The sequence below is a fragment of the Pinus tabuliformis genome, chromosome 4_1 (genome assembly GCF_031772625.1).
Source record: "Pinus tabuliformis cultivar Carrire ecotype Pingquan chromosome 4_1, CPIR1, whole genome shotgun sequence".
In the NCBI taxonomy this organism is placed as follows: Eukaryota; Viridiplantae; Streptophyta; class Pinopsida; order Pinales; family Pinaceae; genus Pinus; species Pinus tabuliformis.
The window spans coordinates 566,097,854-566,386,211 of record NC_142303.1 but is presented as its reverse complement, the minus strand read 5'-3'; the positions used below and the strand labels follow the sequence as shown (position 1 = coordinate 566,386,211).

At 38.0% G+C, this 288,358-nt stretch overlaps 1 protein-coding gene, 1 long non-coding RNA gene and 2 pseudogenes across 2 annotated transcripts; all 4 read left to right on the top strand.

Annotated features, from left to right (window-relative positions):
- The first annotated feature begins 61,577 nt into the window (after positions 1–61,577).
- LOC149177140 (plasma membrane ATPase 2-like) lies at positions 61,578–199,043 on the top strand. The gene is made up of 10 exons (XM_089421674.1): positions 61,578–61,683; positions 193,989–194,136; positions 195,273–195,276; positions 197,360–197,497; positions 197,773–197,892; positions 198,005–198,127; positions 198,255–198,359; positions 198,464–198,608; positions 198,700–198,864; positions 198,976–199,043. The coding sequence occupies exons 1-10, from the start codon at positions 61,578–61,580 to the stop codon at positions 199,041–199,043; spliced, it is 1,122 nt and encodes a 373-aa protein (XP_089277800.1).
- Positions 199,044–241,045: 42,002 nt separating this feature from the next.
- On the top strand, positions 241,046–242,078 carry LOC149177139 (putative leucine-rich repeat receptor-like serine/threonine-protein kinase At2g24130 pseudogene; annotated as a pseudogene).
- Positions 242,079–242,087: 9 nt separating this feature from the next.
- On the top strand, positions 242,088–243,828 carry LOC149177138 (uncharacterized). Its single transcript, XR_016258737.1, has 3 exons — positions 242,088–242,231; positions 242,386–242,460; positions 242,585–243,828. It is a non-coding gene; the product is annotated as an uncharacterized LOC149177138 (long non-coding RNA).
- Positions 243,829–260,144: 16,316 nt separating this feature from the next.
- On the top strand, positions 260,145–261,289 carry LOC149177137 (uncharacterized; annotated as a pseudogene).
- The last annotated feature ends 27,069 nt before the right edge of the window (positions 261,290–288,358 follow it).

The window sequence follows — 288,358 nt, the reverse complement described above, 5'->3', positions numbered from 1 at the left end:
TTGAGATGTTAAGACTTCTTCCACCATTCCTACTCTTAAGGAGTGTTGAACCACCCTTTGTGTATAAATAGGAAAGTACTTTATAAAAGAGAAAAAAAGAGAAAAATGTTTATATGATTTGCTAATATGGGTTGTCAAATGAAGGATAGGGGGTCTCATCAAGAGCCAGCCTACCATGATCATAAGGAAGAAAGTGAAGTGGCATTCCCACTATGGCCACCACACCAGGGATATGATCTAAGAGGCACATTAGAAAAAATAAAGAGTCCTTGGAACAGGAGGTCTCATCACGAGCCAGCTTGCCCACCTTTCACTCCTTCCTAGTGAATGGCATTATGGTTTAACTGGTTACCAAGCCAACATAATGACCTCCATTTTTACATTGCACATCACTTCCTAAGCATACACAAAGGATCATGGTTCCATGGGTGAAACAAACAACTCTATCAAGGTTATGGACACCTATGGGTAACAGAGCTCTGTTGATGGTATTGAAGTCACATTCATTATACACCAATAGCAATCATCAAGACCCTTCGTTGTCTTATACCTTTGTAATAGGTCAAATGAAATTATGCATATAACTTCCCCGAACCTTTAAACACATGAAAATCTATTACAACCAATCATGACAAAAAAGTTGATAATGATCGCATCAGACTTTTTGTGCATGTCAGTTGTCCTATCCTCCCAGCCTCGCATCATATCACGACATTCTCTTATTTATTAAGTGATTCTATTATACACCTCGATTTCAGCAACCTGCTCCTTTTGTAAACATGGCATCTCGGTATACGTTGTTCCTTTATGACTCTGTACCATGGCAGTTCAGCATGTTGCTCCCTCATTTGACGGCCGAGGACGGCCTATCACATTGCAGGGGGGGAAGCAGGTGACCTCATAATTTGCTGGCATACGTGTCAGACTATTATTCGGAAAATTTTCACTTGGGAATAGCAAGGCTTAATGGTATATTGTTTTCCAATTTGCATGGCTTGCTGTTCCTAAGCTATTTCCGTATTATGCTCTGCAACAATTAGTAAGTGACTCAGGATTTGAACGAGCTTGTTGTTTCATTATTTTCTCTATATTTCTAACAGTTTGAATAGCCTGTTATTCCATTGTCATCTCTGTGTTTTACAGTGTGCTAAAACATGGGAGAAAGATCAATTCAGAGAGAACCACAGGGATTGACAATTTCTGATGCTGCACAAGAAATCCTAACAAGGGCAGGATGGATAGTTTATCTCAATCGATTACAGGAATCCAACAAGACCGTAGCAATAGAATTCTTACAGAACTTGCAAGAATATCACTCCACGGTAAGAGGAAGACACAGAGCAGTCACCGATGACATAATTTCAAAGGTCTCGGGACTGCTAGCCACTGGACCTGTGTGGACTCTAAAGAAGGAGAGACTGCGAAAAATCATAAAAATCTTCCAAGATGAAGGCCAAAACCTGACTGTAAGAGGAAAGGGAGTTCTACCAGTAGCATTAGGAGAGCTGTGGGCAGAATTGGCGAGGATCATCCAGAGCTACATCACCTGTGAAGGCAAGAAAGACGTGGTAACACGACGACACCTTAAACTTTTAGCCGTTTTAAAACAGAAATGCTTTGTCAATTTACCTGCATTTTTAAATTCTTTACTACATGATGTTGCCTGAAGCATGAAAAAATCACGACACGTAGAATCGGTAGTAAGTCACCATGGGCTGATACGACTGATAGTTAGCCATAGTCTTGCTCAGCAATAGAGCAGTTGGGAAGAACTAATTGTCACGATAGATGGGGGACTGACTCTGCCAGCCCCAAAACGAAAACATGCTACCAGTACACCGAATAGACCATTGAAATGGAGGAAATCAGTTAGATTGGGATGGATCAAAGGGAGGCTGGAAAATTCTTAAGGGAATACCAGCCAACCGGTGGAGATAGATGATTCCGGGGATGAGCAACCCCCGCAATTAGAAGGAGATGAGAATGAGAAAGAGATGGAGGAAAATGAGGAAGGAGAAACAGAGGAAGAGACTGAGCAGTCTAGGCAGGCAGAGGAAGAGACAGAGCAACACGAAGAAAGCCCATTGAAAAATCCATTGCAAGAGGACGAATTGGCCCCAATTCTGGCCAATATGGGTGAATATGCTCAACCTCTCAGCCCGGTAGACCTCCACATCGAAGAAGAACCAAAGGAGCTTTTTGCTCATGACAAAAATCCATCCGAAGAATTGTGCAGTGAGGAAGAAGAAGAAGAGAATAATTCTGTTCATGATGAAAGTATATCTGGAGAGAAAAGTGATGAAGATATAGTGTTAGGTTCCTATACCAATAGGTTTCATTTTTCATGATTGACTGTAGAAGAGCCAAATATGTTCATCCTTTCATGCTGCAAAGGTTCCATATTTTGTAGACAAATGAAGAAAATTAAAAAATAAAAAGAGGGTATGCCCTAAAAGAAAAATCAAAGGGCAAAAAGAGTGAATTGGTCAGAAAAAGTGATAAAAATGAACCCCAAACCTAAAGACCAGGAAAGTGTGCTAATTTAAATACCACTACTGTTCCATTTTTGAAGAATTTCATTGTGTACAGGTGGTTGATTCTTGACACAGTTAATGAATATCTAGACAGTGCAATCCTGGTTAGATCATGTTTGAATTTACTTGTCCTTAGAATAGAGAATAAAGATCTGTCCAAACAGCTCAAGCTTGGCAGATGAGTAAATAGGTAGAGAAACAAAGGAGCCCAACTGCTTAATCTGGGCCCTTGGAAGAGATAAGGGTAGACTTAGATAGGAGGGCATTCAAAAGAAAAGAGGAAAATCAGGGTTTGCTAGTCCAAATGCACCCAATCAAAAGGAAGAAAAAATGCTAGGTGTATTAGGCTGGGTAGGCAGTTTGAGGTTGCAGAAGCAAGTTTGTGATCATTTTTTGTCTTGTCAAGAAAGACTTATCTCATGGATGTCACAAGTACCATGGCAAAGTGACTACAGAACAATGGAAGCATGACTAATTTCCCCTTTCATTCCCCCAGAAATCATTTACTAACATCCCCTCAAGGACATTGGGATCTGCCCAGTAGTCCTACTTCACTTCATTTTATGAGAAATGCTAAGTTGAACTCTGAGTTTACTTAGTTAAAACAAGCCACATTTCTTGTGTAAAAGATCTTACCATTTTACTTCATTTCCCTAAAAACCTAAGTTATTACCTTATAAACTTAGCATTACCTATCCATAAAATCATATTAACATTAACTTTATTATATAGCTCCTTTATCATTTTTCCCACCCCTATTCTATAAAAAACTATATAAAAAACCCAAAAAATACATAATATTCCTACCCCTGGCAATTATAGCCTTATAACACAGTTTCGGGAATTATTAGTCCATTTGGGACCTTAATAATAGCCCCTCCACATTCAAAAACATTGGGGTTTATTTGACATCCGGTTAAATAAACAACCGCACTGAAACCCCCCCACATAAACCATACATTAACCCCTAGCATGAATGTATATATCGGGTTTCATTTAACATTCGGTTAAATGAATAACCGTTCCACCATAACCAAAGGTTTTATACCCCCCAAAAAATTATAAAACATTGAAATATTAACGTGGGTCCCACATTAATAAGCCTCCGCCACTTACCTCACCCGTCGATCGTCCGATCCCGCGCCATAGATCCATCGGTTGGCGGCGATATCGGAAGCCCTTATCTGCCGAACTTTAGCATCCAGGGGATTGGCGGTATTGTTGTCGTACCACCGCCACGCGTTGGCTTCCTGGCGTGATCGGAGCCCCCTCCTCCAAAACCGCGGGGAATACCGCTTACTGCCCCACCACCTACCCCCTGACGTCATACCCACGTCACCTGATGACGTCGCCATCCACGTCACCTGCCACCGCTCCGTATCAGTGCCATGTCATCTGCTAACATCACCACCTCACCACCATGTCGTCCTCCACCTCATCCGACACGTCATCCTCCGTACCCGCTACACGACAAAAATACATCGTGATGATGTCATCATAAAAAAGCGCCAAAAGCCCAAAAAGGCCCAAATTGTGTTAAAACTCGTGAAAGTGATGGTTTTTTGGTTATTTGTATTCGTTTGTTTGTGGAAACTTTTGCATGCAAATCACGACGAATTTGCCACCAAAGCTGCACAGTCCGTCACCCAACAAATTTGCTCCGTAGCTCGATCCCTCAGCTCGACTTGCCGCCTGCTAATCGCTCATTTCACCGTTAAAACAGGTATTTACTTACAGTCGTACCCAAACCCTGTGCTTTTCAGTTTCCTCTGCTAAATTACTTATGAACTCCGAAATTTAAGTTAAAACCCATCAAAACACCTGCAAAAAGTGCACCATAACCACAATTTTCTCCAATTTTTCACCAAGAAATCCTATAAAAGCAGTCTCCCTTTGCAAAATTTCTCCCGTGGACTCGAACTCAAGTTCACTCTATTCTGTGAACGCCGAAGGAAAAAGCCCGAAGCTGTCCATGTCCATTTCCGCTAAAGAAAACTCTGTAGACTATCTTTTTCACTATCATTTTCACCCCATGAGTTCATTCAGCCGAATTTAATCTATAAAATTCCACAGAAAGAGGCCCAAAGCTACTGTTCTACTCATTTCGCCCACACAGACCTCAGTTTCCAAATTCACACTCATAAAATTGAGCCATGGAGACTCCAGTGGCCTTAAACATTACTCCTCTCAATGCACCCCACAAGGAATTGGAATCACTACCTTTGGCTGATAGGGATTATCTAATCCAAGACTTGGTTGGTGACAGAAACCACCTGTAGACATTTTGTGAGTTAAGGAACAGTTATTTGAATAGCAATGATTTTTATGGGATATGGGAATCAAATTTGCCCATATACTTCCTCCCCTCTGTCAATATCTTCCCTGAGATAATTCACCTCTGCTGTGAAAACTATGAACCAACTCAAAGGGCAGTCAAGTCTCCATCTGGGAGCATCCTCTTTCATATAACTCCTGACTCCATCAATCAAATGCTAAACTTCAAGCCAACTCAGCTTCTGTTCCCTCTTTCTATGAAATTCTTGCTTGATGAAGGTCCCAAACTCTCCAGCTCAGAGATAGCCCGAATTGCCCAAGTATTCATGAGAGAAAATCGCTAGCCTACAGGGCCACCTCCTTTTCTCTATGTATGTTTCAATGAAGTGGGTAAATTACTTGTTGATATGATATCTTATGTTATGGGTTTCAAGACAAGTGAACATATTGATGAAACTATATTGGTCTTACTGTCTGCATTTACCCCAGGGCAGCCCCCTGCTGTCAAGTACAATTATGCCAAATTCATTGCCAACAAGATACATGACCAACTATTGAAACTAGATAGGGAGGGAGTCTTCAAGTATTCATCCTACATCTATCATCTATTCCTGTGTTATCAGCCAAACTATTTCCAATGCCCCATCAAAAGATTGGACTCTAAAGGAGAAAAGAGGTCTGTGATTTTTTGGACCTTAGTCTTTCATGAAGTCTGCTGCTCTCCCTACTCTTACTGTGAGTTCATTGACATGTTTTTCTATCCAGTCTCTTCTCTCCTAAAGAGAACTCCTCCTCCTAGACTATCCTATGACATGCAGAAAATATTGTAGCTCTCAAAAAACTACAAAATAGGTGACTGGTACTTCTACCAGAATCACACTGTCATCAGGATATATGGCTGTGAGCTGTGTCCCTACAGGCTGCCAAGATATGTGCCAATGAGACTGTTTGCCTTGGAATATTACAGGCAATTTATCAATTCAGATTTGACTCATTTCCATAGCACCAAGAAAAAGGCTCAGTTGAAATTCAGAGACCAACTAGGCCCCTATGTCATGAACAAAAAAGAAGGATGGCAAGATGCTGATCAGATATTGGGTGAAAAACTCAGATTAAAAAGGAGCTTTTGGTGGGTACCTTATGACCCAAATGGCTTTATCAATGCAAGAAAAATAAAATATAGGCTGTCAGCTTATGAACATTGCAAAATCCCACAGATAGAACAATTTTCCAACCAAGATGAGTGGGTAGAAGGCACACTAGTTGAACAGTTCACTGAGGAAGAGATAATGGAGCAAAATGTGAAAGATTTGGAAAAGACTCTTGACTTGGATTCTTTTGGGCAGGTGTCATTCAAACTGCCACAACAAGTCGGAGAAGGCACATCAACTGTTGCAGCTTCACAAGCTGCCCAAGAAAATACTACACCAATAGCAGGTACAGCAAAAGGCAAGGAGGTAGTAGATACAGAGCCAGAAACAATGACAGACCAGCCAACTACCTCAAAGGAACAGAGTCAAGGGCAAGCCCCTCCACTACAGACAGAGGCACCACAGATTCCAGCATTACAGACTCCTCTCAATGAGGAAAGAAGCAAGAAACGGGATAGGGAAGAGACCACACCTGCAAGTGGGTCAACACAGCAGCCAGAGGCCAAAAGGCAGAGGGTAGATCCTCTACCTAAAGAGGAAATTAGTGAAGAAATCACAGGCAGTCCAAGGAGAGAGAGGGAAACCAACCAGCAAACCTCCACCAGCTCTCACAGGCAAGAAGTGGAAAGGCAACATGGTATGGAGGTGTCCTCCTCAAAGCAGTAAAGCAAGCAACCATCTGGTATTAAAGGAACATTTATGGAAATTAAAGCCCAAAATGAATTATTGAGAATACAACTTTATGATCAACTTCTCAAAAAAACACTAGATTGATGGCAGCTTATGACATTAAGGAGGAAAAAATGATCTTAAGTCATTTCAAGCCTAAGGTTCAGCAACCATAGACAGCTGCGGACTACATAAAAACAAGTCTAGAAGTCCTCGCCAAAGACATACACCCAATGGACCAAATTGAGTTGCACAAGCAAACAGGTGAAATGGTCTATGCTACATTGGCAGACAAGGCAATGCTGACCCACCAATTGAAGGAGTCATTAAGCAATACATCTGCCCAATTGGATTTGGAAAGAATATCTTCCTTGGCTAAAGACAACAGAATAAAGACCCTAGAGGAAATTATTGTTGAGCTAGGGCATGATCCTAAGGATACCAAGGGCAGCAAAGCCCTCATAAGGAAAAAGGGAGAAGATATTGCTGCACTTAGAAAGCAATTGTGGCTACCTACAACCATGCACCCACAAACTACAGAACTTGCAGAAGAGAAGGTAGAAGGAGATACAATGGATTTGGTGATGAGGATGAATCAAAGGATAATTCAAATGGAGCAAGAATTGGAGAAAGTATTGCAAGCCAAGCAGGGAAAGTCGACCTCCCAGCCACCTGAAATAGCTCCGACCGTTGCCACTATCCCTCCCACACATGCACCAGCAATCCCTCCTATCATCCCAGCATCAACAACAAGTACATCAACCACGGATGCTTTAGTAGCAGCAGCAATAACAACACCAGAATCTAGCATGAGTATGGAAGAAATGATGAAATCAGTAAAAGAGTTAGAATTCCAAATGTCAGAGCTGAAAGATGCCAAAGAAAAGTTGGCCAAGCTAGAGGTAGGCTATGACAAATCCAAGATAACAGTGGCTGAAAAAGCAAGAGAAATAAAGTCCTTGGATAACAAAATAAAATCCTTAGAAAAAGAGCTTACTCTACATAAAACTCTGTCAGAAATCAAGTCAATTCTGTGGACCAAAATTGGCTAGTCTATCCCTGACCAATGGCAATCAATTCAGACTATACATGAGCAAATAGAATTGATAGAAATAGCCCAAGTAGAAATTCAAAGGGCCAAGGCATCATTGGGAAACATGCCTGAGTAGGCCAATAGAATGATTCAATTTTTGAATACTCATACCAGAGAACAACTAGCAGCGTTGGATATCAGGAACAGAACAGACACCATTTTGATAGTGAAAAAGGTGCTGACACTGAGGAATTTTGTTCAAAATCTAGAAAGAAAATGTCAAGAAATGCAAGCAGAAATAAATGCCTTTACAGAAAAGTTTACAGCCTTGCAGCAAAGGGGTCTACCCAGTTTATTGACCAGCAATGGGAGACTGTTAACACATGAACAGTATGCTAACAGGGTAAATAACTATGTTTCCAATCAAATTACAGCATCATCAAGCACCTCAGAAGACACAGGGCCTCCCTCTGGACAGATTTTATATGACAAATTAGAAAATCTGTTCTACATTGAACATGAGATAAATCATCTTTTTGAAGTCCAGCCCAACTTCTACAGGTATACTGAAGCTGATGAGACACTAATAAAAATACAAAGACATCAGTTGCCAACAGACCAATGGTGGTAGGGAATGCTGGAGGTTTTACCAAGGTAATTTTGGTTCTTTTTCTTTTTTTGATCAGCTACATGTCAGCAAATTCAAAATGCACGGGCCACCTGTCAAAGAGTGAAAACGGCAAAAAGAGGAAATCAGATTGTGACTACAGCTCATTAATGCAAGACCAAGCACCGATGACAAGGCCGGGATAGCAACATAGCAAAACAGCAAGACAACAAATGTAGGAACGCAGAGTAAAGACGCAGCTACCAGCCGACTCACTCAGTCCAAAAAGTCAAATATATCTGATAGACTAAACAGCCAGCACACCAACATTTACTGCTGCATTCATTTCTCTCATTTACTTCATCTGTAGAGTGGGTGAAGGAAGTTATTGCTTGATATCTTATCTACATGATATTTTGTATCTCCTTTTTGTATAAATACCTCCCATGAGATGTATTTGGGGTTGGTGATTTACTCTCTAGACTTCGTTGTAACTCTGAGACTTTTTAATACAAAGGTTGTTGAATTTCATTGCTACTGAACCGTATGAATGTGGATTTGATGTTCTGGGACCTGCTACAGAATTCCTGTGTCTTTCTGTGGATCAATAAGTTGCTCTAACCTGCGTTTTGTGTCTTCTGTGTTTGCAAAATTCATATATGTTTCATAATCTTAGTAATAGAGAAAAATAATAGCCCAGAATTTGTTTAAATACACTCTGTGCTCAATCTCTATTGTTAATTATGTTTTCTTCAGAGTTAGCATAAACAGGAATTCTTAGCTGCTCATGTTTCCACTGATTCTTTCACTTTGAATATTGCCTAGGAATTCTTTACTGCTCCTTGGTAATATTCATGCACCTTCCCTTTGCCAGCATGATGAAGGATTCTTAACTGCCCTTCATCCACTGGATTACATTCCATCAATTTCCAGATTTCAAAATTGTTCCAAGATCGACTATCTTGCTCTGTAGTATTGCCCTTTACCAAAGAAAACACTCTCAGCAATTTGTCCTCATTGACCCCATTTGCCCAATGGTATAAATTGTTTTAGACTTGCATCCTAGCTCTATTTAAGATCACCATCCAACAAACTTAAAACCAAACTCTGTGCATCATAACTAGCCTAAAATACTTCAAAACAAAGCTAAATTACAAAGAGAGAGCCCTCTCTAGTTGCAGATTGGCTAGAATCTGCAGCTAAAAGACTGGTTAGTGGTTACCTCGGCCGTATTCCCCCCTTAGAGCTTTCCTGGGGAACAACTTGAGTGATAACATCATTGGCGACTCCGCTGGGGACCTGAATGACTATTTGTTACTGCTGTCTATTTTCTAAAGCTACAGATGGAGCCTGAAGTTAGCCAGGTAGCCTTTGAAACTGTTTTTGCTGTGCATTTACAGGAGTAGATAAACGCTGCTTCAGTCAATCTCCAGTCTAGTTTTAGGCTTTAATCAACTATCCCAAAGATTTGATCAGTTTCCTTGATTTAACATATCTAAAGGAAAGCCCAAACTTTCCCATATTTCAAAAGAGCTTCCTTCAGAATATTGTCAAAAACTGTGATCTTCAAACATTTCCAGAAAATACCAAAAACACATTTAGAAGCTGGCTCCAAAGAAGAAAACTCGTTACACCAGGTCAAATCCTGACCCAAATCCTCCAGCTATTTTTGAAAATCCTAACTTGATCTCTAAGAGCCTTAGAAGACAAGAAAGTCTAGAAAATTCTGCTGATTTAGACCTTGATATACTTCAGCAAAATCTTACAACATCTGAGCTTACTCCTGGGAGAGCAGCAGTCCTTTCTATCAATACTACAGCCTCTCCGAGTTCTTCATCCACACCTCAAAGTATCCTCTCCACTCCCCCATCCACTGCACATATTTCCACTGCTGTCCCTGCTGTTCCAGCTGTCTTATTTCTTCCTGTTGTCCCATTTATCCCTGTAAATATGGAAAACCGTTATGCTCCTTTGCAGTTACCTGCAAATCCAGGGGCTATGCCTCAAGATTATCAGAGCAAAATTACATATTTTGATGGTACTGGCTCCTATATAGCCCAGCAACACACTAAGAAAATGATGGACTACTTTGAGAACTATGAAATTGATGACAACGATGTCAGAATGAAAATTTTTGTTCAAAGCTTAACTGGTGAAGTAAGGACCTGGTTTAGGGCACTTGGTGAAAACACAATTACTAATCCAGATGCCCTTTACCAAACCTTTCTCAACAAATGGGAAAAGAAGAAGGACCCATTGCATATCCTATGAGAGTATGACATTCTAAAAAGAGGCCCACAAGAAACTGTCCAAGACTATTGTGCTAGATTCAACAATGTGTACAATGCTATCCCGCAAAACCTTAGACCTCCACCTGACCTAGCCTTGATCAAATTCCCTGATGGATTTGATTCCGACATGGCATATCAACTAAGGGAAAGAGCTCCTCCTAGCTTAGAAGACATGCAAAGCATAGCGGTTAGTGTAGAGGCCAACTTGATATCTAAGAGAAATCAGGCTAGAAATGAAAGGAGAACAACTTTCAAAGAAGAGCCTTCTGCATTTGAGCAAAAAATAGATGCAATCATCAAAGGCATGGATAGATTGGGTGATAGAGTGGAAACCATTGAAAGGAAATCGTCTTGGGATGGTCAACCAAGCAACACCACCAGAAATCCAAACTTTAGAAAAAATAAAAATCCTAACACCGGGAAAGCCGGCCTTGAGCAAAATATTAGACCTCCATTTCAAGAGAACTATGCTGAAGCCTCAACCTCTAGTGAGCCAACAAAGGATACTCAAATCAACCTAATGGGTTTGAACAGTGAACAACAAATCTTTCTAACCCAAGATGACCAAGAAGCTCATAATTTCAACCAATTTCAAACCAAATTCGGAGAGTCATTTGATTTCAGAGAAGGCTATGATGCAGCAGTCTATGAGGTTCATAAACAATACAAATTAAGAAGCAGAACTATAGATGTGCTTGAACCTGCCAAGCTGAAAGATACCAAGCAGCCAAAGAAAACAAAGGATAAAGCTGTCCTGATAGAACCCCCTACTAAAACAGACCTCGACCCAAAGGAAGCCACTGTGGAAGACATATCAGACTTACAACCCTCAAAAAATCAGTCATCTACATCCCTTCCCTCAAAAGAAAATCTAAATTGCCCTCCTGAAAATAATTTCAAAACAGATTTACCTCAAAACAACACTCATGATGAAGAAAAGGTCACTGAAAATACAACAAAAAAGGAAAACCTTGCTGCTTACAATACAAGAATTCAAGTGGAAAAACCTTTTAACTTAGAAACAGAAATAGGCAAACTGAAAATAGCTATTCCTTTGTCTGAATTGGCTAAACATGAAGTTTATAGGGAACAAATCAATAGGTCACTCCAAATATCAGAGAATAGGGATGCAGTCAATGTTTTAGATGACCAACCAGAACTGATTTTTGGTCCTGAGGTAAATGGTAAAACAGTAGATGGAGGAGTTCCTCCATTCTATGTGAGCTTAAACATTCATGACAAGGTGCTGCATAATGCAATGTTTGATTCAGGAGCTTCCCATAACCTAATGCCTAAGTCTATGATGGAAAGACTGGACCTAGATATCACAAGGCCTTACAAAGACTTGTTCTCATTTGATTCCAGCCAGGTCAGGTGTCTACGCCTAATCAAAGATCTGTGTGTATCTCTAGTACAATATCCCGCCAAGACAATATTGATGGATGTGGCGGTACCCGATATCCCACCAAATTATGGTATGATTTTGTCTAGATCTTGGGGTGCAAAACTCCAACGGTCTTTGAAACTAGACATGTCCTATGCCACCATTTCAGTCTTTGGACAGCCAAAGAGATTGTACCAGGAAACATTAATGAAATATGTGGTTATCAGTCAAGAGAAACCCCAAAACCTCCCAATCTATTCTATGCATTCCGATATGGATTCATTCATTTTATACAATGCTGAGATGTGTCCCAAAACTGATGTCAAACTCCTGGAAACAGCACAAACAAAAAGCATAAATGAACAATCTAGTGCCCAAGATCAAAAAATTATTGATGTGATTGATGCAACAAATGAACATGACATACCATATGAGTTACAAAATCCAAATTTGCCCACTGAACAAGGTTCCAAAACTCCTAAGGCTAGTCACAATCAAGAAATCTTATGGTACTTAGAATTTGATGGGTCAGTGAACAAATTAGGAGCAGGGGCAGGGGTTTGGATACACAACATGCAAAATGACCATGCTCAAGGTCATGCATATAGGCTAAATTTCAGATGTACAAACAACATGGCCGAATATGAGGCCCTTTTACTGGGTCTCAAACTGATTAAAAGTCTTGGGGCAGCTAGGATTTCAATTCTAGGGGACTCAGATTTGATTATACAACAGATGAAGGGAAACTTTGTTACAAATGATCTTAGGTTAAGAGCTTACAGAGGGGCAACCATTGAAATACTTAACACCTTCTCAGAATCTCAGCTCACCAAAATTCCAAGAAAGCACAATTTACATGCACATAGTTTGGCAACTTTTGCCAGCACTTGCAAGCTACCATTTGAGCCCAACCACCACTTCACTGCTGAAATCAAACACAGACCTGCTGTCCCAGATAATGTCAAAAATTGGCAGGTGTTTGAAAATGATACACAAATAAATAATTTCTTAACTTTGAAAGAGGAATTCTCAAGTATAAATATTGACACAAGCACCATTGATGATCAACAACAAATAGACAAAAGTGAGCAAAGTATATCAGCTGAAACAACAAATCTGATTTTGCATCCAACAACTTTTGATGACAAAAATTTACAAGAGCTGAAGCAAATGGACCTCGATGAAATCGCTGAGGGAAAATCTGAAGTAATTGAACTAAAGGATAATTTTCTGCCCACACACTTAACTCCTTTGGAGGATATATTTGATTCAAATGATATTCCAAGAAAGCCAAAAATGCAACCACTGAATGCAGAAATTGAGGACTGCAATATTGGAACCACAGAAAATCCCAAAATGGTAAAACTGTCCAAAACATTGCCTCCTGATCAAAAGCTGAAATACATTGAGTTGTTTAAAGAGTTCCAAGATGTCTTTGCATGGAGCTATGAGGACCTCAAGTCCTATGATACTTCTGTCATCCAACATACAATACCTTTGAAAGAAAATCAAAAACCTTTTAAACAAAAGCTTAGAAGGGTGAATCCTGTCCTCCTTCCCCTTATTGAAAAGGAAGTCAAACGAATGTATGAAGCTGGAATCATTGCACCTATCAGGTTCTCCGAATGGATTTCAAACCTAGTACCTACTAGGAAGAAAACAGGAGAGATAAGACTGTGTGTTGACTTAAGAAATTTGAATAAAGTCTCTCTCAAGGACCACTACCCCTTACCAAAGATGGATCACATTTTACAAAGGGTAGTGGGAGCTTCTAGGATCTCACTGTTAGATGGATTCTCAGGATTCAATCAGATCTTAGTCCACCCGGATGATCAAGATAAAACTGCCTTTACAACACCTTGGGGAACCTTCAAATATGTCAAAATGCCTTTTGGACTCAAAAATGTAGGGGCCACATTTCAACGAGCAATGGACATAGCCTTTGCAAAAGAGATCCATGATTTCTTAGTCATATATCTCGATGATCTCACTGCTTTTTCAAGATCAGACCAAGAACATTTAGAGCATTTGAGATAAGTGTTCCTAATTTGCAGAAAATATGGCATATCATTGAACCCAAAGAAATCACTATTTGGCCTAGAAGAAGGCAAACTCCTAGGTCACATAATTTCAAAAGATGGCATTAGAATTGACCCGGACAGAATACAAGCTATTCTCCAAGTGCCTCACCCAAGAAACATCAAAGAACTACAAGCTTTTTTAGGAAAGATCAATTTCCTAAGGAGATTCATTCCCAACTTGGCTGAACTGATAAGACTGTTGAATAATATGCTGAAGAAAGATTCTAAAGTCAAATGGACAATGGAAGTGAAATAAGCCTTTGAGGAAATCAAAATAGCTTTGACTAAAACACCTGTTCTCACAAGCCCCAAATTTGATAGAGATTTCATAATTTTTTCCTTTGCATCTCAACATACTATTGCTGCTGTCCTACTACAAAAGGATGACCAAGGATGTGAGAAGCCCATCGCTTTCTTCAGCAAAGCACTTAGAGATGCCCCACTCAACTACCAAATCATGGAGAAACAGGCCTATGCCCTTGTTAAGGCAATCAAGGATTTTAGAGTTTATATCTTGTATTCTCATGTGATAGCCTATGTCCCAAATGCCGTGGTCAAAGACATTCTGACTCAAGAAGGAATTGAAGGTAAGAGGGGCAAATGGATAGCCAACATTTTAGAGTATGACATTGAAATCAAGCCTACAAAACTCATAAAAGGACAAGGGTTAGCTAAATTAATGACTGAAACCAATTTTCAAGCCCTTGACATCAATGAACTGGATAACGAACAGGAGATGGCAACTCCACAGATCAATCAAGCCTTTTTACAATCACCTTGGTATGCTGACATATGTTTTGTATTGTTAAACCTGCAAGCTCCTCCAAGGTTATCCAAGACTCAAAAGAGATTCTTGAAAATGAAAGCTTCAAAGTTTTGTATCATAGATAATGTGTTGTTTTGGAAAAACCATGAAGGTATTTTGCTTAATTACCTAACACTGGATGAAACTAACAAAGTACTTAAGGAATTTCATGCAGGAGACTGTGGTGGACATTTGTATTGAAAATCAACAGCTGATAAAATCCTAAGGGCTGGATTTTATTGGCCCACCCTCTTTGCTGATGCCAAGAAATATGTAACTTCTTGCCATAAATGCCAAATTTTTGAAGGCAAGGAAAAGCTACTGCCTTTGCCCCTCAAACCCATTTCAATTGAAAGGCCATTTCAACCATGGGGTTTAGACTTCATTGGGGAAATCCACCCTTCATCCTCTGGTCAGCATAAGTGGATTTTGATAGCCACAGACTATTTTACCAAGTGGATAGAAGCAACCCCTTGCAAGCAAGCCAATGACTCAATCATCATGCAATTCTTAGAAACTAACATCTTGTCTAGGTTTGGCTGTCCGGAAAAGATTATTACAGATAATGCTGCTACCTTCAAATCCAAAAGAATGATCAATTTTTGTCATAAGTACCACATTACCTTGGGCCACTCCACGGCCTATTACCCCCAAGGTAATGGTCTAGCTGAGTCATCCAACAAAAGCTTAATGAACATCATTAAGAAAGTCTTGGAGGAAAACAAGAAAAATTGGCATAAAAAACTTGTAAATGCACTATGGGCAGACAGATTGACCACCAAAAGATCTATTGGAACAAGCCCATATGAATTGGTTTATGGCATGGAAGCAAGATTCCCTTCATCTTTGGGAATCCCAGTGATAAAATTGCTGCAAGAAATACAAGCAGAACCTAATGATATTTAGCGAAGGATCAATCAAACTATTCACTTGCAGCAGACTAGAGAGGAAGTATATCAGAGAAGTCAGGTTCTACAAGAAAAACTGAAAAAGATGTTTGATAAAAGAACCAAAGCAGAGTATTTCTTCGTTGGGGATAAAGTTTTAAAGTGGGATTCCATAAGAGAAGATAAAGGAAAACATGGAAAATTTGATTTTCTTTGGAAAGGACCTTTTGTTATTCAGATTGTACAAGGAAACAACACCTATTTTCTAAAAAGCTTGGGTGGCACAAAGGCAGATGATGGTCCAGTAAATGGTCGAATGCTGAAGCATTATTTTGATCAGGTTTTTTGAAGAAATTAGCACTTTAATTTGTACATAATAGTGTTTACTTTCTGCAATTTACTACAACAATATGATAGGGAATGAGATGTAGCAAATTTTGAGGGAAATACAAGGAATTGTGCCACCTAGTGATATTGCACTTGGAGATTATCAGAAGAAGTTAAAAAGGAGACTTGGGAACTCTGAAAATGATGGCAAATATTCAGACGGAGTAACCTAAATAGAGCTACAACTAAGTGAATGAATTCATCAGAATCACTCAAATCTTGCAGAAGCACCATTATGTGTACAACAAAGGAGAAATGTCAGAATACATCAAGAATTGAACATAAGGCCCTCTGACCTATTGTTCTTGACTTTTCACCAAGAAAAGCCATCCCCAAGTGGAGCCACTGTTAGGTTCCTATACCAATAGGTTTCATTTTTCATGATTGACTGTAGAAGAGCCAAATATGTTCATCCTTTCATGCTGTAAAGGTTCCATATTTTGTAAACAAATGAAGAAAATTAAAAAATAAAAAGAGGGTATGCCCTAAAAGAAAAATCAAAGGGCAAAAAGAGTGAATTGGTCAGAAAAAGTGATAAAAATGAACCCCAAACCTAAAGACCAGGAAAATGTGCTAATTTAAATACCACTACTGTTCCATTTTTGAAGAATTTCATTGTGTATAGGTGGTTGATTCTTGACACAATTGATGAATAGCCAAACAGTGCAATCCTGGTTAGATCATGTTTGAATTTACTTGTCCTTATTATAGAGAATAAAGATCTGTCCAAACAGCTCAAGCTTGGCAGATGAGTAAATAGGTAGAGAAACAAAGGAACCCAACTGCTTAATCTGGGCCCTTGGAAGAGATAAGGGTAGACTTATATAGGAGGGCATTCAAAAGAAAAACAGGAAAATCAAGGTTTGCTAGTCCAAATGCACCCAATCAAAAGGAAGAAAAAATGCAAGGTGTATTAGGCTAGGTAGGCAGTTTGAGGTTGCAGAAGCAAGTTTGCGATCATTTTTTGTCTTGTCAAGAAAGACTTATCTCATGGATGTCACAAGTACCATGGCAAAGTGACTGCAGAACAGTGGAAGCATGACTAATTTCCCCTTTCATTCCCCCAGAAATCATTTACTAACATCCCCTCAAGGACATTGGGATCTGCCCAGTAGTCCTACTTCACTTCATTTTATGAGAAATGCTAAGTTGAACTCTGAGTTTACTTAGTTAAAACAAGCCACATTTCTTGTGTAAAAGATCTTACCATTTTACTTCATTTCCCTAAAAACCTAAGTTATTACCTTATAAACTTAGCGTTACCTATCCATAAAATCATATTAACATTAATTTTATTATATAGCTCCTTTATCATTTTTCCCACCCCTATTCTATAAAAAACTATATAAAAAACCCAAAAAATACATAATATTCCTACCCTTGGCAACCATAGCCTTATAACACAGTTTTAGGAATTATTAGTCCATTTGGGACCTTAATAATAGCCCCTCTGCATTCAAAAACATTGGGGTTTATTTGACATCCGATTAAATAAACAACTGCACTGAAACCCCCCCACATAAACCATACATTAACCCCTGGCGCACATGTATATATCGGTTTTCATTTAACATTCAGTTAAATGAATAACCGTTCCACAATAACCAAAGGATTTATACCCCCCAAAACATTATAAAACATTGAAATATTAACACAGGGCCCGCGTTAATAAGCCTCCGCCACTTACCTCACCCGTCGACCGTCCGATCCCGCGCCATAGATCCAACGGCTGGCGGCGATATCGGAAGCCCTTATCTGCCGAACGTTAGCATCCAGGGGATTGGCGGTATTGCTGCCGTACCCCTGCCATGCGTCGGCTTCCCGGCGTGATCGGAGCCCCCTCCTCCAAAACCACCATGGCCCTAAGGCGGTGCGGGGAATACTGCTTACCGCCCCGCCGCCTACCCCCTGACGTCATACCCACGTCACCTGATGACGTCGCCATCCACGTCGCTCGCCACCGCTCCGTATCAATGCCATGTCATCTGCTGACATCACCACCTCGCCACCATGTCGTCTGCCACGTCATCTGACACGTCATCCTCCGTACCCGCTACACGACAAAAATACGTCATGATGATGTCATCATAAAAAAGCGCCAAAAGCCCGAAAAGGACCAAATTGTGTTAAAACCCGTGAAAGTGATGGTTTTTTGGTTATTTCTATTCGTTCGTTTGTGGAAACTTTTGCATGCAAATCACGACGAATTTGCCACCAAAGCTGCACATTCCGTCACCCAGCAAATTTGCTTCATAGCTCGATCCCTCAGCTCGACTTGCCGCCTGCTAATCGCTCATTTTGCCGTTAAAACAGGTATTTACTTACAGTCGTGCCCAAACCCTGTGTTTTTCAGTTTCCTCTGCTAAATTGCTTATGAACTCCGAAATTTAAGTTAAAACCCATCAAAACACCTGCAGAAGTGCACCATAACCACAATTTTCTCCAATTTTTCACCAAGAAATCCTATAAAAGCAGTCTCCCTTTACAAAATTTCTCCTGTGGACTCGAACTCAAGTTCACTCTGTTCTGTGAATGCCAAAGGAAAAAGCCCAGAGTTGTCCATGTCCATTTTCGCTAAAGAAAACTCTGCAGACCATCTTTTTCACTATCATTTTCACCCCATGAGTTCATTCAGCCGAATTTAATCTATAAAATTGCACAGAAAGAGGCCCAAAGCTGTTTTTCTACTCATTTTGCCCACACAGACCTCAGTTTCCAAATTCACACTCATAAAATTGAGCCACGGAGACTCCAGTGGCCTTAAACATTACTCCTCTCAATGCACGCCACAAGGAATTGGAATCACTACCTTTGGTTGATAGGGATTATCTAATCCAAGACTTGGTTGGTGACAAAAACCACCTATAGACATTCTGTGAGCTGAGGAACAATTATTTGAATAACAATGATTTTTATGGGATATGGGAATCAAATTTGCCCATATACTTCCTCCCCTCTGTCAATATCTTCCCTGAGATAATTCACCTCTGCTGTGAAAACTATGAACCAACTCAAAGGGCAGTCAAGTCTCCATCTGGGAGCATCCTCTTTCATATAACTCCTGACTCCATCAATCAAATGCTAAACTTCAAGCCAACTCAACTTCTATTCCCTCTTTCTATGAAATTCTTGCTTGATGAAGGTCCCAAACTCTCCAGCTCAGAGATAGCCCGAATTGCCTAAGTATTCATTAGAGCAAATCGCCAGCCTATAGGGCCACCTCCTTTTCTCTATGTATGTTTCAATGAAGTGGGTAAATTACTTGTTGATATGATATCTTATGTTCTTGGTTTCAAGACAAGTGAACATATCGATGAAACTATATTGGTCTTACTGTCTTCATTTACCCTAGGGCAGACCCCTGTTGTCAAGTACAATTATGCCAAATTCATTGCCAACAAGATACATGACCAACTATTGAAACTAGATAGGGAGGGAGTCTTCAAGTATTCATCCTACATCTATCATCTATTCCTGTATTATCAGCCAGACTGTTTCCAATGCCCCATCAAAAGATTGGACTCTAAAGGAGAAAAGAGGTCTGTGATTTTTTGGACCTCAGTCTTTCATGAAGTCCGCAGCTCTCCCTACTCTTACTGTGAGTTCATTGACATGTTTGTCTATCCAGTCTCTTCTCTCCTAAAGAGAACTCCTCCTCCTAGACTATCCTATGACATGCAGAAAATATTGCAGCTCTCAAAAAACTACAAAATAGGTGACTGGCACTTATACCAGAATCACACTGTCATCAGGATATATCACTGTGAGCTGTGTCCCTACAAGCTACCAAGATATGTGCCAATGAGACTTTTTGCCTTGGAATATTACAGGCAATTTATCAATTTAGATTTGACTCATTTCCATAGCACCAAGAAAAAGGCTCAGTTGAAATTCAGAGACCAACTAGGCCCCTATGTCATGAACAAAAAAGAAGGATGGAAAGATGCTGATCAGATATTGGGTGAAAAACTCAGATTAAAAAGAAGCTTTTGGTGGGTACCTTATGACCCAAATGGCTTTATCAATCCAAGAAAAATAAAATATAGGTTGTCAGCTTATGAACATTGCAAAATCCCACAGATAGAACAATTTGCCAACCAGGATGAGTGGGTAGAAGGCACACTAGTTGAACAACTCATTGAGGAAGAGATAATGGAGCAAAATGTGAAAGCTTTGGAAAAGACTCTTGACTTGGATTCTTTTGGGCAAGTGTCATTCAAACTGCCACAGCAAGTCGGAGAAGGCACATCAACTGCTGCAGCATCACAAGCTGCCCAAGAAAAGACTACACCAACAGCAGTTACAGCAAAAGGCAAGGAGATAGTAGATACAGAGCCAGAAACAATGACAGACCAGCCAACTACCTCAAAGGAACAGGGTCAAGGGCAAGCCCCTCCACTACAAATAGAGGCACCACAGATTCTAGCATTACAGACACCTCTCAATGAGGAAAGAAGCAAGAAACGGACAGAGAAGAGACCACACCTGCAAGTGGGTCAACACAGTAGCGAGAGGCCAAAAGGCAGAGTGTAGATCCTCTACCTGAAGAGGAAATTAGTGAAGAAAACACAGGCAGTCCAAGGAGAGAGAGGGAAACCAGCCAGCAAACCTCCACCAGCTCTCACAGGCAAGAAGTGGAAAGGCAACATGGTATGGAGGTGTCCTCCTCAAAGCAGCAAAGCAAGCAACCATCTGGTATTAAAGGAACATTCATGGAAATTAAAGCCCAAAATGAATTATTGAGAATACAGCGTTATGATCAACTTCTCAAAACAAGACCTTCCAAATAGCAAAGACTAATGGCAGCTTATGACATTAAGGAGGAAAAAATGATCTTAAGTCATTTCAAGCCTAAGGTTCAGCAACCACAGACAGCTGCGGACTACATAAAAACAAGTCTAGAAGTCCTCGCCAAAGACATACACCCAATGGACCAAATTGAGCTGCACAAGCAAACAGGCGAAATGGTCTATGCTACATTGGTAGACAAGGCAATGCTGGCCCACCAATTGAAGGAGTCATTAAGCAATACATCTGCCCAATTGGATTTGGAAAGAATATCTTCCTTGGCTAAAGACAACAGAATAAAGACCCTGGAGGAAATTATTGTTGAGCTAGGGCATGATCCTAAGGATGCCAAGGGCATCAAAGCCCTCATAAGGAAAAAGGAAGAAGATATTGCTGCACTTAGAAAGCAATTGAGGCTACTTGCAACCATGCACCCACAAACTACAGAACTTGCAGAAGAGAAGGCAGAAGGAGATACAATGGATTTGGTGATGAGGATGAATCAAAGGATAATTCAAATGGAGCAAGAATTGGAGAAAGCATTGCAAGCCAAGTAGGGAGAGTCGACCTCCTAGCCACCTGAAACAGCTCCAACCGTTGCCACTGTCCCTCCCACACATGCACTAGCAATCCCTCCTATCATCCCAGCATCAACAACAGGTACATCAACCATGGATGCTTCAACAGTAGCAGCAATAACAGCATCAGAATCTAGCATGAGTATGGAAGAAATGATGAAAGCAGTAAAAGAGCTAGAAATCCAAATGTTAGAGCTGAAAGAGGCCAAAGAAAAGTTGGCCAAGCTAGAGGTAAGCTATGACAAATCCAAGATAACAGTGGCTGAAAAAACAAGAGAAATAAAGGCCTTGGATAACAAAATAAAATCCTTAGAAAAAGAGCTTACTCTACATAAAACTCTGTCTGAAATCAAGTCAATTCTGTGGACCAAAATTGGCCAGTCTATCACTGACCAATGGCAATCAATTCAGACTATACATGAGCAAATAGAATTGATAGAAATAGCCCGAGTAGAAATTCAAAGGGCCAAGGCATCATTGGGAAACATGCCTGAGCAGGCCAATAGAATGATTCAATTTTTGAATACTCATACCAGAGAAAAACTAGCATCGTTGGATATCAGGAATAGAACAGACACCATTTTGATAGTGAAAAAGGTGCTGACACTGAGGAATTCTTTTCAAATTCTAGAAAGAAAATGTCAAGAAATGCAAGCAGAAATAAATGCCTTTACAGAAAAGTTTACAGCCTTGCAGCAAAGGGGCCTACCCAGTTTATTGACCAGCAATGGGAGACTGTTAACACATGAACAGTATGATAACAGGGTAAATAACTATGTTTCCAATCAAATTACAACATCATCAAGCACCTCAGAAGACATAGGGCCTCCCTCTGGACAGATATTATATGACAAATTAGAAAATCTGTTCTACATTGAACATTAGATAAATCATCTTTTTGAAGTCCAGCCCAACTTCTACAGGTATACTGAAGCTGATGAGACACTAATAAAAATACAGAGACATTTGTTTCCAACAGACCAATGGTGGCAGGGAATGCTGGAGGTTTTACCAAGGTAATTTTGGTTCTTTTTCTTTTTTTGATCAGCTACATGTCAGCAAATTCAAAATGCACGGGCCACCTATCCAAGAGTGAAAACAACAGAAAGAGGAAATCAGATCGTGACTACAGCTTATTACTGCAAGACCAAGCACCGATGACAAGGCCGGGACAGCAACACAGCAAAACAACAAGACAACAAATGCAGGAATGCAGAGTAAAGACGTAGCTACCAGCCGACTCACTCAGTCCAAAAAGTCAAATATATCTGACAGACTAAAATAGCCAGCACACCAACATTTACTGCTGCATTCATTTCTTTCATTTACTTCATCTGTAGAGTGGGTGAAGGAAGTTATTGCTTGATATCTTATCTACATGATATTTTGTATCTCCTTTTTGTATAAATACCTCCCCATGAGATGTATTTGGGGTTGGTGATTTACTCTCTAGACTGCGCTGTAACTCTGAGACTTTTTAATACAAAGGTTGTTGAATTTCATTGCTGTTGGACCGTATGAATGTGGATTTGATGTTCTGGGACCTGCTACAGAATTCCTGTTTCTTTCTATGGATCAATAAGTTGCTCTAACCTGCGTTTTATGTCTTCTGTGTTTGCAAAATTCATATATGTTTCATAATCTTAGTAATAGAGAAAAAGAATAGCCTAGAATTTGTTTAAATACACTCTGTGCTCAATCTCTGTTGTTAATTATGTTTTCTTCAGAGTTAGCATAAACAGGAATTCTTAGCTACTCCTGTTTCCACCGATTCTTTCACTTTGAATATTGCCTAGGAATTCTTTACTGCTCCTTGGTAATATTCATGCACCTTCCCTCTACCAGCATGATGAAGGATTCTTAATTGCCCTTCATCCACTAGCTTACATTCCATCAATTTCCAGATTTGAAAATTGTTCCAAGATCAATTATCTTGCTCTGTAGTATTGCCCTTTACCAAAGAAAACACTCTCAGTAGTTCGTCCTCATTGACTCCATTTGCCCAATGGTATAAACTGTTTTAGACTTTCATCCCAACTCTATTTAAGATCACCATCCAACAAACTTAAAACCAAACTCTGTGCATCATAACTAGCCTAAAATACTTCAAAACAAAGCTAAATTACAAAGAGAAAGCCCTCTCTGGTGGCAGATTGGCTAGAATCTGGAGCTAAAAGACTGGTTAGTGGTTACCTCGGCCGTATTCCCCCCTTAGAGCTTTCCTGGGGAACAACCTGAGTGATAACATATAGAAGAGGAACAATCTGTTCCTAGACAGACTACACCGGAAGAATTTCATGGAGGAGAAGGGGTGGAAAAAGAAGTCACCCAGGAAATAACAGAACCAGCTAGGGTTTTTACTCCTGAACAACCCGATCAGAACAACGAAGGAGCACCCCAAGAAGAGAACCAGGAAATTGGCCAAGATAATATTCCAGGCCCGAGTAAACAGACAGTTGTTCTTTCTAAGAAAATAGAAGAAATTAAAAGATTACGAAAAGAATAGCAAATACTACTAAATGTGATAGCACGACTTCGACAACAAATCAGGGTTTTGAAAATGGGAAAGAGAGAAAAAAGGACCTCGGGGGTAAGACATGCAACCACCCCAGCAAGACCCCTCAAGAAAAAGGTTAGGAGGACTCAAGTCTAGCCTGCCATTCAAAACCAAAAGGAACAACATTCAGTTGTTGCCCATGTTGAAGTGCAAACAGCTAATATATTGGTCTGTGACAAAGAAGTTCAGATAGAGGCAGAGCCCTCTGAAGGAATGTGAACCATAAACATGAGACGATGCAATAGGAAGATTCAAATAAACCTTCCATTTACAACTACCATGTGGGACAGTGATCCGATGACAGTAACCCTACGAGAGGGTTTGATGCAAGCTCAACAAGTAGTAGAAAAACTTACAGAACAAATAATTTCTCGAGAAAAGTATGAAGAATTACAACAGCAACTAAGGGATGTCAATTTATCCGAAAGTTAGGCCTTTGAGGGATGGCGAAAGGAAGAAGAAAGAGTCACAAAGGTAACTCATAGGTTAGATGTAGTTATCAAACAAATGGATACCTTATGCTCTTTGTACACTAACGTTCTAGCATGTAGAGCACATGCTAAGAATTATGCCTTGTTTTTAATGGAACGATATTTGCAATTGAAAATTAAGGCTGTCAAAGCAAGAGCCCCTATACAAATTAATACTATTGATGATTTCATAAATTGTTGTAAGCACTATGGGGTAAACGTTCAGAGATTATTATGTGAATTCTATCTGCATAACCTTGTGTTAGATCAAGAGACAGAGAAAAACCCAGGCCCTTTCGTTGGGGATATCCAACTACAGGCATTTATTTCTTTTGGAGTTAATCAAATCAAATGGCTTAAAGCCTATAATGCCTTCCAAAGACAAGAAAATGGATTAGACTTATGGGTAAGAGTTGAGCCTAGAGACCCATTACAGTTGTGCAATAAACATAGGAACCTCATGAGGACTCCGGGCATGATTGAAGCATTAGGACCTATTCATACAGCAATCAATCGACAAGGGATAGAATACTTTTTTACCATCAAAGACCTTGCCATTGCAGCTGCTAAATTTCGATATCAGATTGCTAATCCGAATATCAAACTCAGGGAACCATTTAATTATGAGAACTTTAAGTTAGATGCTGATCACTTGAGCCTCTATGGTGATATTATTTTGAGGGAAGTGCCATCTTGGTTAGGCTGTAGGTTCCGTAGTCTGGTTATTTGGCACCCTGCACTTGGATACCAAGCCTTGTATGAAATGCCTGAGGGTCAGACAGGACATCTTTTTGAACACCTAGTTAGGCATCATGGCTGTAGACCACCTCATGAGATCTCATCTTCGGCCTACTCTCTTACTGCCTTGCATGTCAACTACAATGTTTTCATGAGGGCATGAAAAAGGGTAAGCAGGGGGTGTGTGGAGCATTGAAGAAGGTATGTTTTTATCGTTTATTTTTTCATCTTTTCTTTAAAACTCATAACGTCTTTGCATCATGAACTAGGTAGATAATAAGAAATTATGACAAAATCTATGAGATTTGTATGCAACGCAAAACGACTAATAATTGCCTTTTTTATGCAGGAAAAGGAGAAAACGGAAGATTGTCGTCCCAAAGGAAAAGACAGGACAAAGTTAACTGTTGTCTCTTTAGCAGGGAACCGCATGCAAACAAGACGATCCAAATTGGACCGTATCAGCCAAAAAAGGGAAAATGAGATATCAAATCGGCGCAAGAAAACAAGTGGATAACTGGGAATTAACAGTCTTGCAAATCCCTCAGGATCCTTTGATCCTGAGGGATCACTATCTTAACGATTTTTGCATCATTGATATCTCTGCTCGGCTGTTATAAGAAGGGGTAGCACTGCTAGCCTGGGGGATGACTACTTGTTATTTTATGTAATTCTCCTTTGTATTTGAAAATTTGATTATCGACTCTCGTTGAGGAGTGATCCACTGTAACTCTGTCTTGATGTTTTAATATAAACCTGGAGGCGAAGCGCCCGGCCCTGGTGGAACACTTGCTCCTGTACCATTATCTCTAATTCGTGTGTGGTTTTCATTATTAGCTCTGTTCGGTAATCTGATATGTTTTGCTATTTTACATCACGGTTCTATTATATTTTGTTTATTCTCAACTGAGTAATGTTGTTCTCTGTGACAGGAATGTTGTGTTGTTCATTCTAACTTTGTAACGCATTGTTGTTCCTTTAACCATTGATATAACATTGTTGTTCCTTACAAAATATTATTGTTGTTCAATTACAGAGTAACTGTGCTGTAACATTCATAAGTTGGTATTATTGTATTCATCTACGGTTTACACTTAATCGCGATTGTTGTTCAGCTGGCGTTGCTATTCCATTATGAATTACAATCGTTATTCTTTATGACTAAGATTGATACTTGTTGTATCAAAGTCATATTACTATTTCTTCTAATATCAAGCGTGTCGTGTGTGATATTTATCCTGGTTCATTGTACATTTATATTTGACTCTAGTTGTTGTTCTATATTTCATTTCTGATTATCTTCCATTCTATTTCCGTTTGTTGTTCGATTTATCTTTAGAGTAAATATTGTTATTTGACTCCTGTAGGATACAATTGCTGCATTTATTTCCGTAGACTAAGCTTTTGTTGTTCAATCTTGTTTATAAGACTAGTTGTTGTTCCATTTCCTGTTATTTGTATTATCATTGCTTTGGTGTGCAGAATGATCTGAGATTGTAGTGAGCATTGACATTTGTTGTATAGTTCCCAGGTTGATGATCTTTTCCTTGATTATCTTTAATTACATTCGTTTAGAGAGGGATGAGTTACTGTTACTGTACCCTTGACTGATAAATTTCTATAGTTTTCTGAGGGCATGATTTGAGTTTTAAGGTGTTTTTCTGTAAGTAGATCCTGTTTCAAGCATTCGTTTACTCTTGTATTTAGATTGCTATACTACTAGCATTACTCTGAAAAATGACTGCCTCAAACTGAGTACACTCTTTGAGATAACAAATCGTTCCTGTATTGATAAGTTAATGTAGGGTAAATAGAGGTGAAAAAGACCCTTTGTACTGCTCGACAGATCCTTCCAATACAATCTGCCCTCAACAATCACATATGGCTAGGCTTTGATCTTTAATGCTCTATACTTTGTTCTATCCAAAGATTGAGGACAAGAAAGAAAACACAAATAATGGACTATTTGTTTGTACCATTCTAAACATAAAAACTTATACCTAATCTTCATACCTAGGTTTGGTTTTTCTTCACCTTCTTCAACTATCTCCTCATTTGCAGTTGTCAGCAAGTTGATTCCCAATGCCTGAAAGTTTGACTCTATCAACATCTTCGTCAATCTCTGCCCTTTCACCAGCGTTGTGGGCTTTATGTCCAAGTCATACTCTTGAATCTTGGCTATCCATTTTCCTCTTTTGCCTTCCACATCACTCTAGACTAAGACATCCTTTACTACAACATTTGGCACATAAGCAATGATCTGTGACTGTAGCACATAAGTCCTGAAGGCCTTTAGGGCTTTTACCAAAGCATATACCTATTTTTCAAGAATATTATACTTTAGTTTAGCATCTCTGAGAATCTTGCTAAAGAAAGAAATTGGCTGCTCCTTTCCTTCGTCATTCTTCTGTAACAAAACAACAACTATTGAATTAGGTGATGCAAATGAAAAAACTTGAAAAGGCTTTTGGTAATCAGGGCTAATTAAGACTGGGGCTGCTTGTAATGCTTCTTTAATCTTGGAGAATGACTCTCTGGCTTCCTTGGCCCAATGTACTTCATTCTCCTTCTTCAATATATTAGTAATTTATTTTAAAATTTCAGCATAATTGGACACAAACCTCCTTAAAAAGTTTATCTTTCCCAGAAATTTCTGAATGTCCTTCTTACTCCTGGGCAGGGGTATTTTCTGCACAGCTTGCACCCTTGTTGGATCTGTCTTTACTCTTGTCTCTAGAAACAATGTTCCCCAGCAGTTTTCCCTCTTCTAGAGAAAAAATAGACTTCTTAGGATTCAAGGAAAGCCCAAATTTCCTACATTTCTCAAAAGTATTTTTAAGATGGTCCAGATGCTCCTCATCAGGCTTAGAGAAAACAGTGATGTCATCCAAGTATATTACTACAAACTTATCTCCTACAAAATCAATGTCCATAGCCCTCTGAAATGTAGCACCTGCATTCATCAAACCAAAAGGCATTCGAGCATACATAAAAGTTCCCCAAGGAGTTGTGAATGCAATATTCTTCTAATCATCTTTATCCACATCCACCTGGTTATACCCAGAAAACCCATCTAGCATTGACATCCTAAATGATCATGTTACTTTCTGCAGTACATGATCCATCTTAGGTAACGGATAGTTATCTTTCAAGGAGGCCCTATTGAGAATTCTAAAGTCTACACATAGCCTTATCTCTCCATTCTTCTTCCTTACAGGCACTAAATTGTCCACCCAGTCAGAATACCTGAGTGGAACTATTATTTTGGCATCAAGAAACTTTTTGACCTCTTTCTCAATCGATGGTAAAAGCATAGGATTTATCTGTCTAAGTTTCTGCTTAAATGGTTTAATCCCCTCTTTAAAGGGAATCTTGTGTTGAATAATGCTTACATCATATGTTTTGACATCCTCATAGGACCAAGCAAAAACATCAATACAGTCCTTGAAAAGCTTAAGATATCTCTCCTTATAATTAAGTGGAACTACATTAAATAATTTGAATAACCTGGGCTCCTCCTGGGTTCCAATACTGTGATCTTGAATCTACTCATCCTGTGGAATTTTCTGTGAACTAACAGCTACATCATTGGAGTTAAAATGTCTTTCAAGAGGGACAAGTCCCCTTGGCAGAGTATTATCTTTCAATTGAATAATTTTTTGATTACCTGTAGAATATTTCAAACCACTTACTTCTACACCTTCTATCACTTCATCTTGATCTTGATCAATCTTTGTGCCTTGAAAATCTTCAATCATGGTCAAGAATTCCTTAATATGTTGATCATCTTCAAAAATATGCCAGTGTTTAAAATTATCAGGAACAGAAGGCCTATGCCTCATTTCAACCTCATATCTTAGCTTTGGATTAATAGGAGGCCTAAAAGTACTAGAAGCCACAGCCAAAGAATTTTCTAATCTGTTTCCATCTCTTAGAATGAACAGAATGTTGAAAGCTTCAAATAAGTTCTCAACCAAATCCCACACTTCATTTCTGTATGCCCTAATCCTAGGGTGTTTTGATTGACAATGGTTCTTTGTTTGTTTTATAATTAGCCCTGAATCTCCAAAGACAGAAATTGATTGTACTCCCATTTGTTTTTCTATTTGTAGAGCAATGATCAAGGACTCATATTATGCCACATTATTTGTTGCTTCAAACTCCAATTTAAAAGAAAAAGGGAACATATTACCTCCAGGTGCAATTTGAAGGAAACCAACCCCTATTCCTTCCTTAAAATAGGCTCCATCAAAGAAGCACCTCCACACCCCTTCTGTTTGGAGCTCTTTATTTACACTGGCTGAAGTAAGATTCCTCTGGTTATCTTCAGCCAACTCTGCATTATCATGCAACATGAAGCAAGCAAAGCCATATTTCTCCTGGCTATATACAGGTGAATTACTTTCTCCCTTTTTTGTAATTGTTTTTATAAATCTAGTTTCTTTGTACAACCTCCTTTATTCTCCACCAAAAATTGGTATAACAGCATATGTAAAATCTAGTTTCAAAACACCACCCAATTTGGCCCCCCATGACCTAGATAGCAACATTCCAAACCTAGCAGGGATATCTACTACCACTACATCCATTACCAAGCTTCTAGCTGGGATCTAGGCTAGTGACACCACCATATCTTTAATTACCCCCAGACACTTGACTTTGTTTGAATCAAATGAATACAAGTCCCTATAAGGTTTAGTGACTTGTAGGTTTAGCTGTTTCATCACTGATAATGGCATAAGATTACGTGAAGCTCTTGAATCAAACATACAATTGTGCAAGAGGAAATCATGAATCAATAGAGAAATGTAGAATGGAGGGGTTGAAGAATCCACCTCCTCCACATGTGGACCAAAAACCACTACTGGTTTATCTTCCTGCAGGTTCACAGTGTCATTTATATTTACATTCTCTCTTAGATTGATAAACTTAGCAATCTCTCTCTGATAAACTGGTGTTTTGACTAACTCTATGAGGGGCACTTGAATTCTGATATTTTCTAATTCTTTAGTTAAACTAAACACATGACCCTGTTTAGTGTTCTTTTCATTTTCATCTTCACTTCTCTTCATGACTGAAATCTCTTGTGGAATGGAAACAGGTTTTTCTAAAGGAATCTTTTCACCTTTGTCTTGAGAAGACTTACCTTGAAGCATTTGAGTCTTTCTACTTGCATTCTGCTGCTGCTTTCCTTTATTCAATTTCTTTGTAGGTTATGGTTCTTGTGAAGTCGCCTTCTATAAGGGAGCTACAACTTGCTTCTCACCTTCATTTTCTTGACTTCTAGATCTTTTCCTTGATCTCAAGTCATATTTCTTATGTAATTCTACCTGCATAAAATCAGAAAACTGCTTCCAATACTCATCAATTTCATTCTCATCATAAATGGCATTAGTTTCAGCATATTCATATTCTTCTCCCTCAACACCTAGCTCATCTTCATCTACTGCATACAATGTGGAAATATGGTCATCATGATCCCCAGAATTCTCTAGTACTTCACCAAGATCTACCTCTATATACAATTGTGCTTGAATCTAATCTTCTTCTATTCTCTCCCTCTGCATAATTTGTAGAGGTTGTCTTCTATACTGAGGATTAAAATTTTTGTTCTGTTGTGCTTGCCTCTGGGAATTCTTACTCTCTAATTCTAGTTTAATCAATTTATTTGAAAAAAATTTAATTACATTACTCATATCCTCCAATGTTTGACTTTGAGAGGATTCCACTTTAGCCTTTCCCTTATCATGGATAAGTTGTGTCTCTGGTGTTTTACCCATAGCCACCAGATTTTCTTCTATCTCTAAGGCATTAGTTTGGATATGATCAAGGGTTTTGGATCTTCTCTCCCTCAATGTAAATCCAAAATCTCACTCAAAAGCCCCTGCAAAAGTTATTTTTGCACCAGCAGGAGGGGGCTTAATCTCCACTGGAAGACTATTGTACAATTTATTGAACCTTTTGATGAATTCAACAACACTTTCATTAGATTTCTTCTTAATAGCATTGAACTCTATGAGTGAATGTCCATGGTCTCTTTTCTCTCCCCATCTCTAGATGAATAAGCACTCCATCTCTTCCCATGTAGGAATCAAGTTATTAGGAAGCCCTTTAAACCATTTTCTTGCTTCTCCATCCAAGGATTGCACAAAAAGTCTTAGAACAACATCCAAGTGTTCAACGTTTAAATTTTTTGCGAAATTACAAAATAATACTACATGATTCTCTACTATTTGTTCATCCTCCCCTCTAAAACGAGGAAGAATCTTCAAGTATTCTTGAGGCATTTGATTCAACTGTTGTGGCAATTGAATAGGTGCATACCTATTCATCAAGAATGTAGGTGCTGCCATGTTTGCTCCTGAATTTACTGAACCTTGATTACTAGTAGATGTAGAACCCGACTGAGGAGTAAATGGAGTGTGCGGAGGTGTTAATGTAGTTATAGGTTCAGGCTAAATAACTATAGAAGATACTAAAAAAGAAACAAACTATGAAGACTGTTCTTGACAGTTGGGTTCTTGAAATGAAATGGATGTAAAAGGTGACTCTTGTTCAATAAAAGATGAATGCGAAAGATGTGATGAACTATTGTCTGGTGCAAACAGTGTAGAACTTGGTGTAAGTGGAGTTTTAGGCATTCCAACCCTCTTGGAAACTAGCCTCTCAGGATTTGAAAGGGCTTGAACTTTCTGCTGTGAGGTATCTGACCTTGTATGGGGTCTCTTCGGAGCCAGAGTTATTATTGTTTATTCAATATAGCCAAATATTTCCTCCTCATTGAACAACCAGAGGAAGATATTGAAAACCCATGGAAAAGTGTTCTTGCCTTCTCTCCTCGGCAACGGTGCCAATTAATGTTGTCCCTTAAGAAACCAATTTCTTGGCTATGTAGAAATTGTGCTTAAGACATTAATGATTATTGTTTATGTCACTTAGTTATATGTTGTATTCACAAATGAAGGACCTGAAAGACCTGGTTTTAAACCCTCAATACTTAATTGATATGAAAATCTCATAATTCCATTTAATTGTTGAATATGAATGTTGAATGAAGAATGTTAGGAGAAGTCAGAGACAATATGTGTTTTACACAGAAACTACTATATCTAACTTAGAAGAATTGCAGAGGTAGGAACTTCAAGTATAGGAGCGCTTTTTAAGGACTTTTAACTTCATTCACCTAAGTAAACAAAGACCTGCAGCTTTATTACCATACTTAAAGGAAGGAAGACATATGATGACACATAACGGAGAAGTTACAAAATCATACCCAACAATGTGTGGAAAACTTCTGATTCTTTCATTAATCAATAGTTATATCAAAGAATACAATGGCCTAGTCTCCAGGTTCTTCAAAAATTCCAGCCCCCTCCCTGTAAATTTTCCCCTTTTTATCATTATGAGGCAGTTGGTAATCACCAAAATTATCAAACTGTTTAACTATCTCCTAACTATCTAAAGTAAAAAAAATCACTACAAAATATTACGTTAGACGGTAAAAGACCCCTCATTCTCAAGAAAACAAATAACCAGAAGTAACAGAAATTAGAAAACTGATGATGACGTGGAGCGGAATGTTTCGGAAGGCCCACCGCGGGGGTAAAGAATATATGAAAGCCTCAACAAGGTTGAACCCCCGCAGTAATTCCAGACCACACATCGCGGTCAACCATGCCAACATCATGGTCAACTGCAGGGGTTGAGCTTGAATTAATCTTCGCACTCGTTGCTTCCCCACAACACACTCTGATGTACTTATTAAGCTATCACTTGATCGCAGTTTTTCAACATGTATGAACTTTATACAATGGGTTGGGCCCATTGTCTTTTTAATTTGTTTTTATAATTATCACGTCCACTTGAGCCATTAACCGATGCGCACATCTAAGTGCGATCATTGTCTGATCACTCATTCAATGGACGGTCCGATCCCTCAGAACTCACGAAACTTTAAGCCTGTTGCAAAAAACCTTATCGAGTCTATTTTTTCAACAACCCTTTGACTCCCATACGGACCCAATAAGAAATAAAACTACCAATTAATGATTTATCGGGTCTGATTTTAAAGATAAACCCGATTACTTTTCGACCCAATATCCGTCGATTCCCGATGGACAACTGTGATTGGCCTGGACTTCAGCGGATTAAATTGTATTTCATACATCATCGTGTCTGATTTCCAAAATAAACCCTATTCTATTTAACCACGCGATTACCATCGGATCTGTGGCCTGTTGATCGAACAGCCTAGATCTTCTCGAGGGTTTCTCACATTCATAATCCGTCAATCAAATAGTATAAGTTATTCCTTTTAAATTTATTCTTTTCCCTTTATTTCTGCTACAACATAATATTTGATTTTTTCATTTTTTGTAATAAAACTAGAAATAGAATTAAAAGGACAATGGATGCTACAACAGATTCTATGGCTAATGCATCCTTAATATTTTTATTGTTATTATGTTGATTGTAAGCATGTTTTATGATAGTGTTGATGTATGGGTTTCCTCATGTTTTGATTGGTAAATGAATGAACAATGTATCTATGACCTAAAAGATGAAACAACTAATGATATAAGGGAGCAATGCTTCTTAGCAATTCTCAGATAAGTATGAGACCCCTATCCTTAAATCTATTGTTTATACATGTAGATTGAATTGATGCCAAGTGTTTGACAGAATTTTAGTCCTAGTTGGGGATGGTTAAGCCTAGTCCTGGAGTTAATTTTTGGTTTTTAAGTCTTTTCATCATGTGTTTAATGGATTCTGGAAGCTACATCAAGTTTTGGGTAGTGGCCAGAATTCTGGGCTTCAAAAGTGTCTTAAATCTTGTAGACTCTAGCACAGGTCTGTTGGAAATAGTACCTGGATGTAGGCATGCAGGCTTCTAGGAGCGTCTAGAGGTTTAATAGCTTAAAAACTCAGTGGGAACTAGGGGCATGATACCTGAGTGGATGGGGTGGCTCCATGGGAGTGTTTTTGCTGATGTGGAAGGTATGTTTGAGGTGTTTCTGTCAACTCCACTTCATTAAGATCACCTAGGAGGTTGAATCATGTCATAGTAGCCTCTCGTCACATGTTTACCTTGGATGGACGGTTACTTGGGTAGATGTGGGAGGAGGGTGTTACAATAGATTATATCACATTATAATTATTCTTTGCACATACTGTGTGGAAAACTTGAAATAACTAAACCAGTTTTGGGTTGACAATTTAATGAGTGGAAGTAAGTTGGTAATTTTAAGAGAAACTAAGTAGCCCAACATTTTGGTGCCATTGTCAAGGAGGTTGTCAAAGAATTTTTAGTCAAATCCCTATAGAGTTTGGTATCAAACACGGAAGGTAAGAACCTTCCCATGCACCAAGTAAAAATCTTGTGCCAGTGCCTACCCTCAGCTGATACTTTTAGATTGTTTGGTGTGCATGACTAGGAAAAATCCTAGGACTACAAATCAAGTAGTTATAGATTCAAAACCTATTCCAAAAACCATCAAAACTTAAGGTCATTATGGCCTTGGAAGAAATACATTTATAGACAAAATAATTCACCATTCAAAGTCTCAAGGGCTAGTAGGTCCCCAAACAACATCTAGGAAGGGTTCTATTGTGGCCCCTCAAGCGGTAGGATCATCCACTGCAGCTCATGTTGAGATTCAAGAAAAAAATGAAAGGTATGAACAAAGATTCCAATGTACATCTATTAATAACCTTAGTCCTTCCAGTAAGGGTGATGGACATTCTTGTAATTTAAGAGAGAGAGAAGGTGAGACAAGTGAGGCACATCCACAAATTTTTGAGTTAGGATTTCCAACGACGCTCGTTGCAAAGGAAGAATCTAAAATTCTTGATCTGAATAGTGTTGTGAGGCCTACTCAAAACCCAAAGTTTAGCTAACACACAATTTTTCGGATAATACCTCCTGACCATGAGATCCCTGAGGATTACTAGCATATTTTTGACCATGTCATGCGGAAAGAGTCAATTTTGCGGACAAAAGCAACCTCCCTAGAAAACAAGGCTTTTCTAGTGACAAACAAAACAATCAAGCACTATCTTTCCCTAAATATGAATTTAAAATAAAAGCAACCAAGTGTTTAAGGCTTACCTCTAGTCCAACGCTGTTTGTAGCAGCCAAGCCTCTCTGATCCAGATGAGCTCCTTCTCCTTGAAGCCTGCATTAACTAACAAGCAAACGATTACATAGCACCTGAATAACTCATATAATAAAACATATTCATCATAAATACCAAGGAGTTTACGAAACAAATTATATATAACAACTTGTTGAGAAAAATGAACTTAATTGTATTAATTGGAAACAAAAGAAACCATTACAACCAATGCCTTGGTGTTGTGCAGGTCCCTCCCAGGGTCTAGCAAGAGTTCTCCTCTACTTTGATCAGCTCACCCACTTCCAAATGAAGCTAAGAAAGGATTGGGATCTCTCCTCTCAAGCTCTATAAGGGAGTCCTAATTTTAGCAGCATCTACCCTTAGGAATGTTCAGCTTTCAACCTCTCCTCCCTCTGGCCCAATGCCTGTATTTATAATGCTTTGGAGGAAGTTAAACAGGTCCACCATCAATGGGATAAGCTCCTCTTTCAAAGGGGTAGCTCCCCTCTTCAAGGGATAAGTTCCTCTTTCATTGGGATGCATGAACCATCTGGAGGCGCTCAATCCACGTCAAACCATCTTCTAGAATGCTCTAGAATCGACCACAAGTAAGTTTTTTGAAGTAAAACTTGCGCCTTTTGACTTTTACAGGGGTACGCACCCACCCCTTTACAGACAGAGCGTACAAGTACGCAGGTATTATGAAATTGAGGTGCGTACACGCAGGTAAGAGTAAGAGAAAGTGCGGAACCAGAGTTATATTGACTTTTAAAGGCTTTCTCTCTTTTTTGGAGTTTGACATGAGGAGCAGAGGTATAAGACTTGCCAAGGAGGACAGTATGGTTATTGATGGAGCCATACTGACTGCAAATAGTCATGGTGACAAATTTTAGTGTAACAGATTGCCCCCTAAAGTGCGAAGTCTGTAGTAGATTAGGGTTTTATATCATCTAGGAAGGGTGAAGCACTTTATCATTTTGAGGATTATCTTGTGGAGAGCCCAGTCGGAACCTGCAAATATTCAACACAAAATACATATATGAGATCATATCATCGTTGAGGTAGGCATTCCCATACTCAGATCAAAAACTTAACTAACAAACTAACTACTGCTCTGATATAGGAATGATTTCGCAATACATCATAATCATAGACATATGTAGACACAGTATGGACGCAGCCATCTGTTTATGATTAGTCTACTGTATAATGAATACAAAACTCCTCGCAGCCTGGATGGCAGAAACTAGATCCAGGGTCTTCATTTCTGCTTCCCAAAATAGTACGATTCTATCCATGCAAATAAATGAGTTGATGTCGAACATGGTAGAAACCACTTGATTACCAGTCGATGATGTAAACTATTAACAAGTGTGAGAGAGACCACCAGTGATGTCAATGGTTCTCAAAGTACCCAGTACAATCCGTGAGATGTGAATGAATGTGTTGATGTTGAACATGTCACAGAATCCTTCGATCGAAAGTCAATGATGTAAACCATCGTCAAAGGCGAGAAACCTGCCATTGAGGCATGCAGATTTCAAGGTACTGACGATTCCTAGATCATCTTTCTAGATAATGTGCTGATGTCGATAGAAAGTGATCCGTTGCAGGCAAGCCCACAACACGAAATCATAGATCAAGTTGAAGAAATGTAGCTGTAAGGACTGACTCAGGGATGGTCAAGATGGATGACAGATATTTTGCAGATGAATGGTTTATTTGCAGTGAGCTCTTGAACACATAACGACACAACAGATGGCTTGGTGACAATTGACCCAAAGTTAATACCCGGAAACCGGCTGAATACTTTCAATGTGGTTTTATCAACTATTAGGCAAAGGATTTCCCAACCCAGGTGAATGAAAAGTGTCGTGTTCAAGAGTGGTGATAAGGTTTTTCCGAGACAAAGGATAACAAATAGGCTCATTTTTCTCTCTTTTCCCCCACCATTTCTGGCAAGTACCTCTTTATTTTTTACAAGCTTGAGGAGGATAACATTTGCTTGATTATAAGCTCATCCTTCGGATGAGTCCAACTTAGTTTAGATTCGAACCCTAAGAAGGAGTGGTCCGTTCCTGTTTGTAATCGAACAGGTCCTTTACTGTGAAATTTTAACGAGTCCAGTATAGAAGAAACTCGGTGTTTTTCAATTTTAGAGAGTCTGAAAAACTTAAGAAGACTCCAGGGTTGACCTTTTTCGTAAATTTGTGTCTCCCAAGCCCGAAAAAGTATAAAATAATACTTGAGAGAACCACTTGATCTTTACGACCAAGGAGTACTTTCATGATTAGTGTCTCTGATCTGAAAAGTAAAAAGCGATCAAGGACACGTCGTTTTATTTCCAATATCGAATTTGAAACGACAAAAATCCGGCAATCTTTTCATGTTTTTACTGTCAGAAAAGGGCTGTAAGAGGACCGTCTTTTAATTCTATTTTAACGAGTGTAAAAGAAACGCTCGGCAATCTTTTCATGTTTTAGGAGTTAGAAAAGGGCTTAAAGATGACTCTGATGTTTTTGTTTGTAAAAATGACAATTTTCCCTGAAAATCCTTCAAATTTACCATTTATTTACCCAAAAAACCTATAAAAGGGGCTTTTACCAATTCATTTTTACCGTTTTACTGTTGAGGAGAGAAAAAGGGATTTTGGCAAGAAACTTCCCGTGGACATTGCGGAGAATCTGACCGTTGAAACCGAACGCCGTCTCTTCCAGGTAATTTTCAACATCCTCCTCTTCAATTTCATCCGTTTAGAATTCTTTTTTAGGCCCCAGATTTCATTTTTTGGAGGTTTTGGGGTTTCAAAGACCGCCTCTCGGGGTACGCAGGCACCACACTAGGGACCCGCGTACCCCGACATTTTCTCAGTTGGGAAAATGTCAGGGGCACGCACCTTGCCTTCAGAGACCCTACGTACCCATGCTCTGTTCCTAAAGGCAGGGTGCGTACTCTGCGCAACAAGTTTTTAAACCCTAAATTCTCCAAAATGGACCAAAAATTCTTGATTTTATGGATTCTAATGGATGTTTTATGGTGTGTAGATTGTTTACCATGCTCGATTGGCACGAGAGAGAGCATGAAGATGTTGATTTAGTTGCCATTAATCATCAACCGTCAATTGATGCTTTGAAGGCATGCGGCCTTTATAAATACTGTGCCATACCTGGCATGAGGGCCCAAGTGAGCTTTCTAGAGTGGCTGGTAGAAAGATGGAACGTTCAGGACCAGTGTTTTTATATTGGAGGGCACTAGCTCAAGATGGAGCCCACCGATATTTACTTTCTCACTGGTTTTCCCAAGAGAGGCGAACACTTGACTCTGTTCAGGACTAGGCTGGGTGGCTAGTCCATCGCTAGTCTCCGACTAGAGTGGTGTAACACTTAGTCTCAGGAGAAGGGGATAGAGATCAAAACTATATCCCGACCTGAACTTAAGGTGATTGCCTTTACAGTTACCAGACTTTGCGGGGTTGCCGCTTTACACATTGCCACTGGATCCCAGATGCGGATGGCGATTGATTTCTATCGAGGTACCATTTTCAACTAGTGTGACGTTGTGTTGGCCAATGTAAAAGGCCAACTGACTAGAGCCAAAAAAGGAGAGCTAAAGACCTTTGGTTATGGGGCTTTAGTTGTGAGTTTTAGCTTAGAAAGGGTTCCGATGCTGATCCCACAGCAACTCACTGTTGAGGCTGGGCTTCCTCGAGAGCCCAAATTGATGTGATGGGTTGCGGTTATGGCCTGTCATCCTGATGAGGGAACGGAGGTTGTCCGATTTACTCCGGAGTACTTTCACTGGTTAGAAGACCAGGTCTTTTCTATACAGGATTTTCCTTATGCCGGAGTTGATTTTCGTGGAGATCCGGACATGGTTCTTCCACTGGGAGAACAATGGGATGATACAAGTAACTTCATTTTTCACAAGTTTTTTAAACTATCTATTTTTTTTGTTTGTTTTTATATCATCTCAAAACTGATAGTAATAATTTTCAAATGCAGATATAGGCCCACGACGTCCAGCCAATCTCCGGCCTTACAAGAGGAGACTACCAGTTGCAGCGGCACTGGCCCCACAGGATGAGGCCACAGAGACTTTGGCTGAGTTGGAAAGTGACTTAGAGCATCTTACAGCAGATATACCGGAGACTACCATGGATCACATTCCAATCCGGCTTCAGCGCTATGTAGTCGGGGTCCCAGGACCTTTTAGGAGGTTCTTGTGTAGGGTGGCCCGTGCAGTGGTGTCATATAGAGATCATCACCAGTGATTGGATGGTCGTTTTGTAGACACATGTGACATTTTGGTTTTTTGTACTTATCATTTTTGTCGATCATAAGGTGTTTTTCATCCTATGATCGAAGACGATGTATTTTTTGACACACTCCTATATATATATATATATATATATATATCATTATTACCGGCTTATCTTGTAAATCATGTGATGGAATGGTTTTAAATTTACATGTATGATTATTGCAAATGTCTATTTAACATTCGAGAAGCAATTTCATCTGCTAATGTATTTAAAGACCTTGGAATATGTTGATATTCAATGTAATCAAACTCACGTTCCAAGAGATGCACTCTCAAAAATAACCTTAATAACACTGGATTTCTAATGGCATACACTCTATTAAGCTATAATACAACGAGTTCAGAATCTAACCTCACTATCAAACTCCGAATCCCAAATGAAATAGATTCAGACAATAACTCAATCACTACACTGTACTCGGCAATGTTGTTCGTTGTTTGACCGAGGCTTACCCCATGCATAGAAACTAACTCGTCAGAGGGCAAATAGATAACCCAAGCTACGGAAGAAATGTTCTGTGTACTACGACAAGCACCATCAGCGAAACCAATGTATGTTTGGAGAGGCATCGACATCTGCAATATCAAAAGTAAAACCAAGATAAGCCAGAATAATGATGAAAATCACACTCTCTAAGCTAAGCACACTGTCTAAACTAACAAACACACCAGCTAGAAAGAAAAACTAACCTAACTAAAAATCTCCATACCCATCTTTTAAGAATAATACCTCTTTAGGTAAAGTCCATTTCTGGGTTTACCCAAAGAGTCCCCGTCAAAGTCTACCAACTCATAGGCCCCTTTTGCTAGCTTTCGCTTGACAATATAGGGCCCATGCCACATAGGAACGAATTTTCTAGCACCTAATTTATCATTAGCTTGATCATATAATAACACTAGGTCTCCTTCCGAAAAATTTCGAGGGGTCACATTTCGATCATACTGAGCTTTCATACGTTTTGCGTGAATCTCGATCGCCAATGCAGCATCACGTCGATTCTCATCTAATTGAGCTAAGTATAATAAACGCTTTTCCTCATCGGAAGTAGCTAGAAGTAACTCGATGGCCATTTGCAGTGACAGGATTTCGCCTTCAATGGGTAGCACAGCTTCCAAACCATAAACTAGTTGGAAAGGAGTGAATCCTGTTGATGTTTTCACTGAGGTTCGGTACGCCCAAAGCGCTGAAAATAACATGTTGTGCCAATTCGACCGATGAATACCAATGATTCGTCGGATCATGATAACTAAAACTTTGTTGATGGACTCAACCAGACCATTTGCTTGTGGATAATAAGGAGTTGAACTATCGTGACGCAAACCAAGCTGGCCTGTAAGTTTTGTCATCACAACGTTTCGAAAATGGCGCCCATGGTCAGTGATTATCGCTTGTGGGACACCAAACCTAGCAATTATATGATTGAACACGAAAATTGCAGCTGTCTTGTCGTCTGCCTCGAATGTAGGCATCGCCTCGGCCCACTTAGTAAAATAATCTACCACAAGGATGATATACGCATGCCCCCCGGCCGAGTGAGGGTTACATGTAATAAAATCGATACCCCATTTGGAAAAAGGACCAACGGCAATTATAGGGTGGAGAGGAGCAGGTGGAGCGCACATCTTTCGATCAAACACTTGACAGTTGTGGCATTTTCGGATCGCAGTAATACAATATTTAAACAAGGACGGCCAAAAGTAGCCAGCGCGCAATATCTTTTGGGCTGTGGCATACCCAGACATATGACCGCCACACGTTCCAGAGTGACAGTGATTTAGAACCCTTTCAGCCTCTTCGTGAGTTAAGCAACGTCGAAAAATAGAGTCCGCCCCACGGCAATAAAGAGTATCTCCAATAATTTTGTACTGTTGGGACTGGAATCAAATTTTCCGACGTTCCGACTTTGAAACTTCGGGCCGAAAGGATTGGGTCTGGAGATAGACGATGATATCCCCATACCACGGATCTAAAGTGCTGATTAGAAACAAAGATTCGTCCGTAATGGGCTCCTCTACCACAGTTTCCGTGTCAGCACGCAGGAAGTCACACAGTAACTCTGCGAAAACTAAAGATTTCTTAGACTTAGATTTCTCAAACTCCAAGTCGAACTCCTACAGGATAACAATCCATTTAGAGTACTTGCCCCCTAGCAATTGTTTGGTCAAAATGTAGATCATATGGTTGCAATCTGAAATGACTGTAGTTTTATGGAGTAAAATGTAGTGATGAAAACATTGGACAGCTTGAACGGTTGCCAATGCCAATTTCTCCACATGTGAGTATTTTAGCTCAGTTGGATTTAACGTCCGACTAAGGTAATATATCACATGTTCCGTTCTGAATTCATCTTCCTGAACTAAGACCATTCCAATGGTGGAATGAGCGGCGGCGAGGTACAAAAAGTAATCCTGGTTGTAGTTGGGAGGATGCAACAACGGTGCATGGGTCAACGCGTGTTTGAGAGCATCAAAAGATTTCTGAGCTATCTCATCCCAAGAGAATTGAGCGTTCTGTTTCAAAAACCATGTAAAACCTTTTGTAACCTCGGCGTAGTTAGGAATGAATCGTCGTAAAAAGTTTGCTTTCCCCTGCAAACTTTGGAGTTGGCGAAGACTCGAAGGAGGAGGCAATTTGATGATAGCTTCTACCTTCGAGAGATCGACGCGAATGCCGGCTTTCGAAACTACAAATCCTAGCAATCGTCCCGCTTCTATATAGAAGATACATTTCTGTGGGTTCAACCGAATACGATAATGCCTACACCTCATGAAGATTGCTCGTAAACGGACAAGGTGATCAGCTCGATGTAACGAATAAGCAGGCAAATCATCGAGAGACGGTTCCACAATGTGTTTGATGTCATGAAATGCATAAGACATCGCCCTTTGAAAAGTTGCTCCAGCATTCTTGAGCCCAAAAGGTAATTTGCAATAAGCAAATGTCCCCCATGGACAAATGAAAGCCGTTTTTGGTTGATCGGCAGGTAGAATATTGATTTGATTGTAACCGGAAAAACCGTCCATAAAGGAAAATATTTCGCTGCCAGCACAATCATCAATTATTTGATCGATATAGGGAGTTGGATAGTTGTCTTTTGGACAAGCTCGATTAATGTCCCTATAATCGATGCATATTCTTATTGTTCCCTGCTTTTTGTTAACCGAAACAATATTCGATACCCAATCCGTTAACGGGATCGGATAAATGAAACCCGCTTTCAACAGTTTTTCAACTTCTGCTTTAATTGCAGCAGCTTTTCGTGGGTGAATCTGACGCAAACATTGTCGGATGGGTTTAGCATCCAGGTAAGTTTTGATCTCATGAACAACAATCGCGGGATCAATTCCTAGCATTTCCTCATAGGACCAGGCAAACACGTCGTGGAAGTCTTGAAATAGGGCCTTGTATGTCTGAATTTCGTCATCTGTACACGAGGCACCTATATGAATGTTTTCAACAATTCCAGGCTTAACCGAAATGTCAATGGGAATAGTTCGAGAGATATTTCCCAAATTCAGCTCTGAATCAGGATGTTTCATGGGATTCTGAGCTTCCTTGACATATTCAGCTGTAAAAATTGATGAGAAATCATTTTCAAAATGATCATCCTCGGGTAAAAACGAAGATCTATGATGGAGATCGTCCCATGGTAAATCATCTATACACAGGACTTCACGAAGTTGCTCGTCAAATGAAACAACTTCGGGAAACACTATTAACTTCGACGTTGATGTGAAAAGTGATTCCTCACGGACCACATTCATTTGGTCGATTTTGGTTGAACACGGGTCGGTAAAAGACTGCATGGCTTCATAGGCAATTTCATATGGACTCAAAGGCATAAAATTACCAAATGAGTCTATTTCAGATTCAGAAGGAATGATCCAAGGATCGTCATAATAAATAGTGTCTGATGTAATCATATGAATGGTTGCAAATGAAGATGATGCGTTGAGTGGAGGAAAAGGAAAAGTTCCCAGTAAACCGGAATCTTTAACTAATCCTACTCCAACATCCTTATATGGGATAGTCGTTTTACCGACATGCTGAATACTCTCTGGAGAGGATGGGTCAGATGAAAAATAAGCCAGCTAGTCTATTGTTACGATCTTTCCATTATGTGGGAACTTTATGACTCGGAAGACCGATGAAATGACCGCTGTCATAGCGTAAGACCAACTTCGACCCAAGAGAAGGTTGTAGTCTAGAGGGGCATCAACCACCTCCACATCTAGACTAACGCTTTTTCCTTCAACCCCTATAGGAAAATCCTGTAGAATGCCAAAAGGATGAAACCCACGGCCATCAAAGACCTTAAGAATTGTCGGGGATTGATTTAGTGAAGGAGAACCAAGCGATCTCCAACACTGTATCGACATAATACATGTTGAAGCTCCCTCATCAATTATAGTCCGATGAATAGGCCTGTTTTTTACTATCACTGGGATCTACAAAGTCATTTGATGAGGTAAAAGCGGTGTACTATTTTCTAGATCAAAGATTATTAGGTTCGGGTCCTGAAAATCAACAGCTCCTATAGCCGACAAAAGTAATTTTCGCTGTGCTGGGCATGATTGCAGCACTTCCAAAGCCGACATTGCTGAGGGTGAAACAGCTAAGTCCTCAACAATGTTATAATTTTGGGCCGCTCTCGCATGTGGATTGAAAGCAGACTTTTGAAGTATACCCTTGGCGGGTGGTTTGATTACTAAGTCTAGATTAAGTTTCTCAATCTGTAGCGGATCGGAATCGGGAGCTGAGGTTGATGGATTAGAATGAGAAGATTCTGCTTCTTTGCCATCAATAGGACTTTTACTACCATAATCTTGCGATCGAGTCGCAATCCGTACATGGGACATCATCAATATGGGTTCTTCATTGGCACTCGAGGAAGAACCTATCATTTTGCTATCTTTTGGAAATGGATCTTTCAAGACAGCAGGAGTTTGGGAACCTTTGATGATCTTCGCAACCTCTGCTCGATGAGGGCAGTCTCTTGTAAAATGTTCCTCTTCACAAATGAGACATGGATAACGAGGTTTTCGCTTTTCATCATTGGATTCCGCCTTTTCAGTTTTCTCCTTTGGAGTTTTGTCTGCTTTATTCTTCTTCTTCCCAACAGATTTTGATTTAGCCGTAGATGATTCTACAGCGTGAATATCGGCGGAAAGTTCAGCAGAAGAATCTCCTGTCAGGGAATCAGGCAAGGTTATGATAGGAGAAGAATTCTTGGAAGACTTCTTCTTGCTTTTAGTGTTAACCATACCGATCATACCATCAGCGGCATGAGATCCCGAAAGAGCTGCAGCGATTTGATTTGACTTAGGAAGATCAGGGATCTTTTTGTGTAACGTACCTGACTGAGTATAAACTAAGTCAAGGTACTATGCTTGAGCAATCACTTGCTCCTCAGTAACTACTCCGGCCTTAGCTACGTCTTCAGTAATCTTCGGTAACAATGATTTAACAAACCATTCAGCTAAGATCTGGTCCGGGATTCCCCAGTATGGTCGCCATTTTGTCATGCGGAAAGAGTCAATTTTGCGGACAAAACCGACCTCCCTAGAAAACAAGGCTTTTCTAGTGACAAACAAAACAATCAAGCACTATCTTTCCCTAAATATGCATTTAAAATAAAACCAACCAGGTGTTTAAGGCTTACCTCTAGTCCAATGTTGTTTGTAGCAGCCAAGCCTCTCCGATCCAGATGAGCTCCTTCTCCTTGAAGCCTACATTCACTAACAAGCAAACGATTACATATCACCTGAATAACTCATATAATAAAACATATTCATCATAAATACCAAGGAGTTTATGAAACAAATTATATATAACAACTTGTTGAGAAAAATGAACTTAATTGTATTAATTGGAAACAAAAGAAACCATTACAACGAGTGCCTTGGTGTTGTGCAGGTCCCTCCCAGGGTCCAGCAAGAGTTCTCCTCTACTTTGATCAGCTCACCCACTTCCAAATGAAGCTAAGAAAGGATTGGGATCCCTCCTCTCAAGCTCTATAAGGGAGTCCTAATTTCAGCAGCATCTACCCTTAGGAATGTTCAGCTTTCAACCTCTCCTCCCTCTGGCCCAATGCCTGTATTTATAATGCTTTGGAGAAAGTTAAACAGGTCCACCATCAATGGGATAAGCTCCTCTTTCAAAGGGGTAGTTCCCCTCTTCAAGGGATAAGTTCCTCTTTCATTGGGATGCATGAACCATCTGGAGGCGCTCAATCCACGTCAAACCATCTTCTAGAATGCTCTAGAATCGACCACAAGTAAGTTTTTTGAAGTAAAACTTGTGCCTTTTGACTTTTACAGGGGTACGCACCCACCCCTTTACAGACAAAGCGTACAAGTACGCAGGTATTATGAACTTGAGGTGCGTACACGCAGGTAAGAGTAAGAGAAAGTGCGGAACCAGAGTTATATTGACTTTTAAAGGCTTTCTCTCTTTTTTGGAGTTTGACATGAGGAGCAGAGGTATAAGACTTGCCAAGGAGGACAGTATGGTTATTGATGGAGCCATACTGACTGCAAATAGTCATGGTGACAAATTTTAGTGTAACAGACCAAATGGAAAACGGGGCGCCAAAAGCGCAAACTTCGACTATAGAGTACCATATTGTCGACACACAGGCCAATGCATCTACAAAATCCATCCCATTACAAAATCTTCCAAATTTTCATGGAATGGATTCTGAGGACCCTGATGTGTTTATGTTCAAATTTCATGTCTTATTTCAAGGTTATGACTATACCACTGATCCTCAAAAATTGAAATTGTTTCCTTCCACCTTAAAGGGATCAACTTTACATTGGTTTATGGGATTGAGAGGAGGTACCATAACTTCATGGGATCAGATGAAAAATACCTTCCTCAATAAATACCAGAACTATTGTATGTATATGGATTTGAAAGAAGAAATGTTTAAAATTATGTCCAAAGAAGATGAGACTTTAGAAGAATATGTTGAAATATTCTAATATAACTTGTAAAGATCACCTTATACCACTTTACCTAGAGAAATACTGAAAACTGCTTTGATTAGAGGAATGAAAGATGAATGGATAGAAACACTTAATTTAATGGGACAAGGTGATATTTCTAAGGAATAATATGATGACATCGTAAAATTGTGTATCAGGTGCTCGTGAGGAAGTACACGAACCAAATTTGGGATTTGGGACCCTCTCAGCAGAACCAGCAGGACTACAGGGTGAGGAGTCACTCATGTAGAAATTGGTAATCTCCTAGAAGACTTTAAAACTGATATTTTGAGTACGTTAACTACACAGTTGGATGTCCTACATGTGAAGAAAAACAAGCAGAGGCAGAACAAGCCTTAGTTATTTTCTGCCCTCGTTGTCAAAAGAAGCATAGCCGCAAAGAGTGCCCCCTAGACACAGTTGAAAAATGTGCCATAGTCACTAAATATCACTCAACAGAACATTGTCCCTAGCTCCTATGACTGAAAGTTGTATTCAAGGAGGCAGAGGAAGATCTCGAGCCAGCATATCTCATGGCACAATGACGACAATGGCAGATACTCCCACCAGGTATGACCCAAGGTCTTGCTTTGTTTCATTTTGGACAGTATAATCAGCAACATATTCATGTACCATAGTGGTGGGGCTAGCAATCTCTTAATACCACATGGAAATCTCAATCATACCCTACATCGTCATGGACAAATCAACCATTTGTTGGACCCTCATGGCCTAATCAACAATATTCTACATCTCTATGCAAAAACCATCGAATAACTTATACCCATCACATTGGGAAAATTCACCTACACAGGGACCAATGTGGTCTTAGAATTGGCAATGCCCTACGGTACCAATCAATCCATATGTTGGGTCATTGCCTCAGTCACAACCACCATTACAAATTCCACTCCAATTACCCCCAAATGTTCCATCTCCATTGCACCCTCAAATACCTGCCCAGCCGAAACTTAATCTTAATAATAGACCCATCCAGTGTTTTGAAATTATAGAAAACCTGCATTATGACTCTACTTCCTTTGAGTGTAACAAGTTTCGGTTAACATCTAGATGGACGATATTTCTAGAAGATGGCATGGAAAATCGAGAGCATGTAGATAATGAATTTTTTTTTGAAAGGAATTCCTTAACAGAACACTCTTTGTCCACCGTAGTTGTTACTGAAACAATGATTCATAATAAATCAACCAAACAACAAGAGTCCACTACAAATACAGATGTTGCTCGACTGTATACTGAGAGAATTTATGTAATTAAACCACGAGTTTGTTCCGATTTTGATCTCGTAGGGGAATTGAAAAATTTATGTATTAAAATTCCACTTCTCCAGGCTATTCATGATGTTCCAATCTATGCTAAAACTATTAAGGAATTGTGTGTTAAAAATCCTAGAAGAAAACCAAAAGACCCTCCTACAATCCATGTGTTAGGAACACTTTCTGATCTTATCTTAGGGAAGAAAATACCTGTTAAATATGACTATCCCAGAAATCTAGTGGTTATTGTCCAAATCCAATGACATAACTTCCTAAACACTCTTGTGGGCTTAGGATCTTCAATAAATATCTTGACTGTAGAAACTTGTGGGATCCTTGCGATTACATCATTTAAAATGACCACCATTATGTTGGAATTGGTCAATATATCAGTAGTGAGACTAGAAGGCACTCTGGAAGACATTATTGTCTTTGTAGATTCTTAAGAGTACCCAGTGGACTTTCTGGTCATCAATCCCAGAAATAGGTTGGATGGTCAACCTTTGATGCTAGGAAAACCTTGGCTAGCAACTACAGATGCATATATCAAATGTCGAACAGGAAATATGAAAATTACAAAAAGGACAGCTGTTAAAAACCTCATCCTATATCCACCTGCCAAACCTACAAGACTGTCATGTTGGATTAGGAATAGGAGTAGGTCTTGCATTCCATAGAGAACTTAGTTCCAAATTCCCAAACAGAATTAACATAAGATTAAAAAAAATAAAAATTAAAAGAGTTCCAAAAGTACAAGACATGACACGCATAATCTTTAGCATATTGGGTTGAAAGTACAACTTCTAGGCAAAGAAAAATGGTATTCTAGGGAGAAGGTGGAGAGAAAATTCTATGGTGTCATTCATTAAATATTTTGGGGGCCAAAATTTTTCCGAAATAGAGAGGTATGATCGAAATTGTATCATTGTATCATTTTTCATCCATATCAGTGCTTTCAAAGTGGAAAAATAGGAGGGATAAACTTAGAAGAACATTTTTTTTAGCATGACCTAGCTTGGAGAATTGGTATCCAAAACCTTATGGGGCCATTTTAAGGCCTTAAAAGACATTTTTTGGGGTTAAAAATTTATCACCTAAGCTTCAAGTCCCATCACATTATTCTAGACTTAGAGACCTATTGAACTATTCAAGAAATATTTCAATCAAAGTTTGTATTCAAAAGTTTTTGTAAATATTGGTGTCGTTGATGTCAAAGAAAAGAGGAGACTATAGATATCCAAGATAAGGGAGATGAATATTGTTGGAAATATTATTTGGATACCCATTGTTACTTGATGCTCAATTTGGATACATTATCTTTGAAGCATTTATACTCTAAATACCTATCTCAAACGAATAGGGATTTGAACCCAAATTACCAAGAACCTAGAATATGCATATGGAAGTCAGACCCACTTACTACTTTCAAAGTCAATACGTGTGAAAGGGGGAAGGGAAGCATATTAGACCCTTTTTTATTGTTCAAGAATAACATATATGGTTGAATACCTTACTAGAATATATTTCCAGCATTATATGGCACTCCCTCTACCTCCATCAGAATAAGGAGATATGAAAGAATCTGCTAGGTCAGCCTAGTGAGAAAATATAAGTTCGTCCGATGAGTTTTACTAGTTAGCCCCATAAGTGAACATACAAAAAATATAAATAAAGGATAAATGAGTTCATTTTTAGATAATCCAAGCATTGAGAGATATCAAGTGCGAAATAGAAGATGGGGAATACTCTTGGGGTCTTAAAGATGGAAGGAAAATGTAATTTATGGAGTGAATGAGCCATCTTGGAATTTTCACAATAAATTTTCTTCTAGGATGTTTCAGACAATGAAAATTGGAGGATATAGAAGAGTGATATTCATGTACCTATGGTAGAAATTTCAAATTTTTTTTTGGTAAAATTTCAAAGATATGCTATGAGGAAGTTAACATTCCTATATTATCCTAAACAATACTTCAAGAACACTAGCTTGGCATTTTCATTATAGGTTTCTTTTTTTTATGTTTTAGACTACGAAATCTGAAGGAGAGAGAGGAAATATTTCTAGTTACCTATGGTCGAAATTTTGAATAAGGGACTAATCTAATATTCTGCTACCTATTTTTTCCTTGGATTGGGGCTTTTCCATGATAAACAATTTGCTCATGATTTATGATCTGTTGTTGGTTGTCTTAAATCTTGTTTCAATAAATTTATACTTCTCTCCATAATATAATTTTAACATGTTTACTATAATTTTGGAGATACTTTGAGGAATTTAGGTTTCCTAAATGCTCCCAAATTATGCTTCAAACAAATCCGCTTTTAATTTTTGTTATAATTTTCTTTCGGAGAGGTGTCACACTATGAAGTGTAGAGGAGATAGAGAATAGATCCCTAGATACTAGGGACAAAAGTTTCAAACCTTTGTTTTCTTAAATTTTGGATATATGCTCTCAAGAGTTTAGTATTCCTCAATGCTCTTGAAATGTGCTTCAAATAGGCTAGCTTGGAATTTATGTTATAACTTTTTTCTAAGATGTTTCGAATTGTGAACTCTGGAGGAAATATAAAAGAGATATCTAGGCATAAGTGATGTAAATTTCATACTTCGGTTCATTATAATTTCAAAATATCCGCAATGTAAGTTAAGGTTACTAAATAGTCCAAAAAACTAATTCAAACGGGTTACTTTGGCATTTTTTCTATAACTTATTTTTTGGGACCTTTTAGATTTTGAAAATTTTAAATATTTGAGGAGACATATAGAATCTCCCTAGGTAAAATTTCATAATCATGTTTGGAAAATTGGATATGTGGAATGTTGTAAAAATTTGTTCTTAGGAAGATGCCAAAAGCAACAAGTTCTGGGAGAAGCAAACTTGGTAAAGGTAGAAGTAGAAAGCATACATGATGAAGGAAGAAACAACAAGAAGACATAGTGGAGGTGGAAGTAGCTAACTAACCTATTGAATATTGAAGTAACAAGTAGATTCAGTAAAGTAGGTTGTTGCATATGAACATTTACAATATATGGGTCTAATGTCTCTTGTAAGTTGATTCCTATGAATATTTGTAGTAGATGCGATTGGTGTCTATTGTAGGTTGGTGCTTGAAAACCTTACAATATTTAGGATTGGTGTCAGATTGGTTCCTACAAATCTTGTAGCAAAGGGGATTCTTGTCTCCTATAGGTTGGTCCCTTTAAATCTTGTAGAAAGAGGGGTTGGTGTCGCTTATAAGTTGGTTCCTACAACTCTTTTAATAGTACATTAATGCGTAAAAATTCTTTATCAATATATTTGTTCCTGCAAAGGTCTATTACAAAGAAGTTTTCATTTATATCTTTTATTACATTTATGAGATTGTTTTGTTTATATTCAAGAATGTTTAAATAAGGAATTGCCTTATACTGATTCCCCCTATGCCCCGCCCTCCCTCTTGTAAATAAGAAATTATCTTATATTGGTGCCTATGAATATTTCCAATAGTGGGGATTGGAATCTTGGGCCACAACTCTTAGGTAACTACATAAAAAGTGATATTTCCTTTCTATTTGCTTTCCATTTAAAAGAGAGCATAACATCATCACCTTCCAGCTGGTTTTTCTCCCATAAGGGTTTCCAAAAGCATATCTTGTGTTCATTGTTGTTGGTGTGTGATTCTATTTTATTTTTTCTCTATTTTCCACATTTTATCTATTACATGCATATGCAGAAAAACAATAATTAATAAATATAAAATTTAAAGGCATTTAACCCTCGTAGTATAGATTGTCAATCTTTTTTTATCATATTTTTTGTGATAAACTATCTAGAGGAATATCCATGGTAATTTATGGATCAATACTATTGTAATTGCGGAGTGTTTTTGACATCTAGATATTTTGATATCCAAACATCTAAAAAACCATATAGAATAATTTTTCCAAAAACCTAGATGTTGGATGTTGAAACCTATGCACGATTAAACATGCGGTTGATAAAAAAATTTGCATCATATGTCATAGATTGGACTCTAAGATTTGTGAAGGTGATGAATTTCAAGCATTTGGAAAGATATGTCAAAGAATATTAATAAAAAAACTTGGATCTGGATGCCATGAGGGAAAAACTATAGAATTTGGAAAATAATTTTTTTTTTATTAGTTATTGACATACTTCCTATGTATTAATAAAATTTGGATGGATATGGAAGATTCAGAACTTCGTAACTTTACCTTTCTATGTGTTGAGGGGGTTATTTCTTTCCCTTTGATGAAATCTAGAAGTTCAGAAGTCGGGAAATCCAGAAATTCTTTTAACCACACATTTTATAAAAAACTAACTTCGAATACCATTAGTGTAGAACACATGGAGCCATGTCAAGTGGACCCACTTAAACTGTGACAAGGTACATGACATGGAAATAGACATGGAAATTGACATGTCACTAGTCATGCAATAGTTTGGATAGAGTTTAGTATTGTGACATGTTTCCGTAGAGTATCGACATGACATGCTTATGGGAAATATAAAAGTACAGAGATTTGACTCATTGTTTGTAGCGAAATGTGAAAGAAAGGAGAGGAGCACAATGGAAAAAAAATAAAAATAAAACCCCGAATTTGGTTGGATCTTGAAGGTTTGACAATCCCAAATTTGGAAAAGAGGGAATCCAAAGGATTGAATATCTGGAAAATTTTATCAAAGGATCTTACGAAAATTCTTGGATCTAGATGGGTTAGGCAAGACAACACGTCTGATCAAACATGTGGCCTTACGTGGAGCTGACACGTGGATATGGAAGCTTCCATGTGTCAACTAAAATTATATTGCAAGTGGTGACATGGGGGTAAAGGGTTACCGCATGTTTACCATGTGACAATACTATAAACATTGATGTGTAGTTAAGAAGACTAAATCTTTATGGTTGAAATTAATATCAGAATTTGTGATAGTAACTAAGGAAATTTTTTGGATTGGAGTGTTCAACCCTAGCCCTTGTTCACATGGTCTAGATAGGAAGCTATAACCAAGGGCTAGATAGAAAATGGGCTAAAGCAGGAGAAATTTTGTAGGCGCAGATGTGCCTGTTATAAAGTGTGAGCATAAATTTGGACATTTCATCAATAGTGCTAGTGGGAGTGCGACATGTTCTTGATATCTAGAAATTTGAGTAATGAAGATTGGGTTTGTTAAGGTGCAAAATGTTGGCTTATGGGGGCCTGACCTAGGTTCAGTGTTAGGTATCCAAACAAATCCCTACACTACTGGCCCTTTTGGAGAGCGCGGATTGAAGTCTCACGTGAAGCAGTATGGGGGGATGCTGGAACCAAGTTTCCGCACCCTTGAGATGGTTGTGATTTCAGTTTATTCCAACTATACCTACCTTTGCCCAAGTTTCTTATCCCTCTTCTCTAACCTTTAGTACCTTTGCGATATGTTACAATCGGCCTCTGTGCAGCCCTAACCAAGGGCTAAAGTCCTTTCGCACTGCTAAGGCAATGAACAGTGATATCTCCTAAACTACGCCAAGTATCTTACTTATCTTATTAACAGATCTTAGTTAGCTTCGTGGAAATAGATGTTATTACTTGCGTTCACTTAACCAATACAGTTATACACATTCGCGCATCATGTAAGCATTAGAAGTGAAATTCATGTCCAATATATCAGATGCATAAACATGAAATAAATACGCAGAATGATAGAAAACTTCTCTTTACTAATGATTCTCGGAGGTTACAGACTCGACTCACCCTGCACTCTCAGCTACAGGGCTCTGCACACTCAGCTGCGGACTACTAGGCCTTTGCACACTCAGCAATAGAACCTCTACCTACGCTACGACCTGAACTTAGACTTACACTTCAGAGATATCTCGCATACATATTCTTTGCTTAGACATTGCATCTAACTACTTAGAGCTTAACTCTATTTATACAATTCCATGGTCTGCGGACCCTGGGTAGATCTTCTACAATCGACATTACATTATCAAAATAGGGGTGGACAACCCTATGACTCTTTAACAACTACGCACTCCGCGCCCACAAAATGCAGAGTCTTTGCATTGGAATTACAACATTGGACCAAAATTTGGGCTCTAAGCCCTAAAACTGCCCTTGGCGGATCTCGTGCCAAACAGGCCCCCAACAAAAACATCACGACTTGCCCTCGAGTCACTCTGCAGGTGCGGAGATCTTAGCGTGAAGACCTCCCAACTCTGTTTGGATCGATGCAACTTCAACAACGCACTAAGATGCTACCTGTTGGACTTCCTCCACATGTTTTTCGGTGATCACTGCTATTGAACTGCTTCCCTGAATCCTCTCCTAGGTTTCTTGCAGTTGCGCAAGATTTGCTTCAATGGAGTTTGTAATTGTATATGCCTCATCGATCCATGGTTATAGGCACGCTTTCAAGACTGCCTCTTCATGCTGAGTGGCATCCACCTGTTCCTTGAGCGCCTTTTCCTGTTACATCCTTACAAGCCTCTATGTAAGGGAAACCATCTACGCAATCATATTTCTGTTGCAGCTCGCGCACCTTTATCTCTAGGCACTCTATGTTGGGTCCTCTTGCAGGGTGGTTAGGACCTCAAATGACTGTTCGAACAGCTTCATGCAGTCTGTCACTACACTGTCAACTGCCACCATTGTTGTTGTGACCGCGGTGGTACGTTGTTCTCTGACCTCCGGTGGAGTTGAAGGCTGAGCCTTCAACTGCAGTTCTGTGATCTACATGTTCAACTCTAGTTAAACCTGGGCCATTTCTGCTCTTGCGTCGTGCACCCATGTAGCTAATTTATGAACACACACCTCCACTGATTCTTTTGCTTGAATGGCCAACTTTGGGACCATCTGGTAGGCTTCCTCCACAACCTACATTATTTTTTTGTTCTACCCCACAGCCTTGTTGTGTTGCAGGCTCAACTACTCAATGTTGATGTGCTTCTCACTCATTACCTATATAGCGCGACTCTCCCTGGCCCGAACTTCTACAGTGACTCCATCCTGTAAGAGGTAGAGTGTCTCCGGAGGGAACGTACCCATGTTCAACCCTACCCCTTTCAAACTGCTCAACATGGTTCTATCGGCTTCCTTCTTTGTAGTAAGGGCCCCATCTAGTAGCACGATTGTATTGGTCACCCTTGTGTGAAACATTTCCTCGGTAACTGAACTGCTAACTACGAGGCTAGTGGACACTATGACATCCTATGGAGTGCGAACCTGCAACTCCTGCAACTCTGTCCAACGAACCATCAATACCAACTATTGTTGTTCCTCAAACTGTTGGAGGGTCTTCGCGGTGACATTCGTCACCGTTTCGCCGATATCATGCAAATCCCCCTCAATGAGGGTGATTGGGTCGAACGAAGTCTATGATGCCTTTGTCTTCCTGCGCGACACTTTCTTCTCTCATGGTCATGGACGCTTGATCCGAGTGGACGTCGTCTATGGGTCTACGCCACCTTGTTCTGTGTATGTCTCTGGTTCGGGTGAAGGTGACTTTTTTCCTTCGCGCTCTTCATCTGTTGTTTTCTGCTGCTCCGCCAAATTTGCAGCATCGTGCACTGCCTGGGCCTTAGTCGTTGCTTCCTCTTTCCTGCACTTCTTTACCAGCTATGTCATTTGTAGATTTGTCTCTTCCTTCTTGCTCTGCATGACGAACTTCTCTGTTTACACCTGGGAGTCAGCTGGAGTGCGCCACTCCGACGGCCAAGACTCAAGGATTGCGAATGTCACATCACCAGTTGCCAAGTATGGTAAATCATGACACATATTCGTAGGGTCCTTCTGTACCCTAATGAAGACATGATGGAAATCTGTTTTGAACTATACAAATCTCTACAAACTGTTGTAGACTGTGAGTGATAACCACAACTTGCGACTAATCCCCATCTGGATGTTCATCTCCATTAGCACCCAAAATATCTTACTTTCTCTGATCCGCTTTGCATCCTTGGTCGCCCACAACGAAGTGTACTTCATTGCCTCTGCAAGGTCTAGTGCGACCGAAATGAACTACCTATCTTCAGGCAACTCCCATGCCACCAGTATGATTGACAATGGGAGCCATGCGTAATGAAACATTTTTGCCTGCTCATGTGCCTTGCGGTAGTTCGCAAGGAACTCACCACATAGATAGTTCGCCCAGTTGAACTGGACCCCTTCTGCGCATTGCATCGCTAGTGCAACCACTGGCATGGGCACCTCATCCACGTGGAACTTCCGCATCACCTTCCCTGCCAATATTTGTGTCACGAGCTTAACTGCTGATTTGTTGATGTTGGAGATGGCATACCCTCACTTCTTCTTCTCCATCTTGAATGTCTTCTTCATCACTTCCATGAGGGCCAAATTGCCACCTTTTCCCTCTGTAATGTTTGTTGGACCCTCCCCTAAGTAAGGCAGCTGTGTAATTCGGTGAATTAGATGGTTTGTGATGGGGATGGACTCCTCCAGCCACAAGGACCTATCATGAACCAAGAAGAGCAGCTGCCTCATGATGAAAACAGTCACTGGGGCACGGTGGTAATGTGGCACCCAGAGTAGGTTTAGCAAACCTTCTTTCTCTACACCTCTAAGCCATTTGTGCGGCTCTAATTCAATCATTCCAGCCATCACGTATATCTTCTGGTGCATTAGCATCAGAGTTGCTAAATGTTGTAACTTCTTGTGGTCTACGAGGTCCCAATCTTCAAATTTCAAAACGGGAACCTGCCCCAAGTGCAGTCCCTCAAACAAAATATCATCTGGGAGCAGCGGAGTTTGCAGAGAGCTCTTTCTCTCATCTATATCCTTCTGCACCTTGGCTTTACCCTTGCGCAGAGGAATATATTCTGACAACTGGGTAATAGGGTCCACACCCTGGGTTTCAATGTCCATCTCTACATCCTCCTCCTCCACCAAGATTTCTTCAAATTCTTCCTCTTATTCAGCCTCCAAATTGATGGCCTTCCTATTTTCTTGCAAGGTGAGCTTGGTCCTCAATGGATTTCTAGGTGAGACGCGGACCAGTATCATGGCCTGCTTATCCTTCTTAGGTCTCAGTGTTCGCGGTGATTTAGGGACCTCAACGATTATTCTGGCGCTCTTTGGGGCTTCCACTTTCGCAATTTCCTGCACGGCTTCCTCAACTATCACTACTCCTATGTCCATGGCTTCTTTAGGTGTTGACATAGTGCTACTCCATAGTTCTTTCAGTGTCTCTAGTAGTTTCTCAAACAACGAATTCGCTTTCAGAGTCTCGAATAAGTCTCGGTTCATGAATACTTGAGCGCACAACAACTCAGTTCTCAAAATGCCAAGTGTTGTTTGCTAGACAGCCACTTGTAATTTATAGCACCTTTTGAGTTTTAATTCGACCGTTCCCCCCACATTTAGTCCATTAATGCTATATTGGCAGTAGATTTTCAAGAATCTATCCCATAAACTTCACCTTAAATGCCTGTCGTCTGCTCCATTTGGCCTGAAACCAACCATCAAATCATAAATAGTGACTTTAACGGTCACTTTCTAACAGACTTGTGCATGAGCATAGCTATCTTCGCACCATCGCAAACCCTGTGACACTTCGCTACTGCATGCAGTCCTGACATCGCACAGTTCCTGGGCAGAGTAGTTTATAGTCCCACGCCTCCTTTCAGCTAGCTGGAGCACTAAGACTGTTCTACATTCATATAGTCACATCGCTGGATATCTGGTGTATGGCTTCAAGTGACTGCCATTCACTTTTCCTACGAAGGAATCTCCATTCAGCTTAACCAACTCGACCACGCCACCGTCAGTAATCTCCTTAATAACATACGGCCCCAGCCAATGCATTCTGAGTTTCCCTGGAAATTTATCAAACTTACTATCATACAACAACATCAAATCATTCACCTTAAAGGTGCACAACTTAATATGCTAATCGTGCCATGCCTTTTCACACTGCCTTTGGACCTGCTAGTGAAATCCAGCCAAAAATCACTCTTCTTCGAGCTCATCCAGCTGCACGAGCCTCTCCTCCAAGGTTTCGTGATCCATCATACTTGTGAGTGTTGCTATGCGCAGACTAGGTGCAATGTATTCCATAGGCATTATGGTTTCCACTCCATAGACAAGCCTAAAAGGTGTCTGTCTCATCAGCTTCTTACATATCGTCCGATAAGCCCATAACACTACAAGTATGTGTAGGTCCCAATCACTTCGTTGCACATTGTAGACCTTCGTCAGCGTGTTTTCAAGAAATTTGTTGAACGCCTCCACTATCCCGTTATCCTGTGGGTGATAAGGTATGCTCTTCTGGCGATACACCTAAAATTTCTCCATTAGTGTGCTGAATGTCTCGTTCAGGAAGTGTGTACCGCGATCGCCCATCAAGATCTCTAGACATCCAAATCATGTTAGTACATGTACAAATATAAACTTTGCGGTATTCACGCTGTTCAATCCCTCACCAGCTATGCTTCTTCCCAATGAGTCAAGTACTTCGTCGAAGTGATAATATACCTCGTGCCTATCTTTCCTTGAGGTTTGATGGGTCCTAAAAAATCTATTGCCCATTTTTCAAAAGGTTGCAACTCCATTTGTGGATTCAAAGGAATTTCATCCCTAAGTGATGGTCTGCCTATTCTTTGACATACATCACATGCCTTGCAATATGCTTTTTAATCCTGATGAAGGGTTGGCCACCACAACCCTGTGCATAGAATCTTCTACGCGGTTTCTCTTCCTGCATAATGTCCTCCCGCGGCGCCCCCATGAGCATCTACGAGAATTTTGCTTTGTTCAAATTTAGGTGCATACCTTCGCAGTATCTCATCATTCCCCATCTTGTATAGATGCCCAGAAATGACAGATAAATCTACCATGCACACCACTAATTCCTTATTTTGCTGGATAGAGTATCCTTCCAGTGCAGTTCTAGTTGTTAGAAAGTGTATTATATCTTCAAAATGTCCATCCTCCATGTGCACAGAAAAGAGTTGCACGTCGGGTAATCCTTCCTCCAAACTAGTAGGTTCCTCCCCTGTCTCGATGCGCAACAGGTGATCTGGTCCCGCATTCAATCGTTCAGGCTTCACAACAACTTCAAAATTGTATTCTTGGAATAATAAAAGCCATTTGCAGATGCGCCACCCCCAACATAGGCTTATTGACGAGGTACTTTAGCGTGGAGTACATGTGCATTTGCTTAGGTTGGGGCTTTTCTCCATAGGCCTACGTCCACTTGGCCAAATGCGCACACAGATCATCCTGTCCATCATACTTGTCTGTCAGTTGCATCTCAGGCTTCCTAAATCATACTCGCATCATTCTCCTACATTCGCACCAATCATCAAAGCTTCCTTTATGCGTACCCCACCATCTCGCGGGCATAGCACACAGTACCCCTTCCAAGCCCTGGAAGCGTTGCTTTTCCTGCACCTCCCTTTCAAATGCATCCAAGAAGGTATCTACATCATTTAGACCATCATAAGTAAGCAGATCTTTTACTTCTATCGACACGCAGTGCAACGACCGGGTCATCATATTGCAATTCAACGTAGTTACTTCGTGTAACCGATTCTGCCATCGTTACACTTCTTCATCAGAATCCAAAGTGCAGGAACTCTCATGCTCCCATGCAATCCACCCATCTACAGTGGGATTCACCCAGTCTTGGTCTCGTGTTGTTATCTTGTAGATGCATTCCATATCATCATCACTCTCATAGTCGTGGACCGGCTTTGTATAGCACGATCCTTTAGCAGGGTCTAGGGGTATTATTATGCGCAGTGATTTCTTCTCAAAGATCATTTTTCGCTTCTCCAAATTGATTACCACATTCATATCAGTAGCCCAATCAATTCCCAAGAGCACAAGGGTAAGGATTGTTTTCTTCAACAATCTCAATGACTTCAAAATCTACCAATGTGCTCAGTCCTTCAATATCCACGGTTACTCCTTGCAATCGCCCCATGGGTATTATTTTCTACTGATTCTCCATCCTTAGCTGAATTGGAGACCATTGCAGTGAAAGTCTCCCCATTCTCTCCCATGTTTGTTTCGGTAGAACATTTGCATTCGATCCAAAATCTAGGATGACTTGATCCATTTCGTATTCTCCAATCTACGTGGCGAGTCTCATTTCACGCCCCGTACTTGTTTTATGCTTTCCAATCTTAAGGACTACAAGTGGTTCACCTAGCACAGTCCCAGCACATCTATTGATGAGCTCCTGTAACCCTTTCATAGCCTTACTGTCACGCAACAACTTCATATAGGTTTCGAGGAAATTCGTCAGCATAGAGGGGTCCATCTTTGGCTCCGGTTTATCCTTGCTTCTTGAAGTGGAGGCCTCAGCGAAGCTCTTCTTAGCTTCCATCAAGGTTTCCCGAGTGCGCTCCAAATCAAACTCGGCTTCTTTTGCCGAGGATTTGAGAACCGATGTACTATCTTCTGGCTATTTTCCTTTGTCATCTCCTACTGCAATTCCACTTTGGAGCAGTATGTTTACATTCGGATCTTCCTCACACGGCTCAGACCTCATCATATGCAGGTTCTGAGTCGGGGGAAGTGGTAGAGCTCCTTTGTCATGTATCCTGGCTATCAGCGTAGGGAAATCTTCTATCTCATGACAAAACAGCGTCGAATACTTTTACGACAAGCACGTTGGATTAGTGCAATTGTGGGCATAGTGTCCTGGCCCTCCGCAATTATAACAAATCAACTGTTAGCAACCTCTACCAAGTCCTCCTCCACCTTGGCCTTGTCTGCGCCCCTGAAATCATGTCTGCACCATTCCTGCATTCTAGCCAAGGGGTCACGTTTCAACCTGAACTCTATAGGCGAGCGTTCTATCCATCATCAATTTATAGCTTCTGCAAGTACGCTCGTCATGTCCCACTGACCTACAAAAGTTACAAAATAATTGCTGCAGAGCTTGCGTATACTTCTATAACAAGTGGTAGTTATCTTGGCATGCTTTTCGACTACTTGACAGATAGTGCACCATAAAGCAGGCACCGCGCTAGGTCCTGCTTGAGCTTCTGGCCTTAGAGGCATCAGTCCTCCTCCTACAAGGTAATTTGTAAAGACCGGGAAGTGGTCTTTTTCATCCCCCTGACTCTTGCATTTCACACAGCATACTTCAAGCTTTGCATCTCAAGGCACAGTTTCTTCAGCTACTCATGGATCTGCTGAACTCCTAAATTAGGATCTTGCATCAGGGTCTCATGTAGTCTCATGGAAATCTCTAGGGCCTTTTCTTGAGTTGTTATCTTCTACTGCGACAATGCACTCCTTAAGTGTGGTAGTAGCGAAGCTACAAACCACTCCTAATGTTGTCCATCTGTCATATTCATATTGGCTTCGCGAATCGTACATTTCAGCCTCTGATCTAGTTCCCAAGGCATCTTTCCTGGTAGCATCATGATCTCTTTGAATCCCACAATCAATTGCACTTCATATTTAGGCCTGCTAAATTCTCTATTTAGCACTATTTGGATATCCGCGAATCTCGCATTCGGGTTATCATTGGAGTACTTAATATACCAGGTCAACGTGCGATCCTGCAGAGCACTAACCAATGTTTCTTTCTTTATATGGTCATCTGTAACACCTTGTGCTTCCCATACAACTCTTACAATGAACCAGAATTGGTCCAGATCCTTATTTCCCAAACCTTTGAAATGAGCAACTTCACTATGTTTGCCATACTGAATCACGGTGGCAATGGAGGTGGTACGAATGAATATGGAGGTGATGGTGGTGAAGCAAGTGGTGGTGTGGGCAGAGGTATGATTCATGAAATTATTTGTCTTATCAGATGAATATCACTTCATGGAGAGAGCTTCGCAAGCTCTTCCTCGTCCCCTCATGGAGGTGAAATCAAGGGGCTATTTTCTGGACCCTTATTTCCATCGTTACTGTAAACCTTTCCACTTTGAATAGCCTTGAACATCAAGGTAACTGCATAACCTGCTTTTTTCACAACAACATTATAATCCAAGTATTCAAATATTTTACGTACTTACCTTGCAGTCCTTTGAAAAAGTGTCGCTTTGCCTCGCCATAGGTGACTGAGGTGTCAACCGTGAACTCAGTAACAAATCCTCCTATAATGCGATTGAGCCAATGATTGATGGTGTGCATGATCTTATCCTCTGATGCTTCCAACCTTCGCACTAGCTCTGGGGTCCACACAATAGGACTATCAAGCTTCCACCTTCCTTGGCTATCTGCTAGCTTCGCGATCCACTCGTATAGCTCAGTAGGGAAGGAGGCAAAAAATATTTCATGGATCTCTGTATACAGGTAGTTGTCTAGCCACTGTTCTTTTGACAGTCGTAGGTTTCTGTTCTCCTACGCCGTGAACTCATGAATTCTTCTATCCAACTAGCCTTCGATTTATTTCTTAGTTGGATTCCAATGATACGACATCACACATCTCTCATGCAAATTCTGGTCCTGGCAACGAAACCATTTGTTGGCTTATGGGGGCCTGACCCAGGTTCAACATTAGGTAGCCAAACAAATCCCTACACTACTGGCCCTTTTTGCATCAACCCGCAGAGTGTGGAATGAATTCTCACCTAAAGTAGTATGGGGGATGTTGGAACCAAATTTCCACACCCTTGAGATGGTTGTGATGTCAGTTTATTCCAACTATACATGCCTCCACGCAATTTGCTTATCCCTCTTCTCTACCCTTTAGTACCTTCGCGATCTATTACAATCGGCCTCCGCGTAACCCTAACTAGGGGCTGAAGTCCTTTCACACTGCTAAGGAAGCAAACTGCGATATCTCCTAAACTATGCTAAGTATCTTACTTATCTTATTAACAGATCTTAGTTAGCTTCGCGGAAAAAAATGTTCTTACTTGCGTTCAGTTAACCAATATAGTTATACACATTCGTGCATCATATAAGCATTAGAAGTGAAATTCCTATCCAATAGATCAGATGCATAAATAGGAATTAAATATACAGAATGATATAAAACTTCTCTTTATTAATGATTCCCGATGGTTACAGACTCAACTTGCCCTGCGCACTCAGCTGTGGACTACTAGACCTTTGCGCACTCAGCTGCAGAGCCTCTACCTACGCTACGACTCGAAACATAGACTTACACTTCAGATCTATCTCGCATACATCTTCATTTCTTAGACATTGTGTCTAACTACTTAGAGCTTAGCTCTATTTATACAATTCCATGGTACACGGACCATGGGTAGATCTTCTACAGCCGACATTACATTATCAAAATAAGGGCGGACAACCCTATGACTCTTTAACAACTACGTGCTCCGCGCCCATAAAATGCAGAGACTTTACATTAGAATTACAATGTTGAACCAAAATCTGGGCTCTAAGCCCCAAAACTGCCCTTGGGGGATCCCGCACCCAACAAAAAAATTTGGGCATTTGGAAAAATCCATTAAAGAGACCTAATGAAAAGCCCAGATCCAGAGGTCACTAGGGTATAAATCTGGAATATGGAAAATAACCCTTCTTCCATTAGCTACAGACATTATTCCCATATACTGAAGGAATTCAGTAATTACCTTTATTTTAGTTTATGGGATTATTTCCTATCCTCTAACAGAATTTGAAAGTCCATAAATATATAAATTATTTTAACTATGCATTTTGGAAAAACCTAGACATGGGTGCTAAGAGGGTGGAATGCGTGGTGGACACATGGAGCCATGTAGGATGAACCAACGTGAAGTGTGATGTTGTACATGACATGGTTACTAACATGGATGCTTGTGCGTTAGTGGTGACATGAATGTTTGGATAGAGTTTGATCATGTGGCATGCCATCATCATGTGTTGATGCAGGAGCATCTGGACTTAACCAACAATGTGATTGTTTTCTCACATGTTGTGGCTAACATGAGATGAATTTCATTGATCTGAGTGGTCAAAAAACAGTTTTAGTAGAGAGGATTGGATCCCTCAAATTTGTCTTAGTATTTAGTTATTGTAATAATTGGAATATTGTATTATTTTTAGACTAAGAGATAAGTTGTTAGTTGATCTGTATTTAAACAGGAACACAAAAAATTATAGAGATAACCATAAACACAAAGATGTAGTGAATATAATACTTCATTTCATTAATGGAAAATACTGAAATATGCTTACAAACAGAAATGGAGATAAACCAGCTAGGGCAATGGTAGCTTATCTCTGAGAAGAGATGTGGTGGCTACATGCCTCTGAACCTATTTATTGTTTAGAAACAATGGAAAACCATAAACATCCAAAAACCTAACCCTAGAAGATGAAACACCAAACTATGGGCCCTGTTTGGGTAAATTGGTACATCAACTTCCCAGGGTCATAACTTTGGCATACAATCTCCGTTTGATGCGCACAATATCTCGTTGGAAAGATATATCCTAGAATTACAACTATGGGAAGAGAAACATTGATCCATGGACCCATGTTGCTCCCAGGTTTCCCAAAAAATGTTGTTTAGGGCCTCAAAATGGCTCTGAAAGTTCAAGACCCGAAAAATTGCTAAAATTAGTAAACTATGCTACAATTAAGGAAACTGAAAAGCTGAAAGAAACAATGGTGGGGGTCCAAGTGGACTTGGTGGGTGGCCACCAATATCCACCTAGATCATTCCTCCCCCTTTAAGAAGCAATGATCCCCATTGTCTTGAGTTCCTCCAACACAAAAAATTACAGAGATAACAATAACCACAAAGATGCAACGGAAATAATACTTCATTTCATTAATGGAAAACACTGAAATATGCTTACAAACAAAAATGGAGATAAATCAGCTAGGGCGATGGTATCTTATCTCTGAGAATAGATGTGGCAGATACATGCCTCTGAACTATGTTACAATGAGGCTCAAAGGCCTATTTATTGTTGAGAAATAATGGAAAACCATAAACATCCAAAAACCTAACCCTAGAAGATGAAACGCCAAACCATGGGCCCCATTTGGGTAAATTGGTACATCAACTTCCTGGGGTCGTAACTTTGGCATACAATCTTTGTTTGACATGCACAATATCTCATTAGAAAGATCTATCTGAGAACTACAACTTTGGGTAGAGCAACATTAGTCCATGGACCCATGTTGCTCCCAGTTTTCCCAAAAAACATCGTTTAGGGCCTCAAAATGGCTCCGAAAGTTCAGGACAGGAAAAACTGCTAAAAATAGTAAACTGTACTACAATTAGGGCAACTGAAAAGCTGAAAGAAACAATGGTGGGGTTCCAAGTGGCTTGGTGGGTGGCCACCAATATCCACCTGGATCATTCCTCCCCCCTTAGGAAGCAATGGTCCCCATTGTGTTGAGTTCCTCCATGAGATGAGGAAACTTCTGCTGAACTTGGTCCCTGGTGAGCCACTTACCCTGGTGAAGTAGTTGGCTTCCTTTGACAACTTGATACAGTTGTATATTTTGCTGGCGAGTGTGCTTGATTTGTGTGTCCATGATCCGATTAGTTGCAGTTTGTTCCATGCAATCTAGGATTAACTTTGTGGGTGTGAGTTTTTCTGCAATGTCAGATGTGTCTAGTAATGGTGGAAAGTATGTTCAAAGGCGGTCCACATTGAACATTGGGTGCAGGCCAAGGAATGGTGGAATGCTGAGCTGAAATGCATTATCTCCCATAGCCTTGGTAATGGTGTAAGGACCATATCGGAGTGGTCTTAGTTTCTGATAGGCTCCGGTAAGGCGTTCCTTTTGCAAATGCAAACAGACTTTGTCGCCCACCTGAAACTTGTGTGGCACCCAATGTTAATCACGTCGCTACTTGTACTTGGCATTTGATTTCTCCAGAATGCCATGGACTTCCTAGCGAACATGTTAGATGTGCCCAATGAAGTTGTTTTCCTTATCTGTTTCAGAAGGAACATGAGCTGAATCTATGTGAGTAGTTGCAAATGGCACGGCCACATCAATGGGACATAGTGGCTGGAATCCTAGGTCCACTTGAAAATGGTTGTGGCTAGTCAAACTATGGAGAGCTCGGTTTGTAGTTGTGCTGAACATAGGGGAGGCCCTCATCCCATGTGCGTGGATGCTTTGAGTTGTACATGCACAGAATGTGTACGATCATCCTATTGACAACCTCTATCTGGCCATCAGTTTGAGGATGGAAGGTTGTGGACTTAGTGAGTTTGGTGTCCAGAATCGACCAGAGACTGGACCAAAATGGACAGAGGAACCTACTGTCCCGATCTGAGATGATAGACTGTGGGATCCCAAAGTGTACCCACACTCGTTCAAAGAAGAGTTTAGCAGTGTATTCTGTTGTGATATTCTTCTTGCAAGCCGCCATAATGGCCATCTTCGAGAACCTGTCGACGACCACAAAAACACAGTCATTTCCATGCTTAGTGGAAGGAAGGCCTGACATGTAATCCATGGAGATGGATTCCCAAGGTCGACTCGAGGTAGGCAGTGGGGTATAGAAGCCTTGCTTCTTGATGGTCGGTTTGGCAATGGCGCAGGAAGTGCATGATCTGATGTATTTCCCGACATCATGTCGAAGATTCAGCCAATAGAAATACTTTTGTAGTACTAATGCCTTTTTCTCGACCCAAAAATGCCCAGCAGCCCGTGTCACACGGAATCTGTCAAGGGTGCGGACACGACTGACCTTCCTAGAAGTCTAAGACATTCTAATGACAAACAAGACAAAATGGAGTGATCTTTCTCTAAATACACCTTTTACAACATGAAAACTACAAGTGTTTAGGCTTACCTTATTCCAAAACGCTGTTGTTGAAGTCCGTTCTTGACGATCAGGATGAGCTCCTCCTTCAAGTCAATTCCTGCAACCACAAACAATCAAACAATTACCAAGCACTTGCATTTCATATAATAAAACATATATTCAACATGCAGACCAAGGAACACATGAAATAACTCATTAACACAAGCTATTGAGAAAAATAAACCAGTTTGTATTAATAACGAAACAAAGAAACTCTTACAACCTGGCCTTGGCGTTGTGCAAGTTCCTCCCAGGGTCCATCAAGGGTTTTCCTCTACTTTGACAAAGCTCACCCTCTTCCAAGTAGAATCAAGTGAAGACAATCTCTCCTCACAAAGGCTCTAATGGAAGACCTAAATCCTGCAGCATTTACCCAAAGAAAATGTATAGCTCCAACCTCTTCTCCTTCTGGCTCAATGCCTTCATTTATAGTGCTGTAAAGAGGTTATTCAGGTCCACTATCAATGGGATCATCCCCCTCTATGGGTGGGATAGCTCCCTTATTGATGGGATAGGTTCCCCCTTAATAGAGATACATGAACCAACTGGAGGCGCATCCATTTCATCAAACCGACCTCTAGAATGTTCTAGAAGTAACCACAAGTAACTTTTTCAAGATAAAACTCGCGCATTTTGCCTTTTACAGAGGGACGCACCTGTCCCTTAACATACAGAGCGTCCATGGACGCATATTTTGTGAACATGATCAGCGTCCCCGCAGGTAAGGCTAGAGAGAACCTGCGACCCCAGAGATAAACATGATTTTTACAAGACTTTCTCTCTTCTTTGAGTTTGAGATGGATAACAGAGGCATGAGACTTGCCTAAGAGGGTAGCATGACTTGTTGATTGGAGCCATACTAACTGTAAGTAGTCAAGGTGACATTTTTTAGTGTAACAGATTGCCCCCTAAAGTGCGAAGCCTGGAATAGAATAGGGTTTTGTAATTCTAGGAAGGGTGAAGCGCTTTATCATTTCAAGGATTGCCTTGCGGATGGCCTGGTTGGAACCTGCAATTTTCAACACAAAATACATGGATAAGATTATATCATCACTGAGGTAGGCATTCCCATACTCAGATTCAAAACTTTAACTAATGGACTAACTATTCTGATATAGGAATGATCTTGCAGTACATCATTTTTATAGACTTTTGTAGACACAGTATGGACGCAGCCATCTGTTTATGATTAGTCTACATAGATAATGAATACAAAACTCCTCGCAGCCTGGATGGTAGAAACTAGATCCAGGGTCTTCACTTCTACTTCCCGAATTGGTACGATTCTAGCCATGTGATTAAATGATTCGATGTCGAACATGGTAGAAACCACTTGATTACCAGTCAATGATGTAAACTGTTAGCAAGCGTGAGAGAAACCACCAGTAATGTCAATGGTCCTCAAAGTACCAAGCACAACCCGTGAAATGTGAATAGATGTTTTGATGTCGAACACTTCACGGAATCCTTTGATCGAAAGTCAATGATGTAAACTGACGTCAAAGGCGAGAAACCTGCCATTGATGCATGCAGACTTCAAGGTACTGTCGATTCCTAAGTCATCTTTCTAGATAATGTGTCGATGTCGATAGAAAGCGACCCGTTGCAGGCAAGCCTGCAACACGAAATCATTGTTCAAGTTGAAGAAATGTTGCTGTAAGGACTGACTCAGGGATGGTCAATGGATGACAAGTATTTTGCAAATGAAAGTTTTGCTTGCAGACCTCTTGAACACATAACGACACAACAGATGGTTTGGTGACGAATAACTCAAAGTTGATCCCTGAACCCGGTTAAAGATTTTCAAAGTGATTTAGTCAACTGTGAGGTAAAAGATTTCCCAACCCAGGTGAATGAAAAGTGTCGTGTTCAAGAGCGGTAATAAAGTTTCTTCTGAGGCAAAAGGTGACAAATAGGTTCATTCTTCTCTTTTTTCCCCCACCATTTCTGGCAAGTACCTCTTTATTTTTAACAAGCTTGAGGAGGATAACATATGCTTGATTATAAGCTCATCCTTCGGACGAGTCCAACCTAGTTTAAATGCGAACCCTAGGAAGGAGTGGTTCGTTCCTGTTTGTAATTGAACAGGTCCTTTACTGTAAAAGTTTAACGAGCCCAGTATAGGAGAAACTCGGCGTTTTTCATTTTTAGAGAGTCTGAAAAACTTAAGGAAACTCCACGTTGAACTTTTTCGTATATTTGTGTCCCTCAAGCCCGAAAAAGTATAAAATAATACCTGGGGGAACCGCTTGATCTTGCGACCAAGGAGTACTTTCATAATAGAATCGTTGATCTGAAAAGTAAAAAGCGATCAAAGACACGTCGTTTTATTTCCTTATCGAGTTTGAAACGACAAAAACCCGGCAATCTTTTCCTGATTTTACGGTCAGAAAAGAGCTAAAAGGGGACCGTCTTTTAATTCCGTTTTAACGAGTGAAAAAGAAACACTCGGCGATCTTTTCATGTTTTAGGAGTCAGAAAAGGGCTTAAAAGATGACTCTGAAAATTTGTTTGTGAAAAATTACAATTTCCCTTGAAATCCCTTCGTCCTGCACAAAAGCGACACATTACTCATACCTGTTTAAAATAGGCAAAAAATACATTTGAAAACATCTTTTCATGGTAAAAAATGAACTAATTCATCCAAAAAACCTATAAAAAGACCTTTTACCATGTCATTTTACCGTTTCACTGTTGAGGTTGAAAAAGGAGCTTTTGACAAGAAACTTCCCGTGGTTGCTGCGGAAAATCTGACCGTCGGAATCGAACGCCGCTTCACCGAGGTATTTTACACATCCCACTCTTCATTTTTATCCGTTTAGTTTTTTGTTTTTGGTCTCTGTTTCATTTTTTGGGGGGTTTTGGGTTCAAAATGCGCCCCTCGGCGGACGCAGGTGCCCTTCGGGTGACCTGCGTCCCCCGACTTTTTCTCACACGGGAAAAAGGTCGGGGGACGCAGGCCGCCTTCAGGCGAGCTGCGTCCGGACGCCCTGTGCTAAAAAGCCGGGGTGCGTCTTCCGCAAAGGGCGCATTTAAAACCCTAACTCTCTCAAAAAACCACCAAATTTTCTCAAATTAATTTCTAATTGACTCTTTTGATGTGCAGGGGCCAAAACATGTTGGACTGGAGAGAGAGAGAGCACGTAGAAGACGATGAAGCTGCGATTAACCACCAACCCTCTCTGGATGCCTTAAGAACATGTGGATTGTACAAATATTGGACCATACCGGGCATGAGGGGCCAGGTAAGATTTTTGGAATGGCTAGTTGAGCGATGGAACGTTCAAGATCAATGTTTTTACATTGGAGGGCACCAGCTCGAGATAGAGCCCTCGGATGTATACTTTCTCACTGGCTTGCCAAACAGAGGTGAGCAACTCAACCTTGCGGGGACCAGGCCGGGTGGCCAATCCCTTGATGATCTCCGCGAGGAGTGGTGCAGACCAGGGACTCACCATAAAAAAGGTGTAGAGATAAAGCACATCGCTCTGGCGGAACTTAGAGTTATTGCATTTACGGTCACTAGGATTTGTGGCGCGGCCGCCTTGCACATTGCTTCCGGATCCCAAATGCGGATGGCAGTTGACTGTTACCAAGGCACCATCTTCAACTGGTGCGAAGCTGTGTCGGCTCATATGAAGAGCCAACTAACCAAGGCAAAGAACGGACGACTAAAGACTTTTGGATATGGGCCTCTAGTCGTGAGCTTTGCCTTGGAGAGAGTTCCTATGCTGATCCCTCAGCAACTCACTGTTGATGTCTTGGGTCCTCGGGAGCCAAAGCTTGTTCGATGGGTAGCGGTGATGGCCCGGCATCCTGACGAGGGTGCTGCAGTGGTTCGATTCTCAGACAGTTACTTCGACTGGCTAGAGGGCCAGCTTTTTGTGATACAAGACTTTCCATATGCCGGAATGGATTTCAGAGGTGATCCGGACATGGTTCTTCCACAGGGAGAACAATGGGATGACAGAGGTACTTTCATTTTCACAAGTTTTCTAATTATGTATTTTTTTATTTTTCATATATATCGTCTCAAAGTAACAGTAAAATTTTAAAAATGCAGATGTTGGACCACAGCGTCCAGCCAATCTCCGGCCTTACGACAGACGACATCCAGCTGCACCGGCACCGGCCTTACAGGATGCGACAGCAGAAGTACTAGCCGATTTGGAGCATGATCTAGAGCGTCTCACGGCAGATATACCTGAGACTACTATGGATGACATTCCAATGAGGCTTCAGCGCTTCGTGGTTGCAGTCCCTGGACCGTTTAGGAGATTTCTGCGCAAGATAGCCCGCGCAGTGGTGTCGTACAGAGAGCACCACCAGTGATTGACTAGTCACTTTTGTAGTCACATGTGACATTTTTGACTTTTTGCACTATCATTTTGCCGATCATAAGGTGTGTTAAACCTATGATCGAAGACGATGTATATATTTTTGGACACACTTCTATCTATATCTATATATCACTATTATCGGCTTATCTTGTTTAACATGTATGATGAAATGTCTTTAAATTTACTTGCATGATTATTATAAATGTCTGTCCAACACTTGAGAAGCAATTGCATCTGCTAATGTATTCAAAGACCTTGGAATATGTTGATATTCAATGTAATCAAATTCACGTTCCAAGAGACGCACTCTCAAAAACAACCTTAATAACACAGGATTTCTAATGGCATAAACTCTATTAAGCTGTAATACAACAAGTTCAGAATCTAACCTCACTATCAAACGTCGAATTCCAAATGAAATAGATTCGGATAATAATTCAACCACTGCACTGTATTCTGCAATGTTATTCGTTGTTTGACCGAGGCTTACCCCATGCATAGAAACTAACTCGTCAGAGGGCGAATAGATAACCCAAGCTGCGGAAGAGATATTCCGTGTACTACGACAAGCACCATCAGCAAATCCAATGTATGTTTGGAGAGGCGTCGACATCTACAATATCAAGAGTAAAACCAAGATGAGCCAAAATAATGACGAAAAACACACTTGCTAAGCTAAGCACACTGACTAAACTAACACACTTGCTAGCTAGAAAGGAAATCTAACCTATCTAAAAATTTCTCCATCCACCATTTTAAGCATAATACCTCTTTAGGTAAAGTCCATTTCTGGGTTTGCCCAAAGAGTCCCCATCAAAATCAACTAACTCATAAGCCCCTTTTGCTAGCTTTCGCTTTACAATGTAGGGCCCATGCCACATGGGAACGAATTTTCCAGCACCTAGCTTATCGTTTGCTTGATCATATAATAGTACTAGGTCTCCTTCCGAAAAACTTCGAGGGGTTACATTTTTATCGTACTGAGCTTTCATTCGTTTCGCGTGAGTCTCGATAGCTAAAGTAGCGTCACGTCGAGTCTCATCTAATTTAGCTAAGTATAACAACCGTTTCTCCTCTTCGGAAGTAGCTGGAAGTAATTCGACAGCCATTTGAAGTGATGGGATTTCGCACTCAATAGGTAACACAGCTTCTAAGCCATAAACTAGCTGAAAAGGGGTGAAACCTGTTGAATTTTTCACTGAAGTTCGATATGCCCATAGTGCCGAAAATAACATGTTATGCCAATTCGTTCGATGGATACCAATGATCCGTCGAATCATGACGACTAGAACTTTGTTGATTGACTCAACCAAACCGTTGGCTTGCGGATAATAAGGTGTAGAGCTATCGTGGCGCAAACCAAGCTGGCTTGTAAGTTCAGTCATCATGACATTTCGAAAATGGCTTCCATGGTCCGTAATGATTGCTTGTGGGACACCAAACCTAGTTATGATATGATTGAATACGAAAAGTGCAGCTGTCTTGCCGCTTGCGTCGAATGTAGGCATCGCCTCGGCCCACTTAGTAAAATAATCAACCGCAAGGATGATATACGCATGCCCCCCGGCCGAGTGAGGGTTACAAGTAATAAAGTCAATGCCCCATTTGGCGAATGGACCAGCGGCAATTATAGGGTGGAGAGGAGCAGGTGGAGCGCGCATCTTGCGATCAAACACTTGACAGTTGTGGCATTTTCTGACGGCAAGGATACAATCTTTAAACATAGACGGCCAGAAATAGCCAGCGCGCAACACCTTCTGAGCTGTGGCATACCCAGACATATGACCGCCACATGCTCCAGAGTGACAATCATTCAAAACTCTCTCAGCCTCATCGTGAGTTAAACAACGTCGAAAAACTAAGTCTGCCCCCAGGCGATAAAGTGTATCTCCAATAATTCTGTATTGCTGGGATTGAAACCGAATTTTTCGACGGTTTTCCTTGGAAGTTTCAGGCCGAAAGGTTTGGGTTTGGAGATAGATGATTATATCCCCATACCACGGATCTACAGTGCTAATAAGAAACAAAGATTCGTCCGCAATGGACTCCTCTGCCACAGTCTCTGTGTCAGCACTCGGGAAATCACACATCAATTCCGCAAAGACTAAAGATTTCTTAGACTTGGACTTCTCGAACTCCAAGTCGAACTCTTGCAGGATGACGATCCATTTAGAGTACTTGCCCCCTAGCAGTTGTTTTGTCAAGATATAAATCATAGGGTTGCAATCCGAAATAACAGTAGTTTTGCGGAGAAGAATGTAGTGACGAAAACGCTGGACAGCTTGAACGGCTGCCAGGGCCAATTTCTCCACATGTGAATATTTTAACTCAGTTGGATTTAAGGTTCTGCTAAGGTAATATATCACATGCTCTGCGTTGAATTCATCTTCTTGAACTAACACCATTCCAATGGTGGAATGCGAAGCTGCGAGGTATAAGAAGTAGTCCTGGTTGTAGTTGGGAGGATGCAATAACGGTGCATGGGTCAACGCGTGTTTCAGTGCATCAAAAGATTGTTGAGCAATCTCATCCCAAAAGAATTGTACATTCTGTTTCAACAACCGTGTAAAACCTTTAGTGACCTCGGCGTAGTTAGGGATGAATCGGCGTAAAAAGTTTGCTTTCCCTTGCAAGCTTTGGAGTTGGCGCAAACTCGAAGGAGGAGACAATTGGATGATAGCCTCGACTTTCGAGGGATCGACGCGAATGCCGGTTTTGGAAACAACAAATCCCAGCAATCGACCTGTTTCTATACAGAAAACACACTTGTGGGGATTCAACCGAATTCGATAATGCCTACACCTCATAAAGATTGCTCGTAGGTGGACAAGGTGATCAGCTCGGTGTAAAGAATGAGCAGGCAAATCATCGAGATAGGGTTGCACAATGTGCTTGATGTCATGAAACGCATAAGACATGGCCCGTTGAAAAGTAGCACCGGCATTCTTAAGGCCAAAAGGTAATTTGCAATAAGCAAATGTCCCCCATGGACAAATGAATGCCGTTTTTGGTTGATCGGCAGGTAGAATATTGATTTGATTATAACCCGAGAAACCATCCATGAAGGAAAACATCTCATCAATAATTTGATCGATATAAGGCGTAGGATAGTTGTCTTTTGGACAAGCTCGATTGATATCCCTATAATCGATACAGATTCTTATTGTTCCTTGTTTTTTATTGACGGGAACAATATTCGATACCCAATCCGTTAACGGGATCGGATAAATGAAACCTGCTTTCAACAGCTTTTCGACTTCGGCTTTGATTGCAGCTGCTTTTCGAGGGTGAATCTGACGCAACCGTTGCCGAATGGGTTTAGCATCCGGGTAGGTTTTGATTTCATGAACAACAATGGCAGGATCGATTCCTGGCATTTCTTCGTAGGACCAGGCAAACACGTCGCGGAATTCTTGGAATAGGGCCTTGTAAGTTTCAATTTCTTCGTCAGTACATGCGGCACCTATATGAATGTTCTCCTTGATTCCGGGCTTCACTGAAATGTCAATGGGAATAGTACGAGAAATATTCCCTAAATTCAGCTCTGAATCAGAATGTTTCGTTGGATCCTGAGCGTCTTTGACATATTCAGCGGTAAAGATAGATGAAAAATCATTTTCAAAGACATCATCCTTAGGTAAAAACGAAGATCTGTGATGGAGATCGTCCCATGGTAGATCATCTACACTTAGGATTTCGCGAAGTTGTTCGTCAGATGACACTTCTTCGGGAAACGTTATCCGTTCTAAGGGTGAGGTGAAAAGTGACTCTTCACTGACCACATTCATTTGGTCGGTTGAATGAAAGTCGGTAAAAGACATAAGAGCTTCATAAGCAATCTCATACGGACTCAACGGCATAACATCACCGAGTGAGTCTAGCTCAGAGTCAGAGGGAACATACCAAGGATCATCATAAATAATGTTTTCTGACGTGATCATATGAATTGTTGCGAACGAAGGGTCTGCATTGAGTGGAGGGAGAGGAAAAGTTCCCAGTAAACCGGAATCCTTAACTAAACCTACACCAATGTCCCTATAAGGGATTGTCGTTTTGCCAACATGCTGGATAGTTTCTGAAGAGGTTGGGTCGGATGAAAAGTATGTCAGCTGATCAATAGTCACGATCTTACCGTTATGTGGAAACTTAATGACTCTGAAGACCGATGAAACGACCGCTGTCATAGCATATGACCAACTTCGACCCAAAAGAAGGTTGTAGTCTAGAGGGGCATCAACCACTTCCACATCCAGACTAACGGTTTTACCTTCGACCCCTATAGGCAATTCTTGTAGAATACCAAACGGACGGAACCCACGGCCATCAAAGGCCTTAAGGATGGTGGGGGATTGGTTCAACGAAGGAGAACCAAGCGATCTCCAACATTGAATCGACATAATACACGTAGAAGCTCCCTCATCAATCACAGTCCGATGAATAGGCCTGTTTTTGACTATCACTGGAATTTGGAAAGCCATTTGATGGGGGAGACGCGGTGTACTACTTTCTAGATCAAAGATCATTAGGTTCGGGTCCTGAACATCGACAGCTCCAATAGCCGACAAAAGCAATTTTCGTTGCGCTGGACATGATTGCAGCACTTCGAGTGCCGACATTGCTGAAGGTGAAACAGCTAAATCTTCAACAATGTTGTAATTCTGGGCTGCTCTCGCATGTGGATTGAAAGCAGACCTTCGAAGTACACCCTTGGCGGGCGGCTTAATCACTAAGTCTGGGTTAGGTTTTTCGATCTGTAGTGGATCGGAACCAGGAGCTGAGGTTGATGGGTTAGAGTTAGAAGATTCTGCTTCTTTACCATCAACAGGAGCCTTACTACCATAATCTTGCGATCGAGTCGCAATCCTGACATGAGACATCATCAAAATGGGTTCTTCACTGGCATTCGAAGAAGAACCTATCATCTTATTTTCCTGCTCGGGGAATGGATTCTTTAACACAGCAGGAGTCGGAGAACCTTTAACTATTTTCACTACCTCGGCCCGATGAGGGCAGTCTCTCGTAAAATGATCTTCTTCACAAATGAGACAAGGATAACGAGGTTTGCGCTTTTCGTCATTAGTTTCCGACTTTTCCGTTTTCTCCTTTGGAGCCTTGTCTGCTTTAGCCTTCTTCTTTCCTTTCTTCTTTCCACCGTTTTTGGATTTGGCCGTAGATGACTCTACAGCGTGAATGTCGGCGGTAAGTTCAGGAGGAGAAGACTCTCCTGTCGGAGAATCAGGCAAAGTGATAATTGGAGTATTGGAGGTCTTGGAAGACTTCTTCTTACTCTTCGTAGTCACGATACCGATCATACCATCAGCGGCATGAGATCCCGAAGGAGCAGCAGCGATTTGGTTTGACTTTGGAAGATCCGGAATTTTCTCGTGTAACGTACCCGACTGAGTGTAAACTAAGTCAAGGTACTGTGCCTGAGCAATGACTTGCTCCTCAGTAACTACGCCGGCCTTAGCTACATCTTCAGTAATTCTTGGTAATAATGATTTTACAAACCATTCAGCTAAAATTTGGTCCGGGATAAAAACTTTCACTAATCTCCTTCGACGTCTCCACTCATGGATGTGATCAGAAATGTACGTGGATGTCGATTGTTTTAGCGAAGTTAATAATTCTGTACCATTATCGTATCTGACTGGTAACTGAAAATGAGTTAAGAATGAAGTAGCTAACTGGCTAAAGTTGTAAAAAGAAGCCCGTGGCAACTCAATGTACCACTTGGCTGCGAGACCAATGAGTGTACGCTGGAAAAGACGTAAGCGGATAGAATCATCTGAGATGGAATTTGATGCACACCAGAGGTGGTAAGTCATCACGTGATTAGACGGATCCTCTCCAGACTTACCTTCGAACTTAGGTATATCGCTGGGCAACTTATTTGGCATTGGCGGCCAGAACGGAAGATATTGAATTGGATCGTTCGTTAGGCGCGTCAAGTCGGGTAAATCTAAAGTCGCAATAAACCAGTTTGTCACACGGAATCTGTCAAGGGTGCGGACACGACTGACCTTCCTAGAAGTCTAAGACATTCTAATGACAAACAAGACAAAATGGAGTGATCTTTCTCTAAATACACCTTTTACAACATGAAAACTACAAGTGTTTAGGCTTACCTTATTCCAAAACGCTGTTGTTGAAGTCCGTTCTTGACGATCAGGATGAGCTCCTCCTTCAAGTCAATTCCTGCAACCACAAACAATCAAACAATTACCAAGCACTTGCATTTCATATAATAAAACATATATTCAACATGCAGACCAAGGAACACATGAAATAACTCATTAACACAAGCTATTGAGAAAAATAAACCAGTTTGTATTAATAACGAAACAAAGAAACTCTTACAACCTGGCCTTGGCGTTGTGCAAGTTCCTCCCAGGGTCCATCAAGGGTTTTCCTCTACTTTGACAAAGCTCACCCTCTTCCAAGTAGAATCAAGTGAAGACAATCTCTCCTCACAAAGGCTCTAATGGAAGACCTAAATCCTGCAGCATTTACCCAAAGAAAATGTATAGCTCCAACCTCTTCTCCTTCTGGCTCAATGCCTTCATTTATAGTGCTGTAAAGAGGTTATTCAGGTCCACTATCAATGGGATCATCCCCCTCTATGGGTGGGATAGCTCCCTTATTGATGGGATAGGTTCCCCCTTAATAGAGATACATGAACCAACTGGAGGCGCATCCATTTCATCAAACCGACCTCTAGAATGTTCTAGAAGTAACCACAAGTAACTTTTTCAAGATAAAACTCGCGCATTTTGCCTTTTACAGAGGGACGCACCTGTCCCTTAACATACAGAGCGTCCATGGACGCATATTTTGTGAACATGATCAGCGTCCCCGCAGGTAAGGCTAGAGAGAACCTGCGACCCCAGAGATAAACATGATTTTTACAAGACTTTCTCTCTTCTTTGAGTTTGAGATGGATAACAGAGGCATGAGACTTGCCTAAGAGGGTAGCATGACTTGTTGATTGGAGCCATACTAACTGTAAGTAGTCAAGGTGACATTTTTTAGTGTAACAGCCCGACTGTAGTGTGCTTCCCAAATCATCTTGGCACGCTCGATTGAAGGAACACAGAGGTGGCCCAGGTGGCATAACAAGGAATCTTGGAGGTGAAAATATGGAACATGCTGACCCTTGAAGAGTGTCTGGTATGTGTGGCCGAATTTTGGGTCACTTTTGTAGAGAAGTGGCCAATCAAAAGTTTCGTGCCCACAAGAGTTGAGCACAGTGGTTAATGCCATGATCGATGGTCGACTGAGGCAATCTGCAACATTATTGGTGCTGCCCTTCTTATACTTGATATTCAAATGGAATTGTTGCAGGTATGTGGACCACTTCTATTGGCGATCATTCTGCAATTTTCCTTGGATCTTTATGAACTGTAGGGGTCGGTGCTCTGTGTGGATGATCGTTTCCTTCCCCAAAATGTAAGGCTTCCATTGTCGGCAGACCTACACAATGGAATACATCTCTTTGTCATAAGTGGGATACTTCTAGACTGTGTCTAAAAGCTTCTCAATGTGATATGCCACTGGATGCCCGTGTTGAGTAAGGATTGCCCCAATAACATAGTCAGAGGCATCTATCTCGACCTCAAATGGTTGTTGCAAGTTGGGTAATGCGAGCACGAGTGCCGACCAAAGGCAATATTTCAACTCTATGAATGCCTTCTATTGAGATTCAAACCAAAAGAATTTTTCTTTCGCTCCTCCCTTGGTGACTTGACTCAAGGGCCAAGTGATATGAGAAAATCCCAAGATGAATTTGCAGTAGAAGTTGGCAAGACCTAGAAAGCTGCAGAGCTCTGTCAGAGTGGTTGGAGATGGCCAACCCCAAATGAATTCGATCTTGGCTAGATCCAATAATCTATCCTAGATACTAAACCTGGGTCATGCCAAAAGTGCATTTCTCCAAATTGGCACATAACTTGTGTTGTCGTAGTGTTTGGAGAACCTGCCAGATGTGGTGGAGGTGCTCTTCACAACTCTGGCTGAAGATCAAGATGTCATCCAAGTATACCACTACAAATGAGTTGGTGAATGGCCACAAGATATCATCCATTAGCCTCATGAAGGTTGTAGGAGCATTCGTCAATCCGAAAGGCATAACCAACCATTCAAAAAGGCCCTCCTTGGCTTTGAAGGCAGTGTTCCACACATCGGAGAGTTCGATTGGTTCCTGGTGATATCTTAAATTCAAATCGATCTTGCTGAAATATTTTTCCCCCTTTAGTTGGTCCAGGAGGTCATCAATCCATGGGACCGGGTACCTATTATGGACAGTGATCTTGTTCAGCGCCCGATAGTCAATACAGAGTCTCCAAGTCCCATCCTTCTTCTGTACCAACACGATCGGGCTCCCACAAGGTGATGAACTTGGACAGATGTGACCTTTCTACAGTAGCTCCTGAATCTACCTCTTGATTTCATCATTCTCCAGAATGGAACACCGATAGATTGGTCCATTGGGCAGCGGCGCACTTGGGGTAAAATCGATGGAGTGCTTAACCTGACAGTGTAGAGGAACCCCTGTGGGGGAGGTGAAGATGTCCTTATACTCCTCCATGACCTTGTCCATCTGTAGTTGTTATGCAGAGGGTCCCTGTCTGGAGGTCGTGGCCACTGTCTTCTTCTTTCCTTGAGGGCATATCATCAGGAAAACAAATTTCCCAGTTTTGGAAGAGATGTGGCGGCTACATGCCTCTGAACTGTGTTACAATGAGGCTCGAAGGCCTCTTTATTGTTGAGAAACAATGGAAAACCCTAAACATCCAAAAACCTAACCCTAGAAGATGAAATGCCAAACTGTGGGCCCAATTTGGGAAAGTTGGTACATCAACTTCCCGGGGTCTTAACTTTGGCATACGATCTCCATTTGACGCGCACAATATCTCTTTAGAAAGATCTATTCGAGAACTACAACTTTGGGAAGAGAATCGTTAATTCATAGACCCATGTTTCTCCCAGTTTTCCCAAAAAACGTCATTTAGGTCTTCAAAACGGCTCCAGAAGTTCACGACCCGAAAAACTGCTAAAAATAGTAAACTGTGCTACAATTAACGAAACTGAAAAGTTGAAAGAAACAATGGTGGGGGTCCAAGTGGACTTGGTCGGTGGCCACCAATATCCACCTGGATCATTAGTGTAGGTGTGTAACAGAGCTTGAGAATAGATATTTAGTTGTTATATTGATTAAAATAGGGATCGAGTTGTCAATGCAGTTAGGCTAGGATTTGACTCATAAAAGGAAAAAGAATGTAATAGAGAGGATTAGCTGAGATGATGGGGAATTGAGTGAGTGAGAAAGAGGTGTGATAGAAATAGGGTTTGATATGAGACAGAAGTCAGATAAACTGCTATAACCGAGCCGAGAGGGCCAAGACTCTATAAATTTCATGTTGTGGAGTAATTGATTGAATTTGTGGTGTTGTGTGTTAATCTTGGTACAAAATTTCATTTTCACTTGTGTATCAGTGTTCCAGAACCTCAACAGGTATTTCTCTGTTTCATATTTTAATTATAAATCTCAGTGTTTATGTCATTTATCATTAAACACTGGAAATTCATGGTTAAGGTTAATACTAGGGTTAAAGCCCTAAACAATCATTTAAGTGTCTTTCTTAAAGTTAAGTAATAAGCACATGGGTTGTATTTAATGATCGGGAAGCAGTATATCGCGTGGCCAAAAGGTGGTAAGTGGTAATATCTCGAGTCCAAGCAATTAGCCTTAGCACTCAACACGTAGCAAATAGAAGAGAGAGAAAAACCACTTTATCGGGTGGTTAACCAACGTGCAAGTGGTCCACCCGATATGGTTTTTGATCATTGGATAGAACGAAATAAATCGACAGTAGAAAATCTACAGGCTAGTTGGCGATCGGAGAAAGTGATAGCCGTCAGATATAGAAAGGTGAAACTGACAGTAAAGATCAAAGTGCTCACTTCAGTGGAAAATTCAAGTGGGACCAGCGGTGTTCAGTGGAAAAGCAGGACCCTCAAGGGAAAAGGAAGCCACGTACATAATCTGTTTAAAGGCAGCTAATTGGTTATTAAGTTAACCAGTAATCTATTTTCAAAGTATCACCTTATTCCATCAACCTTCTGTGTCATTTTTGGTATCAGAGCATAGAGATTGAGTTTTGTTGCAGTAAACATGCCACCGAGGAGAGGAGCTAGCATAGGTCGAGGAAGACCTGAAGAAAATGCAATTCTGTTGGATGAGATCCGAAGTTTGTGTACAAGGATGGACACAATGGAGACTACTCAGAGGAGGGCACCTGATGAAGGAATTTCTAGTGCTGCAGAAGAATCTTCTGAGGAAGAAGAAGAGGAGGAAACTGAAACTACCAAAGTTATTAAGATGTTGGCTAAAGTAGGAGGAAAACCAAAGGTGGAAATTCCTTTGTATGAAGGGAGTCTCAATGTAGAAGAATTGATGGATTGGATCAGATCATTGGACAAATATTTTGACTATGAGGAGGTTGATGATAAAAAGAAGGTGAAATTTGTAGTTACCAGATTGAAGGGTCATGCAGCTATCTGGTGGGATGAACTACAAACGTCCAGAGTAAGAAAAGGAAAGTCCAAGATCAAGCAATGGGATAAAATGGTAAGTAAAATGAAAGCTAAATTTATGCCAAAATATTATCCGTTAAATCTTTTCAAATAGTTACAAAATTTAAGGCAGAAAGGAATGTTTGTCAAATAATATACAGAAGAGTTTTATAGGCTGAGTATTAGAGCAAGACATGCAAAAGATGACATGGAGAAGGTAGCCAGATACATCAATGGCTTGAGATATGATATACAGGATGAGATGATCTTGTTGAGTCTGAAGACAGTTGAAGATGCCTATCAAGCAGGTTTGAAGGCAAAAGAGAGGATGTTGAGGAAACAAAACCAAAGGAACAAAGGGAAAAGTTCAGTAAGAGTTAGAAGAACTACCAGACCAAGATTTTAGCACCCTCAGAGTGAAGCAGGAAGTTCAAGTAGTAGACCACCACAGAGAGGAGAATTTAGTAGAGGAATATTTGCACCTAGAGGAAGAGGTTGAGGAAGAGATATGGTGTTATACATGTGGGGAATGGGGACATGGATCATGGGACTGCCCTCTTAATAAAGCAACAAGTCAGAGGAATGTGAATGTGGCAGAGGCAAAGGAAGAAAAACCTCAAATTGTAGACAAAGAAGAACCCCCTAAAGTAGGAGAATCCCTGTTGTTAAAAAGGGTATTGCTTAAGGCAGAGAAAGAGATTAGAGAACCAGTTCAGAGAAAGAGTTTATTCAGAACTACATGCAAATCCAAAGGTAAATGTTGTAAAGTGATAATTGACAGTGGAAGCACTAATAACCTTGTTTCTACAGAAATGGTGGACAAGTTGGGATTAGTGAAGATAGTACACCCTACTCCTTACAAAGTATCATGGTTGCAAAAAGGACATCAGATCATTGTGACAGAACAATGCACGGTAGAGATACAGATTGGTACTTATAGGGATGTGATATTGTGTGATGTGATGCCAATGGATGTATGCCATGTGTTGTTGGGAAGACCTTGGCAGTTTGATAGGAAAGCTATTCATGATGGGAGAAGAAATACTTACACTCTGGAAAAGGATGGAAATAAACGTACACTACTGCCATTGAAGGATGAAGCTGACAAAGGAACAACTGGAAACAATGTTATGCTGATGAGTGGAAAGGAGCTATTGCAAGAGGTTGGAAAAGGTAAAGAAATTCATTTTGTTGTCATAGGGAGACCTAAGGTAATTTTGACTTCCACAACCTTAGATGATTTACCTAAAGAAATAAAAACTCTATTGAATGATTTTGCTGATATTATTGTGGATGAGTTGCCAAATGCATTGCCACCAATCAGGAGTATTAGTCATCATATTGACCTAATACCAGGAGCAAATTTGCCAAACAAAGAAGCATATAGATTAACTCCTCAAGACAATGAAGAAGTTGGAAGACAATTGCAAGAACTAATGGATAAGGGACTAATCAGAGAGAGTCTTAGTCCATGTGTTGTACCAACAATACTCAGTCCAAAGAAAGGAGGTGAATGGCGCATGTGTATTGATTCCAGAGCCATAAACAAGATCACAATAAGGTATAGATTTCCTTTACCATGCATGGATGATTTGATGGATTGTTTGAGTGGGTCAAAGTATTTCACTAAAATAGATCTGAAGAGTGGATATCATCAAATAAGAATTAGAGAGGGAGATGAGTGGAAGACTGCATTTAAAACAAATAGTGGGTTGTATGAGTGGTTAGTGATGCCTTTTGGACTCACTAATGCAGCTAGCACATTCATGAGATTGATGAATGAAGTCTAGAAGGAATATGCATGCAAGTTTGTCATTGTATATCTTGATGATATTTTAGTTTTCAGTAGAAGCAAAGAAGAACATTTGGAGCATCTTAAGTTGGTTTTAAGAACTCTGCAAAAAGAGACTCTGCTGATAAATCTGAAGAAGAGTAGTTTCATGAAAGAAGAATTGATCTATTTGGGATTTGTAGTTTCCAGAGAAGGTTTGAAAATGGATCCAGAGAAAGTCCAAGCAATTTGGAACTGGCCTATGCCAAGGAACATATTTGAGGTAAGAAGCTTTCATGGTCTTGCAAGTTTTTATAGGAAATTCATTAGAGGTTTTAGTCAGGTTTGTGCACCAATTCTTGAAACAATTAAGGAGACTAATCAACCATTCAAGTGGACAAAAGCAGCAGACAGAAATTTTAAGTTGTTGAAGAGGAAAATTATAGAGAAACCAGTTTTGGCTTTACCTCATTTTGAAAAGGTATTTCAAGTTGAAATAGATGCTAGTGGAGTTGCCATTGGAGCAATTTTGAGTCAGGAGTAGAGACCAATAGCATACTTTAGTGAAAAACTAAATGAAACTAAGAAGAAGTATTATTCTTATGATAAATAATTTTATGTTATTGTGCAAGCTTTAAACAAATGGAGACATTATTTGCTACCAAAAGAGTTTATATTGTATTCTGACAATCATGCATTGCAGTTCATAAACAACTAGCCAAAATTGAACTAGAAACATGCCAAGTGGGTAGATTTTTTACAGAGTTTTACTTTTGTGAGAAAACACACAAGTGGTAAATTGAACAAAGTTGCTAATGCTCTTAAGCAGGGTAAGTTTCATTGTGCAATAATTGAGAGTCAGTTTTGTAGGATTTGAAGAAATGGTTGATATGTATAAAGATGATGCAGATTTCAAAGATATTTATGCAACCGTACAAAATCCAATAGTTCATAATAGAATCCACTGGTTGGATTATCTTATCCAAGGAGGTTTACTGTTTAAAGGGAACAAATTGTGCATTCCCAAATGTTCTATGAGGGAGAACATAATCAAGGAGAAACATAGTGGAGGATTATCTGGGCACTTTGGACAAGACAAAACCTTTTCTCAGGTAAATGCTTTTTACTATTGGCTAAAGATGCAAACTGATGTTAAGAGATTTGTTGAGAAGTGTAGGATATGTCAACATGCTAAAGGGAGAAGCCAAAATATAGGATTGTACCAGCCATTGCCAATACTAGACCGATTGTGGGATGTAGTTAATATGGATTTTGTTTTTGGATTACCTAGAACCCAAAGAGGGAATGATTCTATTTATGTTGTGGTAGATAGATTTTCCAAAATGGCACATTTCATTGCATGTAAAAAGACTAGTGATGCAACACATATTGCTAATCTGTTTTTTTCAGAAGTTGTAAGGTTACATGGGTTGCCTATAAGTATTGTGTCTGATAGAGATACAAAGTTTGTTGGACATTTCTGGAGAACTCTTTGGAAGAAAGTAGGTGATAACCTTAGTTTCAGTTCAGCATACCATCCTCAAATAGATGGACAGACTGAAGTGGTAAACAAAAGCTTGGGAAACATATTGAGAAGCTTAGTGTATCAAAATCCTAAACATTGGTATTTAGCACTTGCTCAAGCAGAGTTTGCTTATAATGACACTCCAAACCGAAGTACTGGAATGAGTCCATTTCAGATTGTATTTGGGATGAATCCAATAGGTGTGTATGAGCTCAGAAATTTGGGTAAACAGGAGACAAGAAGTGCAAAAGTTGAAGAGTTTGCAGAGCAGATGCAGAGACTACAAGAAGACATTAAAGGCAGATTGCAGGAAAGAAGTGGAAAATACAAACAGAGAGCTGATATGAAGAGGAAAGAAAAATAATTCCAAGTGGGAGATTTAGTGATGGTATACCTAAGAATAGAAATATTTCCTGCTAATACTTATAATAAACTGAATATGAAAAAGATAGGACCATGCAGAATTGTGAGGAAGTTTTCAACTAATGCTTATGAAGTTGAGTTGCCAGAAGGGATTGGAATATCAACTATCTTCAATGTTTCTGATTTGTATCCATACAAAGAGATAGAGACAAAGCTACAGAAGGAAGCTACAGAATATGAAGTTTAAACTTTGAATTGGGAAGAACAAATGCCAAAGATAGCCAAGAAAGAGGTAGAAACAGTTCTATAGAAAAGAATATACAAAACAACCAAAGGACATGTTTATTTTCAGTATCTGGTCAAATGGAAGAGATAGCCAGTGGAGGATGCTAGTTGGTTGACAGTAGCAGAGTTACAGAAGTATGGAGTAAGCCCTGAAAGTCTCATGGATGATTCTTTTCTTCCCCGGGAGTCTGATGCAGGAGCATCTAGACTTAGCCAACAATGTGATTGTTTGTTCACATGTTGTGGCTAACATGAGATGAATTTCATTGATCTGAGTGGTCAAAAATCAGTTTTAGTAGAGAGGATTGGATCCCTTGAATTTGTCTTAGTATTCAGTTATTGTAATAATTGGAATATTGTATTATTTTTAGACTAAGAGATAAGTTGTTAGTGTAGGTGTGTAACAGAGCTTGACAATAGAGATTTAGTTGTTAGATTGATTAAAATAGGGATCGAGTTGTCAATGCAGTTAGGCTAGGATTTGACTCATAAAAGGAAAAAGAATGTAATAGAGAGGATTAGCTGAGATGATAGGGAATTGAGTGAGTGAGCGAGAGGTGTGACAGAGATAGGGTTCGAGATTGAGACAAAAGTCAAATAAACTGCAATAACTAAGCCGAGAGGGCCATGACTCTGTAAATTTCATGTTGTGGAGTAATTGATTGAATTTGTGGTGTTGTGTGTTAATACTGGTACAGAATTTCATTTTCACCTGTGTATCGGCGTTCCAGACCCTCAATGGGTATTTCTCTATTTTCATATTTTAATATAAATCTCAGTGTTTATGTGGTTTATCATTAAACATTGTTGATTCATGGTTAAGGTTAATACTGGGGTTAAAGCGTTAAACCATCATTTAAGCATCTTTTTTAAAGTTAAGTAATAATTACGTGAGTTTTATTTGATAAGCGGGAAGCGGTATATCGCATGGACAAAAAGTGGTAAGTGGTAATATCCCAAGTCTGAGCGATTAGCCTTAGCGCTAGACACGTAGCAAATGGAGGAGAGAGAAAAACCACTTTATCGAGCGGTTAACCAGCATGCAAGTGGTCCACCTGATATGGTTGTCAACCATTGGATCGGATGGAACAGATCGACAGTAGAAAATCTACGGGCTAGTTGATGATAAGAGAAAGTGATAGCTGTCGGATCTAGAAAGGTGAAACTGACGAAAGAGATCGAAGCACTCACTTCAGTGGAAAAGTCAAGTGCGACCGGCGGTGTTTAGTAGAAAATCGGTACCCTCAAGGGAAAAGGAAGCCATGTATAGAATCTGTTTAAAAGAAGCTGATTAGTTATTAAGTTAACCAGAAATCTATTTTCAAAGTATCACCTTATTCCGTCAACCTTTTGCGTCATGTGTTTAGTGGCACATAGACAGCAAATATGGAAGTCTAGATATTTGACTTAATTTTCAAGGAGAAGAGCGTAGTGGATGAAAAGTAAATCGATAAAATTTGGGTTCTTTTTATTCTGATGAACCTCAATATTGCAACAAAAATGTTGCAACTCCCAAGGCTACCAACTTTAGTTATCAACCTGGGGTTATCACAAACTTAAGAGGTATAGGAACTATATGTGCAACATACAATGTGTCCTTTTCATTGTCATGATGTAATGGAGTGAATGTAATGAAACCAAATCCTAAACTCATTTTAGAAATGGAAATGCTCGAAATGGAAACCTTAACCTATTGCAAGAAAGAAAACCTATTCTAATTGCATAGAGTAAATATCATGAACTAAATATCAATCATTACATTTGAAAGAGTTTATATCCATTGGCAGAGTTCATTCCTAAGTGGTTTTTATTCCTCCACAACCATTGATTTAGATCCTATGGGTTATGATTCAAACCTAACAGACAAAAAATAATATTTTTGAGCAAATATGGGCAAGTATATACATGCTAGAAGAGTGCTACATGAAGTTACAGGTGCTGCTACCGGAAGTTACAGGATTTTCTACAGGAACATATAATTCACTGAATGACCAAGAAAATCAAACCCAAATTGGATGGCACATTTTTTTATTATTGAATAGTATGTCTTAGGTCTCCATTCCAAGTGGAATCACTCAAAAATACCCCTGTTAACACATGCTAAAAAACAACAGAAAATTACTAGTCGAAAATCTAGAAATTCAAGAAATAATGAGCTAGTTAATCTATCAAATGCCTAACCTAATCAAGTGAAAATGAAATAGGATAATTTTTTTTATTAACTTGAATTTTATTATGATCTAATGCAAGTGGAATCAACTCAATTGAAGGTCATTATCATGTTCTAAAAAATAGCAGAAAATTACTACTATTTTCCACAAGGGACTTCTAGAAATTTAGATTTGGGAATAAGCAAACTAATCCAAGTAGATCAATGATTACTATGACATTCCAAAGTTGTTCCAAGGATGCAATACTTCTTTTGATATTGCAAAATAACTTAATTCAACCATTTAACCCAATCCTACAACAAGAGATCATCAAGACTAAATGCAAAAAAAAAAAACAAGAACAAGAGATGCATGTGAATAAGAAGTGAAAAGAAGAAAAGTAAATTATAAAAAAGGGCTCTGAGGCTCCTGGGATCGCCAAGAATAATTAAACTCATATTCCTATGAAGGAGACCAAGATTTAAAAGTTGAACATGGAACCAAACTTTATTATTTCCATCAATACAATTACATCCATACAACAAATGAAAGTGGAGCTGCAAAAATACAAGTTTTCTCCACAAGAAGACTAAGAAAACCCAACCTCGAGAGGGAAATTCGAATTGGTACTTATACAAGATGATGAGTAAGAATTCTCCTTGAAACTAGGAAGCTTTCCCCTCCAAAATCCCTCAAACTGTGGATCTAGTTCCTAACTCTAGGAATTTGTATTACATATTAGGGAACACATTGCTAGATTTTCTCAATCATCAGAGCTCCAAAATTTGTGCAATAATTTTAGAATATCTTGTTGATTTATTATCCAATATTGATCCTCCTGTAGTAGGGAGAAAGTCCCTAAATTATATCCTCCTCCAAATCTCCATAATCCGCCCAATATTCTCACAATATTCTACAAAAATAAATAATATTATGCACAAACATGAAATCATCTCTAAACCTTCCTAATGAACATATTAAAGCTACAAAACATTATTAAGTGTAGAAGGAGAGGTTTAATATAGCCTTCATATGCTTAAGAAAGGTTAGATGGGCCTTAATTTGTGTCTAATTTAGAGGCCCAACATACCCCCCACAGAAATTGTTGCTCATCCTCTGAGCAACCTATCCATCCTCCTTTCCCTATTGTTCTTCATGTATGCTGACTTGTTTCATAGGTTGTTTGCTAGAGTATCTGATGCTCTTTCTACTGCTCTTCCTGCTACTACATTTTTTCCCTATTTCAGTTTCCTAATGAAGACATATTGTAGGTTAAGGAAGCTTCTTTCTCTCAGGTGACTCTTCAACTATAATTAGTTTTACTTTTGAGGGAAATCCTTGCTTTTCATTCATCTTCTTGGCCACTTTGATCTTGTAAATTGACTGCAAACTCAAGTGCGATCCTATCATCATACCCCATTACCTTTTGTTTGCACCCTTGCCATTTCCTTTTAATATTTCCTTGCTTCCCAATGCTTTAGTGGTTGTTCTGGGTGAAATTTTCCTTCCTGTAGCACTCTGTTTGCTTCATGTAGTAGTTTCTTGGGCTTCTTGGTAGTGCTATAGGGTCTTCCTATAGCAATTATAGTCTTCATGTAGCAATCCAAAGAGGGCTTGCAATTTGATTTGTGAGCTACTGGGATGATGGAGAGTGGTGATTACATGAGTACACACAACCTAATTTTTTCATCCCAAAAGGTGGTGGGTCCACCTTTTATTTCTTTTATTTATTTATTTATTTTCCTTTTTTTTGTTGATTTTTTTCATTGTTTTTTCTTTTTTTTTTCAACCTTTCTCTATTTTTTTCATTGCATGCAAAATAAACTCAAAGTGCTTTGAGTTAACTAGGTTGGCCCTCACATGCCCCTTCACACTCCTTATCCTCCATCACTACTAAATGATTACAACCAACTTTCTCAAGTCCTCTTCACTTATGTCATGTCCTCTTCCCTGTGTGCGAGTGTCTTGGTGGAAAAGTGAAGTTAACTGCTAGATAAGACCAAGGCTTCTCTCCTACTAATTTTGGCTTATAAAAGAACCTTTTCCTTCATACGCTTACAATATTTTTGAGCTAAAAAAATTCTATAGGAGAGGATTTGAGGATTTCATACCTGGGCCTTACCCTTGATGTATTTTTGCAGGTGATATTGAGGTTGTTGATATGATTGTTGAAGCTGCCTTTTGTGGTTCTAAAGTTGTTAGTGATGATCCTTTGGTGGTTGCATGCTACTTTTGAATGAAGGTAATGGTTGATCTATTGGTTTCTTGAGGTGTCATCTTCTCATGATTTTTTCTCCATGCATTGGATTTGCTCTAAAGTTTCTCTTAAAATGTGCTTAGCTAATTGAAGTTGTCACTGTAGATCTTATTGATGGTGGATCAAGTTGCTGCTATTTGAGATGATCAGTGACCTTGTAGTAGCCTTACATAAGTTTTTTGGTTGCCCAAGATTGAGGACATGATCCCTCGTTGCTTCATGTTGGTCAATTCTTCATTCTGGTGCTTCCAAGTGGTTTTGATTGTGGTTCTAGAGGGCTTGTGCAGACTACTACAAGACTGTGTGTCTTCCTGTAGCAGTCAAATAAACCCTCCTAGGATCATTATTTCCTTCAAGTGATACCTTTAAAAATACTGATAATTCATGAGTAATCTTTTGACAAGGATCAAAGGCCTTTTTTGTGGTGGAAGGGATGGAAGAATGGGTGAAAATGAATATTTTTCATGGACAGGGATGAAAATGAGAGTGAAGAATAGGTCAAGTGGTGTGGAAAATGAAGGATGAGGCTATGGTGGGCCCATATCAACATTTCCTAAAGAAAACATGACTTTTTGACCCCTTTCTCCAATCAGATTGCCTCTTGTATCTTCTTCTCAGCCATCTTGTGGCAATTCATAACTTCCTGTAGCATTTCAGGACAACCTCCTGTAGAAAACTTGTTTTATGCATATCTCACAAGCGGTATACTGGATTGACCAAAAATTTGGTGAGCATGTTTCCATCATCCCTATTCATCTCCCCATTAAAACTATTGACAAAGGGATGCATGAATCTCGAGAACATTTAAAAATGGATGCAGGTGATGGAGGTCGATTTCGCAAAAAGTGTGTACCAGAATTTGCTGAAATTTCTTGGGCATGTTACCATCGTCCATATGCATCACCCCATGAAACATCTTGGAATATGGATGCACGGTCTTCAAGATATGATAAAAACAATTTTTTGATCTGTGTATTTTGATTTCCTATAGCAAAACAAAGCCTTCCTATAGCATTTTAGAACAGCAAGGAAAATGAATGGGAAAGCATTGGGAATGATGGGTGGATGGTGGAAATAGATTAGGTTGATTGATTGGCATGGCCTTGGTCCTGTTCTAGCATTTGAGCAAAAGAGGAGAAATTCCAAGTTTGACATCCTTTGACTAGAATTTTGACCAAAATTTTCTTTTGGTGCCAACTTGTTTTTGTTGCTTGCAGAGGTTGGAGAGCACTTGCATTCATCAGAGAGATACATGGAGCAAAGGATTTTTCTTTTTTCATTTTTTCATTTTTTCCTTTTAGGCCTACTGGCTCCCTTAATGAGGTTTTCAACTAGTAGGTCTTCCTAGATGCCTCAAAGGCTGTTTTCACCTAGGATCTTTTCTTTTTCTACTTTTTTCTCCTTTTTCCAACCCATCAACCACCTCATGGACGTTTTCAATCAATGAGCCAATCTCAGGTGCCTCAAAGCAGGTTTTCACCTGATATTTTACTTTTCCTCTTATTTTTTCATTTTTTTTATATTTTTTTCTATCCTACTTTACTTGAAAAAACAAAGACATTTTCAAGTGTAGGAATACTTCCAATGGAGCCACTTGCATAACAAGATGACAGATAAAATCATGTGTAAGCTCAAAGCATATGATTTGGCATGTACTAGAATGTGAGATACCAACTGATGAGGCTCATCAATGGGTAAATTATATGGACCTTAATGCCACTCTCCATCTAAAATCAACTTTTCTCACATTTCTTTACATGTTTTGTTATATTTTGCTTAACGAGAAGGGTAAAGATGAGATGTCATGTTTTGTGGTCTAATGCGCATTGATTTTAGGTTTTGGAGCAAATTTTGGCTAATTAAAGTGTAGGAACTTGAAGTTGACAAGCAAGAGGGATTTTAGGAGATTGGATCTCCGTCCTTAACTCCACACTCACTCAAATATTCCTCCACCAAATCCCATCAACTCGGAGTTACAAGCAGTCGAGCCATTAAGATCATTGGTAGCCAAACCAGTGATAGTTGAAGACCGTTGATCTCGAGTTTGGGAGCCAAGCCTCCCTAAATTTAAGTAATTTGTTGGTAGATTCAGTTGTATAAATAAGAAGGCCTAGAGTCTCATTAGGATTCGACTTTTTTTTTTGTTGTAGCCAAGAGGCATTTTCAAGCTAAGACATTGTGATTGATGACTCTTGTGTAATTTTGATATTTTAATGAAAATGAGAAGCATCCCCTTGATCCAGCACTGAATTGGCTGAGAGGGTTGAAGCTCTTGGGTAAGGGCCCAACCCTAGCAGCAGAGGTTCCTATTTTTGTACATGTATTCTTAGATTACATTCATAGTTAGTTGTTGAAGTGATTTTGGTTTTATTAATTTGCAAGTATTTGGATGATTAATTAGTTTTCTTTCATTTGTGGATAGTTAGATCAATGGTATAGTAGTGACAGAAGACACTCCAGAAAATATCGTGATAGTGGCTTTCACCTCATCTCCCTTATGGGATCATGACTTGAGGGTTCCCTTCACATAGCCCAAAAACAGATTTCTTGTTTGATTACTGCATAATCTAGGGTTTCTTGATGAATAGATCATTATCTTTGAGTTTCTTATAATTAGTGGCAATTGTCATTTTGATCCCTTGAGTCTTCTTGTGGTTTCAAAGCACTTCCATTCATGAGCTTAGCCACTAGATAATAACAACTTTCTTTTCTTCCATTCAATAAATATTTTCCATGTATAGATGAATTTGTGTATAAATGAAGACAAGGGTGTATGTTGATGCAAGAGCTTCTAATTTGCAGGAAGACCTCATCTCATTTGCCTCATCCAATTCCTATCCACGCATGCTGCCAAAGTCCACTAAACCCTAAATCGAAATTCTTGTTTTGTAAGAAAAATTATCATTTCCATTTAGCAAATCCAACCATCTTGAATCATATGACTAAGCTTTGGATAGTGTTCACCTCCTACGTGCCTGATTTCTCCATTAGGCACCTGTCCCGAACTTAATTCTACCTTTCCTCCCATCTCCTCAGCTTCTGGCCTGTTTCCTATAGTAAAATAGGGCATTTTGTAGTAGAACTAGGATATCATGTAGTAGTACTACAGGAAACCCTGTAGCAGCCTGTTTTAAGCTTGAATTTAGCAAAATTGTCATCTAAAATTGGATTACGTCTCTCCTTAGCTTCCATACCCTTGAGACTAGTCCATACCTATTCCTCCATACCTGTCTCCCCTGCCAAAGAACAAGTGAAGATTACCATTTTCATTCATAAAATTAAAACATCAAAAAAGGCCTTTTTCTACAATTCCTAAATTAGCACATGCATGCAGCAGTCATAATACTTTGATCCAGGTGGATGTTGGTGGCCACCCACCTATCCCATTTGGACCCCCAAAACTGTCTCTTTCACCTTTTTCAATTTCCTAAATTGTAGCACAGTTTACTATTTTTAGCAATTTTTCGGGTCCTGAACTTCCGGAGCCATTCTGAGGCCCTAAACGACGTTTTTTGGAAAATCTAGGAGCAACATAGGTCCATAGACCAATGTGACCTATGTTGCCCTTCCCAAACTAGTAGTGCTCGGATAGATCTTTCTAACGAGCTATTGTACGCGACAAATGGAGATCGTATGCCAAAGTTACGACCCTGGGAAGTTGATGCACCAACTTACCCAAAACGAGGCCCACAATTTGGCGTTTCATCTTCTAGGGTTAGGTTTTGGGATGTGAAGGGCTTTCCATTGTTTCTCAACAATAAATAGGCCTTCGAGCCTCATTGTAACATAGTTCAGAGGCATGTAGCCACCACATCTCTTCTCAGAGAGAAGCTACCATCGCCCTAGCTGGTTTATTTCCATTACTATTTGTAAGCATATTTCAGTATTTTATATTAATGAAATGAAGTATTATTTCCAATGCATATCTGTGTTATGGTTATCTATGTAATTTGTTGCGTTCCTGTTTAAGTCTAGATCAGTGGTATCAGAGCAGTCTGCTTTTTCTCTTTTTTCCTTTGCATGTCCCCAACAAGGTCGGGATATAAGGAGTTAGGGCTTGAACTGGTCGAGCCTTTGCAAGACCAATCTCACAAATCCCGACGGCCTCCCATGGCGGATGAGAAGAAAGATGAGGGGGCAGGAGATCCTATCAAAATCGTGCTCAAAGAAGCCCTCGAACGACAAAGGAACGCAATGATGGATAGCTTTGCGCAGATCCTTCAGCAGCTACCCAAAGGCGACACATCGGCTTCCAACAGCTACTCTGGAAATGCCACACAATTTAAGGTACAAGTTAATTTTGAAATCCCCATCTTCGAGGGTCAAATAGAAGTAGACGACGTAGATAAATGGTTGAATCTGCTAGATGGGTATTTTTCTATTCATGAATTTTCAAGTCAGGAAAAGATTTTTTTCGCTCTTCTCAAAGCAGCCCCCCATGTCAAGGACTGGTGGGAAACCTACTGCGAGTAGAATGATGAAAGTATAGGCTCACTATTTTCAGCTGCACCCACTTGGGATTCTTTCCGAGATGCCATGAAGGAGCAGTACTACCCTGTTAAAAGCTATGAGGACAAATACATCAAGTGGACCACGCTGCAACAAGGATGGGACCAAGATGTGCCAGAGTTCACCAACATTTTTCATACCCTTCGCACACAATTGGGTATCAAAGATTCTGAGCTACATCTGGTACTCAAATACCGCAGCTGCCTACACAGATACATCCAAGAAGAGATGGAGTTCCTAAACATCTCCTCGCTCACCACGACGTACTGATATGCTGTCAAAATCGAGCAAAAGTTCAAACAGAAGAAGCGAGACTTTGGATTTGCAAATCCAAAGCCCAAAGGACAAAGCCAAGGCGGGGTGACCCAAGACAACCCGTCGAAGCTGCAAGAAAAGAACAACACCACGAAGCCAAAGAAGGACATAGGAAAGTGGTGTGAGTTCCACAAGGGTCCCACTCATAACACAAGTGAGTGTCGAACCAAGCAGTCGCTAGTGGCTGAGTTGAAGACTTCTGAATTAGATACATGTTCCGACCCTGAGCTAGAACCCAACAAGGGGAATGGCAAAGGGAAGCAGATCATTGATGCGGATCCCAGCGCCACTGTTGCCACTGCCAAGATCCAGAAAAATGAGCCCGAAGATCCAGAGGAGGGGGAACGTCTTTTCCACTCATAGATGTGGGTGAAGGGTTTGTCGCTGCAATTCATTGTCGACAGTGGCAGCCAAAAGAACCTCATTTCAGCAGAGGTCGTGAAGCAGTTGGGCCTACCAACTACACCACACCTGCAGCCGTACAGTATCGGGTGGCTTCATGAAGGATGAGATCTCAAAGTTTGCCAGCAATGCCGCCTTCCCTACAGCATCAAGCCCTTCAGAGACGAGGTATTGTGTGATGTTACACCTCTAGATGTTTGTGATGTACTATTAGGCCAACCATACTTGTGGAGGCGACATGTTGTGTATGAGTCAAGGCCTCGCACTGTCATTATTTCTTTGGATAATTCATTATACAGGATACCGGAGGTAGCCCCACCTACTGCCACCTCTTTGATCACTGCCAAGAAAGGCAGCAAGCTCATATCACAGACTAGGAAATTTATTTTCTGTCTGGTTCACTCCCAAAGTAAGGGAAAGATCGTTGCTACATCCATGACCCACGCAAAGGGTTCCTCCACGCAGCAGTAACAACAAAGGGATACGGTCATGACAGAACATAGGAACAACTTCTCCTCACCCATAGGGGTACCACACAAGTGTCAGGTGGGCGACAAAGTTTGGTTACATCTGTAGAGAGAACGCCTTACTAGAACCCAGCAAAAACTCAGACCACTCCGACATGGTCCTTACACTAGTACCAAGGCTACAGGAAACAATGCTTTGAAGCATAGCATTCCTCCATTCCTTATCTTGCACCAAGTTTTCAATGTGGACCATCGTCGACCATGCTTCCCACCATTTCTAGACACATTAGAGATTGTAGAACAGCTCACCAGAGACCCAGATCAGCAAAAGCTTCCTCATCTCAAGGAGGAACTCAACGCAATGGGGACCATTGCTTCCTAAGGGGGGAGGAATGATCTAGGTGGATGTTGGTGGCCACCCACCTATCCCATTTGGGCCCCCACAACTGTCTCTTTCAGCTTTTTCAATTTCCTAAATTGTAGCACAGTTTACTATTTTTAGCAGTTTTTCGGGACCTAAACTTCCGGAGCCGTTTTGAGGCCCTAAACGACGTTTTTTGGGAAATCTGGGGGGAATATGGGTCCATGGATCAATGTTGCCCTTCCGAAACTGGTATTGCTCGGATAGATCTTTCTAACAAGCTATTGTATGCGTCAAACAAAGATCGTATGCCAAAGTTACGACCTCGGGAAGTTGATGCACCAACTTACCCAAAACGGGGCCCACAATTTGGTGTTTCATCTTCTAGGGTTAGGTTTTGGGATGTGAAGGGATTTCCATTGTTTCTCAACAATAAATAGGCCTTCGAGCCTCATTGTAACACAGTTTAGAGGCATGTAACCACCACATCTCTTCTCAGAGATAAGCTACCATCGCCCTAGCTGGTTTATTTCCATTACTGTTTGTAAGCATATTTCAGTATTTTATATTAATGAAATGAAGTATTATTTCCGCTGCATGTCTGTGTTATGGTTATCTCTGTAATTTGTTGCGTTCCTGTTTAAGTCTAGATCAGTGGTATCAGGGCGGTCTGCTTTTTCTCTGTTTTTCTTTGCATGTCCCCAACGAGGTCGGGATATAAGGAGTTAGGGCTTGAACTGGTCGAGCCTTTGCAAGACCAGCCTCACAAATCTCGACAACCTCCCATGGTGAATGAGAAGAAAGATGAGGGGGCAGGAGATCCTATCAAGATCGTGCTCGAAGAAGCCCTCGAGTGACAAAGGAACGCGATGATGGATAGCTTTGCGCAGATCCATTAGCAGCTACCCAGGGGCAATACATCGGCTTCCAACAGCTACTCTGGAAATGCCACACCATTTAAGGTACAAGTTAATTTTGAAATGCCCATCTTCGAGGGTCAAATAGACACAGATGCCATAGATAAATGGTTAAATCTGCTAGATGGATATTTTTCTGTTCATGAATTTTCAAGTCGGGAAAAGATTGTTTTCGCTCTTCTCAAAGCAGCCCCCCATGTCAAGGACTGATGGGAAACCTACTGTGAGTAGAAGGATGAAATTAAAAGCTCACTATTTTTAGCTGCACCCACTTGGGATTCATTCCGGGATGCCATCAAGGAGCAGTACTACCCTCTCAAAAGCTATGAGGACAAATACATCAAGTGGACCATGCTGCGACAAGGACAGGACCAAGATGTGCCAGAGTTCACCAACATTTTTCATACCATTCGCACACAGTTGGGTATCAAATATTCTGAGCTACATCTGGTACTCAAATACTACAACTACCTAGACAGATACATCCAGGAAGAGATGGAGTTCCTAAACATCTCCTCACTCGGCACGGCGTACCGATATGCTGTCAAAATCAAGAAAAAGTTCAAACAAAAGAAGCGAGACTTTGGATTTTCAAATCCAAATCCCAAAGGACAAAGCCAAGGCGGGGTGACCCAAGACAACTCGTCGAAGCTGCAAGAAAAGAACAACACCACGAAGCCAAAGAAGGACACAGGAAAGTGGTGTGAGTTCCACAAGAGTCCCACTCATAACACAAGTGAGTGTCGAACCAAGCAGTCACTGGTGGCCGAGTTGAAGGCTCTGAATCAGATACATGTTTCGACCCTGAGCCAGAACCCAACAAGGGGAATGGCAAAGGGAAGCGGATCATTGATGCGGATGCCAGCGCCACTGTTGCCACTGCAAAGATCCAGAAAAATGAGCCCGAAGATCCAGAGGAGGGGGAACGTCTTTTCCACTCACAGATGTGGGTGAAGGGTTCATCGCTGCAATTCATTGTCGACAGTGGCAGCCAAAAGAACCTCATTTCAGCAGAGGTCATGAAGCAGTTGGGCCTACCAACTACACCACACCCGCAGCCATACAGTATCGAGTGGCTTCATGAAGGACAAGATCTCAAAGTTCGCCAGCAATGCCGCCTTCCCTACAGCATCAAGCCCTTCACAGACGAGGTATTGTGTGATGTTACACCTATGGATGTTTGTGATGTACTATTAGGCCAGCCATACTTGTGGAGGCGACATGCTGTGTATGAGTCAAGACCTCGCACTGTCATTATTTCTTTGGATAATTCATTATACAGGATACCGGAGGTAGCCCCACCTACTGCCACCTCTTTGATCACTGCCAAGAAAGGCAGCAAGCTCATATCACAGACTAGGAAATTTATTTTCTGTCTGGTTCACTCCCAAAGTAAGGGAAAGATCGTTGCCACATCCATGACCCCCACAAAGGGTTCCTCCACGCAGAAGCAACAGCAAAGGGATACGGTCATGATAGATCATAGGAGCAACTTCTCCTCACCCACAGGGGTACCACACAAGTGTCAGGTGGGCAACAAAGTTTTGTTACATTTGCAGAGAGAATGCCTTACTAGAACCCATCAGAAACTCAGACCACTCCGACATTGTCCTTACACTAGTACCAAGGCTACGGGAAACAATGCTTTGAAGCACAACATTCCTCCATTCCTTCGCTTGCACCGAGTGTTCAATGTGGACCGTCGTCAACCATGCTTCCCACCATTTCTAGACACATCAGAGATTGTAGAACAGCTCACCAAAGACCCAGATCAGCAAAAGCTTCCTCATCTCAGGGAGGAACTCAATGCAATGGGGACCATTGCTTCCTAAGGGGGGAGGAATGATCCAGGTGGATGTTGGTGGCCACCCACCTATCCCATTTGGACCCCCACAGCTGTGTTATCAGGAAATATAGTCTCTAGTCGGAGCTGCTAGTCCCACTAAGACGGGTAGCTATCTTAGAAACAATCAAACCAAAACTACTTTTGCTTTCCTTTATGAAAAATAGATAAGAGGGGAACAAAGGACACCAACCTCAATCTTGCGCTTGGTTCCTTGTTTGGTTCCTCTCCCTTCCGACAGATCCTTGCTGCTCCTTCTTCGTTTACCCAACTTCAAAGAGCACCTATGGAATCAAAGCAACATAATACTATCGAAGAACAGAGATCTACAATCATAAACAATATAGGACCAGATATATATTGACCACACAAATGCATATATCATCAAACATACAAGAATGTGGAGGAAAACTCGAATAGCTTTATTAATATCAAGAATAGAAAAGAGGATTACAACCCATTGTTCTGACCCAGCGTCATCCTCTCAGCATGAAAGCCCTTCTTCACCTCATGAAAAGCTTAGATCACCCAACACTATGATATTGCACCAGGAAACCAACAACACTTCCTTACCAGATACAAGATTCCAGCCTCTGGATCTATGTGATGAGGGATTCATATATAGATGATTGTAGGGGAGTGAGTCAGCTTCTGGGATTTTGATTAGTGTCCTCTCTCTGATAGTTCTTGATTCCACTTGGAGATTGATGATCTCTTACTCATCCCTGGGCGCATTCAGAGAGGCAAGTGTCACAGGAGAAGTTTCTGGAAGATTCCATGATCATCCACCTTGCAAACTACCTTTTCCATTTGTCTATTCTCGCCCATCGCACCCTACAGAAGGGCCTTCCAGTATGCATCACACTTTTTACACTGAGCAGGTGAGATGCATCGTACCCTCTGCACTGGGCATTCTGTATGGTCCAGTTTTGACCAGTTCTGAGCAGTTTTTTGTGGAGAACTTCCGGGAGATGATGTAATCAGCTGACCTTGTTACTTTAGGGTGTGAAGAAACACTCTTAGGGACTTAGAAGCCCTTGGTTTATGGACATATATGATTGGGGTTGTAGTGCCCAAAAATGTCTATAATAGTTTCCCCCTAAAGCATGAGGTCGTTAATCTTTTGATGTCGGGTGAAATTCTTTATCATGAGGATCCGAAGTTTTTTCGAGCTGGAAGGTGACCTGTAATAAGATACAATACAATACATTATCTTCATAATATTTTTCATGATCTAGCTGAGGCAGGCATTCCCATGCTCAGCTTTATAAATTCATTTTCATGTACATAGGACAGACAACCGTCTGTGTAGCAGACTGATGATTCAGACGGAGTCATCATCCTTTGATTCAGATGATCATCTGTTTCGGCAATGATGTACATTTGATGTCTTTATATTCCTGAATATATCGCAGCCCGGATGGATGAAACTAGATCCGGGGTCTTCAAACTCGTTCAATCTTCACTCGAAGTACAAGTCGATCCATGTGAAAGATGTTCTGGAGTCGAACATGGAAAGACATCGCCTGATTACCAGCCAATGATGTAAACTGTTAACAGGCGCGAGAGGAATCACCGATGATGATGATGACCCTCAAGGTACTACAGTACAATTCGCGTTGGTGTGAAAAAGGGACTTGGTGTCGGACACCACGCAAAATCTTTCGGTCGAAGGCCATTGATGTAAACCTGTCGCCAGAAGTGAGAAACTTGCCATTGAGGCATGCAAGCTTCAAAGTACTGAAAGGGTTGTTCCTAGGTCAACTTCTTGGATAATGAGCTGATGTCGACAAGAAGTGACCCGCCATAGGAGGGCCTTAATGAATCCCACATCTACGACACGGAATGGAGCAAATGATTTTGTGGAGATGAAAACGATCTGATGATACAAGGTTCAGGGTGGCGGTCATGAAAGAATGGAGCGTGAATGTATTGCAGCGGATGAGACACAGGTGAATTCTCTGAGCGACTTCTCTTGAACATACCGGTGACACTGAAATGGATTGGTAGAATTAACCCCAAAGATGGATGGTACGATGGACCAATGGTGATATGACCAGTGAACGGAATAACCCAATCCCACTCGGACGTGCAGTGAAAGTGTCATGTTCAAGAGTAACTTGCTACCAATAAAGTTTCTTCAAGTTTTCTTCCCAATTTTTCCCCAGTCACTACTGACCAGTACCTCTTTATTTTTATCAAGCTTGAGGAGGATAACATATGCTTGTTCTATAATCCGCCCTTCAGGCGAACCCGTCGCTATGTTTTAACGAGCCTAGCGACAGTGAAACTCGTTCTCGTCCATTTGGACAAGTTTGTCGCTATTGATTTTAACAAGTTTAATGACAATGATAACTCAGTCCTTTTTCAATTTTAGAGAGTCTGAAAAGGGATGGAAAGGAAACTCCAATAATCCTTTTTCGTCATATAATCCCTTAAGTCCGAAAAAGTATAAAATAATACGAAAGGGATGAATTTTCGATAGTTTTAATGAGCCGAACAAGACAAGCGCTCGATCTTTTTGTGTAATAATCCCTCAGGTCCAAAAAGATTAAAATCTAGAGGAGGGATAGCACTTCCGATGACTTTAACGAGCCGGAGAGGCCAATCGCTCAGCAATATTTCATATTTTACGAGTCAGACGAAAAGAGCTTAAAGGAGACTCGTTTTTTGAGGAACGAGTGATAATTTCGGGTAGCAGCTGATTCCAGGTAAGGTTTGGAATTTTCCAATCACGGCAGTGTCACAAGGATGGCTAACAGAATCACTCGTCGCAGATGTTCCTCAAAAAGGGTAAACAATCAAATGGAGGCATATGATCGGCTAAAACAGAGTGGAGGTGATGATGAGAACACGACCAAGGCTCAAAAGCTGATGATAATGCATTCACAATGGTTATTTACCAGAGATTGGTTCATTTTTTAATGAGCTTAAACTCTGGGGGAAAAATTTGCTCATTGCTTAGGTTTAATTGTTAACGAGCTTGAACTTCACATAAAAACTGCTCGTGCCAGTCATATAATAAGGACGTCTCATTGATAGATTCCATTTTTATGGAGCTTTCACCTTTCGAAGCTTTGCTACGTATCCTTTCTTTATGCAAGTTAGGAACGAACAATCCTACGAGTTTAAAGGGTTGAGAATCTACAAACTAAGAAAATAAATGGTCGTTCTTCACTTGCATGCAAAAAGGTTTGCATGCCCCCAGGTATAGTGAAAAATTTCTAGGCTACCATATAGAAGATCTCACATTTGCAAGATTGTTTCCATCCACATAGCATATAGAAACACTTCCTTGGCTTAGTCCATTTGGACAAAGGTGATTCTAGCTCCAAGCACCTAACCTACGAGGGAATCTTATTCCGGTCTAATCCCATTTCCTATACGGATAGGTATCAGACTAGTCATATATCCTTCGCAGATATTTACTCTATACCTAGAGTTTTCCTGCCAGAACAGGCCAGGGTGCATGGCCCCTGGGTTCCAATCATGTCCTCCTGAATTACTGGCGTTCTTCAGGCGGATGGACTGGAGATTGACAAGACATTCCTTACGTGAAAAGACCATTTAGGGATGGCATTTGACTATTAGCTATGTGTGAGCCGGGGAACGAAAGCTGGTCTACGAGCTGGACCACTCGGCCTTCATGCGGAAAACACATTACTCTAAAGAGTGAGGAGACAATGGCTCCCATGCTATAAATATAGTCGCGCCCAAGGAGTAGATTATAGTCTAGAGGTCCTTGGACTACCATTACATTCATATAAACGGTTTTCCTTCTCAAAGTAATAGGCACATTTGGAAGGATCCCTAACAGTCGACTAGTTCCTTTGTCGAAGCCTGTCAGATTTCTCATCTCAGGCAGAAGTGATGGCAAACCAAGCGCTTTCCAAGCAGTTGAGGAAAGGATACTCACAGAAGCCCATTCATCTATGATGGTACCAGCCATGACCACTCTGTAAGCTTGTACAATGATTCGGAATGGTACACTAGCCGGTAAACGGGGTCTGCCTAGTAGATTCCAATCAAAGGAAATGATTAGGTTGCTTGGAGGTGGGACCGAATAGACGGCCGGATACGACTCTAATGAACTTCCTTCCTACGGTAAAAGAATGGGTATATTGCCCCCATGTTCATCGGAGTCTGCGTTTACGAAAAGAATTTGAATGGTGTCGTTCTCATTCTTTTCAGTGACTGTATCATCTGAAGATGGACCTTCTGAAGGCAAGATCGGGTCAACTGCGGCCTCGACCTTTTAACTTTCGTCTGGTGTGGATTCAGAGGGTTTATCTTCAATGATAAATGCTTCGACCGACCCTAATGGCGTATCAGTCAGATTCTCAACTAGTGATGGACTCGCCAAGAGTTTCTTATATCCAGGAGGAAGCCGCAGCGGTGAAGTAGGACGATTATCCAAAACTTTTTTAGCTTCATCTAGGAAGGGACAACGGTGGATGACGTGATCGCCTTCACACAGTTTACAAGGAAATTTACGTTTCCTTTTCTGTCCAGATGCTTTGCTTTCACTAGTTGACAATGTACTTTCAACATGATCATCAGAGGTTGATGACACCAAATTGTGCAAACGAGGAGACCAGTCCCTTAAGATCCGAGGGATGCAAGGACAATCTCGATGATAGTGGTCTCCTTTGCAAATGACACATGGAGATTTAGGCTTGGATGGTGCAGTGTGTGGATTTTCGCTAGACGATGCACGGTTGCCCCTTTTTGCCTTTGGCTCCTTCTTCTTCTTTTCTTTCTTCTCCTTCCCCTTCTTCTCCTTCTTAGTTACTTGATTTTCAGCTTTACCAACTTCGTCAAGCGAAGAGGAAGGAGGAGAGGGAGAAACAGACGAAGTAGAAGGTTGGGGGGTAACTCTAGTATCATCTAGTTGCTGACTTGATTGTTCAGGAATCACGGTGTTCTGAACGACAGAGGTAGAGAAGAGCCATATTGGCAAGCCAATTGTCAATCCTGGAAGTGACAATGTGGCCATATGAGGTGCACCAACATCTCCCCAAGAGGAGAAAGGACTAGGATTTCCTCCAAGGGGAAATCCTTGGTTGGTAGACTCCATTTTCCTCAACCTAAGACCAATGCGGGAATAGTGATATTATTCTGATTAAAATAAATTTTAGACGCTTTGACACAACTTGTTTTTTCAATTTTTAAGAGTCGAGAAAAAAAAAAGATGACTCTAGTCGCCTTCGATTTTTAATGAGCCCGAAGTGATAAGTGCTCAGATAGACCTTTTCTTTTAAGGAGTCTGAAAAGGAATGAAAGAGACTACTCTAGAAGTCTAGACAGAGGGATTACCAAACCAATCACAAAACTCCAGAATACTTTTTGCGGTACGGCAGTCAATCTTCCCGAATGTTGTGTTCAGTGCATTGCGATCGATAGGGCGACAGACACGACTTCCTAAAGATAAAGGATATAGCCTATTATGGTCTCCCAATATATACTCGACGGTACGTGGGAGCACAAGTCCGTACTGGCACTTGTCATCTCAAAGAGGAGGAATCACCCAACCAACAATGAGAGCGATAGATACCAGGCTTTACGACGCCGGAATACGTCTCTAGCCTAGACTTCTAAATGTTGTGCATTAGGTTCCAAAGCGTTTTTATGTTCATTGAATTTATTTTACAGTTCATCTTGCTTAAGAAATTTTCCTTTCAGGTTCACCGCGTGATGTAGATATATAATTCCTAAAATGCAATCTAAGATGATAAACAATCATTTAATCTTCTTTTTGCAATGAAAATCCTAGCTACTACGGAAAGAGAAATGAGATTCTTTCAGCATAGAGCACAGAGCACACACTAAATGCACTGTTCTAAATCAAACCAACAAGCAGTCTAAATGCAAATGCACATGCATGTATTTGTTTTCAGCCTTCTTAATGTGTGAATGACAAGAAGAATGTTAAGTACAAATCTGAATTATCTTTTCAAAGCAACAGTACTAACAATGTTTCTTCAAAATATGAAAGGAAGATAACGACGACACTCTGCAATTTTGAATTGAAAACTGTTTTCGACACTTGAAAAATCACTAATTCAAATCAAATACAAGAGTAATAGTATAATCAACCGTCAAGAACAATAGGATTCTTTTCTACGACTAAAAACGACACTTGCGACACTTCCAAATCAAGAAACGACAGTTCGATTACGCTACTTCTTTGTAAAAGAGAACTGAAAATGGCGCATAATACACAAAAAAAATTATAATTCTTTGCACAATGGAGGTAGAATGATGGAAAGGAAGGGGGTTTCCACAGAGGTGTACTGATCACAGACAACAAAACTCCTGAATAGAGCTGAAGAGAGTGAACAAACAACCAAAATCTGGAAGTAGAAGAGGTCTTGTCTGATCAGCGCACCTGTTACACAGGGAAAGTGCGATGCAGCGCACCTGTTACATAGGGAAAGTGCGATGCAGCACACCTACTACACACAGGAGGTGTGATGCATCCAGATTCCCAAGAGGAGAAGGTGCGATGGTCTAGAGACGAGACTTCAACTTGGTTCTTGGTCATAGTTTGTAGCTCGGTTCAGGGATTTAGGGTGAGCAAGTGATGTTCAGTAAATATAAATCACAGGGGTTGATCTAATGAGGTTACTAAAGCCACCACTAGGGCAATTAGAATGTTTGCAAATTGATTTTTCAGTTTATAAACAAAACCCAGAGATAGACTGAAGTAGCATTGATCTACTTTGCATTTGCATAGAAAATGCAGTTTGAAGGCTAGCTGGCTTGACTTCAGGCTCCATCTATAAGTTTATAAAACAAACAAATATAGATAAGAAAACAAGCTATTTGCTCCCTAGTGGAGTCGCCATTTTGTTATCGGGAAATCTAGTGTCCACTCGGAGCTGCTAGTCCCACTGAGACGGGTAGCTGTCTTAGAAACAAACAAACCAAAACTACTTTCGCTTTCCTTTATGAAAAATAGATAACAGGGGAACAAAGGACACAAACCTCAGTCTTGCACTTGGTTCCTTGTTTGGTTCCTCTCCCTTCCGACAGATCCTTGCTGCTCCTTCTTCATTTACCCAGCTTCAAAGAGCACCTATGGAATCAAAGCAGCATAATACTATCGAAGAACAGAGATCTACAATCGTAAACAATATAGGACGAGATATATATTGACCACACAAATGCACATATCATCAAACATACAAGAATGTGGAGGAAAACTTGAATAGCTTTATTAATATCAAGAATAGCAAAGAGGATTACAACCCATTGTTTTGACCCAGCATCATCCTCTCAGCATGAAAGCCCTTCTTCACCTCATGAAAAGCTTAGATCACCCAACACTATGATATTGCACCAGGAACCAACAACACTTCCTTACAAGATACAAGATTCCAGCCTCTGGATCTCTGTGATGAGGGATCCATATATAGATGATTGTAGGGGGGTGAGTCAGCTTCTGGGATTTTGATTAGTGTCCTCTCTCTGATATTTCTTGATTCCACTTGGAGATTGATGATCTCTTACTCATCCTTGGGCGAATTCAGAGAGGCAAGTGTCACAGGAGAAGTTTCTGGAAGATTCCATGATCATCCACCTTGCAAACTGCCTCTGCCATTTGTCTATTCTCACCCATCACACCCTACAAAAGGGCCTTCCAGTATGCATCACACTTTTTACACTGAGCAGGTGAGATGCATTGCACCTTCTGCACTGGGCATTCTGTATGGTCCAGTTTTGACCAGTTCTGAGCAGTTTTCTGTGGAGAACTTCTGGGAGATGATGTAATCAACTGACCTTGTTCCTTTAGGGTGTGAAGCAACACTTTTAGGGACTTAGAAGCCCTTGGTTTATGGACATATATGATTGGGGTTTCAGTGCCCAAAAATGTCTATAACAAACTGTCTCTTTCAACTTTTTCAATTTCCTAAATTGTAGCACAGTTTACTATTTTTAGCAGTTTTTTGGGTCCTGAACTTCCGGAACCATTTTGAGGCCCTAAACAACGTTTTTTGGGAAATATGGGGGCAACATAGGTGCATGTGCCGATGTTTCCCTTCTGAAACTGGTAGTGCTTGGATAGATCTTTCTAACGAGCTATTGTACGCGTCAAACGGAGATCGTATGCCAAAGTTATGACCCCGGGAAGTTAACGCACCAACTTACCGAAAACAGGGCCCACAATTTAGCGTTTCATCTTCTAGGGTTAGGTTTTGGGATGTGAAGGGTTTTCCATTATTTCTCAACAATAAATAGGCCTTCGAGCCTCATTGTAACACAGTTCAGAGGCATGTAGCCACCACATCTCTTCTCAGAGATAAGCTACCATCGCCCTAGCTAGTTTATTTCCATTACTGTTTGTAAGCATATTTCAGTATTTTATATTAATAAAATGAAGTATTATTTCCGCTGCATAGCTGTGTTATGGTTATCTCTGTAATTTTTTGCATTCCTGTTTAAGTCCGGATCAGTGGTATCAGAGCGGTCTGCTTTTTATCTGTTTTTCTTTGCATGTCCCCAACGAGGTCAGGATATAAGGAGTTAGGGCTTGAACTGGTCGAGTCTTTGCAAGACCAGCCTCACAAATCCCGACGGCCTCCCATGGCGGATGAGAAGAAAGATGAGGGGGCAGGAGATCCTATCAATATCGTTCTCGAAGAAGCCCTCGAGCGACAAAGGAATGCGATGATGGATAGCTTTGTGCAGATCCTTCAGCAGCTACCCAGAGGCGATGCATCGGCTTCCAATAGCTACTCTGGAAATGCCACACTATTTAAGGTACAAGTTATTTTTGAAATCCCCATCTTCAAGGGTCAAATAGACGCAGATGTCGTAGATAAATGGTTAAATCTTCTAGATGCGTATTTTTCTGTTCATGAATTTTCAAGTTGAGAAAAGATTTTTTTCACTCTTCTCAAAGCAGCCCCCCATGTCAAGGACTAGTGGGAAACCTACTGTGAGCAGAAGGATGAAAGTACAGGCTCACTATTTTCAGCCGCACCCACTTGGGATTCATTCTGGGATGCCATCAAGGAGCAGTACTACCCTGTCAAAAGCTATGAGGACAAATACATCAAGTGGACCACGCTGCGACAAGGACGGGACCAAGATGTGCCTGAGTTCACCAACATTTTTCATACCCTTCGCACACAGTTGGGTATCAAAGATTCTGAGCTACATCTGGTACTCAAATACCGCAGCTGCCTACACAGATACATCCAGGAAGAGATAGAGTTCCTGAACATCTCCTCGCTCAGCACGACGTACCGATATGCTGTCAAAGTCAAGCAAAAGTTCAAACAGAAGAAGCGAGACTTTGGATTTTCAAATCCAAAGCCCAAAGGACAAAGCCAAGGCGGGGTGACCCAAGACAACCAGTCGAAGCTGCAAGAAGACAACAACACCACGAAGCGAAAGGAGGACACAGGAAAGTGGTGTGAGTTCCACAAGAGTCCCACTCATAACACAAGTGAGTGTTGGACCAAGCAGTCGCTGGTGGCCGAGTTGAAGGCTTCCAAATCAAATACATATTCTGACCCTGAGCAAGAACCCAACAAGGGGAATGGCAAAGGGAAGCAGATCATTGATGCGGATCCTAGCACCACTGTTGCCACTGCCAAGATCCATAAAAATGAGCCCGAAGATCCAGAGGAGGGGGAATGTCTTTTCCACTCACAGATGTGGGTGAAGGGTTCGCCGCTACAATTCCTTTTCGACAATGGAAGCCAAAAGAACCTCATTTCAGTAGAGGTCATGAGGCGGTTGGGCCTACCAACTACACCACACCCGCAGCCGTACAGTATCAGGTGGCTTCATGAAGGAAGATATCTCAAAGTTCGCCAGCAATGCCGCCTTCCCTACAGCATCAAGCCCTTCACAAATTAGGTATTGTGTGATGCTACACCTCTGGATGTTTGTGATGTACTATTAGGCCAGCCATACTTGTGGAGGTGACATGTTGTGTATGAGTCAAGGCCTTGCACTGTCATTATTTCTTTGGATAATTCATTATACAGGATACCAGAGGTAGCCCCACCTACTGTCACCTCTTTGATCACTTCCAAGAAAGGCAGCAAGCTCATATCACAGACTAGGAAATTTATTTTCTATTTGGTTCACTCCCAAAGTAAGGGAAAGATCATTGCTACATCCATGACCCCAACAAAGGGTTCCTCCACACAGCAGCAACAACAAAGGGATACGGCCATGACAGAACATAGGAACAACTTCTCCTCACCCACAGGGGTACCACACAAGTGTCAGGTGGGTGACAAAGTTTGGTTACATCTGCAGAGAGAACGCATTACTAGAACCCATCAGAAACTCAGACCACTCCGACATGGTCCTTACACTAGTACCAAGGCTACGGGAAACAATGCTTTGAAGCACAGCATTCCTCCATTCCTTCGCTTGCGCCGAGTGTTCAATGTGGACCATCTTCGACCATGCTTCCCACCATTTCTAGACACATCAGAGATTGCAGAACAGCTCACCAGAGACCCAAATCAGAAAAAGCTTCCTCATCTCAGGGAGGAACTCAACGCAATGGGGACCACTGCTTCCTAAGGGGGGAGGAATGATCCAGGTGGATGTTGGTGGCCACCCACCTATCCCATTTGGACCCCCACAACTATCTCTTTCAGCTTTTTCAATTTCCTAAATTGTAGCACAGTTTACTATTTTTAGCAGTTTTTTGGGTCTTGAACTTCCGAAGCCGTTTTGAGGCCCTAAACGATGTTTTTTGGGAAATCTGGGGGTAGCATGGGTCCATGGACCGATGTTTCCCTTCCCAAATTGGTAATGCTTGGATAGATATTTCTAACGAGCTATTGTACGCGCCAAACGGAGATCATATGCCAAAGTTACGACCCCGGGAATTCGATGCACCAACTTACCCAATACTGGGCCCACAATTTGGCGTTTCATATTCTAGGGTTAGGTTTTGGGATGTGAAGGGTTTTCCATTGTTTCTCAACAATAAATAGGCCTTCAAGCTTCATTGTAACACAGTTCAGAGGCATGTAGCGACCACATCTCTTCTCAGAGATAAGCTACCATTGCCCTAGCTGGTTTATTTCCATTACTCTTTGTAAGCATATTTCAGTATTTTATATTAATGAAATGAAGTATTATTTTCATTGCATATCTGTGTTATGGTTATCTTTGTAATTTGTTGCGCTCCTGTTTAAGTCCGGATCATACTTCTTAGATCATATTCCATGCTCATTTAGTCTAGATCATCATAGGTTATAAACAAGGTTAAGCTAGGTTTCTTTTGCAAGAAAAATGTGTCAATGAGTAGCTAGAAGATTTCATGTCACTTTAGAAGCATCTTCCAATTCAGCCTTTCATTCCTTAAAGTAGGTTTGATTCCTTTTCTTTCATTAAGGATAATTTTCCCTTCTCCATTTGGTAGTAAGACTTCTTCTAGTCAATAGAAGACTGGTTTGAGAAACATTAGTGGTCTATCGCCCTAGTTGAAAAGTGACAAGATTATACCATTACATCTACTATGTATACAACACTTTCACCTCCAAGTTTGTACGAACCCCGGGTTGATGAATTAAAGTTGGTAGCCCCAGGAGTTGTAGCATTCTTGCTACAATACTGGTGGTCATCACTTTTTGGCACTGTTTCTGGGGAGGTGTCTAAGTAGATGTGATTTATGCTTTCTTTCTTTCCTTATTTCTTTCTCATTTTGCAAATAGTTCCATGCAGTAGATAGTTGCAATATTTTACTTTCTTTCCAATTCTGCAAATAGTTCCATTCATCAAGTAGTTGCTATTTTGTTTTTCTTTCTTTTCAATTCTGCAAGTAGTTCTAAAAAATCCCTAAAGATAAAAAACAAACTCCTTTCATGCCTCATAGGAGTAGAGAAAGCTTAGGGAAAGTTTTGCCAAATACCCCCACCGCATCAAACAACCAACCTTCCCTCTTCTTCGGTGGCTATGAATAAGAGGACCCATTAGGAAAACAACCAGATATTTCTGAAGAGCCTATCGAGGAAGAAGAAGAGACCAGTCCACCAACTTACACCATGGCTAAAAATATAAATGGAATTCGAGACAGAGAAGGAGCTGAGAATAGAGCTGAGGGTTCTTTTCCCATCAGAGAAACTAATGGGGATGCTATATTGAAAAAAATAAGCCCCTCTACTCTTCCTCACTTCCATGGCCTTACCTCAGAAGACTTGGATACCTTTTTGCTTGATTTTTTTGTCATATGCAGAACTTATGATTACACCTCTGATGACCAGAAGTTGAATTGTTCCCATCCACTCCCAAAGATGCAGCCTTGCACTGGTTCATGGGTTTACCTATGGACAATATCACCACCTGGGCTGAGATGCAACAAGCCTTCAACAATAATTATAGGGAACACTGCAGATCCAAAGATACCAAAGAAGAAATTTTTAGAATGACCTTGGGACATGATGAATCTTTAGAAGATTATGAGGAAAGATTCCAACTCAGCTACAAAAGGGCTAGGTGCACCCTTGATCTTGAATCGCTTAAGCTAGTCCTTCTTAGGGGGATCAGGAAAGATCTCCTAGAAACCCTAAAACTTCTATCAGGAGGGGACATCTATCAGTTACCCTATGATGATATCAATACAATTTTCAGGAATCATTCTAGCACAACTAGAAAGAAGGGTAGGGCTAGTCAAGCTTTGGCCAGATCATCCTCCTCCAACACATCCATAAAAAGAGAAATTGGGAACATGTTGGAATACTTTAAGAGTGAAATGTTGCATACCCTTGCTCTACAAATGGACACCATGCATATCAAGAGGAAGCAGGAGGAAGCAGAGAGAACCTTAGCTGTCTTCTTCCCTAGATGCACTAGGAGACACCCTAGGAATGAATGTCCATTAAATATTATAGAAATATGCTCGGTCTGTGAGGAAAACCACTCCATAGACAATTACCCTTCTCTGTCTGGATTAAAATTTGTGTATCAGGGAACTAAAGGGATGATTGAAAAACTCTGCTACATCAACCAAAGGAGGCCTCAAGGACCTCAACCATACCAGCAAGGCATGCAAGGGGCATCCTATTCATATTACAATCCTAACCAGAATACATCCATTCCCCCTTGGTGCCCTCCTGGTCATCCTTCATGGTCCACATCTTCTCCCTGGTCTTTTGCACCGCAATATCATTCCCAGCCTGCCAAACAACCATGTCAACCATATGCTCCTCCACAACCCCAACGAAATGCACCATCCTAGGGGGTGGAGGCCTCCATCTCAACCACAACTTCTACACCTTGCTCCACCTAAGCAACCTTAGATTCCTGCTCAACCAAATCCGAACCTGAACAACAGACAGGCACAACGGGTCTATAGTGGAGAAGCATCCTACCCTGCCTATACTATGGAAATTCAAGAAATTAACCTCAGGTCTAGAAGAGTGCTTCTGGATAATCAACCTCCATCTCCACTTAAGGAGTGTGAAAAGGAAAAGGTGGAAAATGCCCCTCAAGTAAATACACCTCATTTTCCTGAGAGATTAACCCATCCTATTCAGTACACCCCAGAAAAGACTGAACTTTTGGGGTAATTGAAAAACCTATGTGTTAAAATCACGTTTCTCCAAGCTATCAAGGATGTCCCCATCTACAACAAGTTAATCAAGGAGAAGTTTTTCAAAGATCCAGAAAGGCAAAACAAAGACACCCCTACCATTAATGTCATTGGACAACTGTTTGACTTAATATTGGGGCAGGTGATTTTCCCAAAATATCTAGATCCTGGAAGTCTTGTAGTAGATGTACACATTAATATCAACATTGCCCCCCATACCTTGATCGATCTTGGCGCTGCCATCAATGTGATGACTAAAGAGACTATGCTTAAACTAAATCTCCATGGATCATTAAGAAAGACCACAACAATCTTCCAGCTTGCAGAAAATTCCACAGTAGCTCCTGAGGGAGTTGTTGAGGATGTGATGGTCTCCAGTGATTCCTAGGAATACCCTATTGACTTCTTAGTTCTCCAACCTAAGACCAAGTTCAATGGTTATCCTCTCATCCTTGGGAGGTCATGGTTAGCCATTGTTTATGCTTACATAAGTTGCAGGGTTAGGAATATGACCATTAAAAATGGGCATTTGTCCAAACAATTGGTCTTGTACCCTCCTGCTCAACCATCTCTAGAGCATGACTTACCTTTATGGTTAGAAGAGGAGGAAAAAGATGAAGTCTACTCTTCCCCAATCTGTACCCTAGATACTACTATATGAGGGGGGCAACCTGATGAAGATGACTTGATTGAGAAAATCCTCCAGAATCAGCCCCCCAACATCATGTCTCTTGAGGAGTTAGTGAAGGTGTTATCACCCTAAAATCTTTGTCTCTATGCTTTGGAAAGTTGCCTTGTTTCTAGTCATAGTCTTATAATTTTTGAGTCATCTCATCACAATTATTGTCATTCTCATTTACAAACCCTTCTTCTAGTCATGGTGTTAAAGGGTCTCTAGGTCATTTCATGCTTTAAGGGTTAGGTCATAAGGTTAGAAGTCTTTTAAGGTCATATCTCTTTTCCAAATAAAGTTTGACAGCCTCATTCCATGTCCTAGAAGCCTTACTAGGTGTTTAGAAGTCATATCTCACATCATGTTGGAAATATTTTGAAACTAGCTACGAAATCACTGAACTAGGAGTTTTCATAGCGCGCTACGAAATCCCTGAAAAACCTTGTTTCAGCATAAAAAAAACTCTGCTTTCTATGTTTACTAGTCAACTTCCAGAAGGGGTCTTGAGCAGCTGAGAACTCAATTTTGAAAAATGAAAGAGGCTTTTCTTCCTAACATACCAAACTACAAAAACCTCTTTCAGTTTCTTCAAATCCATTCTGAGGTGGGAGGAATTTATGGTTAAACTTGCGCTATGAAACTGCTGAAAGTCAAGCTTGGTCTTCTGGCTTTAGCAGTCTTTTTCAAGGTTAATTTCTGGTCATATGAAAAGGTATTTTGGAATTATGAAGGATTTTTCTCTTCATCAACTCTCCAGCTACAATAACCTATCTCACTTTCTTCATAAGTGTTTTCAGTTGGGAGATAATAAGCTTTCTTTGAAACCCAAAATTCAGAGAACGGATTTTTCCTGTTTGACACGTGTTTTTCAAGGATAGATTCTGGATAGTTGGAGAAGTATTTTAAAAAACCAAGAGATTTTTTTGTTCTAGAAATCATGGACTACAAAAACCTCCTTCAGTTTCGAAAAATGTGTCATGGATGAGGAGATAAAGGCTCTGTCCCACGTGCCATTTTCAGGGATCCTAAACCTAAAAACAGGGAAACATGTTCCCTAATTTCTAGGGTTTGTCTTCAGCAGTCAGATGACCACGTGGGAGGCTTCATCAAATTCGACTTCTTGAGGTTGCAAGTTGTCAAAGAATGCTTTAAATGCTTAGATAAGGTTGTTGTAATCATGATAAGGAGTTACACTCCTAGTTGTATTAGGTCTCTAGGACTGCTAGTTAGGTGTCATTTGCATTTAATAGTTAGTTTTAAGTATCAATAGGTGTCATAGTAGGATGAATTTGAATTCCCCTCATGCTTGAGGAGGAATCTAAGTTATGTAAAGAGCTCTATATATAGAATAAGATGTAATGTACAAAGGGTTGGCAATTTTCAAACAAACAAGCACATTGTGTTATTGTATGTGACTGTATGTTTTCAGGTTAATACAAAGAGTTTCTTTCACTACTCAGGATTCAAAAAGGGTTTCAATGTTTGATTTTCCTCATGGCTTCCTTCATATACTTACTTGCAGTGGTATAGACATATGTTACTTATAATTCATTTGATGATGCTCTAACTTCCTTCATGTGTTTGTAGGTTGTGTTCCTTACATTATATCTCTGTTTTGCTTTTATGTTAAAACCCTCTATGCCCTGACTTCCATGTGAAATTGATCTTGCTATTGTACTGAAACACACTTTGAGTCCATAGCCCAATGGAAGTTTGTTAATTGGTATTTCAACCATTTATACATTGTTGTTCAAATTTTCCATAGAGTTAGCCATCTAATCTTCAAAGTAAAATCTTTAATCCAGTGAGAGAGCCCTCTCAGGTTGAGGAGGCTAAGCCTCAGCCAAAAGTTTGGTTTGAAATAGTTACTAAAAGTCTTCCTGATCAGCAGCCTTTCAGGGTTTGATTTTGTGATAACATTTTGGTGCATCTGCCGGGAGTCTGAAGATTAATCATTCCCGAAATCAAGAAGCTGAACTTCTGAAGGTAGCAGGAGCTCAGAAATCTTTCGAGGTTGCAAAACTACCTTGGCGACTCCATTGTTGAAGAATTTGAAATTCATAGATTCATGGTGATTCCACTGGAGTTATGAAGAACTCAGATGCTACCATTCTTACTTCAAGGTATGCATGCATAAATTTTTCAGGAATTCATGGTTTCCCAAATCATTTTCCCAAGGATACATATTTTCTAAGGAATGGTCCAAAATTCAATGGAGAAGATTTGAGTTTAACTTTGAAGCATATATCAGATTTTTGTGATTTTACCGAGCTTCTTAGAGTCAAACATGAGGATGTTTGCATTATGTTGTTCTATGATTCATTTCAAGGGAAATGTAAACAGTGGATTGAAAGCTTTCCTGCTAAATCTATTAAGTCATTTGAAGATTTTTGGTTTATGTTTTTGGAGGAATGGATAGATAGATCAGAGTTGGTGGCAAACTCTCCTTCAGTTCAAGGTTTCAAACAATGGAATGATGATCATATTAATGAAGAAATAGATGAAAAATTTTCTTTGTCCTTGTCTTCTTATCTAAAATCATTTAAGTGCAAGACAAAAGATAAGATGAAATTTTTGGATGAAGTTGCTAAGGACGTTGACAAAGACATTGAAGTTTTGCAAGGTCAAATTCAATCATATAGTATTCATGATCATGATCATACTTTTCAAAAGCTTTATGTGGGAGAACACAAGGAGAGGGTGTTGCTTCCTTTCTCTTTCGTGATTGAGGAAGAATACATTGTTATTGAAGATCAGTTTGCACAACCAGAAAGTTTTGAGAATCATCAAACTAACCATGTGTTTTTTGACCCTATAGCTAAATACATGGAAAAGATTTACTGTTCAGGCTTCCAGTTATATGTTCATCTTGAAGAACAATTACACCTCATGCTACCTTGGTTATTTCAATATCTAGTTCATTTTTGCTTCAAGCACAGTCAAGAGATTCAAGTGTCAGATCAGATCGATGATTAGCTTCATTGGAAGTTTCATGCTCCTTGAGCTACAAGTGGAGATTGTAGCTGATAGGGTAGGTAGGAATGTGCAAATAAGCTCAGGGTAGGTTGACTGAGCATCTGTTTCAGTAGGTGCAGTTTGAATTCTTCGTTCAGAAATCATTAAAGGCTTGAGGAGAAAATTGGGCAGAGGTTTAGAGTTTTATTCTAGAGGATGGATAGCGGCACTGGAGCTACAAGTTCTTAGTATACCACAAGGGCACACTATCCCTAGTGGAGCCACTGTTATCACCCTAAAATCTTTGTCTCTAAGCTTTGGAAAGTTGCCTTGTTTCTAGTCATAGTCTTATAAGTTTTGAGTCATCTCATCACAATTATTGTCATTCTCATTTACAAACCCTTCTTCTAGTCATGGTGTTAAAGGGTCTCTAGGTCATTTCATGCTTTAAGGGTTAGGTCATAAGGTTAGAAGTCTTTTAAGGTCATATCTCTTTTCCAAATAAAGTTTGACAGCCTCATTCCATGTCCTAGAAGCCTTACCAGGTGTTTAGAAGTCATATCTCACATCATGTTGGAAATATTTTGAAACTAGCTACGAAATCACTGAACTAGGAGTTTTCGTAGCGCGCTACGAAATCCCTGAAAAACCCTGTTTCAGCATAAAAAACTCTGCTTTCTGCGTTTACTAGTCAACTTCCAGAAGGGGTCCTGAGCAGCTGAGAACTCAATTTTGAAAACTGAAAGAGGATTTTCTTCCTAACATACCAAACTACAAAAACCTCTTTCATTTTCTTCAAATCCGTTCTGAGGTGGGAGGAATTTATGGTTAAACTTGCGCTATGAAACTGCTGAAAGTCAAGCTTGGTCTTCTGGTTTTAGCAGTGTTTTTCAAGGTCAGTTTCTGGTCAGATGAAAAGGTATTTTGGAATTATGAAGGAGTTTTATCTTCATCAACTCTCCAGCTACAATAACCTATCTCACTTTCTTCATAAGTGTTTTCAGTTGGGAGATAATAAGCTTTCTTTGAAACCCAAAATTCAGAGAACGGATTTTTCCTGTTTGACATGTGTTTTTCAAGGATAGATTCTGGACAGCTGGAGAAGTATTTTAAAAAACCAAGAGAGGTTTTTGTTCTAGACATCATGGAATACAAAAAAATCCTTCAGTTTTGAAAAATGTGTCATGGATGAGGAGATAAAGGCTCTGTCCCACGTGCCATTTTCAGGGATCCTAAACCTAAAAACAGGGAAACATGTTCCCTAATTTCTAGGGTTTGTCTTCAGCAGTCAGATGACCACGTGGGAGGCTTCATCAAATTCGACTTCTTGAGGTTTCAAGTTGTCAAAGAATGCTTTAAATTATTAGATAAGGTTGTTGTAATCATGATAAGGAGTTACACTCCTAGTTGTATTAGGTCTCTAGGACTGCTAGTTAGGTGTCATTTGCATTTAATAGTTAGTTTTAAATATCAATAGGCGTCACAGTAAGATGAATTCGAATTCCCCTCATGTTTGAGGAGGAATCTAAGTTATGTAAAGAGCTCTATATATAGAAGAAGATGTAATGTACAAAGGGTTGGCAATTTTCAAAGAAACAAGCACATTGTGTTATTGTATGTGACTGTATGTTTTCAGGTTAATACAAAGAGTTGCTTTCACTACTCAGGATTCAGAAAGGGTTTCAATGTTTGATTTTCCTCATGGATTCCTTCATATACTTACTTGTAGTGGTATAGACATATGTTACTTAGAATTCATTTGATGATGCTCTAACTTCCTTCATGTGTTTGTAGGTTGTGTTCCTTACATTATATCTCTGTTTTGCTTTTATGTTAAAACCCTCTATGCCCTGACTTCCATGTGAAATTGATCTTGCTATTGTACTGAAACACACTTTGACTCCATAGCCAAATGGAAGTTTGTTAATTGGTATTTAAACCATTTATACATTGTTGTTCAAATTTTCCATAGAGTTAGCCATCTAATCTTCAAAGTAAAATATTTAATCCAGTGAGAGAGCCCTCTCAAGTTGAGGAGGCTAAGCCTCAGCCAAAAGTTTGGTTTGAAATAGTTACTCAAAGTCTTCCTGATCAGCAGCCTTTCAGGGCTTGATTTTTTGATAACAGAAGGAAGCCAAAGATAACCCTTGGACTGATTTATCCCTAACTAACTCAAGCCTTGCACATGTCAAGATGATAGAATTTGGCCCAGAAAGAAAATTCAAAATCAAACCCTCTCTCTTTGTACATTAGGAAGAGGAGTTATGTGACATGTTAAGAAAGCATCTAGATGCCTTTACCTGGAGTCACAAGGAAATGAAGGGAGTTCACCCTTCGGTGTGTACTCACCACATTTACATCAAGGACAGTTGCAAGCTAGTGTTCCAACCTTAGAGCAGAATAAACTCAGCCCTCAAGGATATAGTCAAAGAAGAAATGCCTTCGATAGTGAGTGGGTGTCTCCTCTGGTTCTAGTTCCAAAGAAAAATGGAAAGTGGAGGATCTATGTGGATTACCAAGAGCTAAAAAAAGCCAAGAAAAAGGACCATTTCCCACTACCTTTCATTGACGAAGTATTAGATGGTCTAGGAGGAAAGAAGTTCTTCTCTTTCCTGGATGGATTCAGTGGTTACAATCAAATCCAAATTAGCCCAGAGGACTAGAATAAGACTACCTTCACCTATCCCTAGGGTATCTTTTATTATAGGGTCCTTCCTTTTGGTTTATGGAATGACCCTACCACATTTCAGAGGGCAGTCTTGAGGATCTTTCCAGAGCTAGTCCATGATTCTATGGAAATTTATAAGGATGATTTCACCCCCTATGTGTGTGATTTCCTATAGGCTCTCTATAACTTGGGAAAGGTATTAAAAAAATGCATTGAAATGAACCTATCCCTTAGTCACAAGAAGTTTGAGTTCTTGATTATTTCAGGTACTGTTCTAGATCACTCAATATCCCAGGAAGGACTGCAAGTAGAACCAGATAAGATAGCTATCATAAAGAGGGTCCCTACTCCTCATCAGAAGAGGGATGTTAGAATTTTCTTAGGCTTATTTGGATACTAAAAGAGATTCATAAAATACTTCAACAAGGTAGACTCACCTTTGTTTGGACTATTGCCCAAGGACTCTGCTTTTTTAAAGCTACCAAGAGGCCCTAGAAACCCTAAAGTACAAGTTGACTACTTTGTTGGCTTATTGGGGCTTGACCCAGGTTTGAAGTTAGTTAGCCAAACAAGTCCCGGTACTACTGGCCCTTTCGGCAATAGTCTGCAGAGCACAGACTGAGGTCTCACCCGAAGTAGTATGGGAGGGTGCTAGAACAAGGTTTCCGCACCCTTGAGATGTCTGAGGTGGTCGACTCACTGGATGACTCTACACGCCAGCCATGGTACGCGCCCTGATATACTGCATTCGCACAGCCCTAACGAGGGACTGTGGAGCTCCGCACTACCCCAAGCAATCTTAATTATTCTCTTAATGAATTACCTTACTTGAATGCCTTGAATAATAATTAGTTACACAACACATTCATGTAGGTTCGCATAATAAAGAAATAGTGTACTTGCAATTATCATTCAATCATGCATTAAATCCAGAAAAGATACACATAAATGTATCAAAACTTCTCTTTATTGATTCTTTAGAATGGTTACAGACTCGACTCACCCAGCGCACTCAACTGCAAGGGTCTGTGCACTCAGCTGCGGACTACTAGGCCTCTACGCACTCAGCTGCAGAGCCTTATCCTACTCCATGACCCAAAGACACACTTACACACTTGGACTCAATCTTATGCCTTCATGTTATCCCTCATATTCCTTTCATCATTGATGTCTTTTACAACTTAGAGCCTCGCTCTATTTATACAATCCCATGGTCCACAGACCATGGGTAGGTCGACATTACATTACAAAAGTAAGGGCGGACAACCCTATGACTCTATTATACTTTCATACTCCGCGCCCCCACTTTGCAGAGATTTTACAAAGACTTGGTAAAAACTTGGGCCTTAAGCCCCAAAACATACCTTGGGGGGGATTCCATGCCCAACAGGCCCCCAACACAAACATCGTGACTCACCCTCGAGTCACTTGGTCGGCACGGAGATCTTGGAGCGGAGTCCCTCCAACTGTGTCCGAACTTCTGCAAGGTCGGTAGCGCACTGAGCTGCTGCTCCCTCGATCTACTGCATTCATTTTTCTATCGGAAGTGCTTCTCTACATCCGTATCTATACCCCCTGCATGTGTTTATAGTCCCGCGTCATCTTCCAAATCCTTGTGGCGTGAAGACTGTGCTCTCGTCGGTTAGTCAGATAGGCGGGCCACCCATGTAGGGCTTTAACCGGCTGCCATTCACTTTTCCTGGGAAGGTTCGCCATTTAGTTTGACTAGCTGTACCATGCCTCCGTCGGTGACTTCATTAGCAATGTATGGTCCCAACCAGTGCATTTGGAACTTTCTTGGGAACTTATCAAACTTACTATCATATATTAGTACCAAATCATTGACCTTGAAAGGACGTAATTTAGTATGGTGATCATGCCAGGCCTTCTCACCTTGCTTTTGCACCTATTGTTGAAAGCCAACCAAGAACTGTTCCTCCTCAAGTTCTTCCAACTACGCGAGTCTTTCTTCTAGGGCTTCGCGGTCCATCATACCTGTAATCACTGCTATGCACAGACTAGGTACAATATATTCCATTAGCATGACAGCTATCATGCCGTAAACCAACCAGAAAGTTGTATGTCCTGTCAGTTTCTTAGATGTTTTCCTGTAAGCCCATAGTACTGCAGGTACGCACAGGTCCCAGTCAGTTCATTTTGTGCTCTATACCTTGTTCAGAGCTTGGCATACTTTGTTAAAGGCTTTTGTGTGGATATCGTTTGGCGCATTGAGTCCTTCCATACTCCCTAGTTCCAACCAGAGGGGTCATTCACCCCATCACCTTACTTGCCCCTGCTTACCGATCTTGTTTTTATCATACCAAATGCTTGTATCCACCTGGATAAGTGGGACCGCAGGCCGGTTCATCCGACAATCTCATTTGTCAGTAGCCTTGGGAGCTTCCTGAACCATTTGTGCATCATCCTTCTACATTCGTGCTACTCCTAAAAACTTTGTCGGTGCGTACCCCACCATCTTGCGGGCGTAGCATGTAGTTCCCACTTCAGTGCATCGAAACGCTACTGTTCGGGTACTTCTTTTTCAAATTTGGTCAAGAAGTCATCTACCTCGCTCGACCTGTCATACGTAGGAAATTTCTGACCTCCGTCACTACACAGTGCAACGATCTCATCATCATGTTATAGTTGAGCATAGTTACTTCGTGTAACTGGTTCTGCCACCGTTCCATCTCTTCATCAGAGTCCGATGTGTAGGATCTTTCGTGCTCCCAAGAGGCTCAGCCATCAGTGTTTGGGTTTACCCAATCCTGCTCCTGCACAGTTATCTTCTAGATGCAGTCTAGATCATTTTTATTGTCGTAGTCGTGCACCAGTTTTATGTAGCGTGATCCCTCTGCAGGGTCTAGAGGTACCACTACACGCAGTGCCTTTTTCTCAAGGATCATCTTGCGCTTCTTTAGATTTATCACTCCTTTCATGTGAGTGGCCCAATCTATTCCCAAGAGCGCAGGGTATGGATTACTATCATCCACAATCTCTATCACTTTGAAATCAGCTAGCGCGCTTGCTCCTTCAATATCTACTATGATTCCCTGCAATCTCCCCATTGGTAGGATCTTTTGTTGATTGGCCATTCATAGCTAGATAGGAGACCATTGCAAAGGAGGCCTACCCATGCACTCCCATGTCTATTTCGGTAGGACGTTCGCATCTGATCCTAGATCCAAAATTACCTGGTCCATCTCATATTCCCTAATTTTCACGGTCAACCGCATCTCTCTTCCTGTTCGCGTCGTGTGTTTCCTGAGCTTCCACACTACACGCGGTCCCAGTACATCTAGTTATGAGTTCTTGCAGTCCTTTCATAGCCTTGCTGTCATGCAACAGCTTCATACATGTCTCCAAGAATGTAGTAAGCATTGATGGATCCAGTTCAGGCTCCAGTCTGTCTTTACTTCCTGAAGTGGAGGCCTCCGTAAAGTTCTTCTTAGCTTCCATGAAAGTCTCCTTAGCACACTCCAAATCAAATTTTGGTTCCTTTGTCGGAGCCTTGTGAACCCAGGTACTTTCTTTAGGTTTCTTGCCTTTGTCATCCCCTGTCATCATTCCACTCCGAGCATGATATTTACGTTAGGTTCCTCCTCGTGTAGCTCATACCTCATCATCTGCAAATTCTGTGTCAGAGGAGCTTGAAGTCTTCCCTTATCGTGTAGCCTTGCTATCAGTGTGGGACAATCTTGCACCTCATGGTCAAACATTATGCAATACACACATGAGGGCCATGTTGGATTTATGCAATCGTGGGCATAATGTCCTGGCCCTTCGCAATTGTAACATATTAGCTGTCCGCGACCTCTCCCTGGTCTTCCTCCTCCCATGCCTTGACCGCGCCCTTGGAACACGGTTTGCGCTAACCCTGCATTCTGGTCAAGGGGCCACGTTTCAGCCTGCACCCTATAGGTGGGGGTTCGGTCCATCATCAACTCATAACTCCTACAATTGCACTCATCGTGTCCTACAGATCTACAGAAATTGCAGAACAACTATTGTGAATTCTGAGTGTACTTTTGTAATAGATGGCAATTATTTGTAGCATGCTTTCCTCCTATTTGGAAAATCGTGCACCATAATGTAGGCGTCGCGCTTGGTCCCGCTTGTGCCTCCAGTCTTAGTGGAATTGGTCTGCCTCCCTCTAGGTAATTCGCAAATACTAGGAAATGGTCTTTGTCGTGCCCCTGACCCCTGCATTTTATGCACGAAACTTTGTCGCGCACCTCTGGTCAAGTTGTCCAGTCCTATTTTAAACTCTACATTTCCAGGCACAAGTTCTGCAACTGCACGTGGATCTGCTAAACTCCCAAGTTAGTGTCTTGTATCGGGGTCTTATGCAATCTCATCGTGGCCTCCAATGCCTCGACCTGAGTGGTCATGTTTTGTTGTGACAACACGTTCCGTAGGTGCAGTGTTAATGATGCTACAAACCACACGCGGTGTTGCCCATCTGTTAGCGTCATGTTTTCTTTGCGAATTTTGCACTTCAGTCTTTGATATAGATCCCATGGGGTTTCGCCTGGTAGCATCGTGATTTCTTGAACCCAATGATTGATTGTGCCTCTAATTTTGGCCTGCTAAAATCCTTATTCAGCACTACTTGGATATCCGTGATCCCTGCATTCGAGTTGTCATTGGAATGCTTAATGTACTATATCAGCGTGCGATCCTACAGAGCACTGACCAACGTTGCCTTCTTTATATTGTCATCTGTGTCTCCCTGTGCTTCCCATACAGCTTTTATGACGAACCAAAATTGGTCTGGATCTTCATTTCCTACTCCCTTGAATACTGGTAGCTTTATCATGCTTGCCATATTGCTTCACGGTGGTGGCGGGGTTGGTATGGGCGAAGACGGGGGTGAAAATGGAGGTGGCATAGGTGGAGTTGGTAGGCGCAGAATTCTCTGTCGTATCAGATTGATCACACTTCTTGGTGAGACTCTCACGAGCACTTCTTCACCCCCTCACGAAGGTGAAATCAAAGGGCTGGTTTTTGGTTTTGCACTACCCTCATTTCTGTAGATTTTCCCGCTTCGCGTAGCCCCAAACATCAATTTATTCACATAACCTGCTTTTCACATAGTATCATTTTAATCCAAGTGTTTAAAGCTTTAATGTACTTACCTCGTGGTCCCTTGAGGAAGCGTCGTTCTGACTCGCTATAACTGACTAAAGTATCTACCACGAATTCGGTGATGAATCCTCCTATGATTCAATCGAGCCAATGATCAATAACATGCGCAATTTTATCCTCTGATGCTTCCAGTCTATGCACCAATTCTGGAGTCCACACAATTAGTTTTTCGGGATTATACCTTCCTTGGCTGCCCACTAGCTTCGCGATCCACTCATACAACTCAGTGGGGAAGGACACAAAGAAAATTTCGTGGATTTATGTATATAAGTAACAGTCTAGCCACTTTTCTTTTTATAACCACAGATTCCTGTTTTCTTGCGTCGCAAACTCGTGAATCTTCCTGTCCAACCAATTTTCAATTCCTTTCTTTGTTGGATTCCAATGATCTGATATCAGATATCTCTTATGTAGATACCAGTCCCGACAACAGAACCATTTGTTGGCTTATTTGGGCCTGACCTAGGTTCGGAGTTAGTTAGCTAAACAAATCTCAGTACTACTTGCCCTTTCGGCAACAATCCACGGAGCGCAGACTGAGGTCTCACCTGAGGTAGTATGAGAGGGTGCTAGAACCAAGTTTCTAGACCCTTGAGATGTCTGAGGTGGTGGACTCACTGGATGACTTTTCATGCCAGTGACGGTACGTGCCCTGATATACTGCCTTCTTGTAGCCCTAACCAGGGACTGTAGAGCTCCGTGCTACCCCAAGCTATCTTACTTATTCTCTTAATGAATTACCTTACTTGAATGCCTTGAATAATAATTAGTTACTCAACACATTCATGCAGGTTCACGTAGTAAAGAAATAGTATACTTGTACTTATCATTCAATCATGCATTAAACCTGGAAAAGATACATAGAAATGTAGCAAAACTTCTCTTTATTTATTCTTCAGAATGGTTACAGACTCGACTCTCCCTACGCACTTAGCTGCAGGGGTCCGCGCACTCAACTGCGGACTACTAGGCCTCTGCGCACTCAGCTGTAGAGCCTTCTCCTACTCCATGACCCAAAGACACACTTACACACTTGGACTCAGTCTTATGCCTTCATCTTATCCCTCATATTCCTTTCATCATCGATGTCTTTTACATCTTAGAGCCTCGCTCTATTTATACAATCCCATGGTCCACGGACCATGGGTAGGCCGACATTACATTACAAAAGTAAGGACGGACAACCCTATGACTCTATTATACTTTCGCGCTCTGCTCTTGCACTTCGCAGAGCTTTTACAAAGGCTTGGTCAAAACATGGGCCTTAAGCCCCAAAACATGCCTTGCGGGGGATTCCATGCCCAACATACTCCATCTATACTTCAAGGCTCAAATTGGGCTCTTCCTTTTCACATACATGTTTGTTGGCTAGTTGAATTGTTTATTGATTAAACAGTCAAGTACCACATTAATTTGTCAACCTGGGAAAGTCTTTTATTTCAAAGGCTACCGCGTACTGTATGTACTTAATTCTAAAAGCATTAAAAAGTTGTAGTATACATGATTCTGTTTCTGTCAAAACTCCTTACTCTATGTTATAACAGTATATTGCAAAAATGAAAGCAGTTAACTAAGAATACAAATCTGAAAAGAAAAGTAATGGCTGCTCTGTTAGCAGAGGACCAGGACCCTATCCTCAGTGTAAGGATGTTCAGCACCTGCCCCTGTAACCAGATTGCTAATACACACAGCAATTCTAATTCACTGGTGAATTATCCTTTTACAACTTCAAGCAATTAACAAAACAGAGTACCAGCAAAAAGGAAATTATCAGAGGTAATGCTACAGAATCCAAAACAGAGTACCAGCAAAAAGAAATTACCAAACACACTTACACACTTGACAGAAAATAAATGGGTGAATCTTGTGAGGAAGGTGGGCCCTGTCCCTCTCACAAGATTCCCCAGAACACAAATGCTGGATTAGGTGCTCAGAACAATTTTCTATTCATCTGCCAAAAGATCCAGTTACAATAAAAGTTCAGACTTTGCTGTTTGTCTTTCAAAACTTCCCTTACAACTTGTTTTTCCCCCCCCCCCAATGTAGATGTCTCCTCTTTATAGAGGAGACATCTATTACAATAGACTGTCATAGTTCATTCAGTTAAACCTTTTTGTCAAAAATAAGAAATCCATCCTTGTTACAGGATGCTGTTACAACAGTGTGACAGTGTATTCTTTCTTGGGTCTCTTACTGTTACACAGCTGGTAACCGAACTTCAACCGTCTTCTTGGAATCCTTGCACTATCCTTTGCCGCTTCCCCATTGTTGCTTGTTTAGTAAACTCATGTTGTTCCTGATGTTTTTAGCAACTGTAACCGTGTTTTGCCCTTTTTGGACAGTTGCTGATCGTGTTGTGTCAGCATGGAACTCTGGCGATCTTCTGATAGTTTCCATTTGTTATTTCCGGTATTCCAGTTGTTGCAAAATAACGTTTCCCTGCTTTAGATAGTTGTTGTTGCTGGTGCTGTAGCAACTGCGTAGTTGCTGTTTCTGGTGTTGCAGCAACTGCGTAGTTGTTGTTTCTGGTGTTACAACAACTATGAATTATAATTTCTGCAGACTTTAGACAGTTCAACGGTTACTTAGCAACTTGGTTAACTTTTCCAAAGATAAATATAAAGATAACATGAATATGTAATGAATAATTAAACACATAGTCATGCGGAGAGTTACTTCATACCTTGGGGTGATTAGGTCATTATGTAATCAAAGCTTTCAACTTATGAACTGAAAAAGGGTAATATTATAGCAAAAATACAAGGTCAAAAATGGTCAATTTGGAGTCCTAACATCCCCCCCAACTGAAGAGATTGCATGTCCTCATGCAATGCTTACTCTGAATCTGAGTCGGAGTACTGGGATGAACAGTGTAAATTACTGAGACAGTAGCTATAGAAAGTGGTATCAAACTTGTCTCTGAACCCACAGACAGTATGTTGTTGCCTCCATACTGTCGCCTCTTCCTTTTTGGATAATCCAAACTGACCCTTGTATTGCTGACCAGATAACCATAGAAGTGGAAATTTAAATCTGTAGCCAATCCAATTTTCAGCACATTGTTGCATACATCTAACATAGTAAGGTACCCTTGAAATTGCTGCCTGTAAATTAGGTGGATTATAGGGGTGATACTCCTGCCTCTCCTTGGGACAGTTTTCCTAGAATAGGTTGTTGGCTTTAATAGCCAAAGGTGCCTTGGTTCTCACATAGTGCTGGCAATCTCGCAGGACCACTGCTTGTAATTGCCTAATTTGATCCTTCATTGCCGGTTCACTTAACATTCTTTGGTGCTGTGCAATGAAGGTGGCTGCATTTTGAGGTTCAGCCCTAATCCAAAGAAGGCAGTTCTGTTCATTATGTTGTGCTGAGATAAAAGCGTTTTGCCAAGTAAGTTGGTTGGCTAAAAAGGAAATGAAAGCTCTGAGCTGTATGTCGCCAACAAGAGGGAGTATGTTCATGTTTCTCTCTTCGAACATGGCTTCATTGTGGAGATAAAGCTCGCACAACAGATTCTGATCATTTTTGGGTGCCTCTGCAAAGGTTTCAATAAATTGTTCTGATGTAACCACCTGATGAGGTCTACCTTCTCTGACTGCCTTTATCTGTAAGAATGTTAGTCGTTCCCTCAAAAATGTTGCATAGTTGAAAGAGGGTTTCCTTGTGGCAAGTATTCTTTGAAACAACTCAAACATCTGGGACAGTCTAGCTTTTAGTTCCTTAATTTCTTTGTACTGAGCTTTAGACTGCTCAAGTGCTTCCCAGTTCTTATATGCATAATTGAACCAGATTCCCTTTTGCTGTTGGAATGCTTTGCCTTGTGACAGCTCATATTCCCTCCACCATTTTCCTTTTAATTCTTGAAAACTAGCGGTCTCTATGCATGCATCACTAACAGAGGGAGATTCTGTTTGTGTAAAGGCATCAACAAGAATTTTCTGTTCTGTGATAATTGGAGTAGGCCGGGGTGATTCGATGTCTTCCTTTCCATTTCCAGCTACTGTTTCTTCTTCTTGTTCTACATTCTGTACTGATTCCTGTGTAACTGCTTCTTCTTCTTGTTCCATGGCAATTTGGGTAGACCGGGGTGAGTTTATGTCTTCTTCTCCATTTCCTCCTGATTCCTGTGTTACAACCAATACTTCTTTTTCTTTCTTCACACTTTTTGGAGATCCTACTGGTTCTTGTGTTACAGCAGGTTGTTCTGTTTTCACCTGTATAGTTTTTGGAGAACTTGCTCGTTCTTGTGTTACAGCTAGTTCTTCTGTTTGCTCCTGTACAATTTCTGGAGAGCCTGCTAGTTCTTGTGTTACAGCAGGTTGCTCTGTCTACTCCTGCACCTTTTCTGGAGAGCCTGCTGGTTCTTGTGTTACAGCAGGTTGCTCTGTCTACTCCTGCACCTTTTCTGGAGAGCCTGTTGGTTCTTGTGTTGCATCTGCTTGGCCAATATTACCTTGGGTGTCGGTAGCTGTTTCTTGTGTGACAGATGCCTTAAAAGATGATGTCACAACACTGTGAACACTCTGCATCTCAGCCTCCGAGGGTGAGGGAGAGGAGTTTCCAGGGCTGGTGGGAATGCGGGTTTTTAACATGATGGGTGGTGAGCTGGGGAGGGTGTGGCTAGGAGATTCAGCTATTACAGACGACCGAGTCCTTTGCTTGGGTAGAGAAGCAGGGAATTCAGAAATTTTTCTTTTCAGGCTGGCTTTCTTTAAAATAGGGGCAGTGGCAGAAATAGCAGCTGCTTTAGCCGAAGCCCTAGTTCTTCTTCTTTTTGGTGGGGTTTCATTTTTCTGCTGCATTTTTCGTTTGAGAAGGGTAATAGGGATGTTATCATCAGAGTCATCGGTAGAAATACCAAGTATGGGAATGGATGGGTTGGTTCTATTGGGGGATGGAGTTGTTTCCGTGGGTATTTCTACTGCTGATTGTACATTTTCAGCAACTTGTGGGGGTGTTTGCTGGAGGACTTCCTCGGGCATTTGTTCTGGAATATCGTCTGTTTGCTGAGGGATTTCTTCGGGTATTTGCTCTGGAATGTCCTCTGTTTGCTGAGGGATTTCTTCGGGTATTTGCTCTGGAATGTCCTCTGTTTGCTGAGGGATTTCTTCGGGTATTTGCTCTGGAATGTCCTCTGTTTGCTGAGGGATTTCTTCATCCTGCTGAGGTATGTCCTCAGCTTGGTGAAGAATTTCCTCTTCCTGATGAGGAATTTCCTGTTCTGGCTGAGGGATTTCTGCCTCTTGATGGGGATTAATGGGGGGTGGGGGGTTATTTAAGGCGAGGCCTCTATTTATCAACAATTGAGCTAGACGGTGGTGTTTCAAGGAAAGAAGCGGACGCTTTGCGTTGACAGTGTAACGTGACATATTTTTAAGACATCCCAATAGATAATATGGCATATTTATCAACTGACCATTCCTCAAATGATTCAACAAGATGAAATCGTGCTGGTAAATTACCTGGTACCGGCCTTCGCACGTCAGGTATTGCTTCACAAATTCAGCAACTTTCGGCCACGGTTGAGGCAATGACTGAAGTGCTACGCCTCTGCCCTTGGGTTCCACCTGCTCGCCTGGTTGAAGAAAATCCTGCTGCGCATTAAGGATCAAGTGCTTCCTACTGAACCACCGTGTGCCATTAGCTGGTAGCCCGGTAACTTGGGCTATGACTTCCTCCGTGACTGGGATTTGAACTCCCTGAACGACAGAAAATCCCTCTGTTAAATTGCATGCAAACTCGAGGACTTGCTGTGCGTCAAAGTCTGGAAGTCTCCTAAAATAATCTAGCCATCCCGCTTGCAGAAAGATTTGATAAACCTCGGGATAGAGCTCAAGAAGTGTTGTTGTGCCAGGTTCGTATGTGATGAGATTTCCTCCCATAGCTGCTGTTTCAGTGAAAATTCTCAGTTCAGAGCCGAGCTTCCGAGTTCAGTTCAGAGTAAACCGTTGCAAATGGTAACATGCCGTGATGGGATGACTTTTACATATTACCGGGAGAGTTAAGGGCGACGACAGTTGGCGTACTATACAATTATGAGAGCGCTTTGGTAATCCCCCCCAAAAGCTACGCGTAAGTGATATGATTGGAAGTACAATTATTCGGTAGTCCTATCAACGTCTCCACATTAACTATTATTTAATGTCCATACATAATCATGCGTACCTTTATGTTTTACCTTTTTGGTTGCTGCGTCGAAAAGCCTTGTCTTATCTTTTGCTATATCCATAATGATTGAAGTGGGTCTAAAAGTATGAGAATACCGACGATTTTTTTTATTTTTATTTTTAATAATGATGGAAAGTAATAGTGGAGTATTATAATCATCATAGGAAATGGTTTATTTTATAAAAATTCGTTTCTTTGGGGGTTGAAGTGGAGAAACTAGTGCTTTTATAAATGAGAGAAATACTGAAAAAGGTATTGCGGGATCAGGAAGTGGTGTTACAGCAACGGGGATTGGTGTTGCAGCCACTGGAAATGATGTTACATCAACGGGAAAAGGTGTTGCAGCAACAGGAAGTGGTGTTGCAGCAACGGGAAAGTGGTGTTGTAGCAACGGGAAAAGATGTTGCAGCAACAGGAATTGGTGTTGCAGCAACGGAAAATGGTGTTGCAGCAACAGGAAATGGTGTTGCAGCAACAGGAATTGGTGTTGCAGCAACGGGAAATGGTGTTGCAGCAACGGGGCTCCCAAGTCCGCAAAGTGATTCCTTTGAAGCTTTTGTTCTCAGCTATTTTCCAAAGCTAAAATCTGCAAAATACTGAAATGTAATATGGCAACCCTTGGCAGGGATTATTAGTTGAAAAGAATATCTAATCTAAAAATGCATAAATAAATAGAAATTTAAGTGCCTTGAGGGACAGCAAGTTCCCCTAGGAAAGCATAATGTTTAATTGCCATGCAAGTGGCTTTAAAATCTTCTTTAGAAACAGGCCGGTGATATAAACGGAGTCGATACCCATTCACTAGTAGTGGTGTTCTGCTATCATCAATTGTTAAAAGTCTGACTGTCCCATTTGGAAAAATAGCATCCACTTCGTAAGGCCCTAACCACCTTGTTCTTAACTTACCTTGGAAATTCTCGAAACGAGAGTCATAGAGTAAAGCCCAGTTACCTTTCTGGAACTGCTTTTGCTTGATGGTTCTGTCATGCCACCTGCTCCTTTGTTGTTGTATCATGGTTGTTTGATGGATGGCATCCAGTCTCTTCTCGTCCAATTCTTGAAGCTGCTGCAACCTGGCTGTCTGTGCATCAGTCAAGTCAAGGTTAACAGCTAAAGCAGTTCTTAAAGTTTTGATTTCAAACTCTACAGGGAAAATAGCATTCTTTCCAAAAACTAATTCATAAGGTGAAAAGCCCGTAGTATTCCTCCAAGTAGTTCTATAGGCCCATAATGCCTCGGGAAACCTTTGAAACCAGTCCCTTCTATTCTCCTTTATTGTTTTTGTTAGGATGGCTTCTATGACTTTATTGGTGCTTTCTACCTGCCCATTTGCTTGGGGGTGATAAGGTGTAGTCATTTTGTGCTTAATATGATATTTCTGAAGCATATTTTTGAAGCCATGAGAGTTGAAAGGAGGTCCTCCATCCGTGACTAATTCTCTAGGCAATCCAAATCTAACAAAGATCTCTTCAAATAAAAATGTTAGTACTGCTTCTTCATTAGCTTTAAGGAGTGCCTTAGCTTCTACCCATTTAGTCATATAATCTGTGCATACTAATATGTACACTCTTTGATTGGATGGGGGATTAATGGGACCTATAAAATCTAATGCCCATTTCTCAAAAGGTTCAAGAATTACCTAGGGATTGAGTGGCATTTCATCCCTGTGATTAGGCTGGCCCATTCTTTGACAGCTATCACAGGCCTTCACATATTTCCTTGCATCTTTGAAGAGTGAGGGCCAATAATAACCCATTCTGAGTACCTTCTATGCTGTTCTTTTATCTGCAAAATGCCCTCCACAAGGGCCATCATGACAAGCTTTTAGTACATCATAAATTTCATCTTCACCAATGCACCTCCGGATTTCCTGATCAATTCCTATATGGAAAAGACACCTGCTTATCCAGCTGTACCTAGCACTTTGCTAGATGATCTTTCTTTTTTCCCTGTGTGATAGGTGCGACGGTAATTTTCCTGCAACTAAATAATTGGCAATGTCTGCATACCAAGGTGAGTGAGCAGATACTGCAAATAAATATTCATCAGGAAAAGAATCATCTACTGGAATATTTTCATCAGTTTTTAATTGAGAAAGGAAATCAGCAACTACATTTTCTTTTCCTGGCCTATCTACAATTGTGATGTCAAATTCTTGTAATAATAATAACCATCTGGTGACTCGGGCATTTGTAACTGATTTATTCATTAAATATTTAATGGCCAAGTGATCAGTATGCACAAAAGTAGTGTAGCCAGTAATATAATGTCGAAATTTATTGATAGCATAAATGACTGCTAGGAATTCCTTCTCAGTGACTGTATAATTTAGTTCAGCTGGTGTCATATTCTTACTGATAAAATAAATGGCATAGGGAAGACTATTTTCTTCCTGGCCCAAGACAGCTCCAATTGCAGTATCTGAGGCACCAGAGGATATATGAAAGGGTAATGCCCAATCAGGTCCTCTCAAAATGGGAGTTGTAGACAACTGATGTTTAAGTTCATTAAATGCTTTTTCACAATCATCAGACCACTTAAATTCAGCATTTTTTGTTAATAACACAAATAGAGGAGAAGCTATTTTGGAAAAATTCTTAATAAATCTTCTATAGTATCCAGCATGTCCTAAAAAACTTCTTACATCAGTTTGTGTTTTGGGGATAGGGAGGGTCTGAATTACCTGTATTTTGGCTGGATCGACTTGAATTCCTAGGAATGAGATGAAGTGACCCAATACAATACCTTGATTCATCATCATATGACATTTTTCAGTGCTTAAGGCAAGGTGTGCTTCTACACATCACTTAAGTACTTTTTCAAGATTCTACAGTGCATCCTCAAAAGTCACTCCCTAAGGAGTAAAGTCATCCATAAATATTTCTAAAGAATCATTTAGCATATCAGAAAAGATCCCTATCACTGCTCTTTGAAATGTTGCTGGAGCATTACATAGCCCAAATGGAAGTACCTTGTAAGAAAAGGTCCCCCATGGGCTAGTAAACGTGGTCTTGTCCTGGTCTTGGGGTGCAATCTTAATCTGATTATATCCATTAAATCCGTCCAAAAATGAAAAGAATTTCTTACCTGCCATATTATCTAATACCTGATCAATGAATGGTAAAGGGAAATGGTCTTTTTGGGTGGCTTTATTCAAAGCTCTATAATCCACACATACTCTCCATTTGCCATTTTTCTTGGGTACAATTACAAGTGGGGAAACCCACTCACTATCAGATATAGGGTATATAAATCCTGCATTCAACAGTTTTTGAAGTTCCTCCTTCACAATTTCCCTTAGGTTGGGATTCATCAGCCGCTAGGGTTGACAGACTGGCCAGGATCCCTCTTTAATATAAATACGGTGAGTGCATAGCTCAGGAGAGATCCCCTTCATGTCTGTATAGTCCCATGAAAATGCTTCTTTATTTTCCCGGAGTAACTTTATTAACTGCTGTTTTTCACTATTAGTTAAGTTAGGATTTATATTTAATGTTTTTCCAGGCTCAATTTCTATTATTGTACTTTTGGAGGAGTTGCCTACTATTGTCTGGGATAAATTTTTAGCTTTCAGGTTCTGCTGAGATTCAGAGTCCAATATTGCAATGAAGTGATTATACATTTCTGGGCTGACCGAAGAAGGTTCAGAAATGAAGCTGTTGATTAATTCATCTTCGGTAGAGTCTTTGAAAGTTAAAGCTTGTCCGATAGTCAAGATAGGTTGGGTTTCTTCATCCTCATAATCTATCCATACAGAATTGTCATTATTAATCATGGGTGTAGCATGAGGATAAAGGGTAAGCTGTTTGGTTTCCTGCCCATTAGAGATGGTCATTGATCCTGATCTACAGCTGATGAAAGCATCTGCTGTAGCTAGCCAAGGTCTTCCTAGAATCAATGGATGACCCCCCAACTTTGTTTTAGTTTGTAACACCACAAAATCAGCTGGGTAATTCCAGGATTCTACAGAAATTATTAGATCTTCAATGACTCCTTCAGGTTTAATTGTAGAGCGATCAGCCAACTCTAGGATGGTTGGAGTTTCCCTAATAAAGTTTTTTAACTGCAGTAGTTGTGCTGTTTCAAGTGTCATAATGTTTATTGCAACACCTAAATCTACTAGAACTTTAGAGACAAAAGTTTTTCCAACCTGAACTGTTACTGTAGGGTGACCAGGGTCACCATATTTCACTGGAGGATCTTTTTTTGTCATTAAAGCAGTAAGCTCTCCCATCACATGAACTGTGAGGGGATCCTTAGTTTTCCTTCCAGGTTTCTTTATGCAAATATTTCTAACAGTCCTAGCATAAATGGGAACATCTTTTAACGCTTGCAACAATGGAATTTTAACGTATAAATTCTGTAGTTCACCTAAGAGGTTAAAAGCAGGTTGCTCAAGTGTTTTGGTGAGAGCCAGACGTTCAGGAAATGGCGGATCTGTTGTTTGAGTATTATTGTTAGATGTTGATTCGACTGTTTCAGCATTATTGTTAGCTGGTTTTTCTTTTCCAACTTCCTCTTTATCAGAGTCAGTAATGTCATCAATGATTGGTTCAACAACTCTCCCTGAGCGAAGATGGATATCGTTACATTGCATGGGGGAGACCGGCTGATTTTGAATATCAATTGCTTGTAGGGCTTTATTATTATTTGGATTGGGGTTGGGTTGCACAGGCAGCTGTGGTCTAATTGCTTGGTTATTCAGAGGAGTATTGGATGGTAAGGAAAGAGACTGTTGATGATGAGGAAATGGCATCTGCTGGGCTGCCCAGTTTGGATTCCATTGGTTAAAATATGATTGCTGGGGAGCCCAAGGATTCCATATGGTAGGATCAGGAAAAGGAAGACTTGGTTGTTGCATGGGTAGAAAATTCATCGTATTAAAGGGTGGGTACTACATTTGGTTCATCGGTGGGTAATTTGTTTGAAAAGGAGAATGATTATTCCAACGATTAAATGTTGTGTTAGAATTCATACCTTGTCTTTGTGGCCATTGCCTCCTCTGTGTCATCAGGTACACTGCTTCAGCTTCTTCTTCGGTTGACTGCAATGCTGCTTTTATTCCCGGCAGAGAGGGGCATTGCTGGGTCTCATGGTCCTTTTCACAGATCGTGCAGATTGGTATCTTATCTAGTGGGCATTCCCTGAGTGGGTGCTTTTCTCTGCATTTAGAACAAAAAATAGCTAGGGCAGCTTCTGCTTCTGCCTGTTTCTTTTTTACCTGCAGAGCATCAATTTGTGAAGCAAAGGAGCTTAACATCTCAGTTTTAAATTCTTCCAACAAATTACCTATTTCAGCCCTTGTTGCTCCTCCACTTGCTGACTTCTGGACTCTTGAATATACATTGTCCCTGCTTTTTTATCTGCTTACTGCTCCTCTTGAACATCTCATGCAGAGGTTGATAATTTCATCAAATGGTTCTTTGGAAATGTCCCCTTTTCCCAGCATATTCAACATGTCCAAGTAGTCATCTCGTACCCCTTTCAGCAATATTTTTTTCAGAATATCTTTACTCATGGTAGGGTGGTCAGACCGCTGTAGATTATACTGCAGTCTTTCCACAAAGTCCTCCAAATTCTCGTCCTCCTTCTGAACCATTTTAAACAATTCTTCCTTCCTTTCTCTTGTTCGGCAGTAATCCTGATATTTGGCCAGAAAGCTTTCTTTCATCTGATCCCAGGTAGTGATTGCCTGAGCTCCTAAGCTCATAAACCACCTTAACGCATTCCCTTTCAGTGTTGCTGGGAACAATTTTAGTTTCTGATTAGGGCTCACATAATCATAACTCCTGCATAGTATATCGAATTCAAAGAGGAATTCATCCGGGTCTTCAGAGGATAACCCATGAAAGTTGGGTAATGCTGAAAGTGGAATGTTCTTCATGGGGGTTGCTCCTCTCGGGAGCTCCCCAATAGGGAACTCCAGAGTAGAGAGTGAGTTTTCCCCTCTTCCTTCTGCTCTGTTATCCTCCATTGGTCTTTTTCCTGAATCACTTGCTTTATCTTCTGTATCTTCTGTTTCTTCAGGTTCTTCTACCGGTTCCTCAGTGTATTCTGGTACTTCCAGCTTCCTTTCAGGTCCTATTACTTCCTCCGTCTATCGATCTGTTTGTGAGGAATGCTGGATCTGAGGTCTCCGGGAACTCGTCCTCTGTGATGTCTCGGCCTTGGAGATAATTTCATCAATAAAGGTTTTTCTTCCTCCTCTGCCTTTGCCGCCTGTGAAATTAGGTTTCCTGCGTCCTCTCATGCACCTGTTATTCTTAAAGAGAAATCATTAATGCTTTTAAAAATCTCTAGTCGCCTTCCCCGGCAATGGCGCCAAAATGTTAGCTAGTTGAATTTTTTATTGATTAAACAGTCAAGTACCACATTAATTTGTCAACCTGGGAAAGTCTTTTATTTCAAAGGCTACCACGTACTGTATGTACTTAATTCTAAAAGCATTAAAAAGCTATAGTATACATGATTCTGTTTCTGTCAAAACTCCTTACTCTATGTTATAACAGTATATTGCAAAAATGAAAGCAGTTAACTAAGAATACAAATCTGAAAAGAAAAGTAATGGCTGCTCTGTTAGCAGAGGACCAGGACCCTATCCTCAGTGTAAGGATGTTCAGCACTTGCCCCTGTAACCAGATTGCTAATACACACAGCAATTCTAATTCACCGGTGAAGTATCCTTTTACAACTTCAAGCAATTAACAAAACAGAGTACCAGCAAAAAGGAAATTATCAGAGGTAATGCTACAGAATCCAAAACAGAGTACCAGCAAAAAGAAATTACCAAACACACTTACACACTTGACAGAAAATAAATGGGTGAATCTTGTGAGGAAGGTGGGCCCTGTCCCTCTCACAAGATTCCCCAGAACACAAATGCTGGATTAGGTGCTCAGAACAATTTTCTATTCATCTGCCAAAAGGTCCAGTTACAATAAAAATTCAGACTTTGTTGTTTGTCTTTCAAAACTTCCCTTACAACTTGTTTTTCTCCCCCCCTCTAATGTAGATGTCTCCTCTTTATAGAGGAGACATCTATTACAATAGACTGTCATAGTTCATTCAGTTAAACCTTTTTGTCAAAAATAAGAAATCCATCCTTGTTACAGGATGTTGTTACAACAGTGTGACAGTGTATTCTTTCTTGGGTCTCTTACTGTTACACAGCTGGTAACCGAACTTCAACCGTCTTCTTGGAATCCTCGCACTATCCTTTGCCACTTCCCCATTGTTGCTTGTTTAGTAAACTCATGTTGTTCCTGATGTTTTTAGCAATTGTAACCGTGTTTTGCCCTTTTTGGACAGTTGTTGATCGTGTTGTGTCAGCATGGAACTCTGGCGATCTTCTGATAGTTGCCATTTGTTATTTCCGGTATTCCAGTTGTTGCAAAATAACATTTCCCTGCTTTAGATAGTTGTTGTTGCTGGTGCTGTAGCAACTGTGTAGTTGCTGTTTCTGGTGTTGCAGCAACTGCGTAGTTGTTGTTTCTGGTGTTACAGCAACTATGAATTATAATTTCTGCAGACTTTAGACAGTTCAACGGTTACTTAGCAACTTGGTTAACTTTTCCAAAGATAAATATAAAGATAACATGAATATGTAATGAATAATTAAACACATAGTCATGCGGAGAGTTACTTCATACCTTGGGGTGATTAGGTCATTATGTAATCAAAGATTTCAACTTATGAACTGAAAAAGGGTAATATTATAGCAAAAATACAAGGTCAAAAATGGTCAATTTGGAGTCCTAACAATGTTGATGCCTTTGACAAAGCTATAAGAGCAGCTATCGGCTAGATAGATGACGAGCTACCTTATGCCATTTACTTCATCAGAACATTTTTTCCAAAGCTAAGTTGAACTACACTGCGACTGAAAAGGAGATCCTTGTTCTTGTCCATTCCTTGAATAAATTTAAACATTACATTACTGGTTACTAGACCTTTGTACATACTAACATGTTTCCATTAAATATTTGATGAACAAACCTGATGTGAATGCCCAAATTATTATATGGTTACCTTTGTTATAATAGTTTGATCTAACTATTATTGATAAGCATGGTAGAGAAAATGTAGTTACAGATTTTTTGTCCAGATTGGCTTTGTCTACAGGTGAGGAAGGAATGGTTGATGACCAGCTACCAAATGAGCATCTATTCTCCATTTTAGTTCTCTCTCCATGGTTTGCTAACATAGCCAACTACTTAGTAGCTGCATAGTTCCCTCCAAATCTATCCTCCAAGGAAAAGAGCAGAATTATAAGGAAAAGTGACCTATTCACTTGGATTGGGGGAAATCTCTTCAAGCTGGGCCTAGATCAAATTCTGAGAATATGTGTCAGGGAGGAGAATTTTTTGACATCCTTCTAGCCTGTCATGATGGGCCTTGTGGATGTCACTTTGCAGTCAAAACGATAGCCTTCAAGGTACTACAAGCCGGTTATTATTGACCCACTCTCCACCAAGATGAAAGAAGACACACCAACCAATGTGACCAGTGCCAAATAATGGGGAAACCTACTCCCATGGATGAAATGCCTTTGCAACCTCAATTTCTTTTTAGCCGTTTGACAAGTGGGGCTTGGATTTCATTGGGCCCATTGATCCTCCATCAAGACAGAGAAAGTACATCATTGTCTGCACTAACTAGTTAACAAAGTGGGTTGAAACCAAAGCTATCAAGGTCGACACAGAAGAGAAAGTTGTTGATTTCTTGAGGGAGAATGTGTTTTACAAGTTTGGATACCTTAGAGAGCTAGTCACTGATCAGGGCACTCAATTCACCTCACACATGATTGAGAATTTGTTAAGCCAACCTAGATCAAGCATAGGAAGTCCACTTCTTACCACCCTCAGGCTTCAATGTTCCATTTGATTTCTAAATCTCTTTTTGGCATATTAGTTATGTTTGTGAGTTCTGCAAGGTTGGCAATGAATCTCCTTAGGAAGTTTATTCTGCCAATAAATGATTGAAGTTCCTTAATGTTTCTAGGATGGTTTATTTTCAAAATAGCTTCAATCCTTTTGGGATCAATTTTAATACCTTCCTTAGAGATGATATGACCAAGAAGTTTTGCCTCTCCAAGGCCAAATAGTGTTTTCTTAGGATTTAGTGAAATCCAAAACCTTCTGCATTTCTCAAATACTGTTATCAAATGTAACAAATGTTGTTCATCAGTTTTGGCATAAACAATAATGTCATCTAGATAGATCACAATAAACCTATCAATTTCATCAGCAAAAGCAATATCCATTTCTCTTTGAAATGTGGCTCCAGAATTCATTAACCCAAAAGGAATCTTCACATACATGAAGGTACCCCATGGAATAGTAAATTTTGTTTTATCTTGATCGTCAGGGTGAACTAAAACTTGATTGTAGCCTAAGAAACCATGTAATAAATAAATCCTAGAAGACCCAACTACCTTTGTAGAATATGATCCATTTTTGGTAAAGGGTGGTTTTCCTTTAAGGAAACTTTATTAAGGTTTCTAAAATCTATGCATAATATGATTTCACCTGTGTTCTTCCTATTTGGCGCTATGTTGGAAACCCATTTAGAGTATCCAAGAGGGACTATGATTTTAGAGTCATACATTCTTTTAATTTCTTTCTCAGTCAAAGGCATAAGCACTGGATTTATTCTTCGAAGTTTTTGTTTAAGTGGTTTCTGATCCTCTTTAATTGTAATTTTATGTTGTATAATCTTTGTATCATAAGTTTTTAGATCTTCATAGATACAAGTAAAAACATCCTTGAATTCCTTGAATAAAGCAATGTATTTTTGGTTTTTAGCAGCTGGCAGTGATTTGGATAGTTTTATAATTTTAGGATCTTTCTCACTACCTATGTTGCAATCTTCCACTACTACCTCTGTGGGCTCAGTCTTACATTTTTTAGCCACATCATTGAAATCAAATAATTCTTCCATTGGAACTAGAACTCTAGGTAAAACATTATCCTTTAACTGAAGTGTTTCAAAATTTTCTTCTTCTGGATCTATCTCAAGCAATTCTAATTTATTTACAACTTTATTTTGTGTATATTTACATCTGATTTTTCTAACTTCCTTTCTAGATTAGAATGTACAACTATTTGATTTTCTATTTCAGATTCCAAGTCTATACTATCATCTTCAAATTTATCCTTAGATGCAGAAAAATTTCAATTTGTTTATCACTGTCAAACACCTGCCAATACTTCATATAATCTGGTACAACTGGTCGATGTTTCACTTCCACTATATACTGTCAATTAGGGTAAGGCATTTTACAGGAGCTAGCTGAAAAAGGCAGACTATTTGGAATGATTTTTTGTTTTCTAGGAATTGCAAAAAGGTCATATTCCATAAAAATATTTAGAAAATAGAGCACATCATTTATGTTTTATCTCATTCTAGGGTGTTTAGCTAAATACTCTCCTTTAATTTGTTTTATAATTAACTCAGCATCCCCTTGAATGGAGATTCTCTTAGCACCCAATTTTTTTAACAATTGCAATCCTAATATAAGGGCTTCATACTCGGCTATGTTATTGGTACATTGAAAATTGAGCTTGTATGAATGACCTTCAGCATGATTGTTTCCTGTGTTTACCACCCACACTCCTACTCCAGAACCATCTTTTCTACAAGAGCCATCAAAGCTCATGTTCCAAAGAGGTTCAGGAAGAGTGTTTTGTTCTATTGTTTGTGTTTGGTTTGGATCTATTTTAGAAATCTCAGTTTCTGCTTTGATCACCTAAGTGTTGATGTCTCCATCATTATAAAGAATGAAATAATCTAAATCTCAGTGGACATAGTAAAGAGGATAGTTGTGAGGCTTCTCTTTACTCCTCACCATGAATTTCATCAAGGTTTCCCTATATAATCTTCTTTGTTGACCAAAAACTGGTATGGTAGCAAAGGTCAGATCCATCTGTAGGTTCCCTTGTAACTTTTCTCCCCATGAGCAAGACAACAACATGCCATACTTACGGGGTATATATGCAACCACTATATCCATTACTAGGCTTTTGGTCAGGATTTGAGCTAAAGTAACACACAGGTATTTGATGAGACCTAAGCATCTCACTTTGCTGGAATCAAAGGAATATGCCTTTATAAGGTTTGGTAATGTCAAGTCCTAGTTTCTCCTGAAGAAATTTTGGCATTAAATCGTGAGAAGCACCTTAATCTAGCATAGCAATATGGAGGATCTTATCATGAATATTTAGGCTAACATAGAATGGAGGAACACCCCCTTCCTGTGGTTTGCCCTCAACGTCTGGCCCAAATAAGAGTTCAGGTTGGTCATCATTCAAACTAATAGAATCTGTATTTTCCCCTATGTTTAGAGCCTTCATCACTTAAGGTCTGTACATATTTTTGTTCATTAACTCTCTTAGGGGAATAGGAATGTTCAATTTTTCTAATTCATTCTCAATGTTGAACAATGTTTGAATCTTAATCAGGTTGAGAAGATCAGATTGATTTGTTATTTATTTTGATATAGGCTCTTTTCTCTGACTTGTGGTTCGGATATTGGTTTGAGTAATTTTAGAAACATTATCAACTATATTTTTGACAGGAGTTTCTACTTTCCTTTTGCCAGAATTATCAATAATCTTCTTAGGATAACTATCTATGGTTTTCCTAGGATCAGTTTCAGAGGAGTTTTTAGCAGGATTCTCAGAGTTTTTGTTGTTGAGAGTGTCTGAATTTTTTTTTCTCTTAAGTTTGTATTGTCTATGAACTTCCATGATGGCATTTTCAAAACCTTGTTTATATTCATCTAATTCCTCATAGTCAAGTTCAGTTTGAGTTAGGAGGAAAAGTTCTTGCTCCTCTTGAGTGAGAAAAATAGTTTCATCATCATTTATTCCCATCAGATTTATTTGACTGTCATCTAAATCTTCAATAATATTACCCTCATCATCCGTATATTTTTCCTGAAAAGGAGGGCGAACCTGTTGGTTTAGACCCTTTTACTCTCATTGTTTGATTTGGGGAACATTTATTTTGAAGTTTTGATTCCTATTGTGAGGAGAAGTTTGAGTTTCTCTCATTTGAGCTTGATCATTTATGTTTACTCTTTGCATCATATTTTCCACTACCCTCACTAGGTTATCAATTTTTTGATCAGAGGCAGAAGTGGAAGGCTCTTCTTTAATGGTAACTCTGCATTCAGATTTTAGTTTGGCTTTCTTGGCTAGGATGTTAGCTTCAACTTTTATAGCATTGGCTTGCATTTCTTCTAAAGTTGTAGGGTCTCTCTCTCTAAGTTGATACTCCATGTCTACATCAAAACCATCAGGAAAATCAATTAAAGCTAGGCCAGGGAGGGTTTGATGTCTATAGGAATTGCATTGTAAACAATGTTAAATTGTTCACAGTATTCCTCCATAGTTTCATTTGGCTTTCTTTTCAGTCTTTTGTATTCATTCAGGAGTTGAAGTGGATTTTTCTTGATTTCCCATCTAGCTAAGAAAGTTTGATGGAATGCATCAAGGTTGGTTATACTTCCTATAGGTAAACTCCTAAACCATTTTTTGACATCACCTCCTAGACTTTGAGCAAACAATATCATCTTTACATCAGCCTCATCTACTTCCTGAAGGTCAAAAACATCATTCATTCTATCCACATGTTGCTAAGTGGTATGAGAACCAGTGTTATCAAAGGTTAGAATTTTGGACTAATAATCTGTAGGCATAGAATTTAGTTGCCCTGGTAACACTAAAGTTGCATACCTACCTGCCATAGCTGGTCTGAGAGTTTTACTGGAAGATGGACCTATGGTAGGTGTAGTTGTGAAAACTACAGGGATAGTAGGAACAACAGTCTGAGATATTACAGGTAAAAAAGTAGAGACTATAGAATGAGTAGACTAGGGGGTTGTAGATTAATATACTGGGAAGATTGGGTGGAAAAAGAAGTTGATGCAACTGTTAAAGCTAAAAATTCAATAGATTGTTGAATAAAAGCTTCATCAATGGCTTGGTTCAAAACCGAAACTAAATCTTGTAATTTATTAAATTGTTGTAGGTATTCTAGATCAGGATATAATTCAAGAGGTTGAACTTTGGGTATATATGGTTGCAGTAAAGATTTATCAATGACAGTCTGATTTACAAAGCTCTCGTATTTTTTCCTCAACAAACTATGATGGAAAGGAATCAAACCCTATGTCTTGAATAGTTTCAAACTTCTCTGGAAGAGAGTTAGACCTAGACAAACGACTCTTCTCAGGGATAGAATTGAACCTAGATGATCCAAGTGGATGTTGGTGGCCACCCACCTATCCCACTTAGACCCAGACAGCTGTCTCTTTCAGTTTTTTAGTTTCCTTATTTATAGCATAATTTACTATTTTTAGCAGTTTTTCGGGTCCTGAACTTCTGGAGCCGTTTTGAGACCCTAAACGAAATTTGTTTGGGAAAACTAGGAGCAACATGGATCCATGGACCAATTTTTCTCACTCAAAAGTTTTATTCCTCAGATAGATATTTCTAACGATATATTGTGCGTGTCAAATTGAGATCATATGCCAAAGTTACGACCCCGAGAAGTTGATGTACGAATTTACCCAAACGGGGCCCATAGTTTGGCGCTTCATCTCCTAGGGTTAGGTTTTTGAATGTTTAGGGTTTTCCATTGTTTCTTAGCATTAAATAGGCCTTCGATCCTCATTGTAACACACTTCAGAGGAATGTAGCCACCGCATCTCTTCTCGGAGATAAGCTACCATCGCCCTAGATGGTTTATTTCCATTTCTATTTGTAAGCATATTTCAGTATTTTACATTAATGAAATGAAGTATTATTTATGTTGCATCTCTGTATTTATGGTTATATTTTTAATTTGTTTCATTCATGTTTAAATCCAGATCAATGGTTGGTGCGCACCAGTATTGCAGCAATAATGCTGCAACTCCTGGGCTTCCTACTTTACTTTTATCAACCCGGTAGTTCGTAACAAACTTGGAAGCGACGGTGCTGTATGCACAAGTACTAGTTCTTGCTGCAGGCTGTCACTTGGTCAGCTGACGCAAGATCACTAGGAGCTCAAGCAAACTTGTATGAATTTAGAAGAAGCTTTTATATGTGATGAAAGAAAGGGAATCTTACTCTACAGGGGCTACTCTACTTGCAGAAAGGAAAAGAAGACTGAAATGTAAAGTAAAGCAAGGAAATCCTACTTAACCAACTAATCCTACATTTGCAGAAAGAGAGATGAAAAACCATGAAATGAATGCCATTACTTAATATAAGAAGTGAACAACATATATTCAAGCTATTTCTAGGAGGAAATGAGAAACAAACATCCTTTTGGATTTTTATAGTTTTTTATGTGAAATTCTTATGCGTGTAATTTATTTGTTTGTGGATGTGGCAGCGATTAGGTGGCGATGGAGGGTGACTTTGGGATTTGTAGCGGTGTATGATGGTGTGGATGGGCCCTATGAGTCCTCAAGAGGCCTTCTAGAGGCTTTTCCTGCAATCAGATCTCAAACAGGAACCTACAGGAAATTCTACAGGAGGCTACAGGGGATCTACAGGAGGTCTACAGGAGGCTCTATAGGAGGATGCCGAGAGATGTTTTAGGGGTTTTGAAGGTGGGAAATGGGTGGAAAGGGTAGCTGATGGATAGGAGGATGTGTTAAGGTGTCTAAGGTTCATCAAGGAGGATTAGGGAAGAGAAAGATGGTTGAACTTGTTCAAGAAAGAAGAGAAACGTTTATGAGAAAAGTGTAGAAAATTGAGGCAGATTTGTGAGGGACTTTGGGTGACCTATGGAACATAGATAAATGAGGAATGGTGATGGATGATTGGCTGACTTATTGTGAGAAGGGATTTGCTGCAAGAGAACTGAAACTCAAATAGTGAGATTTAAGAAAGCAAGGAAACTAGCTATATCAAAACAGAACTTTGCATCAAGTTAATCTAAACTCTGATCTAAGAAAGTAAATGTTGGAGAATGCTACAATGAGAAAGCATGGAAGGAAACTTATTGCAAGACAAAACTAAGCATGGTAAAAGAAATCTAAAGAAAAGCATCAACCTTCTAACAACTGCAACACTAGAGATCCTATGGAAAAAAGGCAAATATGTGTTTTTTCATGGCAGCAAGAGCGTCTTGGCCTCAGTTCATGGTCCCAAAGGGAGGAAAGGAGGCCAAGGCTCTGTTGATGGCCTTTTTCTATCTTCTTTCTATCAATATTCAACCTGCTACAAAAAACTTGAATGTAAACAACCTTCTAAATTACCAAATACAACATATTCTTAACCAAGAAAGAAATTTATCTAACAGTACTAACTCATGAACTGAAACAAAGCATATAAGTACAAACAAGAGGAGCTTGGCTTCTTGGATTGGGCCTGTTAGCTCTACTATACAAACGGATAAAAAATGGATGCTAAACGCTCTCAAAAGTCCGCAAAGTCACTGAAATTCATGCCAAGAGATCCGTGAGTGCTGATTGAAATCTTCAATGTTGGGTTAATAGCCTTCCACCGATCAAAATAGCGCAAGAGGAAAAGCCCTTGAGAAGGCAGAAATACTCTATCGGGAGGCACAAATGCGCTAAAATCATGAAAAAACCAAAGTTGCAGGCTTAAGGGTCCGAAGTCATATCAGCCGTTGGATCTGGCCGATCAACGGTCCAGATCGCGTCGGCATTTCGCTATCGGCGATTACAAGGGGCAGGCTTTAACATAAGTTATGTGCCGATGCGATGGGCCGGACCCGATGGCCCTTCAACACTCCATTTTATATTATTTCGGGTCCACAACAATATCGGCGCTTCACCAAAGATCGGGGCTTTTATGTTCTGTGATCGCCGATGGGCTGGACCCGACGGCGGTATTAATCCTTTTTTATAAAATATCGGGTCCGCGGCAATATCGGCGATCGGCGGGTCGGCGGTATCGGCAGTGGCAATGGAGATCAGCGATTAAGCGAGGATCGTTGATCGCGTGCATGGATCAACGGCTCACGCTGCGTCGGCGTTTCGCTATCGGCAAAACCAAAGAGACAGGGCCTTCACATTGGATATGTTTCCGACCCGATAAGCCGGACCCGATATATGTACAATGCTCTATTTTATAATATTTCAAGTCCGCACTGGGCCATTTGCATTGATTTAGGAGCATTTTCGTTATATAACGAAATATGAAGAAAATACAAAGGATGCCTGGCAGTTGCCGATTGCGATGGGTTTCGGATCTGAAAGGGTTTGAAAGTAAAATATATATATTATTTAAATCCGCCAAAGCCATTTTTCATGTTTTAGCAGCAGTTTATTGTGTATTTTTCAAATATTAAAAACAGAGAATTGGCCTGTTAAAATATGCATTGTGACCCAAAGGGCGGACCCGATAGAGGAAATATTGCACAAACTCAACCTTTGGTATTTAAAAGTGGCAAAGCAGGCAGGATTTCTCAATGGCGCGGAATTGGTCAAAGCAGACATGGAGCAGTACAGCGCAGCAGGCAGCTGCCATTAATCAAAAGTATGGCCGAGGAGGAAGCAGGACACTGTTTATCAATGCAGAGCATTCAATGGTTATGGTTCCTTTGGTATTTCACGCCACCTGCCCAAAGAAGGACCGCAGAGAGCCAGAGGGGGGCAAATCCATTTACAGCACAGCCAGATTCGTATCAAAGGACCATTCCTGAGTGTAAATGTGGTTGGTGGCCATTTATGGGCTCCTCCACGCATAGCTTAGCAGAGCAATTTTGTAAACAAATTGTATATATACCCAGAACAGAGATGTAATTAGATTGGATGAGTGTTAGATGAAGAGAACCCTGTTGTAAGGTTCAACTTCTGGAGACTGTAACTACTTTGTAACCTGCAGCGTCTGGTCTTCATTTCCAGCTAATACAAGCTCCTTTTGTTGTTTATTGCTCACTTTCCACTTCTCTTTCTTGTTCCAAGTTGTGCCTGTTTGCATTTGTTCTATTGCTGTGAATGTTTAGCATCAGAGGGGCTGTCATCCCACCTCTGTGTTAGGATTTAGCATGTATCATAGAACATGTGTGCAGGTTTCTGTTGTTTAATGCATAGAGAGCTGTCATCCTGTCTGTGCATTAGAAACTAGATTTATAGACCTCTTAACTGGTTGCAGCCGGCCATCACAGGGTCCTGTGCATCTGCTGGTGTGGTCAGTCTTCTCCATTATCACCTTATCCTCAAACTGTGAGTAATAGGTGGTTAAAAGCCTTGTAGTCTGGGGGTGTTCACCCATGTCTGGGGTCAATCATAGTAGAAGTGGTTATCTGGCTTGAATATGCAGCATTTGTTCCATTCATCCACCATTTATCCAACTATATTTGGTTGAATTTGTAATGTTCCCGAGCATCACCGATATGCAACCTAGGTGAGTTTCTTGGGGTGATAACATTAAATGGCGCCGTTGCCGGGGAGAAGAGAATCGAAGCTCAGCTTCCCTGGGAGATGACACAGCTTCAAACTTTGATGAAAGACAAGGTTTGAACATAGATTTTGGTTGTAATCATCTATCTGGCGACTCCACTGGAGGAAGGCCATCCTTTGGAAACTCCACATTGAAGTTCTGGCGTAGTTTGTGAGGCATACTAGAAGAAATCTGCAGAATTCTCCAGCTGTTCCAGTGCCTGACCGTGAAAAGATTGTTAACCCGAAGAAAACATCGCAGAAAGGAGCATCAGGATTAGGTAAGCCCAAGAAATCTTATTTGTCTCTGCATGAGGAGTTTTTAGTTGAAGATACATAATTTGAAGACTTAGAGCCTAGTACCGTTAAGGAAGAAATATCTGCAGAAATTCATAAAGCTCCTTCTCCATTTAGTTCCCCTTTGAATCTGAGTCTGAAGAAAGTTTCCCATACTGTCCAAAACATCCCAATATCTTTCCCATCCATTACATTATCTCCTACTACTCCATCTGTTAGTATTCTTCCGCATATTCCAAACATGGCAGGACAGCAAGCACCTACTAGGATTGAAAGGATTGTTGCTGCTAGATATGGACCTTTGATATTGCCTACACCTTTAAATGCCATGCCTATAGGAGATTATATGGAATATATGCCTAAGTTTACTGGTGCAGAAGGAGTATCAGCTGAAGAGCACCTCGAATCTTTTTATTGTTACGCTGATAATCTTCATATCAATGAAGAGGATGTTTGGATGAGGGTTTTTGTTCAAAGCCTAGATGGGGAGGCTAGAAAATGGTTTAGAGATTTACCCCCTAGGTCCATTGCAGACATTGATGCTTTAGATGATGTATTTTTAAAGCACTGGGGAAATAATAAAGATCTGCTCTTCTATCATGATGAATTTGGGAACTTGCAGAAAGAAGATGGTGAGCTGCTGTCTGATTTCAATATCAGATTTAATCATTTGTACAGCAGAATGCCAGCAGAAATAAAACCTACCCCTTCTTCTGCCATGCTCACATATGCTAATGCCTTCGATTCTCAGTTCTGCCTGCTATTAAGAGAAAGGAGATGTGCTTATTTGGCTGATATGCAAGATGCAACCTTTGAAGTAGAATCCAATATTATGGCTGCAGGAAGACTTGAAGGTGATGATGAATGCAGAAGTCAGGGAGGTGAATCCTCATCATCCTCAGAGCCTGAGATTGATAAATTAGCTAGGATGATCGAGCTTTTGACCTCTGAAGTTTCCAAGTTGAGAGCTGAGCAGCGTTTTGAAGAAGCAGGAGCTCATTGTTCTATTTCTTTTCCAACTCCAGATCCATGTAGACGAACACATGAGCATGCGCAGATTTTGCAGAGAAGCAGAGAGGTAAACGAAGATCAAAGGGTGAAAACCCTTTGTCAAAATATAGTCATGGAAGAAGAGCATCCCGAAGAGGAGGAGGTCCATGTTTTGGAAGGTGCTCCTTTCTTAACAAGGGCTGCTTATGACGAAGCAATATCCAAAGTCACTGTTCAACAATTTGTCGTAACTGCAGAAGAACAAGTTGACCAGCAGTGGCAGCCAGCAGCAGATCCCTTCCCCCTCGAAGAATTTGTGCCTAAAGCCAGCTCATCTTTACATGGCTATGTTGATCTGCCAATTTTCCAGCCCGCTTTTGTCCCCAATCCAGCGATTAAAAAGGGAGAGGAAAGCTCTCCATCATCATCTTTGTTTCTTTGTATGCTCAGATGACAAGCCCTCATGGTTGCCCACTAAGCCCTGAAGCAGGCTATAACTCAATGCCCAAGGCTGAGATTGATCACCTCAGTCTTAATATTCTGATGCCTGCTCAGGAGGTCTCCACACAAATCGAAAGGGTAGCCGTCCAGATAACAGAGGGAGAGGATGCGTAGTCATGGGAGTCCTCCTTGGATGATGATTGTTCAAAAAAAAATTTAGGAGCGGAGGCTGTTTCTGTATCCCCTGCACAAAAATTCAATGGTTCCTTTTTTATATTAGTGGAGCAGGCCGCAAAAGACACAGACTCATACACTGCAGCCATGATTATCTAGCAAGTGTACAAAGGCTCCTCTGAAAAACGTCCAAGGAGGAAAACACACAGAAAGGGAATGAAGCACCGATCATCTCTACCTATTAAGCTCAAGTGTCCTAAACTGTTTGAGGTGGATGATCAAATAAATCCTGTCCTGTTGATATATGATGAACCGGGCTGACAGCAGGAGAAACAATTTTGATTGCCCAGCAAATGGGCAAATTTTGAAGTTTATGTGTTCAGGCTTTTAATGTTATTGTAATTATGTTCTTTTACAGTTTTCATAGCAGTCTGTTGTATGCTTAGTTGACTCCATGCCCAATGGACACTAGGCAAATGTTTTTTAAGTTTGTTTTGTAGGAAGGCATTGGTCTGCAGGTTCTTGAGACCTCACAGGGAGGATCTCATCCCCAGAAGGAGCCAGTGTTAGCTCTGCTATACAAACGGATCAAAAATGGATGCTAAACGCTCTCAAAAGTCCGCAAAGTCACTGAAATTCATGCCAAGAGATCCGTGAGTGCTGATTGAAATCTTCAATGTTGGGTTAATAGCCTTCCACCGATCAAAATAGCGCAAGAGGAAAAGCCCTTGAGAAGGCAGAAATACTTTATCGGGAGGCACAAATGCGCTAAAATCATGAAAAAATGAAAGTTGCAGGCTTAAGGGTCCGAAGTCATATCAGCCGTTGGATTTGGCCGATCAATGGTCCAGATCGCGTCGGCATTTCGCTATCGGCGATTACAAGGGGCACGCTTTAACATAAGTTATGTGCCGATGCGATGGGCCGGACCCGATGGCCCTTCAACACTCCATTTTATATTATTTCGGGTCCACAACAATATCGGCGCTTCACCAAAGATCGGGGCTTTTATGTTCTGTGATCGCCGATGGGCTGGACCCGAAAGGCAGTATTAATCCCTTTTTATAAAATATCGGGTCCGCGGCAATATCGGCGATCGGCGGGTCGGCGGTATCGGCAGTGGCAATGGAGATCAGCGATTAAGCAAGGATCGTTGATCGCGTGCATGGATCAACGGCTCACGCTGCGTCAGCATTTCGCTATCGGCAAAACCAAAGAGACAGGGCCTTCACATTGGATATATTTCCAACCCGATAAGCCAGACCCGATATATGTACAATGCTCTATCTTATAATATTTCAAGTCCGCGCTAGGCCATTTGCATTGATTTGGGAGCATTTTCGTTATATAACGAAATATGAAGAAAATACAAAGGATGCCTGGCAGTTGCCGATTGCGATGGGTTTCGGATCCGAAAGGGTTCGAAAGTAAAATATATATATTATTTAAATCCGCCAAAGCCATTTTTCATGTTTTAGCAGTAGTTTATTGTGTATTTTTCAAATATTAAAAACAGAGAATTGGCCTGTTAAAATATGCATTGTGACCCAAAGGGCGGACCCGATAGAGGAAATATTGCACAAACTCAACCTTTGATATTTAAAAGTGGCAAAGCGGGCAGGATTTCTCAATGGCGCGGAATTGGTCAAAGCAGACATGGTGCAGTACAGCGTAGCAGGCAGCTGCCATTAATCAAAAGTATGGCCGAGGAGGAAGCAGGACACCGTTTATCAATGCAGAGCATTCAATGGTTATGGTTCCTTTGGTATTTCACGCCACCTATCCAAAGAAGGACCGCAGAGAGCCAGAGGGGGGCAAATCCATTTACAGCATAGCCAGATTCGTATCAAAGGACCATTCCTGAGTGTAAATGTGGTTGGTGGCCATTTATGGGCTCCTCCACACATAACTTAGCAGAGCAATTTTGTAAACAAATTGTATATATACCCAGAACAGAGATGTAATCAGATTGGATGAGTGTTAGATGAAGAGAACCCTGTTGTAAGGTTCAACTTCTGGAGACTGTAACTACTTTGTAACCTGCAGCGTCTGGTCTTCATTTCCAGCTAATACAAGCTCCTTTTGTTGTTTATTGCTCACTTTCCACTTCTCTTTCTTGTTCCAAGTTGTGCCTGTTTGCATTTGTTCTATTGCTGTGAATGTTTAGCATCAGAGGGGCTGTCATCCCACCTCTGTGTTAGGATTTAGCATGTATCATAGAACATGTGTGCAGGTTTCTGTTGTTTAGTGCATAGAGAGCTATCATCCTATCTGTGCATTAGAAACTAGATTTACAGACCTCTTAACTAGTTGCAGCCGGCCATCACAGGGTCCTGTGCATCTGCTGGTGTGGTCAGTCTTCTCCATTATCACCTTATCCTCAAACTGTGAGTAATAGGTGGTTAAAAGCCTTGTAGTCTGGGGGTGTTCACCCATGTCTGGGGTCAATCATAGTAGAAGTGGTTATCTGGCTTGAATATGCAGCATTTGTTCCATTCATCCACCATTTATCCAACTATATTTGGTTGAATTTGTAATGTTCCCGAGCATCACCGATATGCAACCTAGGTGAGTTTCTTGGGGTGATAACAGGGCCGTAACCCAAGAGCTTCAAACCTCTGAGGTAACTCAGTGGTAGCTCAAGAAAGGTCTCATCTTCATTAACAAAAAATAATAAGACTATATGAAACTGTCAACAAAAGTAAGATCGAAGTTGAGCTGCAACAAAACTCGAAAATTTGACTAACTTACAACAACATAATGAAGCCCTAGGCCTCTCTACTTATACAATCAAAGCTCCCAACAGCCTCCCTAAAATTGAGGAGGCTCGGCTCCCAAAACTTGAGATAGACAGAAGTTATCATTCACTTGCTCGGCTGCCTCTTTGGTGCATTGATGTGGCTGCTTGTGCTCCGAGCTGCATGATGGAGAATTTGAAATGGGCATTCATAAATGAGGGTGATATCCTTCTATAAGTCCTCTCCCTTGTCTTCTTTGAATATTTGCTGCCAAATGTCCATTAAGTCTTTGACTTTGTCTCCAAAATTGACCAAAAATCTGCATTAAGCATACATTAGACTTCCATGGCATAATGACCAACCCAACTCACTCTATTAGCATAAATATAATCAAAAAACATGAAATAAGCTAAGAGAATGGTTGATTAAGCTAAGTTAGGAGGAAAAATGAGTCCATATAATTAACCATTTATGGGGCTCATCATCACCCCCTACTGAAGGTGTTGCTCATCCTCTGAGCAACTCAATCCATCTCCTCATCTTTGATGGCCCGGGTGGCCTCCCTAACATCCCATGCTTCTACTGTGATATCCTCTTCTTTGTCATGGAATCCTGCCTTTCTATCCACCTCCTCCCATTGTTGTTGCTCCTCTTCCTCTTTTCTGCCTTCCAGCAGGCCTAGCAGTAGTGGGGGACTCAATTTGAGGCCAAACCAATTGACCTTTAAACTCTGCAGGGAGCGCTTGTACATTGGCACTCTCCTTAGTGCCTCTTTCATCCTAGTTGGGGAGTGATACTCCCTGATTTGCAAACTATGTGGTACGGAGTTCCACCTCCTCATACGAGCATGTACACAGTCATCCCCAAGTAATCTTTCCATATCATCAAAATGTGCAATTGCTTGTGCTTGGTCACTGATATATCTTGGGGTGATTTGAGGATTATTGGCAAGCAGTTGGTGTGTGCTGATGAGAGCCATGGGATCTGATGGCTCTGCTCTAATCATTAGGGGCTCAGTCTGCTCCTTTATCATTAACTTCCTGAACTCTGCTGCCCTTAATTCCTCATGATTCATCCATGATGCCATGGCCATTAGCTGCATGTCCCCTAGCCTAGAATTTTCTTCCCACACATTCATGTCTTTGAGGGCCATGTTATGCAAATAGAATTTTGTTATTTTTGCCTTGTCTTCTGTTGAACTCTGGTCACATAGGTCCATAAACTGTCTATAATCTTAGAAAGGCATGGTGCCCCTTTGTGCCAAAGTCTTTATCTAAAACTGCAGCCATTAGTCCTTGAGATATAATCCATATTATTTTGCTAGTGTTCTACACTGTAGTGCCTCCATAGACCAACTGGCCATGCATGCCAATTGTGTCTCCTTTTCTTGCAACTATCTTGTTAACACTTCATTTTCTGTTTGAAAGTGATTTCTTGTGATTGCTTCTCTATTTCTGGAAACACTTAGTTCTCTTCCCATTTCTCTGAGTTGATTCTCCATATGGCCAATATCCTCTACCCCCTTGGATTTGGCGATTTGCATCCATCTATGGCTCCTTATCCTTTCTTTCTCTAACTCAAAGAAGAGTGGACTGCAAATTTCTATGGAATGATTTTCCGCCCTTGAGAAGATTGTAGTAAGATCCCAAACTAGGTTGGGGGTCAAGTTTTTGAGCCTCTGTTGCATCCTCCTTCCCCTTTTATTGTCCTTCTACCATTTTCTCAAGTTTTTCAGTCTCCTATAGTTTAGTTAGGGTCTCTTGTAGAACAGTATGTGCCTCCTGTAGAGCAGTTTTTGAGTCCTGTAGTTGAACTCTTTCCCTCCATGTGGAAGATCTGGGACTTCCTCTTTCATATGTGATGGGGGTTTTAGAGGGAGATTCTCCCTCTTTGACAGTGGGTGAATCTTCAATGAAAATAGGCACCTTAGAAGGAGGTTGGGGTTTCCCTATTTTGATCCTTGTGCTCTTCCTAGCTTTGAAATACATTGAGGGTTGTCTCTTCCTCTTTTGCTTTGGTTTCATTGGGGTGCTGAGGGTAGTGAGAGCAGTTGTTGCCTCTCTCTCTAGGGTCTCAGGAGACACTTTTATCTTTTCTGCCCCTTTTTCTTCTTCTTTTGTCTTCTCTGTCTCTGTTGGCTTGGTTTTCTCTTGCCTTGTTTTGGTCTCTTCTGTTGGAAATAATACTGAGAGGGGGGGTGAATCAGTATTATCAGATCAATAAAACTTTTCAAATACTCTGAAACATATACGCAACTTCAGTTAAGTGAACCAGCGTGTACACGCTACTGTGTCTAAAGAAACCAGCGTATAACCAGAAAACTTATGATTCAGTTAGTTTATCTTCAGTAACTGCATCAGGACATTATTAACCATATTAAAAGTAAACAGATGCAGTATAACAGATCATCACACAAAATCCACACACATGAACACCATGATATAAGGTGGAAACCCAATGTGGGTGAAAACCACCTGCTGCAAGTTGTCTCTATCTTTCTTTAATAAGAGCTTCAGTTTACAATCTTTTGTACTGGTGCAGCCTTATACCAATACGTAGGCTACAACCTGCAGAGGGCTACAACCCTCTCTCGTTCTCCAAACTTCCTTGGAAGGGAGCTCCAACCCCCTTTGCTCTTGTACTAGATAAGATACTAGTACGTAGGTGCAGGCCTACAATCTTCTTTCCTTCAGGTACCACTTTTCATACATTTTCAAACTGGATATTCCTGAAGCACAACATTACAATCTGAAGACCACAATTCATTCAACTTTCATAGCAGATTACAAAACAACCAATACTTGCATCAACAATCTCTGAATCACTGAACCACTGATACCCTGTCAAACCCAGTCACCAGAACACAGAGCAGACTACAGAACTCTGCAATAACAGTCAGATCCAACTGCAACCCAAAAATCAAGCTCCAAAAGATATACGCTACTATAATGAAGAAAACCCGCGTATACACGCGGTTTTACCGAAGACAACCTGCATACAGATCTAAAAATAATTTTTCATAACTTGCAGCTGTACCAGATTTCAGTTATACCCAGAACATAACATTGTGCATAATCAACCATATAAAGATAGTTCATTTCAAACCATTTGATCCCGATCTCTCCTTAGATCTTGTTCTCCGTCAACAGATGAGATCTCTCCTTAGCTTAGATCAAGCAATACATCATCAACCAATAACCTGCATACTGGATCTAATACTTCATCAGATATTCAAGACTTTTTAAGATACCTTTGCCTAATGATCTTCTTCTCCTTATATAGCCTTAGGCCTTGTTCAATACCAAGAGCCAAAACCATAGAAATCCAATACCAACAGCTTCAAAACTAGGGATCAACACGTCCGTCGAGACACCAAGGTCCAAAACCATAGGCACAACTTCCAAGGAATAACCGCCACGGACCAAAATGAGTTTTCCGCATACACGCGCTTTTAATGAAGCCAACCTGCGTGTACACGCGACTTGGGCTTGATGACCCTGCGTATATGAATTTTCTCTTCTTCTTATAGTCTGATCATCAATTCCTTGCTGCTGACCTTCTGCATTCTGATTTGTCATCAGTGTAGTTTGCCATCAAGGACAACACTTGTCTCATAATGCCAACAATCTCCCCCTTTGGACTTGATGGCAACTCCAAGATCCTTAGAATCATTCTCCCCCTTTGTCATCAAGGGCAAAGGGCTGTGCTCCCCCTGAGTACATGCTGATCTCTCTGCTCTGCTGTGCTGAACATGCTCCCCCTGACTGTAGGCAAGATCTGCAAAAGATGTTCTTCAAACGAACCAAGACTTATACATCATAAAGGACCTTCCTATCACCAAAAGACTCATCCATACTCCCAACCAAGAGGGGATACATCAGAAACAACCAATTATATTACATCATTCATCCCAGGCATAGTGGGGAAACCAACATAGGCCGTTACATGACCTTGACACCATAAAAGAGATATCACAGAAGAGATACATGACATAGAGACAACAAATCTAGACCAAGACTTATGAAAGTCACAAGCAGCATCTGATACACATCTTTTAGATCAGCAACCAAGATTTCTTTCTGAGCTCCTTCTCCTGAAACCAACAACAGTTGTGTACTAGAACCAAAAGCATCTAAAAGCCAACAATGCTTTATGGGACTTTAAGCTGCTCCCCCTGAACCTGTGCCTGCTGCACCCCCTGAAACTGTGCCTGAAGAATTCTGGCATACCCATCTCAGACCTTCTCCAACCGGAGTCTACCCTTGCTGTTCAGAACTCCATATACGCGACTTCTCCTGCAGAAAACAGCGTATGCACGTGGATATGCTTTCTGCAACACGCGTACACCATACACGCGACTTTCCCAGTATAAATCGGCATATATACGCGGATATCCCTTACGTAACTGGCGTATACCAAATTTTCTGTAGAACAGACAAGCTTCAACAGCAGGATGAAGCATCAACAACTCCCAACTCTTGTCTGAGATATTCAAAAGTTTCCCTGGGCAGTGGTTTTGTGAGAATATCAGCAACTTGTTCCTTAGAAGGAACATACTCCAACTTGACCTTTTGCTCAAGCACTTGTTCCCGAAGAAAATGGTACTTGATTGGTATGTGCTTGGTCTTTGAGTGCATGACTGGATTCTTTGAAATGCTGATTGCACTTGTATTATCACATAAGATAGAGACTGGTGGAGTGCAAGTGATTTGAAAATCCTGCAAGGTCTGCATCATCCAAAGAAGTTGTGTGCAACAAGATGTCGCAGCCACATATTCTGCTTCAGCTGTAGATAAGGCAATCGAACTCTGTTTCTTGCTAAACCAAGATACTAATCTGGAACCCATGAAGAAAGCACCACCACTTGTGCTTTTCCTATCATCCACACTTCCGGCCCAATCTGCATCTGTGTAAGCATGAAGAGTGAGATCTGTATCTCTAGGATAACATAAGCCATAGTTTTCGGTCCCTTGAAGATACTTGAAGATTCTTTTGACTGCCTGAAGATGAGTTTCCTTTGGGTTGGCTTGAAATCTTCCAACAATTCCTACTGCATGCATAATATCTGGTCGGGTACCTGTCAAATAAAGCAAACTCCCAATCATGGATCTATAAGTTGGTTGGTGAACTGCTGCTGATTCATCATTTGCACTGAGGCTGCATCCTGTAACCATGGGGGTACAAACTGGCTTTGAATCTTCCATGCCATACTTCTTCAAGATCTGCTTGAGGTACTTGGTTTGAGACAAGAAAATACCTCCATTTTGTTGGATTTGCAATCCAAGAAAGTATGTCAATTCTCCAAGTAATGACATTTCAAATTCTTTCTGCATAACAGAGGCAAAGTTTTGACTCATAGCCTCTTCATTGCTGCCAAAGATAATATCATCTACATACACAAGTATTAGCAATTTGTTATTTTCAACTTTCATATAGAGATTGCTATCTGCTGATCCTTTTGAAAAACCTTGTTGGTGAAGATATTTGTCCAACCGATAGTACCAAGCCCTTGGAGCTTGTTTGAGACCATAGAGAGACCATAGAGAGCCTTTTTCAATCTGCATACAAGGTTTGGATCATTCCCAAGAATGAAACCATCTGGCTGCTCAATATATACTTCTTCTTCTAAGTCTCCATTCAGAAAGGCTGATTTCACGTCCATTTGAAATACCTTGAAGTTTTGAAAGCTTGAGAGAGCAAGGAACATTCAGATGGCCTCAAGTCTTGCAACAGGAGAAAAGGTCTCTTCAAAATCTATTCCTTCTTGCTGCGCATATCCTTTACAAACAAGTCTGGCCTTGTTTCTAATTACTTCTCCATTTTCATTCAATTTGTTTTTGAAGACCCATTTAGTCCCTATGACATTTTTATCTTTTGGTCTAGGAACCAATTCCCAAGTATTGTTCTTTTTGATCTGCTCAAGTTCTTCATCCATTGCTTTGACCCAACATTCATCTTTGCATGCCTCTTTCACATTTTGTGGTTCAGTGGAAGAGAGTAATGCCAAATAGCTTGAAGCTTCTGCAATTCTTCTTCTTGTTTGTATTCCTGCTTCTTTCTGCCCCACAATCTGAGATTCTGGATGATTCTTTTGAACATATCTGGATGGAGTCTTCTCTTCTATTCTTGTCTGCTCCTCTGGTTCTTCTTGATGCTCTTCTTCTTCTTGAGGTTCTTCTTGAGGTTCTTCTTCTTCTTCATCATTCTGCCTTTGAGGGTAGCCTTCATCTTCTTCAATGTCTTCATGATGAACTTGCCTAGGAATATATCCCTTCTCATCGACCACTACATCAATGTTGTCAACAATTCTGCCAAGTCTTTTGTTTTAGCACTTGTATGCTTTTCTATGTGGAGAATAACCAAGAAGAATGCCTTCATCTACTCTTGGTTCAAGTTTTCCAAGTTGCTCATCAGTATTCTTAATATAACATTTGCTCCCAAAGATTTTGAAATGCTTCACCGAAGGAGTCTCACCACTCCAGAGCTCATGAGGTGTTTGAGTGTTGTTTACTCGGACAATTGTTTTGTTAAGAATAATAACCGCAGCATGTGCAGCCTCACCCCAGAAAGTTGCGGGAGTGCCTGATTCATCAAGCATAGCACGAGCCATTTGTTGAATTGTTCTGTTCATTCTTTCCACAACCCCATTTTGCTGAGGAGTTCTAGCTGTAGAGAATTCTCTTCTTATCCCATGTTCTTCACAGAAATCGAAGAATTCGTTTGAGGTAAACTCCCCACCTCTGTCAGATCTGAGGCACTTAATTTTGTGTCCTGATTCATTTTCAACCAAAGCTTTGAAGGATTTGAATTTTTCGAATGCTTCATCTTTGTGCTTCATAAGCCCTAACCAGACAAACCTGGAGAAATCGTCAATGAATAATATCAAGTATTCTTCTCCTCGAGGTGTTCTTTTTCTAAATGGACCACATGTATCTGTATGTACTAACTCAAGAGGCATGCTAGCTGATCCTTCCTTCTCTGGAAAATTAGTTCTGGTTTGCTTTCCAAACTGACAAGATTTGCATATAGTGTTGTCTGGAATTTTGATATCTGGAAGACCACGAACTTCCTGATATTTGCATGCTTTCCTTATTTGTGAAAAGCTTAGATGCCCCAACCTCCGATGCCATAGCCAGTGTTCATCATCCTTGCTCAAATAGCATTGTTGTGGTCCTTCTTCAAATATGTATAGATTATTTGGAGTCCTTCTTCCTTTGATCACTGTTTTACCTGTATCAAGGTCACGAACACAACATCCATTTGATCTAAATATTACCTCAGTTCTTTGATCACACATCTGACTAACACTCAGAAGATTATGCTTCAATCCATCAACATACAAAACATTTCCAGCTTTGACCTTCTCTTTTAATGGAGCAACACCTTTTCCTTTTATGGCTGCAGAGATGTCGTTTCCAAAAGAAACTTTCTTCCCCTTTTCTAATGCGGTATATGACTCAAGTTTTTCTTTGTCCCCTGTCATATGCTTCGAACATCCGCTGTCAATGTACCATAGACTTTCTTGACCTTATGCATAAAAGGCTATCCCACATCTTTCTGGTTGCGGTTCCTTTACTCTCCATGTTCTGACATTTGAGGTTTGTTCCTTCTGAGTTGTCTTCCGGAACCTGCTCCTGCATTCAGAGTCTTCATGACCAAAGTTATTACAAATAGAGAATTCAACTTCATTTTCAAGAACTGAAAAGTTGTTATAAGTCCTTTTCATGATTCCAGTCATTCTCCCTTGCTTTTGAGCTTCTCTAGTCATGATTGTCTTGTAGGCAACACATTGAGCTGCTTTGTGACCGAAGTTATGGCAAGAAAAGCATTGGCCATTGAAGAAACTTCTGCGATAATCAGATCTATCATCCAACCGATTGTAGCTTCTATTCACATTCATTCTTGGAGCAAATTGGGAAGATTTTACCTGAGGCTGATTGTAGCTTTTGTTTGTCCTTAAGGCAGTTTGTCCCTGAGTTTCTTGATGGTCTTTATTTGAGGTAAACTGTCCCTGATTCACCTGATGACTTTTATTTGGCCTTTGCTCGCTTCTCCTTGCTGCATCAAGATAGCTTTTAGAGGTAGATGCTTGAGATGTTTCTCCATTATATCCAAGACCTGTCTTGATCAGAGGAGATCGCTGCACATTGATAATCTCATCCAAGGTTTCAGATCCTTTAACAAATTTAAGATTAATCGCTTTTGTTTTCTCAATCTCCTTTCTAAGACAAACAATCTCACATTCCAATTTTTCAAGATGTTTTTCCTTTTCATCAATTTGAAATTGTAGAGTATCAATAATCATATTCTTTTCTTCTATACATCTCTTGAGTCCAGTAATTTCATCATAAAGGTCATCCACATTTACAGCATCCATATAATCATCATCTTCAAATGCCATTAACAACTTATATTCATTACCTCGTTCATCTTCATCACTGTTTGATAGACCATCACTATCTTCATGAGTGTAGTAGCTTTTCTTATTTTCACTCTGTTTCTTGTTCCATCTAGTAGGTTCCTTTCCCTTGTCATTCTTATCTTTGTGAGGACATTTGGCAGCATAATGACCTACTCTTCCACAAGCAAAACATTTAAAAGTAACTTACCTCTGAACCTTCCAGAACCCCTTTGAAGATTTCTGACGAAATTTGATTCTTCTTCTTCATCTTCTGGCATGTGACTTGTCTCATAATAATCTTCTTTGCCTGAAGCCTTGAAAGCAGCCTCTCTTCTGTCTGATGGACCTCCTTTTCTCATTTCATAAGCAGTTAGAATTCCGTGAAGCTGAGACATAGTAAGAATTCGTAGATTTTCCTTTTCTTCTATTGCAGACACTTTAGATTCAAATTTGGGGGACAATGATCTTAGAACCTTTTCAACCACAATCGCCTCTCTTATTTCTTCACCCAAATTTTTCATGCAATTAACAATCTCATCTACCCTAAGGAAATAGTTAGCCACACTTTCATCATTATACATTCTGAGAGTCTCATACTTAATCCTGAGAGTTTGAAGTTTAGCACGCTTTACCTGTTCGTCTCCTTCATAGCTCGTGATAATTTTGTCCCAGATTTCTTTTGCGGATTTATAGTGCATTACCTTCATGAATTCCGATTGAGATATACATCCTAATAGAGTACTGACTGCTTTCGCATTTGTTTCATACTTCTTTTTCTCGGCTGGATCTGTAGGAGTAGCTGAAGGAAAAGTGTAGCATGTCTCTACGATGTCCCAAACTTCTGTACCAAGAGATTGAAGATAGGCAGTAACTCTTACCTTCCAATAATTGAAGTTTGTCCCATCAAAAATCGGTGGCCTGATTGATGCTTCTTTCTCGTAGTTGCTCATGATGAATGATCTTCCTTCAAGCGATCAAGCTTCTCTGAAGGACCTGCTCTGATACCAATTGTTGGAAATAATACTGAGAGGGGGGGTGAATCAGTATTATCAGATCAATAAAACTTTTCAAATACTCTGAAACATATACGCGACTTCAGTTAAGTGAACCAGCGTGTACACGCTATTGTGTCTAAAGAAACCAGCGTATAACCAGAAAACTTATGATTCAGTTAATTTATCTTCAGTAAATGCATCAGGACATTATTAACCATATTAAAAGTAAACAGATGCAGTATAACAGATCATCACACAAAAGCCACACACATGAACACCATGATATAAGGTGGAAACCCAATGTGGGTGAAAACCACCTGCTGCAAGTTGTCTCTATCTTTCTTTAATAAGAGCTTTAGTTTACAATCTTTTGTACTGGTGTAGCCTTATACCAGTACGCAGGCTACAACCTGCAGAGGGCTACAACCCTCTCTCGTTCTCCAAACTTCCTTGGAAGGGAGCTCCAACCCCCTTTGCTCTTGTACTAGCTAAGATACTAGTACGTAGGTGCAGGCCTACAATCTTCTTTCCTTCAGGTACCACTTTTCATACATTTTTAGACTGGATATTCCTGAAGCACAACATTACAATCTGAAGACCATAATTCATTCAACTTTCATAGCAGATTACAAAACAACCAATACTTGCATCAACAATCTCTGAATCACTGAACCACTGATACCCTGTCAAACCCAGTCACCAGAACACAGAGCAGACTACAGAACTTTGCAATAACAGTCAGATCCAGCTGCAACCCAAAAATCAAGCTCCAAAAGATATACGCTACTACAATGAAGAAAACCCGCGTATACACGCGGTTTTACCGAAGACAACCTGCGTACAGATCTAAAAATAATTTTTCATAACTTGCAGCTGTACCAGATTTCAGTTATACCCAGAACATAACATTGCGCATAATCAACCATATAAAGATAGTTCATTTCAAACCATTTGATCCCGATCTCTCCTTAGATCTTGTTCTCCGTCAACAGATGAGATCTATCCTTAGCTTAGATCAAGCAATACATCATCAACCAATAACCTGCATACTGGATCTAATACTTCATCAGATATTCAAGACTTTTTCAGATACCTTTGCCTAATGATCTTCTTCTCCTTATATAGCCTTAGGCCTTGTTCAATACCAAGAGCCAAAACCATAGAAATCCAATACCAACAGCTTCAAAACTAGGGATCAACACGTCCGTCGAGACACCAAGGTCCAAAACCATAGGCACAACTTCCAAGGAATAACCGCCACGGACCAAAATGAGTTTTCCACATACACGCGCTTTTAATGAAGCCAACCTGCGTGTACACGCGACTTGGGCTTGATGACCCTGCGTATATGAATTTTCTCTTCTTCTTATAGTCTGATCATCAATTCCTTGCTGCTGACCTTCTGCATTCTGATTTGTCATCAGTGTAGTTTGCCATCAAGGACAACACTTGTCTCATAATGCCAACATCTTCCTCCTCTGGTTTAGTTTCCTCCTTCTCTGTTTTGTTGTCTCCCTCTTCCTCATTATCTGAAGGACTGAGATCATATGTGAGGGCCTTTATGTTGTCTTCTGTTGTCATGTTTCGGAAGATTCCCCATGCTATGGGAATTGTGAAGGTATGGAGGGCCTCTTCCACTAACAGTTTAAGCCTTCAACTTAATGCTGGATTCTATGAGGGACTATAGGAGAAAATATGGGATGTTGAGTTTCTAGGGTGTGGGAGTGTCCATACCATATCTCAGCTCATGGAGAAGTCTGAAATGGTAGCCATAAACTATGCTATACCTCCCTTCACAAGAAATATATTTGATAATCTAGTAACTAACCTCATTCCAAGGGTAAGGTATACTAGTCCTCCTAATGCCATTTTTGTCCTCCACAGGATGCTCATTGTTTTGGAAAAAGGTTTTCTTGGCAACCTGTCCTAGAGGCTTTTCATCCTTGCTCCAAGGTAATCCCATAGGTAGGGTGGTAACTCTGTTGATGAATTCTGGGGTGATTTCCATGGAGATACCTCTCAAAGTAATAATGGCATGGGTCCTTGAGTGAGGGACTAAAGAGAGGCCAAAATCTTGAACCACTTCTTCATCATACCCTCGGAATTTTTCAAAGAATGGCATCCAATTAGCTCTGGTGAAAATGGTTATTACTTCAGGATGTTCATGGAGGTTGCCTGTATTTGTGGGCTCCTTCCTCATGAAACCCCCTATCATTTTGCTTATATCCTTTTGGAACATCCCAGGTAGAGATGGAGACAAAAAATTTGAAGACACAGGAAACAGAGAAAAAATGTGTTTTTTTTTTTAAGAAAATAGGCAGAAATTCTTTTATGGAATTCTTCTCCTTCTACAGCCTTAATTCCTCCTTAAAATTGATTACCTTATTCTGTTGCTCATCTCCATGTCTGTGAATAAATTCTAGGGCACCTAGCAACATAATGTTCTTCTTTACCTTGATTTGATTAGATAGGGTCATGAGCTTGGTGTATATCCTTATAGGCTCCACCACATATTGGCTAATTGTTTATTTTGTAACCTATAAGTTTTCCATGATAGAATCTTGTTTGAAAAGATTGAGGAATTCTTGGATTTGTTGAAGAACTTCTTCTTATGGCCTTATTTCATTGACCAATCCAATAGAAGGAACTTTGTGCACCTCAATTACATATTCCATCCCACTCAAAAAATTCCTACATGAAGCTAACACTTTATCCAAATCCCTTGTTAACTAGTCACATGAGTGGAACTTGACGTGAATATGAACTTTATCATATTCCGCGGCTATCTAGTCCTTTCTTGGGAGCTTTTATGGCACATCTGGATATTGAGTGGTCCGTTCATGTATGTTATCAATTCCTATTGTGGCTTGTTTGAGCATAAATTCATTTTCTTTTGATTTTTCTTATATGGTAGTAAATGTTGTTGTAGCCTACTACAACTTCATCATCTATTGAAAGACCAGGGCCGTAACATATTCTACCATTGCCACTTCCTCCTAAATACATGGTTGCAATTCTGTATTGCTTGAATGAGTCATGTGCAAGGCTTAGTTCTCATTCTATAATTGTGAATTTTTTTTTTCAAAGGTAGTAAGCTTGGCTTGTAGATCAACAACTTGTTTGTTAAATCTACTCATATTTAATTCCATTGTGGTCATGAAAGTTGTTCTGGCTGAAGCAATCGTTTATGGGTTCATCGTGGTGTCTATGACAAATTCTTTCTCTGTGACCAACGATATTGGCTTAGCTGGGTTCTTTGTATAACACCTTCTCCTTTCTTGCATTATTTTGCACTAGATTTGGTCAAAATTTATCCTTGTGATATCTAGTATTTCCTCTTCTTCTTCTTCATATGGGATGCCTAGCTCTCATAGTGGAAGATGTACACCAGTAGTCGGAATGGAAGGAGGAACATCCAGAGGAGGAAAATCTAATTGCATCTCAAACCCTTGACCCTGCTAAGAATATACAATGTTGCCTTGTTGTTACTTAAGTTGATCATGTTAATTCTTCTTAGCAAGAGCCTCCTATTGCCTTTTGGCCTCCTATTCTCCCTATTGTTTTCTTTCTTCTTAGGATTTTCTTCTTTTCTCTTCCTCAACCTCTCTTTTTATTTCTTATTCTTCTTATTTCTTCCTTGATTCCTCCTCATCTTTTATTTTCCGTGTTTCCTCTTCCTCTAGTTTCTTCATTTATTCAGCTTCCTATTCTCTCCACTCTTCCTCCTCCTTCCTAAGTTGTTATTTCGCTTCCAACTTCTTTCTCCTTTCGTCATATTGTCGCTTCTTTTGAAGTTCGTCATCTTCTTCTGTTTTTTTACACTACTCTTCCTCTCTTTTCCTCTTCATCTTTTGTTTTCTTCTGGTTATTTATGCATTTTTTTCTTCTATAATTTCCCCTTCTTCATCTTCTTGTTGTTGATCCTTTAGGTTTTCTAGCCGATCACCATTTTTCTTCTTTTGTTTTCCAATCTTGTTTTGTTGTTCTTTCTTCCTCTTAAGTAAAGCTCTATGGTCCTTAAGGCTCATGCCTTCCATGTCCTCACCATGTGACTACTCTTCTTATTCTTGTTGTTCTTATTGTTGCTAATTTGGGCCCAATTCCCTAGGGACATTATAAGATTTCTTAACCTTGTCCTCTTCGTTCTACTACTCATGTCTATAAGACCATCCAAAGCTAACTACTTTAAAATGTGTGGTTGCAATAACCCTTGGGTCATAATTCCGAAGTCCCAGATTAATGAAACAAAAACATTTTATTTCCTTAGCTTTGGCTTCAGTTTCTTTGAAATTTTCAAGATAATATGATCTAATTGTTAAAGGAAATACAAGACAAGGTCCCTTTTTTATCTTTGATAATGTTTTGGATAATATGGTAGCTAGCTGGTAAAATACCTCTTGCAAGAGCACTTTATATGTCGCTAATGTTGGGAGAGCATGAGGAGGCTTGTATGTGCCAAAAACCTTGATATAAGTTGCTTCCCTAATAGGGAACAAATCTGCCACCTTGATGAGGGTATTCCGAGCTTGATCTGACATACAAGGTGGATCATAGCAAAAGAGTGCCTGATATAAAGGAGAAATAAAATATTCTGAGGTAGTTTCAAATGAGGCCTTGTAACTTGGGTTCAAAAATAACTTATAGTAGATATGTATTGGTTTTGGTATCTCTAGGATCCATCTCAAACTCCATCCTTCAAATTTGCATTTGTCGTAAATTGCACCGATAAGATATGAATCCATGTAGAATTATGATGGTTTACCCTTTTCTAGATCCTTGGATACCTGAATATTCATCTTGAGCGCATATTCCAAGATGCTAACCTAATTAAATATGGTACCTTTAGTGGCAACCAAGTGCATCAAAGTTACCCATGATTCAAAGAAGGTATCTATATCAGCTCTCCCATACAATTTACTCATCAGAACATCCATCAATTGATACACCTTTCTCAAGCCTTCTATCTTATAGATCTAATTTGGTTTAACCCTGAACTTGGTTGGATCCTACCACGATGATTTCAATATATCTTTGGTATCATTGATTGTCTCATTGAAATCTACTAGCCATCTAGTTTTGAAAGTTTCTTTTGGCTCAGGCGGCTTGTAGTAGCTGGAAATATTGGTAGCAATAAAAGAGGCTAAAATCTCTCCATCGTGCCTTTTGATGGCCCATTGACTGAAATCTGCAGACTGTAATATCCACTCAATAGTTTTAGCACATAGGAATACTGGTGGGTGTGTAGTTACCTTATGTAATCAAGACCTTTTAAAATTGATGTGTTTGGGAGAAACCAAGAGACTTCGAGGGGAAGATGAAAAGTTGGGTACAAGGAGAGCTTCGAAGTGGAAAAATTAATGATTGTGAGGGAGTCGAAAAGGCACCTACCTGGTGGTCATAAAGTCTCGAACTTAGGGGGCACTCCACTAGCTTCACATGCAGAAATTATATGGAGTATCGAAAGGATATTTTTTATAAATGAAAGTGCACATGTGAGGAGGGGAGGTTGCACCTTGAGGGTGAGAATGGAGAGGTTCGCATGTGTCTTACCTAAGGTACACACATGAGGTGAAAATTCTTGTGGTCGCAAGCCACGCCAAGATCAAGGTCACAAGTTCGCATGTCAAACGGGGTTGTGAGGTTATTGATTTCTTCCAGTGTGACCATGTGACTACATGACTATGAATATTAGCTAATGCAGATTGAGGGTCACATGCAACTAAGAGGAGGGAGGTCGCAAGTCACATCATTAGGGCTCAGACTAACGTCTCCTAGTGCGACTAGAGACTTAGAAGGAAAAATTAAGTTATATCTTCAAACATGAGATTTATTTAAGTCCTAGAAGAACTCGAAGGTGAAAGAGAGCATGAAATTCCATGGAATTCCATAGACAAAGGTTAGGAGTCTAGCATGGGGGAGTTCCAAAATTTTGAAATAGGTCAAATGTTAGAGTTGTTTTAGCCGCTACAACATCCTCGTAAAAATTATGATAAATCCATCAACAATATGTTTATTACTATTCATACTTTGACAATAATATGCATTTCCACCTAGTGCACAATAGATGCTAATTTGAGCCATGACATATTCCATTAAATTTTCCACTATCTAGGATTTTTTCCATGTTTCTAAGTGATTTTTCACTGGAAAAATAAAGTGAATTTTTTTTATAGAATATATTTCTTATTTGATGTAAGTTTATAGGGTTATTAAATCTTTAAATTATAATGGATCTATAAACTTGGTAGAGTCTAAATAATACCTTTATCTCATATGTTCAACATATTTGTTGGACACCTAATCCACGAAGGGTTATGGTGTGGAAGTTGAACAGTAACTAGAGTCCAAAACACCACTTTGAATGTGAAAACTAAGGGTCACAAGAAATTCTATTTGTATGTAAATCTTGTTAATAGAATGTATCTCACGATTATCCTTCATATCATTTCTATTCCATGTATGTGTTTAACATGTTATGAAAGCAGGTGTATTCTTGCCCTGCCCAAATTGAAGCCACTAGTTTTGTGGCCTAGCCTAAGCACCCTCACTACTCAAAAGTCAAATTTTATTTGTTAACAATATGAAAGTATCCTCTAGGCCAGACCTATGAACTTTCAAGACTCCAAATTGTCAAACCTACCCCTTAAATCCTTCACTATGGATTCCCTAATTAAGTTGTAGACCTGCATATTTGTCTTTTGTTGCTCCTTATTTTTCCCTAATACACCAGTCTAGTGTGCCTATGTATTTCCTTGTTGAAATCCTCTGACCATTTTTTCTTACTCCACACCCCATTCTCAACTAACAATTCTACCAGGTCTTGACTACTATTGTGATTATGAATATATTGAAGCATGATTAGGTTGCATGTATCACCCGTCCATTCTCACATATGTCATCTCTATGCGCCTTTGTCAAAGATGCAACAGTAATGTTGGGAATCATCACTCTTCTTATGCTACGTCGCCTGAGATTCTTGTCGTATTTTATTTCATGAAGGAAAAATAAAGGAAGTTCATATGACTATAATGGCTCAAGGATTTTTGGCTTTTGTCGGTTTCATACCTATGCTAGGTTGATTTGTGGCTCGATGCTCAAGGGATAATTTGTTATGCTTCACTAACGAGATTGCAAGGGAGGAGAAGGCATAAGAATTTTCCACTCAAAAGGATTGTTTTAATTCTAAAATAGTCATAAAATTCGAGGTAATCTTCCCAAATTCATAGACATCATTTCACTATTTCAAAGTTCGATTTAGTTAGCTTCGAACATTCTTACAAGAGATTTCTTGTGATTGGATTTTCGTTGTCATGTGTTGGTAGAATATTATTTTCAGAAGTGTTAATTTAGAAGAAATGATTACTTTTGCAATGTATTTGTGTGCTCGTTTATGGCCTTGAAAGAGGATTGTGATCTTGTTCGACAACAATACCCCTCTTTTCAATGCATGGTATTGCATATGCGAAGTCATGTACAACAATTTCACCTCCATCACCGCTAAAGGACCTGCTACAAATTGACATTAATAGTCACACCTTCCCCTGATTTCCATTGTGACCATGTTCTTGTCCTTCTCTTTACTACATATGAACCATGAGATAGGGTCATACAATACGCATCTAGTGTTTCTCATATGAGTTTCCTAATATCAGCACTTTAGTGTTTTGCCTACTCCAACAATGCTTCCATTTTTTTTTGATTGCCGGACTATAATTCCACTTTACTTGTTATTTTTTTAGCATGTTCCTTGTTTCATGGGTGTGGGAGTTAGTGATTTTGATTGTGGGATATTTGAGTTCAACTTCCACTCTGATCAACATAAAATTCTACCAACTCTATAAAATCTTATGAGCCTAGTTTCTCAAGCAGAGTCTTCTACTGTGGTTAGAGTTTCCATGACCTTTTTAGAGTTGCAACGCAACTAAAATACAAATTTGATGCTTTGAAAGAATATATTGTGACCAAGGAGAGATACAACAATGTCAGAAGATTGAAAAAACCGCATAGGTATGTCAAAGGCTTGAATATTAGTTGTACATAATTTTTATTGGTAGTAACTAAACTAATATTGCAGCATTTACTTGCCATTTTACTTGGATGGATCGTTTCTTGGCAATGGGATTCAACTACCAAGAAGATATTCTTATCATATAATAGAATTTCTTCTCGAGTATCGAAAAGTATTGCAGTTGAGTTATCTTCATATTCTCACCTTGTATCTAACAGGAGGGGAATTGATGATCATCTACAAGTTTCAAATATAAATCAAGAGAGCCTAAGCCACAACCTGAACCTACCTCCTGGGCCTATAGCCAAAGACATCCATACCCAAATTCAAAGTTCTAGCCAAAGACACAGAAGCCCTTGAGTATGACTATGGTTGGTGGCCTTCCTTAAACCACTGCAAGTTGAGATCTACCATTTCAGGTTGAGGTTCTCCCTTTTTTTCCGTAGGTTGAAGACCTCCCTTTTCCAATTTGATGGTCTCCCTCTTCAGAGCATTAAGGATAACTTCGTCTAGTGGAAGGCTTCAAATTCTTGCCAGATTTGGAAGAGTTCTGGGAATCACATTAAGCATTCCAGGTTGAGACCCAAAGGTCTCCCTTTGAAAAAAAATGGGAGCACAATTTTGTCTAGCAGAAGACTTCATCTCCTTGCCATATTTGGAAGAGTTCCAAGAATTGCACTAAGCATTCCAGCATTGGTGGTCATGCTTAAACCACTACTGGTTGAGACCTTGAGTTCTCCCACCTAAAAATATTTTCTGAGTGCACATTCAACCATTAGTTGCCACTTTTGTATTACAAATATCTTCTTTAACTCGTATATACCCCTTCAGATTAAGGGGGGGAATGTTGGATACCTAATCTGCCAAGGGTTATTGTGTGGAAGTTGAAAAATCACTAGAGTCCAAAATACCACTTGGAATGTGAAAACCAAGGGTCATAAGGAATTGTATTTATATGTAAATCTTGTTAATAGAATGTATCTCACAATTATCCTTCATATCCTGTCTATTCCATGTATATGTTTAACAATATTGTAAATTTTTGCAGGCATTGTTTTCCCACTCCATTTACTCCTTGTATGTTCCTTTGTTTATTTGAACTTGATCCCTAGATAACATTAAAAATGTTGACTATCATATAAAATCTTCCTTTTCTCCCTCTCTTGAATTCTCCACTTAATTTCTATCTTTACACATTTAAATAACAAATTTATTATTAAAAAAGAACATGGAATTGATAGCGAAATAATGAGGTGCAAAGATTATTATCAATAAGAAATGTGGCCAAACAATTATTTTATTATAGGTATTTCCCTTCTAATTATCATCAATATATGTTTTTACATTTTTGTAGGTGGAAATATTGGAATAGGAATGTCTTTCATTACATTAAAAGCATACCATAGTTTTGTGATATATATATAACTTATCATAACTCAGTTGTCAAACCAACAGTGGAAACAACTATCATTGGCTATTGTACGTGAATGCAGGTTGACTCATCATTGTTATTCAAGGGAAACCACATCTCGTAGAATATATAAAACTTATCATAACTCAGTTGTCAAACCAACTGTGGAAACAACTATTATTGGCTATTGTCCATGAATGCAGGTTGAATCATCATTATTATTCAAGGGAAACTACATCTCCTAGAATAATCTGTTGGTGGTTTGTAAGAGAGCAGGATTTCACTCCTACTAGATGCCTCTAGGTCTTGGGCCGTTAACATGTTTCCTTATATCCAAAAAAAAAAAAAACTCTGTGTCAAGCATAAACACTATCATTATGTTTTATTGGCTCATTTACTTTTGCAATTCTTAATTATTTTGAGAAAAAAAAATAATTTGAAAACTACTACATTAATACACTAGATAAATACCATAATTTTGTGACATAGGTGATATTATTATATTATCTTGGCTCAATTATTTTTACGATTCTTAGTTTACTTTGAATAAAAATTAAAGTTAAGAAATGAAAACTACTACTACCAAGATAAATTGTGTATACGAATGTTATGCATCTATACAACTCAAAAATTCTATAAATATTACAATAAATATGTTAATTCCCAAGACATTTATATTATCTATATATAAATCTTTCCAATTTGAAAGAAGTCTAATGCATCCTTTCTTTTCACTTCAATGGCCTTAAAATATTTTAATTACATTAGTTGTAAATAAACCTCATCAAAATGTAGTACTGCCATTTATTTGTGAAGAGGATTTCCTCATTAAGAAGTAATTTCAAAATTATCTGAAATGGTAGAAGCCAATGATGGGTTCGTAATGGTTTTAGACACAAGTCATCACAAGGCAAAGCGCTATGTTCATAACACCCAAATTGCGTTGCATGATCATTTTAATACATACGAACACAGTTTCTATTTGAATTATGTAGTCATAAAAATTTGTTTGCACATGTTTACTTGATTTTCAAAATATTCTGAAATTTGTATTTACATAAAAATATAGTGTTGGTTTTTTTTTGGTTTTTTTCATGAGAAGAAGAAAAAAACCAACAAGCTTCTATTAAAATAAAAGTCGTTTGCATAAGCGTAATTTCCAAGATGTATTCTATATCTCAAAATATCTAAGTTTTGGAATACCTCAACACCAAAAAACACTTCTACAATTTTCAATTTATACACCTATAATTGTAAATCTCCATCTACTTTCAAAAATAAAATTCCTATAAGACATACCATTTTATCACACTATGTAGTTTGTCTTTCTGGCATTTAAAATGTTTCCATCAATATCTTCAAAAAAAAAAAACCAATATTATGTTGACTAATACAAAAAATATAAGGTTGTCTATGAAACATATATTCTCCCTATTCTTTGAAGAGTATCACTGGAATATGTTGAGAAAGTGATATCCCCTTACAACTTGTTGCACCCCTCCTTAGATAGTGTATTTGCTACAGAATTTCCCTTTCTAAATGTGTGCAAATGTCAGTCTCTGAAAAACACTAATCAATACTCTAATGTGCTTCAACAAATTTATAAGCATGGGTAGTACAAAAGTTGACCTCTTAGCAACCAATCAATAACCACTTTTGAATCTGCATAAACATCCAAGGTCTCAATGGACAACCATTTTACACAGAATAAGACCCCCCAAAGAGCAATAGTTTTAGCTGAATTATTGGAACCAACCCCATTGTTCCAATCGAAGTAATAAAAATTACTAGACTCCAAAATAATATATGCCCCACTTCCACAAACATTGTTGGATGTCACCCCATCAAAGAAACCAACAGGATATCTAGACCAAGTTTCCAAGAGTTGGATATTTATCATTCGGATATTCTTTGATTTAGGCATAATGTCATTATAATATGCAATGTTGGCCTAGTGGGTCCTGACCTAGGTTTAGAGTTAATTTTTCCAAACAAATCCCTACACTACTGGCCCTTTTGGCATCAATCCGCGGAGCACGGACTAAAGTCTCACTCAAAGCAGTATGGGGGGATGTTGGAACCAAGTTTCTGCACCTAGAGATTAGTGTAATTTCGTTTTATGCCCTAAACCTGCCTTCACGCAGATTGATAAGCCTTTAAGGCTTATCGATATAACTTCCTTTAATCAACCTCTAGACCTTCGTGAAAGTCTACGACTATCTTTCGCAGACCCTGAATAGGTAGATCAACTACTTACGCGCCTCATAGATTACTCTTGACCCAAGAATTCTTCAATTGGTTTAAGCGTTGGATAACTTTAACATGCAATAAGATATGCTTCGCATAAACAGTTAATATTAAGTGCTTTCATACAACAACATCATTTATGTAAAGTCGCTCATCAATACAGTATTAATTCATAAACCCATCAATCATTATGGCATAAATCACATTCATTCATAACAAAAGTAAATGGACAAAGCACAAGAATTTATGGGATAATCTCTTTATTAATACTTCAGTTTTGTTTACAGACTCAAGACTTCCCTGCGCACTCAGCTGCGGACTCTACTCTATGCCTCTGTGCACAAAGCTGCAGAGCCTCTCTTCTACTCTAAGACTTCTTCGCTCTTTCTTATACTGACCCATTACATTCATATTCATCATCGATATATATCATAGACATCCTAAGACACACCTATTTATACAATCCCATGGTCCACAGACCATGGGTAGATCTTCAAAAGCTGACTCAACTTACATAAAATAAGGGTAAAACCCTTTATGATACTTTAATATCTACATGCTCCGTGACCACAACTTGCAAAGAATTTACATTTTATACAACAAAAATTGGGATTTTTGCCCCAAAACTTGGGATTTTGCCCCAAAATTGACCCTAGGAGACCCTATCCCAACATGCGGCTATCTTTAAACATGCATTTCTAATTTATTTTGAAACACCATAAAAGTAAGTGCATTCCGACGTCTCCATATTCCCCAAAGAATATAAAAGGGGAGGGGAAAGTATTCCTCATAGTTCGAGAACCACTACAAAAGAAAGCCTCTATTGAACTATTATCCCATTCAACAAAAATATGAAGAATGCTCAAAACCCTAGACCAAACTAAGGCCACATAAGGACAGACAAGGAAAAGGTGCACCACACATTTGTTTTTTTATTTATAGAAGACACACCTCATGGGTCTTATGAAGCCTCTCATAATTAAATTGACCCATGTTAAGATTTTGTCCTGCCAAACTAGCCATGTGAAGCACTTGAGGTTAAGGGCTAGCTCCCACTTCAATCTTTTTTGAAACCAAATATGATCCGCTAAAGCATGTCAAATAGGAGATATATAAAATATATGCATCTTTGACCGATATGTATCCTTTGTTAAGTTTTCCATCCCATGCAAGGAAATCGACATTATCTGATAGAGTGAATATACATTTCCCAAGCATCAACCAACTCCCTGAATAAGCCAAACTCCCTTAATTCAATCCATAAATGTGTCATAGAAAAGGAATCATGTGCCACATAGATTTGATTTAAGAAATAGAGCCCTTTCCCATGAATGTACCTGATGAGTGGGGTAGATAATGAGTAATCTCGAATAAAACCTTTAATAGGATCCAAAATGATATCCACCATAGAATCTAAGACAATCTCCCATCTTAGATTCCATATCAACTAGTGTTTTATCTTTATCATGCTCTTCCAGATATATGAAATCTAATTGTGTACCTGAGACCCTTCTTTAATACATGACACAAAAGGCTTATTTCATAGGTATTTTTCTTTGATGATCTATTGCCAAATTCCATTTCCATTCAATGATCACCACAAATTATTTATCAGCATAGCCCATCCAAATTGCCTACTAGTTTTTATACCCCATCCTCTAGCTTGTATTCACCAAGAAATCTCCTTGAGTCACAGAAGATTGATTTTATTAAGATCCCTTGTTCTTTCCCATATGAATTTTGAGATGTAATAATTCATTCACTTGATGATGCTTTTAGGCAACATAAAGGAATGGATGCAATAGATTGAGATACTTTGCATCACTAATTGAATCAGAACCAGTCTCCCTCCCATAGTAAGCCATTTATGAGACGGCAACAACAATCTCTTCTCAATTTTTTTGATTATCCATTCCCAATATTTAATACCATATTTGTTAGGTTTTAGAAAAAGTATGAGGTACTTGAAACCACAATCCATTGGAATAGCCGTTATATCAAAAAATTTAGAAATTTCCAATATCAATACCTCATCTAGGGATGTTGCAACCAAAGTATATTTAGATTTTTTCATATAGAGGCTCAAAGTGTCTCCAAGGGAGAAAAGAATATAATATAAATTTTTCCATTCGTAAACAAAAATATCCCCTAATAAAATGACATCATCCAAAAACATGATGTCAATAGTGGATATATTTTTAGTGATCCTACATCTAGAAATTATAACACTAGAACATGCCTTTGATATCTTTCTATTCAATCTATCTGAATGACCAACAGGGCTAAGAGATGGAAGAGTGCATATCCCTATCTTAAGCCTCTCGTTTCTTTAAGGAAGCATGCAGGAACCCCATTAACTAAGACAACAAAATTTACCAAGGTGATACATGCCATTATATAGCCCACTACTCACACTAAAAGACAAACCCTATGAAAAATCAGTCTTAAAAACTCTCAATCAACACAATCACATGATTTAATCAAATAAATTTTCATTAGGAATGCATCCTTCTCTCTCACCTTGATAGAGTGTAAGCATTCTTGGGTAATATCCAACGCATCCTGTATTTGTTTGTTGGCCAGGAACCCAAACTGCTATGGAGAATTGAATTTTGACAATGAAGCTTTAATCCGTAAGGAAATGATCTTAGAAATAATTTTATATGTATTGTCTCAGAGAAATATGGACATATAATCTAAAAAAGTAGATGTGTTAGGCTCTTTTGGAATAAGTGCAATGAATGTAGCATGAAGAGAACTAGCGATAGAACATAGAGTCTTTGACTCCTCTACCATAGAAATAAGATCCTGACCCATGATGTCCATAAAGTGAATGAGTACTTCAACCATCCACCTGTATAGTACCAGGATCTTATCATTGTCCAATTAATTTAAAACCACTATCAATTTATCATATGAGATTGGGCTACAGTTATAATCACTTTTATCAACATTGAACATTTGCGGAAGCGATTGGATGAATCTCAACTGGATTTCTATACTGGCACCTTTCTTGGTTCGATATTGGTTGCCAAAATAATTCATAGCATCATGTTGTAAGTCATTTTGTGAAGTAATATACCTTCCCTCGCCATCCAATAGACCCCAAATAAAATTCTCTTTCCTCCTTTTAGTGGCATGATTATGAAAAAAATTAGTATTGTTGTCCCCTTGTGCAATCCAGATAGCACGACTTTTCAATCGTTATTCCTCGTCTTGATACCTTAATATTTGACACTTACGACCATCAAGAACCATGATCTTATGATTCGTTTCTTTGGAAAATTATTATATTTCAGATGGATCAAATAATTCCTTCAATTTAATGTCAATCGAAATTAATTCTTATATATTCTCTTTTTTTCCTTGTTCCCACCTACACACCACTTGCTTCAAATTTGATAACTTGTAGCATACCAAATCCATCCTAGTAGTCTTAGAATAAATAATAGGATTTATCCATGTATATCATACCAACCCTTCAAAAGCCTTGTCCTTAAGCCAAGAATGGTTAAATTTGAAAGGTTCTAGCCACTAGGATTGTAGCCTGAAATAAAGGAAGGGGAAACCCATGATTGCATATGTCCCAGACTTTCTATCGAACTTGTGTGCACTAAAAAATGATCCAACCATTTTGAGATCCCATATAATCTAATACAACCACTCCTCTAAGTTGGCATTTTCAAATCTAGATTGATATTCACTAACATATTTTGTCCAAAAAGTTCCTTCAAATAGGCCCCCATCTTATCCATCTCATATTTTGATCCCCATATTTTATCTGCAACCACTGCCAAATTTAGATCTCCCACCATAATGAGGGAGTCAATCTTAAACAAAGCACAATTGTCCAAGCAATTATAGAAGACCAGTTTCAAAGAATAAGGAGCATAAATGTTGAGAATATGAAGGTTAAATTTAGAGCCTCTAGTAAAGACTAAAATAATCATCCCTGCAAAAGAGTTATACGCCTGAAAATTAATGACTCAAGAGTCCCATACTGCAAATAATCCCCTAGAATGTCTAGTTGCACTTGTCAAACAAACCTTCCAACCGAGACATAATTTTAACAAATAGGCCCAATCCTTCTTCTAAGGCACCATATTCTCCTAGATAAGAATGATTGTGGGCCTCTATAGTTGAATAAGATGGCATAGGGAGAATATTTTAGGGACATTCCCCAATCCCTGCATGTTAATTTACATAATAATCATGAAGGCGGGTTATATATAGTTGAATTCCCTCTAAGGACTTGAGAATCAACAACACTAGAAACATAATCCACGGAAACAAATAGTAAAGGATTGTTTTGAACCTCCTATAAATTTTTGGCCAAGGAAGATGATAAATGAGAGCATGAAAACACCTTCTTATATTTGGTCCGTTATTTCTTCCTAACAATGATGTTTTTCCTAGAATTATGTTTAATGTGTAAACCCTTCATAGGGAAAAATGAATTTCGAATAGTAAGTGGTTCCAACTCTAGAGACAATTATGTTTCAAAAATTCAATATCATAATCAATAAAATTAGGAGTAGAAGGAACCCCCGAAAAGGATCTGAAACAAATAGGACAAGATAGGATATTTTTAGAATGGCTATGATGCCCAGCCCCAAAGTCAATAACTAGGGCCTCCGAGAATAGCTCTAAACAATTTGAGTATGAGAACCAAGAAACTAAACTCGAAAAAAAGAAAAGAATAAAAAATTGTAGAAACCCCATGATTACCCTCCCTAATCATAGGGTTCAATTGAGAAATACAGAAAAAAATCTCACTATCCTAACAATTTCGCATAGATAAATCCACATGCTTTATAAAAAATTCTACAATGACATCATTCGGAGGGGATGATGGATCATGAAAATCAGTAACTAGACTTGAACATCCTTTCATAGTAGATTTCCCAACTGGAGATGTCTCCATTTTAGTGGGATCTGAAAAGTCATACCTCGTAGCACCATTAAGAGCTTGTGGTCATCAAGCTACCCTATATCTTTGGGGGAAAGCTATAATGAGGTTCCTTGTCAAGTGGAATCCCAAACACCGAAATGGGATACCCAAAAAATTGATCCACTGGTAAAAATAATTAGAACCCCAAATGAGATCAATATTTGTTGGGAAACCACCAAAGAAATCGACATCGACCAAAATCCATGCAATTGTTTTATCCAAAACCCCCAAGCTATCTTCCTCCAAAAAAACAACTTGCCTATGGAATTCACAGTCACCATAATTTCCTTATTAGGACCACAACTCCAAAGGAAGTTTAAGAATTTTAACACATAATAACTTCCTCCTTGGGACTTCCTTAAATAGATTGAAACATGTGAACTAGTGTTTGAGAGATAGTAAGCCCTGGCCCCTTACCCATGGAAGAGTTGTAATTTTCTCCATGTCCTAAAAATAAAGAAACTGGAAACAAAACCATCCATTGAAAAGGACATTTATCTTTAGTTTGTATTTGATAATGCGGAATTAGAGTTGTTGTACCCATTCCTTCATCTGAGAGCTCTAGAAATTTGCACAAATTCCCAGTCACTCATGAACACTCTTTTCTTAATCCCAATTGTTGGGCCTCACAATTGTCATGATTTTCTTATCCTATTCCTTAGTTTTAATGTTTTTTTCTTGTATTTTTCTCATATTTATGATATATTAATTGGTATAACATAGGACCCAGAAAGAATTAGTTCACCTTTATTATTTTTCCTTCTAAATTTGTTATTTTGATTATAAAAGTGTTAATTATTCATGGTTGAAACTTCATTATGAACACAGATTTTGTGACATATCAAGGACAACCAATACTTGATGTTGTTTCCAAATTGTTCATGGTAAAATTGGTATAATGTGATGATGTTTCCAACGAATCATGGTAGATCAAGCAAGGTTGATTCTTATTTAAGAAAAATTATTAGTGGCAAGGCCCTTGATTTTCTTGTCTAGGCAATATTGAGACTCTTTGTAACTAAAAACAAGCATTCTGAGAATCTTTAGATTCTTAGGATCGCTCTTTGTTAAAATATTTACTATTTTATATCCCTCAATTGTAGTATAAAGACAAAGGGCTTGTGTCTCGAAAAAAGAGTTTTTTTCTAACCTTTTCATCTATCTGATAGACTTGCTAAAAAGAATTGACTATAATCGTTTTCATAATATAATACAAAGTTTTCAATGTTGAGAATTAAACTGATGTTCTAATATTTTCTACAAGGTAGTTTGACTCTAGTAGTTCAGGCCCACTCCTAGATGAGGCATTGTCTTTATTTATATTATTAAGTTTGCATTTTATCTTCTTTCATCGATCATTTATCTTCTAGATTAGTCGTAAATTGTGTGTTTCCTTTGAGAAAAGATAATCATTAGGGGAATTTTGAGGTCTAAAATGGGCCTCCTAAGGAAATTATAAAGTAATAGTGGAAATAATAAAATAAGATTATATTACATCATCAAAGTTTAGAGGGACTAACTTGGAAAGGTCAATGGCATTCCAATACCGCCTGGAAAAATTAGAAATATCCCCCATCACTGCGGTTAAATCAACCATTTCCTAGACCTTCTTGGTTGAATGAACAATAATCTACACCACCATGGCAGAATTCGTAAAGCAATTCATATCCCTCATAATGGTCAAACCAACATACTCAAGGGATAATGTTGTCCCAAAACTGACAGCACCCATTTAGTCCAATCAATCAATCATTGGCTACATTGTCTGAATCACAACCATCACTACAACCTTTACAACTACAATTTCAGTTATCTTCGAATGGTCTACCTTTGTTACGCCGCCCTCATCTACCTGCATAACCAAATCCAAATACAAATAATAGGCTTCTACAACTTCTAGAAATCCTTGATACTTTTGATTGTTGTCCTCCTTCCTTAGAATGTGGTGAGCTACACTTAAGATTTAGGAGGACCATTTTTCCAGAGGAATCCCCAAGGAACTTAGAGCAATCAAAATATGACAATTATGCCAAAGAGAAGCATTAGTCAGAAAAACCCCCTTTGACCGTGACTATCACTAAAACAGAATCACCTGGTGATCCGGATCTTGGGGGAGGCCCGCAAGATCTAAAAAATTGAAATGGATCTTGGGGGCGAGGCCCCCAAGATCTGAAAAATTGCAATGCCAAAAAGAAAATGAGAGAACACATAGTAAATAGAACCATAAAGATTTTTTTTTATTAAAACTGAGAATAACTGTGAAAGCTACATTGTGGTGGACAATCTGTCCTTTTAAAAAATGCGACTTGTTACTTATAGTATTTTTCGATTACAATACCATGGGTAAATTCCATAGGTGAATGAATACCATGGTGGATGTCACAATACCATGGGTGGATGCCACTTACAATACCATGGGTAAATTCCATGGGTGGATGAATACCATGGGCTGATGCCATTTTCTATTTAGATCATTCCTCCCTCCTTAAGAAACAATGGTCCCCATTGCGTGAAGTTCCCTCCTGCGAAGCCTTTGTTGAATATGAAGAGCCACTGAAGAGAAGGGTTTTATGTGGTTAACCCATAACCATGATGAATGAAGATCTGAGGATAGAGATACCCTGTAATTCTTGTGACCAACTGTGATACTGATAGTGTGCAGCCTAGCAAATGGAGCTCGATGAAGTGTGGGTTTGTGGATGACCCATAACCATGATGAACGAAGATACGAGGATATAGATACCCTGTAATGCTTGTGACCAACTGTGATATTGACAATGTGCAGCCTAGAAAATGGAATTCAATAAAGTGTGGGTTTGTGGATGACCCATAACCATGACAAATGAAGATTCGAGGATAGAGATGCCCTATAATGCTTATGACCAACTGTGATACTAACAGTGTGCAGCCTAGCAAATGGACTTCGATGACAAGGATTTTGTGCGGTTGTCCCATAACCATGATGTTGATTGTTGATGAAGTAGCACGTGCCTACATAGCCTGGGGTGGGAGGGAACGTTTCCAAAGAACCCAAGCCAAATGCTGCTATGCTGAAATTGATTAATGTGAAGCAGGTGCCTACTAAAGTGGGGTGGGGGGGCACATCCCCAAAGGGAACCCACTATGAATGCTTCTCCAAATTTAAAATGGACATAACTCGGTCAATATAACTCATAATATTTATTATAACCTGTTTTCTGAAACAGAATGACCATTTTGCATCTTCCGTGTGTTGGAAATCCTTATCTGGATACTCTGGAATCTCAGTTTCACGCTGCAACTATTCCACCATCACAAAAGTTCTGAAAAAATAGTTGATTTTAAATTAGTGATATCTCCCTCATCCGAACTCCGATTCAGCCAATGTTTTTTTTGAATTTGAGTATCTTTCTACAAGGAATCTAGATATGTTATTTTATTTTATCAATTTTGTAGAAAAAAAGTTCATATCTGATTTGATAAACTCGCCACCCAAAAACATTCCTGCAAAAAAATGACAAAAGAAAAATTTGTCTCTCTTGGCCCAAGAAAATGTTATGTGGAGGACATAGCATGTGCCTGAAGTTTGTTGATTATTTCTGCAAAAATTTGAAACTAAAATATTCATCAAACCCTCATTCCTATGGAATCATAACCTTAATTTGATACCATTGATCTGGATCTTGGGGTGAGGCCCCCAAGATCTAAAAAATTGAAATGGATCTTGGGGGGGAGACCCCCAAGATCTGAAAAATTGCAATGTCAGAAAGAAAACGAGAGAACACACAATAAATAAAACCACAAAGAATTTTTTTTATTAAAATGGAGAATAACTGTGAAAACTACATTGTGGTGGACAATCTGTCCTTTTACAAAATGCGACTTGTTACTTATAGCCTTTTTCGGTTATAATACCACGGGTAAATTCCATCAATGAATGAATACCATGGGTGGATGTCACAATACAATGGGAAAATACCATGGGTGGATGCCACTTACAATACCATAGGTTGATAAATACCATGGGTGGATGCCACTTAAAATACCATGGGTAAATTCCATGGGTGGATGAATAAAATGGGTAGATGAATACCATGGGTCGATGCCATTTTATATTCGAATCACCTAGTAAACTCACTAAAATTCAAGAACCCAATACAGTTACAGATGTTTCTCCTCCAATCCCATAGATATTGGCCATAGTAAGACCATATATATATCCTGAATTTGATCTTGTAGGGGAATTACAAAACCTATGTATTAAAATTCCTCTCCTCCAGGCTATTAGAGACATACCTATTTACACTAAAACTATCAAATATTTATGTGTCAAGAAACCTGGAAGAAAACCAAAAGACCCTCCTACAATCCATGTCATTGGAAAACTTTCTGACCTTATTTTAGGAAGACAAATAGCCATTAAGTATGATGATCCTAGAAACCCCTTGGTCATTATCCAGATTCAACGCCTCAGCTTTCCAAATACTCTAGTGGACTTAGGAGCCGCTATAAACATCATAAAACTTGAAACTTGTGCCCACCTTGGAATCAACACATTAAAACCAATGCCAACTATGTTGGAGTTAGCTGATAGATTTGTGATAAATCCAGAAGGAACCTTGCATGATATCATTGTTTTAGTAGAGTCCTGGGAGTATCTTGTAGATTTTCTGGTCCTTAATCCTAGAAATAAGTTGGAAGAACACCCTCTTATATTGGGCAGACTATGGCTTGCCATTGTTGATTTATCCATTGGGTGTCTAACTAGTAGCATGACTATTGCTGAAGGAACCACCATTAAGAGCCTTATTCTATATCCATCTACTAAACCATCATACCACCTAATAATATTAAGTGGCTTCCTCTTGAGTATGGTGAAGGAAGATTGTGTTCTCCACTTACTATTTACAAGGTTCTTATTTTCAAGAGATATACTGAGGATGACACAATTAGTAGTTTTATTAGTCAGCCCTCCACTGTAGGACATCAAACATGTCAAATGTTGAAATTCATACTCGATAATGAAGCCAAAGGTGATCCAATGGAAGAGCCAAACAATGATCACATACCCATAACAACAGTTCATAACAATATCCTGTTGAGATTGAACCAGGAAAAACGTTGAATGCTAATGCCAATCTTGATAACATGCAACATGATAAACTGATACAAATCCTTCAAAAATACAAACAAGGCTTTTCCTAGGATTATGCATACATGAAAGGAATTGATCCACATTTATGTACACACTACATTTACATTGAAAAAGATGCTAAGGTGTTATTCGTCAAGAACAAAGGAGATTGAATCCACATCTTAGGGACATAGTCAAACAAGAACTCCAGAAACTACTTGATGTCAACTTTATATACCCTATATCTGACAGCCAGTGGGTTTCACCATTGGTTGTAGTCCCTAAAAAGAATGGAAAATGGAGAATTTTTGTAGATTACAGGGAACTAAATAAGGCCACACAGAAAGACCATTTTCCTTTTCCATTTGTAGATCAATACCTTGATACCCTTGTTGGGAAGAAATACTTCTCCTTCCTAGATAGATTCAGAGGATACAATCAAATTCAGATTGCTCTAGAGGATTAATACAAAACTAAGTTCACTTTTCCATGGGGAAAATTTGCATATCGATTCTAACCATTTAGGCTTCATAATGCACCAACTACTTTTGAAAGAGAAATTATGATTATGTTTTATGATCTAATTAATGATGGGCTTGAGCTTTATATGGATGATTTTACTCTTATTGTCAGGACAGGAGTAACTCCATGAATTGAATTGTTATTTTGAATTAGGAAAGAACATGCACATATACATGGAGAGCAAGACTATTGGGCTTCATCTCCCAATGTCTCTTCATCTTCCAATTCCCTTTATTTTTCTATTTACACTATTTACATGGATTTACCTAATCCCAAAGATTGGGTGTCAACATCACCCCCTCCCCTTAATCTGAAGGTATGCTTGTGAGTCCAAGCATCATTCTCAATCTTTCAAACTTTTCTCTTCCAAGCACTTTGGTGGAGATGTCTATAATATGCTCATTTGTCGAACAATGTTGTAGGTGGATAGTTTTATCCTCACCATGATGTAAAATCAAATGGTATTTTGTATTAATGTTCTTGGTTCACTGATGGAAATTTGGGTTCTTGGCCAAATTTATTATAGAAGTGTTGTTAATCAAAATGGGAGTTGAATGCATTTGTTTCTCCTGCAAATATTCCAAAATTTTCCTGAGCTACACAATTTCCTTCATTGGTTTAGCTACTGCCACATATTTTGCCTCGGTTATGGAATCTATTGGAACTGATTGTTTGCATGACCTCTAGGAGACAACTCTTGATCTAAGACTCATAACATAACCTGAAGTAGATACTCTAGTTTCTTTATCTCCATCAAAGTCTGAATCAAAGTATTCAATCAAGATGAAATCACCCACTTGTGTATACTTGAGTCCAGAGTCTTGAGTTCCCTTCAACTAATTTCGAACTCTTTTTGTAGTAGACCAGTGACCTTCACAAGGATTTTGCATAAACCTAGAGAGGATTCCAACAACAAATGAAATGCATGGTCTGGTAATAGTCAAGTAGTTGAGACTTCCTATGAGTTGTCTATACTTCATTGCATCCTCAAATTCTTTTCTGTCAATGGATGTGATATTTAAGTTTTGTTCCATTAGAGTAGTCAAAGGATTGCACTCAGCCATGCCAAACAAGTTAACCAAATCTCCAATGTACGTCTTCTGAGAGAGGAATATAAACTTTGGATGTTGGGTTACTTCAATACCAAGATAGTGAACATAGCCCAAATTTGTCATTTCAAAACATTTCCTGAGTTCTTTCTTTATGGATGGAATGTATCTCGCATTATTCCCTATCATCAGAAGATCATCTACATACACCACAAGATATATAATTGTTTTTATAACTTTCTTGGCAAATAAATTTGCATCATGAAGATCATAATGTTTGAAATTGAGTTTCAGAAGATGCTTAGTTAACTTCTCGTACCAGGCTCGTCATGTTTGCTTGAGGCCATACAAGGATTTTAAAAGCTTGCATACTTTTCATTCCTGACCTTCACAACAAATCCTTCTGGTTGGGTAATAAAAACATTATCTTTCATATATCCATTAAATAAAGTAGTTTTTACATCCATTCAATGGAATTTCCAAACTTTCTGAGCTGCCAAGGTAAAGATTGTCTGGATGGTAGCCCATTTTGTTGTGGGGGTAAATTTTCCTCATAGTCGACCCCTTCCTTTTGTGAAAAACCTTTTTCCACAATCCTAGATTTGTTCTTGTCAAGTAAGCCATCTGCTTTATACTTGTTCTTGAAGATCCACTTGAATTCTATTGGTTTCATTCCCAATGGAGGATCAACCAACTTCTAGGTGCCATTAATTATCAAATCATCATATTCTTTCTACATCGCTTCTTTCCATTTATCATGAGAAGTGGCTTATTTGAATGAAGTTGGTTCAAAATCTGTAGTCAAATTTAGTTCACAATCATAAGAAGCATCCATATCAACCAGTGAATCAAGATTGTCTACATCACCTCCATTTTGTCTGGTTGAGCTTCTTGTTCCTATCTTTCCAACCTCATTAGGACAAACACTTTCAAGTGCCTTTGTGAGCCATTTTTGCAAAACCTTTGTAATATGGCCCAGGCTACTCAGTTGACTAAGATGGGGATGAATCAAGATTTAGTCTCCCAATTCCATCAATCTCATCACTAACAGTGTCATCAGTGGTTGGAGCTTCATGCAGGGGGAGAGAGAGCTTCAGAAGAATATTCCACAGATTGATCTAGTATAGGGATCCCCCCTTCAAGATTTGGAATCTGATTCCCAAACTCTTGAAAATACTTTGCATGACTGAATCTATCCAAGTGATCAAGTTGTCTCTCAACAACATTGCCAGTTTTGGAAGATTCAAGAAAGATAACATCTCTAGATATTATAAACTTCTTATTAACTTCATCATAGAGACGATATGCTTTGGAGGTGTTTGAATACCCAAAGAAGATACATTTATGACTCCTTTCACTGAGTTTTTTTCTTTGTTTCTTCAGTATCAAGGCATAACTAGTGGAACCAAAAACACTAAGATGCCTCACCAAAGGAATGTGGCCATACCATATTTCATATGGAATCTTATTTTCTATAACATTAGATGGACACCTTTTATTTATATATACAACACATAGAACTGCATGAACCCGAAACCTCAGCTTAACATTCTTGGAAAACATCATGAAATGTAACATATTAAATATTTTCATGTTCATTCTTTCAGCCACTCCATTCTTTTAGGGATTATAGGGCATGGTTGTTTGATGTTTGATACCATGTTGGCGAAGATAGTTTTCAAATTCATTTGAAGTATATTATTTTCCATTATCAGTAATAATAGAGCTAATATGAGATTGTACATCATTTTCAATCCATGCATGAAAGTTCTTGAATGTTTCAAAAGATTCAGTTTTTTTCTTCAATAAACAAACCTAACACATTTTGATGTAGTCATTAATAAATTTAATCATATATTAATTACCATTTGCAGAAGGAAAAAGCATTGGGCGACATAAATTAGAATGAATGAGTTCAATTTTTCTATGTGCTCTTGAATGAGAATCATGAAAATACTATTTGGATCACATTGCTTAAGCTTCCTAGGAATTGTAAGCAAACCAATAACACCATTTTTCTTCAACAAACAAAGGTTGTCATAGTTCAAGTGTCCAAATCTAGCATGCCATAAAAGACTTGATGGAAATGTACCTTCATCATAGTGAGGACTGTATGAAAATTTGTGTACATGAGTAGAGGTTCCTGGAAACTTTAAAAGTCTTTCTTCTTCTATCCCAGTCATGATAAGTGAGTGATCTGATGCTTTTATGACCTCAACCTTTCCATCAAATATGCGAATGGAGTGTCCTTGCTGGCAGATGTGGACCAAATACAAAAATTTCTCCTCAATTGCAGGAGGTATAGAACATCATGCAGAAGAGAATTTGAAAGATTAGGCAATTTGAACCTGATGGTGCCAAGCCCTGATGGCTTGAGTTTTGACTTGTTTGCAAATTATAATGCTCCATCAACATTATCAGTGAAATCTTCAAATAAATATCTTCTTAAATTCATGTGACAAGTTGCTCCTGAATCAAGCAACCAATCATCTTTCCATGAAGCAAGTGAAGCATTGAATAACTCTTCAGTTACTCCAATGTTGCAATGTGCCACAACATAACACACAGACTTAGGTGCTTTTCCTTTCCCTTTACCAAGTGTTTGACCATTTTCTTCATTTATTTCCTTCTCAATTATGTCCCAATATTTCTTGCATGTGGAAGAACCATTTCCATCTCTATTGCATCATATGCAATGAAGATCAAACCTTTGTACTTGGAAATGTTTGTCCCCTCTACTTCTAAAATTCTTCCTTCCTCTTCCTCTTCCTCTTCGACTACCTCTTCCTCTAGAAGAATCTTGTGCATGATTCTTCTCTTCCTATGCAAGGCATACAACTTCTTCAAAATACTGAGGAGTTGTCTTATTCCCAAAATCCTTCTCTCTTTCAAAAAACTTATTCTCAAGAGAGTCGAAGGTAATCTCCTTAAGTTTTCCACTTGCTTGCAATGACTCAAGATAATGTGAATAAGTGGGATATAATGCCTTGACATAGGCTATGACAGGAAAATGTATTTCAACACCAATGGCCTTTATGTCATGCATAATGAATCTTATTTCTGATGCTAAGGCAAGAGGGTCATCATTTTTCAACTCAAGATTGAACAACTTAATCATCAATTGAACACCTTCAAGCTCAGAGTGTGAGTCATATAATTCCTTCAACTTATTTAAGGCTTCAAAGGCATTTGAAAATAGTGAAATATTATGACTTACCTCTTCATTTACTGACGCTGCAATAAAGGTATAGGCCTTTTTGTTCTTTTTTTCCTAAATGACAAGCTCCTTGTCTGAAGTGGGCTTTTCCAATGCATTGTCTCATTCTCAACCACAAACTCCTTTTCACAACTCATTGAATATCAAGGTGTGTTTTATCTTCCTAGACCATTCATGATAGTTCTCTTTTCAAAAAAGAACTAATCCCACAATGGAGATGAGTGGATGTATTAAAAAAATCATTTGCTTTTGGTTTCAAAAATAATTATAGCCTTATTTTATGCCTTCTTGATAAGGTAAGAAATTGATTTAACATATAAAAGACAAATATTTTAATGTAGGCATATATAACATTTGACCACTCTTAAATATAATATGACACCACTCCTTAATATATTATGTTCCATATCTATTTCATTCAACGCACTTCATATATCATATGTCCATTACATATGGCTCAACATATAAAAAAAAAATTAATGCATGAAACATAACCAACACATAAAGGGCTCTTTATTCTAATCCACTTAACATATGTAAGCACCTCATGCATTAATATATGACTATTCACCATTAAAAAAAAAACACCATACATTCCATCACACCTCGCCATTCAAAATAAAAATCAGTCTTCATATCAATACATCATTCAAAAGAAGTTGTTTAACACATCCATAAAAAACTTCAATGCAACCCACGTCATTTCACAGTAATGTTGACATACCAGCCAAATTCATTCCTGGTTCATCACATCTGACTTGACACCACCAGTGCACAGTAATGATTTCAATCAAATTTTCAACCAATTTGTAGGACTTTCCACCAAGGTTAAGTCACAATCTTGACAATCAGCGGCAGTTTGACCATTTGACACAAAGAATAGGTTCAGATTTCAATTTATGAACCATACCTCATATATATGTATGACCAGGATACCTTGATCCACACTCACTGCACCAGCAAAGGATTTGAATATACATACCACAGATTTTGCATATAGCACAATACCATTCACGACATTCAACAGTTCAACATGGTCTTAACATTCAACACTAAAACACACACACAATTTCCAGAGTTTATAGCTTCATCACACAAAGAGGAGTATGAGCCAACACAATGCAGGAATGACCAACATACCAGGAGTTCAACGCAACATTCAAAAATAATCTCAGTGTATTACAGGAGTGAATTAGCGCATACCACAGTCAATGAAAAAGCTTGAAATTAATGCCGAACTCAAATGCACATGGAAGAGTCTCTTGAATTCATGCCAACACAACTCCTTTTCCCTAATGTCTCTAACATGCTTCACTTCTTCCCACCAGATGTCTGCTTTCCATTTGAGGCTAAGGATAGCTATTATAGACTTCATGTTCTCTATGTAATCATGCAACTCAAAGAATTTTTTCATCCCAAGTAACAATGCCTCTGCATTTTCTGGCTTATTCAAATATCCATCAAATGTAGGTGGATTGGATTTCTTTAACTCATCTAGAAAATATCCCCTGACACTCCTCTTGTAAGGATGATGGTAATGATGACCATGATACTTGTTAGAACCAGAACTAGAATAGAACCTATGTCCATCACCTCTCCTATCTGTTGTATCCAAGAACCTTCCATATTTGATCATGTCATCTATATCCAACCTATGACCACCATGATGCTGGCTTCCATATGCTCCATTAATCTTGTCCTCCTATCCGTGAATGATTCTAAGAGGTCCATGTCTCTATAAATATGACAAACTTTGAAGGATTATTGTGTTAACTTCTGCTTGTTTCTCCTATGCTTGAATCAGATCCTATCATTATCTTCCTTGCATCTTCTTATTTTTTCCTTCAAACTTCTCAAAATGTCTGCTATATGAGGAGAGTACCTATCACCATGCTGCTCATTGGATCTATAGGGAGAATCTCCTGAACTATAGTCTACCATCTTTCTATTCATATTTGATCTTCTTCCTGCAAGTATACGATGTCATATAAACCAAAATATAACATAACCAACATACCTCATTATAGTCCAGGGAGGATATATCCTTTGCAAGGTCAACTAGATTAGCATGATATATGTATAACCATAATCATAACAATATATCAACATCATGAATGACAACACCAAATTCATATCATGAACTTATGAGTGAAAGTCATCACCATAACACTACATGCATATTCCCACATAAACCGACATACAAAACAAATGCATATTCAACCAAGATGCATTAATGACAAACATATCCCTACAATAACACCATCAACTTCTATGTGACAACACAACTACAACAATGACTACCGCCATGCATACATAACAAATACATATACCACAAGTATAATGAACGAATATGCAACCGACATGTATGCACGACAACCACATTTCGCCCATCTATTCCAAGCAATGAACCATGCTCTAATACCACCCTAACACCCTCCTCCCACATATACCCAATCTAACTAGTTCACAGGGGTAAACATGTGATGAAGAGTTACTATGATATGATTCAACTCCCCAAGTATAGTTAAGGAAGTGGAATTGACAAATAAAAAACCAAACTGACCTTCATCAGAGGCTAGAGGACTCCCAGGGGCCAACCAACCACTCTAGGTGCCAAACCTCTCAGTTAACCTTCTTTCTGACTGAACTAGAGCCCTAGTATCACTCATGATGAGCCCTCCATGCAATTGAAACCCTCTAGTTGCATGCACAAACTTGCGTCCATACGACTGCAGAATTTTCTATGAAAAAATTATCCATTGTCCAAGAAATTATATCCAATCCCTTAAAGATAAATATCTTAGAAAATGGGAAAAAAAGGCATTTTGGTAAATCAACAATTCTTACAGTCAACTGGTCAAAGAAAAACATGGAGCTTGGATTGATGAAGAAGATAACCAATGTTATTGTGATCTAGGTTTTGGCACAATGAATTAGATCTCTTATTCTCTAATCCTTCAAATGGTCAGGGAGAAAGAAAATGTAATAATTTGCACAAACCCTGATAATATGGTACGGCATCCATGGACTGGTTAGACATAAATTTTTCTTGATAAATTTTGTCCAAGAAAATATTGGGTACAAAGGTGCAACAATTTCATCCTCCACTTGCAAGAAGATATGAAGGCAGCTGCCTAAAAAGAATTATGGTTTAAATTCAAACTTAAGCATCTTGGCGGGAAAATCACACTACTAGAACCTTTAAAATATATCCAATATAAAAATCATGTCATAAATCCTAAAGGCAAAGTGGTTAGGACTGTAACAGAAGTAGAAGAACTAAACCTCCAAGTGGAATCCCTCTTCCAAGGGGAATTTGTTTGTGACCCTTGTCCCCTCATGAAGGGATCTGATGTTGAACAATGTTTTTCAGAGAATATTTACCCAATTCGAGACAATAACACAAAACCAACAAGTGCAGATCCTTCAGGACCAAGTACTTAAGCTAATTTTGCAGAAGATTATTCATATGATTCTGATAGACCAATAGGGTGCTCATGTGGAGAACCCATGTGCGTCTGTTTCACTGATGACTAGTAAATTTGTACCTTATCATATTGGCCGACTCATGTGGAGTCAGTATGTTCTCATGGGATTTCAGCAAAAGCATCCACTGTGTACTATTTAAAGGTTTTGTGGGATTCCTAAAAATATCCACTGTGTAAGATCTTACCAGACGAATCTCTGAGACTTGGAGGAATTTTACGACTTTTGGTGCAGATTGACTTTCATCTTAAAGAATCTATAGAAAATCATGGCCTGTAGTATTTAGTTTTAGGACAATTTTCATGTACTTTGTCAAACTGTCAAAGCCTGAGGAGATGCCTTATGCTCCCTCGAGGAATTATAAATAATATAAGAGAAGCCTCTTCTCCTCATTCAGAGTGAGAGTCAGTCTTTGGTTTACTCTTGCCCTACAACTGTGCTCAGTTTGATCATGTATGCATATTGAGTAAATTCAAAGATAATTCTTAGTTCAGATCTCGACAATCCTACGCATATGCATGAGAGTGTATGTGTGAACCTATAGTTGCAGGGCTCTTAGGATATTGAGTCGTGAGTCATGTATTAAGATATTGTCGAGTTTGTAATGTTTGTCTTCATTTGCGATGGTTGTAGAGTCTATAAGCCAATTTTGTTTTTGACTCATATGAGCATAAGCGAACGATCTGGGAGTCACGATGGTTGCCACAAGTTTTGAAGGAGAAGTTAGGATTACATTATGAATGAGATGTGGTATTAAAAATTAAGATTAAAACTAATAAAATATAATGTGAATTTAATTTACAAAATAAAATTTAGAAATATAATTAAAATGGTGATAAAGATAATAATCATATTAATAAATGTGGTTGATATACATCTTTAGGCATATATTAATCTGTACATTAATATATTGTAGTTTAATATTCTATATTATTAGTCCCGGCCTGGGACTATTAGCGATCGATCGATCGCTGACCGAGTAGTTTGACAGTTATATTTTTAGTATATTGACATTTTAACCTAAGTCTAAGCGAAGTTTTGGTGCGGAAAATAATTGGAGTCTTATTATCGGCTTCACGTTGTTCGATGCAAAGGACGGCAAGTTGGTTTGTTGTAAGTCGTCATCGCCATGAATCCAAACCCTTGTCATTCAATTCGTCTGTCACCAATTTAATAGCTGATACCAAATCGCATGGCTATGGCTCAAGTTTCTTCAGTGTCAGCTACTTTACTGGTCCCTTGTTGTTGTATTATGGTTCTTCTAATGGTGAAACAGGTTTCTATGCTTCAACAGTTCAACAATGTTGGGAACTTTCATTTATACAGGTATTATGAAAGTTAATTTCCATTGTTAGATGCAAACTCCCGGTTTATACATATATATTGTTTTTAAAATGCGAACTTCTAATTGTGGACTCCTCCCAGTTAGGGTGGAGGTTTTTGCACGTGAAGAAGACTCTGGGATGAAGAGTTAGAGGAACACTTTCTCAATTCGTCGTGTATCGTGCTAGAAGTTCAGCCCCTTTATCGGGTACTTGAACTAGTCTAGGGTTTTTCTATCAAGGTTTTATGGCTGATGAGTTTCGACTCTAGGGAACGATTTTGTCTGAACATGCTTGTTATTTATATGCAGTCTTAATTCCTTATTTTGAATGTAAAGTTCGCCAACCCATAATGGTAGTATGTATTTGAGTTAGGAAAGACATTGCAAGGCTGAGGTCTGTTCGTCTCTGTCCCTGTCAAGATCTGGAGGCACATCAGCAGAGGAGTGTTTTGCTTGCACCCAGATAGAAACTCCAGCTTTCCATTCCATTAGCTATAATAAGAGAAACCATCTCCATTGGGAAGCCAATGCAGGTTCCTCTATTTTTCCAACCGAATGCCAAGTTCATCAGCCATGCCTGCAGTCAAGGAAGAGAGGTAAATGGATATTTGGAATAGTATTGGACCCAAGAAGCAAAGCCATCCAGAGATGGAACAAGATTATTGTTCCTGTGTGTGCCATTGGATTGGCAATCGACCCCCTTTGCTTTTATGTTCTATCCATTAGTAAAGACCTAATGTGCATCTACCTAGATGGGAAGTTCGTTGTTCTCATGACTGTTCTGCGTTCTACCAGTGATGCCTTGCATTTATGGCATATTTGGTTGCAGCTCAGGCTTGCATATGTGTAAAAGGAATCACTTGTAGTGGGCTCTCGAAAACTTGTTTGGGATGCTCGTTTAATTGCTCTCCATTACTTGCGTTATCTCAAAGGCTTTTGGTTTGATATATTTGTCATACTGCCACTTCCACAGGTGGGTGTTGATTGACATTTTTCTAAATTCTTACAGCAGCTGGGTGTTGATTGACATTTTACTAAAGTCCTAGAGCAGTTGGGTGTTGATTGGCATTTTACTAAATTCTTAGAGCATTTGGATTGACAGTCTTTGGATTTACATATTTCTAGATTCTTAGATTCTCTGATTTTTATTTAAATATAGAGATCGAGATATCTTTTTAGGTGAAGGCAAAGACGAACTTATCTTGAAGTATAAAGAGTTTTTTTATTATAATTATTTAATCTTTTCCATAAATACTACATAGACTTTATCATATTCTAATTCGTATTGCTATTGAATGCCTATTTATTTGTGCAGGTGGTGTTCTGGTTGGTTGTGCCAAACCTTATAAAAAGGCGAGAAATCACTTATATTATGACAGTGCTGCTCCTAATATTCTTATTTCAATATCTGCCCAAGGCTTACCATTCTGTCTGCCTCATGTGCCGGATGCAAAGATTAACAGGTTACATTTTTGGTACAGTTTGGTGGGGATTCGCCCTGAATTTGATAGGATATTTTATAGCATCCCATGTAAGTTCAAGCTTCCAACCGTTCTAAGATCAGAAATTTTTCAAAATAACTTATATATAAAGTATCTTATGATATATTGTGATATTTTATAATATCTGATGTAACTTTAGGCTTCAAACCATAATGAGATCACAAAAATTTCAGTAAGCGTTGTTTATTTCTTACAAATTTTGCAGTTGTTTTGAGTTGTATATTATGTTTTAGTGTTTTGACAAATTTTGATTATATGTAAGTCAAAACCTTGGAACAGTTAAATAACATCCATTTCAATAACTTATATCTGGATTTTTCATTGGATTTTGTGTAAGGGGAAGCTTTTTAATGTTTATGTATGGTTTAAATTTGTGTCTGCTGCAAATTTCTCTTAGAGTTTACTGAATTTTGAGTTCAAGGTATATTAATTTTGAATTTTCCCAGATTAAAATTCTGCTATATAAATAGCTATGCCAGTAATACATGACCCATGCAGAATTTTGCAACACCAATAAATCAGATAGACAGACAACAATCCATTGAGATTTTTATTAGCAAGTTCTTCCTTGAAACTCTTTAACCATTATCATGCATATTGTGGAAACTGGGGTTCTTGGGTTTAAATGAGGCATTTTGAAGAGACCAAGATTTTTACAGGTAGCTGGAGGGTGTTGGTATGTATTGGCTATCCAAAGAGTAGCAGCATGTCTGCATAGAGAATGCAAAAACATGAACAATTGCAACTTGTTAATGTTGGGATGCAGTAAACCCATTCGTTATAGCCTTGACAAGGATGATCTACTAGTCTTATACCACTTTTAACTTGCATTATGTTGAGTTTCATTTTGTCAACTGGTTATGGAGGAGAATCACTTTGAGGGTTTCTATGATTCAAGGTCTTTTCATGCTCTCATTCAAAGCATTTAATTCATTTAGCTCAATTTCACCTTTGCAATCTCACACTCATGAACTCATTTATCTTAGAATTCCTATTTTTGCTACTCAGGTATACAATGTGATTTTCATAGTCAACTTCTGGTATTTCTCCCCCTATTCATTTTCAATCATTACTTTAAATTTTCTATATGTTATCAGCATGGTAAGTGAACCATGGTAAATTTAATGAGGGTTCTTCTTAATTCTCTTGGTGAGTGAGAGGTTTAAACCGTACTTCATGCCTATAATCTCTGATGGAGTTTCCATGGTAATCACAACACCTATGCTTGTTAATGGATTAATTTATCCACATATATATAAACAAATTTTTTGAATACATATTTTTACACGATTATTTTTAATTTAAGTCACAGGCATGTCAACTTCTATGTTTTGAAAGCGATATGGTGACCTTGCCTTCAAAACATACAGTTATAGGTAAGGATTTCAAATTGGAAACCCTAGTCTTATGCCACTTTTAACTTGCATTGTGTTGAGTTTCATTTTGTCAACTGGTTATGGAGGAGAATCACTTTGAGGGTTTCTATGTTACAAGGTCTTTTCATGCTCTCATTCAAAGCATTTAATTCATTTTCATAGTGATTTTCATAGTCAACTTCTAGTATTTCTCCCCCTATTCATTTTCAGTCATTACTTTAAATTTTCTTTATGTTATCAGCATGGTAAGTGAACCATGGTAAATTTAATGAGGGTTCTTGTTAATTCTCTTGGTGACTGAGAGGTTTAAACCGTACTTCATGCCTATAATCTCTAATGGAGTTTCCATGGTAATCACAACACCTATGCTTGTTAATGGATTAATTTATTCACATATATATAAACAAATTTTTTGAATACTAACGAGTTCATACAGTTATTGACAAGTTTGCTACTCTCTTGCAGTTGCATATCAGGTTAATAATATGACTTCTTTTGCTTTATCCGTGGCCTGAAACTTCCCAGTAAGTTCTTATTCTTGATTATGTATATCTTTAATTAGTGTTTGATTCCATATCCTTCCTGATTTTGACTAATCATTGCAGATCATAAGTAGGTAAACGGAGTTTGTATGGGCTACACAAAATGATATGTTGGAGAATGAATGAGCTGAAGATTTCGACTGCTTGCTTCTAACCATGCATCAAAATTATGACCGTGCTAGAAAGCACAAATGTGGAATGACTTATAGAAATTGTTGTTGCTCATGCAACTGATGCAGCAAGAAGTGCTTTTGACATAGTCCAGTCAAGAAACTCGCCCCATAGCTATTTTGTTACTATGTAATATTGACTTATATGAATTACTAATTTTTCAGTGAAGATTGAACAGAATGTTTATTAAGGCTGAATTCAATCACTTTGTATCTCCAAACCCTATCCCTAAATGATTTTGTGCATTTCTGTTAAGTTCACAATCGTTCTTGTCATACCATGTAATATTTGCATCCACTGTTCCATACCATGATAGACCTCCCTTGTCATTAATTTCGATATAAAAACACCAAAGGGTGAAACGTATCACTCAGGTCAAATCTCTATTTCTAAATTAATTCGAATTTCGAATTCAAAAAACGAGAAGTTCCTGACTTCGCTCGGCTAGCTCAAATCCCCATTTTTAGAGATTAACGTTCAAATGCATGGCCCATATTTTCTCTGTTTTTGAAAACTCTTGGCTATTTACACCACAAATATCATGTTGTTACTTTTATATGTTGTATTTTATTTTTTTTCTATGGTGTTTTCTTCTCTGCAAGGGCTTTTCCTAGTCGGACCTACAATGTGTACATTCAGTTTATCAAACATGTCTGTCTGCCTATCTTGACTCTTCAACATGCATGCATAATATACCCCCATTGATCAATCCATGAACTAAACACATATCTTTAAACTGTGGCCATTCCTTCTGATAATTGTATTTTTTTGGCAAATTGGTCATGGTTATTCTTTTGTTTTTTCATCATTAATAATATTTGCTAGTACTGTTGCTAATTTTGTGTTTTTTGTTTCATAGTAAATAGTAGTGTGGCATTTGGTCTCTCCCATTGGATATCGTTCCCCTCTATTGTATTTTTAGTAGTTCACAGTATTACTTCATCCTTATGGTTCGTGTGCATATTATCGGAAAAGAAGATGGCTTCTTGTTCTACCGTGTCACAATATTTCTCTCTTGTTGCCAGTATCAGTCAGGGCATACCCTATCCACTCTTTTTAGTTGAGGCTTTAATCATGTAAATTGTATCTTTGCAGGGAAAACCTCTTGACTGGCAAGATTTTGGTGGTATTCTAACATTGCTTGTTATAAACTCTACCATAAGTTTCATAGAGGAAAACAATGCTGGCAATGCTGCTGCAGCACTGATGACTCGGCTGGCTCCAAAGAGCAAGGTCTGTTCACTATCTTTTGTATGAGTGGCAGCCCCCATATTTTCAGTTTTCTATCCTTGGTTTTGCAGGGAAGCATGCAATTCGATGTTCAGAATCCTCTTAAGATCATGGGTGCTGCAGTTTTAAATTCCTTGGTCAATGACTTAAGACTTTGAACTTAACAAGTTCTCAGAGATGGACAAATTGGCTAGTTAGGGTCCGTGGTAATATTGGATGATCCAGTACTGTTAGTTTCCTTCAAACAAGTATCAATTACTAATTGTTATCATGAATAGGTTTTCACGAAAGGATATGACAAGGATGTTGTTGTCCTGATGGCTACAAGAGCATCCAGAACAGAGAATCAAGATGCCATTGATGCAGCAATTGTTGGGATGCTTACGGATCCTAAGGAGGCAAGTATTTTTTTTATGTCATCATATTAAATTTTAGTTGATAAGCAAGCCTATGCTTATTTTACTGATTTGTATCTTTTGTTGTGGCTTTTAACATCCATGCATCTAAAAGGCGCAGGCAGCCATTCAAGAGCTCCATTTTCTTCCTTTTAATCCAACTGACAAGAGGACAGCTCTCACTTATATTGACAATGAAGGGAAAATGCATCAAGTTAGTAAACGTGCTCCAGAGCAGGTATTGTTCTTTGGAAGTTTGACCTTCTTCATTAGACTTGGTAATGGGCTGTATTGTTTAGAAAGTGCTTCAAAACTTATTTGTACACATTCTATTAAAACTGAAATGACCAAATACCTTCTGCTAGATTCTTAACCTTGCACATAATAAGCCACAAATTGACCAGCGAGTTCATATAGTTATTGACAACTTTGCTGAACGAGGACTTCGCTCTCTTGCAGTTGCATATCAGGTTAATAATATGGCTTCTTTTGCTTTATCCGTGGGCTGAATCTTCCCAGTAAGTTCTTCTTGTTGATTATGTATATCTTTATAGCTATCTCAAAATCTTTGCAGCAAGTTCCAAAGGGCAGGAAGGAGAGTCCAGGAGGGCCCTGGCATTTTATTGGATTGATGCCTCTTTTTGATCCCCCATGCCATGACAGTGCTGAAACAATCATAAGGGCTTTTAATCTTGGTGTAAATGTCAAAATGATCATAGGTATGGTGAGGTTATGTTGTCATCAGTTTCACTACTGTTTTTGTAATGCAACGAGCCAACATTTAACTATTTACTTGCAAATGTTCATCAGGAGATCAATTGGCTATTGCCAAGGAGACAGCTTGCCGACTGGACATGGGTACAAACATGTATCCATCATCCTCTTTACTAGGTCAGGACAAAGATGAATCAATTGCAGCTTCGCCAGTTGATGAACTGATAGAGAAGGCTGATGGTTTTGCTGGTGTTTTCCCTGGTGAGCAACAATTATCTTTTACTTCTGTGTTTTTTCAGATACTTTTATTTTTTCATTTCCTTAATTAGTGTTTGATTCCATATCCTTCCTGATTTTGACTGGTCATTGCAGAGCATAAGTACGAGATTGTTAAACGATTGCAGGCTAAAAAAGGCAGACATAGGAATTGCTGTTGCTGATGCAACTCATGCAACAAGAAGTGCTTCTGACATAGTCCAGTCAACAAACTGGCCCCATAGCTATTTTGTTACTATGTAATATTTGCATCCACTGTGAAATGATTTACGGCTGAGAGTACCTGCTTGCCTTGAGTGACTTATATGAATCACTGGTTTTAAGGTTTAAACATCGATTTATATGAATTATTGGTTTTAAGATTTAAAGATATTTTTCAGTCTAGGCAATTAATTTTTCAGTCAACATTGAACAGAATGTTTATTTGTGGTTGAGCATTATTGAAAGGGATCACTTTGTATCTCCAAACCCTGTTCCTAAATCATTTTCTGCATTTCTGTTTAGCATCTTCATTCAAATAAAGCTTCTTTAAGTTCATAATCGTTCTTGTCATACCTGGACAGATGGATGCAAATGGTCGCTGCTCTGCAGCATGTAGGCCAGTCAACAAACTGGCCCCATAGCTATTTTGTTACTATGTAATATTTGCATCCACTGTGAAATGATTTACGGCTGAGAGTACCTGCCTGCCTTCAGCGACTTATATGAATTACTTATTTGTGGTTCACTCCATTTATTCCTTGACCTCTGCCTCCCATCCTTTCCAGACTTGGAACAATTTCCGCCAGGCCAACTTTTCCAAGTTCTGCACTTCCCTGCAGACCCCGGCAGGGACTACCGCCACGGCAGTGGCTCCTTGTTAATATAATATATCATTAAGCAATTCAAAATTCATAAAATATTTTAAAAACATTCCAAAATAGTAAATTTTTTATTTATAATAGTGTTTTTTATAAACAAAATAATATCTACCTACAACAACATATATTCTTAAAAAATAAAAAAGAATTAAAATTAAAATAACAAATAAAATTATATTTAAATAATTAAATTGTAATTTTTCTAATTTAAAGTTTAAATAAATTTTAACTATATTAATTGTCATTATTAAAAAATAATAATTTATTCCTTGATGGGGGTGTACACTTTGAGAGAATTAAATGTTTAACGATGTTTTGGAACCCACTTGTCCATTACCAAACGCGTCATGGCACAATGTGATTAATTCACATGCCTCAACCAATTTATGTCCCTTGGTTTTAAATACTTGCATGCTCTCACAAATGGGGTGGTGGATTAGCATCATGCAACACAACGAAGGTGAGGTATCATCCTCACCTTGTGACCATGGTTTTCTAGTAGTCATAACTGGTGTGAGGTCATGCTTGAGATGTCTTACAGTAGAAGGAGGCGGTTTTAACTCAAATTGCATCGGAACAGTGGGTAGATATCAGTTTGGGGACTTGAGGGAGACACAATTTCACTATGTGGATACTTGTTGTCCTTTGAGGTGGGGTGTGGTGACACTTTGATCCTGCTCGGTGGTGAAAAGGGTATGCTTCACTATGGTTTTAGTTATACTATTGACGGTGTGCATTCCATGTTTTTGTAATTTTCTTGCATAATTCTGAGTGCAACCTAGTTTTTGAGCTTGTGGTCGTTCTCTTTAGTTCGGCCCTCCTCGTTCAAGAATCAACATGTATCTCTTTTCCCTTCCATGTATTGGTATGTGGGTGTTGGTACCCTAGAAATTTTTCTGTTTGGTACTAGTGAAGGGGTTTTAGAGTCTTGCTTATTGGGAGTCAATCAATTCTAGGTATTATGATCTTTTCGTTCTTGCAATTCCAGGTAATATTATGTGTTGAGGAATCGAGTGTTTGCTAGTTTTGGTGCAATTTGTCTTTCTTTGTTTCCATATCAAGTTATACATTTAATTCCTCTGTTGGATATATTCTCTGAGTGTTGTTCATGGGGTAGGTTGAATTTGGATTTTGTTATTGTCTTAGAGTGGGATTATCCTATCATTATTATTAGGTATATGCCTCTTTTGTTTCTGACAGCCATTGGTCCCTTCAAAATATTTCCATGTCTTAACTTCATTTTAGGGTGTTGGGGGGATGACTTTTTCCTTTTCAGCCATGTCAATTCCACCACCAAAGGCAACCAAGCCATGGAGGAGGGGCTAACCAAGCACTTTTGCAGCGCTGACAGCTTTTCACATGGGATTCAATGGCTTCATACTTTGAATATGTGCCTCCAAAGATATGGAAAGAAATTTGACAAGTGGAATCTCAGGAATTTGGTGAACACTCATATTTCTCTGATTCTAAAATTGGAGACAAGGGCCTTCAATGGATCCAGCTTCAGGGAGGTAACAGAAACAAAGGTTATATTTTCTTCATTCCCTATTAGTCAACCATCAACTGTACACTTTGTTTATAATGGTATTATGAGATAAACAGGTGGACAACTACAAACTATTTGTTGGCAAGGAGGATATTAAACAAATTATTCATAATATTCGTTATTTCTTGGATGACATAAACGCTCGATTGGTTGGGGTGAAAGGTTGTGTGGTATCTGATTCAGCATCAAGAGACTTGTCTAACCCTCCCAATAGTGCTATGGTTCCTTCTGTTCACAATCCTCCTAATTTCATAGTTATATCTTTTGACTAAATCTCTTGCAGGTTACTAGACTTTTTGATATGCTCCTACAATTTCTGTTACATGGCGCTTGCAACTTTATTTTAGATGTCTTATTTTGTTTTCGTTATGGACTTAGCCGTCATAGGCTCACTTTATTTTCGTCTCTTAGGCTTTCGTGTGACTTGCCACATGTTTATAGTCTCTGTGTTTGTGGTTTGAGGCCTAACTTTCTAAGGGCCTCCTTTTCTTGGAAGTCAACGCCTTACATATTCAAACAAAATGATCACAGTCTTATCACAAATGGTTTTTGTTTGTTTTGGTTTTGTTCTTAGCCTTCACGGGCTTAATGTGGTTTCATGTCTCTAGATTCGGTGAAACAAACAATGAGTTTATAATCTTTATGTTGTTGGTTTCAGTTTGGACTCTAATATTTATATGTTAGTTAGTTAATATTTGTGAAATCCATGATAAACATGAGTGAAAGCTTGAAGATGGGCTACACTTTTGGTCCAAATGTGGCGATGAAATTTCAAGTTTTTTCCTCTTTTATTGAATTAAAGCCCTCAAAATTCATATAAGCACTGTGAATTTTGATTTGGAATAAAAAGACAAATTATGGAGAATTATATTGTTGTCCTAATGATAGTTTCTGCAAAAAATATTTAGTGTCATATAATATGTCAATTTTCCATTAAATGAAATGATTGTCCTTGCAAATTTTCACACATCTTAAGAGGTATGTGTGTGTTCACGTAGCATAACATAAAATAAAATGTGTAATTTTTAATATATATATATATATATATATATATATATATATATATATATATATATATATAAGCATGATCTACACGAAGAGAGCTAAGTTTTTCATATTATTTTTTTTTATGCAAAAAAGTATTTTTTATTATTTTTCGAAGTTGGCAAAGTAATATTTCAATTGCATTTTACAAACACGTGTTCACGCAAGGGTTTTCTCAACTACTTAAAAAAAAATTAAAAAACCAAAACTAACCTTTTGAAGAGGACTCGTAAACGGAGATAGTGGTATTTTTTGAAATTTTTTCGCTGTGTATATTTTACGATATTGATTTTTTATTCAGCCTCTTTAAAACAGTTAAAAAAATTTCAAGCATTATGTTTAAAAGAAATTAGATGAAAAATATCATATGAATTCAAAAATATCAAACTCACATGCCATTGGATAGAGGATTCCTTCATTAATCCAATGTGATCAAACCTGCCACCTGAGGAAAAATTTAGCCCTAAGTCCACAAGGGTACAAAATAGAGTTGCATGAAATTTTGCAGAAGGGGTGTTGAAATTGCTGATTTTAGGACTTAGGAGGCTCGATCGAGCGCTTAAAGCGCTTGATTGAGTGCCTAAATTTGAAATTTAAATAGCTCGATCGAGGGTTTCGTAAACCCTCAGTCAAGCCATTTACGTGGTTAGCAAGAGGTCGATTGAGCGCTATGGCTAATAGCTCGATGGAGCTCTTATTAAAAAAAAATGAATTATATAAAATTAAACTTTTTAAAATTCCAAATCTTGTTAGAATTTTGTTATAATGTCATGTAAAAACCTTATTAAATTTAATATTAAAATTAAAAGAATATCATTATTATTATTAATAATTTAAGTGATGAAATGATATTAATATAAAAAAATTTAATATTAATATATTTTAATGTTAATATTAAATTTATTAATTTAAGATTAATATAATATTATTAACTTTAATATAATATAAATTTCTTATATTATAATATATATTAGCACAACCACATTAATAAATGTGGTTGATATACATCATAGGCGTTAACAAAAAAAGATGACCATTAACACAAAAAGTGTCATACAAACTAACTCAATATATGTTAATTTTATCTAACCTATTTGTTTTATAAATCTAACATAATAAAATATATAATATTTTAAAAATCATGAAGTAATCAAAATGTAAAGGTATCTTTAAAGATATAAAACCTAAACAGTTTCAGTTGCAAGACATGAAGCGCTCCATGTATCTTTGATGGAGATATGTGGAACATTAATATTTTGGAAAATTTTAGATAATATTTCCATGAAATTTTATAATTTTCCCTCCAGGTGAATGTACAACACACATTTTAAATATGTATTATATAAAAAAAAATTAAATTGTTTTATGACATCAATAAATATATATATATATATATATATATATATATATATATATAAACATAATATTTTAATTGTCAAAGTATTTTAAAATTTTTGAAATATAGAGTGAGAGAGAGTGGGAGAGAAGGGTAAGAGAGAGAGGGGGGGACAAAAATATGGAGAGAGGGAGAGGAGGAGAGAGTCTCCGAGAAAGAGAGGGAGCTCGAGAGATGGAGTTGGAGGAAAAGGTAGGGAAGGAAGAAGTTAAAGACATATGGAGAGAGAAAGGTGGGGAGAGAGAGAGAGTGACAAGGGAGAGATGGAGAGAATGGGAGAGAGAATAAGAGAGGGAGGAAGATAGTTAACAGAGTTGCAAGACAAATATCAAGAGAGAGAGAGAGAGTGAGTGAGTGAGTGAGTGATGTAGGGGAGAGACAGAGGGAGGTCGGAGAGAAAGGAAGAGAGAGAGGAATTGAGAGGGAGGGAGAGAGAGAGATGAGTTTGGAGTGGGAGAGAGAGGAGGAGTAAGAAGAAAGACATGTAAAGAGATAAAGGTGGAGAGAAAGAGAGTGAGTGAATGGCAAGGGAGATAAAGAGAGAGAGAGGGAGTGACAAGGGAGATGGAGAGAGATGGAGTGAGGAGAGTAGGAGAGAAGAGAGATAGAAGGGGAAACATAAGGAGAGAATGAGAAGAGAGGGAGAGGGAGAGGGAGAGGGAGAGGGAGAGGGAGAGGGAGAGAGATATAGATAGATATGGACAAATAATGTGTATGTTTGCGTGGTGATATAGAGAGATGGAGAAGGAGAGACAGAGGGAGATAGAGATATAGATGGAAGGGGGAGAGAAGGAATAAGAGAGAGATAGAGGAAGGAAGGGAGGGAGAGATAGATATGTAGAGAGAGAGTGCGTGTTTTTGGGGGGAGATAGAGAGATAAATAAGGAGAGATGGAGGGAGAGATAAATATAGATGGAGGGGGGAGAGAAAGGGAAGAAAATTTCTTTCACTAGATGCATTTATTTTAGTGTACATATGTTTATTTCTAATCCTATTTGATTTCTTGGAATTAGATGCATTGATTTTTGTGTAGATGTTGATTTCTAATTATATTTCATTGTTTGCATTAGATGCATTCATTTCATTAAAGATGTTAATTATAATCTTGTTTGATTGAATTTGCATTAGATGTAGTGATTCTAGTGCAGATGTTGATTCCTAATCCTATTTGATTGCTAGCACTAGATGCATTAATTTCAGTGTAGACGTTGATTTCTAATCTTATTTGATTGCTTGCATCATTAAATGCATTGATTTTAGTGTAGATGTTGATTTATAATCCTTTTTTTTTCATTAGATGCATTGATTTTAGTGTAGATGTTGATTTCTCATCCTATTTGATTGTTTACATTAGATGCATTGATTTCAATGAAGATGTTGATTTCTGATAAATTATGTAACTAGATATATGGTGTACATTAATTTCAAGGTAATTAGTTTAACATTATGCATTGATTTCAGTGTAAGCACAAAAAAATTATTGACGATGTGCATTATGACTAAGCTTTTGTAGATAACCTCAAACAAAATAAAATCAATAAAACTTGTATTTATAACTTTTACATCTCCACATATTTTAAAATTGAATATATAACTTATTTCAATCATATTTGAATTTTTAAAAATTGAATAAAACTTAAATTTCCATCATAAGGAATTAATAGAAATACTTGGATAACTACTTGTAAATTTAGGAAAGATGATAACATTATATAAAATTATAGAAAAGTTTTTTTTTTTAACTAGAATGAATAGTATATTTATATATATAAATTGCGCCCATTCGCGTTCAAAATGAGGATATATATAATATTTTCGAGCCTACTAAGGGCATTTGAAACTTCATTTGTTCCCCATCACTTCCCTGAGAGTTTTCCCCATGCTTGCTACAAAAATATCTCATTACTGTTAGGTTGTGGCTATAGATTCTACAGTACTAAAATAGTAAATATTTACACTTATAGTTTGCCATACAAAAACATTTTTAAACTGAGTGAGAGAACAAATTACTCCTCCATCGGTGTTGGATTGTTAAGATCAAGTCCAGTGAATTCTTCTTCAGTCCTTGGGTTGTTCTCCTCCATTTTGAGCTTTAGATGCTCAATTTGTTGTCTTGGTGCATCCACCTCGTCCTCCAGTTGCTGGATGCGCTCCTTCTTTTCGAGCTACTACTCCTGTATGGCCAATGCCTCCTTTGGCTACTGGTGGATACACCTTTGCAAAATAGCCATACATTCTCGAATTTCCAAATGCTCTTTCACACTGTCCTTACAAGTATTGATGTTGTTGCCACCTTCCTAAGCTCTTCCCTCCCTCGACCCCCCTGTCCTAGATTGGTGGCCCCCCAGGAACCGAACAGAGAACTTTCCTCCACTGAATTATGGTTCCTGCTCATGACATTCACCAAGGAACAACCTGAAAGCCTTATCTCCAAGATATTATAAACCCCCAATTGAGGAATGTTCCAGACACTTAACCTCAAGCCCATGTTTTTTTGCTCCAACTCCCCTGTCTCACTCAGCTTACCAAAAAAATTCTTTACCTCACTTCGCCGACCAACACTCTACATATCAGCACCCAAATTTCCCTCGCAACTACATAATCCACCAGATACCACCCTGATGGCCAGTGCTTTGACCTGAAACCCACAGCAAATTCTCAGTGACTCCAGCTTCAGCCATTGGTCCTTCACAGAGACCACCTAAGTAAAGATTAACCATAAACCATGACATCATATCAATATGTTACCCCATTTATAAAAGGAGTAGGTCTGCATTTTGATGCCGTACTGGAGATTGGTACTCATGAAGCGAGATCCCAATGTTCACCTTAATTTCCCATCTATCCACCATAATTTCCCATCTATTCTCCTCATCCTTCATCTTAACCCACGCCTTCCTCCCACTCGTGGTCCGAGCAATTCGAAGCAGAGGGATTAAATGTTTCTCATGCTCACCCATTAACTTACCATCTCCTATGATGGATTATCAACCATTGCAAAAGATTTTATGTCATGGGGGTTGGGTTCTCATGTTGTGATATCTCCCTAAACCAAGTGTAGTACCTTCATGATGGACGCAGACACGTTGTTGGAGCGAGGTGAGTTTTTCAATGCCACAAGGCACGATGACGAGTTGGGCCAAGTAAAGGTCAATGAGACAGGTACCGAGGACTGGGAGATGGAATGAAATGGAGAAGGGTGTGATAAATGAATGGAGTGGAGGAGGAATGAAATGGAAAGGAGGCTTAACGATATGGGAAGGAGAAGGGTGATGAGGGCTAGGGAGGACAGGTGAAATAGGAGATAAGGGGAGAGGGAGGAAGGGTCGAGGAAGATTATATAGAGAGTGAATGGAGAGAGGAGTTGGTAGGGGATAATGGTTTACATTGCCTAACATTTCGAAATTGATTTGCCTTCCTAAACTCTTGGTTGAGCCAAGAATTTCAACCTCAATCCAAAATTTGAAACCCATGACTAAGATTAGGGAATGCATAGCATTTCCTCTATCTCATTCAATATACTTCTTTTTTCATTCAACCAACAAGACAAATTTTCTTGATTATTTGCTTCCTGGTCATTCCCTCTTAGGATGTGAAAGAACGACACCAAATCAAAGAAGGGAATCATACCTTGGGATCGCTGAATGATTTGATTTAGATTCATGTTTTTTGTTGATGAATTGTATTTCATATGTTTTATGATTAACATTGAGTCTCATAAGACTTAGATCTTTCTTATGCCCTTTTTTTTGAGCCAAGGATAGTCCTAGAAACATACCATAAGCCTCAACTTGATCGTTTTCCTTCCTACCGATGCCCCAAGCATATCTATCTTCGATGTTTCCTTCGTGATTAATGAGAATACCTCCCCCTCTAGCCACCCCAATAAAATTATAGAAATGCTGCCATATATTGTTGTTTGAACTATATATTAAGTTTCAATACAATTTACTTATATCATGTTATGACTAACCTCTTGTAGATAATCTCAAAATAAATAATGTTGAATAAAACCTATTTGTTGTTTACATGACGTCTTTTAATATTAAATTTGAATAAAAATTATTTCAATCATATTTGTGTTTGTTAATTGAATCTTGAGATAAGAAATTGATTGAAATTCTTTAAAAAAGGAAATCACGCATTGTGTTATATGGATGGGTCACAAAATTTTTCTTATATATATGACTTTATAATTCAAATAATTTATTTTTAAAATAGAATTGTAATAGCATACATGTTGATTGCACTAAAAGACACTTTCTACAAGCCAATATGAAGCATGATTGAAATTATTTCCATGTTAAATATTAAATTGATAATAATATATTTTAGTTCATTTTAAGTATCAAAGTGACTTGCATCATAACTATTAAGATTTTACTTATTTTCTTAGTCTATGAAATTGGAAATCAAAATTGAACATATATTTTACTAATAAAAATTATAGTATATAGAAAAATTATTAAATTAGCGAAATAATTTTAATAGATCCATTTAAACTTCAAAAATTAATGAGCATCCATAAACATGATTAATACAAATCCATAAACTAAAATAATGAATACATGTATCAATAAACTGTCCATGTGAAAATATATACAAATTACAAATATCACATGAATATCGATAAACTGAAATAATAAGTATCCATAAACTAAAATAATGTCCATGATGTACATCCATAAACTGTCCATGTATGAAAATATACAAATTCTGTATCACACATGTGAATATGCCCTATGAAATGAGCCTGAAAATATACAAACTATGACACTCTAAGTACCACCAGAACTCCTATGTGAGTTCTTCCATGCAAGGTAAGTGTCCATAAGCTAGTACTGCAATATAACACATTCAAATTCAAACTAATTAGATCATTATTTGTACAAAATAAACAATATGGAAATAAATTATATTGAACCACATTTTTAATTGTAAACATATATACATGAATCTACTAACCTCAGTCGAGTCCAAATGCAAGTCCGATAGGATGGGGGTCTGATCATGAATCTGGGTTTGGTGCTCCCCTGCACGTGGCTCGATGATTGGGGCCTGCATCGATGGACCTGCATCATCAGTGCCTCTAAACCCAACATCCCACTCATGTCTCCACATAACAGTGGCATCAATGTCACTCTGCATATGGGCCTATATACACAATGACAAGGACAAATTATAATTAGTCTACAAATTAATTACCATACTTATGTAACTTAAAAAAAGAAGATGCTGAAATATTGGGAATAAATAAGTTTACCTCAACTATTGGTCCATGTGGTTGTGCATACTAACTCTCCTCCACATTAGTGAACATATATGGGGAGGTGGAGGTGGCGACGAATCCATGGAAATGTGCTATGGTCAAGGATGCCCTGGTTGATCAACTTTCCCCTTGGATGACTTCGTAAGTTCATCCACGTAGCTGGGACGTGTCTACATGTTATCTTGAACTTATTAATATAGATTATGCAATCTAATATGAACTAGAAATTTTAATATAAATAATTATGCATAATATGACAATATGAGTCAAAATTTTCATAGAAATATGTACCAGGTTTGTGTCATGTAAACCATGCACCCTTCAAAGTCTCATGAATGGAATCATGATACATATATGTATGTGTCAAAAGCTAATCAAAGGCTAAACTTGCAAGAAATGCATCATCATATAAGGGCACTTGTGGGTCATGAGGTGGTGGTGGTGGTCTCTGTATCTCTCCATGCAATGCAAGATGTGCACTAGCCAATGATGCATGCATGTTACCTGCAATAAGCTCCCACGTCTCACCACCAAGTTGCGACAACTCCTCTAGATCTCCAGGTAATACCATGCTCTGAGACAGTAGTGGTAAGAATCTCAAAGGTGGTGTTAGATGTCCAAGGTCCCTACAAGCCCCCTCATGCTCCTAGGTACATCCCCTACTGGTACCATAAAAATGAGATCTGGTATCAATGTAATCTGGCCTCATATGTAACACAAACTCAACATATAAATTACTAGCAAAATAAATTACAACCTAGTCATGGTTGGGGAACTTTCCCTAAGCTCCAATGAATCTCTCATGTTCAATAGGGGATGCATGAACATTACTAAAATATTTCAGTGGGATTGGAACTTTATGCCTAGCAAGGTGATCCGGAGGGACGTTAAACAACTCCCCACAGACATCAATGTCCTTCGTGGCCTCTTTAAACACCTCCCAATAATCTGGGTCTCTAACCTCATGTGTCCTGACCCTATGTATGAACTGTAATATGTGGCTATGTGGACCCAACCTCTGGTATGTCTCAATCAACTTATTCATGCTATCCAACATTAAAGAGATGCAAGGTGAGTCGGTGAATTGATAGGGATATTCTTTATCTTTGTTGTGATTCATGTATGATGGGTCATAACATCATATAAGGTGATCTAAGTTGTAGCATCATCCCACAGAGGGATCAATGCTGCACTTTGATCCTCATCTTCGATCTGTTGAGGACCTGTAAATGATCAACATAATTTAACATGTATATAATTAACAAACTAGAAGAATAATAACATATACATTAAATTCAAACACATCAATTGAAGACAATTTCAAGAAATAAACACATAAAGTTTAAAGAGGATTTAAAAATGCAGGAGGTGTACCTGAAATGGGCGAAGACGTCCCACTAGATGTACAAGAATGGTCATCAATAGAGACATAAACATTGCCTTTGACGCTTCTACTATCGTTGGAGGCAGGATCTACTAGGGGAACACAAACTCTTGGTAGGATATGTGATCTATCATGAGCCCGACTATGTATAACAGACCCTCTCCCACTACGATTGCCTACAGTTGGAGTGTGTATATGGGATGTCTCAACATATTACATATAATACATATAAACTAATCCAAAAAAAAAATGTTGACGAAAAAACCATTTCTAAACTCAAGCAGAATAATCTAGCCTGAAGTCCTAAACTTTAGAGTCCATTTCTTGATAATTCATCAACCAAAGTACATTGAGTTCTATGTAAACACAATAGAAATAAGTGATCAAATCTACCCTCACACTTCTTCTCATTTCTAAATAATGCATTTTATTCATAGTGCAATTATATGTAAATATATATGTAAAAAATTGAAATAAAACTATTTAAAAAACTAATAGAATTTCATGCCAACCAGGTACTACAATAGACTTTACATTCTTAATGTTGAACTTTGACATATAACATGTATTAGGTGCAAGCACATGAGGACAATGTTTCTTGTACAACACACTACATAATGTAAAAATATGGTACAAATTAAAAAAAAAAAGTCTAAATGCTTTTACTCACTAGACCAAATGCAATTTTTATGATGGATTTAATTTATCTATCAATAATGCATTGTTGAAACACACACACACACATATAATGTTATAACTATGTTATGTTATGTTAACTAGTTTTATGTTATGTTTTAAATGTTAAATTTTAACAAGTTATGTTATCCTAAATAGTTATAGAAAATTTTATGTTATGTTATAAACAATATATATAGGACTATAATATATCCAACTATGTGATATGTTATAACTTTATAATCCAGTTAAATATATATAGTTATATTTTAATAATTATATAGTTACGTAATTATGAAATAGTTATAGTTATGTTACATGTTATGTTATATGTGTGCTATGTTAAATAACTTTATATATATATATATAACTTTAAAGATTAATATTTTATTTTTAAAGCTAGAATCGTAATTTATTTATTATTAAAAAAATATTTAAAATATAAATTAATTTAAATTTAAAATAATAAAGTAAAATAAAATTTCTTATTTTATAAATAGAGGTTTGCTATGAGCAAACATATTCATCATGTCAATCTCAAGGTCCTAATTTAGTTATTTATTGTTATAGTTTTGTTGTTTTATGTTTGGAGTTTTTTGGGGTATATTTTTGGTCAAATTTACTAGAAATTTAAAATACATTTAAAATAACAAAAAAAATGAAAATTTGTTTCACAAAATCCTAAAGAAAAACTTTAGAACCTAAAATAATTAGAAAAAAAATGTTTTTACCATTCAAAATAAGAAAATGTGCATTTAATAAGCAAAACATTGCAAGCAAAAAACAAATTTAAAACCAAAATTATATTGTTTTTTTGTGGTTTGGAAGTGTTTGCTAAGTTGTTTTGAAGGGTTTTTTTTATGGTTTTCTAGGCTAGTTTCGTGGTTTTGGTCCACATTTTAAAGGTTTTTTGTTTTTTGTTTTTTTTAATGGCTTTCTTGGTTGGTTTTATGATTTTCTAAGTTTTTTTGAAGGGTTTCTTTTTTGTAGTTTTTGTATTGTTTCATGGTTTTTGTATATGGTTGTTTTTTAATTAATTTGTTACATTTTGAAAAATAAATTAAATAAGAAAGACAAAGAATAAAGTACCTAACTTCTTTTGAGCCTCTACCATGTTGGTGGGGTGGTTGGTGAGATTGGTTTGAAGGTTCCATTGTTGGGTCAAGCTCCAATAATCTCAGTCGAGCTCCTGTGATTTGTGAAAATGGGGTGCATAGATCGTGGGAGTAGTATATATATAAAAAAGAGGGTGATCCTTAATGTTTAATCAAGCCTTAAATCTCGATCGAGCCATAAAACTCAATTGAGTACTATGGCACAATCGAGTGTTATAGCTCGCTCAAGGGTTAGTTTTTAACCTGCAATCAAGCTTCTATTTTAGTGCCCAAGGAGCTCGAGGGAGTGAAAAAAAAAGGCTCAATCAAGCCATTTTTTTTCCTCCTAAACTTTCCCTTTTTCACCAAAAGGTGTAACCCAACTCCATGCTTTCACCCACCTGCTATTTTAGTCTAGCTTCTAGTGTTTATCTCTTCATTTGAAGATGTTTTTGGTGAGCATGATGTTGTTACCCTCTAAAATATTTGTCTACATTCTCTCAATGTAAGTTCTTGTTTTATGTTAATAAAAATCCTCAGTATCAGTTCACAAAAAAAAAATGACCTTCCATGTGTTGAATAAAAAAAAATATAATCAATATAATGACATTAATGCAGATAATGCATGGATCCAAAATCACATTCAAAAATGTGTATGCAACACTATATACTCTGTGGCAATGACATATATATGGAAACACTTTTATTGAGTAAGAAATGTCGTTGTATGTATATACCTCTATGAATGTGGCATAGAGTACTACACGAGGTACAGATGGAATTAGGTGCCTCATAGAAGAAATCCAAATGCCTTGCTAATACAAATGTCTCTGCAACGCCTAAAAGTCCATATTTTGTATCTGCCAGAAAATGCTTAGAGGAACTGTTGTCTCGCATCATGAACTAGGTTGTGACTCTTAACTACTTATAATTCATTGCTTTCAACAATTGCAGCACACAACATAAAAAACATGGCGTATTCTTGTTGGAATAATGTAGAAATGAAATGTCCAGATAGAATTTATGAGTTGTATTCTTGTATTTAGTGTTGAGTCTATCTGTGATGAATTGTGTCTTCGTAGTTTTTGTTGTGAGTTGGTGGTCTGAATTATTTGGATCTAGATTGTCCTAGAAGATGTCTATGTGTGTCTATATAATGTATTGGTTGTCCAAGCAATTTGATCAATGAGATTTGATTTCATTCTTGTGTATCTCTCTATTTTTCTAATATGGTATCGAAGCTTAGGGTGGTTTGAACTGAAAGATCTGTTTTTTAGAGATTTTAGAGGTTTGTTACATTATGGTTAAATAGTGAATAGCAGTAAAATTTGAGGTGGCCACGTAATTCTTATGCAGTGATCTGTTGCAGTGTATTGTTTGTGTGTGATCTGGATGTGATCATTGATTGTAGATAAGGGCCTATGGTTGTTGGCGTCGTGGTAGATTGGAGGATGGTGGTCGTGTTTTGTACCCTTTATTTGAATGCCGAGTTGAATGTGAGATGCTGAGGAGTTGTCTTAGTGTTTGAAAGGCAATCGAAGGGAGCATGTATAAATCTTCAGCCAAAGGTGCTTCGACTTAGAAACTGTGTCCTGATTGAAGGAGCTCAAGGCAGAGTGTTGAACATTGTGCTTCAGATGAAACCATGGAATAATAAAGTGAAGCATGGAGTAAGTAATTGTTGTTTTGTGAAACGAACTAGTGTTTGCCGCTGTTGAAGAGTTCACTTTCCACCTTGAACCAATTCACTATTTTTTAAGTCACGTTGTGTATAAAGTTTTCATAAGGAAATTTTGTTTGTAAACGTGAAGGTTTTTTAATGGAGAAATAAGGGATTAAAACTTTTTTTTTATGGTGAAAAAAATTTACCAAATATAAGGAGTTAAATATTTTCTTTTGGGTGAAAGTTAAAAATTGGGTGTATTTGATTAAAAAAGGGAAATTAAAGTTTTGGAAATAGGGTTTGGTAAAAAAAAGGAGAAATAAGAAGTAATTTTGGCTTTGTTTTTTATTTGAAGCAATATTAAGTCTTGTTTTTTTAGATCCTATGCATTTAGTTTTGGATCTGGTGAATTTGAATGTATATCTGGTGAATTTGGGTGTAGATCTGGTGGATTTGGGTGCATTTTGTTGATTGGAGACAATTTTTTTGTCATTATGTCAATTTTCTTGGTTGAAACTTATTTGAATGAGTCCACAAGGCTTGATGGAGGAAATTATGCAAATTGGAAATTCAAGGTATTAATAGTTTTAGAGGAAAATAATTTGTGGGCCATAATGAGTGGGGTAGAGCCCAAAACCACCTATTGCTGCAACTATTCCAGATTAGGAAAAAAGGGAAACAAAAGCAAAGGTGTTTCTATGAATGTCAGTTAAGGACAACATCATTCCTCATATTAGGGATTGTAAAACATCCAAAGAAACATGGGATGTTCTCAAAAGCTTGTATGAAACATCTAATACCAACTAGATTTTGTTCTTGAAGACTAAGCTTTTGTCAATTAAAATGGAGGCCAATGAAAGTATAAGAAATTTCATTTCCCGTGTCAAAGAGCTAAGTGATAATTTAGGAGGCATTGATGAAAAGGTGTCTAATACTGACTTGGTCTCTATCACATTAAATGCCTTAGTGCAAGATTATCAAATTTTTGTTTCAAGTCTTTCAGCTAGAGAGAAGCCTCCTACTTTTGATGAATTGATAGGTATTCTTCTACTAGAGGAAGAGAGGATGAAAAACTTCAATTTGGGCTCAAACAATTCAGATTCGACATTGGTAGGAAAGGGTAAGCAACCATAAAAGGCAAGCCATGGGACAAAAGAAAAGGAGGAAAGTTTCAAGCAATGCAAAAAGGTATGACACAATCTAAATTTCTAGTTCATGATAAGAAAAATGATGATTGTTATTATTGTGGCAAACCTGGACATCATGCTAAATATTGCTATAAAGGGAAATATAATGAGTCTAAACATAGAAACAAAAGGAATAATGGGAATTTTGTGGACAAAGACACCTCAATCAATGATGGATTTAAAAATCTCAAATTGTTTGTTTCTGATGTTGCATTGTCTGTTGAGACTGATGATGTGAATGCTTGGTTCATTGATTCTGGTGCATCACTCCATATGTCTTGTAATAAGGGTTGGTTTGATGAATATCATGAGAACATTGATGGAACATGTGTTTATCTAGGAGATAACATATCCCTTCAAGTATAAGGTTATGGAATAATAGGTGTAATGCTGCCTAATGGAAAAGAGAGACAGATCCATGATGTGATGTATGTTCCTAGTATAGAAAAGAATTTAATTTTTGTTTCTACTATTACTGATCAAGATCTAAAGGTGGAATTTGTCAAATCACAGTGTGTTGTTAAATATATCCAGGATCTATACAAGGTTATTGCCGCAAGTACCAGAGTTGGAGGTGTTGGGTGTGGAGCTTGATTATCTTCATTATTCAAGGGTATCGCCACATTGGACCCCAGTTCATAATGGGGTGGCAACGCCACCTGTTTTTGTGCGCCGCTAGGGGGTCCAAGTGGGGTGACATCGATTATTTAGAGCCCCCCCCCCTCTTGCAGGGGATCGGGGGCAATGCCCCGGATCCTAAAAATAGATGTCAAATTTCCTTGTAAAAAGTTGTTATTTCATAGTCAATCTAGGTTGTTCATTATGCATAAATTTGATGGTAGAAGTTATGTTTAATTTAGCATTTCTTGCCCTAGAAGGAAAACTCTCACTATATATGAGGGAATTGTATTGCGGCTATGTAGATGTGTATTCTGAGCAAGAAAGAGAGAGGAGATTGTGTGAGATAGAAGAGGGAATTATAGCGATCTTCTGTAGGTTGTATCTCTTCATTTTGCTTGATAATATAAAAGGAAGGACTGGTTGTTTCTCCGTGGACTTAACCCAAATTTGGTAAACCACGTAGATCTGTGTCTCTCTTGTTTTATGCATTTTCTGTGTTTATATTTCTACAATATTTCATGTGTTCCATTTCTCTGTAATATATAATTTTCGAACAAGAGGCTTGTATAAGCTAGATGTGACCAAGACAAGGCATCAAGCATTGGCATCTACAACAATGTCAACAGAAAAGTTATGGCATCAAAGGTATGGGAATTTAAATCGCAATGATTTAATGTTACTTCAAAGAAAAACAATGGATAAGGTCTTCCTGCTATGAAGAATAATCATGTTGAATGTGAAGCATGTGCACTTGGCAAGCAACATAGAGAGGAATTTCCTATACATGAAGAGAAAAGGCAAAGAGAAATACTTGAATTAATTCATACTGATGTTTGTAGACCTATGCAAACTAGATCTCTTGGAGGAGCATTGTACTTTCTTACTTTTGTTGATGATAGATCTAGATACACTTGGGTCTATTTCATAAGAAAGAAAATTGATGTTTTTGAATACTTTAAGGAATTCGAAAACATGGTGGAAAACCAAACTAGGAAATACATCAAAATTCTCAGATTTGATCTGGAGGGAGAATACAAGTCAAGAGATTTTAATCAATATTGCAAAAGTCATGGGATTCTACAACAATTTACAGTTCCTCATACACCTCAGAAAATTGGAGTCACTGAGAGGAAAAATAGAACACTAGTGGAATGTGCACGGAGTATGCTTCAAGGTAAACATACCTCTAATGGTTTTTGGGCTGAAGCCATTAATACCGTTGTTTATTTGAAAAATAAGAGTCCAACCAAAATTTTAGTTCTAAAAACACCTTTTGAAGCATTTTATTCATATAAACCAAAAGTGAATCATTTAAGAGTTTGTGGATGCAAGGCATTTGCACATATTCCAAAAGAAGAAGAAAAATTGATGCAAAATCAATTAAGTGCACATTCATTGGTTATTGTGATGATCAAAAGGCATACAAGTTGTTTGATCCTAGTTCACATAGATTGCTTGCAAGTAGGGATGCCGTGTTTCATGAAAATGTAGATGAAGGTGATAAAATGAATAACACAGGTGTATGGCATGATATTGATGATTATGTCAAAATAGAAGCATGTTTTGAACATGAAAAGGAAGAGGTACAACAACAGGTATAGGAACAGGTATAGGTTCAAGAGCAGGAAGAATCCAACAATCATGACACTCCAATAAGAGAACAAGAGACTCCACAAAGCAAAAAAAAGGATGAAAGAAATAAAAATCTAAGGAGGTCATCATGTCAAATTCAGCCACCTATAAGGTATAAAGATTATGCATTGATGTCTCATGTAATGAATGTTGTAGAACCTTCAAGTTATGAAGAAGCTAAAGAATATAAAGAATAGAGAGATGCAATGAATGAAGAATATAGCTCCATAATGAAGAATGACACATGGGAATTAACAGAATTGCCCAAAGATAAAGTTCCCATAGGATGAAAATGGTTGTTCAAACCAAAGTTTAATGTTGATGGCAATATTGATAAGTATAAATCTAGATTGGTTGCAAAAGGCTATTCACAAAAAGAAGGCATTGATTATGAAGATACTTTTGCACATGTAGCTAAACTGAATACAATTAGAATCATGATTGCATTAGCTACAAAACAAAATTGGAAAATGCATCAGTTAGATGTCAAATCTTCTTTCTTGAATGGTGAATTAAAAGAAGAAGTTTATTTGGTTCAGCCTGAAGGGTTTGTAAAGCAGGGACATGAGCATCTTGTTTGTAGGTTAAAGAAAGCTTTGTATGGTTTGAAGCAAGCACCAAGATCTTGGTATGTGAAAATTGATTCATTCTTTTATTGAAAAGGTTTTGTGAGAAGGAAATGTGATCCTAACTTGTACATCAAGAGAGATGAAGATGGGAACATTGCCTTGATATATTTGTATGTTGATGATCTTATCATAATAGGAAGTGCACTCAAGTTGATTGAAGAAATTAAAATTCAGTTGTCACAGGTATTTGAAATGAAGGATCTTGGTGAATTGCATTATTGTTTGGGTCTTGAAATTTGGAGGGAATCTGGTAAGACAATCATCACACAAAGAAAATATGCAAAGACAATCCTTGAAAGATTTCATATGTTTGAATGCAAACCAGTGTCTACTCCTTTGGAACAGAATGCCAAGTTGTACAATGATGATGGATCTAAAGAAGTGAATGGAACTTTATATCGTTAATTGGTGGGAAGTTTGAACTACCTCAGCACTACCAAGCTAGATATAACATATTTTGTGAGCATCCTTAGTCAATTTATGGCTAAGCCTTGTGAAATCCATTGGAAAGAAGCAAAGAAAGTCCTTTAATATTTGAAGGGAACACTTTATTTTGGTATTTTGTATACTGATGAATCTGATGTTGGGTTGGCAAGTTTTTCTGATTCAGATTGGGCTGGAAATCCTAAAGATAGAAGATCAATCTCTAGATATGCATTCAATTTAGGATCGGGGGTCGTATGATGAAGTAGCAAGAAACAACCAAATGTTTCTTTGTCATCCACAAAAGTTGAATATAAAGCCTTGACCAATGCAACTTGTGAAGCTATTTAGTTAAGGAGGATTCTTGAAGATGTTGGAGAAAAGAAAAGAGGACCAACAAGCATCAAATGTGACAACCAGAGTTCCATGAAGTTGGCAAATAATCCAATTTATCATGCCAGAACAAAACATATTGAAGTCCAACATCATTTTGTAAGAGAAAAGATACAATCAAATGAGATTCATTTAGTGTATTGTAATACAAGTGAGAATGTAGCTGACATATTTACCAAGGCTCTTGGAAAGATGAACTTTGAAATATGTAGACAACAACTAGGCATTGTTGAAAATCCATTTCTCCATTAAGGGGGGATGTTGGAATAATGTAGAAATAATATGTGCGGATAGATTTGATGAGTTGTATTCTCTTAGTTACTGTTGAGTCTATCTGTCATGAGTTGTGTCTTCGTAGTTTGTGTTGTGAGTTGATGATCCGAATTATTTGGATCTAGATTGTCCTAGAAGTTGTCTATGTGTGCCTATATAATGTACTAGTTGTCCAAGCAGTTTGATCAATGAGATTTGATTTCATTCTTGTGTGTCTCTCTATTTTTCTAATACTTCTTGCATGTATGCTTAGGTATATATTATAGTTGTTGCCCATATGGGCACCATTTGAAGTAATATTTTTCACTTCTTCCATAAGGTCATGAAAACGTGAACAAAATTATGTTAAATCCAGAAGGCACAACATTGTACCATATCCATCCCATCCATTAATGCAGATTGTAGCAGTGTTTAACTCAGGTTTTAAGCAATAAGTTTCTCTAGGTGAACAGATCTTTTCCTCCAAAAAGGACGCATTGCAACACTCTGAGGCATCATTAAAAGGTGAATTATGGGATAATAACATTATGTTAAAACATGAACAATATCAAAGGTCATTAAAACATGAACAAAATTATGATAAATCCAGAAGGCACAACATTGTACCCTATCTGTGATGACCATTAATGCAGATTGTAGTGGTGTCTAACTCAAATTTTAATGAATAAGTTTCTCCAGGGAACCATAGGAGACTTATAGCAGTGACATAATGCTTAAACAAACCCAAAGTTTTAACGCACAAAAACATGGGAAATCAATACCTTTTGTAATTGGAGAAGGAACACATGAAATTTGAAATTAATATCATTTGTGATACAAGAAGGAACGTATGAAATTCAAAATTCATTTTGGGATGAAGGGCATCACATTCTCAGAATTTGAATTCATGAGATGGTTTAATAACACGAAAAGCGAAAAACTTATGGTAAGATCCACCTAAGTGAGGTGATGGAGAGGTGCCAACCATCTCTCCTTTCTACTAACACCAAATTAATTCAGGGGATGAAAGATGTGGTTTTCACTTATCATCATAACCAGGTCGACATGTGGTATTTTCCGGCCTTTACATTAGTTGGAAAACTCGCCCAAGTTTGAGGAGGGAAAATGTATAGTGTAACAGATGAGTGCAACCCTTGGCCAATTTAGAGCGACTTTCCATACATATTTTTTTAATAAATTAAAGAGAGTAAAGGATATAAGAAACATAAAAACCATTCCCATACTTTCCATATTTTAAGTTGGATGAAAAATATTTTGAGATTATTAAATAATCTATATCATTTATAATTTAAAGATTTGAAATTATTTATGCTCAATTTATTTAAAGATTTGAAATACCTCAAATGATCTATATCATTTATAGTTTAAATATTTGAAATTCCTTATGATCAATTCATTTAAATATTTGAAATACCTCATGCCCAATTGTAATATGGACCATATCTATTCATATATTAAAATTGTAAATTATTTTTTCTTGGGAAAAAATTATAATATGTATAACATATTTAAAAAAAAATTAATGATGAAGATTCATATTTATAATTATGATATTTCATATTTTATGTTTAAATTTAATTAATAAACATATAAGAACTTAATACTTACAATAATTTTTCAATAAAAATATCCTCTGGATATGTATATATAATTAAATGTCTATCAAATTAAATATATGTGTGTGTGTGTGTGTGTGTATATATAATTAAATGCATATCAAATTGGTCAAGTCCCACTAGCACAACCGGTTGAGGATGAGCCTCGTCAGCAAGGAAACCCAGTATCAAACCTCACGGTGGGTGGTTGTGTTTTGTGGTAGGGGGAGGAGACATGCTAAAGGGTGATCGAGTGCGATCCCCGGGTGACTTTGACAGCTTAGATGACTAGTGTGGCCTAGGCTAGGTGCGATCCCTCGGTAACTTTGACGGCTTAGATGCCCCTAGGTCAAGGCTCCTCAGCAAAGGGCTGGTGTGGCCCAGGTTGGCTGTGATCTCGGGGTGAATTTGACAACTTAGATGATTGTTGTGGCCTAGACCAGATGCGATCCCAAGTGACTTTGATACCTTAGATGCCCCTGGGTCAAGGTCAAGGACTTTGATGACTTAGATGCCCCTAAGTCAAAGCTCCCCAAGCCACGGGTCAAGCTTAGAAGATCACAACAAACAAACAAAAAATATATATCAAATTAAAAATATATATAATATATAAAAAAATATCATTTATATATTAAACTTATTTTAACTTTGAAATTATAAATCTTTTCAAAAAAATAAATATTTTCTTCGAATTTTGTTTTCTTAAATTTTACATTAAAAAATATTTGTATTTTAAATAATTTATTCCCCTCCATATTTGATAAGACAATAATTAAAATGGATCTCTACGGAATACATTAATTTTATTTTTATTAATATATTTAAATATTTTATGTTTTTGTTTTTACTAAATATTTTTTATTAGTTTTACTTAATATATTATTAAAAATGATTGTGATATTAAATTTGATCTATTAATTTTTTTATTGAATACATTTAAATATTTTATGTATCTTCAGATGATTTTGACGATGTAGATGCTCTTGGGTCGTGGCTCCTCAAGCCATAGATCAAGTCTGAAAGATTATTGACAACTTACCAAAAAAAATTGTATATCAAATTAAAAATATATACAACATGTAAAAAAATGTCATTTATATAGTAAATTTATTTTAACTTCAAAATTATAAATCTTTCAAAAAAATAAATCTTTTCTTCAAATTTTGTTTTCCTAAATTTTATATTAAAAAAAATATTTACATTTTAAATAATTTACTCCCCTCCATATTTAATAAAAAAATTAAATATTTAATGATTTTTTATTTTTATTAAATACATTTAAATATTTTAGGTATTTTTAGGTGATTTTGATGGCTTAGATGCTTTTGGGTCACAGTTCCTCAAACCACAAGTCAGGTCTGGAGCATCATAAAGAATTTGACAAACTATATATATATATATATATATATATATATATATATATATATATATCCAATTAAAAATATATATAACTTATAAAAAATACCATTATTATATATTAAATTTATTCTAACTTTGAGATTATAAGTCTTTCTAAAAAAAATAGATCTTTTCTTCAAATTTTGTTTTCTTAAATTTTACATTAAAAAAAATATTTACATTTTAATTAATTTACTCCCTTCCATATTTGATAAGACATGAATTAAAATGGATCTCTACTCAATACATTCAAATTAAAATTTTAAATATTTTATGTATTTTTGGGTGACTTTGACGGCTTAGATGCCCTTGGGTGGTGGCTCCTCAAATGACATGTCAAGTGTGGAGGAGAGGATCACAATCAACTTGACAAAAAAATGTATATCCAATTAAAAATATATATATAACATATAAAAATACTAGTTATATATTAAATTTATTTTAACTTTGAAATTATAAATATTTCCAAAAAAATAAATCTTTTTTCAAATTTTGTTTTCTTAAATTTTAGATTAAAAAAAATATTTACATTTTAAATAATTTACTCCCCTCCATATTTGATAAGACATAAATTAAAATGGATCTCCTAATACATTAAAATTTAAATATTTAATGTTTTTATTTTCATTGAATACATTTAAATATTTTATGTTTAAAATGGATCTCTTCCTCATACATTAAAATTTAAATATTTAATGTTTTTATTTTCATTGAATACATTTAAATATTTTATGTTTTCTTTTTACTGAATAGTATTATAACTACACCTCTATGAGCATGATCCCAAGGGGTGACCCTGCCCCATTGGTCAACACTAATACTGAACTCTTCACAGTGCAAGAGGTAGAGATGGGTATCAAAAAGTTGGATGTTGGAAAAACAAAAGACTTCGCTGAACTCCAAGCAGAATATCTCTTCACCGTGCAAGAGGTAGAGATGGGTATCAAGAAGTTGGGTGTTGGAAAAGCAAAAGACTTAGCTGACCTCCAAGCAAAATATCTAAAGTGGGGCTCAAAGATTCTTGCACCTCACATTACAAAGATTTTCAACAACATCATATACTATAGGGGCTCCCCACAGATTGGACAACTAGTCTGGCAATACCTCTTTTCAAGAGCGGTGACGTCAACAATCCTTCCAATTATAGGACCATCATGATAAACCCTTTGTTTGCAAAGCTATTTGGAAGCTAGAAAACAAAATTAGCAAGTGGGCAGAAGAAAGAGATAAGCATGCTAAAGGGCAAGCAGGTTTTAGACCTAAACATTCCACACTTGATCATTGTATAACTTTAAGGCACATCATTGAAAAATTTTGGGAGAAAAATGAAGAAGACTTTTGTTGCGTTGTTGATTTCAAAAAAGCGTTTGACTCAGTTCCTAGGGATAAGCTTTGGCACAGAATGGAGGAACTTGGGGTTCCTAAAAATTTGAGAGCAGTTGTGCATAGGTTGTATGAAGAGGTGAAAGTCAAAATTAGAACTTCTGCAGGCATTTCTAAAAGTTTTAGAAGCGATATCGGGGTCAAGCAAGGTTTCCCACTGTCTCCTACCCTTTTTGGTTTATATATCGACAAGCTTGAGGAGTGGTTAAATTCGCAAGGGGATGATGATATCTATTTGGGCATGTTTGTTATAAGGCTTCTTTTGTATGCAGATGATCTTATTCTGATTGTTAAATCAGCTCTTGGTTTGCAAGAGCACTTACTATCCCTTAGCATTTTTGTATAAGTGTGGGGATGCAAGTCGATATCAATAAAATGAAAGTAGTGGTTTTCTCTAAGAAAATAAGACATAACCAACATAAGTTCTACTTTGAAGGCAACATTCTCGAAGAAGTTGCAGATTACAAATATCTCATAATTGACTTCACCAAAAATCGAAGCTGGAATGGTTGTAGAAAGAAAAAGAACTTTGGGGGGTTGGAAAACATTTTACGCTTTTCAAAATAGGTGTAGAGAGGCAGAGTTCTGGAAAACCACTCAAACTCTTTTTGGGCTTCTAGTGATTCCGATGATTCTCTATGGTTGTGAACTATGGGCCAACACTACATTCGACATGTAATGGAGACAAAATGAGAAAATTCAGAAGCGTTTGATTACAAACAAGTTCAAGATTAAAAGTGCAATTCCTTATGCTATCTTGTTAAGTGAAACAGGGACTGCTCCTATTGAAACAATTTCTATGGTGCGAGTCATAAGCTATTTAAAAAAATTTGAGCAAATGGAAGAGGGTAGGTGGCCTAAAGTTGTCTTTACTGACAGATTATGCAAGGAAAGAAATACTTGGATGAAACAAAATAACAAATAGTTTAGTAAATGGGGTATTTGCTTGAACGTGTGTCCCATAAACAACAAAGAGATTAAAGCTTTTGTTATAGAAAAGTTCCACAAACGTACTTGCAATAAGGAGCTAGGAAGAAAGAAAAAGTACTATATTGAAGTGTTTAATCCTACTCATAGTCATCAACCAAAAGCATACATAGAGGCCAAAATTCTTATTGTTTAGTTAAGGACTATTCTCATCAACTCCGTTGTGAAACAGGGCACTAGAAAAGACCAAAAGAAGTGGGAGGAAAGGCATTTTTTGTTCTTCCGGAACAAAGGAAACATAAAAACATTTCATTTTAGAATGTGAGACATTCAAAGACAACCAGGAAAATTATGCAGATACGCTGACAGCTGGCTCTTGGAATAATCTATTTAGTGAGGGGTTTGTCGAGAAGTTGAGAACATTTATTTTGAAGCTTCACAGAAAAAAGGCCAAATACATCAAGCAGATGAAAAAACAATTTGCCCCATAAACTATGTTTAGCCTCATAAACTATCTTTAGCTTGATGAAAGTTAAAATATTTTTTTTTTTTTTAATATATTACTAAAAATGATTGTGATATTAAATTGATTTATTAAGTTTATATGAATTAAATTTCCTACCATTTTCTTTTTAAATAATGAAAAATAATAAGTTTACATAAATGATGTCACCTAGTTTTTATTAAAAAAAAGTTAATGCTCTTGAAATATCTAACGCCATTTTGAGAGGGTAGATGCATTTCGATTAATTTTATCTAAGTGGGGTCGATCACTTCAAATGTGACGTCATGCTCAATCATAGCTTCGTCTCTACGGCAACGCAATAACACCATTTTGAGAGGGTAGATGCATTTCGATTAATTTTATCTAAGTGGGGTCGATCACTTCAAATGTGACGGCATGCTCAAATCATAGCTTCGTCTCTACGGCTATGCAATTACCAATAGTCACAAGCCTGTCAGTGGGTGACTGTGACTGTATAATAAGAAGTTGTGACTTTTTCTTTGAAATAAGCTGCGCGCCTGAATGCTTCGATTGTGACCGTAGTGACCTATGTGTTTAAAAGTCATGGCTATGATTCACACCGACTCAATGTAATCAATGCAGTTCACGATATACTCTATATATAGTGTATGTATGAAAGAATCTGCACATTATTTTCTTCGCAAACAATTCAAGCGTTGCAATCGGAGAAGATGAACATATGTTATACTCCTTTTGTTTCGTTGCCTGTTATGAGAATGCGTCTCTTATTCGTTTATATGATTCTCCTGGTCAATCCCTTTGTTTTGATCACACATCAGCATCCTCATACAGATAAAATTGCAGTCACTCAAAATATATTTTATTAATTATTGAATGAGGAAATTACACACATATTTATACAATCAATAGTCTTAAGATAGGAATGCTATCTTAGACGTACAGTAGTGTGGTTGAGAGATTCTCTCAACCACACACTAAACTAGGAGAAACTAAATTCCTATTACATAGGAACAAACTCCTCAAATAGAAAAGTACAACCATAGACAAGTAGGAATTAATTATTTCCAACTCCCCCCCTTAATGACTACTTGTCATGATAGTCAAATCCACCACTATCAGAATTGCATGTACAAAACCTCCAAAAACACAATCTGCCGCCCTCAGGCAAATCCACAACTTTTCTGATCCCACAGATCCCCTTGAAGGTGAATTGGCACGATCCTGAACGAAAAACCCGCACCCATTGGCGCGATTAATGGCCCAACAGATGTGCCAGTTGGCCTTCCTGGCATTGCTGTTAGCGCGAAAAACGCCAATCCCCTTCTACTCAGAAAAAAAAAAACATCTGAGTCCGAGCCAGGTATTCTGCAGTCCACCTGCTCAATTGAGCACAAAGCTCTCGTGGCTTCCAACTCATACCAACAATGTAACTGATCAACAGGCTTTGCTTGGAATCATGTCTGCAATTACCACCCAATCATTCCCCGCTACTTGCAATCCTAACGTTTCATTCTGCCCGTGGCCTGGTATCACATGCAGTGTGCGTAGACAGAGAGTGGTTTCCCTTTATGTTTCGGGAATGGGATTAGAAGGTACAATCTCTCCTCTTCTTGGCAATCTCTCATTTCTCAGAATACTCGACATTCATAATAACAATTTTCATGGTCCCATTCCCTATCAATTGGGAAACCTCTTTCGGTTAAAGAAACTTATCCTATATAGCGATCAACTGCAAGGTTCCATTCCACCCACTCTCGGTGGCTGTCGTAGTTTAACAAACTTGACTTCATGCGATAACAATCTGACAGGGAGCATTCCCTCCGACCTGTGTTTTCTTCCCAGTTTACAGTACATTAACATAAAAAAGAAAAAATTGATGGGTCTAATCCCGCCCTGCTTGGGAAACGTATCTTCTTTACTTTACATAAATTTGAGGGCTAACAACCTTCACAGACGCGTTCCTTCTGAATTGGGGATGCTCAATCTAGTTAGACGAATATTTCTGATGAATAACAATCTGACGGGCCCTATTCCTTCTTCGCTCTCAAACTACTCCAATCTCCAATATTTGGAAGTAGGAAGCAACAAATTAACTGGACAAATTCCGTCAGAGTTGTGCACCAAGCACTCCCCTTTGGTAGGAATATATCTATTTAATAATAAGTTTGTTGGCAGGATTCTGTTGGAAATTTCAGGTGATTTCAAACTCAAAAGACCAGAGAACAACGCTCTGATACCACTGTTGGGAATTTTTCTGGTAAAATTCCAAAAATAAATAAACTGATTGCACACAGAGTCAGTGCTTTCTTTTTCTGCCTCAAGATCTTTTGCACAGGGAAGCTAACTTGTTTTCTAAGAACAGAAATTTTTACATTCAAAAAAAATAACTTTGCATTCATCAATATGACTGCCTGTTACAAAAAAAGATTCTTCCTCTTAACAGAGGGATTACAAAACTGCTGTTACACAAAGGTCTTCCTCATATAGAGGGATTCACCAACACTGCTTTTACAAAAACATCTTCCTCACACAGAGGGATTCACCAACTGCTGTTACAAACTTCTTCCTCACATAGAGGGATTCACCAACACTGCTTCAAATGCAGTTCCACAAACAACAAAAGAGTCTTCCACACACAGAGGGATTCACTAGAGATTATGCTTGAAAGCATCTTCCTCTTGACAGAGGGATTCACCATGACACTGTGCTGAAAAGCACCTTCCTCTTGAAAGAGGGATTCACCATAACACTGTGCTTAAGAGCACCTTCTTCTTAAAAGAGGGATTCACCATGAATACATTTCAACCAACCAAGAATTTACTCTGTCTCCTTCTGAGATTTTACACTGCTATGTGTAAAAATCTCATTTACATTTACTGCTGTAAAAATAGAGTTTTACATATACTGCTGTAATAAAAAACATTTACTTACATTTACCGCTGTAAATGTAATTCCTTACATTTCATTAAAAAAAATATCCTTTACTGTCGCGTTACTGCACCTCTCTTGCTCTTCATGCTTTTTTCTGGTTTTCTTTTATCCGCACTTGCTGTGCGTTTAATTACCCATACATATGCAATAAACAACACTCATTTCCTTATGCACTGCTGTGCATGCCTCCTTTCTCACGCTGCCCCTGTTCTATGTTCGCATTGCTGTGTGCGTCTCATCTCATTGCAAAAACACCTCATTCTCTTATGCACTGTTGTGCTTCATCTTGGCGCTGCACAACTAAAACAATATTTATGCTGCTGCATATTTCATATTCACACTGCTGTGTGATTCACCCCGCGCTTCCCTCACATTACAATACACTCGCACTGTTGTGCCTCTCTTTTCTTCACACTGCTGTGTCTGCTGCTCTGCACTGCTGTGCCATTTCTTTACAATGAAAAACTTTTCTTAGCGTTGCTGCGTGGGTTACTCCTCTCATTCAACCAACACAAAAACATTACATATATAACTATATAAAAAAAACTTGCATGCATTTTCTTGTCCCATACTCCCGTTGAAATAAAATTAAAATCTTTACCAAAACTTACCAACCCACAGTAAATTGCATTTACTATTCTACTGACATTTACTAGCGGTAAAGAAACTTTTACTTCATGTCAAATTCATTTGCTGTTGCCCTGTACTTCAACCATTGACTTCAATTGGATCGCATCGCAGAATCCCATTTGGCGGAACACAAACAAATGAAGCACAAACATATGGTGCGATCTGCGATATGCGATCGGATCGCATCGCACCATCGCAATCGCAGAAAACACAGCACATGAAGGAGGGTGACAGGGAGTGTTTGCGATTTGCGATATGCGATAGATCACATCACAAATAAAGCTGCAGTTGAAATTATATTTCAACACTCCCCTTTAATTTCAACTGTTGGGCGTTAGACATACCCAAACACTTCATCAAAAATTCAAAACTTTTCTGATCCAATGGTTTGGTCAAAATATCAGCAATCTGCTCCTTCTCTGCTCTTATGGCAAATTTAATTTCATATCTCTACCTTATAAGAACATCCATATGATAGAGTTCTTCCAGGGTCTTCATCAAATCTTCACTCTCATCCTCTGTCATATTGACAAGGGTGTTGGAAGTGAAGCCCATCTCGGCCATCTTGGCAAGAGTTACATATCGAACTCTATATTCTTTAAAAAGATCTTCAAGGAATTTCAATTCCTTTCTCCCATTCATGGGTTCTGTCCATTTCTTATCTTTAACTCCATATTCTAAATAAACAGGGTCATCAACATGACTGGATAAAGCAAACAAAGAATTCATACCTTCATTTGTTGCCTCTTGTTCATTTCTCCTCAAGGGTGTCTCTTGCTGCCCTTGCGTTGGCACTGCTGTTTGGGGATGTACTTCAGCCATCTCCTCATCACCTTCATCACGAGACAAACAGTTTTTAACTTTTACTGTTTTCTCTAAGCTTTCATCACAAGCTTTCTCCTCAAACTGAGGTTTTACTGTCTTTACTTTCTCCATGCCTTGATAGGATGTCTTGAGAGTTTCCCATGCTTCTCTGGAAGTCTTAGCTGCTGCTATCCTTGGAAACACACTCTCCTCCACTGCTCGATACAAGAAGTAGAGGGCCTTAGCATCCTCCTTCTTCTAGTTCTTCAACAGCTCTTTCTCTGCCTGAGTTAAGCTATTAAACTCATCATCATTTACTAGTTTTTCAAACCCATCCTCAACTAGTTCCCATAAGTCTTGGGAAGCAAACAAGGCTTTCATTGTTATTGCCCAATAGTCATAGTTTATGCCATCAAATAGTGGGAGCCACATACCCATGCTATTACTTGTGTTGGCCATTCTTGCAATACTTGACTATGGATTAAAAATCACTGAAAAAAAAAATACCTTGGATTCTCTTGCCTGAGTCTTCACACTATTGGAGAAGTTGCTGCAGTAAGAATCCTTCCTTGAGATTCTTTGAACCCTTCAAAGAGCCTATACTAGCTCTGTCACCATCAAAGAGCCTGGACCAGCTGTGATACCAGTTGTTGGAAATTTTAGGTGATTTCAAACTCAAAAGAACAGAGAACAATGCTATGATACCACTGTTGGGAATTTTTTTGGTAAAATTCCAAAAACAAATAAACTGACTGCACACAGAGTCAGTGCTTTCTTTTTCTGCCTCAGGATCTTTTACACAGGGAAGCTAACTTGTTTTCTGAGAACAGAAATTTTTACACTAAATAAAAATAACTTTGCATTCATCAATATGACTGCCTGTTACAAAAAAATATTCTTCCTCTTAACAGAGGGATTACAAAACTGCTGTTACACAAAGGTCTTCCTCACATAGAGGGATTCACCAACACTGCTTTTACAAAAACATCTTCCTCACACAGAGGGATTCACCAACTGCTGTTACAAACTTCTTCCTCACATAGAGGGATTCACCAACACTGCTTCAAATGCAGTTCCACAAACAACAAAAGAGTCTTCCTCACATAGAGGGATTCACTAGAGATTATGCTGAAAAGCATCTTCCTCTTGACAGAGGGATTCACCATGACACTGTGCTGAAAAGCACCTTCCTCTTGAAAGAGGGATTCACCATAACACTGTGCTGAAGAGCACCTTCTTCTTGAAAGAGGGATTCACTATGAATACATTTCAACCAACCAAGAATTTACTCTATCTCCTTCTGAGATTTTACACTGCTGTGTGTAAAAATCTCATTTACATTTACTACTGTAAAAACAGAGTTTTACATATACTGCGGTAATAAAAAACATTTACTTACATTTACCGCTGTAAATATAATTCCTTGCATTTCATTAAAAAAAATCTCCTTTACTGTCGCGCTGCTGCACCTCTCTTGCTCTTCATGCTTTTTTCTGGTTTTCTTTTATCCGCACTTGCTGTGAGTTTCATTGCCCATACATATGCAATAAACAACGCTCATTTCCTTATGCACTGCTGTGCATGCCTCCTTTCTCACGCTGCCCCTGTTCTATGTTCGCACTACTGTGTGCGTCTCATCTCATTGCAAAAACAACTCATTTTCTTATGCACTGTTGTGCTTCATCTTGGCACTGCACAACTAAAACAATCTTTATGCTGCTGCATATTTCATATTCACAGTGCTGTGTGATTCACCCCGCGCTTCCCTCACATTACTGTGTCTGCTGCTCTGCACTGCTGTGCCATTTCTTTACAATGAAAAACTTTTCTTCACGCTGCTGCGTGGGTTACTCCTGTCATTCAACCAACACAAAAACATTACATATATAACTATAAGAAAAAAACTTGCATGCATTTTCTTGTCCCATACTCCCGCTGAAATAAAATTAAAATCTTTACCAAAACTTACCAACCCACAGTAAATTGCATTTACTGTTCTACTGACATTTACTGGCGGTAGAGAAACTTTTACTTCACGTCAAATTCATTTGCTGTTGGCCTGTACTTCAACCATTGACTTCAATTGGATCGCATCGCAGAATCCCATTTGGCGGAACACAAAAAAAATGAAGCACAAACATATGGTGCGATCTGCGATATGCGATCAGATCGCATCGCACCATCGCAATCGCAGAAAACACAGCACATAATGGAGGGTGACAGGGAGTGTTTGCGATTTGCGATATGCGATAGATCGCATCGCAAATAAAGCTGTAGTTGAAATTATATTTCAACACTCCCCTTTAATTTCAACTGCTAGGCGTTCAGACATACCCAAACACTTCATCAAAAATTCAAAACTTTTCTGATCCAATGGTTTGGTCAGAATATCAGCGACCTGCTCCTTCTCTGCTCTTATGGAAAATTTAATTTCATATCTCTCCCTTATAAGAACGTCCATATGATAGAGTTCTTCCAGGGTCTTCATCAAATCTTCAATCTCATCCTCTGTCATATTGACAAGGGTGTTGGCAGTGAAGCCCATCTCGGCCATCTTGGCAAGAGTTACATATCGAACTCTATATTCTTTAAACAGATCTTCAAGGAATTTCAATTCCTTTCTCCCATTCATGGGTTCTGTCCATTTCTTATCTTTAACTCCATCTTCTAAATAAACAGGGTCATCAACATGACTGGATAAAGCAAACAAAGAATTCATACCTTCATTTGTTGCCTCTTGTTCATTTCTCCTCAAGGGTGTCTCTTGCTGCCCTTGCGTTGGCACTACTATTTGGGGATGTACTTCAGCCATCTCCTCATCACCTTCATCACGAGACAAATAGTTTTTAACTTTTACTGTTTTCTCTAAGCTTTCATCACAAGCTTTCTTCTCAAACTGAGGTTTTACTGTCTTTACATTCTCCATGCCTTGATAGGCTGTCTTGAGAGTTTCCCATGCTTCTCTGGATGTCTTAGCTGCTGCTATCCTTGGAAACACACTCTCATCCGCTGCTCGATACAAGAAGTAGAGGGCCTTAGCATCCTCCTTCTTATAGTTCTTCAACAGCTCTTTCTCTGCCTGAGTTAAGCTATTAAACTCATCATCATTTACTGGTTTTTCAAACCCATCTTCAACTAGTTCCGATAAGTCTTGGGAAGAAAACAAGGCTTTCATTGTTATTGCCCAATAGTCATAGTTTTTGCCATCAAATAGTGGGAGCTGCATACCCATGCTCTTACTTGTGTTGGCCATTCTTGCAATACTTGACTATGGATTAAAAATCACTGAAAAAAAAATACCTTGGATTCTCTTGCCTGAGTCTTCACACTATTGGAGAAGTTGCTACAGTAAGAATCCTTCCTTCAGCTTCATTGAACCCTTCAAAGAGCCTATACTAGCTCTGTCACCATCAAAGAGCGTGGACCAGCTCTGATACCAGTTGTTGGAAATTTCAGGTGATTTCAAACTCAAAAGACCAGAGAACAACGCTTTGATACCACTGTTGGGAATTTTTCTGGTAAAATTCCAAAAACAAATAAACTGACAGCACACAGAGTCAGTGCTTTCTTTTTCTGCCTCAGGATCTTTTGCACAGGAAAGCTAACTTGTTTTCTGAGAACATAAATGTTTACACTCAAAAAAAATAACTTTGCATTCATCAATATGACTTCCTGTTACAAAAAAAGATTCTTCCTCTTCACAGAGGGATTACAAAACTGTTGTTACACAAAGGTCTTCCTCACATAGAGGGATTCACCAACACTACTTTTACATAAACATCTTCCTCACACAGAGGGATTCACCAACTACTGTTACAAACTTCTTCCTCACATAGAGGGATTCACCAACACTGCTTCAGATGCAGTTCCACAAACAACAAAAGAGTCTTCCTCACATAGAGGGATTCACTAGAGATTATGCTGAAAAGCATCTTCCTCTTGACAGAGGGATTCACCATGACACTGTGCTGAAAAGCACCTTCCTCTTGAAAGAGGGATTCACCATAACACTGTGCTGAAGAGCACCTTCTTCTTGAAAGAGGGATTCAACATGAATACATTTCAACCAACCAAGAATTTACTCTGTCTCCTTCTGAGATATTACACTGCTGTGTGTAAAAATCTCATTTACATTTACTGCTGTAAAAACAGATTTTTACATATACTGCTGTAATAAAAAACATTTACTTACATTTACCGCTGTAAATGTAATTCCTTACATTTCATTAAAAAAAATCTCCTTTACTGTCGCGCTGCTGCACCTCTCTTGCTCTTCATGCTTTTTTCTGGTTTTCTTTTATCCGCACTTGCTGTGCATTTCATTGCCCATACATATGCAATAAACAACGCTCATTTCCTTATGCACTACTGTGCATTCCTCCTTTCTCACGCTGCCCCTGTTCTATGTTCGCACTGCTGTGTGCGTCTCATCTCATTGCAAAAACAACTAATTTTCTTATGCACTGCTGTGCTTCATCTTGGCGATGCACAACTAAAACAATCTTTATGCTGCTGCATATTTCATATTCACACTGCTGTGTGATTCACCCCGCGCTTCCCTCACATTACAATACACTCGCACTGTTGTGCCTCTCTTTTCTTCACACTGCTGTGTCTGCTGCTCGGCACTGCTGTGCCATTTCTTTACAATGAAAAACTTTTCTTCACACTGCTGCGTGGGTTACTCCTCTCATTCAATCAACACAAAAACATTACATATATAACTATATAAAAAAAACTTGCATGAATTTTCTTGTCCCATACTCCCGCTGAAATAAAATTAAAATCTTTACCAAAACTTACCAACCCACAGTAAATTGCATTTACTGTTCTACTGACATTTACTGGCGGTAAAGAAACTTTTACCTCATATCAAACTCATTTGCTGCTGGCCTGTACTTCAACCATTGACTTCAATTGGATCGCATCGCAGAATCCCATTTGGTGGAACACAAAAAAAATGAAGCACAAACATATGGTGCGATCTGCGATATGCGATTGGATCGCATCACACCATCGCAATCGCAGAAAACACAGCACATAACGGAGGGTGACAGGGAGTGTTTGCGATTTGCGATATGAGATATGCGATAGATCGCATCGCAAATAAAGCTGCAGTTGAAATTATATTTCAACACTCCCCTTTAATTTCAACTGCTGGGCGTTCAGACATACCCAAAAACTTCATCAAAAATTCAAAACTTTTCTGATCCAATGGTTTGGTCAGAATATCAGCGACCTGCTCCTTCTCTTCTCTTATGGCAAATTTAATTTCATATCTCTCCCTTATAAGAACATCCATATGATAGAGTTCTTCCATGGTCTTCATCAAATCTTCAATCTCATCCTCTGTCATATTAACAAGGGTGTTGGCAGTGAAGCCCATCTCGGCCATCTTGGCAAGAGTTACATATCGAACTCTATATTCTTTAAAAAGATCTTCAAGGAATTTCAATTCCTTTCTCCCATTCATGGGTTCTGTCCATTTCTTATCTTTAACTCCATCTTCTAAATAAACAGGGTCATCAACATGACTGGATAAAGCAAACAAAGAATTCATACCTTCATTTGTTGCCTCTTGTTCATTTCTCCTCAAGGGTGTCTCTTGTTGCCCTTGCGTTGGCACTGCTGTTTGGGGATGTACTTCAGCCATCTCCTCATCACCTTCATCACGAGACAAACAGTTTTTAACTTTTACTGTTTTCTCTAAGCTTTCATCACAAGCTTTCTCCTCAAACTAAGGTTTTACTGTCTTTACTTTCTCCATGCCTTGATAGGTTGTCTTGAGAGTTTCCCATGCTTCTCTGGATGTCTTAGCTGCTGCTATCCTTGGAAACACACTCTCATCCACTGCTCGATACAAGAAGTAGAGGGCCTTAGCATCCTCCTTCTTATAGTTCTTCAACAGCTCTTTCTCTGCCTGAGTTAAGCTATTAAACTCATCATCATTTACTGGTTTTTCAAACCCATCTTCAACTAGTTCCCATAAGTCTTGGGAAGCAAACAAGGCTTTCATTGTTATTGCCCAATAGTCATAGTTTTTGCCATCAAATAGTGGGAGCTGCATACCCATGCTATTACTTGTGTTGGCCATTCTTGCAATACTTGACTATGGATTAAAGATCAATGAAAAAAAAAATACCTTGGATTCTCTTGCCTGAGTCTTCACACTATTGGAGAAGTTGCTGCAGTAAGAATCCTTCCTTGAGCTTCTTTGAACCCTTCAAAGAGCCTATACTAGCTCTGTCACCATCAAAGAGCCTGGACCAGCTGTGATACCAGTTGTTGGAAATTTCAGGTGATTTCAAACTCAAAAGACCAGAGAACAACGCTCTGATGCCACTGTTGGGAATTTTTCTGGTAAAATTCCAAAAACAAATAAACTGACTGCACACAGAGTCAGTGCTTTCTTTTTCTGCCTCAGGATCTTTTGCACAGGGAAGGTAACTTGTTTTCTGAGAACAGAAATTTTTACACTCAAAATAAATAACTTTGCATTCATCAATATGACTGCCTGTTACAAAAAAAGATTCTTCCTTTTAGCAGAGGGATTACAAAACTGCTGTTACACAAAGGTTTTCCTCACATAGAGGGATTCACCAACACTGCTTTTACAAAAACATCTTCCTCACACAGATGGATTCACCAACTGTTGTTACAAACTTCTTCCTCACATAGAGGGATTCACCAACACTGCTTCAGATGCAGTTCCACAAACAACAAAAGAGTCTTCCTCACACAGAGGGATTCACTAGAGATTATGCTGAAAAGCATCTTCCTCTTGACAGAGGGATTCACCATGACACTGTGCTGAAAAGCACCTTCCTCTTGAAAAAGGGATTGACCATAACACTGTGCTGAAGAGAACCTTCTTCTTGAAAGAGGGATTCACCATGAATACATTTCAACCAACCAAGAATTTACTCTATCTCCTTCTGAGATTTTACACTGCTGTGTGTAAAAATGTCATTTACATTTACTGCTGTAAAAACAAAGTTTTACATATACTGCTGTAATAAAAAACATTTACTTACATTTACCGCTGTAAATGTAATTCCTTACATTTCATTAAAAAAAATCTCCTTTACTGTCGTGCTGCTGCACCTCTCTTGCTCTTCATGTTTTTTTCTGGTTTTCTTTTATCCGCAATTGCTGTGCGTTTCATTGCCCATACATATGCAATAAACGACGCTCATTTCCTTATGCACTGTTGTGCATGCCTCCTTTCTCACGCTGCCCCTGTTCTATGTTCACACTGCTGTGTGCGTCTCATCTCATTGCAAAAACAACTCATTTTCTTATCCACTGCTGTGCTTCATCTTGGGGCTGCACAACTAAAACAATCTTTATGCTGCTGCATATTTCATATTCACACTGCTGTGTGATTCACCCCGCGCTTCCCTCACATTACTGTGTCTGCTGCTCTGCACTGCTGTGCCATTTCTTTACAATGAAAAACTTTTCTTCACGTTGCTGCGTGGGTTACTCCTCTCATTCAACCAACACAAAAACATTACATATATAACTATATAAAAAAAACTTGCATGCATTTTCTTGTCCCATACTCCCGCTGAAATAAAATTAAAATCTTTACCAAAACTTACCAACCCACAGTAAATTGCATTTACTGTTCTACTGACATTTACTGGTGGTAAAGAAACTTTTACTTCACGTCAAATTCATTTGCTGCTGGCCTGTACTTCAACCATTGACTTCAAGTGGATCGCATCGCAAAATCCCATTTGGCGGAACACAAAAAATATGAAGCACAAACATATGGTGCGATCTGCGATATGCGATCAGATCGCATCGCACCATCGCAATCGCAGAAAACACAGCACATAACGGAGGGTGACATGGAGTGTTTGTGATTTGCGATATGCGATAGATCGCATCACAAATAAAGCTGCAGTTCAAATTATATTTCAACACTCCCCTTTAATTTCAACTGCTGGGCGTTCAGACATACCCAAACACTTCATCAAAAATTCAAAACTTTTCTGATCCAATGGTTTGGTCAGAATATCAGCGACCTGCTCCTTCTCTCCTCTTATGGCAAATTTAATTTCATATCTCTCCCTTATAAGAACATCCATATGATAGAGTTCTTCCAGGGTCTTCATCAAATCTTCAATCTCATCCTCTTTCATATTGACAAGGGTGTTGGCAGTGAAGCCCATCTCGGCCATCTTGGCAAGAGTTACATATCGAACTCTATATTCTTTAAACAGATCTTCAAGGAATTTCAATTCCTTTCTCCCATTCATGGGTTCTGTCCATTTCTTATCTTTAACTCCATCTTCTAAATAAACAGGGTCATCAACATGACTGGATAAAGCAAACAAAGAATTCATACCTTCATTTGTTGCCTCTTGTTCATTTCTCCTCAAGGGTGTCTCTTGCTGCCCTTGCATTGGCACTGCTGTTTGGGGATGTACTTCAGCCATCTCCTCATCAACTTCATCACGAGACAAACAATTTTTAACTTTTACTGTTTTCTCTAAGCTTTCATCACAAGCTTTCTCCTCAAACTGAGGTTTTACTGTCTTTACTTTCTCCATGCCTTGATAGGTTGTCTTGAGAGTTTCCCATGCTTCTCTGGATGTCTTAGCTGCTGCTATCCTTAGAAACACACTCTCATCCACTGTTCGATACAAGAAGTAGAGGGCCTTAGCATCCTCCTTCTTATAGTTCTTCAACAGCACTTTCTTTGCCTGAGTTAAGGTATTAAACTCATCATCATTTGTTGGTTTTTCAAAACCATCCTCAACTATTTCCCATAAGTCTTGGGAAGCAAACAAGGCTTTCATTGTTATTGCCCAATAGTCATAGTTTTTGCCATCAAATAGTGGGAGCTGCATAACCATGCTATTACTTGTGTTGGTGCTAGCCATTCTTACAATACTTGACTATCTATTAAAAATCACTGAAAAAATACCTTGGATTCTTTTGCCTGAGTCTTCAAACTACTGGAGAAGTTGCTGCAGTAAGAATCCTTCCTTCAGCTTCTTTGCACCATTCAAAGAGCCTATACTAGCTCTGTCACCATCAAAGAGCCTGGACCAGCTCTGATACCAGTTGTTGGAAATTTCAGGTGATTTCATACTCAAAAGACCAGAGAACAACGCTCTGATACCACTGTTGGGAATTTTTCTGGTAAAATTCCAAAAACAAATAAACTGACTGCACACAGAGTCAGTGCTTTCTTTTTCTGCCTCAGGATCTTTTGCACAGGGAAGCTAACTTGTTTTCTGAGAACAGAAATTTTTACACTAAAAAAAAATAACTTTGCATTCATCAATATGACTGCCTGTTACAAAAAAATATTCTTCCTCTTAACAGAGGGATTACAAAACTGCTGTTACACAAAGGTCTTCCTCACATAGAGGGATTCACCAACACTGCTTCAGATGCAGTTCCACAAACAACAAAAGAGTCTTCCTCACACAGAGGGATTCACCAGAGATTATGCTGAAAAGCATCTTCCTCTTGATAGAGGGATTCACCATGACACTGTGCTGAAAAACACCTTCCTCTTGAAAGAGGGATTCACCATAAGACTGTGCTGAAGAGCACCTTCTTCTTGAAAGAGGGATTCACCATGAATACATTTCAACCAACCAAGAATTTACTCTGTCTCCTTCTGAGATTTTACACTGCTGTGTGTAAAAATCTCATTTACATTTACTACAGTAAAAATAGAGTTTTACATATACTGTTGTAATAAAAAACATTTACTTACATTTACCGCTGTAAATGTAATTCCTTACATTTCATTAAAAAAAATCTCCTTTACTGTCACGCTGCTGCACCTCTCTTGCTCTTCATGCTTTTTTCTGGTTTTCTTTTATCTGCACTTGCTGTGCGTTTCATTGCCCATACATATGCAATAAACAACGCTCATTTCCTTATGCACTGCTATGCATGCCTCCTTTCTCACGCTGCCCCTGTTCTATGTTCGCACTACTGTGTGCGTCTCATCTCATTGCAAAAACAACTCATTTTCTTATGCACTGTTGTGCTTCATCTTGGCGCTGCACAACTAAAACAATCTTTATGCTACTGCATATTTCATATTCACACTGCTGTGTGATTCACCCCGCAGTTCCCTCACATTACAATACACTCGCACTGTTGTGCCTCTCTTTTCTTCACACTGCTGTGTCTGCTGCTCTGCACTGCTGTGCCATTTCTTTACAATGAAAAACTTTTCTTCACGCTGCTGTGTGGGTTACTCCTCTCATTCAACCAACACAAAAACATTACATATATAACTATATAAAAAAAACTTGCATGCATTTTCTTGTCCCATACTCCCGCTGAAATAAAATTAAAATCTTTACCAAAACTTACCAACCCACAGTAAATTGCATTTACTGTTCTACTGACATTTACTGGCGGTAAAGAAACTTTTACTTCACGTCAAATTCATTTGCTGCTGGCCTGTACTTCAACCATTGACTTCAATTGGATCACATCGCAGAATACCATTTGGCGGAACACAAAAAAAATGAAGCAAAAACATATGGTGCGATCTGCGATATGCGATCGGATCGCATCACACCATCGCAATCGCAGAAAACACAACACATAACGGAGGGTGACAGGGAGTGTTTGCGATTTGCGATATGCGATAGATCGCATCGCAAATAAAGCTGCAGTTGAAATTATATTTCAAGAGATTCCTGCTTCCATCTTCAATTGTACAAAGCTTCAAACAATCGAATTTGCCAGCAACAATTTCACCGGAGTAGTGCCGACCGCGTTGGGGAAGTTGACGCAACTCCAGGGCCTCTACTTAAACAATAATCAACTAGTCAGCGGCAGCGCCACGACCTTGCCCTTTCTTACTGCTCTTACTAACTGTTCCAACCTGCAAACAATAGTGTTATCCTCTAATCCTTTCGGGGGAAGATTTCCCATTTCTATAGGCCACCTCTCTACGAAAATGGACGCCATATACCTGGAAGAAAATGATTTAGTAGGAGAAATACCTCCCGAGATTGGAAATCTAACTAATTTAACATTCCTTGCTTTGGGAGATAATTATTTTACAGGGTCAATTCCTTCACTTAATATGCTTCAAAAGCTGGAGAGGTTATATTTAGGATCTAACCATTTACAAGGAAACATCCCGACAGATTTTGGGCAACTCAAAAGATTGGGGCTTTTAGATCTTGGGGGGAATAATTTATCAGGAAGAATCCCTGCCTCTTTTGTTTCCCTCCAGTTAATATATCTAAATCTTAATCAGAACCAATTATCAGGTGATAGTCCTGTAAATTTAGGAAAATGTGTGAACTTATTACAGTTAGACCTATCATATAATAGGCTCAGTGGGCACATACCTTCAGAGGTTGCAGGTCTTCCAAATTTAGCTTTCTATTTCAACCTTTCACACAATTTATTAGAGGGTGCTTTACCTTCTACATTAAACAAGATGATTATGGTTCAAGCTATAGATGTTTCTGTTAATCTGTTAACTGGCAACATTCCAAGCACACTCGGAAGCTACGTAGCATTGGAATACTTGAATCTCTCATTCAACTCACTTGAAGGTCCAATTCCAGTTTCACTTGGTGGGCTTCAAAATCTTCAGGACATGGATTTGTCATCCAACAATTTCACTGGTGGAATACCCATGTCAATGGAAAAGCTCAAAATGCTCCAGCACTTGAATTTTTCTTATAACAAGCTATCAAGCGAGGTCCCTAAAGATGGAGCTTTTAAAAGTCTTAATGCCACAGCTTTTATAGGAAACATCTATGTGGAAGTTGGGTCAGATTGCCACCATGCTTTTCTAGCAGACATAAAAGCCATTCACATCTAAAAAGATTTGTCATACCTATTGCAGGAGTTACACTGCTTGTTATATTGTGTTTGTTTTTTGGAATCTTATGGAGATCACGTAGGAGACCTGCAATGAAATCCTTAGAAGTGGATCACCCAAGAGTCTCATATAAAGAGCTCATGAAAGCAACAGGTGAATTTAGTGATGCCAATTTGTTAGGAGTTGGTACTTTTGGGAAAGTGTATAAAGGAGTTCTAAATGATGGTACACTGGTTGCTGTGAAACTTCTCAATTTGGAAAATGAAGAGGCGAACAAGAGTTTTTACAGAGAGTGCAATGTTTTGAGAAGAGTACACCATCGAAATCTAATAAAGGCCATAACCTCTTATTCAGACCTTCAGTGCAAGGCTTTGATATTTCCGCTGATGGAAAATGGAAGCCTAGAAAAATGGTTATATCCCAGTGGTGATGGTGAACAAGAAAATGGTGGCTTGAGTTTGATTCAAAGGCTAAATATAGCAATAGATGTTGCACATGGTATGGCATATCTTCATCATCATTGTTTTGTGCAAGTGATTCATTGTGATCTAAAACCTAGTAATGCACTTCTGGGTGATGATATGACAACATATTTAATAGACTTTGGCATTGCTACCATATGTTTTGCAAGTTCTAACATTTCAGCTTTCACTTCCACACATGCAGTCAAAGGATCTGCAGCCTACATTCCTCTAGGTATAATTTTAACTAGAATGTTGATATCATATTAAGCATTTTCATGAGTTTTTTATTTTGTCATAAAATTTGAATCTGAATCTTTATTTGGTTCTGAAATTAAATGCAGAATATGGATTGGGTGGACTTGTTACAGTAAAAGGGGATGTTTATAGTTATGGAATAGTGTTATTGGAGATGTTGACCGGAAAGAAACCCAATCACAACATGTTTGTGGAAGGAATGAACTTGCAAAATTGGGTGAGCAGCAATTTTCCACATCAAATTGGGAAAGTAGTGGATAAGAATCTATTAAAGAGGACTAATATAAACAACTATGAAGAAGATAAGGAACTCAATTGCATTAGTCAACTCATAAGTGTGAGTTTTCTTTGCACTCATAAGTGTGGGTTTGCTTTGCACAAAAGAATCTCCATCAGAACGGCCTAGTATGACAGATATTGTGAACACATTGCAAAACACACGAAGCACTTTTTTGGGAACCGATGAAGATCCGAAATTCCAAACAGATATATGAACCCTGGTAGCTAAGAAAAGCACCACCAGTAACAATGCTTCTGACAGTTCTTTAACATTTTGAAGGTTTGTGATAAGGTAACAGTTGGATTTGTATAATTCAACTGAACGAGTATCATTAGCTCTATGTATCTTTGAATCCAATGCTTTTGCAATTTATGTATATCAACTTTATTGTTCAACATCAATATGCGTCTGATAAAATGTGGAAAATGTGCAGGAGATACTGTATCTGCATAATCAATTTCATTATTCAGAACCCATCCACATCTCCAATAAAATAATGTACAGGAAGGTTAGTTTTTGTGTTTTTTCTCTTCATCATATAGATATTAAGATATTTTTATTTCTTTTATCATTTTTATATCATATACATCATTTTTAAAATTGAAAATTATTTTGCCGTGTTTTTTATGCAGTTGTTCCTCACCCCAGCTGTAAGAGATGCCATTACAGTCGAGAAAATAAAAGTCAAAAATTTTGGTGAAACATCTTGTTTAAGTTTGGCTCTACCAGCCTGCCAGTTTATCTTCTGAAAGAGTTCATTTCGCATTTAGTTTCATATATCTTCAGTTCACGTAGAAGTTTTTGTTTGAAATAATCACGAGCTTCAAGGTCTGCCCAGGAGTATAAATTTTAACCATGTCCATGAAGGTGAATTAGCCATGGACTTGGCTAATACCTCGTTTAAAGCTACAGCAGGGCAGAAGAAATTTCTTTAAAGCAAGAGACACACCAGCCAACGAGAAATCACGAGCATAGTCATGTGTTGGAATGCAAATTCCACACTAAATGCTGCAATTGGCCATCACCAAGATATACATTGAGTATATAGATGTTATTTTTGTTTCCAAATTTCTGATGTAAAATGAAAATTTTGGCTCAATTGATCCACTAGAGTTATGATCATGACGTGTTATGCTGAAACGTCATTCTTATTTTGATTGTTTTTTGAGCAATTTTTCCGTCATCACTGCGAAATTAAGGTAATTCACTGTCAGTGCCATGCGAGGAAGAGTGCTTTGGCTAACTGTGGTTTATTATAAAATTTAAAGGAAAAATAATGATAAACATTGTGCACAGCAATGAAAATAACCATCTACAAATATTTACATAACGTTTATGGAATTGGCTAAATTTCTGACCATCCCTTCCTCGCCTATTATGTTCATGCAAATAGCAAAAGGTGTGAACGGATACTACAAAGCAAAAATCAAATCCAAGCTAGGGTTTGTAAGAAAACAAAAGGGTTTTAGAGAGGATTATGGGCAGAGCCTCCCCAGATAACCTAGAACATGCTGCTGTGCGTTTATGTCATTACTTCTTGTTGAATTGAAATTATCACTTACAGAAATCGTTGACGCTTCAAAGAATTCAAGAATTACTTATTAAAGTTGCAAATGACTTCAGGTTGGTGGTTTGCGGAGGACTTCCTTTGTTTGTTCGAATAGGGTTGCAACATCCACAGACAACTGTGTCACTTCTTTCTTCTGTTAAAATCTACAGATGTGGTTACTAAAAGATGTTGATTTTTCATTCAATTGTTGTACACATCTATAGATGGAATAACTAAAAGATGTTACTTGTTTTACAATTAACCGACATTGGCACGAAGGATTTGTTTGGGACAAGGCGTTATGATATCGCTTTATTATTTTGGGAGTTAGGTTTTTTAACTGAATTGGGATTTTAGTTTGATGAAAAATTGTGATTTGATTAATTGTAAAGTATGCTTTTGGATTTATTTAACAATGTAAATTGATATTTCAGTAAGCGGATATGTGGTGATTTAAGTGCTTTATACATTAATATGTTTTTAGCCATCATTGTTATGTGTAACAAAATCTCAATATTAAGATGTGAATAGGAATGGTGTGGATATGAAGGATGTGTCTTGGTAATGGTTGTCAAGTAGAATAAAATCTCAATATTGAAATAGTATAAGAAATTTTCCAGTGATAGATATTATTTAAAAAAAAATTATATGCAAGTGACATATATGTATCTACACAAGCAATATATAAATAATCTGTTTAGTTTGATATATAGATATTAGAACTTTAAATTTCATTATTTACATATTGATATTTTATATCATGATTATCGTCAATTTAACAACAATGTGAGCTAAAATAATAAAATTTACTTAAAAAAAAGAAAAGTAATTTATTGTAATTTATTAAAATTTACATATATCAATTGAACAACAGCCTGAGCTAACATAATAAAAGTTACTAGAAAAAGAAATTTTTTTTATTGTAATTTATTAAAATTTACATATTAAATTTTATTTTAATAAAGCATTAAATTCTTAAACTACTTACCACATTCAAAACTATATATTCTCCTTCCACATTAAAAAGAAACCTAGCCATAATGAAAACCTAATTTATTTAAGATCCAACTATTTTTCACATTAAAAAGGAGCTAACCATAATCCAAATAATATAGGAAAATAAAGAAGATGCACTAATTTCTATTGACAATTTGAGAAGAGAACTCTCCCTTGTTGAAAATATAAAAGTGTTCATATTCCATTTATTAGCAATTTAATTAATATGTCTTTATAATTGGAATTTAACAATATAATTTTGTTGAAATTGTAATTTTTCATTATTTTAAATGTGTTTTTAAATGTATAAATAAATTTACCAGTTCAAAAAAAAATTAAACACTTAAATTTTGAAATTTACACAACTTAAATTTACAATTCTAAAAATTCTCTTAACAAACTTAAACCAAATCCAACAAAACAAAACACTACTTAGAATACAACATTCTACCGATATTTTAATTGTAAATCTCATGATCCAATAATGTTTAAAACATTAAAACTTGTGACCACAAGGTTTATTTACGCATTATTAATATTATCAGTGAAAAATTTGCCGCTTTCTTTTAGTGATTCTTTGCATTTAATTCACATAGAGCACATATTTGTTGAGGTTCGATCTAAACATTATTTTAATTTGATTTCTTACATGAAATAAATTTTATGTATAATTAAGGTAATTTTAATGTGTAGATAAAGTAAAATAAACTTTGTGAAAAAAATATTCATATTTTATGAAAATAATTGTGGCAAAGATTGTTTCAATATGAAAATCAATCATGGTCAACCATGGTCAAAGGTCACATTGTGACAAATATTGTCTCAATATGTAAATGAACCATGGCCAACCATGTTTATTTTAATGTTTATAATATTAACCTTAGGGTTTATAATCATGATCAACCATGTTCCAACGTCACGTTGTGTCAAAGATTATCTCAATATGAAAATTGACCATCGTCAACAATTGTTAACCATCATCAACCATGGTCAACCATAGTCCAATGTTGTATTGGGACAAATATTGTTTCAATATGTAAATCAACCATGGTCAACCATGTTTATTTTATCGTTTATAATATTTATCATAGGGTTTATATTTCTTGGTTTATAATATTTATTTTATAATTTTTCAAAGGATTTTCTCGATATGGAAATCAATCATGGTCAACTATGGTCCAATGCTGCATTGTGACAAAGATTGTCTTAATATGAAAATCAACCATGGTCAACCATGGTCCAACATCGCATTGTAACAAATATTGTCTCAATATGAAAATCAATCATGGTCAACCATGGTCCAACATTGCATTGTGACAAATATTGTCTCAACACGAAAATCAACCATGGTCAACCATTTTTATTTTAGCGTTTATAATATTTATCTTAAGGTTTATACACCTTGAGTTCGTAATATAATTCCCTTGGGGTTTTAGTATTTATCCCTTGTGTTTATTAGTCTAAGGGTTCATTTTCTTAAGGGATAATATTATTCATAGGGTTTATAATATTAATCCTATGGTTTAATATAAGTCCCTTGGGTTTTTAATCTTGGTCAACTATAGTCTGATGTCACATTGTGACAAAGATTGTCTCAAAATGAAAATCAAGCATGGTCAATCATTGTCAACCATCATCAACCATGGTCAATCATGGTCCAATGTCACATTGTGAAAAATATTGTCTCAATAAGAAAATCAACCATGGTCTAATGTCACATTGTGACAAAGATTGCCTCAATATGAAAATCAACTATGGTAAACCATATTCAACCATGTTTATTTTAGGATTTATAATATTTATCTTTGGGTTTATACACCTTGGGTTTATAATATTAATTCCTTGGTTTTAATATTATTTTTTTGGGTTTATAATATTTATCTTTGGATTTATATACGTTGGGTTTATAATATTAATTCTTTGGTTTTAATATTATTCTGTTGGGTTTATAATATTTATTTTTGAGTTTATACACCAGGGGTTTATAATATTAATCCAATGGGTTTAATATTATTCCCTTGGTTTTATAATTCCTTGGGGTTTTAGTATATATCCCTTGGGTTTATTATTCTCTTAGGTCTATAATATCAATCCATTGGGTTATTAACGTAAGGGTTCATTTCCTTAGGGTATAATATTATTCATAGGGTTTATAATATTTAATTCTAAGGTAAACCTCAAGGGATAGCTCAATTGATTGAGATTCTATTGCTAAGTACTCGCCTATTGGGAAGTCATAGGGTCAAATCTCCTCGATGTCCTTGGGGTTAGGCCTTGCTAGTTTGGTCAGTGGGTAGATCCCTTCGGGTTGATCTAATTGGATTTTCCCTTGGATGTAGCGATCATTCAATGTTCGTGAACCACCCTTAAAAAATATATATTAATCCTAGGGCTTAATATAAATCCCTTGGGTTTATAATCACGATCAACCATGGTCCAATGTCCCATTGTGACAAATATTGTCTCAATATGAAAATTAACCATGGTCAGCTATTTTCAACCATTTTCAACCATGGTTCAATGTAACATTGTGACAAATATTGTCTTAATATGAAAATCAACCATGGTCCAATGTCGCATTGTCACAAAGATTGTCTCAATATGAAAGTCAACCATGGTAAACCATGCTCAACCATGTCTATTTTAGGGTTTATAATATTTATCTTAGGGTTGATATACCTTGGGTTTATGATATTAATCCCTTTGGTTTAAAATTATTCCCTTGTCCATAGGGTCTTGGATAAACGATGATCGAGTGCTTGTTAAGGCACTCCTTCATGTGAATTCATTGATTCAATTCTGCGCCTCGATCGGGGTGATATATTGGCCATGATGAGGATGTAGTCCTGCCAAGTTTACATAATAAAAAAATGTATTCTCTTGGGTTTATAATCCCTTGGGTTTTTAGTATTAATCTCTTGGGTTTATTATTCCCTTATGTTTATAATATCAATCCCTTATGTTTATTAATCCAAGGGTGTATATTCCTATGGTACAATATTATTCATAGGGTTTATAATATTTATCTTTGGGTTTATAATCATGGTTAACCATGTTTCGACGTCACATTGTGACAAATATTTTCTCAATATGAAAATCGACCATGGTTCAACGTCGCATTGTGACAAATTTTCTTTATATGAAAATCAAACATGGTCAACCATGGCTAATCATGGTCCAACATTGCATTGTCACAAATATTGTCTTAATATGAAAATTAACCATGGTAAACCATTTTTATTTTGGGGTTTATAATATTTATCTTAAGGTTTATATACCTTGGGTTTATAATATTAATCCCTTGGTTTTAATATTATTCTAATGGTTTTATAATCCCAAGATAGTGGTATTTTTTTTTATTGTGTATATTTTCCGATATTAATTTTTTATTCAACCTCTTTAAAATAGTTTTAAAAAATTCAAGAATTATGTTTAAAAGAGATTAGATGAAAAATATCATATGAATTTGAAAATGTCAAACTCATATGACATTGGATAGAGGATTCCTTCATGAATCAAATGTGATCAACTCTGCCACCTGACGACAAATTTACCCCTAAGTCTACTAAGGTACAAAATGGAGTTGCAGGGATTTTTGCAGAAGGGGTGATGAAACAGCTGATTTTATGACTTAAGAGGCACGATCAAGCGCTTAAATCACTTGATCGAGCTCCTAAATTTGTAATTTAAATAGCTTGATCAAGGGTTTTGTAAACCCTCGATCGATCCATTTACGTGGTTAACATGAGCTCCATCGAGCTTCTATACAAAAAAAAATGAATTATCTAAAATTAAACATTTTAAATTTTCAAATTTTATTAGAATTTTTGTTATAATATCATGTAAAACCCTTATTAAATTTAATATTAATATTAAAAGAATATTATTCTTACTATTAAATTAAATGATGAAATGAAATTAATATAAAAATTTAATTTTAATATATTTTAATGTTAATATTAAATTTATTAATTTAAGATTAATATAATAATATTAACTTTAATAATATAAAATTTCTTGACATTGTCTTTTCAGCCAGAGGATTGTTGGAAAATTGTGTTATCTCATCATCAATTTAAATAAAAAAATGATTGAATTGGAAAAAGTAAAAATCAAAAAACTAATAATGCCATAGACTAATTATATCATTTCATTTCAATTTATTAATCCTTAAATTTTACTTTACAAAACCCAAATATTAACGTATACAGCCTAATACATTAATAAAACTATAGCTCAAAAATAGTCATTGAGTAGCCGTGGATACTACGCTAAGTTTGTCGCTGTTAATTGTCACTTTTAATAGTTGCGTAGTCATATATACCAAGTTGGAGCCTGACGTCACATTTGAAGTGATAGTCTGCACTTAGGTAAAATTAATCCAAGTGTAGGACTCTGTCATTTCATGACATTTGGAACGATTTTAAATAAATCCCTACAACTGTGAGTTCCACTCTCGAGGAAGGCCTGCAATTACATATTGGGAAGAAAATTTGCCTTAGTTTGCAGAAAACATGATCCGTTGAAGATTTATTCAAAGTCTTTCCACCGAATTATCAAAACATGATCCCGTTGAAGATTTATTCAAAGTCTTTCCTCCGAATTATCATAGTTGTGAGGAGTGTCGTGTAACACGACACTCAAAACTTTAATTTAAGAGTCGAATGCCTCATTCATTTTTCAAATACTAATTTTATGTTATTAAAGGTTGAACCTTCATTTTCCTTACTTCTAGTTATGATTTATGTGTATATATATGTTTTTTTTGTTTTTTAATATTATTGAACTGATAACAAAGTAGATCATATTAACATTTGATTCGTTGGAATATGTTCAATTGAAAATCAAGATTAACAGCATCAACAATTTTGTTTTTTTGTTTTTAAGTTTACGTGGTTAGATAAGTTGGAATGTTGAAGCTTTCTAATTTATTTTATCTTAAATATCTATTTAATAATGGGATATATAAAAAAAAGTTAGTTATTGTTATGTAATATATTAAGTTATAGTTGTGGTAAATTTCAAAGTGAAATATAAAAATTATAAATTAATTGAAACAATCCAAAGAATATGGAAATATCAATAGTGCAGAGCTAATTTTCATAATTGCTAATTTTTCGGCCCTATCCTAATAACGATTTCTATATTTTTTATAAAAAACATTAAATTTATAAAAAAGGAATTTAAAATTTTATATATTAAATTTTTAATTTTTTTTTGGTTTTCCAATTAACTTAAAAATATTTTGTTAATAATTAATAAGTAGTTAAATTGCTTTTTGCCTTCAAATCTACTTAATAAGTTTAATATTAATAATTAATAAAAAATAGCAATAATTAAATTAACATTATAAACTATATTAAAAATACTTATACTACTTATTAAAGATAATAATTAACGGTTAAAAATCCCCATGGACTGCCTACTCCTTTGCCACTTCATTCGCTAGCCTATCTGCCAGTTTGTTGGTGGTCCAATGAACGAGGCGAAACTCCAAGTTCCACATGTGAGCCAAGTGTCTGTGAATCCTTTGTATGATATGGTTCAAGAGCTAGTGCTTTGTCACTTTCCCTAAGTTGGAGCAGCACTGTAACCTACTAGCTACCTTGATTTCCAAAGTGGAGTTGTCCATTATTGTGTAGTGATGGAAATTGGATTTGATCAACAAGTTTAGCCCTTGTTCTAGAGCCAACAATTTTGTTGCATTGTTCGTCGTCGTGCCCAAATTTGAGTAGTATATTAGGAGTATTTTACCACTATTGTCCCATAACACCCCTCCCGCACCAGCATGAACTGAGTTGCCCTTCGAGGTGCCATCGAAGTTTAACTTGAGAAAACATGTCGCCAAAGGTGTCCAAGACTTTTCCAATCCCTGCACTCTTGGTTTCTTTCTTCTATGAAGTGGAGGTTGGATTCGTTTCAGACCTAGGGTTTCCAGGATTCAACTTTCTTGTGTTATAGTATTACTAATTTCATTTCGCACCTGACAACTTAGGATTATATCCTATATTTGGTGCAGGATTTAGGAGATCAATGAGTAAGATAGGGAGGATTTGTCCTGAAATATCTGTCATTTTCTATCTTTCTAAGCTGCCTAGATCACGAAACTAGGAATCAGGCTCCAGGCAAGATTAACCCCTTCATCTTTCAATATTTCTCCTCTCCAATTGTTTAAAGTTTCCTAGATATTATCTCTTTGTCTATCTGTCTACCAAAAGTCTTGAGCAACCCAATTCCACAGCGTAGATATGTATTCACAGTTATTTAGCGTATTTGTAGGAAACTTTCCCATGCAAAATTTTAGCGTATTTGTAGGAAACTTTCCCAACACAAAATAATCATCGAAGGAGAAGTCTAGCCATTTTACAACTTGGATTTTCTTTGATCGTCATTATCAAAAGAACTCTATTATATAATTTTTTTATCGAATTTTTTTCCTTCTATTATATAATTTTTTGAATTAATCATAGAAAGAAAGTTTAAATTGTATACAATTGGATGTTTATATGTTTTCTTTCTGTTATGTTCAAATGTTTATATGATTTCATTATGTTATGTTTGGATGCTTAATCTTTGACGAAAAAGTCTAATTATTTTCTTAAACACCCCACTAGGATGTTTTGCCCAACATTATGCTTGGAATAAGTGTCCCATGACCTTGGTCTTATTTTTCTTTTATTAACTTTACTACATGAACTTTTAACCTGGGGTTGTTACAACGAACTAGAACCAAATTTGGTCATGTAAGCAGTGGTCGAAAATCAAAATGTTCATTTGGTTGGTGATGCACAAAAAAATCCTTACCTGGGAAATTCTCTATTGCAGGGGCTGAGTCAAGACCTTCACGCTACAGCCTATGCCAAAAGAAAGAAGAAACTATCAACCATATCCTAAATAATTGTGAATACACAACTATGCTCTGGAACTAGGTTGCTTATGTCTTTTGGCAGACAAAGAGATAATATCTAGGAAACTTTAAACAATTGGAGTGGAGAAATCCTAAAATATGAAGGGGCTAATCTTACATGGAGCTTGAGTCCTAGTTTTTTGATCTGGGCTGGTTAGAAAGAGAGAAATCAACAGATATTCTAGGACAAATCCTCCCCGACTTCCTCATTGATCTCCCAAATACTGCACCAAATACATGATATAATCCTAAGTTGTCGGGTGCGAAATGAAAATAATAATATTACAGAACAAGAAAGTCAAATCCTAGAAAAACTAGGTCTGAAAGGAATCCAACCTCCACTTCATAGGATAAAGGAAACAAGAGTGAAGGGATTGGAAAAGTCTTGGACACCTTTGGCGATAGGTTTCTGAAGTTAAAATTCGATGGCACCTCAAAGGGAAACTTGGTTCATGCTAGTGCGGGAGTGGTGTTATGGGACAACACTAGTAAAATCCTCTGAATCTACTACTCAGATCCAGGCACGACGATAAACAATGCAGTGAAATTCTTGGCTCTGGAACAAGGGCCAAACTTGTCAATCAAATCCAATTTCCATCACTACACAATAGAGGACGATTCCACTTTGGAAATTAAGGTAGCTAGAAGGTTATAGTGTGGCTCCAACTTAGGGAAGCTGACAAAGCACTAGCACCTAAGCCATATCATACAAAGGATTCACAGACACTTGGCTCACATGCAAAACTTGGAGTTTTGCCTCATTCATTGAACCACCAACAAACCGGCATATACGTTGATGAAGAATGGGGCAAAGGAGCTGGTGGTCTAGGGGGATTTTGAATGGGAGGAGTCCAATGAAGACAACTTAAGGATGAATTTCCCAACATAGTTGAGTTGGATTTGAAGGGATGTGATCATACATGGATGGACATCGATGAGCATGGTTCGCACTTGGGGGGGTTCAAACCCCAAGAAGTGTTTAAGGAATATTAGGAATTGGATGGCACGAATGACTGATAACCAACACAAGGGACAATTGTTACAGAAAAGTGGATTTTAAGAAATGTCCAAAAATATAGTACGTGGATATTAAAGGCTAGTAAGGTGGCAACAAAGGAGGGTACACTCTTGAGTATGAAATTCCTGCTTCCCAAGAATAATAGTGATTTTAAACTAAAGATAAAACGCTCTCAGTTATTTCCATGTCAAATCATGTGATAACCCCCATATGGCCATTTTCACCCCCCAAGGATCAGCTCCTACAAAACATTTCCCCTGTTTAGGTTCTTCTCTCTGTTTTTCTCGCATAAGTTTTTCATGAATTTCCCACACGATTTTATTGTATTTTTGAGAAAATACTTTCCAATACAAAATTTTAGCGTATTTGTAGGAAACTTTCCCAACACAAAATAATCATCGAAGGAGAAGTCTAGCCATTTTACAGCTTCGATCTTCTTTGATCGGCATTATCAAAAGAACTCTATTATATAAATTTTTTATCGAATTTTTTTCCTTCTATTATATAATTTTTTGAATTAATCATAGAAATAAAGTTTAAATTGTATACAATTGGATGTTTATATGTTTTCTTTTTGTTATGTTCAAATGTTTATATGATTTCATTATGTTATGTTTGGATGCTTAATCTTTGACGAAAAAGTCTAATTATTTTCTTAAACACCCCCCTAGGATGTTTTGCCCAACATTATGCTTGGAATAAGTGTCCCATGACCTTGGTCCTATTTTTATTTTATTAACTTTACTACATGAACTTTTAACCTGGGGTTGTTACAACGAACTACAACCAAATTTGGTCATGTAAGCAGTGGTTGAAAATCAAAATGTTCATTTGGTTGGCGATGCACAGAAAAATCCTTACCTAGGAAAATCTCTATTGCAGGGGCTGAGTCAAGACCTTCACACTATAGCCTATGCCAAAAGAAAGAAGAAACTATCAACCATATCCTAAATGATTGTGAATACACAACTCTGCTTTGGAACTAGGTTGCTTATGTGTTTTGGCAGACAAAGAGACAATATCTAGGAAACTTTAAACAATTGGGGTGGAGAAATCCTAAAATATGAAGGGGTTAATCTTACCTGGAGCTTGAGTCCTAGTTCTGTGATCTGGGTAGGTTAGAAAGAGAGAAATCGACAGATATTCCAGGAAAAATCCTCCCCGACTTCCTCATTGATCTCCCAAATCCTGCACCAAATACATGATATAACCCTAAGTTGTCGGGTGCGAAATGAAAATAATAATCTTATAGAACAAGAAAGTCAAATCGTGGAAAAACTAGGTCTGAAAGGAATCCAACCTCCACTTCATAGGATAAAAGAACCAAGAGTGAAGGGATTGGAAAAGTCTTGGGCACCTTTGGCGACAAGTTTCTGAAGTTAAAATTCGATGGCACCTCAAAGGGAAACTTGGTTCATGTTGGTGTGGGAGTGGTGTTATGGGACAACACTAGTAAAATCCTCTGAATCTACTACTCAGATCTGGCCATGAAGATAAACAATGCAATGAAATTCTTAGCTCTGGAACAAGGGCCAAACTTGTTGATCAAATCCAATTTCCATCACTGCACAATAGAGGACGACTCCACTTTTGAAATCAAGGTAGCTAGAAGGTTACAGTGTGGCTCCAACTTAGGGAAGGTGACAAAGCACTAGCACCTAAGCCATATCATACAAAGGATTCACAGACACTTGGCTCACATGCAAAACTTGGAGTTTTGCCTCATTCGTTGAACCACCAACAAACTAGCATATACGTTGACGAATAGAGGGGCAAATGAGCTGGTGGTCTAGGGGGATTTTGAATGGGAGGAGGTCCAATCAAGACAGCTTAAGGATGAATTTTCCAACATAGTTGAGTTGGATTTGAAGGGATGTGATCATATATGGATGGACATCAATGAGCATGGTTCGCACCCTAGGGGGTTCAAACCCCAAGAAGTGTTTAAGGATTATTAGGAATTGGATGGCACGAATGGCTGATAACCAATGCAAGGGACAATTGTTACAGAAAAGTGGATTTTAAGAAATGTCCAAAAATATAGTACGTGGATATTAAAGGCTGGTAAGGTGGCAACAAAGGAGGGTACACTCTTAAGTATGAAATTCCCGCTTCCCAAGAATAATAGTGATTTTAAACTAAAGATAAAACACTCTCAGTTATTTCCATGTCAAATCATGTGATAACCCCTATATGGCCATTTTCACCCCCCAAGGACCAGCTCCTACAAAACATTTCCCCTATTTAGGTTCTTCTCTCTTTTTTTCTCACATAAGTTTTTCATGAATTTCCCACACGATTTTATTGTATTTGTGGGAAAATACTTTCCAATTCGAAATTTTAGCGCATTTGTAGGAAAGTTTCCCAACACAAAATAATCATCGAAGGAGAAGTCTAGCCATTTTATAGCTTGGATTTTCTTTGATCGTCATTATCAAAAGAACTCTACTATATAATTTTTTTATCGAATTTTTTTCCTTCTATTATATAATTTTTTGAGTTAATCATAGAAAGAGAGTTTAAATTGTATACAATTGGATGTTTATATGTTTTCTTTCTGTTATGTTCAAATGTTTATATGATTTCAATATGTTATGTTTGGATGCTTAATCATTGACGAAAAAGTCTAATTATTTTCTTAAACACCCCACTAGGATGTTTTGCCCAACATTATGCTTGGAATAAGTGTCCCATGACCTTGGTCTTATTTTTCTTTTATTAAATTTACTACATGAACTTTTAACCTGGGGTTGTTACAATGAACTACAACCAAATTTGGTCATGTAAGCAGTGGTCGAAAATCAAAATGTTCATTTGGTTGGCGATGCATAGAAAAATCCTTACCTCGGAAAATCTTTATTGCAGGGGCTGAGTCAAGACCCTCACGCTATAGCCTATGCCAAAATAAAGAAGAAACTATCAACCATATCCTAAATAATTGTGAATACACAACTATGCTCTGGAACTAGGTTGCTTATGTATTTTGGCAGACAAAGAGACAATATCTAGGAAACTTTAAACAATTGGAGTGGAGAAATCCTAAAATATGAAGGGGTTAATCTTACATGGAGCTTGAGTCCCAGTTTTGTGATCTGGGCAGGTTAGAAAGAGAGAAATCAACAGATATTCCAGGACAATCCTCCCCAACTTCCTCATTTATCTCCCAAATCCTGCACCAAATACATGATATAATCCTAAGTTGTCAGGTGCGAAATGAAAATAATAATCTTATAGAACAAGAAAGTCAAATCGTGGAAAAACTAGGCCTGAAAGGAATCCAACCTCCACTTCATAGGATAAAGGAACCAAGAGTGAAGGGATTGGAAAAGTCTTGGACACCTTTGGCGACAGGTTTCTGAAGTTAAAATTCGATGGCACCTCGAAGGGAAACTCGGTTCATGTTGGTGCGGGAGTGGTGTTATGGGACAACACTAGTAAAATCCTCTAAATCTACTACTCAGATCTGGGCACGACGATAAACAATGCAGTGAAATTCTTGGCTCTGGAACAAGGGCCAAACTTGTTGATCAAATCCAATTTCCATCACTGCACAATAGAGGACGACTCCACTTTGGAAATCAAGGTAGCTAGAAGGTTACAGTGTGGCTCCAACTTAGGGAAGGTGACAAAGCACTAGCACCTAAGCCATATCATAAAAAGGATTCACAGACACTTGGCTCACATGCAAAACTTGGAGTTTTGCCTCATTCGTTGAACCACCAACAAACTGGCATATACGTTGACGAATAAAGGGGAAAAGGAGCTGGTGGTCTAGGGGGATTTTGAATGGGAGGAGGTCCAATCAAGACAACTTAAGGATGAATTTTCCAACATAGTTGAGTTGGATTTGAAGGGATGTGATCATACATGGATGGACATCGATGAGCATGGTTTGCAGCTGTGGGGGTTCAAACCCCAAGAAGTGTTTAAGGATTATTAGGAATTGGATGGCACGAATGACTGATAACCAACGCAAGGGACAATTGTTACAGAAAAGTGGATTTTAAGAAATGTCCAAAAATATAGTACGTGGATATTAAAGGCTGGTAAGGTGGCAACAAAGGAGGGTACACTCCTGAGTATGAAATTCCCGCTTCCCAAGAATAATAGTGATTTTAAACTAAAGAGAAAACACTCTCAGTTATTTCCATGTCAAATCATGTGATAACCCCTATATGGCCATTTTCACCCCCCAAGGACCAGCTCCTACAAAACATTTCCCCTATTTAGGTTCTTCTCTCTTTTTTTCTCACATAAGTTTTTCATGAATTTCCCACACAATTTTATTGTATTTGTGAGAAAATACTTTCCAATACAAAATTTTAGCGTATTTGTACGAAACTTTCCCAACACAAAATAATCATCGAAGGAGAAGTCTAGCCATTTTATAGCTTGGATTTTCTTTGATCGTCATTATCAAAAGAGCTCTACTATATAATTTTTTTCCTTCTATTATATAATTTTTTGAATTAATCATAGAAAGAAAGTTTAAATTGTATGCAATTGGATGTTTATATGTTTTCTTTCTGTTATGTTCAAATGTTTATATGATTTCATTATGTTATGTTTGGATTCTTAATCTTTGACGAAAAAGTCTAATTATTTTCTTAAACACCCCACTAGGATGTTTTGCCCAACATTATGCTTCAAATAAGTGTCCCATGACCTTGGTCTTATTTTTATTTTATTAACTTTACTACATGAACTTTTAACCTGGGGTTGTTACAATGAACTAGAACAAATTTGGTCATGTAAGCAGTGGTTGAAAATCAAAATGCTCATTTGGTTGGCGATGCACAGAAAAATCCTTACCTAGGAAAATCTCTATTGCAGGGGCCGAGTCAAGACCTTCACGCTATAGCCTATGCCAAAAGAAAGAAGAAACTATCAACCATATCCTAAATAATTGTGAATACACAACTATGCTCTGGAACTAGGTTGCTTATGTGTTTTGGCAGACAAAGAGACAATATCTAAGAAACTTTAAACAATTGGAGTGGAGAAATCCTAATATATGAAGGGTTTAATCTTACCTGGAGCTTGAATCCTAGTTTTGTGATCTGGGCAGGTTAGAAAGAGAGAAATCGACGGATATTCCAGGACAAATCCTCCCCAACTTCCTCATTGATCTCCCAAATCCTGCACCAAATACATGATATAATCCTAAGTTGTCGGGTGCGAAATGAAAATAATAATCTTATAGAATAAGAAAGTCAAATCCTGGAAAAACTAGGTCTGAAAGGATTCCAACTTCCACTTCATAGGATAAAGGAACTAAGAGTGAAGGGATTGGAAAAGTCTTGGACACCTTTGGCGACAGGTTTTTGAAGTTAAAATTTGATGGCACCTCAAAGGGAAACTCAGGTGATGCTGGTGTGGGAGTGGTGTTATGGGACAACACTAGTAAAATCCTCTGAATCTACTACTCAGATCTGGGCACGACGATAAACAATGCAGTGAAATTCTTGGCTCTGGAACAAGGGCCAAACTTGTTGATCAAATCCAATTTCCATCACTACACAATAGAGGATGACTCCACTTTGGAAATCAAGGTAGCTAGAAGGTTACAATGTGGCTCCAACTTAGGGAAGGTGACAAAGCACTAGCACCTAAGCCATATCATACAAAGGATTCACAGACACTTGGCTCACATGCAAAACTTGGAGTTTTGCCTCGTTCGTTGAACCACCAACAAACTGGCATATACGTTGACGAATAAAGGGGCAAAGGAGCTGGTGGTCCAGGGGGATTTTGAATGGGAGGAGGTCCAATCAAGACAACTTAAGGATGAATTTCCCAACATAGTTGAGTTGGATTTGAAGGGATGTGATCATACATGGATGGACATCGATGAGCATGGTTCGCACCCCGGGGGGGTTCAAACCCCAAGAAGTGTTTAAGGATTATTAGGAATTAGATGGCACAAATGACTAATAACCAACCCAAGGGACAATTGTTACAGAAAAGTGGATTTTAAGAAATGTGCAAAAATATAGTACATGGATATTAAAGGTTGGTAAAGTGGCAAAAAAGGAGGGTACACTCATGAGTATGAAATTCCCGCTTCTCAAGAATAATAGTGATTTTAAACTAAAGATAAAACGCTCTCAGTTATTTCCATGTCAAATCATGTGATAACCCCTATATGGCCATTTTCACCCGTTAAGGACTAGCTCCTACAAAACATTTCCCATGTTTAGGTTCTCCTCTCTTTTTTTCTCACATAAGTTTTTCATGGATTTCCCACACGATTTTATTGTATTTGTGACAAAATACTTTCCAATACAAAATTTTAGCATATTTGTAGGAAATTTTCCCAACACAAAATAATCATCGAAGGAGAAGTCTAACCGTTTTACAACTTGGATTTTCTTTGATCGTCATTATCAAAAGAACTCTACTATATAATTTTTTTATCGAATTTTTTCATTCTATTATATGATTTTTTGAATTAATCACAAAAAGAAAGTTTAAATTTTATACAATTGGATGTTTATATGATTTCATTCTGTTATGTTCAGATGTTTATATGATTTCATTCTGTTATGTTTGGATGTTTAATCTTTGACAGAAAAGTCTAATTATTTTCTTGAGGGAAATGTTTTTTCTTGAAAAATTAGGCTATAGATGCCATAATACTTGGTCTTTTTTTATAGTATCTTTAATATAAGATGAACCGTTAATTATTATTTTTAATGAATAGTATAAGTATTTTTAATATAGTTTATAATTTTAATTTAATTATTGTCATTTTTTGTTAATTATTAATATTAAACTTATTAAGTACATTTGAAGGCAAAATTCAATTTAACTGCTTATTAATTTCGAATTTTATGCTTTTGTGATTCATGATATAATGCTCACATTTTACAGAGAAATCACATAGAGAACAAAGGGTCGACGCGTTTCGAACCTACATCTAGGTTCGAAATGCGTCAACCCTTTGTTCTCTATGCTTATTAATTATTAACAAAATATTTTTAAGTAAATTAGATACCAAAAAATTTAAAATTTAATATATAATATTTTGATTTTTTTATATAAATTTAATGTTTTTATGAAAATATAGAAATCATTATTAGGATAGGGTGGAAGAACTAGCATTTATGAGGAATAGCTCCGCACTATTGATATTTTCATATTCTTTTGATTGTTTCAATTAATTTATAATTTTTTCTATTTTAACTTGAAATTTACCACAATTATGACTTAATATATTGCATAATAATAACTAATTTTTTTTATATATCCCATTATTAGATGGACATTTAAGCTAAAATAAATTAGAAATCTGAATAAACAATTGATCGGATTCAACGTTCTAACCTATCCAACCACAAACTTCAGAAAAAAAAAATATATTGTTGCTGCTGTTGGTCTTGATTTTCGATTAAACATATTCCAACGAATCAAATTTTAATATTATCTAATTTTCTATCAGTTCAATAATATTAAAAAACAGAAAAACCAAAAACACATATATATACACAGAAATCATAACTATAAGTAAAGGAAAATAAAGATTTAACCTTTAATAACAAAAAAATCAGTAATTAAAAAATGAATGAGGCCTTCGACTCTTAAATTAAAGTTTTGAGTGTTGTGCTACATGACGGCCAGCCTTATTTCCAAGGCTATACGTTATTTACTACCTTAAGAGTATAATGACAGTGACGGTACCCGTAACTCTAGCGGAGGATTCATGCGGATATTCATACATACATGAGCATACAGGAAGGGTGGCTGGCCATTAATGCACCCCACCATTCGTATGCCCATGGCTTACATTGGGAAAGTGAGAGCCCTCTGATAGCGATGTCTGAGGAAGCTGCCTCCGTCGCTACCACCAGTCCCCCTCCGAGAGCGATGTGTGAAGAATTTCTGGCTGCCTCCATCACTGCCACCAGACCGTAGGAATAGTAATATGAGGGTATACGATACAATTTACGCATTGATGGCAAGCTCATTTGAATTTGATAACCCCGCTGGAAATTTAAAATTTGAATTTATATAACCGCTTAGCCCATGTTTTTTTTGCAGCTGTTGTGTTCATTCGCTCAACTATCGAAGGCCATTTTGGTGGTGGACGTTTCTACAGCTTCCAAACACCTAGGATTCACTAAGAAGGTTTTTAAGCATAATGAATGGGAAGAGAAGCAGTGGCGTGAAACAGAGCGAGTTGTGCAGGACAAGAGGAGGATTCTTGGAAATAAGGGTTTCCCTTCACAAGTTTGTCATAAGAAGCGAGCAAGACATGAGTGTTCGAATGATGCGAAAATAATAAAAGGTGGACGGTTGTTGCATGATAGTTATCCCATGGCGTTGCCAGAGAAGATCAATAATATGGATGCTACTCCTGAAGAACCGCATGCTATGATTCAGCTCAAGGACGAGAGGTTGAAAAAAGTTGTGAAATTTTCTGAAGATGAAGGCGGATTGATCGGGCGAGCTGTTGTTGTGGATGTGAAGGGTTGTATTGAGTTGGGTTCAATGAAACACGATGAATTAATAGACACTTATTCTGAAGCAATCTCGGTTTCTGACACACTAGGAGACATGCATTCAGAAGGAAATTGACATGTTACGATGATGTTCGGGAAGAGCTCATTTTCTTCGTTGATAATAATGTTGGTGAACTTGGCGTCTCCTTGAAATTTTTTGATGGGTATTCAAAAGATAATATGTATTCGGACCTCGTGTATGGTTCTGTTAAGACTCCCGTAGTTTTCTATGGATCTCTATGGCAAGATTATATTAGGCCGTTGAATGAAACTCCACTATATCAAAATGGTTATGAACAATCGCTGCAAGAAGGATTTGGAGTTAATGCATCGAAGTTTCATGACATTTGGAACGATTTTAAATAAATACCTACGACTGTGAATTCCACTCCGGAGGAAGGCCTGCAATTACATATTGGGAAGAAAATTTTCCCTAGTTTGTAAGCAGAAAACATGATCCCATTGAAGCTTTATTCAAAGTATTTCCACCGAAGTATCATAATTGTGTGGAGTGTCATGTAGGGCAAGCAATAGATCCCATGCTATTGGGCCATTAATGCTTACCCACATCTTATGCCATCGTATGCAGCACCATACCCCACCCCCATGGTATTGCCATGGGCATCCTCCTGCAGTGAATGCAATGGTGCGAATTGATCTAATGTACCGATACGATCGAGATTTCCGGCTTACCCCAATAGATTTGCGGCTTCCATTTACGATCGGATCGGCTCGTATCTACCTGCACTAAATTATAATTTTCGTGCCGTCTGATGAATGAATTCCGCCTTTTATATAACAGCTGAAGGGCGAACAATAGTATCCATTTCTGCATTTTGAAAACCTGCTTTCTCAGACCTGAAGCTGCGTACTCAGACCTATAGCTGCGTTCTCAGACCTGACAGGTAAATTTATTCTGCTAACATTACGATTTCGCATGGTTTGTCTGAGTTTTTTTACCTCAACATTCTTCAAAATAGTCAAAATCATTAATTGAAAGGAATAATGGCCTAATAGCATGGATTAGCAGAATATAAGGGTAGATTTGCTATACCCCGCAGAGTTCAGAATAATGTGATTAGTTGTTCATACTTTGATACTGTATGAGCGATGAAGCGGAAACCCTACCATACCATTTTGAGTGCGATGCGCCAACCCATTATTCTACAAGCGCAACCCTAAACAGGAGAGAAATGGCGGAACTTTACTAACGCTAGTTTATGAAATGATAATGGGCATTTTCGATGCCAATACGCATGACCTTATAATATTATTCTTCAGAAAAGTGGTATCACTGTCCCTTTTTGCCTCCACATATGTCAGAGAATGTTTGAGGAATTTCGATAAAATACTAACTATGTGCACCTATTTTTGAAGTTTTTTAGTTTTTAATTGATTTTAAAGGAAGGTTGATTCGTGATTAAATTATTATGTTGTTAAAAGTTGATATGTGTTTTGTAAGGATTTAATAATTTACTGTGTATGGTTTAAAAAGGAAACTTGGAAGACAGTAGAGTGACTGAGATGTAAGGTCAGTCACGATCTGACCTCCCATTTCTGATTTGTTCAAATCATGTAAGACTTTTTTTTTTTACCTCAACATTCTTCAAAATAGTCAAAATCATTAATTGAAAGGAATAATGGCCCAATAGCATGGATTAGTTCGAGTTTCTTAACATATAATTAAATTTTATGGAATATAAATTATTTTCTATAAAAAATTAATTACATTTACTTTTGAGTCAAAATAATATTTGTTTATATAATTTGGTTTATTTGTATTAGTTACTATTTATTAGTTTGCAATGTTAAAATAAATTGGTTACCAAAACTATATTGGGTTGCATGATTTTTCAATTTAATTTAATTTAATTTGGCCTAATTTTACATATGAATTTGTTATGATTTTGGTTTAAAAAATGCATATCTACTCATATTTTGGTTTCGAAAATAACTGTGAGATTAGACATAATTTTGTTTATTTAATTGAACACTACATATTTGTGAATGAAAGTTTATAGCTAGCCTCTTAAGAGAAACGAAGTGTGCCATCGTTTTTAATTTGTTTTTTTATTTTTCACAATTCACATAACTTAATTAGTAAAGGAGTAAGTGGTCCATAATCCACACATATTTTTTACTAACCAAAGCATTTTTACTTCATTAGCAGTGGGACTAGGAACCGAGTGTTATTAAAGAAAGGGAGTAGCCCCTGCTTCCCTTGCATCTTTTAGACGATCCTGGGCTTGCATCTGAAAGCTTTCTCAAAGCACTTGGTTTTCCATCTCCCTTTTTAGGCTCACATAGTGTAATAGGAAGGTAGTAAGTGGCCCATCAACCACACATTATTTTATTTGCAGGTAAGGAACAAGCATAACTTAGTAAAAGTAGAGGATTTTGTAAAGGATCATCGTATATCTACATCATTCCACTTTTTATGTTCACTTTGTCACTTACACACACATTGCACTACACACACTAAGCTACTCTATACTTTGAACAAAGGGCATCAAGTTTCAAGAGCTTTTGTTCATAGTTTATTTGAGCTTACTTTTTCACACCATAAGTGAAGGAAGACACCTAAAAGCAATCATAACTTGAACAAACTAAATTTCCCCACAGGGGCCATAAAATAATTTATAGTTTAGGTTAGGACTGTTGGGGGTAGGCATCAAATAAGCCGCCATGGTCATGCTACATTTTGAAAAATAAAAATTGTCTTTTAGGGTGCTTCAAATCCTTCAATCATCCCACGGAAAAGACTACCCGGGCAGCACAGAGACCTGATTCAGAGAGGGTTCGGCTTAGGCTCAGTGCGTGTGGTACTATATGGGGCTATAAGAAGAATTTCGGCGTAAATCACATATAGAAAGACCTTTGTCGACGCGTTTCGAACCAACTAGTGTGGTTCATCGTGAGGACAAGTTGGTTCGAAACGCGTCGACAAAGGTCTTTCTATATGTGATTTACGCCGAAATTCTTCTTATAACTATGACGGATCACAGAAGCCTCAATTCTACTATATGGGGCTACCCGACTTGTATAGTGCTCGGTACTGATCACCGATTACCAAGAAGCTAAAGACTCGACTGCCCCCGTGGGACGAAGGTATCTTATTGGCCAAATTTTAGGGCATCTTTCCCTATAGGTGGAGGTGCGGGAAGCACTAAAGCCTGATTCATTACCTTGGTTGATTCTTTTGGCTGCTGGAAGCGTCACTAGTTCTTTTGAGACGTAGCCCCAGCACCCATCATAAAAGATATCTCCGCAAGGCCCAGCTACTTTGAGAGTGGAAAGGACGAATAGGTCTTCATAGGATATTTTATCATACGCAAAACAAACTAAAACCATTTTTCTTGTTTGATTTATCACATAGCTTAACTTAAATGGAAAGTAACAAGTTATTTTTCACTTTGTTTTATGTATGTAATTTTTTTTGTATACATATCCCTCCCTCACCACAGAAATGACAAGCAATCCATCTAACAATATATAAATACCTTACTTTTTCATATTAACAATATTAAGAGAATGAAATGCAAAACATTCCAATTCTGGTTTCACCTAAATATACATTAAAATAAATTCTACAAATAAAAATTGAAACGAAATATTTAAGTTTATGAACAAAATATTTTTAAATAATAAAATAATTAATCAAATTATAATTTATTAAGAAAATTGAAACCATTAACTAAATTTCATTCATTCTAATTACTTATAAATAATGTTTCCTTTTTGTCCATTAACTATTATAGAAATGTAATTAGGACTGTAAAATATACTATTATTATTACCAAAATTTAATAATTTAATCAAATTCAAATGATCCATTAAAAAATGAAAAGAAGTGTAAACTTAGTTCATAATATATTTTGTACAAATTGAAATATGTTCCCAAAATACTCTTGTTAATATCTAAATGGAAATTTTGTTATACTAAAATGGAAATAATTCACGTATTTGTCATTGAGATTTTGAAATTTGTTACCAAATGATATAGAACCGGTTATGGTTTATTAAGTTTTATGTCTTAGGAGCCAAATCAATGTTCTTAACATTTATTTATAAGTGGAGAAAGAAATACAACTAACACATTTTAATAAAAGCACACACATATTGAATAAATAAATAACCTACCGAGTTCATCAAATGTACTGACAAAAGTAGGATTCTAATTCTTACAACTAGCCGCAAAGTTTATGTTCGGTTAGAAAAATTCAAAATAATAAAACTAGTGCAGTCATAAAAATGAGATGGCTAATAAATATTGGTAGATATCAATTTTCAAGGAGACATGCCTTTCTCAATATATATCAAAGTAAAAAAAATTACTTCCAAAGCTTGTGTTTTTGAAAAACAATATGTTTGATTAGAAAAGTTCAATGAAACTACTGCAACCATATAAATTAGATGACTAGTAAATAATAGATATCAATTCATAATCAATAACAATAGACACTACTTTAGTATATCTCATTTTATTAAGATTTAAAAAAACATAAAACTTAACTAATCTATAATTGTATTTTAAATTATATTATTATTATTAATTATAAAAACAAGTAATACATAAATTAAACATCTATACATTTATAAAAACATGTATCTAGATTTTTAATCATGAGGATTTGCACTCACTTTACCATGGAGATTTTCTAATGTAAATAAGCTTTCATATAATATGAAAGCTTATCAATACAACATGACCAAACACCATAACTTGTTTTATATGATACTTGGTTGTATGGAATTTTTTTTAATTGATCAATTTAATTAAAAATACCAAAAAAACATAAATATTCTACAACATTCCACAAAAGTTAAATTCCTACCACTAATAATTATTGATTATACAATTAAAATTCTAAAAACTCTACTAATTATCTTAACTTACTAATTAGCATGTTATAGAGTGGGGTGGTGGGTGATATAGGGGTTATTACAGATCCTATATGATTAATTGAAAGTGCATTTATACTTAATGAATGTTCATATTTATACTTTTAAAAAACTTAATAAAATATGACACGAATGTTCATATTTATACTTTTAATAAAATTAACAAAATACACCATTAGGAGAAGAAGGGCCAAGTGAGTAGGATGTTGATTAATCTTGTATAAAACTTTACTATGAATAAATCAGTTCTTCTCCTGTCATGTCTTCTACCCTTTCTTCTTCTTCCCCTGGGGAAAGTCTTGATGCTGGTAACTAGGAGGCTAAGAAGAATAACATAGGGAAGAAGTAGAAGAAGCAACATAAGAAAGGGTTTAACAAACCAGCCATGGCCGTGAGTGTTGGCAATGTTGAGGAACCCTCCAACATGCAACACATGCCCAAATACCTTTGCAAGCTTTGTAAGGGTGATCACCTTCTTAAGGATTGTTCTGGTATACCTAGAGTCTTAGAAGTGTGGTGTAAATATTCTCGTCAACTTATGGTTGATCCATTGACTAGTGATTCTTAAGTTCTTGGGGAAAAGGGTAAAGTTAGGTTTCCTTGTAGGTTATTTGAGGGGAGGCATCAAAATCACCTTTTCCCTCATATGGATGTAGCCTCTAAATTTTCTAAATCAACTTTGTTCAGAATGCCCACTTTTACTATGGAGAATGCGTTGAGTCTTGCTCCCTTTAGTAAACTTAGTTCTTTCTTGATCAAACTCAAAGTGGTGTGACATTCCTACATTAGTTTTGACCCAAACCGTCAATCTAGGAGTTTACAAAACCTTCCTCCTTTGAGAGAGGTGTTATGTCTCTCCCTTTGAACCGTCTTTGAAGGGCCTCTATTAGCACACCATCTCATGTCTCAATGTTGGGCACATCCTTGATTTTATGAGATTTTCATGTTAGGCATTTCCCTTCGACCCCTTCCACCTCAACCACTCATCACAAGTTGTACCATGAGACCAACATGGTGACACCACCTCCACAAAGACATCATATGTCATACATGGTTAGTCTAAATTTGTATGAAATCTATAAGTTGATTAATGACCCAAATATTACCTTTACCAAAGTGGTTTACCTGAAAAGTATAAAATAGTTACCTAAAAATGTGATTGCTATTCTTAGTGATATGCATTAATCAAGACCATAATATCTACTCAAACCAAATTATTTTCGATGCAATTTTTATAGGTATTTGAAGAATGAAGAAGTGGGAGAGGATTAATGAGTTGGAAGTTGAAGACCCAGAGGATATGATTGAATTTTCAGCAGAAGATTTAACATGGACAGAGATTAATGGGAAGCAAGTTGCAATTATTCCATATTTTCGACTTGATGATTTTATAAGAGGAGAGGAATCGAGTGAACGGGCACCCACTCAATTTCTTCTTGCTTCTCAACGAAGTAAAAAAGCAGAGGATATCAGACAAACATATTTTTCAACATATCTGGAGTACATGATGTGATTCTTTATATATTTTTTCAATATATGTATAATTCTTTTCAATATGCATAAAATTTATATCTAATTTGTTGTAAATGTTTTATATATAGTTATTGGTGTGCATATGGTCCGAAGTGCAACAACAGAATTATGAGTGCATCCTCAGATCAAAACAAAAAACACAATCAACATGAAATTATTAAAGTTGGTTGCCAATGTCACTTCACTGTGCGGTGACTTCAACTTAGACCAGATGATGCTGTAATAATATATACTGCATGTGGGCATATTGATAAATCCAATGTTGTTTGTCATGGAAAGGATGTAATCGGTAGGCCTATGAGATTCAGTTATGCACCACATTTAACAAGGGATATGCGATCTATTGTCCAACATTTAATCCAAAGAGGTTTTAATGTTACACTGATATGGGATAAGTTCATCTCTGATGTGAAGGATGGATTCGGTGAGTTATACATAGGGACATCTCGAGATACATACATGACAAGACAAGATATATTAAACATTTACAATGATACCATAAGGCTAGAGCATGTTAAAGATCAAAGTGATCCAATCAGTGTAGAATGTTGGTATAAGGAACACGCTGAGAGCTTTTTCTTCTACCAGAAACAAGATCTTGCTGAAAACATCCCTTTTATCATAGGCATACAGACAAAGTGGATGCATTCAATGATGCTAAAATATTCTCACAACAATATAATCTCAATGGATTCAACATTTAGTACAAATAAGTACGGCGTGAGTACAAAATTACCCTAAATCTAATTCATTTATTCAACACCATTTTAATGCTTGTATCTTATATAAATATAATTATGTACTTTGTTTGTAATGTAGTATCAAATTTACACTTTAATGGTCTTCGACAAACATCACAGTGGGGTTCCAGTAGCTTGGGTGATATCATCACGCAATACTATAGTTGATATTTGTAAATGGATGTCAACTTGGCATGTTAAAGCCTTCATTACAGATGATGCTACTGCTGAAATTGAAGCATTAAGGTGATGTGTTTATTCTTTTTATAAGAGACATAAAAATATTCTTAATGTATATTCTCTCTAAAAATTATGTTATTCCAGGTCTTCATTCAACTGTACAATATTATTATGTGTGTGGCATGTTCATCGTGCATGGTTGAAGAATGTTGGAAACAAAGTCCAAGGAAGGGAAAACCAAATCCGAATTTTCCATGCTTTAGGAGAAATCATGCACACATGTGCAGATGATGAATCTGTAAAAAAGGCAGTTGAAAATTTATTTGAAGGATTCAGTGACCATACAAAGTTTTTGGAATATTTTAAAACAACTTGGTTAGCCAACAACAAAATATGTAAGTTTCTTATAAGTGGCTTTAATGACTCTTTTTTGCATGTCATATGTATAGTTATTAATTCATAACCAATAAATTTCTTTCTACAGATATGTGGGCAAAAGCATACAGAAATTTTCCACATTCCAATCAAAATACAAATAATGCAATTGAGTCTTACCATCGGTATATCAAGTAGAGGTACCTAAGTGAAAAACAATGCATGCCATAGGCGGGTTGATTGGTTGATTTATGTGTTGTTGACAAAGGTTGTATTATATTACAATCATATGCAACGTTTAAAAGAAGTTGGTTTTGTACGACCCAGAAAAATTGAGGAACAGTTGAATTCATCCAGGTGTAGAGCTAACCAAATCCCAAATGAAGATTGTGTGCCTGATGAAAAGAGTAACAACGATTATTGGGTTCATAGCCAAAATAACAATACTCGTGATATTTGGTAAAATGTCATATATAAAGATTCCAATCTACATTTTTGTAATTGCAAGTGGGCCTTAAATGGAAACATCTGTAAACATGTATTGAAAGTTGAGATGTTGGCAAGTAACATTAGATTGGGTGAAAATGTATTCCCTAATGTCACTAATCCTACTACAGAAATTCCTAGAATTTTATTTGATTTGAATGAGTCACCTATATTGGGCCCAGAAATCCAAACAGAGCTTTTACCATGCTTTGATTCTCCTCCCATTGTAAATTATCATAATGAAACAAGCAATGATGATTTAGATAATTTCTCATATAATGTTGAAACGACCAATGTATGACCAGGTAGTGCATTATTTGAAGATGATGAGATGAAACTTGTTAACTCATCAACTCATGAGAAATTGAGATCCATAATACCTACAAATTTGGAACAGGCATATGCATTAAACAACTTGGTAAACAAAGTATGTCAAGAATACAACAAATTTTTTTCCAATACTATAACTCCATCCAAGATCACTACCAAGAGAAAACATAGTTTCTTGAGCCCAGCCAATAAGAAAAGGTGTTGTGGTCACAAGTCAAATGCAGGGAAAGATAAACTACAATTTGAAAGGGTTGGACGAGTTCGTGCAAAAAAAAGGAGCATGAATGAACAGCTGGAGTTGTCTTCTCAACAACAAAGAACTGTGGACCACATGCCTGAGTTAGTGCAGCATTCTATTATACACAAGAATGGTAAATCTGATGTTATGCATTTTTTCATGTGAAATATGATATACTATCATTTGCAATGCATAGGCATAACTATATGAACTTTTTTTGTTGTTACAGTTGACGGGCCAACTTTTCGACTCCAATTATTTGATGAGCATGTCGATGAAAGAAACTATAGCATTGGGAGCACTTCTCCAATCAGTACTATCCCAAATCCCTCCCCGAGGGTGCTTCCCCCTATTGTACAACCAATGGGGATGTATTGTCGGCCACACCCACCACCTTTTTCCTTCATAAATTCTCCCATGCCTATAACCGACTCCCCAAACCCTTCCCAATTCCCACCCCTCCCCTTTAACCATCTGCCCTTCTCATTGTTCCAATCATCCACCCTTAACATTCCAATTTCCCCCCCTAGGGTGATCGCTCGCCTTAGGGTTATTCCCACTATCGTACAACCAATGGGGATGTATCATCGCCCCAACCCACTACATTTTTCCAATTTTTCTCCCACCATGCCTTTATCCATCACCCCTAAACCATGCCTATATCCATCACCAAGTGCTCTACCATCTACCCAGGAAGGGCAGTCTTCTCCATTGCCTTAGATCTTCATGGTGAGAATGAGTAGTTGATCAAAAACTTATCATTAATTAACGAAATTGATTATATGCATTTTGGATTTTACAACTAATTGGTTATTGAATTTTTGCAGCAATATCACTTTGGAAATGCACTTGGGAGTGCCAAGAGTGGCGATAGTGACTTATACACCCAATTTCTAGATCAGTTGTGAGGCGGCATTTCCATAGTGTCATTCATGGGCATGAACTTCCATTATCTATGTTGGGAATGAAGTTCCATTTTGTAGAAAAGAAAAATGTATAACTAGACAAATTTGGAATACAAATACATGAATTTGAACTTGTGTGTATGACAATGTCTTCATTGACTTTTAAATTCATGATGTGGATTTGATGTTATATTCTTTCAATGTTACATTAGTTTTGAGGAATGTAGTTAGAATGGATTTATTTGTTTCATTTACAAGTTATCAAGTTTGCAAGTTAAGTTACTTTTATATTTATATCTTACTCAATGTTGCACGCATGAAAAAACATATCATTACCAAGGAACTTTGCTTAGTTATAATAATAGATGTATCATGTACATGAAGAGAGCATATATATGGATTTAGATTTATTTTAGTTTTTTATTTATGAAAAAGAAAACTAAAGTTGAATTTATGAAAAAGAAAAGTACACTATACATGCCATATAAGAAAATCTGCAAAAATAGATAATGATTTGAGCCTTTACCACTTAAATACTAACATTTATAGATGAAAACTTTATTGATAATTGGTGTAGTATTATTTAAGTTTTATTATATATATATATATATATATATATATATATATATATATATATATATATATATATATTAACAATTCATTTATTTATCTTTGGAGCCCTGTAACATAATTTACACAACTCAATGCAACATAATGTCTTACCTAAATTCCATTAGGTAGATCAAATTAAGTATCCTATTGAACTTTACAATACCTTATAGAATATGTGCCACATGTCATGTTTAGGTAGCTCAGAGTGGATAGAGACAAAGAGAGCACAATTGAGAGGGTTTACATTTTGTAATAGCCCATGGACCACATGTCTCAGGTAACTACATAGATAATGTCTTCTCCTTTGCACTTGCATTATTTCAATTCGAGATAAAAGAGGACATAGTAGATTCACCTTTCGAATGAATTTTCTTTTGAAAGGGTTTTCCATAAAATAATTGGCATTCATTGTGGTTTGTGAGTGATTTTGAATACTTTTCTTTATTTTTCACATTTAATTTATTGCATACATAAACAACAAAATTGGTAATAAGGGATCTCGAATCTAAATGAATTAACCCTTCATAGTATAGATTTATATTTAAGTAACATAAATGTTTTGATGGACTATCTAGTGGAATATCCATGATAGTTTATAGATCAACTATGGTTAAGGACCTAATGTACATGAACAAGATAAACAACATGGATGATAAGAGAATCCCCAAAAAAAATTTGAACTCTATCCATTACTATCAACACCTTAAGCAAAGATGGCATCAAGATGATGTGTTGGTTAAATCATTAGGGAATATAGCAGGATGTCATCCTACCCATACGGACAATATTAAAAATATAATTGTATCTAAATTTAAAGAGGATTTGTGGTGCAATGAAGAGTTAGACATTAAAAGGAAGCCAAGATATTACGAGGGAGTAACTCAGATTCTAAAAGATCAAAAATATCTTTTAGTTCTAACTAGTATAAAAAAGAAATCAACATTACTAAAACAAGAACCAACTCCCATGAACTACATAACTACAATGGTCATTGGGAAAATTCCTAAAACCATGGGATGTAAAAATTTGTCACCTTTGTGATGGTTGAAGATGAAAATCAATTTCTCAAATTAAAACTCATTTACCTTTCTAACCTCCCAAATCTAAAAAACTATGATAATCTTGGAATGCTTCTCTTACAACTTTTAAAGCATAAAAACAAGATTTCAATGAATTTAAATAAACTTTCCCTTTTAAAAACAAATTTTTTAAAATATTTAAATAATCTTGGTTTTTAAAAATGAGATAAACTAATTTTGATCTCAATGAACATGAATTATCATTATTATAATCACATTAACATAAACATTATTATTTGGTATTAATATAGATACCATTATTTCCATGATTAAAATCTATTCTTTATATTCAATGTATTTCTTCTTTATAAAAAAAAAATATAATAATAAATGAGATTTAAATAATAAGTTTGATGTCTATGTTGAATTTTGTCAATTTTTTTATAAATTATATATAATTTTTTTTTTATAAAATTATATCATATCCATATGTCAATAATTATTATTTATAAAAAAAATAAAAATTTAAATTATTATAACATTTTAATTAACTTATAATCTTTAATTCATAAATATTTATTTTAAAATATTTCAAGTAATTGTAATAATAATTATTTTTTATTAAATATAAATTATATTTTGTAACATATTATTTTTAAAAACATTTAAAAACATAAAAGTTTAACAAATATGATACAAACAAAAACCAAATTCCGATTGAATTGACACGTACGATCGGAATGTAATATTTAATGCTATTGCATTCAATGTAATATAATGGTCGTATCGAAAAGCCTTTCCGTATGATGTTCTTGCCGTTTTGGTTGATCTCATCGCACGAAACCAGTGATGTGTAGATGTCGTAACCACATTTATTGTGGTCGATTACCATGGCATGGAATGGCTATGGTCATATGTAAGACCACCCATTGACCAGGGTGTCCGTGAACAACTCATAAAATATATATATATATATATACTTAGTTTCCCTATAAAAAAAATAAATAAAATTTTAATATATTATTATTATGTTCAAATTTAATTGAAAATAATTCTATCACTGTTTTAATTTATTTTATTCTATTAACATTTTTAACCAATTATATATATATATATATATATATATATATTATAAAAATTATTTCGAAATTGATATTTATTTCAAATTACAAATTCACAAATCATATTTTATTATCCTCTACGCTTTATGTTAAAATAAATATTATAATATAAACATTCGTTATTGTTTTAATATATTAATAATATTAACAAAAAAAATTAATCTTAGAAACATACCTTATTATATTATTTATTTTCAATAAAAATTAAATAAAAGAATGTTAAACCAATAACTTATTATTTATTTTCAATAACAGAGTAAATAATAAACAAACCTACATTGCATTAATACATTAGAAACAATTTGAATTGGACTATAAGATATTGAATCCTAAGAATATAACTTGTGTTTTTAAGCAGGTTTGAACATACCTGTACGATTCTCCATCCTGAATAATGTCCGAATTAGTCGATTAAAAACGTGGTTCAAGACCTGGGTCTCACCGTACGCGTCAGAGAAAATAACAAATCTGACTGGCCAGGCTCTGCATTGATTCAACACTTGGCTCGTAACAGGGTCCCACTGTAAATGTGAGATAAAAATACACCAATATACCGTACCAACCCATCGCACGAAACCAGTGATGTGTAGATGCCGTAACCATGGTATGAAGTGGCTATGGTCATACATAGAAGGGGGCGTACTATAAGTAATTATTATTTTTAATGAATAGTATAAGTATTTTTAATATATTTTTTAATTTTAATTTAATTATTGTTTTTTTTGTTAATTATTAATATTAAACTTATTAAGTACATTTGAAGATAAAATTCAATTTAACTCTTTATTAATTTCAAATTTTATGCTTTTGTGATTCATGATATAATGCTCAGATTTTAAGGAGAAATCATATAGAGAACAAAGGGTCGACGCATTTCGAACTTACATCTAGGTTCGAAATGCGTCAACCCTTTGTTCTTTATGCTTATTAATTATTAACAAAATATTTTTAAGTAAATTAGATACCAAAAAATTTAAAATTTAATATATAATATTGATTTATATATATAAATTTAATGTTTTTATGAAAATATAGAAATCATTATTAGGATAGGGTGGAAGAACTAGCATTTATGAGGAATAGCTCCGCACTATTGATATTTCCATATTCTTTTGATTGTTTCAATTAATTTATAATTTTTCTATTTCACCTTGAAATTTACCACAACTATGACTTAATATATTGCATAATAATAACTAATTTTTTTATATATCCCATTATTAGATGGACATTTAAGCTAAAATAAATTAGAAATCTGAATAAACAATTGATCGGATTCAACGTTCTAACCTATCTAACCACAAACTTAAATATATATATATATATATATATATATATATATATATATATATTTTGTTGCTGCTGTTGGTCTTGATTTTCAATTAAACATATTCCAACGAATCAAATTTTAATATTATCTAATTTTCTATCAGTTCAATAATATTAAAAAACAGAAAAACCAAAAACACATATATATACACAGAAATCATAACTATAAGTAAAGGAAAATAAAGATTTAACCTTTAATAACAAAAAAATTAGTAATTAAAAAATGAATGAGGCCTTCGACTCTTAAATTAAAGTTTTGAGTGTTGTGCTACATGACACTCCACACAATTATGATACTTCGGTGGAAATACTTTGAATAAAACTTCAATGGGATCATGTTTTCTGCTTACAAACTAGGGAAAATTTTCTTCCCAATATGAGGATATCAGGCTTTAAAATTGACGCCCGTTTACCAGAAAATTTTTGACTGGTAAAATTTTCTTCTTTCTTCCCAATATGAGGATATCAGGCTTTAAAATTTTTGCCAGATTTACAAGGAAAATGCACTGGAAAGAGATTCTGTTTACTGCAAGGTTAGCCTAAGCTATGTGCTTTGCAGGTTCCCTTGTGATGTCTTCGTAATTGTCTCTTGCAATTACTTTTTTGTTCCTTGTGATTGCTGTCTTTGGTGATACCTTATTAATTTTTGGGATTACGATAAATCAAAGTTGCTCTTCTCTAATATGACTATCTCCTTTTTCTTTTCTGTTATGGACAGTTGGTGCGAGGGGACATACTATGAACAGACTTGCCAACTTTTGACATATGTGTAGCCAATATACCTTACCAGATATCATCTCCGCTCATCTTCAAGCTTTTGTCCACCATGCCCAAGTTTCGAAGTGCCACCCTCATGCTTCAGAAGGAATTTGGCCACCGCCTCGTGGCAAAGCCTGGTGATTCCCTTTTCAATCGCCTGGCTGTCAATGTGGATCTTTTGGCCAGTACCAAGCTCCTTATGGATGTGAGCAAGAGGCATTTTACGCCATGCCCTAAAGTGGATTCCTCTATTGTGAGAATCGAACCAAGGGCATGGCCTCCTCCAGTCGACTTGAGTGAATGGAATAGATTCACTCTGATGTGTTTCACCAGAAAGAATAAGGCTCTCGGTGCAATCTTCCTGTTCATCAATTTTCATCTTGAAGGCATATATCCCTGCTATTGTTTATTTTCTCCCCAAGATTATCTTCTTTAAAGGCATTTAGAGCATGGATGGCAACAATTTCTCAACAAACAGTATAGGTACATTTGCATTGTATGAGCAAATGGAGGAATTTTTCCTTTTTAGTTAAAAGGACGAATCATCTTCGGTTTTTCTTTGCAAGCAATACTTTAAGCAGACAGGCGTTTCAATATGAATTAGTTATGTTTTTTCGATCTCTTCATATTTATTTTCTTCAACATGTTTGAAACCTTTTCTTCTGGGAACTATTGTTTTTGCAAATATTTTACCTTGAATCAATTTGTCTCAGCATGCATTCAAGTTAGTTAGAATGGAATCACATAGGTTTCAGTAGTTTAGCCTAGTCGGTTGTCTCATTAGTCAGGACTTATGAGATGTATGTTAAAAGACTGAAACCTGCTTATGTTAAGGTGAATTTGCGCTGAAAACAGTTTTCAATACTCACGGATCAGACCTTGATCCGAAGAAACTTGTGGGTTAATGGAAACTCGTGATCACAGATATAACTGAGAAAGGGAAAAGGAAACCCTCCTATTGAACGATTTCCTCTGTGAAGTTTTTCTCAAGCTCTTGTAAAATACAAGGCAAACTCTTACATTCCAGCTTAACAGAGTTCTTCGTAGAACTGAGGTTTTAAACATTTTGTTCGTAACTGACAGGAAAAATATCTTGAAGATGGATCACTTTCAGCTGCATAATTTTTTTAGTGTCTTGTACTCTAAAGTTGGAGTACGAGGGAAAATATTCCTTGCTCATTAAATAAAGCCTCATCTGTGACTCCGTCAGTAACAACCACTCTTTAGAAGGTAGGCCCCGATATAAATACCAACATTTTGAAAGAGAGTCTAAAATCCTGAAAGGCTCTAAAGGATCATAGTGTACAACGGTGACTTCCCCACAAAGATTAGTCTTGCACATTACACAAGACTTGATCGAAGGGTTTTCTGCGTAATGAAAAAGGCAATATGGGATATTCCAATCATGTTCCAAGGCATTTTTTAAAATGTGGATGTGACAAAAGGTTGTTGTGGAACGTGCTGTTTGTATATTTTAACACACTAACACCTTACAACAATGAACTAACAATATTCATGATGAAAATAGCAATAGGGAAGATTTATCTGCATAATGAAAAAGACAATATGGGAGATTCCAATCATGTTCCAAGGCATTTTTTAAAATGTGGACGTGACAAAAGGTTGTTGTGGAAGGTGTTGTTTGTATATGGGAAATTTCTTGATCATTGTGTATAATCATAATGTTGATAGATATGTCTACTAAGTGGTTCCAGTTAATGGGGCATTGATTTGAGTGGTCAATATATTTTTATTATTTATCAAAGTAATCTTGTGTTGTATTTGTGTTCTTCAATTTATGCCTTACGACGTTTCCTTTGCAACATCTGATGCAAATGCTAGTTAATTATTATGTCACAATTACCTTTTGATACCATTACATTTGGCAGTTGTTCCCATTTCAAAAACAACAGTTTCTTTTCGAGTTGTTTTTTTTAATTGTGCATATGATAGAAGTTCTTATTAATTATTATGTCACAACTACCCCTTGATACCATTACATTTGGTAGTTTCAATTGAGAGCGACTAGATGTCAATATGGGCCATGTATTAGGTCTGTAATTTCACTGGGTTGTGCTTGAAGGTTGCCTAAAGCAAGGTTTGATGACGATTTAAGTTGGAGAGGAGCATAGATTCATCATTCAGCAAACGACTTTCAAGAAAGGTTTAAGCACAATTTATGCTTGGAGAGGAGCGCATTCAACAAGCTTCCTAACATACTGGATTTGATTTGTTTGCGGATTCCCAATTCCTGGTATGTTTTCATATTAAAAAAGGAGATACCAAAAACATATACACATTTGTACATTCGTTTGTTGAATCCTAAACCTGTTTAGAATTTTACTAAATTTTTTCGTTCATGCAATAAACTTAAATTTGATTGAGCTACTTGTATATTGGCTTGAACGTTTTGGTCACAAAAATTTCCTACAAAATTAATCTTTATCTAAACTGGAGCAGGAATATAGGTCTCCTTTTTATCCATTAATGGTAAATGCATTCGATATATTAGTTGTGGCTCATATCAGACCTGCCTTATATACAACATCCATGGGGTTGTTGTTCCACCATTTCCCTGTGGCTCATATCAGACCTGCCTTATATACAACATCCATGGGGTTGTTGTTCCACCATTTTCTTGTGAAAAAATAAAAAGAAATTTGAAAATAATTTACTGTTGTCAATTGAATTGCTCTTTTTTTTTATGCTTTTCATTATAGAAGTGCGACCTGAATATGCGCCCTTCTAAATGAAATTAAGACCTGCCCTTCAAATTTGATCACTGATGCCAGTGATTGAAAAAAACGGAGATCAATATGCTCTGGTTATCGAGTGGCCATGTCAGGCCGGGTCTGAAATAGGAGTCGCCGAATCACATTGCCTCTCTTATCCGCACGTCTCTCTCATGTCCTTTTCAATAATTCAAACCGACAACGCTCTACCGGATTACTATTGAGCTTGGCGCGCAGTATATAATATGGTCTGTAACTTGACACGCATTGAAATAAAATTACAAACACAGGAAAGGAACATCGGCTCGGCGCGCAGTATAGAATATGGTCTATAACTTGACACACACGCATTGAAATAACAATCAAAGGATAGCAACATCGGCCAAAACATGCATTGCCATTCACCGCAGCTGTATACATCGGTTCAACTTTATATGGAGAAGGCTAGGAATTTTCAAACTGATGAACTTTCTTAGCTAAAAATGTTGACCATGTTTGCATTTCTAATCAAATTCAACGCACAAATAATCCCATTCCAACCATTAAATTCCATCTTCATCCGTTCCCCCGGATATTTTGTCGGTTCCTCCTTTAATGATTATATGTAAAGTTGAGTGGACATAGTTAGCCATTCAGATAATTAGTGATGTGGATGGGCAGATGGGGAAGCCATATTCAATTCATAAGAAAGCTCCAAATCAAAATGAACCTGAACCTATACCTAAGATAGTTACGGTACCTAAATCCTCTGCCGTATCATATGGCCTCCCTGATCCTATGTTCTTCTCACTAATTCAACCCCATCACGCTCTACTGGCTTACTATGTGAGCTCGCCGCGTAGTATACAATATGGTCTATTACTTGACACGCATTGAAATAACAAACAAAGGATAGGAACATCAAAGGACGGTTTCGTGCGTTCAACTTCAAATGCAGGGGTATAGAAATCACGCTGAAACAAACAAAACATGTGCCATTCACCTCAAGCTGTATAGCCATCTTCTTCACTTTTGATAACCAAAGCAAAATAATCTCCACCCTCCATGCACTTATCAATAATATCAGTTCAACTTTATATGGAGGAGGGTGGGAATTTCAAAACCATGGTACTCCTTAAATTGACGGATGGACTTTCTTATCATCCGTTTAGGAGAATTTAATTCCATCTAAACCACTGGTTAGGTGTAATAGTTTTTATTCAAGTGTCTCAAGCACTTGAGTTTCAATTTAGTTTAGGTGAGTTGAGTTTTAGTATAATTATTTATTACTAATATTTCTAAATTAATTTTATTTAAATGTTTAGTATTATTGAGAAGAGAATTTTTTGTTCCATTTTTTTCATTCTTTAACATGGTATCAAAACGGGAGCCTGCATAAGACTCCTCCAGAGAGAGCAACATTTCAAATGCCCTCACAAAGACTCCAGAGAGAGCAACATTTCAAATGCCCTCACAAAGAAAAAGCAAGGGTCCTGAGAGAATTTTTGAACAAAAAGGAAAGTTAGCTGTAATATAATATAAAATGTCAATGAAGAGTAGGGACAACCAATATTTCCAAGTCTATTGAGCCATAAATAAGTGGGGCATTATATACCCACCATTGGATCAAAACAGATACATTATCTAGTACCAAACATATACTGCCACCATGTATTAATGACTCGATAAACTAGTAAATATGCCTTGCCCTATGCCGATAAAAACAACATCAAGTCTCTGTCAGAATTTTAAAATTTGTGTGACCAAGAGTCTGAAGTGTGGGTCTTCATACGAAGGAGGGAACACCATCAAAATCTGAAAAAGAAATTTGGTGAGCACGAAGCTGCTGATTGGAATAACAAATTTTGAACAATCAAAGGTATCAAACACACATGGTGTAAGGCATTTTGTTTGAAACTCGTTTCCTTATTCTAGATTTAAAAAAAAAATAAGGCAATAGTAAGGAAATGTGATTCAAAAGTGTATTATTTAAGTTTTTATTTTAAAGGAGTTTGTCAAAAAGAAAAAATGTGATATTAAAACAAGTGTAATATGTAGCGTCACTGCTTAGTATGGAATTTTATGTAAAAGTAAGAAGTTAATATGATTGCATATATTGTTACTACAACAAGGAATATAAAAATGATTGAAAAAGATGAATAATTAGATATTTAACTAGTGAATATGAAAATAGTCAAAATCACCATTAAAAAATGGATTCATTAATTAGATGTTGAAATCATGTGGAAATTGAATAATGAAATTAATAGCAAACTTTTTTATTGTTTTTAAAATAAAATGAATTGGGAAGTGCGATCAGCGATCCAGCGACATAACGTGAGCTGTCAGATCGAGCGTGCAGATCCAATGGTGGAGATCACATTATCGCATCACAATATTTTCAAAGGGAGGACTTAACCGCAGGCCCAAAGACTATGCGATATGCCGGACCTGAAAGGAGTTATAGATTCGGGTGTAAATCATTTGAGTTCCGACTTAAAGCTTTTTCGTCGGGTTTTTCAATATATTTCTTTGTAAATGGTATTTCGGACGGGCTTCAGGCGGTAAGCAGTTTTGGAGGAGCTCCGCCCGAATCCATACACTAGCTGACACGTAGCACGACGCAGGAGAGAGAAAACCGCTCATTTCGGGTGGGTTTTCCCCGTGCAAGTGGGCCGCCCGAAATGGCCATCAGCCGTTGGATTAACGAAGCGTAGATCAACAGTGGAAAAAGCACGAGCTAGTTGGATGATCGGGTCGGATGCGAACTGTCAGATTGAAGGCAGATCAATGGTCAAAGGGGCTATTGGCAGACGAGGCATGACAGCCGTCCGATTCATCTGTTTCGGGATTAGCGCTAGAGAAAGGCTGGACGGTTGGGACCACCCGCACCCATTGGTCCTTTCATTCAAACTGTTTCTAATATAAACAAATTAGTTTCCACGCTTTAAGCATTTTTGTAACAAAAACGTGTTATAAAACATGATGAACGTAGAAAAGTTAAACACACAAGGGAACAGAGAGGTTGACAGAGCCCGAGAGCTAGAGAGCCAAAGGGAGTTGACAGTACAGAGGTGGAGAAAGTAGAGTAGAGCAGAACCAAAAGGGTTTGGAGAACCATCCAGGGGGTCTGGTGGTCATGTAACTCTATGTAATTGCCACTGACTGTTGTGTTGAGACTCAGTGTTTGAGCTCACAATTGTAATCTTTGTTTTGAAGACATAATATAGAGGTCGCACTGAAAGCTTGGACCAAGAGATGTAGCCAGGAAGTCTGGTGAACTCCTTTATCATTTGGCTGTGTTGATATGTGTTTTATTGTGTCTTTTAACTGTTGATTGTCTATATTATTCAAAATCTTATTGATCCATTGCACTAAGTAATATAGGCATTTTTTGCACATAAGTCTGTAATACCTTAGTCTTTATTTAAGATCGCATTTTAGATCAAGGTGCCCTGTAGTCTAGATTTCTCTGCCAAGTCCAATCGTTATTAAATTCTAGTGTTTTAGTGTGAGCCCAACCTCGAGATCCTCTCCGCCTTTAAGGCAATTCATTACCAAGAATGTCGAGGAGAAGTGCTCTGAGTCTCGTGACTGAAGAATCTTTGTACTAAGTTACATTGCGGAATATTTGAACAAATCCCACGGAAAACATTGTACTGTAAATAACTTTTACATAGATACTTTTAAACAAAAGAGCCCACGAGAAAACTAGTCACATTCAGTGTTGTGACTAGACATCATTATTACACTGTGGAAGCTTTAAGGACAAGCCCATGAGAACCATTAGTCCCCCAAGGGTGTGGCCCCTGGAAATCTTATCTGAGAATATCTACAAGAATCCCAAGCCTTTGTATAAATTCTTCGTACAATCATAGGCTTTCTTAAGACAATTTGGTGTTTAATCTTAGTCATGACTAGCCATTCATGGTGTCTTTTCATAAAATAACCAAGAATTTGACTGTCTTGATAATTATTGACATCTCCAACAGTTTTACATGGAGAATGCCAGCATTCAGTTAAAAATCCACAAGTGTCACATTCATATTGAAAGTCACGCTGGAAGAAAAGAGGATCCATAGTAGTCTTGTTGAGGCCGAAATCATTCCACCATTGTTGAAGCCATTCACCTTGCCATTGTCTTTGTGTGGTCCCTGTGGCCCCAAATTTTACTCTTGTGTAGTGAGTTTCATTTTTTCCATCTACATTCATGATGTCCCACCACAAATTTTTGTAGTCTGAAAAGTTGTAAATGGTATCTAGGAAGATAATGCTTGGATTACCCTGTGGCCACATTTCTGGCATGTCTGTCCAATTTATGGCAAGATATTTGTGGAAGATTCTCCTCTGGTTGCTTCCTTCTGTCCAGATCACAGTGATATCTCTAAAATTTTGGCTTAGGGATTCTTCAGCCAAATGTGCGGCCATCATACTCCTCTGATACACCATGTCGTGTATCCATTTGCTACCTTTGGGGTAGACTTTCCTTTCAGGTACTAAGTGCTGAATATCTGAATGAGGTTGCAAATTTGCATCAAGCACTTTTGTGTTTCTTCGCTGCCATGTTGATTTCCAGTTGGAACAATATTCTTCCCAGTTCTGTGTTTCAGAAATACTTCTCAGAGTCTCTGTATGTTGGGAAGGGTCCCATTCTGTTACTATCACCATGGCAGTGTCTTTCTGATTTAAATATTCTCTGCTTAGGAAGTCAAGCAAACAATTCTTTTCTCCTTTTATATGTTCGAATTCAAAGTCGAAATTTGCAAATAGAGCCTGCCACCTTGCGAACTTAGCTTTTCCTGCTTTCTTTATAGCTTTACTAAGTACTTTCTTTAGTGTAGAGGCATCTATTCTTAAGAGAAACTTTTTGTGTATTAGGTGGATATCAAATTTATCAATGTAGTTCCATGCTGCTTTGACCTCTTTTTCTATAGTAGAATAGTTTTTCTCAAGTGGGCTCCAAGTCCCTGAGACAAACTGAACTATTTGTTCTTTTCCTTCTTTCTTTTGCTTCAAAATTCCTCCCCACCCTTCATTGCTGGCATCTGTTTCAACAATTTTGAAAGAATCTTCATCAACGATATGAAGAATAGGAAGAGTTTTTACCTTCATTTTAATTCTTCTAACAGCTTCAGTGTGGGCCTGAGACCAAGGTTCTGGATGTTTTTGCAGTCTTCTGTTGAGTAATAATCTATCTTTGGTGCAATCTTTGTAAAAGCTTCTTACATAGTTTAAACATCCCAAGAATCTCTGTAATTGAGTTTTGTCAGTGATAATATCTGGAAATTTATTAGCAAATTCCAGAGCATTTTGCACAGTGATATGCCCATTTTTAATTGTATGGCCAAGAAACTTGATACTTGTCTGAAATAAATCAATATTTTTCTTGCTAAGAACCAATCCATTGGTTTTGACAAGTTGTACAAATTTCTAGATATGTTTAAAGTGATCATGGACGTTCTTAGAAAATATAAATATATCATCAATGTATACTAGTAACCAATCAAAATATGGCTTGAAAATATTATCCATAACCTTCTGGAATTTGGAGGGGGCATGCTTTAGTCCGAAAGGCATGACATTCCATTCATAGTGTCCTGTTGAGACACTAAAGCAGTGTTAAACTTATCATCTTCATTAATTGCCACCTGCCAAAATCCTGATTTCATATCAAATTTAGAAAATACTTTAGCCCTTGCTATTCTTGCTAAAAGATTTCCTTTGTAAGGAATAGGGTAAGTATCATCTGAGAGGACAATGTTCAGAGGTTTATAGTTTATGACCAGTCTTGGGATACCTCTTAACTATTTTGAATGTTTATTAACATAAAAACCATAGCAGTTCCAAGAACTACTGGACTTTCTAATCAATCTTCTTTCCAAGAGGCTTTCTATCTCTTTTTGATAGAGATCTCTATATTCTTTGTTCATAGGGATTTCTCTGCTCTTGCAGGGTTTCCCTTCATACTTATCTTTGTAGGGCAATTCTACACAGTGTTTTTTTCTATGCCAAAACACATTTAGTTCTTCAGCACATCATTCTTTTTCTATCTGTGATCTCAGAGTTGAGATCCTTTGTTTAATTATAGGAGTCTGAAGATAGTCTCCTATCTTTATGGTGGTCTTTAGCTCCTTGAGCTCTTCAATTTTATTTTTTGCCTTTTCGATCTGCTGCATTGCTTGTACCATAGTAGACACTCTGGGAGTAGAGACAAAGGGTAACTTGATTGTTTGTAATTTTCCATCTGAGCTTGGTACAGATATAAAATAACCAGCCTTGCCATTTTTCAATTTGGCTAATCCATGTGGCTCCATAGCTGCTAAAAATACATTCCCCAAAATACAGTCAACAGGAATGTCTGCAACAACAAATTTTAATTTGATGCAATGCTCTTTAAAGCAAATAGAGGCCTGAGGGACTTCATACAGTAGATCTTTGTTTCCTAACCCAATCACTTGTCTAAAGGATTTTACCTAGTACTTTGCAGGTACTATTTTTGAATTCAGAATATTGACATCTGCCCCGGAGTCAATAAGTGTTCTTAGGGAAAACATTTCACCATTTATACAGATATCTAGCATAGCTTGATGTTGCTAATATTGGATAGCCATCACTCTCATGTCGGTGAATCCTATAGTATCATCCTTTTTTCCTTCAAATATTTCAATATTTGGGTTAGTGTAGTATTCATCATATGCATCCTTAGTTTTCTTCCATTTTTCTAACTCACAGACCTGTGCTTTTAGAGAGACAATCTCTTTTTGAGATGATGAATCTCTTGGTTGACTTCTCCTAATGCAAGGGCTCTGGTCTTAGAGTTCTATTGGCTTCTTTGGAAAGATCTTGTATTTCTTTCAAATGAGGCATCGATGAATAATGCCTTTGGTTCAGTTTTAGAGGCAGTGTTGCTACTACTCCCCTGATTTTTGTGCATTGTGCTTAGAAAAGTTTCTAGTAACTTTTCCTTCATTTATCCTTCTCCAAATGTTCTGACCTGGGCAAGTAGCTTTGTTTTTACATCGTCCATGGTTTGTGCCATGAGAACCTTCTCCTTTGGCTAAGAAACATGGTCTTCATCAGATGAAATTTTTGATTCAGTGCTTGATTCACACTGACAGTTGTCTGAATCGGTGCAATCACATTCATTCATGTGCATGTTTAATTTTTCATCAGAGCATTCTGAAGAATAACTTTCAGAGGATTTAGATGTTGAACAAAGTTGTCATTGTTGTATCTGTTCTCTAAATGAGATGTTTGGACAATTTTCAGATTTGTGATTCTTAGAACCACATTTATAACATAGGGTTGGCACCATGCCTTCTATTTTTACTGTCCTTTTCTTCTTTGCAGCTTCTAAGGATTTCTTTTCTCTGTTTCTCTTAGATTCTTCTAATAAAGAAGAGTGACTGGAGGTATGTCCAGGTTGGCCACAGAGCCAACAACTCAATTTATTCCACTGGTCTTTCTTATGTGTCTGCAGATGAATATCCTTGGGTTCATTGTAATGTGTTTTTGGCACATATCTATAGTATCCTTTCTTGGTCCCTTTTCTTTTCCTTTGTGGATATTTTCTGTATTCTTGTCTTTTTTCTTTCTTGGCCTTCTTTTTAGCTTTTCTTCTTTTTACTATGGGGTCATCTATAGCAAGACCATACTTGTTACAAATGGATTTGTTGTCTGGTAATCTTGACATCTTCTGCAGAGATTTATTAACTTTCATACTAGTGCATAAATTTACCAGAACTTTTGTTATGATGTTGTATATTTCTCCCCAAGTAAAGGATTCAAAAGGCAACTGAAAAGCATCTTGTTGTCTTAGATAATCTACAAATTTTGAAGGCAATGCTACTAAGTAGATTTGTTTCCACAAGAGATTTTTGCTATCTTTAACCTCATATATTCTCTGAATCCAATCTCTATGAAAATCTTCATAATGAGACATTTTATTACATTTAATATTCATGAGAATTATCTCATGCTTATTGGTAAGTTCAAGTTCTCCTCCACACTAATGTTCTAAAATGAATGAAGTTAGTGCCCCAATCATATTGCTTTGTGGATCTCCATCAGCATTATGAATGATATCTCCCGCTTCATCTTTCAAGATTTCATTTTCCATTTTTTGCCACTATTGCTGCTGATGACTCTGTTTCCACCATCTCAACAAAGTTCTAGTAAAGCAGTGAACAATAGATTTACAATCTTCTATTTCATTTTTTCCTCTTAGGCACATGAGCTTGTATTCTGTAAACATAAGATCTATCATTTGTCGAATCTGAGCAATACTCGGATTGTCAATATTCCATTCTTTGTGTGATTCAGGATGGAAGTTATGTGTTTCTGGAAGTTTCCCTTTTCCACAGGCGCTGGATACTTGGTATATTGACTTTGGAGAGGCTAATAAATAGGAAACAGATGTGGTTCTGAGCTTTCAAGTTGCTCTACTTCTTTAAACAGTGAAGAGATAGTCATTGGCTAGATTAAGTTCAAGATTAAATTCAGTATTGGAAAATGTACCATATTTATGACTTAACCATCGAATGACCGGAATCCTTCAATCCTGGTGATGCCTTGGTAAAGTCAAGAAGTTTAATGGTAACAAAAAAAAATTCGTTTTATTTATTAAGCTCTTACAATTCTCCTTCTGTTATGGCCTCAAATCATAGATTGGTTTCTACGGCTACGCAATTACCAATAGTCACAAACCTGTCAGTGGCTGAATTTGATTGATCGGAACTGCAGTGACCTGCATGTTAAAATGTATGAACGTTTTCAAATTTCTTCGCTGCTAATAGGAACTGTAGGCAGGAAATTATTGATAATCTGTTAACACTCAGAGTCCATCGTTTAAAAGTCATGGTGATCATTCACACTGAGTCAATGTAGTTCAAGATATACTCTCTCTCTATATATATGAAAGAATTGTAGCGGTGCAGATTGCTTTCCTTCGCAAACCATTGTAGCGTTGTAGCGTTGCAAGAGGAGAAGATGGACGTATGTTATGTTCCTTTTGTGGCCTCAAATCATAGATTGGTTTCTACGGCTACGCAATTACCAATAGTCACAAACCTGTCAGTGGCTGATTTTGATTGATCGGAAGTTGGGAAGACTGGTTGTTTCATTGCTTCGATTGTGACTGCAGTGACCTGTGTGTTAAAATTTATGAACGTTTTCAAATTTCTTCGCTGCTAATAGGGACTGTAGGCAGGAAATGCTTGATAATCCGTTAACACTCAGAGTCCATGGTTTAAAAGTCATGGTGATCATTCACACCGAGTCAATGTAGTTCAAGATATACTCTCTCTCTCTCCATATATGAAAGAATTGTAGCGTTGCAGATTGTTTTCCTTCGCAAACCATTGCAGCGTTGCAAGAGGAGAAGATGGACGTATGTTATGCTCCTTCTGTTGTGGCCTCAAATCATAGATTGGTTTCTACGGCTACGCAATTACCAATAGTCACAAACTTGTCAGTGACTGATTTTGATTGATCGGAAGTTGGGAAGACTGTTTGATTGCTTCGATTGTGACTGCAGTGACCTGTGTGTTAAAATTTATGAACGTTTTCAAATTTCTTCGTTGCTAATAGGGACTGTAGGCAGGAAATTATTGATAATCTGTTAACACTCAGAGTCCATGGTTTAAAAGTCATGGTGATCATTCACACCGAGTCAATGTAGTTCAAGATATACTCTCTCTCTCTATATATGAAAGAATTGTAGCGTTGCAGATTGTTTTCCTTCGCAAACCCTTGTAGCTTTGCAAGAGGAGAAGATGGACGTATGTTATGCTCCTTCTGTTTCGTTGCATATCATGAGAATGCGGCCCTTCTTGGTTTATTTGATTCTCCTTGTCAATCCCTTTGTTTTGATCACACATCAGCATCCTCATCTCAGCAATGTAACTGACCATCAGGCTTTGCTTGGATTCATGTCTGCAATCACCTCCCAATCATTACGTGATAATTGGAATCCAAACGTTTCATTCTGTCGGTGGTCTGGTATCACATGCAGTGTGCGCAGACAGAGAGTGGTTTCCCTTAACGTTTCGAGCATGGGATTACAAGGTACAGTCTCTCCTCTTCTCGGCAATCTCTCATTCCTAAGAATACTTGACATTCGTAATAACAGTTTTCATGGTCATATTCCCTATCAATTGGGAAGCCTCTTTCGTTTAAAGAAGCTTATCTTGGATAC

Excerpts from the sequence above, each read along its gene's own strand:
- LOC149177140 (XM_089421674.1), top strand. The coding sequence starts at position 61,578 with ATGAGCAACTTCACTATGTTTGCCATACTGAATCACGGTGGCAATGGA. Across the intron at positions 198,360-198,463 it reads CTCTTGCAGTTGCATATCAG|CAAGTTCCAAAGGGCAGGAA; the intron begins GTTAATAATATG and ends AAATCTTTGCAG. Across the intron at positions 198,865-198,975 it reads TTTTGCTGGTGTTTTCCCTG|AGCATAAGTACGAGATTGTT; the intron begins GTGAGCAACAAT and ends TGGTCATTGCAG.